Source organism: Prionailurus viverrinus, chromosome B1 (genome assembly GCF_022837055.1).
Source record: "Prionailurus viverrinus isolate Anna chromosome B1, UM_Priviv_1.0, whole genome shotgun sequence".
Classification (NCBI taxonomy): Eukaryota; Metazoa; Chordata; class Mammalia; order Carnivora; family Felidae; genus Prionailurus; species Prionailurus viverrinus.
This window is the reverse complement of record NC_062564.1, coordinates 49874279-50082858: the sequence shown is the minus strand read 5'-3', so window position 1 is coordinate 50082858 and position 208580 is coordinate 49874279. Positions and strand designations below refer to the sequence as shown.

General features: G+C 38.1%; 2 protein-coding genes and 1 long non-coding RNA gene across 6 annotated transcripts; 2 read left to right on the top strand and 1 right to left on the bottom strand.

The window, feature by feature from the left end:
- Positions 1-557: 557 nt before the first annotated feature.
- LOC125164288 (uncharacterized) lies at positions 558-21785 on the top strand. Its single transcript, XR_007151711.1, has 3 exons — positions 558-645; positions 3294-3379; positions 21732-21785. It is a non-coding gene; the product is annotated as an uncharacterized LOC125164288 (long non-coding RNA).
- Positions 18693-122860, bottom strand: FZD3 (frizzled class receptor 3). 4 transcript variants are annotated; one of them, XR_007151710.1, is made up of 8 exons: positions 122729-122857; positions 111948-112599; positions 86165-86361; positions 81283-82300; positions 45381-45529; positions 40485-40718; positions 28631-29091; positions 18693-27939 (listed from the first exon to the last, which is right to left on the bottom strand). XR_007151710.1 is itself a non-coding variant. In XM_047856897.1 (7 exons), the coding sequence occupies exons 2-7, from the start codon at positions 112134-112136 to the stop codon at positions 28878-28880; spliced, it is 2001 nt and encodes a 666-aa protein (XP_047712853.1). In that variant the 5' UTR covers positions 112137-112599; positions 122729-122857; the 3' UTR covers positions 28219-28877. The 4 variants fall into 4 exon arrangements, 3 of the variants coding, with proteins under 3 accessions (XP_047712853.1, XP_047712855.1, XP_047712854.1); XM_047856897.1 differs by lacking the exon at positions 18693-27939 and having other exon boundaries at positions 28219-29091; XM_047856899.1 differs by lacking the exons at positions 18693-27939; positions 111948-112599 and having other exon boundaries at positions 28219-29091; positions 122729-122860.
- Positions 122861-124050: 1190 nt separating this feature from the next.
- Positions 124051-181038, top strand: FBXO16 (F-box protein 16). Its single transcript, XM_047856549.1, has 9 exons — positions 124051-124066; positions 125927-126226; positions 130877-131011; positions 139276-139311; positions 150567-150773; positions 153855-154019; positions 159869-160098; positions 167737-167839; positions 180101-181038. The coding sequence occupies exons 3-9, from the start codon at positions 130913-130915 to the stop codon at positions 180281-180283; spliced, it is 1023 nt and encodes a 340-aa protein (XP_047712505.1). The 5' UTR covers positions 124051-124066; positions 125927-126226; positions 130877-130912; the 3' UTR covers positions 180284-181038.
- Positions 181039-208580: the final 27542 nt, after the last annotated feature.

Genomic DNA, 208580 nt, shown 5'->3' with positions numbered 1-208580 from the left:
CTGTGCTGACAGCTCGGAGCCTGGAGCCTGCTTTGGATTCTGTCTCCCTCTCTCTCTCTACCCCTCCCTGGCTATCACTCTGTCTCTGTCTCTCCCTCAAAAATAAATAAACATTTAAAAAATTTTTTTTAATTTTTAAAAAATGTTTTAAAAATTAAAAAAAATAAAATTAAGAACATAATTAGGGAGCCTAAACATTTAGCTCCTGAGCATCTCAACATGTGACAATTATTAGTGTTTATGTTTGTATTATGGGCAGATTTCAGAAGGAAAAAGAGAGGGTACGGGGCAGGAAGCCAAAGGTAGAAGGAGAAAGAGAGAAGACATGAGAGAAGAGACAGGGAAGCGTGGGCTGAGGGAAGAGGGTGAAAACAGTGTAACTGTCAGAATCCTAGCGAGGCAGAGGGAGGCTCAGAAAGGAGGCAAAGGAGGAAAAATCCAGAATAATGGTTCTTAACTGTTTTTAGTGATAGTCCACTTTGAGAATATAAGAAATGAGAGACCTTTTCCCATAAAATGCACATATGTTTGTATATTCCAGGGCCCCATGAACCACAGGTTGAAAATTCCTGGTCTAAACGGGGATACAGAGAAGCAGAGAAGCATCTTCTTCAGAGGAAGATGCAGAGGCAGGAAGATGGAGAGGTGGGTGGAAAGAGCCCCAAGGAAAAGGGCCGGCCCTGGTTTCCACCTCCTCTCTCACACCTAGATCAGTGCTGGACCTGACTTTGAAGCTGGGCCTTCCTCAGGGCGTGTTTGATCTCCCCATCCCTTCTTCTCTCTCATCCAGACACACACCCCCCCCTTATGACAAGAGCGCACTGTGGCTTAGAATTTACAGATATGAGCTATTCTAGGGAAACCTCAGAAAGGAGACCTCACTCCTGAGCAGCGTTATCTCAGCCGGTCTTTTTCCTCTCAGAGCCCCTGTTTCTCAAGGGATTCACACAGATGAAAACGCACATTTGTGAGTCACCGCGACGTCAGCTCAGAAGTTGTCCAGGGCTGGGTCAGTAGGAGTCTTAGGTGACATGGAGGGACAGCAGGAGCAAAGGCTGCCAGAAAGCCCAGCTAAGGCTTCCTCTGCCTTCCAGCCCTGTGCGCTACAGAAACAAAGGCAGGAATGGAGGGAAACTCCCTTTTTTGGGGAGAGGGAGGAACCTCTCTTTTTGCACTTCTGTATAGTGTGGTCTTATGGTTAAAGAAAGTGGCTATCTATGTTGAAAGCATCAACCATATAGAATCTAAATCTGACCATTGCCTTAGGCCTCTTCCCTTTCCTTGGAGAGTCGGATGGGGATGGCCCTGGAAAGCAATTTGAAATTGAGCCCCATAAATTCCATCTTATCTCATAACTTAACGTTTATTTATTTATTTATTTATTTATTTTAAAGTTTATTTTTGAGAGAGATAGAAAGAAAGAGAGAGAGAGAGAGAACGAGTGGGGAAAGGGCAGAAAGAGAGGAGACAGAGAATCCCAAGCAGCCTCCCTGCTGTCAATGCAGAACATGACACAGGGCTTGAACCCATGAGCCGCAAGAGCATGGCCTGAGCCCAACTCAAGAGTCAAACGCTTAACCACTGAGCCACCCAGGCACCCCTTATAACTTAACTTTTAATTCCAATATATACGCCTAGCTCTAGAGTTCTTACAAAGAGATGAAGAACTATGAGGAAAAGGTACTGTAGGGGGTTTGAAATTGGGATAATGTCAGAAACGAAGTTTCTGGATTAGGCCAGCCCCTTTACAGGAATAGGGACTCCTGACATAATATTCTTAACCACATGTTGTTTTCTTAGGGGTTATATTTCCTAAGCATCTAGGGGATTGGGGGGCAGGAATTACTCAAAAGAACAGAGGCTTTGTTTTGGATGACTTGGAGCAGACAATATCCCCATTCAAGGGATCAAGGTGCACTGGGCAGGGGTAATGGATTGAGGAAGAAAGAAATAGATCAAGTGTGAAAATTCCATGCCAAACTACCTCCACAAGCTTCCCCCAGCCAATCTGACCCTTTTCAATGAGAAGTGTGAACCAAATTGTTGCTTTGATGATTTTTCCACTTTTTTCTACTGAGGTGAACAAGGAAGCCTTATGGCATCCATTCATCTGCAATCCCACAGAAGGCTTCAGGCCAAAAGTGCATAACAAGCGCCTCCCCCCTAGTCTGTCAACAAGTGATGCTCATTAGGAAAGCTGGCTCAAAACTGCCCTGTCACCTCCCTAGAGTTAAACTTCGCCCACTAGGCCAGCTGGCAGGTGTCGGCGTACTTCCTGCAGGCCCGCCCCATGGCACAGGCAAGCTGCTGCAGACCAAGGGATTCTGGACCAAAGGGGAAGGGAAAAAAAATCGGGAGAAGTATTCAAAACCATTCCTCATCCCCCGCTTACTTGTCCATCTGTGATACGGAGGATTTACTCGTTGCCTAGGGGATTCAAGAATCTATGATGTGGGGAGGGATATTTACCATGTGTGCTTTTTTCTGGGTCCTACTTCAGACCAAATGAATCTAAATCTATGAAGAGTGGGCCTGAGAATCTGTTTTTTCATAATTTTATCCCTTCTATCCCCCAGGTGATTTTTATGCAAAGGAAAATTGGAGAATCTTTGTTGTAGTAAGATGAGCTCTTCTCTGAGGCTCAGGGAAAGTAGATTCTTGTCCTGGCTTTCCTTCATGCTAATTGGGTCTCAGTTTTATCACCTCTTGGGGTGGATCGGGGGTTAGCAAACTATGGCCCTTGGAACAAATCTAGCCCACTGCCTGGTTTTATAAATAAAGTTTTATTGGAAAACAACCCCACCTGTTTATGTGTTGTCTCTGGCTGCTTTTGTGCTACAACAGCAGAGTTGAGTAATTGTGATGCAGATTGTTGAAATTTGAGAGCCTAAAATATTCACCATCTGGCCCTTTACAGAAAAAGTCTGCCTGTCCCTAAATTAGATGATGTCTAGGGCCTTTTCCAACCCTGACATACTTTCTTTTTTTTTTTTTAAGTTTTATTTATTTATTTTTGAGAGAGACAGAGAGCACACTCAAGAGTGAGGGAGGCCCAGAGAGAAGGGAAGAGAGAGAATTCCAAGCAGGCTCTACCCTATCAGTGCAGAGCCTGATTCGGGGCTTGAATTCACGAACTGTGAGATCATGACCTGAGCTGAAATCAAGAGTGGGATGCTTAACCGACTGAGCCACCCAGGTGCCCCCCGACCCTGACATTCTGTAAAATAAAGTTAACTTCCCCCTCCACAGACATATTTACATTGTTTCTGTATCAATAATTTATTTTATTTTAGGCATGACCAGGGAAAGTGAGGGAAGCCAGAGATGAAAGAGGAAGAAGACAACCTTTGGAGACAGAACTAAGGGAATTCCAGAGAAAGTAGGTTCCTCGCCGAGTTTGCTTGTTCAGTTGTTTTAAACTGGCAAGGGGTCATCTAGTCTAAAACCATGAGGGGTGCCTGGTGGGCTCAGTTGGTTAAGCATCCGACTTTGTCTCAGGTCATGATCTCGCAGTTCATGGGTTCAAGCTCCGCATCGGGCTCTGTGCTAACAGCTCCAAGCCTGGAGCCCGCTTTGGATTCTGTATCTCCCTCTTTCTCTGCTCCTCCCCCCACTCGCACTCTGTCTCTCTATCTCTAAAATAAAACCAAACATTAAAAAAATTTTTTTAAACCGTGAAATAGATGAAGTTGGTTTGGGTGCCTAAAACCTTTGACCTGTCCTCATTCAAAGCATTTTCCCAGCACAGGCCTTCCAGCCCCAGGCTCAACCACTGTATTTCCTTCTGCCTCACAGAATTTCCGGTCTTTATCTCACCTATTCCAAAGTAAAGATGTTCATCTATAAATGAATCCAGTGAATCCATGTTGATGAGCTAATGAATGAATAAAAGAAGCTCACGCTCAAGTAGAAAACGGACTTTTTTTTTTTAATGTTTATTTATTTTTGGCAGAGAGAGAGAGACAGAGCATGAGCAGGGGAGGGACAGAGAGAGAGGGAGACACAGAATCCAAAGCAGGCTCCAGGCTCTGAGCTGTCAGCACAGAGCCTGATGTGGGGCTCGAACTCACAGACTGTGAGATCATGACCTGAGCTGAGGTTGGACGCTCAACCGACTAAGCCACCCAGGTGGCCCTAGAAAAAAGGACATTTTAACTGCATCTCTTTGTTATCTACTTGTTACCTCTAACCTATTAATAACCCTCAGTTACCTCATCTCCAGTAACCATCTCTGATGCTCCCCCTTGGTCATCTACTCTCATCGATACGCCTAGACTTCTTATCTCCATTCTTAGTCCCACCAGAAACGGGTTTTCTGCCTCATTCCTCTACCACAAGCATGTGTTTGAAACTGACTTGCACTTGCTAAATCAATGACCATCTCTCAGTCCTCATCTTATTAGACTTAGCAGCACTTTCCAACAGGAGAGTTGATTATGCAACCCCCCTGGAAAAACTTCCTTCCCTCGCTTTCCAGGACAACACGTTGCCTACCTTTCTGGCCACTTCTTGATCCCTCTTGCTGGTTTCCTCTTACACTTTCAACTTCTAAATGTTAGACTGTCCAGGTGAACCTCTACCCGCTATCTCTGGGTAGACAGTGTCAGGCTGGTGTCATCAGGGACTGGTTGGTGGTATGTGTGTGTGTTGGGGGTGGGGGTCCCCCTCAACATACACTCTAGAATTGGTGATCAGGAACAAAAGAATGTATATATAGCAAAATGATTACCACAATAAATTTAGTCAACATTCATCACCTCATGTAATTATAATTTTTTTTTCTTCTGATGAGAACTTTTAAGATTTACTCTATTAGCAACTTTCAAATGTACAATATTGTTAACTATAGTCACCATGCTGTCCATTACATTCCCAGAATTTCCAGCAATTTATTTTTAATGAATGATGACTCAAGTTTTTAGTGACGACTTTGTAGGTATTGACTCCACAGTTAAAGTCAATCTGGTTTTTTTTTTCCTTAGCTTTTTTGAGGTGTCATTTACCTCAAAAAGTCACCTGTTTAGATTTATAGGAAAGTTATATGAAGTTGTGCAACCATCACCACAGTACAATTTTAGAGCATTTTCATCATTGCCAAAAAAAATCTCTCGTGCCCATTTCCACTAATCTATGTGTCTCTATAGATTTGACATTTCTGCCCATTCCATAAAAATGGAATCATACAAAATGTAACCTCTTGCATTTTGCTTCTTTCATTTAACATAATGTCTTTGAGGTTTATTTCCACTGTATATAGTAGTAATTCCTTCCTTTTTATTGATGGATAGAATCTCATTGTATGGATATGCCACATTGTGTTGACCCATTCACCAGTTAACAAGGATGTGGATTGTTTCCATCTGGGGGACTGTTATGAATAATGCTGCTATGAACATTCACGTGTAAGTCTCTGTGTGGACATATGTTTTAATTTCTCATGTGCAAACACCTCGTAGTAGAATTCCTGGGTTGTATGTTAAATTTATGTTTAGCTTTTTAAGAAAGTGCCCAACTGTTTTCCAAAGTGTATATACCATTTTATGTTCTCACCAGCAATATATGAGGTTTCCAGTTTCTCCACAGCTTCATCAACACTTGCTATTATCTGTCTTTTTTAGCATGGCCATTTTGCTGGGGTATGGTTTAACTTGTAGGTTAACTGGAATTAGCCTAGTAACTGAGATTGGGCATCTTTGCATGTGTCTATTAGCCAAGTATACATCTTCTTTGGGGAAATGTCTCTTTAAATCTTTTGAACTTTAGGGGTGCCTGGGTGGCTCAGTCAGTGAAGCATCTGACTTCGGCTCAGGTCATGATCTCACAGCTGTGAGTTCAAGCCCCGCATTGGGCTCTGTGCAGGCAGCTCAGAACCTGGAGCCTGCTTCAGATTCTGTGTCTCCCTCTCCCTCTGTCCCTTCCCTGCTCACGCTCTGTTTCTCTCTCCTTCAAAAATAAATAAACATGAAATCTTTTGAACTTTAAAAAATTGGGTTGTTGGGGTGCCTGGGTTGCTTAGTCAGTTGGGCATCCAAACTTTGGCTCAGGTCATGATCTCACTGCTCATGGGTTCAAGCCCCACATCAGACTCTGTGCTGACAGCTTGGAGCCTGGAAACTGCTTCAGCTTCTGTCTCCATCTCTCTGCCCCTCCCCTACTCGTGTTCTGTCTCTCTCTCAAATATAAAATAAATCATAAAAAATAATTAAACATCCAACTCTTGATGCCAGCTCAGGTCATGATCTCATGGTTTGTGAGTTTGAGCTCCTACCAGCAAGGAGCCTGTTTGGGATTCTCTCTCTCTTCTCTCTGTCCCCCATCCTCTCTAAAAATAAATAAATAAACTTAAAAATTTTTTTTAATTAAAAATTGGGTTGGGGCGCCTGGATGGCTCAGTTGGTTAAGCGCTGACTTCGGCTCAGGTGATGATCTCGCGGTTCATGAGTTCCAGTCCTGCATCAGGCTCTGTGCTGGCGGTTCAGAGCCTGGGGACTGCTTCGGATTCTGTGTCTCCCTCTCTCTCTGCCCACCACCCCGCCCCCCCAACTCACACTGTCTCTCTCTGTCTCTCAAAAATAAATAAATGTTAAAAAAATTTTTTTAATTGGGTTGTTTTCTCATTACTGAATTGTGAGAGTTCTTTATATGATTTTCAAATATTTTTTTCCCACTTTGTGGCCTGTTTTCTAATTTTCTTAGTAGTGTCTTTTGGAACACAAAAGTTTTTAATTGTGGCAAAGCCAATTTACCAATTTTTATTTTATGGATTGAACACTTATTGGACAACTTTTGTATGGACAACTTTTGTTGTCACATCTGAAGATTTATATCTATGTTTTCTTCTCGAAGCTTTTTAGTTTTGTTCTTACATATTGGTGAACACTGTATTTTAGCTGAACATTTGTGTATAGTATGAGATTAGGGTCTAAGTTCTTTTTTTTTTTTTGCAAGTGGTTATCTACTTGTCCCAACATAATTTGTTAAAAAAGAAAACCTATCCTTTCCTCTCTTGAATTTTCTTAGAACCATTGTTGAGAATTGATCAACCATGAATTAAAGATTTTAATTGCTGTCTGTCTATCTTTGTACCAATACCACATGGTCTTATTTATTGTGGTTTTTTAAGTTTTGAAATTCAGTAGTGTGAGTCCTCCACCTTCATTCTTTTCAAAATTGTTCTGATTATTCTAGATATATTATATTTCCATAAATTTTAGACTCAACTTGTCATGTTTTACAAAAGTCCTGCTAGAATTTTGACAGGGATTACATGAAATTTATAGATCCGTTTGAAAAGAATTTCAATCTTTTTTTAAATGTTTGAGAGAGAGAAAGAGTACATGCAGGGGAGGGGCAGAGAGAGAGGGAGACACAGAATCCAAAGCAGGCCCTGACCTGAGCTGGAGACAGACGCTTAACTGACTGAGCCACCAAGGCACCCTGAAAGGAATTTCAGTCTTAATAATACTGAGTCTCCCAAACCATGAAGATGGATTTAGCTCTTCACGGTTTTGAGATCTTCTTTAGCTTCTTTTAGCAATGTTTTGTAGTTTTCAGGGTACAGGTTTCACAATTCTTTTGGTAAATTTATTCATATTTCATTCTTCATGATGCTGTTGTAAATGGACTTTAAAATTGTATTTGGAAATTGCTTATTGCTAGTACATTAAGAAAATAAATGATTTTTAAAATATTGATCTTGTATTCTGTGACACTACTAAACTCATTTATTAGTTCTTCGTAGGTTTTTGGGTGTAGATTTTTTGGGATTGTCTCCATATACTGTTGTCATATGCAGATAAAGACAGTTTTCTTTCTTCCAATCTGAATTCCTTCAATCATTTTCTAGGCTTTCGTACTAGTCACAACCTTGTACAATGTTGAAAGAGGAAAGAATAGACATATTTGCCTTATTTTCAATCTTAAGGGAAAAGCATTTAGTTTTTTATGATTAAATAAAGTGTTAGTTGTTCACAAATACTCTTTATCAAATTGAGGACATTCTCTTCTGTTCGTAATTTACTAAGAGTTTCTACCATGAGGGGGTGTTGGACTTTGTCAAGTGCTTTTTCCATATTGAGATGCTCATGTGACTTTCGTCCTTTTGTTCATAATACATTGCATCTGTTGATATTTCAGATGTTAAACCAACATTGCATTCTTGGGATAAATCCCACTTAGCCACGATGCATATAATTATTATATATAAATATTGTATATACAATATTTTATAATATTGATGGATTCAGTTTGCTAATATCTTATTAAAGATTTTTTCATCTATGTTCATGAGGTATATTGGTATATAGTTTCATTTTCCTGATGTCTTTGTCTTTGATATTAGGATAATAGAATGAATTTGGGATTGATCTTTCTAAATTCATTGTTGGTTTTTTTTTTAAGTTTATTTGTTTATTTATTTTTTTTTTTAAATTTTTTTTCAATGTTTATTTATTTTTGGGACAGAGAGAGACAGAGCATGAACGGGGGAGGGGCAGAGAGAGAGGGAGACACAGAATCGGAAACAGGCTCCAGGCTCTGAGCCATCAGCCCAGAGCCTGACACAGGGCTCGAACTCACAGACCACAAGATCGTGACCTGGCTGAAGTCGGACGCTTAACCGACTGCGCCACCCAGGCGCCCCTATTTGTTTATTTTTGAGAGAGAAAGACCATGGGAGCAGGGGAGTGGCAGAAAGAGAGGGAAAGAGAGAATCCTCAGTAGGCTCCACTTAGTGCAGAGCCTGATGTGGGGCTCAATCTCACAATGTGTGAGATCATGACCTGAGCCAAAACCAAGAGTCAGATGCTTAACCAACTGAGCCACTCAGGTGCTCCTCATTGTTTTGTTTTCATTTTCATTTTCATTTTCATTTATCACAAAATATTTTCTGATTTCCCTTGTGACGTCTTTTTAATTTGTGAGTTATGTAGTAGTGTGTTTCATATAGAAAATAGTTATTCAAGATTTCTTTCTGTTAATGATTTCTTATTTAACTCTGCTGTGTTTGAAGAAAATACTGTGCATTCTTTCAATCCTTTTACACTAATTGGGACTTGTTTTATGGCATAGCACAGAGGTTGGCAAACTATGACCCGCAAATCAAATCTGGCCTGCCACCTGTTTAGTAAACAAAATTTTATTGGAACACAGCCATGCCTGTTTATACATTATCTCTGACTAGTTTTGTGCTACAAGAATAAACAGGCACAGCTGCAGCAGAGACTGTATGGTCCACAAAGCAAAAAAAAAAAAAATTATTTTCTGGTCACTTATAGGAGATGTTTGCCAATCTTTGCTCATAGCATATGGTCTATTCACTAGAATGTTCCATGTGTCCTTGGAAAGAATATGTATTCTGTAATATTTAATTATTTATTTATCTATTTATTTTTAAGTGTTTATTTTAACAGAGAGAGAGAGAGGGAGAGAAAGAGAGTGTAGTGTGCAAATGGGGGAGGGGCAGAGAGAGAAGGAGAGAGAGAATCCCAAGCAGGCTCCATCAACACAGAGCTCCATGCTAGGCTCAATCCCATGAATCATGAGATCATGACTTGAGTGGAAATCAAGAGTCCTTTGCTTTACTGAGTTCCTCCGGTGCCCCTGCAATATTTAGATCACATATTTTATATATGTCAGTTAGGCTGAGGTGTTTGATAGTTTTCTATATTGTCACTGCTTTTATGTCTAGTTGTTCTACCAGTTACTAAAAACTCCAAACCATTACTGTTGAATTGTCTATTTCCCTTTTCATTTCTGTTAGGTTTAATTCCATGTATTTTGAGGTTCTGCTTTTAGGTATGTATACATTTATAATTGTTACATTTTCCTCAGGTATTGACACTTTTATTATTATAATAATTCTATTATTATAATAACAATATTGATTCTCTTTGATTAACATGTCTGGTGTTAGCATAGCCACTATAGCTCCCTTATGGCATATCTTTTTTCATGTTTTTACTTTCAACCCATTTGTGTCTTTGAATCTAAGGTATACCTGTTGGAAAGAGCAGATAGGATTAAATTGCTTTTTTGTGCAGGTTGTTGGCTGATAGCTTTTGAGGGAGGATTTATCACATTCATGTTAATGTAATTATCGATATGGTTAGCGTTACATTTGCTACTTTGTTACTCCTTTGTTATATCTCTTGTCCTTCTTGTTCCACTATTCTCCCTTTACTTCCTTCTTTTGTGTTAAAGAAAAAATTATTTAGAAGCCCCTGGGTGGCTCAGTTGGTTAAGCGTCTGACTTCAGCTCAGGTCGTGATCTCGAGGTTTGTGAATTCAAGCCCCATGTCAGACTCTGTGTTGTCCATCTCTGCTCTCTGCCTCTCCCCATCTTGTGCTCTGTCTCTGTCTCTGTGTCTCTCAAAAATGAATAAACATTAAACAAGTTTTTTAAAAAATATGTAGTAGAACATGCTAATGCCTATTTTTATTTTTTTACTGTATTTTTTTACAGTTATTTTCTTGCCATATGGATTTTCTTTTACGAGGGATTATAGTATGCATTATCAGAACTACTTAAAATTAATACTAATTTATTGCTAGTATAGACTGTTCATTCCAATGTAGCTCCATTCCCTTCCCCCTCCTTTGTGTTTATTGTCATATATGTTGTCATATTATCATATATTAGTATATAAATATTATAAATCCAACAAATTTTAAATCTTCTTAAAAAAATGTTTATTAGTTTTAAGAGAGAGACAGAGCATGAGTAGGGGAGGGGTGGAGAGGGAGGGAGACACAGAATCCAAAGCAGGCTCCAGGCTCTGAGCTGTCAGCACAGAGCCCAACATGGGGATTGAACCCACCAACTGTGAGCACCCAGGCGACCCTAAATCCAACAAATTTTAATTATTGTTTTATATAATAAAATTATTGTTTTGTGTAATAAAACATATAAAATAAAATATATTTTTATGTTTATAATATATAAAATAAAATATTTTTATATTATATAAAATTATATAATAAAATATATAAAACATAATTAAAACTTGTTGGATATAAAACAATACTAATACTATAAAATAATTAAAATAATTAAAAATAATTAGAAAAGTAAGAAAGTGTTTCCCTGAGTTCTATGAGCTGCCCTAGCAAATGAATCAAACCTAAGGTGGAGGTCATTGTGTGGCCGGTGTGTCAGAAGCACAGGTAATAGCCTAGGGCTTGTCACTGGCATCTGAAGTGTGGTTGGGGGCGGTCGTATAGGACTGAATCCTTATCCTGTGGAATCAGATGCTACCTCTGGGTGGACAGTGTCAGAATTGAGTGGAATTCTTGGACACCCTGCTAGTGTCTGAGAATTACTTGGTGGTGTGTATGGGAAATAGCCTCCCCCCACCCTGAATATGGATCTAGGAAACTTAAAAAACATATGAACCCACATATTTACCATTTATCCATTTCCTCCTGTGTACTTGAGCTACTATCTGGTGTCATTTCCTTTTGGCCTAATGGGCTTCCTTCAGTATGATTTTTATATAATCCAGTATTTTGACTGCTTTCATTGGGAGAGTCATTAAAAGTATGTAGTCTTCCAGCTGCTCAAAATGCGAGTTCCCCATTTACTTTCCAATCCACTCCACAACGGCTTCTCTCCCACTTCTTTTCAATAACCTACATATTGTAAAATCATGTCGTCTTCCTTAGTCATCATCTTATTTGATCTTTATCCATCATTTGACCAGTTGAACTATTCCCTCCTCTTAGAACACTTTTCTCTCCTGGCTTCCCTAACATATTCCCTTGATTTTCTTCTTAGCTAACTGGTCTCCCCCTCTCAGTCCCCTTTCCTGACTTTTTGTGCTCTACACACTTCTCTTCTCTATCCACTTTTTTCCAAGGTGATCTCATATAGCCTGATGGCTTTAAATCCCATCTACACCTTGATGAGTCTCAAATTTCTATCACAGGTCAAAATCTCAACTGGAGCTCCAGACTCCTATCTAACAGCTTACATGGCATCTTCACTTGGATAGCTAGTAGTGTTACCTTAAGCTTAACCTGTCCAAAACAGAACCCTCTAACATCTATACTTCTTCCAGTCTTTTCCACTTCGGTGACATCATAACCTACCTAGCTGCCCTGGCTAAAAAACTAAGAATTATCTTTTATTCACCCCTTTTCCTTATCTATAACATCCAGTGTATTGGTCTTATTGACTCTAACTTCAAAAGACATCTTGAATCTTCCTTTATTGTCCATCTCTGCAAAACCATCTGCATGAAAGTCACTATTATCTCTAACCCATACTAATTCAACTGCTTTTTTATTGGTTTCCCTGTGTGAATTCTCAGTCCTCATAATCCATTTTCATAAAGCCACCAGAATAATTTTTTTAATTAAAAAAAATTTTTTTTTCAACGTTTATTTATTTTTGGGACAGAGAGAGACAGAGCATGAACGGGGGAGGGGCAGAGAGAGAGGGAGACACAGAATCGGAAACAGGCTCCAGGCTCTGAGCCATCAGCTCAGAGCCTGATGCGGGGCTCGAACTCACAGACCGCGAGATCGTGACCTGGCTGAAGTCGGACGCTTAACCGACTGCGCCACCCAGTCGCCCCTAATTTTTTTAATTTTTATTTATTTTTGAGAGAGAGAGGGTGCCTGTGCCTGCGAGCGGGGGAGGGGCAGAGAGGGGGCAGTGAACAGAGGATCTGAAGCAGGCTCTGCACTGACAGCAGAGAGTCCATGAGGGCTCGAACTCACAGACTGTGAGATCATGACCTGAGCTGGAGTTGGATACTTAACTGACTGAGCCACCCAGGTGCCCCCAGAATAATTTTTTATTTTTTATTCATTTTTATTTAAAAAATGTTTATTTATTTTGGGGGGGGAGGGGAAGAAAGAGAGGGAGAGAGAGAATGCGGGGCTGGAACCCATGAATCGAGAGATCATGACCTGAGCCTAAGTCGGATGCTCAAGCAACCGAGCTACCCAGGACCCCCCCAGAATAATTTTTTATCTTATTTATTTATTTATTGCATATAAAGTGGCACATTTATTTATTTATTTTTTCAATATGAAATTTATTGTCAAATTGGTTTCCATACAACACCCAGTGCTCATCCCAACAGGTGCCCTCCTCAATACTCATCACCCACCCTCCCTCCCACCCCCCACCAACCCTCAGTTTGTTCTCAGTTTTTAAGAGTCTATTATGTTTTGGCTCCCTCCCTCTCTAACCTCTTTTTTTTTTTTCCCTTCCCCTCCCCCATGGTCTTCTGTTAAGTTTCTCAGGATCCACATAAGAGTGAAAACATGGTATCTGTCTTTCTCTGTATGACTTATTTCACTTAGCATAACACTCTCCAGTTCCATCCACATTGCTACAAAAGGCCATATTTCATTCTTTCTCATTGCCACTACAATTGCCATTGTAGTATTCCATTGTGTATATAAACTGCAATTTATCCGTTCATCAGTTGATGGACATTTAGGCTCTTTCCATAATTTGGCTATTGTTGAAAGTGCTGCTATAAACATTGGGGTACAAGTGCCCCTGTGCATCAGCACTCCTGTATCCCTTGGGTAAATTCCTATTGCTATTGCTATAGGGTAGCAGTGCTATTGCTGGGTCATAGGGTAGATCTATCTTTAATTTTTTGAGGAACCTCCACACTCTGAATAATTTTTTAAAAGAAAATTATGTTAATCACTTAATTAAAATGCTTCAATGCACCCTTTTGCATTTTGTAAATTTTCAAAATGTTTTTTATTTTTGAGGGAGAGAGAGAGTGAATGGGGGAGGGACAGAGAGAGGGGGCAACAGAGGATCTGAAACAGGCTCTGCACTGTCAGCAGAGAGCCCGATGTGGGGCTCTAACTCACAAACAGATCATGACCTGAACAGAAGTTGGACACTCAACCGACTGAGCCACCCAAAAGGCCTGAGCGCCAAAAGGCGCTACCACCCTTTTGCGTTTTGAACAAAATCCATTAATTTTTTACTAAGACTTTAACCCCCTGCCTATAGGAAAGTTATAGCATTTATTATCTTAATATGTTAATTTTTTACTTATTGTCTGTTTCCTCCTTTTGCACTCAACATTCTGATTACAGGACTGCCACAGAACAACTGCCTGTTTTGTCCCCTACATAATCAATTAATTCTTTCACATTCCATAAAGTTCTCTATATGCCCGGTCTTCATGGCAGAAGTAAGTTCTTCCACATTTGTGCTTACATAACACTTTGAGCACACCAGTGTTAGAAATCTCATCTCCTCACTGGAGTGTGAACTTTGCAAGAGTATACACCATGTCATTTTCTTCTTTGAGTTCCTAGGGTCTTACTACTTGGTAAAGAGTAGGTAAACAAATGAGTATTTGCTGAATAAAAGAATGAATTAATGCATGCTATTGAATGCTCCCAGAAACATGAAACATCATTTACTAAAGTAACTTTCATAAACGGACAAGAAAAACACTACAAATATGAACTTGGCTCTGAAAAAAACAACTAAAATTATGATCGCTAAAAGTCTTATAAATTTGGCATGGTTCTGCAAAGGAAATTAACAGTAAGTAGAAAAAAAGAGAGGAAAGGAAGAATTTTTAAGTTTAAATGATTTAGTTTGTTCTCCTCTGGATTTGCTAACAAATTTAAGTGCTGTAGCAATGGCTCCAGAAACAAGCCAGTATCTGGCGGCCATAGGACCTAGACAATCTTTGGAATTTTCAGAATGCTTATTTTCACTCTGAGAATGTGAGGGACTTATCTCCTCGTTGTTATGGTAAGGGCTCATTTGGAATTGACTAAATTTATGGCCAAGGGCACCTGTATTACCTCTGCCTTCAGGAACTGCCTAAGAGTTCCTTTAAACTGGCTCAACCATGCCTGATCTGTTGCCAGAGAACACCCCTTCTGCCCTTTTAGCCACCAGGACATTTGGGAAACCCGAAGTCTGCATGTTGGTATTAGTGTGTGAATTTATTCCCCATATTCAGCACTTTCTAACAAATCTGGTGCCAAAAAACTCTTAAAATAAAAAATATACCTACTTCATTGATTCACCTCATGTGACATGTTTAAATGCTTCAATTGTATTTATTACCGTACAGTAGCTCATCTAATATTATTTGAAGTTGATGAACTATTAGCCCCTTAGGGTGTTTAGTTTTGAGCTGTCTACAGAGATAGTGAAAAGGGCTCAGCATAATTCTTCAGCTGCAGAATAGTAGATAGTGACTAATCAATACCTTAGCAAAAAGCTTTTGTTATTTTTCAAAAATTTTTGAGTTCCTGCTTAGCTTAAAGAGAGAAATAGACAGCACGAGTTGGTGAGAGGGGTGGGGGTGGGGGGGAGAGAGAGAGAATCTCAAGCAGTCTCCACACTTAGTATGGAGCCCAACGCAGGCCTCGATCCCATGACCCTGGGATCATGACCTGAGCCAAAATCGAGAGTCAGACGCTCAACAGACTAAGCCACCCAGGAGCCCATTTTGTTTTGTTTTGAATAAATCAATTTGCATATAACCCTCTTGGTGCATGGAGTACCCAGACCAGGTGATAAAGCTACGTTTCTTAACCTTTTGGCTCCTTGCTGCACCTGAAAATCTTGATATTTTTCCAAGGCTTATTCTTCTGACAAATGGGTGGGTATGCTCGTGGGAATGTGGAGTATATAAAAACATATACTTGATTAACAGGGAAAAATGAACAGCAGAGTTTTAAAGAGGAGGAAAGGATGGAAGAGAGGATAAGAGGAATGGGAATAAATGAAAATGAAAAATAATGGAAAAGATGAAGACGAAAAGAGAGAATAGGAAGAAAGGCACCAGGGAGTGACTGCTCTTATTACTCAACACTTCCAACCTGTCTCCACCAACCTCAACAGTCTGTTGCAGGCAACTCACCAGCTCTCTGAAGTGCTTCTGATTCTTAATGGACTCCTTGAGCCATTTTCCATTACTTGTTTTTTCACTGCCTACACTCTGCAGATGTGGGGGTATGAGGCTCAGTTTATTAGTTTTTGATTCCTGCTATAACGAATTACCCTAAATTTAGGGGCTTAAGCAACACAAATTTATTATCTCTGTAGGTCGGAAGTCTGACATGGGTCTCATGGGGGCTAAAATGAAGATGTCAGTAGTTTCTTTCTGGAGACTTCAGAGGAATATTAATTTCCTTGTTCATTCTGGTTGGCAGAATTTAGTAGGACTGAGATTTATGTTTTCTTGTTGGCTGTCAGCTGAAAGCCATTCCTAGCTTTGAGAGGCCACTACATTCCCTCACTCATGGTCTCCTTCCTCCACCTGTAAAGCCAGCAACAGTGGGTTAAGTCCTTCCCATGTTGCATCTCTCTTACACCTTCATCCTTTTTCACCTCCCTGCCCGCAGCTGGGAAGAGTTCTCTGCTTCTAAGGACTCATGTGATTAGACTGGGCCCACATGAATAATCTGGGATAATCTCTCCATCTCAAGGTCTGCAATCTTAAATTCATCTACGAAGTCCCTTTTTCCATGAAAATAACACATTCACAAGTTCTGGGAATTGGGGGCCATTATTCTGCTGACCACACTCAAAAGTCTGGGGTGATTCTGATTGTTATTCCTGGGAACTTTAGAAGAAGGGGAATGGAACAGGCAAAATGTATGGAGCACATTAGCAGGGTCTTGTTTTCATGTGAGAATATCAAATTAGGAAAGGCAAAACAAGAACTGAAGGATTCCTGGGTAAATGACATTTACCAAGAGTCTCTTCAAAAATAATTCTAATAGGTTCTTTAGAATTAACAGAAGGAAAAAAACAGCTAGAAAATGAATGGGGCATTAATTACAGAATTTTAGAAGGGACCTAAGATCACTTAGTTCACTAATTTAAAAAATTTGTTAACCTTTTTGAGATACAGATTTACATGCAGTTTTAAGAAATAATACCCATACCCAGTTTTCCCCAATGGTAACATTTTTTTGTAACTGTAGTACAATAGCAAAATCAAGAAATTGGTATAGATACAATTCATCTATTTTATATAGATTTCACAAGTTTTACAAGCCCTCATTTCTGTGTATAGTTCCCTGCAATTTTATCACATGTGTAGATTCATGTGACCACAGCCATAGTCAAATTGTAATGTAATTTATAAAGTTGGTTCTTTGAGCTCTTAAGAGTTCTGTCTAGATGATTCAAGGATGCTGTAGTGAAGAGATAAAAGGACTAGGTCAAATAATTAAGATTTCAGGCACTTTCTCTTTTAAAAATCCTGCTTTTATCTGTTTTACGTACTGAGACATGTACTATTTTATTTGATGAAATGATCCCATAGCTAAAAAACAATGGTTTGGTCTATGTATTTGCCCCAGCACATACACTATGATTAGTACTCAAACTGTTAATGATCAAAATTTGTGTAGTTAGCTAATGATCACCATAAAACAAAACACTCAAAAAAATTCTTCCCTAATTTAGCAGTCACAAAACAATTTAGGGTATTTTCCCATCTTTATTAAATATTTGGTTCACCTTAGAAATAAACTGTCAGGAGATTAAGAATTTTATTTAGTTCATTGCCTGGCACACAGTAAATGACCAATCAGTGCCTTAGAGAAATATCTGAAATTGGCAAACATTAGAGTTTGAACAATTGATGGACATGTATATATGCATATCTTCATCCTTCAATAATTGGAGGGAGATCATTAAAAAAAAAGTGCTCCATTCTTCTGTGATAAACTTAATACAAGTAATAGTGTACAGAATACAGTGTATATTAGATTCTTCACTAGTTTTATAGAATCTGGAGATACGTGTTCAGTTCTATGGAAATTTTAAGAGGAATATTCCTAACTGTAGTCTTTTGGAAGGGAACAACTAGGATCTGATAGGAAGTCATGGAGAAACTGGAAAATAGGACATGTTTTGCTTATAGAAAAGATTTGGAGGAAACAACATATCTTTTCTCCAGTGTCTAGCAAATAATCCTGTGAAAGAATTACGGTGTATCTGTAGAGTACTACCAGTGTATGAAGGTAACAAAGAAATACATTTTCCACCCAATATACGCAAGGCCTTTTACAACAATTAGAGTTTCCTCAAAATGGAATGGAAGGCCTTACAGAGTAGTGAGCTTCCTGTTACTGAAATCATTCCAGCAGAGGCTTATAAAAGATAGTTTTGAAGAATTTTTGTGCTGGCTTGGAAGTTAGACCTTATGATTCCAAAGGTTCCTTGGAACCAAAGGCTGTATGATCCAGGCAAGAAACTCTAATGATAATAGTTTGAATCCTGGTCTGCCTTCCTGTGCATGAAAAAAATCAACTGATTTGTTAATGTGAGTAGGATTTCTAATTAGAAAACTGATACAGATACTTTTCAATTTTATCAACAGATATGTATTGAACCCCTATTATGTGCCCAGTAGTGTTATATAAAGAGAGATCAGTCTTATCTATATTGACAAAATAAGTGTGAGAGAAAAGGATATGATACTGGACGGTTTTTGTTTACATATTTCTATATTCCAGAATAATGTGAATTCTATGTTATAAATGAAAAATATTAGTAATATTAGAATATAAAATATGAAACCCAATTGAAAAATAGTGTAATATGTTAATTAAGTAGTCTAGAAGGTGATACAGAAAATTATATGCAATCAGATACTAATGACAAAATAGAGAACAAATTATTTAATTTTATTAAAAATTTCCAATTTATAACCAAAATATACAACCACTACATTTAAAATCAGTTTGTACACTCACAGTTAAAGTGCTAAGTAAAAACATTTACAAAAATGGACATCAGTCTACTGTAAACAAAATAAATCTACAAGAGCAGAGTGCAAAGCACATCCAGCTAATGTGAAAGTACAGTTCATGCTCTAATCAAGTGCACCTGCCCTATACATATCTCAATAACAGTAACTTTCCCACTCACTCAGAAATGAACAATTTTAAATACATAAAAAAAGAAATGTGAAGAACTAATACCACAAAATACAAGTCTTTAGCATAAACACTAACTAGATGCTTACATGATAAAAGCAAGATTAAGATTTTAGAATCAATTTTAGAATCACCATATCAATTTAATTCAGAATAGGGTGTGAAAACTAAATTGCTAAGTGCCAGCTGTTTAAAAATAATCGTTTTTTTTTAATAATGAAAAAGGAATATCGTTTCTACCTTTTTATCTCTTGAAAAAAGGAGAAGGTGGTGTCACTGTCAATAAAAGTAAAATGAGGAAAGCTATTGTCTATAGTATCAATGAGCAGAGCTGGAAGATAGACAGGACTAGCTGGGAGGTAGAGAAAACTGAGGCTCGAACACAGAATCTTAACAGTGTGGGTGACGGACATCTAAGATGCTCCTGACACAGCTCTTGAACTGAAAAACACAGGATCAGCAAGACCCTGACTTCAATGACCCAGAATTACAAATGACTAGCTCCCCTCCTCAAAGTCACTGAAAATATACGGCACTTTCAGACATCACATGCATTCAGAGAAAGAGCAAGAGATGCTTAAGTTAGGTCACTTAATGGTATCTCTTGCCTCAAAAGAATCCAATCAACACTATTTCCATTTTTGTTTTAAAGCTCAATATTCCAGTTGATAGTAATTTGTGCTAATAGCAATGTGTTTGTCTTTAATGCAGATTCATCTTTAAGCAGGTTACAAGGGCTATAGTGACTAACACACTTGAATACAAATTAAAGCAAATTTCCTTCTTCCTAATGCTTGAATATAGATTATACTTCGGAAGTATTGATAAGGAAGACTGGGGATAGAAGGCAGGTAGGAAGGTCTTGAGGAATGTAGCATTAGAGGAATAGGCCAGATGGAGAGTGTGTGTACCTGGGCAGGGCTCAGGGTATCTCCTAGAAAGAAGTATACCAAGTGATTACTGAGAGATCTAAGTCAATTTTCCCCATCATAAAAGTATAGTCAAAACTGAGACACTAGATTAATATGAAGTGTACCAGATCAGCTCTTGTTGGCTAATGTGTTGCCCTTATTATTCATAATATTATTTATATGAGATGTAGTGTGAGTTTAGAACAATCCAATTTATAACCTCTTAGATAATAGCTCTTCTAAAATTCTGGATTTCCTGTGTAGGAGATTCATATTTTTTACATGCATTTTTAAACCCATATACTTTGATTCTTATAATTTGAAACATAGGTATAAAGAAAATCTTTAAATGGCATTTTAAGGCAAATCTGTTGACTCTATAACATAGTAGTATCATTTCAGAATGCCTACCAAGAAGATAAAATTCTATAGCTAGCAAAATTTGAGTCCATAGTAGATATGGAAGGGGGGGGGGACTTATTTTGCCTCTAATGATATTTACATACTAGTCCTTTGATATATGATAATATCCCAGGTTATGAAAGTTTTTATATAACTTCCATATTCCCAAAAGGTATTTGCTTTCAATTACTAAAATCATTTTGACTAAATATCTTTAAAACTAGGCAATTTAACTACAAAACAAAGCAGAATTTTCTTGATGGACCTATGGTTATCTATAGTTTGAATCTCCTTCGTAAGGTCTCTGATAGGTTAATAAGAGGAATTAGAATGGAAAGTTAATATATTTATTCTAAAACACCTTTTGTTTGATTGTTTCTTGAATATATATTATGAAATTGCAAACATTTGATCACTCTTGATGAACAAAACCAGCAATTTCACACAGTTCAGGATAATACTATCCAACTATGATGACATAGTATAAATCTCTTTAAATTGTTCTTTCTGAGAATCAGGCTATCTAACAAAGGATTTTCTGCTGAGAGGACCATAATAACCTAATACACAACACTAACAAAACAAGACAAAATAAAGGCTTACCAAAAAAATTTAAAAAAAAAAGTTCACATTAAATAAATTTAAGCTTCAGGTATCACAATATTATAGAAAACAAAATAACTCAGAACTATTATTAGTTGTAGACACATATATTTATATCAACAATCCCCTAAATTCACTATCAGATTAAAATACAGTAAAGTCAGTATTTTCTTGAACAATTTTAAATTAGAAGAAACAGCTTCCATAGCTCTTCCAAATAAAAAAAAATAAGACAATTTAATAGCTTTTGAGTGTCAAATGAACTCTTCTTTCTGGGTTTCGGAGAAAGCAGTGGTAGTGGTATTATCTTTATCATACCAAAGTAAATGTCTAAACTGCAGTCACTCCTTCACATATGCAATACTTTGAAACTTCAATGAAGAAATAAAACTCAAAAATAAAATTTGGCGTTTGAAAACAGAAGCAGAAAAGTTGTTTGAAGTTGGTGTTAAAGATATGTGAAAGGGAGTAATTCTAGAGAAGTTAGTTTTTTAAAAAGATGAATGATAAAGAATTCAGATTTACTCTGATAAGGTAGAAATAGCACCTGATGACAAAAGAACTTCCAGACTAATATTTTCAAATCAGAGACCCCTTTTTATAATTAAAAAATAATTTTAAGTTCACATATTTAAAAAATACAGTATTTTCAAGTACATATTCACCTCAGTTCAATGCAAAGAACTTTTTTGTTGATCTTGTTCCAGAAATATAGAATCATTTCCTATTAAATGTTTCTGCTGACAAGAGTAGTTAGGGAAAAACTATGTGAGGCAGAGGCTAACTAAGGGAGTGAAGGAAGACAACTCTAAACGTCCTTTTCAAAACTGGGGAGGGGAGAAGTAGGTAGAAAAATGGTGGATGGATAAATATAAATTAAATCACACTAAGATTATCTGCTTTATCTTCTAGAATATCCTATTATCAAAACCCAGAAAATCTTCAATGAAATGTTTGGACCTCAGATTCAAGTTTAACAAGTGTAATAACAAAACATGCAGAGCCAGAGAACTGAAAATAAAGGTCTGGTGTTTGTTGCTGTTGTTGTTGTTTTTCTTTACAGGCAATCAAAATAACACTGTAATATAGCTGTGTCTGAATGAGAGAAGCTAGTCATCTCATTTAATTTCTGAAAGCCAGGAAAGTTGAACCATTGGACTGACCAAAGACAAGGAATCAAGTATAGCCAAAGACATCACACCATCTTCCAACATCAACCTTCCATTATTCTTCTCTACCTAGCCAACACCAAACCCAATACCTGGATTATAAATCTATAGACCAATGTGTTCAACAGATTGATATGAGCTAATGCAGACAATTAGAGAGAGGCAGTGATCTCTAAAAGTAACAAGTAACTTCCTTGGCTCTTCCCTGGTTCTCAGAGAGCACAATTAAATCTGTAAGAGAACTCTGCTGAGACATGGAACTAATGCAATCTCTATTTTATTAGACAGTTAAGGAGGCTTTATGAAAACATCTTCTGCATAGCCAGAAAAAAAAAAACTACATTTATCTCTAACATTTTAAAGTAGGACAATGCTCATGGCAATCTGGCAATTACACTTATTCAATGAATCTAAGAACATTTTAAGAATAATTGTTAAACAGAAAAATTTCAATCCACTTCTCGAAATTCCTTTTACATTTGATAATTATATTAATGTTGGTAAAAGCCAAGAGCTTTTTAATTAGCTATATGGGCCAGTGCTATCACCGCTTTGCTCACTAATTTTATCATGAATACATTTTGTTTAAAGTTAAGGCTAAATAGCTATATTCATATTTAAGAGAACAAAGACCACAGAATTTTGTCATTTTTCTCCTATATATCAGTTTTAAGGTGCTTATGTTAGTGCTTTAGGAGACTTTTCCTATGGAAGAAAAAAAAAGGTCGTGTCAATTATTTGTAACCTTTCTTTTATTTTTATTATCTGTAATATAATTTCCTCCTTAAAATTACTCAAAATTATAAGTGGAAAACAAAGTTAATAACATAACTGAATCCTAGCAATTTAAGCATAGATTTCATTAACAGTACTGGCTGAACTAGTAAATATAGTTCATGGGAAGAATAACAAGAATAAAAGTAAGCCAGAATAATGATTACAAAATGGTCAAGCGACACCCAAATTACAGGCAGGTGGAATTTGAGATACTACCTAAACTAGTCCCCTGTTTCTTCACATCTATTCACAGATGATAAAACCTGAGGTCCCAAGAGGTAAAATTCTAGTTACAAAGCTCACTGAAAACAGAGGCAATACTAGAAACCAGGTCTCCTGACTCAAAATTCTGTGGTATTTAAAAAATAACATAATGTATTTTTACTAAGCATTAGGGAAAGAAATCTGCCAATTCTGAAAAGAGAAAATTATGAAGCTCTAAAGCTTTTTAAGTCAATAAGCACAAGACAATTAAAGAAATATTTGCAAGTTAGCAATATAAACAAGGTGACATATAACAAAAACACCAGGGCTACAACAACAATAAAGTAGTTCACCCTACTTTAGGAAATATAAAATAATAAGTTTAAAAATATCACTGTCTTATAAATACTAATATTACTAGTAAATGGTAATCATCAAAATAATGGAACACCGAATCTTCAAAATCTGAATTATTACAAGGTAAAAAACTTATTTATCAGGAAAAACTGGTAACAGTAGCCAATAAAATGAAAATAAATTAACAGCAATGATAGCATACCAATGAAAATGTCCAAGAAAGGACATAATAGATTTCCTGAGATAAATAATTATTAAAAAAATAATAATCTGAAGGGAACTATTCTTTAATGCATTTATATAGATGGAACTACTTTCTTTTATAGGATGTAATGTACTGCTGTGGGATTTGACTAAAATATAAGTGAAACTTTACTTTCTTTTATCTTTATGGCAACAAAATTTTACTTTCTAATTAGAGATCACAGAATAGGAAATATGCTTATTAACTTAGTATATTACATCTTTGTGAATCCAATAGAAATGTCTAAGAAATGGCTGGTTTTAGGTAGACCTTAGTATTTTCTATCCTAGAAGATTTTGGATCCTGGGAGAAAATTACAATCCTATTTCAGTTTGACTATTAAAGAAGTATAGGATTAAAATTAAGTTAGAAAAAAATCCCAGGAGACTGTTTACAGTCAGATGAAGGGTACGGGATGCTTAGTCTCCCTATTCCTTTCCCTAAACCCATACAACTGGAACAAAAAAAGAGAATTAGTTAAATTATGAAGAGATGTCAACATAATTCTTTTCATATAAAATAGAAATGATACAAGAATAATGTATAAATGTGGCTACTAGGAAATAAATGAATATAAACACTTTTTCTTATTTTAGTCAGTTGTAAAAAGGTATAAAAGAAATTAAAAGAAGGATGAGTTCCTTTGTAAATCTAGGTTCCATAAAAATGCTCTTTTGTGTGTTGATGTGCGGAAAAGAATGGAGAAATCCTTACTTTATGTAGGTTTAAAAAAATTATATATACAAACATACAATTAAGATAATTTTAAATAACTTAAAATTTCAAGTTTTGCCATGATGAATATCAGCAAGTTACAGCTATTACCTTTTTAAAACTTGTTCTTAATCAGAAAGAAATAGGCACATGAAAGTCCTCAAAGAAAAGTTAAAGGGCCTATACTCTTCTTTGTATTTTTCTTACAAGTTTCAGTGAAGTCAAGCTCATGTACTTACATAATTCCATCAAAAGAATAATATAATGGAGATCTCAAACTTGCTGTTGAGATTGACCTGCAAATTTAATTGTATACAATTTGAGAGCACACACTGGCTATATATATATACTCAAGAGCTAGCACAGTTTCAGGACATACCTACTCTTGAAAAAGAACCTCATTTTCAAAAAGTTAATTGGATTGTTGATTTAAAGATTGTACCAAATTGTATCAAGATTGTACTGGTCTAATTGCCTATTTTGTTGTTGTTGCTAACTACTACTGAAGACCATATCCTTGTTTTCTACAACCCCCAAATTCTAACAAAAACAAATAATATCAGAGCAATTTACAGGTTAGAGAGCATGATAATACATGTTATCTCATTTGTTCCTTACAACCAAAGTCCAGTGAGGTAGGTTTGGGGCTCAACAATTAACTTATCCTCATTTTACACTGAAGAAATTGAGACTAAATGACCTGTCCTGTTCACATCATAATTATGGGTCTCTGAATTCCAAGCCTAAAGGGATTTTCACTGCACTAGATGATGAAAATCATCCAAGTGATAATACAGGAATATACCTTTGGCATGTCAAAAGCAGTACAAATATCATCATAATGAAATTTTGGTCTGTTACTGTTTTCTAAGCTCTGGCCACCATTTTCTAAAAACATTTTAAGTAGTTCCTTTTATATCACAGGGATATAGCCTCAACTAAGATAGGTATAATTTGTTATATCCAGCTCTTATCACAAAGAAACTAATGAGGTAGGCTAAAATGTAGGAAATTTTTCTAATTTAAAAAGATTTTTAGAATTTTCATACATTTGCTCTAAAAAGCAGCAGAAAAAGAAAATCACTACTAATAAAGGTTTACTTGAATATTTGTTTACCCAACTAGTATACAAAGATTTAATTTCACATAAAGCAACAAGAGCTTAAATACTTCTAAGAATTGGTGTTCACCTTTTAAAATTAATATCAAGTTTTGGTACAAGCTTATGTAAATATTTCTTGTGTAAGTTATGTATTTATTACTTGCCACATGTTATTCTGGTAAAGCAGAGACTTCATTTCATTCAGTTTAAATTTAGATACTTTAAATTCCTTTGAGGTGAGATTCTCACTACTAAGGGTAAATGTGAGTTGCATAACATGAGTTGTTCATTCGTAAATATTTATTGAAAAACCTACTCTGTACTTAGCCCTGTGCTAGTTGTTATTAATCAATTGTTCTTTCAAACCAATTATTGTTTTGAGCTTAGTATGATCTTTTGCTTTAATTATTGAATAAATTAAACACAGTATTGCTCAAATCAAAGTACTTTTTGAAAGCTCTTGATTATATATTAACATCTTGGAGAAACTATTATTTTCGCAGTTGTCAGCTGAACAAATAAAATACTAAACATTATCACATGCCAATCAAAACACAAATTAAAGTTAAACATATGGTAAGAAAGCTGTCTCGACTTGTTCAAGTTGGTTTAAGGGAACTGAGACTTTGAAATTGCTGGTTTGCTATAGTTCTTTAACAGTTTCTTAAAAATATTTCTTAATTTAAAGCACCAGTTTGATAAATAACCTGACCCAAACTAAATACTGTTATTTAAAACAATGGACTAATGATATTAAGTAAATTTCATGGAGCAAAATTAAGATACTGAAAGTAAATGAAAGATCAATATAGCATTTACATATATGCCAACAGAGAGTTTAACAAACAAGAGAAATGAATATATAAAAATCAGGAAGCACAAAAATTAAGATTTTCATAGGGATGTGCATTTAACTGTCTACACTTGGCCTACTTGCACAAGAAAATCAATTAACATTTTGGCAATTGATAATATAATGCAGATGGCGATGGATGACAACATCTTTGAGCTCAAACTGGTACCTTCTATTTTAACTTCTTATTTTTGTTTCTGAATGTTTGTTTTGGTCTTCTCATGCTGTTCTCAGGAGAGATTCTCAGAAAAAAGCCTTATGAATTATTGATTTATTGTATAAACGAGTTGTTCTAAGTCTGGCCTTCAGAGAAATGGTTTACTAATTGTCAGTTATGAGGGAATTTCAAATTCTGCGTATCTTGAGTATGAACTCCAGCTCCAAGGAGGAAGACAATAAAGACAGAGGAAAAAGAAAAACACTTTGGGGCTAAATGTTCAAATATGTCCTATAAAGAGTCAATAATAAACAATAAGATATATGTACTTTGAAAGAAATATGATATACAAATTATTATCAGAAAACTGACTTTTTTTGCATGATGAAGCCTTTTTTTCAACACCTAATTTCTTGGTATTTTTGTTTTAAAGGAGAGAGAAAAAAGTACACATAAACACATGTCAAGGAATGTACAATAGTAGCCCTCAAATCTCTTAAATCCTTAATCTTAATCCTTTATATTTCATAATGCTTTACAGTTTTCAAAGAGTTTTGTATGATTTTTCATTTGATCCCTATTCGACAACTTTGTGAGGTAGGTACTTCTCCTCTATCTTCATTTATAAACAAGGGAACTGAGGCTCAGAGCAGTTTACTTGTTAAAGGTAAAAAACTGGCATATGGCAAAGCCAGGCCTCTCTAGAGTCTAGAACATTTTTCAAAGTATGATTCTTGCATTACCTGTATTAAGAATTACGTGTGATATTTTTAGAACTCAGGTTTTAAAGTCCTACCACCTTTGACTTACTGAATAAGAAACTTTAGGAGTGGGGCCCCACATTCCACATTTTATAATGGAAAATAAAGTGGAGAACAATTGCATATCAGGTAATGATATATAAAAGCACAATATTGAGTCCGCCTAGATATTCATGTGATATCATATGATGCCATATGCTATCAGGGGGCAATTTAGTTCAAAACAACCCGAAGTCTGGCTGCAGATTAGAATAAAACATAGAAAACTTAAAAAAAAAAAAAACACCTACAAATTCTCCTCTGAAAGAGAGGAAGGTGTTGGGCATCAGAGGTTCCCCAAGTGATTCTTGTCTAGTTAGGGCTGAGGACCACTTGTTTAAATACACTTTACTATAAAACACATCCACCATTTTCCAGAATTTTTCTTTCCCTTCTGATCAATTTCATGCCTAATAAAGTTCATGGTTTTATTGTAAATTATTTAAACATTACACAACAGAATGTCAAACATTTTTGAATTGATATTGGTAAGACTAAAAGATACTTCACAGCAAGACTAATCATGCTTCATTTAGTTACAATGGTTTCCAAATACCTCAAATTAATCACCACTTTGGACTTATGTTATATATATTTCAACTGTAAGGAAAGAATGATCCAGAATCTGAAAATAAGAATGTGGGGGCAGAAAGCTGTAGTCTAGTGGCTCCTGGGCAATGCAAATGCAGACAATCAACTCACTGTTAGGAGGGGCCTGGTGGCTTTGGCAAGATCACATCTCACTGTAGAAAAATACAACAATGAATGTAGAGAAAACATTTTGCCATTTTGTAATTGTGGTTCCCACAAAAAAAAAGCTTATAATGTGTGATGCTTATCTTATTACATGCCTCCACGGAACAGATCTGAACATGAAGTTCTCTATGAATCAATACTACTACATGGAAAAAGGTGGCTACAAATTAAACTTTTTCCACCATGCATATGGTTAAGTTATAAAAACACAGCCAGTAAAAGTAATATTTACAAAAGTAATAAAGACAGCACAATCACAGGGGAAAAAAGATCCATCTCCGTTTTTATTCCATTGCTAATCCTAATCCTGTGTGTCTCTGGATGAAGATTATTTTGATAGAATTTTAAAAGAGCCTTCAATAGACTATTCAGTTTCTTCTGTTTTTCTTATATCTTATTAGCTAAAATACCCTTGCTGACTTATCAAATTCTCCTACAGTTTAAAAACACAGTTCTTTTTCACTTAGTGGAAAGAAAACTACAAAGTCCAACTATTCATCTGAGAAATAAACCTTGCATAGAAAATTTCCTTAATTCTGAAATTTTGTTTTATTAATACAACTACCAGAATGTTATCTCACAACTAGTTGATATCATATGAAAGTTTGCTACAAAGCAGTCACCACACATTTAGGATTTTTCTAAATATAAAATAAGTAGGCTTATAAAAATGCTTACCAGACAAATAATCTCTTCATAACCTAGAAATAAGAATTATTTATGTGATGACATAATTATTAGCATTTTTGATGCCTTTATGTTCTAAGGTTGATGCAATATAAAAAGCAAAAATTTACTTTCCCAATGGACACAATCTGCACCTGACTGAAAGCATGGTAACGGTTGAGTTACAGCAATCAGTCATGCAAAGGCAAAGAATAAAATCTGCTTTTTAAACAGCACAAGTTCTCCATCTTAGGACAATTTAAGCACTGGTTCCATCTTCTTCAATAACCCGATTCATGCTGGTACCATGTGTGATGTGAGTCATAGGATTACTACTGAGATCTCTGATGCTGCTATGCCGTGACTGTTCATTGAGCCGATGAGAACTACTGTGTCTGGAGTGATCGGTCAGTCGTGATGTGCTGCCATGAGGGAGCCTCTCTTCCATTCCTCTGTAACTGCAGGGCGTATACCTAACACAGAAGAGTTTATTTTGAAGTAGGTAAGACAACACACTAGAAAATAAAACTAAAAATCTCATGAAAACGTCTCATTAAGCAAAATGATTAGGAAACGAACCAGTGAAAAAGTAACCATCAATTTTTGATGATTTATAGTAATTTCAAAAAGTAGACATTCACATGGCTAACCTGAAAGGGGAAAAACCCATCTCATTAAATTCAGAATGAAGGTCTTACTCCTTGCACAGGGACAGATATTAAGGTTAAACAGAGCTGGCTGATACAGAGCTATGCTAAGCATGGATACTTTGCTCATTCAAATGGGAGAGGAGGAACAATGATAGAAGCAACATGGCCTTGTCCCAGGGAGTCTATGAGGGTGGTTATAATCAGTAGTACAACAAAACAAATTTTATTGAAAGACTAGGGTTGGAAGAGGGAGCATATGAAATTAGAGGACAAATTAGTGTAACCTAAAAATAAAAAGGTGAATGAATTGGCAAGCAATGATGACGGTTATGTGCTGACAGCTTCTTTCCAGATAGCCCAGCTAATGGCTGAAGAGCTACCTGTAAATGTCTTAATTACTTTTCATTAGGGCTTGAGGCTGTGAACATCTATTTCATAGAAGCTACATTTACTTAAATATTCTAGTAACATCCTCTGAACATCTGTAGCTATATTCCAGACGAAGCAAATTCTCCCCTTACACCTAGCCCAAGACCCAGCTTTTGAGTAGTACAATGTATGCTAACTGAGCTACTGCTTAGTGCAGGCAGGCAGTCTTCTCTCCATCACTGTGCTTATCTTGAAAGGCAACAGTGGGAACATCAAAGATAAGAAAACACACACACACACACACACACACACACACACACACACACACACACCTCTTAAAGTATTTAATTTAGTAAAACAAAACTCAAAGAAAATGTAACTGCATATAATTTATAATTTTAATATATACTAAATTTTACTTCAATAACTCTAAAATTAAAAAGGATTCAGCAGGACATTCCGTCTTAAAATAGTCAGCAAAAGAACGAATCCTGAGCAGCTGAAGATCTACTGGCTGTCAAAAATCATTCCTTTGTCATTCCTTCATAATAATTACAAATTTCATGATTCAGTAAGAATCATTTATAAAATTTAAAGATTTTAAAGACTGATTCATACACTAGTGAGGTGATTTAGTTTTATAGAAGTGCTTATCAAATAAAGTTTTCATCAGATCACAGAGTTTAACAATTGAGAAGTCCTTTTATTTATTTTTATTTTTTAAAGATTTTATTTTTAAGTAATCTCTATATCCAACTCACAAGCTGGAGAGTCATATGTTCCATCTACTGAGCCAGCCAGGCACTCCAGAAGTCCTTTTAAAATGATAAAAAGAAAGCATGTCTTTTGCTTCCAGTTTGAATAAAGCAAAAAACAAAATATGAAAATGAAACGATGCATTGCGGCAACTGAGTGGCTTAGTTGGTTGAGCATCCCACTCTTAATTTCAGCTCAGGTCATGGTCCCAGGGTCATGGGATCCAGCCCCTGTATTGGACTCTGCGCTCAGTATGGAGCAGGCTTAAAATCCTCTCTTTCTTCCTCTGCCCCTCTCCTGCTCTCTCTCTCACTCAAAAGAAAAAGAAAAAGAAAAAGAAAAAGAAAAAGAAAAAGAAAAAGAAAGAGAAAAAGAAAGAGAAAGAGAAAGAGAAAGAGGAAGAAAAAGAAAAAGAAAAAGAAAAAGAAAAAGAAAAAGAAAAAGAAAAAGAAAAGGAATGAAAAGATGAATTTTAAATATTTAAAAAGCTTCTTATGCTAACAGGTAAAAAAGCATTTAATTCTTATCTATTAAAAGATATTTCACATTCAGGGCAAACAGTTTTAACTTTGATTTGCATGTTTGGGTAAAATAATTACATTGTTTACAAATGAAAATATTTCAGAATGAGCTTGTTATGCTAGTTAATAATTATTATTTGACATCATGATTATTGTCCTAAATCAAGTGAAAGATTATTTCCAAATATAATTTGCCAGCTAACTGGAGATCTTTCACCTCTCAAATGATTTCATAAGCATCTATTTCAAATGAATTGGCAAACAAAAAAAAGCAAAGTATGATGCAGTGCTTAATAAATGATATCAAAGTAGTTGAAAAATGAAAACCAACCATTATTTAAAAATATGAATTGAGTATTTTCTAAAATAAAACTAAATCTTTGAGTTTACCAAATAAGACTCAAAGAATACATTTTTCATAGAAAAAGTTACCATACTGAGTTCTTTTGTCTATTTAAGTGAAATATAAGGCTATCCATGAAATTCTAGAATATGAACAACCTGCCCATGGATAATTAGGAATCAACTACACAGAAAAATAAATTTAATTATAGTGTTTAATCTCAATTGTATATATAGGAATTACCAAGTTTATTTATCTTTTGCCAGTCATTTAAAAAACTGTAACCATCTACTCTAACACACAATATAAAAATGTACATTAATTTTAATATAAACTTAGGCAAAATAATTAATTTGGTTAATTTGCTGAAAAGATAATAAGGTATATTTCCAAAGTCAAAATGAGAGAAACTTAAAGATGATTTATTCTTTTTGGTTCTCTAAACTAGTTGCTACCATTTATATAAATAATTGAATTCATTTGGGTTTAACCAGTATCTCATTATTCATTCTCTAGCTTTCCCTTGTCACCCTCTCATGTCACCACATCATTCATTTCCAAACCTCAACCTACTTACTCTTCCACTTCCTTTTCTACCCATCCTCTAATCCAACAATACTTATAATACACGTAATAACAATTACTTATTCTTTGAAGTTGACATACATATGTAGGTGTATTTACTTCAGGCTATTTTATTTCATGGAGCATTGAGATCAATAAGTATCCATCAAGGAGTCTACACTAGAGTGAATATGGAGAAGCAGGTAGGTGTGTGTGTGTGTGTGATCTCATAGTCAAGATACCATGAGATGATGAGAAAGTGATGGCCAAAAGATAGTGTTAACATGTAAACTTAAAAACTGACAGTTAAGAAAGAAATCTCTATGAGATGATTTTTGTAATTATGAAAACCCCTATTTAGACTTTTAGGTTCAAGATGGCCTTGGAATCTTTCAGATCTGCTATTTTAAAGTTTTTACTTATTTATTTTTGAGAGAGAGAGAGCACAAGTGGGGGAAAGGCAGAGAGTGAGGGGGACAGAGGATCTGAAGTAGGCTCTGGGTGGACAGCAGAGGGCCTGACGTGGGGCTCGAACCCACGAACTGTGAGATCATGACCTGAGCTGAAGGCAGACACTAAACCGACTGAGCCACAAAGACTCCCCCAGATCTGCTATTAAGTTCTGGCTATGGCAGAGGGCCTTGCAGTATGAATATTCGTGTACCACACACAACACCCTTAGTAGACTGTTGTTTTAGTTTTGGGCCCTGAATTCCTGGGAAATGTGACCCTTTGCTTCCCTTCCTTTCCCTCCCTCCCTCATTCATTCACTCATTCACACATTCAAAGTAATCTTTACCACGGGGCTCAAACTCATGGTACTGAGCTCAGCATGCTCCACTGACGAAGCCAGCCAGGTGCCCCTAAATGCCCACATTCTTTTCTTTTCTTTTCTTTTCTTTTCTTTTCTTTTCTTTTCTTTTCTTTTCTTTTCTCTTTTCTTTTCTTTTCTTTCTTTTCTTTTCTTTCTTTCTGTCTTTCTTTCTTTCCTTTTCTCTCTTTCTTTCTTTATTTCTTTTTCTTTCTTTCTTTCTTTGTTTTTTTAAAAAAAAATTTAAGTGTTTATTTATTTTTGAGAAAGAGAGACACAGAGCAGGGGAGGGGCAGAGAGAGAGGGAGACACAGAATCCGAAGCAGGCTCCAAGCTCTGAGCTGTCAGCACAGAGCTAGTCACGGGGCTCAAACTCACAAACAGTGAGATTATGACCTGAGCTGAAGTCAGATGCTTAACTGACTAAGCCACCCAGGTGCCCGCCTACATTATTTCTAAAGTCATCTATTCAACAGATTTATCTCTCTAGATAGATAGATAGATAGATAGATAGATAGATAGATAGATAGATAGATACAGGAAGATAGATATAGAAGATAGAGATATATGCCTAGAACTGTGCTAGGTACTGTGGGGAAATACAGAAATGTCTGTCATCTAGTTCTCATTCTCTAGAAGTTACACATTTAGCTGAGGAAAGACTGCTGTATGGAAAATAGGTCATACCATAAAAATGATTAAAAAGCAATTAACTGCCATGGACATGGGAATTAAGCAGGCCTTAAAGGATGGGTATGATTTTGATTAAGCACAGAGGTAGGAAAGGCCATTACAGGAAGTCATAATCTATCCTCTGGTTCTCATGACAGTATACTTTTATAGATTCTTTCATATGCCAATAAGCTCTTTCTTTGATTCACATCTTGGCTATTCTTCTTGTATTATTATTACTGTGAGTATTTATTAAGGTCTTGTTCTTGGTCTGTTCTTTTTTTTTTTGTTATGTTTCAAGTAATTCTATCTCACAATTTTAATTATCAACTACCTTTTTTTTCTTTTTAATTTAAATTCAAGTTAGTTAACATACAGTGTAGTATTGGCTTCAGGAGTAGAACCCAGTGATTCATCATTTAAATATAACACCCAGTGCTCATCCCAACAAGTGTCTTCCTTACTGCCCATCACCTATCTAGCCCATCCATTCCCCCACTCACCTCCCCTCCAGCAATCTTCAGTTTGTTCTCTGTGGTTGAGTCTCTTATGGCTTGCCTCCCTCTCTGTTTTTATCTTATTTTTGCTTCCCTTCCCCTATGTTCATCTGTTTTCTTTCTTAAATTCCACATATGAGTGAAATCATATGGTATTTGTCTTTCTCTGACTTATTTTGCTTAGCATAATATATTCTGGTTCCATTCACAATGTTGCAAATGGCAAGATTTCATTCTTTTTGATGGCCATGTAATATTCCAGTGTATATACATACCACATCTTTATCCATTCATTAGTTGATAGACATTTGGGCTCTTTCCATAATTTGGCTATTGTTGATAGTGCTGCTATAAACATTGGTATGCATGTATACCTTCCAATCAGCACTTCAAATTGGTTTTTATTTTTAAACATTTTTTAAAAGTTTACCTATTAATTTTGAGAGAGACAGAGACAGTGCCAGTGAGGGAGGGGCAGAGAGAGGAGAGAGAGAATTCCATGCAGGCTCTGCACTGTGAGCACAGAGCCTGATGTGGGGCTCAAACTCATAAACTGTGAGTGACCTGAGCCAAAACCAAGAGTCAGATGCTTAACCGACTGAGCCACCCAGGTGCCCCAAATTAGCAATTTTGTATCCTTTGGATAAATATCTGGTAGTACAATTGCTAGGTCGGGTACTTCTATTTTTAATTTTTTGACAAAAAGAAGTAAAAAGCATACAAATTGGCATAGAAGAAGTCAAATTTTCCCTATTCACATATAACATGACACTCTACGTGGAAAATCCAAGACTCCACCAAAAAACTGCTAGAACTGATATGTGAATTCAGCGAAGTCAGAGGATAGAAAATCAATGTAAAGAAATCAGTTGCATTTCTATACACCAATAATTAAGCAACAGAAAGAAAAATCAAGGAATCAATCCCATTTACAATTGCACCAAAAACCCTAAGATACCTAGGAATAAAGCTAACCAGAGGTAAAAGATCTGTACACTGAAAACTATAGGAAGCTTATGAAAGAAATCAAAGACAACACAAAGAGATGGAAAAACATTCTATTCTCATGGATTAGAAAAACAAATATTGTTAAAATGTCAACTACCTTAATGATTATAAATGTCCTTACCTAAGTTCCAGTTCCATTCAGATTAGAGAGACTGAATACTCTATATTTATTTGCCTTCAGAAATTCTCTACTCAGTATCAACTTATTTGTTATTACCATTCATTCACCTTCCATATTTCCTCTAATGTTCTATCATGTCAATTGTCTCTAACAATCACTGTTTTAATTATATGTTGGCTTGCACTGTTATGTAATTGGCTCCTAGGTATATGTCTTCTCTTTCTTATAAGATTATGCTCCTAGAATGCAGAAATTAGCTTTCTTCTATATATCCCTTTACACACAGAATGCCACATGCATAGGAGGTGTGTTATAAATAATTGTTCATTCCTTATTGAAAAGGATGAGGCTAATAATGTCCAATGTCAAATAATACTGATAGTTCATAGGGGGTAATGTTGACAAAACATATTCTAAAAGACTCTCAGATCCCCTCCCTCCTTATGAGTATCTTAAGATAGGACCCATAAATTACTGCAGAAACTTCTCAACTATGATTACTTACAATCTCCTCTTCTCCTATGCTGTTGCCAAAGTAATCTTTCTTAAACACAAATCTGATTTTATTATCCCCAGGCTCCAAATCCAACTATTAAAGAATAGTTTCTTATTGCTGTCAGGAAAAAAATCCAAATTTCTCAGCATGTTTCATCTGCCCAAGTGTACAAACTATGCTCTAGCCATACTCTGGTACCTAACTGCCTGCCTGACCTCCTTGCCTCCACATATGCTATTTTCCTGTCTTTAATTTCAGCTGCCTCCTCTGCATCCTATTTCAAGTAGAAATGCTATCTTGTTTGTGGGGTTTTCTCTGACTTTCTATAATAAGTTAAATGTTTTTCTTCTCTGGGATTTCAAAGCATTTTGTATATGATTTTATTATACCCATTAAAGTGTATTATAACCGATTGTTTACTCTTCTGTCTTCCATTTGTATGTCCTTAACACCTAGAAGAGCACTTCTCTCATACGAGTATTGAACGCAAGGAAAAAAGCAAAAAAGTGAAAGGATCTTTGAATGTGGTTAAAACAGGTCATTGGTGATGTTAGAAAGTACAGTTTAAGTGGGTAAGAAGAAAAAAAAAGACTGGATATATAAGAAATGAAATATTCCAAATATTCATTTAAAAAATTTGGCAGGAAAAGAAAAAAGAAATGGATAAAAGATAGAAAAAATATCACAAAGACACTGCTATTTTTTTTTAAACACAGAGTAGCGGACCAAGTTAAAAGGCAAAAGAAAGCAAGTTGAAAGAAAAAACCAGAGGTTTAAAAAGAGTACATATAAGAATCATGACCTATGCTCAGAGGACAGAGAAGACTGGGAGAAAGGCTGGAATGAGATTGAAGGATATAACACAGTTGTAGAAACAGGTATTTTATTTATTTATTTAAAAAAAATTTTTTTTGAATTTAAAAAAGTTTTAAAAGTTTGTTTATTTATTTAGAACACAAGCAGGGGAGGAGCAGAGAAAGATAATTTTAAGCAGGCTCCGAGCTGTCAGCACAGAGCTCAATGCAGGGCTTGAACCATGAACCACAAAATGAACCATCTGAACTGAAATCAAGAGTCAGATGATTAACCAACTGAGCCACCCAGGGGCTTAAACTGTCTTAAAGTGAGCATAGCCTGCTTTCCATTTCAGGCATTAGAATTTTCATTCTTTCAGTTTCCTAAACTAGAAATCTTAAAAACACAAAAAACAAAACCAAATAAACAAAAGATCTTTTGGCACATTTCTTCTATCCAGCTGTTATTAATGTGTAATCAACTACTATCATTTCTTCTTTCTACATATTTTTCAAATCAGCTCTTCCTCTCTTCCCACTGCAACTACTCTCCTAATATAAGCCTTCATCAACTCCCAACCGAATTATTGAAAAGCTCCTAAAAAGTTTCTTTTTTTTAAAAGTTGTGTTGTTTTAAATGTTTATGTATTTTTGAGAGAGAGAGAGAGAAAGTATACGTGCATGAGTGGGGCAGGGGCACAGAGAGAGGGAGCAGAAGATCCAAAGCCAGCTATGCGCTGAGAGCAGAGAGCCCAATGCAGGGCTCGAACTCACAAACCATGAGATCATGATCTGAGTCCAAGTCGGAGCTTAACCAACTGAGCCACCCAGGCCCCAAGTCCTAAGAAGTTTCTAATTCTGGTGTCTCCATCATCTAATTTGAAAAAACACATCCAGCCTTCTCTCAAAGATTCTCTGTGAAGCTATCTGACCCTTTCCCTGACCAGATTCACTCCCTCCTCCATGCCACTACTGCTCCTACAAAATGGGTTGGCAAACTGGCTCAGTGGCCAACTCTGGCTCTTCCTATTTCTATAAATAAAGCTTAATTGAAAAACAAATAAATAAAAAGGAAAAGCTGTTTCCACTTGACTGTACACATTTTCTATGGCTACTTTCATGCTACAACAGAAATGAATAGTTGCAACAGAGACCGTGTGCTCAACCCACAAAGCCTAAAATATGTACTAAGTGGCTTTTTATAAAAAAAAGTTTGCCAAGTTCTGTACTCTGCCATCATATTTATATTTTACTTTACTTGTTCATTTACAGTAACAGAAGTTGATATCAGGTATCTACTGAGATAAGTACTGTTCCAAGCAATTACCCATATTATCTCATTTACTCTTTACAACATTCCTAAAGGGGCAGATATTTCTATTTCCATTGTACAAATGAGGAAACCGAGGATTTTCATTCCAGACCTCATGTTTTTAACTACAGCACTAATACTGACTACACTATCTTTCTTGAGCTTATTAAGAACAAAGATTATACCTAAATCATCTTATTCCCAGAGTCTAGCATAGTGTTTAACATAGTATGCATTCTGTAATTGCTTGCTAAATATATCTTACTAAAATATCCACTTTCACCCTGACCTTCTCCCTGCTCAAAACCCTTCAATGCCTCCATTATTTGCTTACTGCATCAGGTCTAAATTCTAAACTCCTCTGAGCGGCTTTAAGTCTGATGGACATAATCCAGGGCAACCGTACCTAGCAAAGTTTAAAAGCTTAATAATGTCCAACTTCTAGGAATTTTATGGTTTCAGGTCTCACATTAGGTCTTTCACCCATTTTGAATTTATTTTTGTGTATGGTGTAAGAAAGTGGTCCAGTTTCATTCTTTTGCCTATTACAAAAAGTCCAGTTTTCCCAACACCATTTGTTGAAGAGACTGTCTGTTCTCCATTGTATATTCTTGCCTCCTTTGTCATAGATTAATTGACCACATATGTGTGGGTTTATTTTTGGACTATTGATGTGTCTATTTTTGTCCTAGTACCATCTTGTTTTGATTACTACAGCTTTATAGTATATTGTGAAATCTGGGATTATGCTACCTACAACTTTGTTCTTCCTTCTCAAGACTGCTTTGGTTATTCAGAACTTTTGTGATTCCACTCAAATTTTAGGATTATTTGATCTAGTTCTGTGAAAACTGCTGTTGGTATTTTAACAAAGATTGCATTAAATCTGTAGATTGTTTTGGGTAGTATGGACATTTTAATAATATTGGTTCTTCCAAAACTTAATCATGGAATATTTTTCCATTTGTTATGTCCTCTTTAATTTATTTCATCAATGTTATATAGTTTTCAGAATATAGGTCTTTTGCCTCTTTGATTTATTCTTAGGTATTTAATTATTTTTGGTGCAATTGTAAATGCGATTTTTTTTTAATTTCTCTTTCTGCTACTTCATTATTAATGTAAAGAAATGCAATAGATTTCTGTATATTAATTTTCTATCCTATGACTTTACTGAATTCATTTATCAGTTCTTACAGTTTTCTGGTGGAGTCTTTAGGGTTTTCTCTATATACCATCATGTCATCTGCACATAGTGTTAAGTTTTATTCTTCAGTACCAATTTGGATGTTTTGAACATAGGCCAGAGAAACATTTTTCTAGATCTGTCTCCTCAGGCAAGGGAAACAAAAGCAAAATTAAACTATTGGGACTACACCAAAATAAAAAGCTTTTGCACAGTGAAGGAAACTGTCAATAAGCAACAAGGCAACCTACTGAGTGGGAGAAGATATTTGCAAATGATATATCCAATAAGGAGTTAGTATCTAAAATATATCAAGAACTTACACAAGTCAATACCAGAAAAACGAATAATCCAATTAAAAAATGAACAGAGGACCTGATTAGACATTTTCCCAAAGAAGATACATAGATGGCCAACAGACACATGAAAAGATGCTCAACATCACTAATCATCAGGGAAATACAAATCAAAACCATGAGATATCACTACATGCCTGTCAGAATGACTAAAATAAAAAAGGCACAAAATAACAAATGTTGGTGCAGATGTAGAGAAAAAGGAACTTTAGTGCATTATTGGTGGGAATGCAAACTGGTGCAGCTACTGTGGAAAACGGTATGGAGGTTCCCCACAAAATGTAAAATAGAATTACTATATGATCCAGTAATCCCACTAGTGGGTATTTACCAAAAGAAAATGAAAACACGAGTTTGAAAAGATACATGCACCCTTATGTTTACTGCAGCGTTATTTACAATAGTTAAGATATGGAAGCAACCCAAATGTCCACCCATATATGAATGGATAAATAAGATGTGGTATATAGGGGCGCCTGGGTGGCTCAGTCGGTTAAGTGTCTGACTTTGGCTCCGGTCATGATCTCATGGTTCATGGGTTCAATGCCCGAGTTGGACTCTGTGCTGACAGCTCCAAGCCTGGAGCATGCTTCGGATTCTGTTGTCTCCCTCTCTTTCTCTCTGTCCCTTCCCTGCTCATGCTCCGTCTCTCTCTCTCTCTCTCTCTCTCTCTCTCAAAAATGAATAAACTTAAAAAAAAAAAAAAAAAAAGATGTGGTATATATAAAAAAGGGAATACGGGCACCTGGGTGGCTCAGTTGGTTAAGCATCCAACTCTTGATATTGGCTCAGGTCATGATCTCATTTGTGGGATCAAGCCCCATGTCAGTCTCCATGCAGAGTGTAGAGCCTGCTTGGGATTCATTTTCTCTCTCTCTCTCTCTCTCTCTCTTCTCCCGCTCAACCTTCCTCTCTCTCTCTCAAAATAAATAAATAAACTTTAAAAAATAAAAGGGGGTAGCATTACTCTCAGCCATAAAAAAGATCTTGCCATCGGTGACAACATGGATAAACCTAGAGGGTATAATGCTAAGTAAAATAAGTCAGACAGAAAAAGACAAATACCATATGATTTCACTCACATTACATTTGGAATTTAAGAAGCAAAATAAATGAACAAAGAAAAAAAGACAAAAAAAGATTCTTAAATTCTTTAAGATGGGTGAAACAGACAAATGGGATTAAGACTATAGTTTTTATGATGAGCACTGAATAATGTAGAGAACTGTTGAATCATTATATTGTACACCTGAAAGTAATATCACTCTATGTTAATTATACTTCAATTAAAATTTTTTTTAAAAAATACAAATGATGTCCAACTTCTATTTCAGATTTGGCTACTCTTCATTCTTAAGATGTGTGACTAATTCAACTTATGAAATAAACTAATCTTCCAAAAAAACTCACCTGCCATCACGGGATCTGTGGAGACTGCCGTGGTAGCTGCTTACTTTGCTGTGGACACTCCCTGCTTTGCTTCTCTGATCATCCACCATAGCAAGCTGGGTTGAAGAAGCATGTGTGGATGTTCCTTGAGTGGAAGTTCCCCTTGATTTTCTTATAATAGGAGTATTTGGATCCCTCAGGAGAGACTGAGCAAAATCAGGTTCCTGTAGTACCTGTCGGCTCTCATTCACTATCCTAGAAAACAAAATACTAAGTTTAAGATACAGACTAACATTCCCATAGACCAATAAACAACACTTTTGTGACATACTGACATTATTCTTGAAATTAATTGCTCTTCAAATAATGTCTTTAGCAGAGATATAAGGTAACATCGTTGACAGAGGAAAGAATACAACAAAAATCCCTATCAATCTGTACTCTAAAGTGGTATGATGGAAAGAAGCCTGCATCAAAATAAGGAAATCAGGATTTTAGTTCAATAAATACACGATCTTAAGCAAGTCATTATTCCCTTTCTTTCATTTTTGTCATCTATGAAATGAAGCTATACAATTTTATCATTTCTAAAAGGTTCCTTTCAATTAAAGAAGTTTATAATTCTAGGAGTGCCTGGGTGGCTCAGTCAGTTAAGTGTCCAACTCTTGATGTCAGCTCAGGTTATGATCTCACAGTCTGTGAGGCAGAGGAGCACAGAGCTTGCTTGGGATTCTCTCTCTCTCTCTCTCTCTCTCTCTCTCTTTCTCAAAATAAATAAATAAATAAACTTAAAAAAAAAGAAATTTGATTCTCAATCACACTGAGATATTATAAAAGATTTTATAATAAAGTAGAGAAATTTGTTCTTGCATGGTTTATGGATGTATCAGAGGCCTCACTGTAACACAGCTATTTCTTGAACTTGTAACTTACAACAGTTGTTTTCAGGCTACAAGTTGGTTTTATGGTAAAGCAGTTGTTCAGTGCTAGATTAAACATGATTGGTCATAATTAAACAAAACATATGAAAAATTAAGTGAACATAAAATTAACTACCGGATATATTAAAGCCTTAAGGAAAAAAAAACTAAGGAGATGAATTACTGTCAAGAGCAAAAGTTTTTAACTGCTATGGAAGGTTAAAAACATTTATTTATGATGATAAACAAAGCAGTAATTAAACTGATAAGAAGAGCCAGTGAAATAGTTGCAAAGATCAGTGTCAGTTTATGTAAACAAGCAACTATGAGAATCAGACGTTTAAATTAAAATTAGATAAACAATTTCATGAAAAAAAAAACAAAACTCTAACATATAAAGATTGGATCATACATTAACAAAGTGCATATATTCTAGGGGCGCCTGGGTGGCTCAGTCAGTTAAGCATCCGACTTCAAATCAGGTCATGATCTCGCAGTTCATGGGTTCGAGCTGTGGGGCTCGAGCCATGGGTTCATGTGGGGCTCTGTGCTGACAGCTCAGAGCCTGGAGCCTGATTCGGATTCTTTGTGTCCCCCTCTGTCTCCCCCATCCCTTGCTCATGCTTGGTCTCTCTCTCTCTCTCTCTCTCTCAAAATAAAAATGAATAAAATTAAAAAAAAATGAAAATGAATGAATAAAAATTTTTTTAAAAGAGTGCATATATTCTAAGTTTTCAGATTACAAAAGGATTGTTGTTACTGTTACTGTTTTAGCAGTGAGGTAAAAGGGCTAAAGGAAGGCAAATATCTGTTGAGTACCCACACTGTGCCAGGTATTTTACATACACTCTCCTTTGATCCTTCTTAATAATGTTTTTATTTTATTATGGAGATCAATGTCCTAAGAGGGTATCTCTAAGAGAGTATGAGTTATCTGTTATGAATAGGTATCTATTAAGAATAAATACTGTGATCTCTATTTTATAGATGAAAAATCTGAGGTTCTAAAGGATTAGAGAACTTCCAAAAGTCACGCAATAAAACCAACAGTCGAGGATCAAACTTAATGATAAAACATAACATATATGTGTGTGTGTGTGTGTGTCTGTGTGTGTGTGTGAGAGAGACAGACAGAGAGAGAGGCAGACAGACAGACAGACAGACACACACACACACACCCTGGAAACAAAGTGTCAAAAACTGGATAGAAGAAAGAACAAGTCAAAGATAGCTGAAAAAAACAAACAGTATTTGTTTCTCCTTCATCAGAGGCCCTACTCATATATTCATAAATCCCAAGTCAGTCTTGATTGCTGACTTTATTTTCTAAACTTATTTTTAAAACTTGGTTCAAACTGACATCTGGTTATGACAAAAATTTAATCCACCTTGAAATGGTAAAGGTTTGTCCCCTCATTTTACAGAGAAATTAGGTGACATGATCCAGATAATTCCAAAAGAAGATTTCTAAAAATATTTCAATCAGTGTCAGCATTACTAGTATAAGCACAACCTTAAGTGTGGCTTCACTTAGAGGGAAAACACTAATTTGATTAGCACAATTTTAGAAACTAGTCTCTTTGTAGCACAGTACATAACAAAGAAGTTGAGAGCAAAGACTAGAGCCTAGAGTCAGAATGCTTGGTTCTGAATCTCAATTCTAGCATTCACTATGAAACCCTGAATCCATGCCTCAGTTTCCTTATTTGCAAAATGATGATCTTTCTTACAAGGCTATTTGAAGGATTAAATGGTTTAATAATATATAAAATGTTTAGAACAGTGCTTAGAATATTAAATGTGCTCAATTAATTGGTAACCATTATTACGATATCTTTACAGTTATTTCTCAAGGCTAAAGTAGAAGACACATGCTAGAAATAGCTATGGGATGCTCATACCCTTGAGCTCCAGCATAAGGAGCTGCCCTCTAGCCCAGGGCACAGTCCTGGCTTGGAGGATTACAATGGCTTTGTTAGGTGGGGATCCATGGTCACAGAAAACCAAATAGAAGGGTCTTGGGAGTTCTGACCAGTTTCAAAATGATTCTGGCCCAACCAGGATCCCCCAAATAATTAAGATAATTCTCCATAAGAGTAGCTTGGGTTTAGTTCTACCTAGACTTTCTAATATAACCCTATTACAGAACTGTTTGTATAAGGTCCAGAGGTGACCAGAAATGTTTAATACAAGACCTTTCCTCAGTATTATCTCTTAGTGTGATTAAAATATATTTAAAAATGTCAAAGAATATACAGATAAGTCACAGTAAATCCCATAGGGACAGATATTCCATGAAAGCAGGGACTCAGCCTATTTGTTTGCTGCTGCATCCCTGGTGTTGCAACATAGTTCATGGCACATAGTAAGCATTCTATAAAGACTTTCTTAAAAAATGAATGCCCAGGAAATAGGTTTTTGTTGTTATTGTTGAATAACTCTTTCCCCTTCTTTCCTTCTCTGCTCTGTGAAACTGTTACTTAAAGGAGAAATGCATTATCTGATATCACTAGTAGCAGTCTCAGATATAGTAATAAGAAATGTACATTTTAAAACTGTGCATTTTTATCTCAATCTAATCTGTGTAATAGTAACACCTAATTACTGTACTTAAGAAAATACAGATTTTGTTAATGAGGCATTTTAAGTTGTATGGGAAAAGTACATTAACCCATGTATGGCACAACATTAAAAAAATTTTTTTTAGTGTTTATTTATTTTGAGAGAGACGGAGTGTGAGTTGGGGAGGGGCAGAGAGAGAGAGGGAGACACAGAATCCAAAGCAGGCTCCAGGCTCTGAGCTGTCAGCACAGAGCCCATCTCAGGGCTTGAACACACGAGCTATGAGATCATGACCTGAGCCAAAGTCGATACTCAACCGACTGAGCCACACAGGCACCCCAAGGCACAACATTTTAAATATAACCTTAAGAGCTTCACAAACCTTCTCCCAAAACCCATTTTCCGTGGACCTTAGTTTAGGTAAAATCATAAGCATACAGACTCAACTTAGAATTTGTGATAATTCAGGTATAGTATACATGTAAGATTTAGACTGAATAAAAGTTTGAAATGATTTGTTCCTTTGTGAATACTGTAGTCTTGTTTTCCTTTTGCTTTATGATTAAAGATGCTGTAAATATATTTTACCATGACATTCTAATATGCAGTGTGGCCAACAATGATTTAAAATAATTTCTTTAATGTATTTCATTATCATTTTATAATGCATTTAATATCATCTATTTTGGCTTTAACATATACTTTATCATAATGGAATAACATGTTATCTCTTTTTTTTTTTTCAACGTTTATTTATTTTTGGGACAGAGAGAGACAGAGCATGAACGGGGAAGGGCAGAGAGAGAGGGAGACACAGAATCGGAAACAGGCTCCAGGCTCCGAGCCATCAGCCCAGAGCCCGACGCGGGGCCCGAACTCCCGGACCGCGAGATCGTGACCTGGCTGAAGTCGGACGCTTAACCGACGACTGCGCCACCCAGGCGCCCCACATGTTATCTCTTTGTATCATTTCTGGTATACTTGAAAGAACAATGGGCAACTGAAAGGAAAGTCTAACCTAATACCTATGATTTTGGCCAAAGCATTTAACCTCTCTGTGTCAGTATTCTCATCTGTAACACAGAAATAATACATACCAGCCCTCACAAGAATACTGAGAAGATCAAATAATAATATACATAAAAGCATTAATTTGTTAATTTTAGTTAAAATTTAAATTTTTGAAAATAAGATTGGCTTTCTCTCAAATATTCTGAATTAGTAAGGCATAGACCTCAAGTCTGGTTCTACTTGGCTACGTTGTCAGAATAAACTTTTAGCTTTTAATTTTGACACGCTACTGTGCTAAGTAGTAGCAGCTGAGGTCATAATCATGTCGAAATACATCCTCCAAATCCAAAGTGTTTTAACATAAGCAACGTAAAACTTTTATGTGAATATGAGGTTTGTGAACACTGTGATAATTTCAACTTACTCTTTTTTCCTACGACCATGAAAAAAACTGGCCCATTCAAAGCATGTCTTTTTGCTTCCAACCCAAAAAATGGAGGGAATACCAACTATGAGAGCCATCAGGTATTTCATCAGAAAGAGAATCAGGTCTGGACGACTCATTTGAGTAACCTACAAGAAGAGAAAGAAAAATACCTTAAATATATAGAAAGAACTTTCTATCAAAGGCCGTTATAAATCCTTTAAATAAACAACAGTAAAGTAATTCTACAATTTGATATTTTCACTTACATAGTTCTACAGTTAATTTTGTTATATGTAAAAGATACACACTCTTCAACTAAGTTTCTATTTTGTATTTTGAGTCCTATATTTTTCTTATTAGCTCACAATGGTATCTTCTAAAGAAAAAGATTATTAATGTAGAAAATAAGCCATGAATAGGAATAGAGCCTCAAATATAATACCTATATTCTTCTTGGCCAATTCTGTTAGTCCTATCATTGATCATTACAATATAAAATTAGGTAAGTATTAATCCCCCCCCTCCATTTTATTAGTTTTTGTGCATATCTTTTATAGCCCTTCCTTCTACCTACCTGCTGGCTGTTTTCAAGCTTCCTCTTCAACCTATGAGTTATCTGTAAGTACATTTTCTAGTTTCTATTGATATGAGTTTTTAAAAATCTCTTTTTATTGTTGGTTTCAATTTTAATTATTGTGGTTAGAGAACATGGTCTATATTATTCTGGTTACCTTAAATTTTGGAGACTTCCTTTGTGATTTAGGACACGATTTTTCTAAGTATTCCTTGTGTACTCGAAAATAGCACATACTCTCTGTTGGGTACAAAATCTCCTCTGTGTACTATATCAATTAGTTCTGTCGTTCAAATTTTCTATACATTCAATTTTCTGTTCACCTGTTTTAATAGAGGTATGCCAAAATCTATCATAACCGGGGACTCATCAGTTTTCTTCGAATCCTGTCAGTTTTCACTTTCAAGCCTCTGTTAGATGTTATGTAAATTCAATAATGCTCTAGTTGCTCATTTTGCTTATTAATGCTCTTCACCTTAAACTGTATTTTATCTGAGATTAATATTGTCACATCAGCTTTTCACTTCATCACAGCAATAGATTTTCCAGGTGCATCCTTTCCTGTCTACCAATGTATTCAAGTCTGTCTGTTTGGGTTATACTGTTTCTTTTAAGCAGTATACAGTTTACTTCCACTAAAATATACACTCCATGAAGAGATTATTTTCTCCACTGTTTTATCCCCAGAATCTAGACCAGTGCCAGCACATAGTAGGTGCTCAATAAACACATACATTTAGAAAATATACTTCATTTTATTAAAAAAAATTATAGCTAAAATGATCAGCACCTTCATCTTTTTGAATACTCCTAGCACACTTTAGATTATTTTCCAGAAATTCAAAGCAACCTTTACAAAAATAATTATTTTATTATCTTTAGTTATACTAAAGACAATAGTCTTTTTTGTCAAAATTACACCCTATGCCTACCTTTGGATTCCCTTTTCTTCTTGCTAAAGGATGACGTTTAGAAATTCTTACAGATAGGGTATGCCAGCAATAAATTATTTTAGTCTTTGCCTGAAATGTCTTTATTTTGCCCTCAATCTTGAATGGTGGTATAGATGGGTAAAGTTTCTCTCAGCGTTTTAAAAACATTAGTTCATTGCCTTCTAGTTTCTATTGTTTCTGTTGAGAAGGTTAACTGATAATGTTTTAGAGATTTATTTCCTCTCTCTGGCAGCTTTTAAGTTTTTCTTTATCCTTTTCACTTTGTATTTGCACTGAATGTTTCTCATTGTGATTTTTATTTCTTCTACTTAGTATGCAGAATGTACTTTTAATGTAAGGACCCAAGTTTTCATTTCTGGAGAATTTTCAGACATTAGGTCTTTGGTTACTGCTTCTTAGCCATTCTTATGGCCTCTTCTTCTAGAACTCCCATTAGATGTATACTGAAATTCCTCAATCCTTATTTTTCATGTTTCTTAACTATATTACATAATTTTTTACTATTGTATGTCTCTCTATATTCTGTATTCTGGGTGAACTCTTGAGAATAACTTTCTTCTTCCCTAATTCCCTCTTCAACCATGTCTTATGTTAGGGTTCATTCTATCTACTGATTTAATTTTCATAAATTCAATTCTAAGATGTCTTAAAATTGGTTCTTATTTGTCTATTATTATTTCATTTCTGCTGACTTATCATAATTTCTTATTCTTTTAAAATGGTTTATATTGTTTATCTTTTGGAGAATCCTAAACATTCTTATTCTTAAGTCTTTAAAAAATTATCTTACTACTTTCATTTCATCTGGGAGCAAATCCATCTTCTGATTGTTGATTTTGTTAGATGCTTTCTAAGTTTGGCCTTTTTTTTAAAATTGTGCTTTGGGATTTTAGTTTGCAGATCTTGAGTGAGAATTTTCTCTCTCTCTCTCCCTTCCTCTCTCCCTCATCTCACCCTGTCTTATGGCTTTTGGTTTGTCTTCACCAGTGCCCACAGGAACCTCATCAAAAACCAGGTTGTGTATTATTGGTTACTGGAGATTCAGGTATGAAGTCATTACAGTTTGGCTTAAATATTGAATGTCTTAAGGCTGTGCTGGCGCTCTCCCACATCTCTAGATAATATTTTTATATTAACTACAGCTTCAAGGGACAGGTGGTATCACTATACAAACTTCCTTTCAGGAGCAGGGAAGCCCCATTTCCAATTCCTTTTTTTTTTTTTAATGTTTATTTATTTATTTTGAGGAAGAGAGAGAGGCAGTGTGAGCAGGGAAGAGGCAGAGAGAGAAAGGGAGAGAGTCCCAAGTAGGCTCTGCATTGTCAGTGCGGAACCCAACATAGGGCTTGATCTCATGAACCATGAGATCATGACCTGAACTGAAATGAAGAGCTGTCCACTTAACCAACTGGTGCACCAATTCTTATTTTTAACCAGTGAGCCTAGTTCTGGTCCTCTGACTTCCATGTGATACTTTTGCTTTTCAATACTCCCCAGAAACTGAACACCAAATCACCTCTGGCTACTTCATACCTGAAGTTGAGTAGGCCCATGTTTTTAATCACTGGTCATCAGTTTGCATTTCTATTATATAAATCAGTTTATTTTGTCTTTTATATTGATTTAATTTAGAAATTTGTTATGTTTTATCTGTAACTGATTTTATGTTTATGTTTAGATTTTATGTTTATGTTTATTATAGTAGCCTGGTAAGCTCAAAACATAGAACTTATATTACAATTATAACTTAGAACTAAGGTGTGATTCCTTTAGGATTTACCTAAAAATCAAACAGCAAATATTTATAGATCATCCACCACTCTAAGAATAATTCTTTTCAAAGTCCCATGAGACTTATAAAACAGATGTAAGGTTTGATTAATGTTTCCATCAAGCTGATAATCTAAATGAAAATACAAATTAAAGAAACTACTGAATAGTTAAGAACTATAATTAAGAAGCAGATGGAGACGCTAAAGCAGATCACAAATAACCTCCTCATTAAAAAATACAACGGCTTGTTGTTGTTTAAGATTTTATTTTTAAGTAATCTCTATACCCAATGTGGAGCTTGAACTCACAACCCCAAGATCAAGATCAGTTGCATGGTCTACCAACTGAGCCAGCCAGACATCCCTGTTTCACTTTTTCTTAATACTTCTATGTAGCATCAGTTATTAATGACTATCTCACATTTTACAAAACTTTTATCTCCCCTGGCTTCTAGAACACTGTATGGTCATGATTATTCTCCTAATAAGGCATTACATTCTCACTTTCATTACTTTCTTCTTGACTTCCTACTCCTGTTCTTCTACCCTTTGCGCCCCCACTACCCTCTATACAAGAGTTCTTAAAGTCACTCCTTAATTCTCTCTTTATACTCTCAACTATCATTAAGACTTAGAAGTCATCTAGTCTTATTCTTTACCTAACAAATTAATTTGCTTTCAACCTAGTTACTGTATGAATATAATTAGACAGTGGTATTGATGATAAAATACAAGCTTGCTCCTTCCCACTTCCCTCTTCTAGCTATTCTTTTTTTTTTTTTAATTTTTTAAATGTTTATTTATAATTGACAGAGCATGAACAGGGGAGGGTCACAGAGAGAGGGAGACACAGAATCGGAAACAGGCTCTAGGCTCTGAGCTGTCAGCACAGAGCTCGACGTGGGGCTTGAACTCACAAACCACAAGATCATGCCCTGAGTCGAAGTCAGACGCTTAACCAAATGAGCCACCCAGGCACCCCCTCTTCCAGCTATTCTGGCCACCTGTCCTAGTTTTGTCCTTTGGTGCTATAAAGAATAAGGCTACCATTCCAGAAGTTCTTGTCAGTTCAATAAGATGCCGTGCCAGAAGCAACACACACACAAAAAAACACTGTAAATATTGGGAACAAGGAGACAAAAGACTATCCAGAAAATCCAAGAGAATCAAAGGGTTCAGTAACTAAGTTAGGTAAGATCAACAAAAATCAAATGTTTTCTTATATACCATCAATAACCAGAGAAGAAACATAATGAAAACAATTTCATTTATAATGCAAACAAAAACTAAAAAAATATCTAGAAATAAACCTAGCAAGAAATACAAAGAAAATGATAAAACTCTATCAAAGGACACAGAGAAAAACTGAAGTACATAGATAAACAGTTCATGTTTCTGCATGCAAACACGCAATGTTTTAAAGATATCAATTCAATTATCCCCCAAATTAATCCTATAAACTTGGTACAATCCAAAAAGAGCAATAGGATTTTTCATAGAATGTTGAAAGTTTAGTATATAATAAAAGTATTTCAAATAAATGGGGGAAAAGATCATATATTGTTTAATAAATAGTGTTGGGATGGTTGGCAATCCATCTGGAAACAAAATAATTTAGATGTCACTTCATATAAGAAAAGGAAATTCTAGGCGGATTACAATAAATCATAAAAGTATGAAAAGAATGAACATTTTTATAATGATGGTGCAGAAGGCCATTTAAAAAAAAGTAACACTAAGGGGCACCCGGTGGCTCAGTTAAGCGACCTACTCTTGATTTTGGCTCAGGCCATGATCTTACAATTTGTGAGATTGCAGCCACGTCAGACTCCATCCCTGCTTCAGACTCTTTCTTCTCTCTCTCTCTGCCCTTCCCCCTGCTCATGTGCTCTCTCTCAAAATAAATATATAAAAAAAAAATTAAAAAGTAACATGAAAGAAGCCATAAGAGGAAAAGACTGACAGTTTTGATTACTAAAAACTTAAAATTTCTGCAGAACAAGAACTGTATTCACCTTAATAGATCAATGACTAACTAGGAATGTTAACTATATTATCAATAAAGTAAACTAAGGAACAGAAACTAATAAAAATAGAACAAACAAAGGGAAGAAAACAGCAAATACACATGCACATGCCTGCATTCACACAGCTACAATAAGAACAAAAATGGGGCACCTGGGTGGCTCAGTCAGTTAGGCATCAACCTCTTGCTTTTGGCTCAGGTCATGAGCTCGTGTAATTTGCGAGATTGAGACCTGTGTTGGGGGGAGGGATTCTCTTGGAATTCTCTCTCTTCCTCTCTGCCTCTCCCCTGCTTGCACATGCTCTCTCTCTCAAAATAAATAAACATTAAGAAAAAGAGAACAAAACTAAAATAGCTTTAAGAGATTACTTTGCTCAATTCCATTCAAATAAACTTGAAAATTAATTGAAACAGATGATAATAAAATATTAACTGATTCCACAAGCAAGCATAAAATTGTACCTAACTCAACAGACTCTATAAAACAATAAAACTATATGTATCATTTATGAATTTTTATGCAAACAGAATCCAACAGCAAATTCAAAGAATATGCCATCACCAAAATACAAAATACAAAAATACAAAGATGGTTCAATAGGAAACCAATTTATAAATTCAACACACTGGATCAAAGGAAAAATATACATAATCATTTTCATGTACGCCAAAGGCATTTGATAAATTGAACATCCGTTTTTGTTTTTTAAAAAGTTATAATAAAATATGGAGATGATGAATAAGTTCTTAAAGTAACAAAATAACTATCTCGAGGCACCTGGGTGGCTCAGTCCGTTAAGCACCCAACCTTAGCTCAGGTCATGATCTCACAGTTTGTGAGTTTGAGCCCCACGTAGGGCTCTGTGCTGACAGCTCAGAGCCTGGAGCCTGCTTTGGATTCTGTGTCTCCTTTTCTCTCTGACCCTGTCCTGCTCCTGCTCTTTGTCTCTCAAAAATAAAATAAACGTTAAAAAAATTTTTTTTAATAACTCTATCTCAATCTAAAAGTATCATGCTTAATGGGAATGCCAGAAGCCACTAAATATTCTCATTAATGTCAGGAATACAAGAAGAATATGTACTATACCACCACTCTTAGCCTTGTTTCAACAGTTCTAACAGATTGCAACCAAAGAAACAAATTGTGAGTATAGAAACTATAAAGGAGATAAAATTATTATTTATAAGTAATATAATTTTATACCTGGAAAAACTAAGAGAAAGGTAAAAATTATTACAAATCATAAGCAAGGTGGCAAGGTACAAGGTAAAATACAGAAATCACTTTCATATATACATACATAACAATCAATCCGTTAGTAGGCAAAAAAAGAGGCCCTAAAATTCATATGTTGAAGTCTTAACTCTCAGTACCTCATAAGATGACTCATTTGGAGATAGAGTCTTTAAAGAGATAATTAAGGTTACATGAGGTCATATGGATGGGTCCTAAACAAATCTGACTGGTGTCCTTACAAGAAGAAATTTGGACACCTACACACCAAGGATGCACCATGTGAGAAAAGACCATATTAAAAAAAAAAAAAGACTACTAGAAAAGGCCATGTGAGGAAATGGTAAGAGGGTGATCATCCACAAAACAAAGAGAGAGTTCTCAGAGGAAACCAACCCTGCTGATACCTTGATCTTGGACTTCCAGCCTCCAGAACTGTGAGAAAATAAATTTTTGTTGTTTAAACTGCCTAGTCTATAGTATACTGTTATGGCAGCCTTAGCAAACAAGTACAAACACAGTTTAAAAAAAAAAAAAGCTAAACAACTAGGAAGGAATAAATTTAATAAGAAAAATGAGTGACATATTGGAAGAACTTTAAAATATACTCCTCTTAAAACATGTTCTTTGCTAGAAACAATCACTATTATAAAAATGCAAATTCTCCTTGATTTAGCCATTAAATTTAACACAAGTCTAATAAAAATACCAACAGAGTTACCTGGGAATTAAACAGGATGATTCTAAAGTTCATATAGAAGAACACACAAGTCTAAACTGAAAGAGAAAAGAAATATGTAGGGGCCCCTGAGTGGCTCAGTTAGTTAAGCATCTGACTTTAGCTCAGGTCATGATCTAGCAATTTGTGGGTTCGAGACCCACATCAGGCTCTGTGCTGACAGCTCAGAGCCTGGTGCCTGCTTCAGATTCTGTGTCTCCCTGTCTCTCTCTGCCCCTACCCCACTTGCATTCTCTCTCTCAAAAAATAAACATTAAAAATAAATAAATAAGAAATAAGTAGAATTGAGCTATAATATAATTGTGTATACTGGAAGCATAGTTTTACTATTTATTACATGTGATATTTCAAATCATCTGGAAAAGATGAATTATTCAGTAAGTGGATTCTAGTTAGGTATTTGGAAAAAAATAGCACTGAAGCCACACCATATCTCATACCAGGATAAATTCCTAGTAGATCGAAATTCAAATGTGTAAAAAAAGTAAACAACCAAAAAGAAACCACAAAGTTCAAGATGAAAGCTTTTATATTCTCAGGATGGAGAATGACTTTCTAGTTATAACACAAAATCTACAAGCCATAAAAGTGAAGACAGATAAATCTGACTTCATAAAACCCCAACATTTCTGCATGGCTATAACTTCCATAAAGTCAAAAGACAATAAAAAAGCTGGTATAAAATTGTTACAAATGTATGGCAGATAAAGGGACTAATTTTATTAATAAATAAGTTTTATAAATAGATAAAAGTCTACTACTTAAGGAAAATTAGCAAAAGATATGGATAGTTTATAAAAAATGAAATACAAATATACGAGCTTAAGCTCACTCACCGTTTAAAAAAATTAAAATTACATGACAATTCTACATTTTTAATCCATCAGGTTAAGATCCAAGTCTGATAGTATGTTGCATTTGCAAATGTGTGGAGAAATATACTCTCATATATTGGAGATAGGAATATAAATCCATACCACTTCTATAAAAGACAATTTGGTAATATTTACCAAAATTATATACTTTATGAAGCTAATATATGTCAATTGTATCTAAAAAATTATACTCTTGATCAAGCAATTCTTTTAAAAATTTATGTACAGATTTATTCACATTTATGTGAAATGATATACAAAAACTGTTTGCAATAGTAAAATATTAGAAACAATGTGTTTATCCAGTGAATGGCATATTATGAGGTCATAAAACATATTGAGGAAGACTTTTCTCTTCAGGTATTAGTCTCCAAGATATATAGTTAAATGTGAATACTAGCTACCATTTGAGTGAAAAAAGAAAAAGGAATATACCTGCTTGTACATGCATAAGCATCTCTGAAAGGATATAAAAATTCATTGTAATATTCAAGTTACCTTGGGAAGGGCACTGGGTAGCTGGGAGACACAGGCATAAATGGGAGATTTTTTTCCCATATACTCATATAACTTTTGGGTTTTTAACTGTGTGAATATCTATTAAACATTTTTTAGGAATAAAAGTAGAGAACTTCATTTTTTTAAGTCTGAGCATTCCAAATATAAAACTAAGAGTTGGGTGTGGTATGAGGAAATATCTCCATGGAAGAGCAGTATATAAATTAGTATAATATTTCTGATAGACAATCTCACAGTACTTACTAAAAATTGTAATGTGTATACCTTTTAAGTGACAAATTCTGTTTCAAGAAATACACGCTAAAGGAACAGTAGACCAATAATAGGAAATTGTTTAAATAAAGATACATTCTAGTTAGGTATCTAGAAAAAATAACCAAATAAGTAGCCATTCAACAATGATAACGTAAGTAAAGTGAAAAAAGGAAGATACAGTGGTATGCTTATAAATGTTTAACAACTGGCTTTCTGGATGGAGGTAAGCTCTGTTTTGTAGCATCTACAAAGTTTGTAGTGTAAATACACCAACCATGCCACTTTCAAGCCACTCACTTAATGTGGAGTCATGAAGAAAGGCACACAACTGCCTCTTGTGAGCCTGTGTGAGCAACCTCTAGTACACTACCAGGTGTAGACTAATGTGTCAAATATGATATTTATATTTTATTATTATTATTATTTTTTTTTGAGAGAGAGCGTGCAAGCGAGGGAGGGGCAGAGAGAGAGGGAGAATCCCAAGCAGGCTCTGTGCTGTCAGTGGACAGCCCCAACATGGGACTCAAACTCCCAACCTGTGGGATCAGGACATGAGCTGAAATCAAGAGTTGGACACTCAACCACTGAGCCACCCAGGCCTCCCATTTATATTTAAAAATTACATATAATATCTGTAACATATTACATACATATCAAATATGACTTTTTAGTGTGTTTTGTTACATATCACTATGCACTGTTCTATCTACTCTTGTGTAGACACCAAAACTTAATAGCTTAAAACAGGTACTTATTATCTCTGACAGTTCTGTGAGTTGACTGGGCTCAGTTGGGTGACTCTCACTTGGGTTCTTGCATAGTTGCAGTTAATTCCAGCCCCATTTGTCATTTAACTGTATCATCTATCTGAACGTAATACTGAGATGGATATACATATAAGATGGTTTCTTCACTCAAACATGTAGAATATCAGTTAGGATTGCTGGGAAAGGTGGAAGGCTGGCTGGGACCTTTCCCTGCTCTCCTCTTCCTCCCTTCATGCAGCCTCACCATATAAGCTTATGACTAGTTTGGAGTTCCACACATTTTGTGGTTTCAGAGCAGGCTGACTTCTTACTAGAGGAAAAAATTGCAAGGCTTCTTATGACTTAGCCTCAAGGTCACACAGAATCACTTTTGCTGCATTCCACTTATCAAAAACAAGTCACAAAGCCAGGCCGATTCAAGGAAAAGAACTACGTAGACAAGAGCAAAAAGTGTGATTCACTGGCTGGAGGCAACAGAGTATATATTTCTACAGTAGCTACCAAAATGTTAGAAAGGGGTGCCAGCCTGGCTCAGTCAGTAGAGCATGTGACTCTTGATCTCAGGGTTGTAAGTTCAAGCCTCACATTGGGTGTAGAGATTAAAAATAAAATCTTTAAAAAAATGTTAGAGTCAGAGGCTTAACCGACTGAGCCACCCAGGTGCCTCTGACAGCTCAGAGCCTGGAGCCTGCTTTGAATTCTGTGTCTTCCTCTCTATCTGCTCTCTCTCTCTCTCTCAATAAATAAACATTATTTTTTTAAATGTTAGAAAAATATAAAGAAAAATGTAAATACTGGTTATACTGATGGGGAGGTGTTTTTCTTCCTAGCATGTTTTACAATAATATTTTCCTAATATTCTGGAATTTTTTTAAGTGGAGAAAACCATATGTATATAATCAACATTTACAAAACATATTAACCACGAGAACTTCTATCATATTAATGGAATGTTAAAAGCTCATGAGATACAGTGTAAATCTAGATTATGGTAGATACCAGTAAATGTTCTACAAATGAATTGCTCTAAGAAAATACCAAGTTATATTCATATTTAATAAAGTATATAGTGAATATCGTAAGTATCTAAAGTAAGTTATATAAAGAGACCAATGATCACCTAAATAGAACACATGATGATGAGCTGTAAATGAATCAATGCCCAGGACTTATATTCAGCATTTACACACACACACACACACACACACACACACACACACAACATCTTGTGACTTCCTTATATTCTCTACTATGGCACATTATTTCTTGAACACAGATCTTCACATAATAATAAGAACAAACGAATACAGACAGTTATGTAAAATAAGTTGAAACATGTAAAGTACTTAGAACTGCACTTGACATCTAATAAATGCTCAAACATGTGGTACATGGGTACTACTGTCCCAGAAGATACTAAAAGATAATCCATAATAAGATATTCTGTGGTAAAATACAATTGGATATTATAATTCCTCCTTGGAGATTCACATGCATATTCATATATTAAAGGCTCTTGAGAAGTCCTGAAGTAAACAACCATTTATCTTTGTTTATTCCAGTCTTTCCAATGCTATTATATACAGTTAAATTTCCCCATGTGAAAATTGAGGGATTAGACTAGGTAAATTCTAAGGTTTATCCTAATAACCTGTAGCCCTATTAATCTTTTTTTTTTTTTAACTTTATGTATTATTTTGAGAGAGAGACAGACAGACAGAGCAAGCACAAACAGGGAACAGGCAGAGAGGGAGGCAGAGAGAGAATCCCAAGCAGGCTCTGCACTGACAGTGCAGCCCCTAATGTGGGGCTCAAGTTCACAAACTGTGAGATCATGACCTGAACCCAAGTGAGATGTTTAACTGATTGAGCCACCCAGGCACCCCTAATCTTTTTGTTTTTAGTGTTGTTGTTTTTTTAATTTATTTTAAGAGAGAGAGAGAGAGCGAGCGAGCGCACGCAGGGAGCACCAGAGAGAGGAGAGAGAGAATCCAAAGCAAGCTTGCATTGTCAGCACACAGCCCAAGGTGGGGCTTTATCTCAAGGTTAGTATGATCGTGACCTGAGTCGAAATCAAGAGTTGGATGCTTAACTGACTGAGACACCCAGGCACCCCTGTAATCCTACTATTCTTGAAAATTTTTCTAGGGGAATTAGAGACTAGTCTCTAATTTTTATTATGTCTAATTTTGCTCCAAAAGTTATTTTCCATGATTTAAAAATCTATCATAGTAGTTAACACATATATTTTAACCAGAACTATATACTTTTGACTCACAAAAGAGAAAGTTCCTATAAAAGTGGAGGAAGATAAGGGGAAGAATGAGACCATTCAGAAGCATGCTTCAAATCATATCAGCTTATATTCAGTGAATGGTGAGAAAAGAATGACTGAAGAAAAACAATTATTTGTAAATGTAAAGACAGGGCTCACATAATAAATAGGAAGAGGGCCAAGAACCTAAAAATTAAAACTAGTCAAAACTGTAATTAAGGTATGGAGGGAGATCTAATCAGATTTGAGTACAGAAGCAGAGCTATTATGTAATGTGAAAAGAGCACTGGCCTGAGCAATGTGACCTTGATAAAATCATTTTTAAAAAATTGCAGGCTTTAACTTAATGACTTTGAGGTTGCCTTCAATTCCAGATGACTGGTCATCTGCAGTCTAAAATACTCTTCTTCAGAGATCTTATCCAGTCAAATTCCTTCGTTTTATATGTGTGGAATCAAAGTAGGGAGGTAGACTGATTTGCTCAAGGTCATATAGCTAATTATTTCAGTCACTCAAGTACTGAGTGCCTACTATATCCTGGTACAAGAGATTTAACAGTAAATGAGTCAGAAAATTCTCTGCTCCACTGAGCTTACATTCTAGGGAGAGGTGGGGGCAGGGTGAGGGTGGAGTGCTGTCAATTAACAAGGAAATAAGGAAATCCTGTGATATCAGGTGGTAATAAAAACTCAGAACTAAAGCAGAGCAGGGGATAAGGTTTTGGAGGTGGTGCAAATGCATGGGCCACATATTTTAGATCAAAATAGTGAGAAAAGGCATCTCCGAGAATACAGTATTTAAACAGGGATTCGGAATATACTCTGCAGTGAGAGTATTTCAAGCAGTAGGAATAGCAATGACAATAATCCTGAGAGAACAAATCTGTTGTTTCTCAAGATCAATAACAAGGAGACCAGTGTGTCTAGAGCAGAGCAAGCAAGCAGAATGGTAGGCAGTAGGTCAGAGAAGTAGGCAGGAACCACATTATAAATGGCCCTGCAGGCAATAAAGAAAATGATGACTTTTTTATTAAGAGTAATAGGAAGTCATTTGAGGGTTTTGCTTGAAGGCACAATATGATCTCATTTATGTTTTATTTTTTTAATGTTTATTTATTTTTGAAGGAGAGAGAGACAGAGTGTGAGTGGGGGAGGGGCAGAGAAGGAGGGAGGCACACAATTGGAAGCAGGTTCTAGGCACAGAGCCCGAGGCGGGGCTCAAACTCACAAGCTGTGAGATCATGACCTGAGCTGGTCAGACACTTAAACTGAGTCACCCAGGCACCCCTCATTTATGTTTTAAAAAGTTCACCCTGGTCACTTATTGTAAATAAATTGTAAAGGAACAAGAACAGAAGCAAGAAGATGAACTGGAAGGCCACTATTGAAATATCAAATAGCGTGGACTAAGGTAGAAGTAAAGGTGGTTGGAAGTTGATGGGTTGGGTGTGATGAGGTATGTGAGAAAAAGAGGGTTCAAAATGGCTCCTAATTTGGGGTGAGAGCAACTCATGAATCATAACATAATTTACTAAATGGGGGAAGAACTGGGGATGTGACACAGGAAGCAGGTTTTAGGAGAAAAACAAAGAGTTCTGTTTTAGACATGTTAAGTTGCAAATGCCTCGTAGATTTCTGAAAGGAAATGTCGTGTGTGTGTGTGTGTGTGTGTGTGTGTGTATGTCTGGAACTCAGAAATGAAGTTGGGCTATATAGTCTAAAACATTGGACTGGACAAGACTATCCAGGTAAGGGGAGGGAGGAAAAAAGATATCCTAAGTGAGAAACCATGTCTTCTAACTTCTTTAGTGTTTTAAACTGCATTGTACTGCCTTTTATGAATCAGAAATACTGTCCACATAACAGAAATGCTTGAATTAAAGGGAAGAAGCGCTAAAAACAAAAAGCAGTAAAGTCAACAACAACAACAAATCAGTAAAAACAGCAACAACCCAAATCTTCAATCAGGCAAGGCAATACAGTGAGGAATTGAAGGACAGAGGGATATAACATGGAATATTTTGTATTGTAAGATTCTGGTTAAAACCAAAATTCCAGGGATGACAAATCAGCACCTGCCCATGTGCAGAATACAGTGACAAAGCAACTCAAGAAATACCTTTGTGAACGTGCCGTATGCAAAGAGTGCTGGAGCAAGAGGGCCAAGACTCTGCAAAAGAATGGCCAACCTATTGCTGTAAGGAAAGGAATTTTTCCTTATACACGAGGAAAAAGAGGAAGGAAAATGCATTATTATCTAGCTGTAAAACACACAAAAAATTCAGGCAGTTAGCATGTAAAACAGGATCTGTAGTAGCTAGAAAGACAAAACTCACTAAAGAAAAATATTTAAATAAAGAAAAGGGGGGCACCTGGGTGGCACAGTAGGTTAAGCTTTCAACTTTGGCTCAGGTCATGATCTCACAGCCAGGCCAATGAGTTTGAACCCTGCTTTGGGCTCTGTGCTGACAGCTCAGAGCCTGGAGCCTGCTTCGGATTCTGTCTCCCTCTCACTCTGCCCATCTCGCACTCACACTCTCTCTCTCAAAAATAAACATTAAAAAAATAATAATAAAGGAAAAGGAATACAATGTTCAGTTTTTAAAACAGCCCTATATTGAGCTGAATGCTTACAGATTTTTTTTTTCTTTTGAGGAAAAAACCCACCAAATACCTCAGTTCCTGGTATAATTACAGTAGACAAACAAGAAATTTTACTGTCTCATTTATAATTGTCCTTTTAAAACACTATATTCCTGGGACGACTGGGTGGCTTGATTTTGGCTCAGGTCATGATCGCAGGATCATGGGATCAAGCCCCACATCAGGCTCCATGCCGAGTGTGGAGCCTGCTTGGGATTCACTCTCTCTCTGCCCCTCTCCCATATGTACATGTTCTCTCCAAATATAAAAAATGAGTAAGTTTTAAAAAGTTAAAAAAATAATAAAATGCTATATTCCTACTGATGCTAAAATAAATCAACTTAATAATGCAAAAAACTGACCTGACATATTTCTTTGGTCTATTTACTGGGAACTAAAGGAGAATCCCAGGAAGAGAAGGGAGACAATCAGCATCTACTCTAAGCCCTGTATCTTGATTACTATAATTTTTCTACAACAGCCTGGCTAGCTGTGAAAAGCCTACATTCACTCTCTTCTGAATAACTGATCTCCTCTATCACCACTGTAATTTCAACCAATAGAACGTTGCAATATGATATTATTCAACCATAATATGAAAAATATTTTTCCATATTTTGTTTTTTTTCAAAATTAGAACCATAATCCACCAAAGACCCCTGAACTTAAGTTCTTTTTAATTATATAGAAAAAATTATGTTATGGGAGAAAAAAAACCTCACAAAGAAAGAAAACCACCAAGGATGTATTTTTGGCTGTTGTGGTGACCTAAATTCAATTATTGTTTTTGAGACTTTGGATTTGAATCAGGTTGCAGAGTCTTTGGCCACTTTCCCTATCAAGTGGAATCTATACTAATGGAAACACATATTACATTAGGTTTGCTTTCATTTTATTTATTTAATGTCATCTTATATAACCTTCTTTCACGTTATTTTCTGCCTGTTTTGCTTTCATTTTTAAAAAGATTCATTACAAATGTTGACTTACATTAAGCCTGTGGTCCCCTAAAGCCCACATAAAAATAAACTATTGATCAGGCTCATGCAGAATCTATCATGTTGATAAGTGACAACAGTTTTAGAATACAAGTCTTCTGATTCCAAATTTTGTGCACTTATAAACTACATTGCTCTATCTGCCTTTCATTCTGCTTTGAAAAGTCACCTACTTGCCCCATCAGATATAAAGACTTATGGTAATGCTATGGTAATTAAGACAATGATAGAAAATAAAGGACAGAAAACAAACCATGGAATAGTGAAATAAGTTTCACACATGTAACTTAACATATGACAGAGGCAGCACTACAGATCAGTAGATAAAAAGATGGACTAAATAAATAGCACTAATTGGATATCTATATACTTAAAAAATAGTATTTCCCCTGCACACCAGATATAAAAATAAATTCTATAGTTTAAAAATCATAAATCTGGAAAGCAAAACTTTAAAACTGCTAGACAAAAACACAAATGAATATTTCTTCTATTTAAAAAAATTTTTTATGTTTATTTATTTTTGTGTGAGAGAGAGAGAGACAGAGCATGAGCAGGGAAGGGGCAGAGAGAAGAGAGGGAGACACAGAATCTGAAGCAGGCTTCAGGCTCTGAGCTGTCAGCATAGAGCCCAACGCAGGGCTTAAACTCACAAATGGTGAGATCATGACCTGAGCCGAAGTCGGACGCTTAACTGACTGAGCCACCCAGTTGACCCCAGATGAATATTTTTTATGACCTTCAGGTAGAGATTTCTTAAAATACATTTAAAAAAAACAGCAAAGAAAAAATGGGTATCTACATTAAAATTTTAAACTTCAGTTCAACAAAGGACACCATTAAAAAAGTAAAAAGCCAAGCTAGATGGTATCTGTAATGTATAAACTGACAAAGAATTGTAATCCAGAATATATGTGTGCATATTTGTGTGTATAAAAAAAAAGCAATTCACAGAAGACAAAACCTAAATAGTTAATGAACATAAGAAGTTCAATCTTACTAGCAATACAAATTAAAGAATTTGAGGAATTCTCAAATTAGGGAAATACAATTTAAAATAGCAATGACTACAATAAGATTGCTCAAAATTGAAAGGTCTGATGACACCAAATGATGGTGAGGATGTAAAATAGTGAAAACTTTCTGGTACTTTCATATGGGGGGTGTCTAAACTGGTTAAACCAGGGGCACCTGGGTAGCTCAGTCAGTTAAGCACCCAACTTCAGCTCAGGTCATGATCTCACAGTTCGTGGGTTCGAGCCCCACGTCAGGCTGTGTGCTGACAGCTCAAAGCCTGGAGCCTGCTTCAGATTCTGTGTCTCTCTCTCTGTCCCTCCCCAACTCGTGCTCTGTTCTGTCTCTCTCTCAAAAATAAATGATTAAAAAAAAAAAAACCTTTAAATTGGTTAAAACATTTTGGAAAGCAATTTGGCAACATCCTAGTAAAGCTGAAGAATCACAGATTTTATGACCCAACAATTCCATTTTTAGGTGTATATTCTAGAAGCTCAAATGGATATTCATAGCAGCATTATTCGTAAGAATATTCATAGCAGCATTATTTATAATAGAGGAAAAAAGGTACAACCTGAATATCCAGAGTAAAATAAACAAATGTGATATAGTCATACAAAAGAATACTGAACAGCAGAAAAAGCAAATAAATCCCTATATATTACCGTATCTCACAAACACAATGTATGACAAAAGCAAGCTGCAAAAAATGCATAGTTTTGACACTATAACGTTATGAAATAAACTAATACTATATATAATTTAGGAAAAAATACATGTAAGTAAATATCTAAGTAAACATACAAAAACACCGAGTTCTAAATAATGATAGTTTAGAAGAGAGTTTCAATCAGGGAAGGAGATCTGAGGTTTTGGTAGTGTTTTATTTATTAAGTGGTTGACAAATCTATTGGTATCTGATGTTTACTCTTCATATATCTCTGTTTGTCAGAAACATTTAAAACTACTTTTAAAAAGAAAAGACAAAAAGGAAGTCAAGGATCCTATAATTACAATACTTTGTTCCTCTCGGGGTGGCAATAGTTCTAAAATTTATTTATTTATTTTTAAATGTTCATTTATTTTGAGAGAGAGAGAGAACGAACACAAGCAAGGGGGGGTAGAGAGAGGATAGAGAATTCTAAGCAGGCTCCACACTGTCAATACGGAGCCGGACACGGGGCTCAATCCCACAAACCGTGAGATCATGATCTGAGCTGAAATCAAGAGTCAGAAGCTTAACAGACTGAGCCACCTAGGCACCAAAGCAGTACTATGTAGGATAAGTAGAGAGCTAATTAGTAATTCACTTCTTTCATTAGATCTGTATCTATGCATTTTCCTTTTACTTTCCAAGTTTATCTTTTCCAATCTTTGGCCTATTGACTTATTTCTAACCCTGTGAAAATAAATACAGTAAGCTGATTAGGAAGGAATTAACTAGTAAATGCTCAGAAAGGTAACCACAGAGTATTATGATCTCAAAAATTTATCATGACATCTTGATATTGTGCCTATTATTTAATTAACTTCATAAAAACCCACAAATGAGGTTAAGGCTTAAAGCCAAAATTTATCCAATAACTTAAAATGAAAACAAAAATAATTCAGTTATCTCATTCCAGTCTACCATTGTTTTGCTTTGATGGCATTATGAAAATTACTTCTTCAGAAGTTACTTGATTAATAAAGCACAACATCTTGAATTTTCATCCAAATTATATCTGAGAGAAAAAATAATCACTGTGATGTCACTTTAGTCTTACAAATTAGAAATAACTAGAAAATGGAAAGTATACTATATACATATACTTTACAATATGTATGCAATAACTGGGAAGCAAATAATTAAAAACTTTGTAGAATTTACACTTGATCTTGATGCACACAAAGAATTCTCATGTTCATTCACAATATAATGATGCCCATTCATCTTGTGAAAAGCATAATCTTTCTTTTTTAGATTAAAAAAATAAACTAGTTTTTCCCCCCAACAAATAAAGGGTAAATCATTCTGAAAAGTTCCATTCTCTCTTCCAAAATATTAACTAAAGAAACTAAATTAGTATGTCATTAAGTATAAAATAATGTAACAGAAACATGGTTTAGATTTTGCCAAGCATTACTACAACAGATCAACTTCCTCAGCCTTGCAAAAACTATTCAGGGGATAGACCATGTTCAGAAATGAGTTATTTGAAACTCCTCAAAATTGCTCTGCAATCTCATGATTTACAGATTAATAAAACAAGACATTAATGAAAGAAATGCAAGACAAATAAATGGAAAGGTAACTTGTGCTCATGAATTAGAAAAATTAATATGGTTGAAATGTCCATTATTGCCTAAGAAAATCTACAGATTAAATGCAATCCCTACCAAAATTCCAATGGCATTTTCACAGAAATAGAACAAATAATCCTAAAATTTGTTTGGAACGACAAAACACAAAATAGCAAAAGCAACCTTAAGAAAGGAGAACAAAGATGGAGACATCACACTCCCTGATTTCAAACTATATTACAAAGCTATAGCAATCAAACCAGTATGGTATTGGCATAAAAACAGACATGCAGATCAACAGAACAGAATAGAGAGCCCAGAAGTAAATGCATGCATACATATATGGTCAGTTAATTTACAACAAAGGAGTTAAGAATATACAATGGGGAAAGGATAGTCTCTTTAATAAACTGTGTCAGGAAAACTAGACAGTTTTAATCCATACACAGAAAAGGACTCAAAATAGATTAAAGACTTGAATGTAAGATCTGACACCATTAAACTCCTAGAAGAAAATACAAGCAGTAAGCTCCGTGACTTGGTCTTGGCAATAAATTTTGGGATCTGACATCAAAGGCAAAAGTAACAAAAGCAAAACTAAAGAAGTTGCACTACATCAAACTAAAAAGTTTCTGCAGAGCAAAGGAAAGCATCAACAAAAGGATGCTTCCATACAACCCACTGTATGGAAGAAAATATTTGCAAATCATATAGTTGATAAGGGATCAATATCCAAAATACATAAATAACTCATACAACTTCAAAGCAAAACAATAATCCAATTTAAAAATGGGCAGATCTGAAGAGACAGCTTTCTGAAGACATGGCAGACATGTACATGAAAAGATGTTCAACATGGCTAATTATCAGGGAAATGCAAATCAAAACCACAACATCACCTCACACCTGATAGAAGGACTATTATCAAAAAGGCAAGAATGTGTCAGCAAGGATGTGGAGAAAAGGGAACCCTTGTTCCCTATGGTGCAGGCACTATGGAAAACAGTGTAGAGGTTCCTCAAAAACTTAAAACTAGAACTACCATATGATCCAGCAATTCCACTTCTGGGTATTTCTCAAAAGAACATGAAAACACTAACTTGAAAAGATCTATGCACCCCCGTGTTCACTGCAGCATTATTTACAATATCAAGATACAGAAACAACCTGTGTCCACGGACAGATGAAGTGATAAAGAAAATGTGGTGTGTACACACACACACACACACACACACACACACACACACACACACACACAATCTTAGCTAGCCATACAAAAGGATGAACTTTTGCCGTTTGTGGCAGTACGATTGGATCTTTACAGCATCATGCTAAATAAGTCAAACAGAGGAAGACAAATGCCATATGATCTCACTTATATGTGGAATCCAAGAAACAAAACCAAGCTCACAGATACAGATTGGTAAAACAGATTGGTAGTTAAGAAATGAGTGAAGGGGGTCAAAAGGTACAAACTTCCAGTTTTAAAATAAGTCATAGAGATGTAATATATAGCATGGTGACTAAAGTTAATGCTACAGTATCACATATTTAGAAGCTACTAAGAGTAAATCTTAAAAATTTTCCTAAGAAAAAATTGTTATAATTATGTATGGTAATAAATGTTAACTAGACTTATTGTGGTGATTTCACAGTATATACAAACATTGAATCATTATGTTGTACACCCTAATGTCAATTATATCTCAATTAAAAAAACCTGATCTTACATTTTAATACTTAAAATGATAAAAACAATTTTCATTTGGAATAGGCACAAACTTTTCAATTTCATGAATATATTCTGAAACACCTGAATCACTTTCCAGAAAGCATGAGTTTCTATTAATCACATTCACTTTAAAAAATAGTTTTCCTTTCAATTAGGCCAAGGCTAGGAAAGCTCTTTGAAATTTTCATTAAGACATGCATGAAATATGGTTTTATGGTTCTACTTTATGTTTACAGGTATAAAGCAAAAGTTATGACACCTAGCATCAAAATACATGGTTAATTATGCTTTCTGGATCTTAAGGTCAAAAATGGTTAAGGAATGAAGGGAATTAAATTTAGTGACTTCTGTGTGCTGAGCTCTTTTAAGTATATTATGTCTTTCTCAAGAGAGTCTCAGAGGAAAAAAAAAATTATATAAATACAAGAAGCTATGGACACGGGGTGAAAATTGAGAATATGAGGAATAAAAGTAGGAATAATGCTTTTCACTACACATTTTTACTATTATTAATCATTCTAATACAGCACCTATTCAAAAAGTTTAAAAACAATCAGGAAAAAATACCCCAAACCTCTGAAGAACAAGTGGCCAATTGGGGAGGGGGCAGGAGAGAAAGCAAAAAAGGGTAAAGAGACAAGGGCATTTAATCAGGGATTCTGGAATAATTGATTTCTGATGTAACTCACTGATTGAAGCATTAACCCAATGATGGTCTATATACATTTTTTGTACTTTTTTTTCCACTGGATTTTAGGTATATATTTAAAAACCCCAAATTATGCAGTTACTAGGATTTTACAGAAACTGTATTTGCTTTGCTTAATATCCAATTTTATTTCCTTGTCATTCTTTCATCTCCTATCCCTCAGAGATCATTTCATTCTTCTTGAAATACAACCTTTAGAAATGCCTTTAGTACAAGTCTTTTGGTGATAAACTCTGTTTTTGTTTATACGGAAATGGCTTCATTTCATCCTTGTTCTTGAGAACAGGCTGAATTCTCTAGAAGATGCAGAATTGAATTTTGGGGTATTAAGGCATTTATGAGGAAGAGACCTGTGAAGCAAAGGGTTCCATGGAAGCAGGACTGAGGAAAGGAAAAAGTAACCTGCCATGAATTCTCAGAAAAGCCTCCACTAACTGGTAGGGAGTCCTGGAGCAAATAATGACCTTTAAAATGTCCCACTTTGGGCCAATCGCCAGGGCTTCTCAGCCCACCCTATCAATTGGTAGTTGCAGGCCATCCCAGGAAGGAATGAAGTCAGATAAGGCAGCTCTCTGCAGCTGAAAGGGTGTCTGCTAACCACACTTCCTGCAATGGAGAGTCTTTCTTTGAAGGGGATCTGGCAGTGCATCTCCATGCTTACCACAGCAGTTTCACAAGGTGCAAAATTCTGGTTGAAGTTTTTCTCCATATTTAAAGATATTATACTGTCTTCTATTTTCATTGTTGTTGTGGACTCTGCTATTATTCTGTTGGTCTTTTTTGTTGTTTTGGGTTGGGTGTTGTTTTTTTTTTGTTTGTTTTGTTTTTTTTTTTTTTTGATGAGCTGTCCTTTCTTTGTTTACTGTTTTCAAGATTTTTGTCTCTGGTGCTCACCAAAAGTTTCACAAAAGTGTTATTCTTATTTATTCTGCTAGAGGTATATAGTACCTCCTTGATCTATGGACTCACATATTTGCAGTTTTGTAAAATTTACAGCCATTACCTCCTTAAATATTGTCTCCTATGCATTATTTCAGTTTTCTCCTCTAGCAACTCATTTCCTGGAACTCTAATTTTCCTCTTTTTAAACTTCTCATTCTGTCCTCCATTTCTCTTAATATCACTTTCATATTTTCCCTGTCTCTCTTCTTGCATTCTGGGTAACTTTTTCACCTACATACACCAGTTAAATTTCTCTTTAAACAGCAGTCTAAACTGTTTTGCATTTCAAAATTCAGTTTCTATTTCAAAAATTGTTTCTAGACATCTGATTTTTTTAAACAAAAACTGTTATTTATTCCAAGTAGTTTCTTGTAGATTGGTAATCTTTGTGACTATACCTGTTATTTCTATAAATATTACATACTTATCTATTATTATCTCACAATTTCAGTATCTGTGGTTCTAAGTTTAATGTTGTTATATGGAATGACTCAGTCATAGGAATGACTCAGTCATAGGGGCTTGTCTTCTAATGTGTTTGGGACCATTATATTGCCAGCTATTTGGTTAATTACTCAGTGGGGATCCTGCAGAAAAGAATTTGCTTCTGCTGATTGCCAGGACATAGAACTAACTTGCAAACACTTAAACCTCTGGCTCTGGTGATCTAGGCTCACAAGGAGTACTTGACTCCCTTTCTTAACCTTAACTTCCCAGCTGGCTCAGGTCTCAATTTCCACCACCAACCCTCAGACAACCCCTCCCCTTCCATTTGCCTGAGAGCCCCGGTTTGACCAGCCCTAACTTCTTACTGTGCTCGTTCCAATTTATATTTTTGAAGTGGGGAACCATTTGGTGATCTCTCCTAAATCATGTAAGATCAGTGATGTCTCAAATAGTATATAGTCCCCAGATTTTATTGGTTCAGGCTTTAATTGTTGATGCTTCCATTCAGACATATTGTCAGGAGTCTTATTGTCATTAGGAAGTTGAGTGCATTTTTAATTTTGCTAGTGCTCTACTAAGAGACAAACTTCTTAGCTCTTTCTTTAGCAAAATCTGAAAATATCAGTGAACTCAGTCACCTGATAAAATATATAAGGTCACTGATAAAACAGGTGTGATTCACTAAAGGATACAAAATGGAAGATTTCATATTTGACATAATCGGACAGGTGGTTAGTATTAAAAAAAAATCACACACACAAAATATATTTATTTGGAATTAACAGCTAATCATCTGATGTAAGGTCAAGGCTTTTTCTTTAATTGCTGATCTGCTAATTAATATTTGTTATTTCTTAGATGTTACAAGCTTTTCACCATCCATGATTTCCAGTTTCTATTTCTTTAAGGTGAACAGAGAACTCAAATACTCATAAAGCAATCTATGTGCAAATCCTTGATGTTTTTCAGTCTCCTCAACCCAACCTTTAACACTTCACCTTGCCTATATTAACTTCAATCTTTTTAAAAAGCAACTTGACTTCATCAAGTCTTTCCAAAGCAGTCAACTTAAGTTTCATGAAAATAATGCTTTCTTTTCCAATCCATTCTTCACTGGTTTACCTAATATTTAATTTAATTCTGCACTGAAGTAACACATACTACTTGACATAAACAGGTTTTAGAATAAACATAATGAATTTAGAATAGACACCATTAACATGTAACCCTACTGGTAAGGAAGTCTGTAGGTATTCCAGAAAATAGTCTTCCAGCCCAAGCATCCAACACGCACTGATTATCAGTTTATTTTATAGAAGGCTTGGGAAATATCCTTCAACCTAGCAAGTCAGAAAGGTGTCTGATACAGACCAAGAACAAAATGGAATCCCCAGAGAGAAGAAATATGGCAGTGTACCAACAGATGAACATTTTGTAAGAGGAGGAAAATAACTGAAAAGGATTGGGTGAAAACTCTAATAATCCTCTTTGTCTTTTTTCCCTTGCTGATGTGTCCCTTCCATTGTAAGGGCTATCAAAAGTAGGCAGTGATCTGGGAGAAAACAGGCATAAAGAAGGGTAGTTTATAAACACTCAGCTTTAAGCCTTAGGATAAGTGTTATTATTTTCAGATCTTCACTTTCTCCAATTAAGGTACAAGTGGTAAACGTCAGATATGGCCAAGACCAGAAGTCGACCTAGGACAAAAATTTATAAAGCAGATCATTTGGCCTTTCTCTTGTTAAAAAAGGGCAAGAGGAAAGCCATTAGACAGATGGACGCACACACATCCCTTTGAAAAAAACAGCACTGTAAGCAGCTAGTCAAGAATTTGGGCTTTAGAATTAGAGCCACCATTCTCTATCAGCTTTGCAAAATGTACTGTAATATTCACATAAGAACATATATTTGTATGCATAGTGCTATATTTAGTGGTAAATTTAAGACATCACTTATTTTTATTTTTTCCATAGTAACCCAAAAGGGATTACTGAGACAGCTAAGTGCCCCTGTATTGAACATTTTTAATACCATTATGTAATTGAGTAAAATAATGATTCTCAGAAGCAGTAATGAGAATGAAACAGTGACAATTTACATGGGACACAAAAATGCCACAGTTCACCACGTTATGAAAGAGTGATAAAGAATAATGTTTGCTGTAGATCAGGGGTTGGCAAACTACAGCCTGCAGACCAAATTTGCTGCAATTCTGTTTTTGTAACTAAAGCTTTATTGGAACTTCCATTTGTTCATGTACTGTCTATGGCTGCTTTTGTATTACACCAGCAGAGTTGAGTAGTTTTAACAAAAAACATACAGCTGGCAACGCTTCAAATATTTACTATCGGATCTTTTACAGAAAGTTTGTTATGCCCTGCTGTAGACTGTGGCAAGCACACTGAATTATTCCTAAAAAACCATTTTTACACCAGATATATCTGAACATAAGACTTACACTAAACTCATGGCTTCAGCTATTCTGTGTAACAGAAGTCAGAATAATAGGGACTTGTATGTTTCAATCTATTTATCCAAAAGTGCCATTGTGACAGCATTTTACAACCTATATAGGATAGTATTAATAGTTTTCTATAAATTTAGTATTTAATATTTTATATATTTTTGTACAAGGAATATATTTTTTCAGGGAATCCTCTTTGCCTCCACTACAGACACTGAACAAATCTGAGGAAAAATTAATTTGGTGCTAGGAAGTCACAGGCAACATTTACCACTTTAAAAATTAGCAGAAAAAAAAAGATTGGTAGTACTATATATATCTACACAGAATTACTCACTGTGGGAAGTGTCCCATATTACCCATTTCCCCTATGGTCCTTTCATAGGCATTGCTGATACCTTTGGGAATTGCCTGGTAAAGTGAAGCACTCTTATCAGAAAATGAAGCTAAAATCATAACAAGTTAGATTTGACGTTATTCTGCTATTTTTGCATTTTTCTGGATCAAGACTAGATAAATAACAGATGGGTTCCCTTGTGTGACTGAATTCAAATACAATTTTTTGTTTGCTATAAGATTTTTTTTCCAGAATTCTACAAATGGCTCTAATGTGAAAGTGACAGTTTTAGCTAAGCTGCTTGTATCATGGTAACATATTTCTATTACCAAAACACAGATTCTAGTATCAAAATTCCTTGAGACATAGAGCACTGAATTGGATGGATGGAAGAGATTTAAAAAAAATGAAGGGGCAGTTTAGGAAAGGACACGTGTTCTTTTGAAATGAATGCTTAAAAGAAAAAAATGAAGGATAGGGATAATCTTTCTTCAAATCTCAATTATTATGTACTTGTAACAGCATTACTGAAATTTTTCTTTGTGCAAGGCACTCTACTACAAGGTTTAAATTTATTGGTTCATTGAATCTTCACAGCTACCCATGAGGTAAATATTACTATATTTAACCTATTGTTTGTGTTTTACATAAGGAATTGAGCTCAGAATGTTAGGGGCAGAACATAAAGCCAGCCAATATGACTTAAAAGCCCATTTTTTAACCAATATATTATGTTCAAATGGCTTTCTAAGAATATCAACAATCTTTGAGACTTTAACTATTTTATAAAATGCTTTAAGCTTCTTTGAAGGCACTAAATAGAGGGAATTATTTTTAAAGAAAAAAACTCCCCAAGTACCTGGAAAATTATTGTGTTCTTTAAATAATACATAAGATAGAAACATATTCTAGGAATATACTCTACTGATCTTAAACTATAAAATATGCACCATTCTGACAACTCAGGCTAAATTTCATAATTAATTCTGGATTCAGGCATTAAATACTACTTTCTCAAGTATTATTTAAAAAAATTTAATGTTTATTTATTCTTGAGACAGAGACAGAGCATGAACAGGGGAGGGTCAGAGAGAGAGGGAGACACAGAATCTGAAACAGGCTCCAGGCTCTGAGCTGTCAGCACAGAGCCCAACGCAGGGCTCAAACCCACGAACTGTGAGATCGTGACCTGAGCCGAAGTCGGACACTTAACCAACTGAGCCACCCAGGTGCCCCTCCTAAGTACTATTTAATACATTTTTAAAAATCATTCTTGCTAAATAGTTGGCATAAAGTATTTTAAATATTTTAGAAGACTTTACATCAGCCCATTTTCCTTCAAATTATTTCTTCAAATACATGCAATTTGCATTAAATGCAATTAGTGTTCTGAGACAATGATCAACTACTTCACAAACCTATTGTTTAAATATTTGAAACTTCAGTAACATGCAAAATGACTATTAAGCAACCTGATTTTAACTTTTTTTTAAGTTTATTTATTTTGAGAGAGAGAGAGACAGAGCAAGCAGGGGAGGGGCAGAGAGAGGGAGAGAGAATCCCAAGCAGACTCCACACTGCCAGTGGGGAGCCTGATGTGGGGCTCAAACCCATGAACAGACAGAACTGTGAGATCATGACCTAAGCTGACTGAACCACCCAGGCTCCCTGCAACCTTACTTATCTTAGAGCCAACTTATTCAAATATTATGTTAAGTCACCTGAAGAGGCTACCCCAAGGACAACATCATTGTTTAATACATTTAAAAAACTTCCCATTGGGAATTATTATCAGAGGCTGTTAAGTATTCTTTCAGGTATGCTCAGTGATATGACTTCAAATAGGAATTTGTGATCTCCGGTGCTCAATTCATAAGATTATATGATTCCTCTAAAGGAAAATTCTGAATAAAAACTAATACAAATTCTGGGGCGCCTGGGTGGCTCAGTCAGTTAGGCGTCCGGCTTCAGCTCAGGTCACGATCTCACGGTCTGGGAGTTCAAGCCCCGCGTCGGGCTCTGTGCTGACAGCTCAGAGCCTGGAGCCTGTTTCAGATTCTTTGTCTCCCTCTCTCTCTGCTCCTCCCCTGTACATGCTCTGTCTTTCTCTGTCTCAAAAATAAATAAACGTTAAAAAAAAAATGAAAAAAAAATACAAATTCTAATACTTGAATATTAAAAAAAAAATCATAAAGTAGGACAAATACTGTATGATCCCATTTATATGAGGTACCTAGAGTAGTCAAATTCATACAGACATAAAGTAGATGATCATTGCCAGAGGTAGAGAGGCAGGGAAAAATGGGAGTTAATGATTAACAGGTAGAGAGTTTTTAATTTAAGAAGATGAAAAGGTTTCTGGAGATAGACAGTGGTGATGGTTGCACAACAATGTGAATGTACTTAATGCCACAGAACTGTACACTTAAAAATGGTTAAAATGGTAAATCTTATGTTATCACTTATTGGGGATATCTTACCACAATTAAAAAAAAAAAAAAAACTAACCCAGATGGCCGGTGCTATTGTTGCTCAGTGGGCTATAGTTTGGATGGGCTGTAGTTTGCTGACCCCTGACACAGTTTATTAATGTAACTCTGAGTAAGTCGTATTATTCTTACTGCTTCACCTTCCTCCCATTAGAGTGTCAGAAATGAAGCCATACTATCTATTTCATATGGTTCTTGTGGATATCAAGTAAGATAACAGATTTTAACCAAAATGAAGTTTATACTAGTAAGACTTCATATTTACAGCACTTTTTTTTTTGAACAAGCAAGATTTAATTCAACATCTATTACTTAAACAAGATTGAAAAGCAGGAGTCACAAGAGAATTAATGAGAGTCACACACAGACTAAAGCTTTAATCACGCCTGCACTATGTTCCAGAATAGCCTCTAAACTATTATGCTAAATGTTTTTTGTTTTTTGAAATATTTTACAGCTTTATTGATATATATATATGTACATAAAATTCATCCTTTTAAAGTGCACAGTTGAGAGTTTTTAGTATATTCAGAGTTGTGCAACCATCACCATAATCTAATTTTTTGTTATATATGTATTTTTAATGCAAGGCAGTTAACATATAGTGTAATAATGGTTTCAGAGTAGAATTTAGTGATTCATCACTTACATATAACACCCAGTGCTCATTCCAAGTGCCCTCCTTAATGTCCATCACACATTTAATACATCCCCCCCACTCTCCTCCTTCAGGCAGCCCTCAGTTTGTTCTCTGTATTTAAAAGTCTCTTATGGTTTGACTCCCTCTCTGTTTTTATCTTATTTTTCCTTATGTTCATCCATTTTGTTTCTCAAATTCCACGAGTGAAATCATGTAACTTTCTCTGACTTATTATGCTTCATATAATACATTCTAGTCCCATCCACGTTGTAGCACATGGCCAGATTTCATTCTGATCACTGAGTAATATTCCACTGTGTGTATATATACCACATCTTCTTTACCCATTCATCAGTCAATGGACATTTGGGCTCTTTACATACTTTGGCTATTGTTGATAGTGCTGCTATAAACACTGGGGTGCATGTGTCCCTTCAAATCAGCATTTTTGTAACCTTTGGTATCCTAGTAGTGCAATTGTTGGGTAATAGGGTAGCTCTAGTTTTAATTTTTTAAGTTTATCCATTTATTTTTGAGAGAGAGTGAGCAAAAGTGGGCAGAGGGAGACAGAATCCAAAGCAGGCTATAGGCTCTGAGCTGTCAGCGCAGAGCCCAACGTGGGGCTTGAACCCACGAACTGCAAGATCGTGACCTGAAGTCTGACGCTCAACCAAATAAGCCACCCAGGTGCCTCTATTTTCAACCTTTTGAGGAACCTCCATACTGTTTTCCAGAGTGGCTGCACCAGTTTGCATTCCCACCAACAGTGCAAAAGGGTTCCCCTTTCTCCGCATCCTTGCCAAAGTTTGTTTCCTGAGTTGTTAATTTTAGCCATTCTGATAGGTGTGAGGTAGTATCTCATTGTGGTTTTGATTTGTATTTCCCTGATGATGAGTGATGCTGAGCATCTTTTCATGTGTCTGTTAGCCATCTGGATGTCTTCTTTGGAAAAGTATCTGTAAATCTCTTCCACCCATTTCTTCACTGGATTATTTATTTTTTGGGTGTTGAGTTTGAGAAGTTCTTTATAGATTTTGGATACTAACTCATTATCCGATACGTCATTTGAAAATACCTTTTCCCATTCTGTTGGTTGCCTTTTCGTTTTATTGTTTGTTTCCTTCTCTGTGCAGAAGATTTTAGTATCCCAATGAGGTCTCAAAAGTTCTTTCTTGCTTTTGTTTCCCTCGCCTCTGGAGACATGCCTAGTAAGAAGTTGCTACTGCCAAGGTCAAAGAGGTTGTTTCTGGTTTTGTCCTGTACGATTTTAATGGTTTCCTGTCTTACATTTAGGTCTTTGATCCATTTTAAATTTATATTTGTGTATGGTGTAAGAAAGTGGACCAGGTTCATTCTTCTGCATCTTACTGTCCAGTTTTCCCAACACCATTTGCTGAAGAAAGTCTTTTTTCCACTGGGTATTCTTTCCTGCTTTGTTGAAGATTACTTGGCCATACATTTATGGGTCCGTGTTTGGGGTCTCTATTCTGTTCCATTGATCTGAGTGTCTTGTTTTTGTGCCAGTACCATACTATCTTGATGATTACAGCTTTGTAATAGTTTGAAGTTTGGAATTGTGATGCCTCCAGCTTTTTCTTTTTCAACATTACCTTTGCTATTTGGGATCTTTTCTGGTTCCACACAAATTTTAGAATTGTTTGTTCTAGCTCTGTAAAGAATGCTGATGTTATTTTGATGGGGATTGCACTGAATATGTAGATTACTCTGGATAGTATAGACATTTTAATAATATTTATTCTTCCAATCCATAAGCATGGAATGTTCTTCCATTTCTTTGTGCTTTCAATTTCTTTCATAAGCTTTCTATAGTTTTCAGTAAACAAATCTTTTACCTCTTTGGTAAGGTTTATTCCTAGCTATCTTATGGTTTTTGGTGCAACTGTAAATGTGAAGACAAAGGTTAATACTAACTCTGGGGGGAAAAATACATACTGCAGGAAATTAAAAAAACAATGTGTGTACTTGAGAATTATTAATCCATGAGGTGTTAGTGTGAAATACACCCCTTCCATCAGATTTAGGAAATTATCAATGAAGAAAAATAGGCCAGAGAGTCCGTAACTTGAATTCATAAAAGGTTGTCAAAAAGAAAAAAAAAAAAAATCACAAATATGCTTGGAGCCAAGTATGAGAAACAAAATGAGTGACCAACATGGTTAATAATAGTTTTTTGGTTAAATTTAAAATGACTATGGTAATTTTTTTAAGTTTATTTATTTTGAAACAGAGTACAAGTGGGGGAGGGGCAGAGAGGGAGAGAGAGAGAGAGAGAGAGAGAGAGAGAGAGAGAGAATCTCAAACAGGCTCCATGCTGCCAGTGCAGAGCCTGATGCAGGGATCAAACTCACAAAACCGCAAGATCATGACCTGAGCCAAAACCAGAGTTGGATACTTAACTGAGCCACCCAGAAGAGCCTAAAATGACTATTAAATGCACTTAAACAATTGGAAAATATTGAAAACGTATGAGTTAAACTTTTAAGAATATAGAAAAACAAAGTAATTCTAAGAAAAGCATTAGTAAGAAAATTAACACAGAAATAACTGAATTAAAAAGATAATCCTCTAACAAGACTGATCAAGGTAGAATAAAGAGAACATACATTACAAACAAATAAATGGTAACAATTCACAAAACAAAACATACATGAATAACTTTATACCAGTGTATTTAAAAAGTTAGATAATATTCAAAAAAGTATATAAATTAACAAAATGCCCTAAGAAGAAATAAAGCTATGGGGCACCTGGGTAGATCAGTCAGTTAAGTGTCTGACTTCGGCTCAGGTGGTGATCTTGCAGTTCATGAGTTTGAGCTCTACACTGGGCTCTGGGATGACAGCTCAGAGCCTGGAGCCTGTTTCAGATTCTGTGTCTCCCTCTCTCTCTCTCTGCCCCTCCCCTGCTTGCACTCTGTTTCTCTCTCTCTCTCTCAAAAATAAAAAAACATTAAAAATAATTTTATTTAAAAAGGAGAAATACAACTATTACTATTTGAGAAACTGAAATAGTAATTTAAAAACCTAGTGTCTTCCACAACTTCTCTCTTCTTACTTTAAAGATATTAGGACAGTTTTTAACAGGAGGCTATACCAACTCTTTCAAAGAGCAGATAGCCCCTATTTGCTGTAAAAATTATTTCAGAGAATTAAAGAAAAAAAAACACCTCTCTTTATGAAGTTGTTATAACCTTGACACTCAGAACTGGACAATACAAGAAAAGTAAAAATTATCACAAACTATTTTACTTATGAGTATAGATGCAAAAATCTTAAAATGTAAGAACCAGAAAGCAAGCAAGAGACAAATCTGTCCTTTGCAGACAACAATTCTACAAAGAATATTTAAAAGAATCTACATGATTAGAATTCAAAAAAAAAGAGTTCAGCAGAGATGGATGCTTGAGCATCCATTATATTACTTACTATATGTCTATATATTTAAAACATTTTACAATATAAACTTCCTTAAAAGGAAACACATTTTAAAAAATAAACTAGAGCTATGGCATTACTATAAATACATCTCAAAAACTAAATGTTAAAAGTTAAAAAACAAAGTTACAGAAATATGTGTAGTATAGTATCATTGTATTACATATTATGTAAAACAAAGTTTTACTATAGCTGATACATATTGGCAGTTGTATAGACTTTCATGGAATGGCATACTCAAGTTCAGGATGACAGTTACCTCTGGGTAGGGAATAAGAGGTGAAGAGGCCTGGGGAAGGGTACATAGGGAGCTTCAGACAAATCTGTAAAGATTTCTTTCAAAAGTCTGAAGCAAGGGGCACCTGGCTGGCTCACTCAGTAGAGTGTGTGACTCTTGATCTCGGGATCGTGATTCAAGCCCTGCATTGGGTGTTGAGCTTACTTAAAAATTTTAAATAGGGGCACCTGGGTGGCACAATCAGTTAAGCGTCCGACTTCAGCCAGGTCACGATCTTGTGGTCCGTGAGTTCGAGCCCCGCGTCGGGCTCTGGGCTGATGGCTCAGAGCCTGGAGCCTGTTTCCGATTCTGTGTCTCCCTCTCTCTCTGCCCCTCCCCATTCATGCTCTCTCTCTGTCCCCCCCCCCCCAAAATAAATAAATAAATAAATAAATAAAAATAAAAATAAAAATTTTAAATAAACAAAGCATGAAGCAAATACATCATTTGGTAAAGCTTGGTACTGGATGGTTTTAAGAAGCCCGTATTCATATATGTATATATACACACAAATGCGTGTAAATAACAGTAGGAACAATAATAGGTGAAGAAAATGAGAGCTAACATCCACGCACTTATTATGTAGCAGGCACTCTTCTAAGTGTGTGTGCTTCTCTACTCCTAAGAACAACCTCAGGGGATAGATTCTACTTATATTTCTACCTAATATTATCTATTACTATTTTACTACTATTACAGTCTATTATTCATTTTACAGATGAGGAACTAAAGCAGAGAGAGGTGAAGTTGGCCTAAGGTTATAAAGCTAGTGAATAATGAAACTAAGATATGAAGCTGGGATTCATGTTCTAGGGTTTACAGCTTAGTAACTATGTTATTGTTGTTAAGTCATTCTCTATTCTTTTCAGTATTCATTTCCAATGTTACTTCTATATGCTGGAAATGAAAAACACTTTTTAATCCATGACCATAAAAAGATGCATACACACACACATATTTCTGTGTAGCTCAAACTGATTATAAAGATGCTGAGGGGTGCATGGGTGGCTCAGTCGTTAAGCATCTGACTCGATTCTGGCTCAGGTCGTGATCTCGTCGTTTGTGAGTTTGAGCTCCATGCTGGGCTCAGCACTGACAAGCATGGCAAGCCTGCTTGGGATTCTCTCTCTCCCTTTCTCTCTGCCCCTCCCCCTGCTCGTGCTGGCTCTCTCTCAAAATAAATAAATAAATATTAAAAAAAAGATGTTGACAGGGGTGCCTGCCTGGGTGGCTCAGTTGGTTAAGCGTCTGACTTCAGTTCAGGTCATGATCTCATGGTTCATGGCTTTGAGCCCCACGTCAGGCTCTGTACTGACAGCTCAGAACCTGAAGCCCGCTTCAGATTGTCTCCCCGTCACTCTGCCCCTCCCCCGCTTGCTCTCTCTCTCTCAAAAATAAATAAACGTTAAAAAAAAAAAAAAAGATGCTCATAGGGGTGCCTGTGTGGCTCAGCTGGTTAAGTATCCAACTTTGACTCAGGTCATGAACTCACCGTTTGTGAGTTTAAGCCCCAAGTCAGGCTTTGTGACAGCTCTGAGCCTGGAGCCTCCTTTGGGTTCTGTGTTTCCATCTCTTTCTCTGCCCCACCGCTGCTTGCATTCTGTCTCTCAAAAATGAATAAATGTTAAAAAAATATATATTAGAAAATAAAAAAAATTTAAAAAGATACTGAAAGAATTGTAGGAATGCCTTGAAAACAGTGGCATCCCAACTACTCTAATTTATCAATTTACATGTTTCAGGTTTGGTATTTTTTAGATCATCATTTCATAGTCAAATATTATTCTTTAATAGTCCTAAGATAACATATATTTAGAATCCTAAATAAGTTATATAGAGAAGCATATATGATGTAATTCTACCATCTCTCTCTCTCATTAAAGGCAAAATTCCATTACTTGGCTTCAGGTCTGAAAACTAATATTAAGAGTTTTCAATAAGTCATTCTGCCAAGAAATTCAATTTCAATTTTTTTTTTTTTTTGGTCTCTCAGTAGGAGTTGTTTTTTTTTAAAAGCCCAGAGGTAATATTTATACAATAATAAAAATATTTTGTATAGGACTGTTTATACCGCAAAATAAAAGAAGGGGAATTGGCATTCTCAGTCATTAAATATTTATAAGCATTAAGTGCTAATCACACTTTGTCCCCAGTACCACTGTTACCAGTTCTTGAAAATGTCTTTTCTCCATCTATAGCCACATTCTCAATGTTATCATCTACTAACCTACAGAATATGAATTCAGAAATTATGCAAATAAAGGGGCACCTGGGTGGCTCAGTCTGTTAAGCTTCCAACTTCAGCTCAGGCCATGATCCCGTGGTTCGTGAGTTTGAGCCCCGCATTGGGCTCTGTGCTGACAGCTCAGAGCCTGGAGCTGCTTCAGATTCTGTGTCTCCCTCTTTCTCTGCCCCTCCCCTGCTCACACTCTGTCTCTATCAAAAATAAACAAACACTAAAATAAAAATAAATATAAAAATATGAAAAAAGTTCTTGCTTTCAAAGAGTTCACTGTCTAGCAGGGGAAAGAGACAAGTAAACAAAAATTATCTATAATACCTAAGTACTTTAATAAAGGTAATTAAAACATAAAGATCAGGGGAGATGAAAGGGTGGCTGGTGCACTTTTAACAGCAAACCTGAAACACGATGAAGGAGACAGCAATGGAGACTGCTGTTTCAAGAAAACCTGTCTTGAAGGGAGGATGATAGCTAGGGGCACAGGTTCTAGAGAATGTTTTAAGATAGAGACGTAACTTAGCATCAACTATTCTGGACTACTTTCCTTGCTTCATTCCTCCCTTAGCAATGAAATCTCAGTTTGAATATAAGAAGCAAGTCATCGAACATTTGTAAGCCTCGAATGAGACAGATGTTTAAGAACTCTAAATTATAAAGGAAACAAATAAATTATCTCAAATTCTTTCTAGACCTAAAATTCTATGATTTCATGACTATGATTATCTGATCTGTTTAAATTCAAAGGTAAATCATAAAATATTCACCATGCAAAAAAGAAAAACTAAGACCAATTAAGGGATGAACTAGTTCATACAAGTGCATTCTACTATTTTTTCAAAACTGTTAAAACAATTCCTCTTCCGACCATCAGTAAAATTTTCACAAAAGACAGTGCCTTTTTATCAGTTGGTAAAGTGCTTCTTGCTCTCAAACCTGTAGACTTCTAAACAATCAACAAGCAAACTATTTTGTGAGAACAGAAGTAAACTGCTTAAAAGCCCATAGCTTAGACTTGTAAAAGTCATCTTTTAAAAAGAAGATGTTTATGGAAACACGTGCATTACATTCTTTCTACAATGTATTTGTTCATTATCTTCACTTTAAAATTTTAATGTACAGGTTGAAATTCATAAACAGTTTTGTTTAAAATAAAAAAACTAACTAAGATTAGATCTTCATAGTAATATGCCTTCTTTCCATTATTACACATTCTGAAATTTAGAACAAGGTTTCCCTTACCTGATATGGACATGGAATGTGATATTCTCTGCAGCGTTCTTGTATCCATGTTGTTTCCCAGATGCCACGGTAAGCTTGCTCATAAAAGTAGCATCCAATTACAACCAAGAGTGGTACGAGATAGAGAATGCTGAAAACACCAATCCGGATCATAAACTTCACCAATTTATCTTGGTTCTCCTTTTCTAATGGAATTTCAATTCGAACTCTGTTTAAGGATATAATGCCAGCTAAGAGGAGAGAAACTCCAACTACCACATACAGGCAGAGGGGAGCAAGAACAAAATATCTCAATGCATCAACATCGTAGAGGCCAACAAAACACACGCCACTGATATTGTCACCTTCAATTTTATTCATCGCTAAAAGGATGATAGTTAGAGTTCCGGGGATGCCCCATGCACTGGCATGAAATAGCAATGCTTTCTTCTCAATAGCTTCACTACCCCACTTTGGCACAGCTGCCAAGAACCATGTGATGGTAAGAATTACCCACCAAACACTGCCAGCCATAGTAAAAAAATAGAGTACCATAAAAAGCATGGTACAGGCTTTATTATGAGATCCTTGTGTCACTGTGGAAGCCTTATACTGTGAAGGGCTAGATGCATTGCAGGCTACTCGGTCCTCAAGCAAAAACCCAATGAAGAAAATTAATGATACCATCATGTAGCAGACTGCATAAAATATAATAGGTCTTTCAGGATAACGGAATCTTGTGACATCAATCAAAAAAGTTAAAAAAGTAAACAACGTGGCAGAGAGGCAAATGATTGAAATCAATCCTATGAAGTATCGAGCAAATGAAAGTTCTTCTCTCCTAAAGTACATATTTGGACAAGGAGGTGAACAATCACGCACGTGTAAAAAAGAATAACCAAGATCAGGATCAATTTTCAATTCTCGAGGACACCAAAAACCATAGTCCCTCTGCACTGCCACTGGAGCTCCTTCAGTAGGATCACCAGCTAAATTCAGATCCACAAGTCGAGGATATGGCTCATCACAATCTGGGAACCTAAAAAACAAAACAAAACAAGATGAGAACCATTTTCACTTACTGGGAAATCTATGGATACCAAACAATTTGGATTTCCAAATTTAGTACTCATGACCTTATTCATTCTTATATCCTTAGAGTACAATCACATTAAGTAGGAATAAAGTAAATGCTGATATCTTGTTTACGGGTCATACAACTAGATTTTCCATTGTTGATCAAAAAAGGACATGGTTTGGGGTGCCTAGGTGGCTCAATCAGTTGAGCGTCCGACTTCGGCTCAGGTTATGATCTCATGGTTCATGGGTTTGAGCCCCACGTCAGGCTCCGTGTTGACAGCTCGGAGCTTGAAGCCTGCTTTGGATTCTGTGTCTCCTTCTCTCTCTGCCTCTCCCCAACCCCCCACTGACACTCTGTTTCTCTCTCTCAAAAAACTAAGTAAAAACTTAAAAAAATTTTTTTAAACTATATGGTTTTATACTTAATTTTGTTTTGACTTCAAAAACAGTACTTTTTTAAAGTTTATTATCTTTTTAGTAACCGCTATACCCAACATGGGGCTCAGACTCATGACTCCTGAGATCAAGAGTCCCATGCTCTTCTGACTGAGCCAGCCAGGTTCCCCAAACAGTACTCTTTATTACAATAGTCTAACATAGCTATCAATAAGTAACACTATATAAAGAAACTATTTCTGACATTATCTATTTATTATCTCCACTACTACCGTAACTACTAGAATTTTAGTTCTGTAAGAACCAAGACTATTTTGTTCACTACTCATCTTCAGCATCTAGACTACTGTCTAGCACAGGGGACACATCCAATTAACATTTGTTGAGTTAATGACTGTTGAAGAAATATATACATATAGACCTAACCCAAGTAATTAGAAATATGACTAGGAGCAGTGTGGAAGACAGACTTGGGCAAAAATGGGAGCAGAGATACTAGCTGAGCCAGAATGAAAACCAGATAAGGTAGGGGCACCTGGCAGGCTCAGTCGGTAGAACATGCAACTCTTGATCTTGGGGTTAAAAGTTCAAGACCCACACTGGGTGTAGAGATTACTTAAAAATAACAAAATCTTAAAAAAATAACATAAAACAAAGACAGATAAGGTAGTGGGAATGAGACAGACATGAAACTGGTTAGATAAAAGCAACAGTTTGTAACTGATTGGATGCAGAAGCTAAAGTCAATGAAGGAGAAACAGAAGATAACTTATAGAGAATTAAAAAACGAGCAAAGGAATAAATCAATTTTAGGTCTGTTGAAACTGAGGAATTTAAGACAAATGCAGGTTAGAATTTCCAAAATGGATGCTAGATACGCAGATTTGGAACTCAGCAGAAGAGTCAAGTCTAAGATTTAGGTGTAGGAGTCATTAGCAGATGAGTAAGAGTTAAAATGAGTGAGATGAGATCATCCAGGGAAAGCACATAGAATAAAAATGAATAGGTACAGAACTCTGTGAAGCACCAATATTTAAGGTGTAGAAAGAGGAACAGGATCCAAAAAAAAAAAAAAAATTGAGAATAACTGGTCTGAGAAGTAGCCGACCACAATAGTTCATACATGAAGGCCTACATGATTTTCATGAAAAGAGGGCAAGCTGAGGTTGAGGGGAATATAGAATAAAGGCAAAATATGGGATTGAAGCGAGAGATATAGATTTGGCAGAGATGCTGAGAGCAATAAACAAATTATTCTGTTGATCAAACTGGAAATTTACCAAAGACAAACAGCAAATAGAACGGCTATGGTTGGCATCATTAAATATATGGCATAATTAATCTGTTAGAAATTGATTCAATGGATCCAGCTGGGGATCTGAACAAGTTTAGTAGAAGGAATGAATTGAAATTGCTAGCAAGAATGTTATTACAAGTGATGGGGCACAAAGCTTAAGCTAAGTAAGGAAATAAATTAGATTAGGAAGAGGGATATGAGGAAGGGGAAATAAAATCCAAAGTCTGGGAGTGTCAATTAAGTTCAAGAACAGCAGGAACAAGGATTTGAGCAATGCAGAAGAATGAAAGGTTGTTAGGGGCGCTGGGTGGCTCAGTCGGTTGAGCGTCCAACTTCAGCTCAGGTCATGATCTCGTGGTTGAGGAATTTGAGCCCCGCATCTGGCTCTGTGCTGAAGCTCAGAGCCTGGAGCCTGCTTCGGATTCTGTGTCTCCCTCTCTTTCTGTCCCTCCCTCGCTCATGCTCTGCCTCTGTCTCAAAAATAAACATACAGTAAAAAAAAAAAAGAAAAAAAGAATGAAAGGTTGTTATGAAAGACCACCGTGCCAGACTTTAAGGTTTCAGAGTTAGTCATAGTCAATCCCAGACAACAGTGAGGACATAAAATAGATTTAATCCCAACAAAACAAAGAAATAAAGATAATAATCAGATGTCTATACTTGTATACAAACTGTTAATATAAAAGACTACTTAACAGTGGGAGTTAATTACAAGAAACAAAATAGGGTTCTTGCCCAAGCAATTCATAGCTGTTATAAACACCAAGAAATTAACAGACTTCTAAAAGAGGAACTATAAACACTACCACATTCTTGGGGAGAAGGTGGATGAATGATTACATGGGGCTAGATAAAAAAACAGATTAAACATGTGGGAAACAGAATAAACAAATACAAGAAAGCAAAATGTCCGTGAACTGACTAGGAGAAACTAATATATGTTTTATTTCTTAAGTTTTTCAAATGCCAAATGAGAGTAACAAGTCCTGCTATTAACCTACCTCCAAGGGCCATTGTTAGATGGTAAACAAAATTAATTTTAAACATGAAGGAAAAAAGAATGTTCACTGCAGCATTATTGATAACAGCAAACACCCAGAAATAACTTAAGTGACCATCAACAGGAAATGGCCAAATTACCCTAGAATATTAATACCATTATGTAGCAATTAAAAGGAATGAACCAAACCTACAGATACAACTATATACACATATAAAAAAAATTAATGTTGTTTATAGATATGTATATATGTAGCAAGAGTATAAAAACAAATATAGGAATGATTAACAACACAATCATTATTACCTCATCTCTGAGGAGGAAAGAAGGGAATGAAATCAAGATAGGTACCAAGAAAGGAACTTTCAACTCTATCTGTATTGTTTTATTTGTGGGGGGGGGGGGGGGGGAAGTGAGGCAAGTATCACAAAATGTTAAGACTGGATAAAGTTAGACAACAATAGGTACATACCACTTATCTTACTATTCTTTATCCTCGAAATACTTCACAATACAGAAAGGTACATTATCATATAAGAAATACAGTATTACTGTACACGTTATTACTCTCATATAAATCCGTAAGACTGTCTAGTAAACATCTTCGAATCTTTAGAAAATGCTTACAATCTATATTTGGAAGTGATCTGAAAAGTATCTGACATTTTCTGATTCTGGTTTGCTAATACATGACAGAAAAGCAGAGTTGACAGAACTTCTTTAGTCATTAACACATTTAAATCATATGGATACTTAACTTCCATTAAATCATCATTACAGACATTTAATGGTGAGGTAATGAATGATTATTTTCTTCTCTATATTTTCTAACTGCATTACTCATACTTGTATAACCAGAAATTTTTTGAGGAAAAAAATTGCCTTGTTTTTCTTCATTCTTTTAAAAATTTCTTCACAGAAACGTTTTTTCTTTTCTACCTTTTTCATTTAGTGATTCCAAGTCCCTAAGGAAATGAGCAGTTCAGAGGTCATGAAACCTCTGTTCAAAATTAAAACTAATATATGCTACATTTCAAAAGTTTTAAAAAACTGATGAACTAGAAGACAGGTAATTTTAACATACTACAGCATACCATAAGTAATGATCTATGAAAATCTGATTTTCGCACCTACTGCATTCCATATCTTCAGGCCAAGGAACCCCAAACATCTCCATGAGCTCCGAACACTCACTGTAAGCCCGTTGACACAGCCTACGACAGGGAAGTGTGACACGTCCATATTCCATACAAATAGGAGCATAGAGTGCACAAAGAAATGGCCGAAAATCCCGAGAACAATCCAGATTCACCATTGGGTGGAATGGCTAGGAAAAAGTTAAAATTGAATAATTAGAGAAGGAGTTGTATACAAGTTAAAGTTTACTATATAAAAAATTACAAGATTCTTTTTTTTTTCCATTTTAAAAATGTCTGGAGGTTATTAAAATTTTCTGAAAAAAAGATTTTGTTTTTCTAAACAAAATCCTCTTAGCTATATCCCTGAAGAGTCTGAATTGGTTAAGACTGAGTTATATCTCAGAATCTAAATTTTAATTCTTAAAGGTGATATTAATGAAGTGGCAGGGCTCAGAATCACATTATGATCCATTTTACATATGAAAATAAAAATTCATGAAAGATATGCCAAATGCTCAAAAAAGTGATTACTGCTTGGCGACAGGATTTTAAGAAATTTTGATTTTCTTCTTTTCATGTATTTCAATTTCTACATTTTCTTCAACTAACAAGTATCAACAGAGAGCAGACAAAAGTTAAAAGAGGAAAGGGAGAGGGGGTGGAGGAAGAGAAGTAGTTATACATAGCAGTAGTTATTTTGAGCGTAAGGGAGAGGGAAGAATCTCTCACATTTGTCCATATTTTCTCGTTCTTGTTACATCAAAAATTTTATAGAGAGTTCTTTGAACTCTGGTATCGCATAATGTAAGCAGAAATAACACTGTAAGCTGATATTAAGGAAACAAAAGGAAAAAATAGCGGCGCAAGCATAAAACCATGTTAAAATAATTATAACCACAAGAATAGATCAAATATCCCAATAAATGTGCACCTGGGTTCTTGACTATCAAATACATTTCCCACTTATTTATACAATAATTTCAGAGTCATTGCTGATTTTGATCTGGTAACACATATTTTCACCACTAAGCCTTTCTACTGAGTATGAATCAATTTCTACATTGATATATAATATTTTCCAAAGGTCCGCCATACACAATGCAGTCAGAAAACCAAGAGTCACTTAAGAAAACTGATGTCAAAGAAGTTAACTGTATAATGAATGTGGTAACCAACAAATAACAATAAACTGTATATGGCTATCACTTCCATGAATGAAGGAATAGTTTATGTTATACCAATGTTTCCATCAAGAACAATTTTAAAATACAGAAAAAAAGTTTAAAAACACCTATTTAAAGCTACTGAAGAACTGCTGAAGTAAAAGAACTAAAAGAACCAAGAATACAGAGAGCAGGGAAACATGGAGACGTGGCCTGATAAATGCAGCCACTTTTCCAAGGAGGTATTTGTTGAAATTGGGCATAAGGCAGGAGGCCGTGAATCAGGCTTTGACTGGGCTGGTGCTAGTAAACGGAGAAACCTGCAGAACTGTGGTGGTCTTACAAGGCTACAAACAAAATTCAAAACAAAAGGAATAACACACAGGTGAGAAGGGCAAGTGCCAAGGATAGAGTCTGACACAGAGCCAATTTTCCCTTCAAGAAATTTGAAAATTCTGAAGCTGCATAAGGAAGGACACTAAGAAGCTAAGCAGAAAACCTCTGAAAAGCAGAGTGGAGATTTTGGCAGTTTTACATGCTGGATTAGAGTTCAAGTTCTGCCAGAGGAACTGAACATACCAGACTCAGCCTCTGAATGGCTATACTCGAGTTGCAGGAGCAAATTAGAGGGAGGCAGAGACCTGCCAAAACTGTAACCCAGCCTCAACTCAGCTCACTTCCTGATGGAAGTAAGGTGATCTCCCATTTATCTGCTTATCAGAAGAAAGGGTGAACCTCCTCTGGAGCTATATGACATCATCTGGAACCTCACCAATATTTTGTAATATCTAACACTCAATAAAAAATTACTAGGCATTTCTAAAAACAGGACCACATTGGGCACTTGGGTGGCTCAGTCGGTTGAACAGCCAACTTAGGCTCAGGTCATGATCTTATGGTTAGTGAGTTTGAGCCCTGCATCAGGCTCTGTGCTGACAGCTAGGAGCCTGGAGCCTGCTTCAGATTCTGTCTCCCTCTCTCTCTCTCTGCCCCTTCCCAGCTCATGAGCTCTTTCTCGCTCAAAAATAAACATTAAAAAACAAAACAAAACAAAACAAAAACAGGACCATACGATTAAAACCCAGAAAAAAAATTACATTGACTTGGTGACCCAGCTATTGATCTTAATACACAAGACTGTATATAATTACATCAAATATATTCAGGAAAACAAAAATGTATTTTATCAGAAACTAAAATCTATTATAAAAAGAATCAAATGGAAATTCTATAACTGAAATATACAATCTGAAGAACTCATTAGATCAGAAGACAGAATTGGCAAAATGGAACACAAGACAATAGGAAACATTCAAACAGAAGCACACAGACCAAAAAAATACTGAAAAAATACATAAAATACGAGACATGTAAAACATGGAAAAGTCTAAGATATGCATACCTGGAACCTCAGAAGGAGGGGAGAGAGAGAATGTGCAGAGGCAATATACAAAAAGATGATGACTGAGAATTTTCTAAAACTAACTGAAGACAACAACCTACAGATTCAAAAACTTTTACAAACCCCAAGATAAATACAAGAAAATCACACCTAGGCAAATGTTATCTCAATTGTTGAAAACAGAAGAAAAATATCTAAAAAGCAGCCAGTGTTAAAAAAGACAACTTACTTTTAACAGAGGAACAGTTAACATTCAGAGCTTGCTTTGGAAAACCATAAATCAATAGAACTTAAAGAGCTAAGAAAATAGAACTGCAAACCCATAATTCTATAGCCAGCAAAAATATCGTTCATAAATGAAGGCAAAGTAAAGACATTTTCAGACAGACAAAAATGGGAGAAAATAGGTCACCAGCAAACCTGCACTACAAGGAATACTCAACAGTTCTTTAGACAGAAGGAAAACGATCAAAGATGAAAACTCCAGAAGTACTTAAAAGAAACAAAAGGGGTGAATATGTGGGAAAATATAAATGAATACTCCTTGTACCAATAACAAAATATTGCCTTAAAATACATACAACCCACAGGTATATTAATATATAATAATCAAATGGAAAAGATGGGAGGCCAGAGGAACACTAATGGGGTAGTGGTTTAAACAATGATTTTTATCAGAATATTATATATTATAAGTCATGGGTACATATCAATTTCTATGATAAGCAATAAAAAAATGCACAACATGGTAAAAGAGAGGCAAACAGAGTAACACAAAAGGCGGCAAAACTGGAGAGAGAAAGAAACACAAAACAGTCTGGACATATTGAAATCAAATAGTAAGATAGTAAATATTAACCCAAGTATATCAGTAATTACTTTAAATATACATGGACTAAAAACTCTAAGTAAAAGACTAAGAGTTTTGGACTGTAAAAACAAAAACAGGAAAAAAAAAAAACCCAACTATGCTGTTAACAAAAGACATTTTTCAATATAAGCAAATGGCTTAAAAATAAAAGAAAGAGGGGCTCCTGGGTGGCTCAGTCAGTTGAGTGTCCAACTTCAGCTCAGGTGTCATGATCTCACAGGTTGTGAGTTTGGGCCCCGTATCGAGCCCTGTGCTATCAGCTCAGAGCCTGGAGCCTGCTTCGAATTCTGTGTCTCCCTCTCTCTCTGCCCCTCCCTCACTCACACTCTCTCTCTGCCTCTTAAAAATAAATTTAAAAAAATTTTTTTAAATAAGTAAAAGAAAGGTAAATGGTAATGGAAGAATTAGCCAAAAGAAAGAGTAGATTTTATGACAAGTGTTCCCAGAGATAAAGAGCATTTCATAAGACAAAGAATCAATTCACTGATCCTAAAAAGCAAATCTAAACATATATGCACCACTTAACATAGCTTCAAAATATTTTAATCAGAAATAGACAAAATAAAAGGGAAAATGTACAAACCCACACTCTGAGCGAAAGACTGATACACTTCTTTCAGTAAGTGACAGAAGAGTGAGGCAAAAATTCTGTAAGAATACAGAAAATCTAAACAAGCCAACTACAAATTTGATCTACATATTTATAATCATGATGCCCAACAATGACTGGATCCTATTTAACACACACATGGAATCTATCAAAATTGACCATATTCTAGATCCTAAAAATCATGCCACAACAAAACAGAGAACTAAAATCATTCATAGAAGGTTCTATGACTAAAATGTAATTAAGGTAGAAAAAAGTTACAGAAAAAGCCCAAACCCACTGTTTGAAATAGCAGACAACAAGCTGGTAAATAACTCATAATCAACAAAAGGAATCATAATTGAAATTTAAATTGTACAATTATATGGATTATATAGAGAAGTAAATAAAAACAATAAAATAACAGCAAAAGCTGTACTGAGAAGAAATTTACAAGCCGATATACACATATAAGAAACTAAGAAAGCCTGAAAACAAGCAATGATATTAGCACCATCTCCAGAAGCTAGAAAAAGAGTGGCCAAACTTAGAGAATATAGCAGACAGACAATAATTAGGAAAAGAAAAGGGAGGGAAAAAAAAAAACCCCTCAAAATCTCAAATTACCAATATCAGAAATGGAGGAGAGAACATTACTAGAAAAATAATGTAGATATCATAAATAATAAATTTGATATGTTAGATGAAATGAACAAATGCCTTGGGAAAAAATTAAAATTTACCAAAACTCAAAGAAAATCCAGTCTTCTATCTACAAAGAAATTTAGTCCATTATTAGCAATGGTCCTCTCCCCCAAAGAAACCTCTAAGTTATGATGACTTCACTAGAAAAATGTATCAAACATCAAAGCAAGAAGTTGCAGTAATCATACACAAACTCTAAAAAAGGAGAAAAAGGAACCTTTCCCAATTCATCTTATGAAACCAGAGTAATTTTTATAACAAAACCCAACGGGACTACCTAAGAAGGAAAATTATTCTTCATGACCATAGATGTAAAAATCATATCCCAGTATCAGTAAATTAATCCATAATATATAAAAAATCAATATACCACACTAAATGCACTTTTTCCCCAAGGATTAACATCTGAAAAACCAGTTAATATAATTAATGTCATTAATTGAAAAAGGGGGGGTAGGGGCGCCTGGGTGGCTCAGTCGGTTAAGCAGCTGACTTCGGCTCAGGTCATGATCTCGCAATCCGTGAGTTCGAGCCCCATGTCAGGCTCTGTGCGGACAGCTCAGAGCCTGGAGCCTGTTTCAGATTCTGTGTCTCCCTCTCTCTGACCCTTCCCGTTCATGCTCTCTGTCTCAAAAATAAGTAAGCGTTAAAAAAAATTTAAAAAGAAAAAGGGGGGGTAATCACATGATCCATTAAATAGCTGTAGTAAAAGTATTAGATGAAATTCAACATCCATTTATTATGAACTCTTAAGAGACTAAGAAATTTCCTCAAATCTTATGTCAAGTATATACATCAAACCACAGAAAACCTCATACTTGTTGGTAAATTATTGAAGGCTTCCTGAGACCAAAGATGAGGCAAAAATAACTGTTACCACTATCTTATTTAACACTGTATTGAAAGTCCTCACCAAGGCAGTAAAAACATAGGAATAAAAGGTAAAAGAATTAGAAAGCAAGAAATATAAAAATTAAAGTATATGGATCAGAAAGAAACTATCATTATTCATAGAGGACTTGTGTTCTAGTTACCAAACTTTTATCTCTGTTCCACATTCACTCTTCAATATCAATGCTCTATGATAATAGATGGGATTTATGTCACCACTTCTCCTTTACAGTAAGCATGTGTTTAAACTTTCTCAATAAAGAGTGTTAGAGGAACACTGCAGGACAAAGGGGGCTTCCTTGTTGGTTGTGGCTGCTGCGCAGTCAGGCAGCAGTGCAAATGTAAAGAAATCTATGGTGCTGTGTCCCAGCCATGTGCCCAGAAAGGTCTCTTAGTAAGTAGCCTCACAATCACGACATAGCCTAGTGACACCCTTCCTGCAGCCCTTCCAATATGGACACTGAATGCTTGAGGCCTCCTACCTGCGGCAGTGCCTTGACTCCCTCTATCTACTCAACCACCAGCTAACACTTGCCTGTGTATGCCCTGAAGAACTGCTTCTTGCTTGCCCAGAAACCATGGACCAGCTCTGGCCCAGGCAACCCAGTGAATGTCTCTGCCATCCACTGAGTTGCAACTACATCATCTACAATTAAGGTCTGAGCCTTAGTGTTTGGAAGTCCCGTCCAAGATTGTCCCTCTGCCCTAGAGAGCCCTACTGAGTGAGCTCTCTCTATATTTTATAAATACTCTCCTATAATGGCTTATTTTTATTATACTTCCCTTATTTAAATCATTGAGTGTGTCTGCCTTTTTTTTTTAACTTTTTTTTTTTAATGTATATTTTTGAGAGAGAGAGAGAGAGGTGGGGGGGGGGGGGGGGAGGAGGAGTGCCAGAGGGGAAGAGAGGGAGACACAGAATTTGAAGCAGGCTCCAGGCTCTGAGCTGTCAGCACAGAGCCCGACGTGGGGCTCGAACTCATGAAATACAAGATCATGATCTGAGCCAAAGTTGAATGCTTAACCAACTGAGCCACCCAGATGCCCCAAGAGTGTCTGTCTTCTAATAGAACCAGACTAATAAAAACCTGTCACAAAGAAAATCCAAAATAATCTATAAACCATTAGAATAAATGAATTTACTAGGAACGCTGGATACAAAGTCAATAAAGATAAAAGCTATGTTTCTACCTTTCAGGAATATACTAAAAATGAAATTAAAAAAAAAATTGAAATTAAGAAAAAACTTCAGTTTAAGACCATCAAAAGTACAGCATCTTATGTTCAGGAATAAAGTTAACCAATGTGGTGCAAGACAGAAAACTACGACGTGTTACTGAAAAAAACTGAAGACAACCTAACAAATAGACATCCTATATTCAGGAATTAGAGGACAATGTTGTTAAGATGGCAATAGTCCTTAAAGTGATCCAGAGATTCAATTTAAACCCTTAAAATGGCTTTTTTTTTTTTTTTTTGCAAAAATGGAAAAGTTGATCCTAAAATTCCTATGGAATGCAACAGAGTCTGAACAGATCAAAACAACCTTGAAAAAAAGAACAAAGTTGGTGTACTCATACTTTCCAATTTCAAAACTTAACATAAAGCTATAGTAATCAAAACACTCTGGTATTGGCAGAAGTCTAAACATGCAAAAGAATAAAGCTGGGGACCCTGTGTTATACCACATACAAAAATTAACTCAAAACTTGTAAAAGAAAATAGAGGTAAACCTTCATGACCTTGGATTTGGCAATGGTTTCTTAGATCTGACAACAAAAGCACAAGCACAAAAGAAAAAAAAAACAGATATATCAGACTTCATCTAAACAGAATGCTTTCATATATTTCAGAACATTTTCAGTAGAGTACACAGTCAACTCACAAAATGGAAAAAAATATTTATAAGACATATATCTGATAAGAGTCTAGTATCCAGAATACATAAAGAACCCCACAACTCAACCAAAAGACAACCTAATTTTTTGAATGGGCAAAGAACTTGAAGAGACATTTCTTTAAAGAAGTTAATGCAATGGCCAATAAACATGAAAAAATGTTCAATGTCATTAGGGAAACATAAATCAAAATGACAATGAGATACTATATTACACCAAGATAGCTGTAATCTATAAACAAACAAACAAACAAACAAACAAATAAATAAATAAATAACAAATGCTGACAAGGATATGGAGAAATCAGAACCCCCATGTGTTGCTGTGGGAATGCAAAATGATGCGACCACTATGGAAAACAATTTGGTGATTCCTTAAGAAGTTAAACATAGATTACCATATGACCCAGCAATTTTACTCCTAGGTATATACCCAAAAGAATTAAAAAATGATGCTCAAGGGAAAACTTGTATATGAATTTTCACAGAACATTATTTCTAATAGCCCTAGAGAGCAAAATAAAGCAAAAACAAGCAAAGAGAAGGAATAAAGAAGAACAATTGGGGCACCTGGGTGATCAGTCAGTTACGCGTCTGACTTCAGCTCAGGTCATCATTTCGTGCGTGGTCCAGGAGTTCAAGCCCTGCATCGGGCTCTGTGCTGACAGCTCAGAGCCTGAAGCCTGCTTCGGATTCTATGTCTCCCTCTCTCTCTGCCCCTCCCCAGCTCATTCATGTGCACGCATGCTCTCTCTCTCTCAAAAACAAACATTAAAAAAATTAAAAAATTAAAAAAGAAAAAAATCAATAAAACTGGAAACAGTAAAATAGAGAAAAATCACTCAAATAAGAGCTGGTTCTTTGAAATTACCAATAAAATTGATTAGCTTCTGGCAAGATTATTTAAGTTTATTTATTTTGAGAGAGAGACAGAGAGAGAGGGAGACAGTGTGTGTGTGTGTATGGGAGGGAGGGAGGGAGGGAAGGAGGGAGGGAGGAAGGAAGGGAGGGAGAGGGAGAGAGAGAGAGAGAGAATCCTGAGAAGGCTCTGCATTGACAGCATGGAGCCCAACGCGGGGCTTGAACTCTCACAAACCATGAGATCATGACCTGAGCAGAAATCAAGAGTTGGATGCTTTTAACCATCTGAACCCACCCAGGTGCCCCTAGCAAGGCTATTAAATAAAAAGGAAAAACACAAATTACCAATACTAAGACTGGAAAAGATGTCACTGAGGCTCCACAGGCATTAAAAAGGCAGTTGGGCGGGGGGGGGGGGGGGGGGGGCGCCTGGATGGCTCAGTCGGTTAAGTGACCAACTTTGGCTCAGGTCATGATCTCATGGTTGTGGGTTTGAGCCCCACGTAAGGCTCTGTGCTGAACACTTGCTTGGAGCCTGGAGCCTGCTTCAGATTCTGTGTCTCCTTCTCTCTCTGCCCCTCCCCCAATTGTGTTCTGTCTCACTCTGTCCCTCAAAAATAAATAAATGTAAGGAAAAAAAATTTTTTTAATAAATAAAAATAAAAAGGCAATAAGGGAATATTACAAACAACTCTGTGCACATAAACTAGACGCCTTACATGAAGTAGACCAATTCTTCAAAGTCAGACTACCAAAACTCACTCAAGATGAAGCTGATAATCTGAATAGTCCTGTTAAGTACTAAAGAATTTGAATTTGTGGTTAAAAACCTCCAGAAAAGAAATGTCCAGGCCAGATGGTTTCATAGCTAAAATCTAACATTTAAAGAAATAGTAACACCAATTCTACATAATCTCTTCAAGAAAACAGCAGAGAAGGGAACACATCTCAACTAATTCTATGAAACAAGGGGTGTTTAATATTAAAACCAAACAAAGATAGCACAAAAGAAGAAACTACAGACCAGTATCTCTCATGAACATAAATGTAAAAATCCTTAAAAAACAGTAGCAAAGCAAACCCAAAAATATATTAAAAGCATTATATACCACAACCTAGTAGAGTTTCCTCCAGAAATTCAAGGCTGGCTCAATATTCAAAAACCAATTAATGTAATCCCAAATTACCAGGCTAAGAGAAAAATCGCATTATCATACCAAATGATGCAGAAAAAGCACTCATGAGGGGCACCTGGGTGGCTCAGCTGGTTGAGTGTCCAACTTCAGCTCGGGTCATGATCTCACATTTCATGAGTTCAAGCCCCACATCGGGTTCACTACTGTCAGCACAGAGCCTGCTTCGGATTCTCTGTCTCCCTCTCACTGTCCCTCCCCTGCTTACACTCTCTCAAAAATAAATAAAATGTTAAAAAAAGAAAAAGAAAAAGAAAAAGCACTCATGATTTTTAAGTTTTCAATAACTAGAAATAGAGGATAATTTCCTCATCTTGATAAAGAACGTCTACAAACACCCTGCAGCTATCATAATTAATGGTGAAACATGGATTCTTACTCCTAAGATTGGAAATAAGGGAAGGATGCCTATTCTTACCACTCTTATTCAACATGGGACTGCAAATCCTGCCAATACAATAAAGCAAGAAAAGGAGAGACTGGAAAAAGAAAACTGTTCCTATTTGCAGGTGACATCATTGTCTACGTAGAAAATCCCAAGGCATTTACAAAGAACACCTCTTTGAACTAGTGAGTTCAGTAAGGTTGCAGGACACAAGAAAAACATACAAAAACCCCAACTATTTCTATATAGATTTGCATTCCATATATAAAGAGCACATGAAAAACTAAAACAATACACTTATAACCACAAAAGAAAGAAAGAAAGAAAGAAAGAAAGAAAGAAAGAAAGAAAGAAAAAGAAAAAGAAAGAAAGAAAAAACACCTGCGTAGAAATTCAACAAAACCTGTAAAGGACCTGTATGCAAAAAACCATAAAACGGTGATAAAAATAACAGAACAACAGAAATTCACTGTCTCATATATCTAAAAGCTAGAAGTCTGAATCAAGATGTCGACAGAACCATGTTTGCTCTGCAGATGCTAGAGAAGGATCTGCTCCAGGCCTCTCTCCTAGCTTTTGGTATCCTCAGATTGTGATAGCATAAATCTGATCTTCACATTGCTTTCCCCCTGTGCCTCTTCACATCATCCCTCCATGTGTGTCTGTGTCCAAATTTCCCTTTTCTAAGGATACCAGTCATAACTGAATTAGGGCCCCTTCCTACTCCAGTATGACCCCATTTTAACTAATTACACTTGTAATGATCCTACTTCCAAAAAAGGTCACATTCTGAGGTACTGGAGTTAGAACTTCATCATATGTTTTAGGGGGACTCAATTCAACCCATAACAACACTGTTCATGGTTTGAAGATTCAACATTAAAGATGCCAATTCTCCCCCAAAAGATTTCCAGATTTAACGAAATTTTTATCAAAACTCAGCATGACTGTTAGTAGATAAAAAGAAACTTATTCTAAAATTATATGGGAAAAACAATAGATTTTGAAAAAAAAAGTGGAAAGAATCATGCTATCCAATTTTAAGACTTACTATATTGTTAACAGTAATCAAGACAATGTGGAGAATCAGTGGAGACAATGTGGACAATCAGTGGAGAGACAGATACAAAAGATCAACAGAACATAAAGAGAACCCAGAATTAAACCTACCTAAGAATGGACAACTGATTTTTGAGAAAAGAGCAAGAGCAATTCAATGGTGAAAGGATAGTTTTTTCAATAAATTGTGCTGGAACCAGAGGACATTAATAGACAAGAAAATGAACCATACTTTATACAGATTAACTCAAAAGTGATCATGGATTTAAATGTACAAAACGAATAAGAAAGAAGAAGAAAGAAGAAAGAAGAATCTTCTGGACCAAGAGTTAGGTGAAAAGTTCTTAGAAATTATACCAAAAGGACAATCCATAAAGGAAAAAAAAATTGGTAAATTGGACTTAATTTTAACATTTACAACTTTTGTTCTCTTCAGGACCTTGTTAAAAGGACATAAAGACATGCTACAGACTAGGATAAACTATTTGCACACCATACATCCAATAATGGATTTGCATCCAGAATATATATGGCATTATGAAAACTCAAAAGAAACCATTGCAAAATGAACAAAAGACATAAACAGATATTTAACCAAAAAGGATACATGAATGGCAAATGAGCACACGAAAAGATGTTCACTATCACTAGCCACAAGGGAAATGTAAATTAAAATCACATGAGGTATCACTATATACATATATACTATATATATATTAGAAAAACTGAAATAAAAAACTGTGATAATACCAAATGATAGTAAGAATGCAGACAAAGTAAATCTCTCATACACTGCTGGTGAGAATGTAAAAAAAAATTTTACATTTATTTATTTTTGAGAGACAGAGAGAGACAGAGCGTGAGCAGGGGAGGGGCACAGAGAGAGGGAGACACAGAATCAGAAGCAGGCTTCAGGCTCTAAGCTGTCAGCACAGAGCCCAATGCAGGTCTTGAACCCACGAATCGTGAGATCATGACCTGAGCCGAAGTCAGACGCTTAACCGACTGAGCCACCCAGGTGCCCCTGTTGGTGAGAATGTAAAATGGTACAACCATTATGGAAAATAGTTCAGCAGTTTCTTAAAAATCCAAATATATGCTTATCACATGATCCAGCAATTACACTCCTGGGCATTTGTCCCCCAAAATAAAAATGTATGTCTACACAAAAACCTATACACCAATGTTCATAGCAACGTTATTTGTAATAGCAAAGAACTGGAAACTGAAATGTCCTTCAATGGGTGGTTGATTAAACAAATTGTGGTATATCTATAAAACAAAGTATTCTGAAATTAAAAATAATGACTACTGATACCTGGAATAACCAGTATGGATCCCAAACGGTATTATGCTAAGTGAAATAAAACCAATCTCAAAAGATTACGTACTATATGATTCCATTTATACAACATTCTTGAAATGACAAAATTATAGAGAACAAAGTAGTGGTTGCTTAGGATTGGAAAAAGGGAGGAGAGAGAAAATAAGCATGAGGGAGTTCCTTGGTGGTGATAAAACAGTTCTTTAACGGTATATATTTTATATATAATTTTTATATATTTTATATATATTTAAGGGAAATATATCTATATCTGTGTATTTATATCTATATATAATTACAAAGACCAGGGGTGCCTGGCTGGCTCATTTGGTGAAGCATGCAACTCTTGATCCTGAGTTCAAGCCCCATGTTAGGCACAGAGCTTTTTTTTTTTTAAATTGCAGGGGCACCTGGGTGGCTCAGTCGGTTAAGCGTCCAACTTCAGCTCAGGTCATGATCTCAGGCTTGCTGAGTTCAGACCAGGAGTCAGGCTCTGTACTGACAGTTTGGAGCCTGGAGCTTGCTTGGGATTCTGTGTCTCCCTTTCTCTCTGCCCCTCCCTTGCTCACGCTCTGCCTGTCTTTCTCAAAAATAAACAAACATTAAAAAAATAAACATTTTAAAAAGTTGCAAAGACTACACATAGATGGACAAGTGCATATACACACATAAAACTGAGTACATGTAAAAACTGATGAAATATGATAAGGCCTGTAAATAATGTCTATAGTACCAATGTTAATTGCCTAGTTTTGATGCTGTATGCTAGTTATATAAGATACTAAGACGGGGTGGGGGGGGAGCAGGTAGGGGTGGAGCAGGCTAGGTAAGGTACAAAGAATTTCTCTGTACTGTTTTGTAAATTACTATAAAATTAAAAATTAAAAACATACCCACATGCTAATGATATATGTACATATATGCACATGTATGCCTTTTAATGTATGTCTTAGGTCTCAAAACTTGCTTGGTACTTAGCAATATATAAAATACCAACCAATCCATACCAACCAATCCAATATCGCTGTGTTACTATGTTAGTTAAACCTCCATTGATTTGAGTGGCTATTTTGTGCTGCCTGCAATGAGCCTAAAGCTAAAAGTTCATGCTTTTGCCATTTATTAGCTATTAAGTATCCTGTGCTGAGTATCTCAGCTAGTTAATTACTAACACTAAAGGGACAGGCAGTGTTCTAAGTGTCTCATTATCTCATTTAATCCTCTCAATAATCCCATAAGGTAGGTACTATTAGTAATCACATTTTATAATATATATGAAGAAAATGAGACACAGAAATCAAGTAACTTGCCCAAGATCACAGAGCTACAAAGAGACCCAAGAGTCAAGACCCTGACATTCCTGTCTAGAGCCCTTGAACTTAATGTTCTACATAACCTCCCTAAACTTCAATTTTCTCCTCTGTAAAATGGTCTTAAGAACATATAAATAATAGTATATTCAACAGTTAGCATACAGAACCCAGCAAAAGCTTTAAAAAGGGATTAAGGAAGCACTGCAAGTTAACAGAGCAATAGCAATCCTATAAGGTGGGTGTAAGGAACCCTGAATTCCCTGTTCTCAACAAGTAAAAGTCAACTGGAATGATGTGATTAAAAAGAAAAACAAAACATGGATGAATATCAAAGTCATTATGTTGGGTAAAGGAAACCAGACCCAAAAAAAAAAAAAAAAAATAGGTACCATATGATTATATAAAACTCTAGTAAATGAAAACTAATCCACAGTGACAGAAAACAGATCACTAGTTGCTTGGAGCAGGGTGTAACGATGGAGGTAGACTACAAAGGCACACAAGAAAGCTTTTGAGGTAATAGAAATGTTCTATATCTTGATTGTGTTGATTGGTTTCATGGGTATATAATTTGTCAGAACACTGAACACTTTAGGTGAAGTTGTGTATATATACTGTACCTCAATAAAGCAGTTATACAAAAACAAAAATATTAATATTTTTCAAATGAGCAAATTGCGTTGACTAACAATTTTAAACTCAGCAAAATCAAAATTAAATGAGGTAGCCTGAATACTGTAAAGCCGAGAATATATAAGAAATACTATTAAAGTTCTATCAAACAGAAAAACAATTTAGCTGATTAATTTTTTAAAGATTCCTACTGAGTACCTCCTTAAATAGTAATACTTTTGTTCACTAAATCAAGACCAAGGTATACGAAGTTTACAAACTGAAAAGTAACTTTCTAAAATTAAATTTCTGGTTTCTACAACAAAGGTGCAGTACATGGAACCTTCTATTCTTTGTTCAAATTCAAATCAACCAAGCCTTTGTGCTCCCATTCTCTTTCTTCTTTCAAATTTCCATTCCTGTTACCATAGGAACCTGGTAGCTGACAAGCCTTCAAGCAAGCAACAGCCCAAGCTTAGCAAGGGGTATGAAAAGGGAACAGAGTCAAAGGCCAAAATTTGACTCATGAGAATCAGAATTCCAATCTTTGTCATTCTACAAAGGGTCTGGTAACCATAGAAACTGTATCCTACTGGGTTTGGGAATATTATGACTAAATTCACTAAATGTGAAACCAAATGTGGAATGGCCTTGGAAATTCAAAAAAATGGTATTCATTCTATTTCAGATCCAAATTAGAATAAGAAATTATTCAAAAACAACTTTTTACAATAATTTTAAATGATTAAAAATAAGACCTTTAAAAAACTCCTTTTCTGTAAAAATAAATTCTCAATGAGAAAGGATCTAAAACTTCAGGAATTTTGTATTAAAAAAAGTTCTAGGTTTGAAGAACACCTTTAACCTATAAATTTGCTTTTCTTTTACAAATCTTAATTTTAAAAAAAAAGTCTTGAGATAGCGATTTGCAGAAATTTGCCATTATGAGAGGAACATGTTTATCTTCTTAAGTCAATGGAGAGTTCCCAGAGCAACCCATAACTTTGACTTTAAGGAAGCAAATTTTAATATTTCAAATATCATGAAAAGTTCAGAACTATGGTTTCTCTCAGAGGATAAAACTTTACAAAATTCCACCACACTTCATAATTTAATTGGAAATAAGTATTTTAAAGGTGTTTCTTTAAAGTGATTTGTCATACAAGAAAATCAAAGAAAAAATTTTTTAAGTTTTTCCAGAGTCAAATAAATAAATGCAATTAATTCTCTACTACTTCTATGTACATTTTTCTATTTAGAAGATTCTTAATTACTGACAGGTTTCCCTGTCACACAACAGACTTTTCAAGCTACTTCATTAGATTGTTGTTTGCTTAGGGAAAACCACCTATGAATACTAACCCAAACAAAAGATAATAAGGGAAATGAATTTGATAATACATGTATTCTGAAGATATAAACCATGAATTGCAAGAATATAATCAAATTTCGTTTTCTAAAAAGCCTACCTACAAAACGTTAATTACTACTACTACACAGGGGTATATTATACTGTTTTCTTACAAAAATCAACAAAAAAAATCTTTCAAGGCCCATTCAAATACTTTCTACAACTGATCCCTTTCACATAAGATCCTTTGTTTCAGTCATTCAATCAAAATATATTTAATATACTAACTCTTAGGTACTACAACTGAGAACTGAACAAAAAACTGTTTGGATTATTAAAAAAAAAAAAAGTTTTGGGGCGCCTGGGTGGCGCAGTCGGTTAAGCGTCCGACTTCAGCCAGGTCACGATCTCGGGGTCCGTGAGTTCGAGCCCCACGTCAGGCTCTGGGCTGATGGCTCAGAGCCTGGAGCCTGTTTTGGATTCTGTGTCTCCCTCTCTCTCTGCCCCTCCCCCGTTCATGCTCTATCTCTCTCTGTCCCAAAAAATAAATAAACATTGAAAAAAAAAAATTAAAAAAAAAAAAAGTTTCTGTACTAATGTTACTATTTTAAAGGCACAATATGTTTCTTACAGAAAAATAAAAAAATACAAACATTAAATAAGACATAGAAAACACAAATAAATTGTACTAATTCAGGAAAACCACTGTTGGCCTTGGTGAAAATCCTTCCACATCACTTACTCTGCATAAACATGCATATATATATTTTTAAACAAAAAGAGGATGATACCATACATGTTATCTACTTTTTTTTCCTACTTAATAATGTATCAAATCCAACCATTAGAATTCTGACAAAAGATAGAGACTATTTAAGGCAGAAGGAACATTAAGGGCCTAGAGATGGGAAAGGTGGGTTGCTCTGTTCTTTTGCGTAATTACATCACTTATAAGTACAAACACATAAATGTTCAAAGTTCTGAGTCACTCTGACCAGTTGTTCCTCACCCCTGAAAAGGCAAAGTAAAATACTAGTGTTCACAGTTACGTAGTACTCTTGGTACTGGGATTACCATCCCCATTCCCATCCAGCACACTCCTATTTACAACTCCAGAAGATCAAGTGCTTAGATATAACATCATAACCCTGACCAAGTCTGACTACTATCATCTCTTAAGGAACTTACAGTTTATAAAGTTCATTAATTAATTCAAACACTTATTTAGCACCTCCTATGTGTGAGGCATTATGTTGGGTACTAGGTATACAAAGATGAATAAGGACAAGCTCTGGTTTCAAAAGCAAAAGACAGAAAACCTGAATGTCCATTAACAGTAACTGAATGAAAAAAAATGAGAACAACTTAACACCCATTAGGATGACTATTATAAAAACAAAAAACAAAAATAAAAAATAACAAGTGTCAGCGAGAATGTGGAGAAACTGGAACCTTTGTGGCATGCTGATGGGAATATAAAATAGAGCAACTGCTATGGAAAACAGTATGGTGGTTCCTCAAAAAATTAAACAGAATTATCATATGTCCCAGCAATTCCACTTCTGGGTATATATCCCCAAAAACTGAAAGCAGAGATTCAAACAGGTATGTGCACACATGTTCACAGCAGCATTATTTGTCATAGATAAGAGGTCGAAGGAACTCAAGTGTTTGATGGATGAGTGGATAAACAAAATGTGGTGTGTATATATACCATGGAATATTATTTGGTTTTAAACAGAAAGGAAATTCTGGCATATCCTACATGAATGAACTTTGAAGACATTGTGTTAAGTGAAATAAGCCAGTCACAAAGGAGAAATATTGTATGATTCCTCTTATTATTGGGTACTTAGAGTAGTCAAACTCAGAGAGAAAGAAGAATGGAGGGAGGGTGCCAGGGGCTCGGAGGAGGGGAGAATGGGGAGTTATTGTTTACTATGTACAGAATTTCAGTTTTGTTAGATGAAAAAGTGCTACGGATAAATAGTGGTTATGACTACATAACAAGATGAATATACTTAATGCACTGAACTATAGTGCACAATCCTTAAAAGGATTGGAATGGTGAACTTTATATGTATTTTGCCAGTTAAAACAAATATTTGTAATGAATAATATCTGTAAATATTACTATGGAATATCCATGATATTATTGTTAAACGGAAAAATATAGAGAAAACAAATACTCTATCAAAGAAAGGTAAAAGAATACATGTTTATTACATAAACATTTCACATAAATATATTTATGATTTTTTAATGGAAGAATAAGCAAAAAAAGTTTTTAAAATGACTACATTTAGGAGGAAGGAAAGAACAAGGTAGAAGGGAAAGGGCCAGAAACTAAACTTCTCTGAATATATCTTGTTCTATATATAAAATTGTAAAACACAATTATAAAATAAATTTTAAGTTTATTAATTTTGAGCAGGGGAGGGGCAGAGAGAGAAAGGGAGAAAGAGAATCCCAAGCAAGCTCTGCACCAGCAGCACTGAACCCAATGCAGTGCTTGAAGTCACAAACCATGAGATCAAGAGTCACTCAACTGAATAAGCCACTAAATTTAGACCAAAAAAAATTTTTAAGTTATTCCTCAAAAAATGAAACATAGGAATCTAAATGTGTTTTGAGTTTAACCACACAGAGAAATATTTAACTTTAAATATAAAACTTTAAATACTTAAATTTTTAAATTAAAACTTTAAAGCAGAGTAATTTGTACTGTATATCAATGGTGAGTCACATCCCTAAAGACAAAAATAAGTACAAAACAATCGGCTTTCAATAATCATATTGTTAGTAATAACACTGTTATTATTCGGAAATGATAGAATGTATGTGTATTGTAAAGCTTTAGTATAAGAGAATACAGAAACAAAAATAAGATTTTAAAATGGTAAATAAAAACTCTGTGATAGAGGCACCAGATGGCTCAGTCAGTTGTATCTAAATCTTGATTTTGGCTCACATCATGACCTCATGGTTCATGGGATCAAGCCCCCCATAGAGCTTTGTGCTGACAGAGTGGAGCCTGCTCAGTATTCTCTCTCTCCCTTTCTGCCCTCCCTCCTCAAAAAAGCAAAACAAAACAACAACAAAAAAACTGTGATATTATTTGATTTAAAACATCAATCTAAACTCATGATGTACTTAAAAAAAATTTAAAAAGTGGGGGAGCCTGGGTGGCTCAGTCAGTTAAGCATCCAACTTCAGCTCAGGTCATGATCTCACAGTTCGGGAGTTTGAGCCCTGTGTCAAGCTCTGTGGCTGAGAGCTCAGAGCCTGGAGCCTGCTTCAGATTCTAGGTTTACATCTCTCTCTGCCCCTCCCCTGCTCATGCTCTCTCTCTCTCAAGAATAAACATTAAAAAATTTTTTAAAACCCTGTGGAGGTTCCTCAAAAAATTAAAAATAGAACTACCCTATGACCCAGCAATAGCACTGCTAGGAATTTACCCAAAAGATACAGGAGTGCTGATGCATAGGGGCACATGTATCCCAATGTTATGGCAGCACTTTCAACAATAGCCAAATTATGGAAAGAGCCTAAATGTCTATCAACTGACGAATGGATAAAAATGTGGTTTACACCTACAATGGAATACTACTTGGCAATGAGAAAGAATGAAATCTGGCCATTTGCAGCAATGTGGATGGAACTGGAAGATATTAAGCTAAGTGAAATAAGTCAGTCAGAGAAAGATACCATATGTTTTCACTCATGTGGATCTTGAGAAATTTAACAGAAGACCATGGGGGAAGGGAGGGGGGAAAAAGTTACAGAGAGGGAGGGAGGCAAACCATAAGAGACTCTTGGATACTGAGGACAAAGTGAGGGTAGATGGGGGTGGGGGAGAGGGGAAAGTGGGTGATGGGGCACTGAGGAGGGCACTTGTTGGGATGAGCACTGGGTGTTATATGGAAACCAATTTGTCAATAAATTATATATTAAAAAAGAGATAAAAAGAACTACAACTATTAAGTATATAAAATGATATTTTAACTTATCCATAATAAGAAAAACGCAAATTAAATCATACTGAGAAGTGAAAAAAAACAATAATAAAAATAATAAATTTAAAAAGTGTTTCCTAGTTTTGTCTACGAATAGGCCTAAAAATGGCTAACCTAGTATCAACAGGCTTAGCACCCAGATAATGGTCTCTAAATATCATTTCCAACTAAAAGGAACCAGTGCTCTCTAGGGAAATCTCTGGTTCAAAGTTTGAGGCAGAATTTTAAGAAAGGAGCTTGGATCATACCAGAAAGCAAGCAAGCTAGAGTAGTGTCAAAAACCCAGGCGCTATCTTGAAGAGGCTCCCACTACCAAAGACAGTGCAGTTAGAACTCCAATAGGAATAATAACTCAAGTAGGATTGAAACACATCAAATATGTTAAATTCACAAGTTCATAATGATACCTTTAAAAAAAAAAAAGACTTCAATGGTCACCTCTGAAGGATACTCATTATCTTAAAAACTACTAAATTCAGGAGAATGATCAAGTATATATCCTGTCTTTCTTACATAAACTGTACAAGAGTCTAACTCAGTAGCCCAACAGTAAAGACAGGAAATTTCTGTTTATAAAGCATTCCAGCTGAGAAAAGAATGACAGAATTAGAATATCACCCTACTACAAAACTTTAACGAAATTACCAATCTAAGAAATGATCACGAATGGCTGCTAAAAATTATAAAGAGTGACAACCAAGTATTATAGGCCTATGAAGTATTCTTTAAAAAAATTAAAAAGGGAGACAAAGGAACATGGTAAATCAAACCACACGGATGCAATCGGCAAAATAAAGACTATGGGAAACTCCATATGGCAAACGCATTACAAGAAAAAAAGGAGAGAGGAAAGGGAAGGAGAAATTATATGTTAAAAGAAACTTAAGAGACCTCTCAATTGAATGGGATAGATGAACCCTGATTTGAAAAGCCAACTATAAAAAATGTGAAATGATCAAAGTAATTTGAACATCAACTGGACATTTGAGGATACCGACAAAGAGATAAAAGTATGGTGTTTATACATTTTGAAAGAGCCCTTACTTTTTAGAGATTTACACAGAAATATTTATGGATGAAATTATGGTGTTAGAGATTTGCTTCAAAGTAACCCAGCTGGACATGCAGTCACAATTGAAACAAAACTAGCTGTCAGTTGATAATTTCTGAAGCCGGATGATGGGTATATGTTGTCCACTACATTATCTTATCTACATTTCTATATAATTGAGATTTACTATAATAAAAAGGTTTTTTTTTTTTAATTTTTTTTTAACGTTTTATTTATTTTTGAGACAGAGAGAGACAGAGCATGAACAGGGGAGGGTCATAGAGAGAGGGAGACACAGAATCTGAAACAGGCTCCAGGCTCTAAGCTGTCAGCACAGCTCGAACTCACAGACCGCGAGATCATGACCTGAGCCGAGATCGGATGCTTAACCGACTGAGCCACCCAGGTGCCCCAAAAAGGTTTTTTTTTTAATGTTTATTTATTTTTGAGAGAGAGAGACAGACAGACAGACAGACAGACAAGAGTGTGAGCAGGGGAGGGGGAGATTGAGAGGGAGACACAGAATCTGAAGCAGGCTCCAGGCTCTGAGCTGTAAGCACAGAGCCTGATGCGGGGCTCGCACTCACAGACTGTGAGATCATGATCTGAGCCGAGGTTGGACGCTTAACCAAACTGTGCCACCCAGGTGCCCCAAAAGTTTTTTTTTTTAAGGTACAATTTGAGTTTGGATAAGAGCAAGACTGGTTCAAACATGTTCTGTTCTTTACAAAAAAATTTTTTTTAATGTTTATTTTTGAGAGAGAGAGAGAGACAGAGCATTGGGGGGGGGGGGGGGGGGAGGAGCAGAGAGAGAGGGAGACACAGAATCCAAAGCAGGCTCCAGGCTCTGAGCTATCAGCATAGAGCCCAACACGGGGCTCAAACCCATAAACCTGAGCCAAAGTCAGACACTTAACCAACTGAACCAACCCAGGTGCCCCCAAACATGTTTTGATCTTAATGAATCATAAAGAATACCAAGGATTTGAGGCTTTTAGGCTCTGTTGTTCTCAGTAGGATCTATCCCACTGCCAGCCAGCTCTCCATGCTATAGAAAATCTTTAATGCAGATGACAAAAAACAGGAAATGGAGGCAAAACACAAACCATCCCAAAAGTTTTTCCTCTGATTATTCTACAGTGGTCAAGTTTCCTTTAAAAAAAAAAAAAAAAAAAGACAAGTGATCAACCTCCTAAAGAGGTAAGAGTGCTTGTTCCACATACTAACTGAAGTTAAAAAGATGACAGGGTGACAGACAACAAGGACTACTATTTTGCATTCACACAGCACTTTAACTTTTCAAAGTTTTTATTTTTATTCTTTTGAGAGAAAGAGGGCACAAGTGAGGGGGAGAGAGAATCTCACAAGGAGAGAGACAGAGAGAGAGAGAAGCAGGGCTCATCCAAAGTAGGGCTCGTGCTCACTCAAGCGGGGCACAAGCTCACGGGATGTGGGACTCGAACTCACAAACCGTGAGATCATGACCTGAGCCGAACTCAGATGCTAACGACTGAGCCACCCAGGTGCCCCTCAAAGTTTTTAAATATACAGATCACTTACATCATTTGATCTTAACAACCTTGTAAAATGGACAGGGAAAAAGAAACACTTCCTAGAAGAAACCAACACAAAGAAGTGACAAAACTAGTTAGTGGCAAAATACAAATTTCTTATCTCCATTTCAGTGCTTTTTCCACTAAACTGTCCCCTTCCTATTCAACTGCATTTATTTAGTATAGGGGGAGAGGCTCTTAAGATCTCTTTTAGGGGCGCCTGGGTGGCGCAGTCGGTTAAGCATCTGACTTCAGCCAGGTCACGATCTCGCGGTCCATGAGTTCGAGCCCCGCGTCAGGCTCTGGGCTGATGGCTCGGAGCCTGGAGCCTGTTTCCGACTCTGTGTCTCCCTCTCTCTCTGCCCCTCACCCGTTCATGCTCTGTCTCTCTCAGTCCCAAAAATAAATAAAAAACGTTGAAAAAAAAAATTAAAAAAAAAAAAATCTCTTTTATTACCAATGGAGTCATAAATACCTGATAACGGTGTGGTTGGTAAAGATAGTTACAATTTGTTGACAATTTGTTGTCCACACTGGACAGCTCCCAAAAATTAACTTAGCAATCCAGACAGCTCAAAATGGTTTGGAAAACTCAGGAAGGAGGAAAAAAAAAAGTTGTTTTCTATCAAAGGCCACTGATACTCAAAGAGAAAGATACCAAGTTAAGAACTTACAAAAATTTAGCGTGTGTGTCTGTGTATAGAGGAGTATGTTTTGGAAGGGAGGAACAGAGAAACATACAAAGATCTTTTCTAACTTAATGAATTGATACATTAACCCATTTATTTAAACATGTTCCAATTTCAATGAAAGTCCTAAGAACCCTGTATCTACAATGAAAGAACAGCCAACCTGTTGATTATGAATAATCAAATTTGAGATAACCCAGATTCTATATTTCCTATCATCTGTGGTATCCCTCTCTCACTGCCATATACTATTATATTCCAGGCACTCATCAGTACAGGAATGAACCCTAGGCAGGCTTGAAACATGGGCCTGCTAAAAGATGCTGTACTTAGGAAATTATCCTTTAATTCACCAAGTCCCACAATGAACACTCAAAAATGTCCTCCAATTGTTGGCTCCAATGACTTGCTCCTGGTAAAAGCTGACATACATTTTCTGAGAGCAGAGATAGAGGGTGTCATCAGCAGATTCGAGTCCTTGTAAGGACTCAAGATCCTTACTTCCACTTGGAAGGATGTTGTGTTGACTGCTGAGTTCCCATGTCCTCTGCTATTACAGAAACTTTACACTCTCAAACTGACATCTCTTTTCGTCAGTGGCATCACTGTCCTGATATTGACAACCATGCAATAAAAAACTATCTGCAACTTTACTTCAAAGAACTGGAGCCTTCCCTTAGAAAATACTGCCCACTGAGGTGCTCTCCCTAGAACGTGTGAAATTTAAACAGAAGCAACCTTATTGCCAATAAAATACGTAGACTACACAGGCAACTTTAAGAAGAGGTTAGTGACAGTTTACTATGTCATCATCATGAATGTCCCAAGAGCCTACAAACGAATGCAAGTTCATTTGGAACAAATATATTAAATTTTCTAGTACCTTCTCTTTGGGATCATTTAGAAATGGAATTTGAAATAGAATTAACATTTGCAGATCACCTTTTGTATGCTATACACTGTGCTAGCTACTTTATAAATTTCTTGTTTAATCCTAACAGCCCTTTAAAGTATTTTTGTTATTACTGCCGTTTCACAAATGAAGAAACCAAGGCTAAGGGACTTGTTAAGGGACTTGTTCAGTCTTAAAGCTACTACAAAGAAGAGTCAAAAGCTGAACCCACATCAATTCAAATATCTTGATGACTTGCTTCTTACTACCTTATCTACTTCCCAAAGGAATTACATTGATTTATGATACTAAAAACAAAGGTTTTCCTACTTCAATTTCTTTGTGAGAGAATTGATAGTTTCAAAAAACAGCAAGGACTGCTATGCCCAGAACCAAATTAACGTACTCAACCAATACCCATTTTCATATCCTAATCTGATAGTCTATACCAAATCTCTCTTGGCTAGCCTGTACCAAGCTAGTTATACCTTGTATATTCAGAAGAGCAGAAAATGTTTTGTTCAACCTCTATAATATTTTCAAATATTTAGAATATATAAGATGCCCTTCACATTTAAAAATCTATGCTGTCTCTGTCTCAAAAATAAATAAACGTTAAAAAAAAAATTAAAAAAAAAAAAAGGGGCGCCTGGGTGGCTCAGTCGGTTGCGCGTCTGACTTCAGCTCAGGTCACGATCTCACGGTCCGTGGGTTTGAGCCCCGCGTCGGGCTCTGGGCTGATGGCTCAGAGCCTGGAGCCTGCTTCTGATTCTGTGTCTCCCTCTCTCTCTGCCCCTCCCCCGTTCATGCTCTGTCTGTGTCTCAAAAATAAATAAACGTTAAAAAAAAATTTTTTTTTAATCTATGAACAATAATCTTTCTACCAATTTTCCTAGACACACTTATGCTAGTCTACTTGGAAGTAATGAATCTTTGGGTTTTACCATAAAATGAAAAATTCCAAAACACATAGGCCTCAATGTGCTGAAAACACTGTAACAATAGATTAAAGGCTAAAGTACAAAACATTCTAATTATTATTAGCTCCATTTTACAAGAAGCTTTACATAGCAAAGAAACTACGGTAAGAAAGTTCACGTAATTTGCCCAAAGTAATAAAGCTAGAAAGTGACAGAGCTAGAATTCAAACCCAGGTTTGTATAAGCCTATGCTCCCTACTGCCACCATCCACGGCCTCCCTGATTCTCACCTGGTAAACATATTATCCTTATCCACAATTCTAAAACCTCTACAGAAATGCATGCATATTTATTTAAACCTACTGTTAACTGTATTCATTAATTTGCCATAGTTTCTAAAGTAAAATCATTAAAAAGTTACCTGAAGAGTTACCACTAGAAAAATTCAAGAAAGGCAACAAATTTTCATAAAATTGTGACAGGTCAACAACATAATTTACACAACCAAACCTTCATTCATCAGGAGTGATCCTTCTTAAATTGATGTGAACAAAGTAAAATGAGAAAAATGTTTTTAAATTTTAAGAAAATTCAAATATGACAAACCACCAGCCTAAAGGCTGAACAAAAGAATTTATTTCACAAGATCATGTTACCTTCAATACTTAAGGATTGATTTGTGAATATTATTATTATAGTCTACTCTTTATCTGAGGTTTTATGATCAGCCAAACAGGAAAAAAATGTAATCATAACTTGCACAATTTTGAATTTCTGAATAACTATTATCTCCCATGTACCAGTGTTTCATATTTCTTTATATAAAAGCATGTCTAAAAATAGGTCAAGAGTAACATTCCCCAAACATAAATTCTTCAATCTATTAGAGTTTGAACTTAAATCTCTAATTTTTTAATGTACAAGACAGTTAAAAATAATATATTCTTTTGCTGTTATCAGACACTTTCATTAGATTAGTAACAAGACAACGTAAGAATCATTGTCTAAGATATGTCAAATAATAGAACAAGTCTTACCTCCATTGCTAAAGCAGCTGTCTGTTGGTCATAGTGATTCAGAAGATTAGGCATGAAGGTAGTATTATAAGGCAAATCTTGGCACATCCTCAAGGTAATAGGTTCGCAAGAAAACAAACTGTGCCCACCTATATGCCCCACAAATATAGTCAAGGGCCAAACGTAGAAGACAATCCAACTCATAGCCATCCTTCCTGGATCTGAATGAGATTCGGATGATGAGGCCTACTCAATATGTATTTTAGATCTTTATACACCTGCAGGTCTCAGCTTGAAAGTTTTTCTTCTATATCTTACTGTTAAGTTCTTCAAACAGTTAAATACTCTGCACCGTCAGAGGTTTGTTAGCTTGATCTCACAAAAGGCATTTGTTTTTGGTTTCACAATATGGGAAAATGACATCATCTTGTCTCTTCTTTTCATTTTATTACATAGGGCACATTTGGCCAACATATCAAGTTGATCAACCACATTCCCAAACAACAGATTCCATCTTAGGAGAAGAGCTATTTCTTCCTCTGATTGAAATATCTGAGAAGTATTTTTTAATGAAAGAAATTAATTTCCTCTCAAAATCTTTGATGAGTTCAGTGACGTTGCAGGATACAAAATCAATATACAAAAATCTGTGTTCCCGTACACCAACAATGAACTAAGAGAAAGAGAAATAAAACAATCTTTCATGAAAGATGTCATACTGACCTAATAGATAAAATACATGAGTATTTCAGAGACACAGTAGAGTTTTTCTACTTATCATTTATGCTATAGATATACTAAGACAATCCTTAACCAGAATTTAAAGGCAAATTTTCTTCCCTCAATTGCCAACATACAGTTTTATTTCTCAGCTAGAATGGCAGTTTTTCATTTGTCACAGATATAACTGATCCATTTTAAAAAATGCTTATGCTATTGTTCTAATTTAAATATGCCATAATTGGAACTATTAAATTTAAAATTTACTTTATGTGTTTTAATCATTAATAGTACATTTTTACATGAACTGGCTTGGCAGAATGTATTTGTGAAAAAGGTGAAATATAAATAAATTGAAAGATATGAATTCAAGTCCCTTACTAGCTGTGTAAGTGTAAATGTACTATTTAACTTCTCTGAACTCAGAATTTTTCTTCTGAAAATACTACCTCCTTTACAAGGATGACATATGAGTGAACTGAGATAATATATGTAAACATACTTTATAAAATGGTAAAGCAGCATCAAAGATTAGGTAATTTTATTACTGAATCACAGTTATACAAAGGCTACCTCCATCAACCAATAGTGAACTGGCAAATAGAAGGTTCTAAAGTACTATCAGGAAATTTTTCCAACATTACCTCATCTTTTTAGATAGTACAAAAACTTTGTACCATAGATGTAGAAATATTTGACTAACAAATGTTTCATTGCACAGCCAGGCTGCAAAGAATAAAAACCATACCTAAAAACAACAACAACAACAAAAAAAACACAGCAGGAATAGGATTCCCAGTTATGGTTTCCACTAAGCTTTATAGTATTTTCACTTGCTCCTACTTTTCCAGGGGCAAGATACATATCTTATTTGGGGCTGAGAGGTAGTGGACAGGGTAGAAGATAGGTCTGGTAGGAAGAAAGCATATACTAAGTTGTTATACTTTCACTTGGCTTAATAATGATGTTGAATTTACTTTAATTTCATTTTGTTTTATATGCATAGAGTATTTCTAAGTTTGTTGTGGAAAGCCTGAGCTCGGAAAACATGAGAATGGTCAGGTTCAGAAATTCTCAGAGACACAGGTTAATAAGACAACTTAAATACTAGGGCCCATGACAGTTTAGATCTTGAGACCTGGACTGGTTTCACTGAAGCAGGGAAAGAAACTGTTCTTTGTTCACTCTAAATGCTTGGGACCTCTGCATCCCAAGCTTTAGTTATTAGGCAGAAAAAACTATTCGGATAAAATAAAGCAGTGGTTCAATCTTTCTAGTTTCTTCCTGTAGTACATAGTATTGAGTGGAGGAAGGGAAAAGGAGAGTCTAAGAATTAGAATTGGAATATTAAGGTTATGAGCCTATCTTTGCTCCAAATGACTAATCTCTCTATACAAAATCTCTAAGTTAGAGACCTTTGCGACAGCTTCTTGGCCTGCCATATTTTTCCTTCCTTCAAACTGGCCCCAGAAATGTGGGGTCTGGCTATATAAAACTGGTAGTAAACATAATCATTTACAATTAAGCTTAATTACATGCAACACAGTAACAATCATGCATACCATTAAATGTGTGTCAAAAAAAACTACTGAAAGCTTTATCAGTTTACAACATTAAAATATCCATGTAAGTTCAGTCTTTGCAGTTTGCTGCTTATGCAGCATGTTCATCTGCTTAGAACTTAAAAAAAAAAAAACTACTAAAGAGAACACTGCTCCTTACTGAATATATATATAGTAATACCAAAAATTTTTTGAAGTTCATTTAAACTGAAGAGTTTTTAAAATTTCACTGTTTCAAATTTGTGGTTCAAAGACAACTACCATATAAAAGAAGAAATGAAAAATACCTCACTGAGTTTTTAAAACTAGATGAGACACCTCCTGATACTTCTTCCCACTTTATTTTACCTGATTTCCTCTCGGTTACTTCTTTTCCTCATGTAGAAGTGAAGCTTCCCACCGCCTTCTAAAATGGTTTCCTTTGTGTACCACAACATCCAAATTACCATATATCAAAACACTCCTGTAAAATCTATTGTTAGGCTGAAGTAGGATGACAATCTTAATATTTTAAGACTGTAGTTTATGATTATTGAAATAAGAAAAAAGTGAACTCAATAAGACAAAAAGAGTAAAAATCTTACTTTATATTTCCTCCAAATCAGAGGTTCTCTCTAATTTTAATGTGTAGCAGATTCATGAATCCCCTCACAAGTCTAAGAAATCTGAATCTCTGGAAAATGAACTGCATTTTCTAACCAATCATCTCAGATACTATTACAAGTTAAGTGGCCCGTAAGTCATGTTTTGAGATATGCTATCCTAAAAGAGTAACAGAGTATAGGTATATTTTAAAATAATTAAATGCTTAGCAAAATACATAAAACAAATTTAAAAAATAAAAGCAAATAAAGAATAACACTTTAATAGAAAAATGGGAGAACATAAACTTATAACCGAACTGCAAATAACCAACAAATATGTGAAAAGATATTCAACTTTACTCATAAAAAAAATGCAAATATGAGAAAACATTTTCACCACTCAGGCAAAAAGAACAATGAAGAGAACACAGGATGGGAGAGGGTGCAGAAAAAAAGAACACTTTCAACATTCTAACAACTTGAAATACTACTGTAAACTGGTTGGTATTTTTAAAAAATGGCTACTTACATCAAAAGCCCTTAAAACGTGCACAATTTGATGCAATAAATATATTCTCTATTCTAAGTAAACACACAAGTACATATGATGCATAAACAAAATGTTAGAGTAACACTGTTTATAAAATAAAAAACTAGCTGGGGGGCCTGGGGGGCTCAGTCAGTTAAGCAATCCCGCTCTTGATTTCTGCTCAGGTTATGATTTCACAGTTTGTGAGTTTGACCCCACACTGGGCTCTGCACAGGCAGCATGGAGCCTGCTTGGGTCGGTTTCTCTCTCTCTCTCTCTCTCTCTCTCTCTCTCCCTCCCTCCCTCCCTCCCTCCCTCTCTCTCTCTGCCTACAGCATGGAGCCTGCTTGGAATTCTCTCTCTCCCTCTGCCTCTGTTCCCTCCCCCACTTGCAGTGTAGTGCTCTTTCTCAAAAAAGAAAAAAAAAAAACAAACCCTTGAAACAACCTAAAAGCCTACCAATAAGGGACTTGTTAAAAACAAACAAACAAACAAACAAACAAACAAACAAACAAAAAAACTATGGTACAGGGGCGCCTGGGTGGCTCAGTTGGTTAGGTGTCTGACTTTACCTCAGGTCATAATCTCACGGTTCAGGAGTTCGAGCCCCACATTGGGTTCTGTGCTGACAGCTCTGGGCCTGGAGCCTGCTTTGGATTCTGTGTCTCCCTGTCTCTCTGACTCTCCCCTGCTAGCGTGCTCTCTCTCAAAAATAAATGGATATTTACAAAAATTAAAAAACAAAACACTAAGGTACAGGGGTGCCTGGGTAGATCAGTTGGTTGAGTGTCAAACTCTTGATTTTGCCTCAGGTCATGATCCCAGGTCATGGGATTGAGCTCTGTGTAAGTCTCTGTGCTGAGCATGGAGCCCGTTTAGGATTTTCTCCCTCCCTCCCTCTCTCTTTCTCTCCCCCACTCTCCCAGCTCACTTCTGTGTATGTGTTCTCTCTCTCTCTCAAAAAACAAAAAAACCCACTATGGCACAACCATGTAGTGAAATATTACGTAGTCACTAAAAACAATGAGCAAGATCTGTATCTACTGACATGGTAAGACAGTAACAATACAATAGGTAAAAAATAAAATTAAAACAATTTCCTAAACAGCATATATATCCCATTTTTGTGAAAAAAAATGCACAGAATAAAACTATTTCAATTACTTAAAAAATAAAATAAATGCTCTGAGATTTTATGAAAGAATCTATGGTATATTACTCTGTATGAAATAATTAGCTCTGCTAAATCTATAAATGTGTACTGACTGGCTAACAAGAATAAACATTGGTGAATCACTGATTTATTGGCTGCTAATTGAGCAACAAGCCAGGAGACACTCTAATGCCCTACTGCAGGTAGAAAGAAAAGCAAAAGAGCAATGATCAATTTAGTTTGAGTAAAAACTGATTTTTGTTAAGTTTATTTATTTTGAGAGAGAGAAAGAGACAGACAGACAGACACAGAATCCCAAGCTGACTCCCTGCTGTCAGTGCAGAGCCCTATGCAGGGCTCGAATTCACGAAGCATGAGATGATGACCTGAGCTAAAATCAAGAGTTGGACACTTAACTGAGTCACCAGGGGCCCCAAAACTGTTTTTCAATATCTATTTTTTTAACATTTATTCATTTGAGACAGAGCGTGAGTGGGGGAGGGGCAGGGAGAGAGGGAAACACAGAATCCAAAATCCACACAGAATCCAGAGCTGACAGCTCAGAGCCCTATGTGGGGCCAGAACCCACAAACCGTGAGATCATGACCTGAGCCGAAGTCAGATGCTTAACCAACTAAGCCACCCAGGCAGCCACCTGATTTTCAATATTAAAAAAATCAGATGACCTATCAGCTGAATCAAATGGTATGCACATTTTAAAAGAACTCTTCAGGGGTGCCTGGGTGGCTCGGTTGCTTAAAGTGTCCAACTCTTGATTTCAGCTCAGGTCATGATCTCAGGGTTCATGGGATCAAGCCCCACATCGGGCTCTGCACTGACAGTGCAGAGCCTGCTTGGGATTCTCTCTCTCAAAATAAACAAACAAACACTAAGAAAAAAAACAAACAAAATAAAAGGGGGCACCTGGTGGCTTGGTCAGTTAAGTGTCCAACTTCAGCTCAGGTCATAATCTCATAGTTCGTGAGTTCAAGCCCCACATCAGGCTGTGCGCTGACAGCTCGGAGCCTGGAGCCTGCTTCGGATTCTGTGTCTCCCTGTCTCTCTGCTTCCCCACCCCTGTTCCTGCTCTGTCTCTCTCAATATATTCAAAGTAAATATTTAAAAAAATTTTTTAATAAATAAAAGAACTTCTGATATATATTCCAAATCTCTCTTTAGTAACAATGAGATACTGCTTCTAAACAGGATTGCGTGGGTAACAAAAGTGATTTTTCCTAAGGTTTTCCTAAAGTACAACCTAGGAAAAAGTTGCAAGTTGAAGTTACAGATCTATAGAAAATAGAAAAGATCATGGACCCAAAGAGGTCCTGCCAATGTAACAGCAACTCTTTAACAAAGATTAACAGTCATTTTGGCATTCTTACTGATATTACATTGTTTACTATAGGAATCTGCAATATCTCAAATAAATAAAGGAACCTGCTAAGTTAACATAATTGGAGTAAACACCATCAGAGGCCAGGGCTCATCAGAAAGTGAGTGATATAGCAATAGCTGTTCATGCCCTACTTGTAGGAAAAGACACACACTCCTTTGCAGAGCAATGAAAGATGCTTGGAAAACTAAGTTACTTGATTATTGTTCCATTAGAAAACAAAAGGACTTGACATCTAATTTTTATGAAAGTGTAACATCAGAAATCTGATCTTACCAGCTTTCCTTTGAATATTAATTTTAAAAAAATTTTTTTTTTTTTTTTTTCAACGTTTATTTATTTTTGGGACAGAGAGAGACAGAGCATGAACGGGGGAGGGGCAGAGAGAGAGGGAGACACAGAATCGGAAACAGGCTCCAGGCTCCGAGCCATCAGCCCAGAGCCCGACGCGGGGCTCGAACTCACGGACGGTGAGATCATGACCTGGCTGAAGTCGGACGCTTAACCGACTGCGCCACCCAGGTGCCCCTTGAATATTAATTTTAAAAGCCCTTAAAATAGGGGCACCTGGGTGGCTCAGTTGGTTAAGCTCCAACTTCAGCTCAGGTCATGATCTCACAGTTCGTGGTTTGAGCCCCGCATCAGGCTCTGTGCTGACAGCCTGGAGCCTGCTTCAGATTCTGTCTCTCTCTCTCTCTCTCTCTCTCTCTCTGTCCCTCCCCCACTCATGCTCTGTCTCTCTCTCTCTCCCTCAAATATAAACATTAAAAATTTTTAAAAATAAATAAAAAATAAAAGCCCTTAAAATAAAATAAGCCAAGTATCTGTCCTGAAAAACAGCAATAAAGGGGTAGGAGGGGCGCCTGGCATAGCTCAGCTGGTTGAGCATCTGACTCTTAATTTTGGCTCAGGTCATGATCCCAGAGTCATGGGATCAAGCCCTGTGTGTGGCTCCACACTGAGCTTAGAGCCTGCTTAAGATATTCATTCTCATTCTCTCTCTCTCTCTCTCTCTCTCTCTCTCTCTCTCTCTCTCTCTCTCTCTCTCTCCCCCTCCCTCTCTCCCTCTCAAAATAAAAAAAGGGGAGGGGGGTAGGAGATGCAACTTTTAGGAGGCTGTTTTCAGGCTGGCTACAAAGCCAGACCCAAAAAACACAGGTGGGAAAAGCAGGATGCAGCAACTGAAGAGGAAAGCAGACTGAATCCAGAAATACTGACAAAGTAGGCCCTGAGGGCTGTCAAGAGGGTCCCGCAAAAGATTATGTTCAGTAATTCTATTTCAATTCACATTGTCTGTACAGAAAGTGATCCATTTCATCATTCTCAGTTCAGATTTAATTTTCTTGACACCTTATATGTATATACAACGTTTTGCATTTCCAATTCAGAAATACCATCCAAAGGTTGTCTCACACACAGGGGCTACAATGGGAACAGGAGGGATATTCTTTGTCTTCTTTCAGTTTCCCAAGAATGCACTGCAAGGACCAGCAATAACTATTTCTTGATAATGAAGTTCCTCCTCCAAGGAAAATTACTGTATTGTTAGAGAAAATATACAGTCAAAGCATATTTACTGTTCTAAGTGTTACTTTCCTTTTCCTAAAATCCGTATGTCCTTTGGCCATTTGTTTTCCACATCTTATTATCTAAAAAATAAATTCAGTCTCAAAATTTTGTTTCCTGGTTGCCGAGTTTATATAGTTTCATATTTAATTCAAGGGCCTCAATTCCTATTAATCTCAGAATGAGGATTTCTTTTCAGGTCTATTTCATCTAATTTTTAAAGTCCATCTGTGCCACAAATAACCTAATCATACAATGTGCTCAGTGATGACAGGATTTAAAAACCCAAACAGGAAAAACAAATACATTTAGGTTCAAAATCAAAATGAATGGTAGACATCAAAATACAGTCTAAAGAAAACGGAAAAGCTTTTACAACCAACTTGAAAACAAAATGGAAAGTTAAAGGGGTGCCTGCCTGGTTCAGTGGGTAGAGCATGTGACTCTTAATCTTGGAGTTGTGAATTCAAGCCCCACATTGGGTATAGAGATTTTTTTTTTTTTTTTTTTTTTTAAATCCAGGGGTACCTGGGTGGCTCAGATTAGGCATCGACTTCAGGTCAGGTCATGATCTCGTGTCTCATGAGTTCGAGCCCCATGTCAGGCTCTATGCCAACAGCTTGGAGCCTGCTTCGAATTCTGTGTCTCCCTCTCTGTCTCTCCCCTGCTCACACTCTGTCTCTCTTTCAAAAATAAAACAATTAAAAAAATTTTTTAAATCAAATCTTTAAAAAAAGGAAAAGTTAAAAGATGGCCAGATTCTGAACTAAAAAAAAAAAAATCAGATTGCAATTCTAGCCCAGTTTCCTCTTCCAATTAAAATCTATTAATCAGAAAACTCTCTAATATCAAGCCCGATTTTTCCCTTAGCAAGGTTGTATGGTTTGTATGCTTTGACTATAAAATTATTTCAGTAAGATAAAATTTAGAGACCAGGATTTCAGTTAAAACTTCTTTCCTGGCCAGTAAAGAGTTGTCACTTTTTTTCCCAAATCTATATTGAATAATTTCTTCAACATGTACTTTCCAAATCATTCTTTTTATTTGATTTATTGCTCTTTTATGTGGGCAGCTACAGCTTTAAGTAGCCATAGTTCTACAGTTTTAGGGGTTAAAAATACCATAAAGACAACATCACCTCTGTGAAAAGTAAAGATGTACCACGTCTCCTAAAGAAAATAAAATCAACAGCAGCCTAACATCAACAAATTAATATGCTCAGAATTACTTTTGAGTATACAATCTGATAGTTTTACTAACAAATATGAAATTTAAGATAGGTAGAGTTTCTCCTGAAGCCAAATGGGAAACAGAGGACTTATTATGAGTTAAACTCCTTTCTCCTTCTCTGATGGCAAAGCCTTCCACGCTGTACAATACAAAGGAAGAATGTGCACTTTATTCAGTTGCTCTCAACATTCCCTACTTCAAATATTTCAATCACGGAACTCCCAAGAAAAACCCACCTAAATAAATGCCCAAAGCACAAAATAAAGCTCAAAGGAATACAGCAGCTAAAATGGGGAAATGAATGATAGAGCTCACAGTCGTTTCTTCTATTAATGGGACACTCTTACAGATTTAGAAGAGGTGTAGAGGTAGAGAATATTAGTAAGTGGATGAGATTTAAAAAAAAAAAGTAGGAAAGGGAGGATGGTAGGTTTTATTATTTACTTACTCTACTAATAGTTTCAAAACATTTGGGGGGCTGAGGAGGAACATGTTATTTCACTAAATAAAAGGCAACAGGGTAAGAAAAGGGCTGCATCTTAATTAAATCTTGAGCTCCATCCTTCCAAGCCAGCCCAGTTAAGCTTTCACACCTCTTTCCTACACTCCCTAATTCTGAATCTTTTTACCTTTTTGTGGTAGCTTGTGGCTTAGTAGTTCACGTAAATGCCTTGTTTTTTTTTTTTCCCCTGGAGGAAAAAGATAGTACTGATTTGCTTAAAAGTATGTATGGAAAGCATCATCTTTCTTCTTAATAACAGAATTAAGGATTTGTCTATTCCTTAGACTGTCAGCACATCACTGAAGACTAAAAGAGGCTGAAGAGGGAGGTAACATCCCTCATGTCAGTCAGGTCTTTGTTTCCTTGCTCTTGTGGTGTTGGCTCTGCAAAGTAACCCAATTCCCATAAATAAACATTACAGGTCTATCAAAGCTACTTTTATGAAATAAGATTTTAAGATACTTTTATTTTTTATAGCTGTTAGTCTGCTCTGCTGCTGCATCTGCCCAAATTTAGGGAACCAAAATTAAAAATTTTATTTTAATACAGGGCAAAAAATTGGATTTCTTTTATTGAGTAGATAACTTTCAACTTCAAATCTCTCCCGTGCCTAAATTGATGGCTTGCGCTTTTGTTCTTTAAAAAAAAAAAAAAAAAAAGGAAAGAAAGAAAAGAAAGAAAAAAGAAAAGCTTTCTCCTTGAGAGGAGCCGCCTAACTACAAGTCTCCTGAGATTTAACGAGCCTCTAGGAAGATGTTAAAATGTCTTGAAACGTTTTTACAGCACCTTTATTTGCGAGGCCGTCTATTAATTACCCAGCAGTACCCCCACGGCAAATGCACATTAGCATAAAAGAGGGCAGCTGGGGGAAGCGTTGGGGAGGGAGCGCAGACTTTGCAAACTGATGGGATGGAGGGGACAACTTTTAGGCACTGGCAAGAAGAGGTCGGCCAAATGCCAACACAACATCTAAACCTGAAGCAATTCTAACGTGGGTCTCCGGCCCGCCCCAGACGCCCAGGGCGCCAGAGCCCTGGATGCATTGTCCTCCCCCCGGCCGCCGCCGCGTCCTCCACCCACGCTCCGGCGAGCGGGGAGCGCCACACGCCCCCGCGGCGCCGACCTAGACAGCGGGCGCCTATCGCGGACGCCCTCCTCCACTAAGGATTTGGGCAAGGGGGAGGCGGAAGAGGAGCCGCGGTCCACACTCGCACAGGTTGCCCAGCGCGGGCTTAGGACACAGAGGGTTAATAATCTCCCGGGCGTCTGCCCACCTCAGCCCTCACCCCAAACTCGGCTCCTCCGCACCCCCTCGGCCCGCCGTCGGTCCCAAGGAGCCCCTCCGACGCCCCGCCACAGCCTGGCGCCGAAGGCTTTTGTTTTGGCCGCGACGAGAATAACGATCCCTGAGGAGGAGGAGGTGCCGGAGCTGCTGGTGGCTCCTCAGCACAGGGTTAGGCAGAGGAGCGGGCAGCCGCGGCGGCACCTCCTCATTTCCCACACTCCCCGCGCCCTTTTCCAGCTAAACGGGACTGGGGAACCGCTCGCCTCGTCGCTCACCTCACATCTCGGGGCCGGGCTCCAAGGGGGCTGTAGCGCCGGCCGGGGGCGGCCACGGGTCCCTCAGGTAAACGGAGCCAGCGAGGACCGCCGACGCGCGCGCCGCTTCGGAGCAACCGCGAGCTTTCGGGAGCGCCGGGGCGCGCGGCCCAGGGAGCGAGCGCGCGCGCGCACGCACGGCGCAGGCGCGCTGCGCACACTCGACCGCACGCTCCCATTTTGAGACCCACTTGGAGGTGCCGGCTGGGAGCTCTCGGCCGGTCTCTGCCTCGTGTTTGGGTGACGCCTTGCGCTAGTTATCCCGCTCCGGCGGAGTGGTTTACGAGCTCTGGAAGCGTTTCTCTGAAATGCGCTCAGCCCTCTTTGCAAAGCCCTCCCTCCCCCGCTGAAAAAGCGTGGCGACTCTTTACCCAAACTGGGGATTCTGTTATTGCAAGACCACCAAAACCTGTTCTACGAACGAGGGTGCTGACCTAGGGATCCGGGGTTGAAGGTGGTCAAGAGTAGGAATACAGGTGTTGAGGGTGGCACTGGGTGCAGATAGGAGTAGGCATCTGACCTGTTGCAGAGCTTCACGCTTAAACAACAGACTAGACAAGATACTTGCCTAGGAGCAGGAGCAGTTTATATCCCCTTTGCCAGCACCTTAGTGCACAGGTGGAGATTGTGGTTATTGGTAGCATTTCCCATCTTTTTCTACATAAGCCATTTCAGAGCTGAAAGAGTTCTTAAAGATCATCTAAACTCAACCTCTCATTTTTCAGACGAGGAAAATAGCACTCAGAAGGGTTAAATGACATCCAAAGTCACGCAGCTTTTTAAGAAAAAGTCTGGATTCATTCAAGGCCAGGCAGTTCTTTTTTACTATACTGTTTTCCTTTTTGTCCCTTTTCAAGCTAGACTTAATAGGCATCATCTTGTTCTGTTGATAGCCATGGAACTTAAAGTATATCGATCCTGTTGCACAACAATGTGAATGTACTTGCCACTACTCAACTGTACATTTAAACAATGGCTAAAATGGTAAATTTGTGTTAAGTGTATTTTATCACAGTTTTTAAAAGGCACTGAATAAGTGTTAAATAAGTAATGAGTATTGAGCTTAGGCAGCCATAAATATAGTTTAACATCAGAAGGTGAGCTATGGGGGAAAGCAAAAATTAATATATGAAGCAACATTTTCAATTTTCATAGTAAATACTTGTGCAGTAACAGTTTTGGTTTTTTGTTTGTTTTTTAAAGTAATACTGATCCTCAGGCTGATTCTAAGCAAGACAGTGTGTCCTGTTGAGCCAACACTGGCTCTACTGAGGAGCGAGGAGGCAAATAGTGTATGCGGTATGTACTTCCACATCCCTTGTCCCTGCAGAACCTCTGAAGATGTGCAGCTAGATGTACTTTTATGCAGTTTGCACACCATCCTGTGAAAACTGTGAGGCATAGGACATATCATAGCTCACATGGGAAGTGAGAGTGATGTAGAAATTATCACTGCGTGTGTCAACATGATTAAATCTCCAAAATATAACATTGAAAAAAGTGAACTACAAGATATGTAAATTATAGTATCGCTTTAAAAACAGCCATATTGTTTGAGATCATGCATCTATAAAAAGCATAAAAACTGGAAAAGGAGGCTACACACCAATTTCATAGATGGTGGTTGCCTCTAGGCAAGCGGGGAGGGAAATAAGATCTGGAAAATGTACAAAAGGGGGCTTCAACAGTTAATCACACACATGAAACGAAAATGTTAATGTTTTTTAAATTTTTGGTGGGGATACAAGGGTGTTTCTATGTAGTCTCTACATTTTTCTTTATGTTTGAAGTAATGTTGAAGTATTTCAGACATTGAACTGATGTGCTCACTGTGAATATAGCCTGAATGTTGTCATTCAGAACAGAAGGTAAGGAGTGTCTTCAGTTAGATGATCAGGTGCCAGACAAGAGGAAGCCTAGAGAGTGCTGGTTGAGAGGATAGTCAAAAGGGAGCTTATTTTCACGTATAAGATTATTCAAATTAAACAGGGGTAACATGAGATGGTTTCTTTTATCCCATCTCTCTTTCATTCCATGTTGTAACCACCAATAGAAAGTCTTTAATGAGTGAGAACTTCGCAGAGAGACATAGCACTCAAACGGAATGTTGTTAAAACTGGTCTCTTGATGAACCCGTTTTGAAACCATAAATGTTAACTGGCAATGCTGCACATGGTAATTTAGTATTGCATCTACTACCTCCCCCGAGGTCTCCACCCCCCACCAAAGGCTTTGTTTACTCATTTATATACAACCTGATCATGTGGAAAAACCACAAGGCTGGAATTCAAACAACCTGGGTTCTAATTTCAGTTTGGCCACTCACAGACCCTTTGTTAAGTCAAGGAAAGCAACAATCTCTATGAGCTTCACTCTCCTAAGCTGGAGGTATGCAAATGTTGCCGATTTCAAAACTACAAAACACAATACAAACATAGGTTTACATTTAAGTTGGAGGAGAATATATTCTTATCTATTTTAGGAATGTAAGGTAGTGAAGTTTTGGGGTTTTTTTGTTTTGTGTTTGTTTTTGGGATTTTTTGGTTGTTGTTTTTGCTTGCTGCCCATAGGAACTGCTTTATATTTATCATGGAGCTCCTTCTGAAATTTTGAATTTTTGGTTGTTTTCTAGCACTTGTTTATAAGTTCTATCACAACAGTTGTCAGTGTGGGCCTTATATTAGGTATTTACACATTGCATCTTCCAGTCTTCCTCATTTTTTTATCCTTGTGTTCTCACCCTGCCCTTTATTACGTGGTGGGTACTCAATAAATTTAATTAGACTGGATTGTAAAATTTTCTAAATTTGGAGTTACTCTTATTAAGCCATGCCATCTGCTGGTTCTCTGGTGTATCTGTCAGTCAGCCTGAATTCCTCTTGAAATTCAGGATGAAGCATTTGTGAATTTGTGTGTTGGGCAATTTTCCCGTATCCTCTCACTTCCTTTTGCAGGTGCTTTTCTTTAATTGAACCAGTCGCGAATTCTTTTTCCTCCTACCCTCTTTTACCTGTTGGCCACTCTTAAAACCTGGAAAAGTGGAGTTTGCATTTCGGAGCCTCGGAATGACCAGAGAAATATAATTGGGCATGCTCAGTTGGTTGTCCTGATTTGGAACACAAATATGTCTTGAGTGCTTGTCAATTCTGTTTGTTTCAGGATCAGATGCATTTTCCTCCCAGCATTATATTGGGAGATTGCAGCCCCTCCCAACCTCTTGCGCTCTTGCTTTTTAATTTTATCCGTGTGCCCAATTTTGGAGCCAGCCCTTCTGAATCTCTTGGCCAATCAAGAGACCACACATTGTTGCCTAAGAGACCCCGGATGCCAGCGAAAGGATTTATAGATGGTGATTGGACTACTGACTGGAAAGAAGGGTGGGGGCTGGACAGAGTCAAAGGAAAAGCTGCCATGGCAACACCAGAGCTTGAGGCTTGAAGAAGGAGATGAGCTAAAGAGGTGAGAGCAGTGGGCAGTGCATGAAAAAGATGGAGACTTTTTTGAGAGCTCCATTCTAAGATCCTCCTGGGCCTCTCACAAGCCTTGTTAGTGTTCGTGGGGATTACATTTCGCTCCGTTTCAGCTGCAGTTAAAGTACCAGATGCCTCATACTTGCGAAATTAACAACAACAATTAATTATTTCTATACCTAGCAAACACTCGCTCTTTGTATTGCAGTATAGTTTTTGCTTTGTCTCTACCCAGTTGAATGAAAGATGAATTCGTATTTAAATCTGACTATACCTTGTTGCCTGATAATTTCCTGATACTATCTGAGATCTTCTTCTCTGATGATACTGCAGTGCACAATGAGTTGTGTGTTGGCAGAGAAACTCAATCTTATTCTCTGTGTATTCCAAATAAAAATCCGATAACCTTGAGTATAATTCCAGTGCTCAACTCATAATGTTCTGAGTTTTATCCTACATTCCTATTAGTTTTTGTCTTTAAACTGCTTCCCCACTATTGTATTCATTCAGTTGATTTAACAAATATTTGAGTACCAATTATGTAGTACTGGGATTCAGATTCAGGTGAGCAATGTAAGAAAATGACATGAGCCAAGAAGCCTCAGAATTTTGTACTAGTTGTTTTGTACCAAAGTTCAGTGTGTCTGGGTGGATAGTGCATGGTGTGAGGGGCTGGGAGATGAGGCCGAAAAGGTCAATTGAGGTAAATTCTTAGTGGACCTAGACTTCCATGCTAAGGAGTCTGGTTATGCTGTAGCCCTCAGAGAGCGTCTGAAGGTTTTTGAGCTGAAAAGTGACACAATCAACTGGTCCTTCAAAAAATACTTCCATTAGTAGAATGGTGGTTACCAGAGGCTGGGGGATGGGGAAAATGGGGAAACATTGATCAAAGGGTACAAACTTTCAGTTATAAGATGAGTAAGTTCTGGAGATCTAATGTCCAGCATGGTGACTATAATTAATAATAATGTTTTATACTTGAAACCTACTGAGTAGATCTCAAGTGTTCTCACCACACACACACACACACACACACACACAAATGGTAGCTATGGGAGATGATGGATGAATAATACTTTGTAATCATTTCACAATATATACATACACCAAAACATTAAGTTGTACATCTTAATTACATACAATTTTTATTTATAAAAAATAAAACAAAAAAGCAACGCTTTCTGACAGTAGATTGCATGGTATATTAAAGCAGAGACTCTTATCTTTGTACCCCCTAACTCAGGGCTAATGAGTCCTTAGTATAATTGAATAATGGTGACAGTGTGACGAATGGCTCAGAAAATGGGATTGGAGATTTGTGACCACTGTAACTTTACCAGAGGACCCATCCTTGCTGTTGGACATGGAACTAGAACCATACCATACATTGGGGGGTTAGGGCCAAAGACCCTCTATCTTCCTTTTTATTCAAAGAAAACTTAAAGGTCAGCATTCCAGGATAGCAATTAAGGTGGAAAGAGGTCACAACACACACACACACACACACACACACACACACACACACACACACACACAACAGCAAGCTTTATATGTGTAAGGAGAGGAAGACAACTTGCTTTGTCTTGCTGAAAGAGTGGGGATAGTTGTTTCTTGTGCATGTTATATACAAGTGTCTGTCATTGTAATAGTACTGAGTGTTTATACCATGAACATGTGTGTGCATGCAGATATGTATGCTGCCCATCTGGAATGGAAGGAGGAGGAAAAAAACACAAAAGGATAATGATGAAGGCAAGGGCAGGACAACCCTATTTGAATGCTTCAGCAGAACTGTATTACCAAGAGGGCTGTTTCTCCTGGCCAGACCTATCTCCTTAAAGCCAAGTTAATTGAAGAGAAGCTAATTTAAATAATTTCTAGCTGTTAGGCACCAGGAAAAAGAGAATAGCCAGTGCAGGGCCTTAAGGAGGCCCAAGAGAAGTTACTTTGCCCTAATTCAGAAATTGTACCTAGCTTGTTTCCTATACAAACTGGAAAGTTCTCAGCTTACAGCAGGAATTTTTCACCTGGGGTAAGCAAAATGTTATATTCATGTGCATTTTTCTACAAAAAGGATTCCTAGCTGTTATTATATTCTCAAATATCTTTATGGCCCTCAAAAAAAAAGATTAAAAATAACAACTGGTTTAAAGAGAAAAAAGGTCAGACATAAATAAGAACAATACAAAAAGAAATATGTAATTTTTAACTGGGCGGATCTAGGCTCCGAGACCATGCTTTGTATCTATAATTTGCCCACTCATGTACTTTTATAGCTGCCAATTAATCATACTGTAATGAAATAATTTCCTATACCTTTTGCAATTTGGCTAAACATGTGTGACTCAGATAATTAGCTGTTAGAGGTAGGGAAGAACGTGAGTGCTGATCTGGGTCCTCTTTATATCAGTGGTATGGTGGCAGTAGGCTACTGCCAAGAAGGAATTGTGTAATGATGACCTTGTGGTTTTAAAATATTGGCTTTCTCTTCAGCTATAACTCAACCCTAAGAGAATATTACCTGTCGAGTGAAAACCTCAAAGATTTCAGATCTAGCATTTGGGGGAGCCCCATATCAGCCGAAAAGTAATGTGTTTTTTTTTTAATTGTCCAAATTGTCCAGCCTTTGCTACCGTAGAATAATTTTTGGAGCCCATAAATCAGGCACGCAAGCCCTAGCTTCCTCGGTCACTACTGCTTTTTAATATGCAACCCATCTTTAAAGAACAAGGAAGGCAGAAGCAAACAGAAACACTGAGGATATATATTGAAACTACCATCAGTCTGCTTCAAATGGTTTCCACCTTAAAATATTTTGCTATGGCTCTCTAATGGGTTTCGAGACACTCTGTAAATGACAGGAAGTTCTAAGAAATGTTGCAAGGAAGCTACCACTTCTTGAGACCGCTCATCTGTCAGACACTCTGCTGGACCAGTTTAATCTTCAAAACAGTGGTTGATGGTAGATGCAGATAGATTAAATGCTCACATAGATTGGGGGTCCCTGTGTGGCTCATGCAGTTAAGCATCCAACTCTTAATATCTGCTCAAGTCATGATCTCATGGTTCATGAGTTCACGCCCCAAGTTGGGCTCTGCACTGACAGTGCAGACCCTGCTTGGGATCCTCTCTCTCCCTCTCTCTGCCCCTACCCTTCTCTCTCTGTCTCTCAAAATAAATAAATAAACATTTTTAATAAAATGCTCAGATAGATCAAATAGCTTGTAAAAAGTTATACAGCTAGTAGGTTTTAGAGCCAGGATCAAACTTGTATGAGGTAAAAAGTTTTGTAATTTTTTAATGTAAGCAAATGTAATATTTTCAATGAAGCAAATAAGTGAAAGAGGAAATCTATTGCAAGAATATCAGGTGGCTCACAAAATGGACAAGAAAAGACAGGGGGCTTCTGAGGGGTGAGGCAGTGGGAGCAAATTAACAGAACATCAGTGCTGTTGTGAACAACCCTTCAGTTGTTAGGTAAGGATGAACTAGCACCAGTCCAGCTGGCCTAGCTTGGTCTTATGACCCCATCTTGCCTGGGAAAGGGGAAGCCACCTTGATGAACCAACCCAGCAGACTCTAAACAATGAGAAGAAAGTAATTCTTCATGGAAATTAAAGGGTTTGTTTTCTTTTTTAATTTTTTTAATGTTTATTTATTTTTGAGAGAGACAGAGCACGAGCAGGGGAGGAGCAGAGAGAGAGGGAGACACAGAATCCGAAACAGGCTCCAGGCTCCGAGCTGTCACCACAGAGCCCGACATGGGGCTCAAACTCATAAACCGTGAGATCATGACCTGAGCCGAAGCAGGACACTCAACCAACCGAGCCACCCAGGCACCCCTAAAGGGTTTTAATCAAATGAAGGCAGACATATACTGGGCATCTAAAAATAGCACATTTTCCAACCCAAATCTGTCCATCTCTAAAGGCTTGGCTTTGTCCATTACACCATTCTACTTTTTTTTTTTTAATTTATTTATTTTGAGAGAGGGAGAGAAAGTGCACATAAGCAGGGAGGGGCAGAGAGAGAGAATGAGAGAGAATCCCAAGCAGGCTCCACACTCAGCGCAGAACCTGACACAGGGCTTGATCCCACAACCCTGGGATCATGACCTGAGCCAAAAGCAGGAGTCGGACACTTAACTGACTGCACCACCTAGGTGCCCTTACACCATTCTACTTCTTAAATATGGTGTCAAGCTAGAACCCTTGTTACTTAGAGATCAGAAGGAGGAGAGGAAGAAAGACACAGGGGCAAAGATGGAGTGCTTTATACTGCACTATGATTTTATAAGTTAAAATACTTCTTTCCGGCAAATGGGGTATATTTTTACCTGGGAATGATTTTAAACAGACCTGATCTGATTTCTAGTTCCAGCAGTTCCTGCTTCTGTAAACTTTGGCAGGGTGTGTAACTTCGGTGAGCCTCATTTTCTTCATGTGTAAAATGGGCTAAAATCTACAACCTCACCAGATTGTCGTGAGCTTTAATTAAGCATGCATGTAAAGTGCTTGACATGTAAAATGATCCCAGTAAATGTTCTTCCCCCCATTTCCCTCTTTCAACATACTAAAAGATGGTATGGTATTAGTATTTTTCATATTCTGAAGATTATATGATTCATTTCTTCTGATAGGTATGGTTTTTCTTATGGAAAGTATTCAGTTATTTCATGATGGCATTTGCACCTCCAAAAAGCATAGATGGCCCCAAAATGCAGACAAAGATGAGTACCTGGACACCCCTAAACCATCAGCTTTTGAATGACCGGGTAAGTGACCAGAGCTATTTTATCAATGAATCCATGCCTTAAGGTTGGGGGGGGGGTGGGGAGTATAAAAATGTTAGTTATCAAAATATGAACAGGAATTGTTTAGGATTGTGTAATGGGTTAAAATAAAAGACAGATGTAGGATTTTTTCCAAAAGCTTTTATTGAGCTCTTGCTATATGGGCAAAGCTGGTTGTAGACAGAATCTTTGCCCATGATGAAAATGTCTTAGATTTGCTCTTTCCTCTACTGTCGCTGCTCCTCTCTCTCTCATCCCAAGTGCCTTTTTTCTCCCATCACTGGTTCTCTGCTGGAATAGCCAGGAATGAAAGAGAAGAGGGTACTCTGTGAGGAGTTCCCCCAAAAGATTTTCTTGCTATAGTTGCGGTTACTGGATAATGGTGGACATTTAACCAAATAAATAAAATGAGTAAATCTCAACTGATGACTCACATTACTAGCTTCTCCTAAAAAGTTTCTTTCTTACCTGCATTCTGGGGAAGCACGAGTAGAATACACCAAAGGATTGCAGAGATGGGAAGCTGAGTATCATGCTGGGGTGTGAGATTAGCCAGCCTCTGGGGATTTCCATTCCTGCTTCAGTTGGAGGCAGAATTTACCAACAGGCCTGTGAGCTCCTATTATCAATACCTATTCCAAGGACCACACCTCGTTGGCAGTAAAATACAATCAAAATCAATAAAACTGACTTCATTATCTTGCTCCTACACACCAGTTCCTCCTCCTGGTAAAAGGCATCACTTTACACCAAGTCACTCGAGCCAGAAATCATCCTTCTCCCTGCCAGCTCTGGGTTGGTTTTCCCCAATTTACAAGCTCATAACTTAGCCTGTTATTGATGGCATAGAAGACATTACTGTTTCATAGTAAAACACAAGATTCTTGGAGAGACAAAGAACTTTGTTACTCACAGTGCAGCAAGCAGCTGTAGCATCATGTTTGCATCGTTTCTTGCCCACCTTGTCCCACAAGAATGCTATAGAAGACCCAGAAAAATACTACACACCATGGATTTGTAGCACAAACTCTTACTGAGGAACAGTAAACCCACTGCTTTTCTTTCTTTCTTTTTTTTTTTTTGATCCAAGTTAGTTAACATATAGTGTAATAATGATTTCAGGAATAGAATTTAGTGATTCATCACTTACATATAACATCCAGTGCTCATCCCAAGTGCCCTCCTTAATGCCCATCACCCATTTAGCCCATGCCCCCACCCAACACCCCACCAGCAACCCTTAGTTTGTTCTCTGTATTTAAGAGTCTCTTATGGGTTGTCTCCCTGTTTTTGTCTTATTTTTGCTTCCCTTCCCTTATGTTCATCTGTTTTGTTTCTTACGTTCCTTATATGAGTGAAATCATATGATATTTGTCTTTCTCTGACTTATCTCGCTTAGCATAATACACTCTCATTCCATCTATATTGTTGCAAATGGCAAGATTTCATTCTTTTTGATCACCAAGTAATATTCTGTTGTATATGTATATACCACATCTTCTTTATTCATTTGTCAGTCAATGGACATTTGGGCTCTTTCCATACTTTGGCTATCATCGATAGCACTGCTATAAACATTGGGGTCATGTGCCCCTTTTAATCAGCATTTTTGTATCCTTTGGATAAATACCTAGTAGTGCAGTTGCTAGGTCAGAGGGTAGTTCTGTTTTTAATTTTTTGAGGAACCTCTATACCGTTTTCCAGAGTGGCTGTACTAGTTTGGAAGGAATCCATTGCTTTTGTAGTAAGCAGTAAGCAAGTCTGCTCTTGGTCCCAAAAGGAGACAGTACCTCATTACTCAAAGTTGCCTTGCTCCAAACATAACTTGGAGAAATGGCCCAAGGAAAGAGCAATGACTCTCAGTATTCCAACACATTTAGGAGTATGAGAGGGAGGCCTAGGGAGGTATGTCTTCCAGCACCCCCTCATTTCCATATCCAATTCATTTTCAAGTTCTAGGAGACTTCCTTTTCATCCAGGCCTCTCTCCATTATTCATCTATATGCCTCCAGCTTCATCTTGTCAGTTTACACTCTCATCACCCTTTGCCTGATGCAGTGCTGTAACCCCTAACTGGCTTCACTCCCTCTAGTCCTACCAGTCCATCTTCTGCACTGGCCCCAGGATGATTTTTCTAAAATAACAAACTAAAAAAATTAAAAGAAACATAAATAAAATTTTAAAGTAAAATACCAAGCTAATCCTATTATGTAAAACTGATAACACACCCTGCTCCAAAGAGTAAATTCCAAACCCCTACACATAGCATTGAGGATCTTTCTTAAGTTGACCTCAACCAACCTCTCAGTTCCTACCCCTGCCACTGCTTCCTCCCATCCTATGTCCAGGCTAACTAAGTGGCCTCCAGATGAGCCATTGTTGCCCCCTCTAAGCACTAACTCCAATACGATTTTCTCTGGCAAGCCTTCTCCTGCTTGCTTTTCTTTGCTCTCATCACTGTTTACCAACTTTCCCACTCAACTGCAATGTGTTGAGTTGAGATTCTGTCTTTTCTCTCTGTATTTCCAGTGCCTGATAACATTCCTGAAGCACAAAAGATGGAGTCAGAATTCAGTCATCCTCCCTGGGACCTCCTTCAACTGACTCTCTTGCCTTCTCGTCCCTAAATCCCTCCTTTCTTAGTCTGGATTTGACCCTTGCCCTCTAAACCTAACTGATGTGCTAATCACTCTGGCAAAGCAAGAGCTTCAGTCCTGACCCCTCCTGTTCAGTACTTTCCTGTTTCTACTCTTCTGGTGTGAAACCTGAGTGACTTTGGGAGACAGATAAGCAGCCAGCACAGCAATCAGAACAGTGAGAAATAAAAGGGAGAGAGACTGAAAAGGAAAAAGATTTTTTAAAAAGTGAGGAAAGAAGAATGAGACATAGAATAAAAGGAGGGACCAGGAGAAACAAAAGGAAGGCAGAGAATGAGAGAGAGAAATCCAGCCTTCATCTGGCCATGAACACAAGTCTATTGGGAGTATTTTTTATTCAGCTCAACAACTGTTTATTGAGCACCTGTTTGTAAATGTTCTTAACTTTCCAACAGTTTATATAACAGCTTCTCTGCTTTCCCCCCTAAAAGTTCAATGTTTAGATTTGAAATCTGTTTCCACGTAGAATTGTGAAGATTTTACACATATGTGAAAAAGTGACTTGAATTGAAATACATATTTGTTGGATGCCTTGATTTTCAGAAATTTTCTTTGAAAAATTGGAAGTCTTGATCGATTTAGCAGCTATGGAGAAAAAAAGTATCTTAGTTGCCTGATTGCCTGTTGCAGGTTGGTTTACTAGAGAAGCAGACTCTGGTATAGCATATAGAGCATCCACTGTGGAAGGCTTTCTGGATCAGCACTAAGGAAGGGAAAGGAGTAGAGGTAGGTGAGGGGAGAAAGGGAGGAGAAGGGAGAAAGGTCGCAAGTTTGAGGCCTGGCACTGTAGCCACCAGCCTTTATACTTCCATACTGGAGTGCCTAGCTGGCTCAGTCAGTGGAGCATCCTACCCTTGATCCTAGGGTCATGAGTTGGAGTCCCACACTGGGTGTAGAAATCACATACAAACACTTCTACACCGACCATTCAGTAGATGCTAGCTGCCCCATGGAAGAGCCTGACCTTGGACAAAGCAGAGCTCTCAACCTCATGGTTAACAGCCAGCAGCACTCCCCAACAGGTGGAATAAACCCAGGGCAGTACATCACAGCAAGCATTACATTGTCTTATCTTGGTCTTTGAAAAGCTTTTGTCTAGAAATGATAATTTCTAGAGATAATATTTATTTTGTTCTTTAGAGCTCTCATTTTTTACCACAAATTACTTTTCGGTTTAGTTAGATTTTAGTTTGGAGTAAAATTATTTTTTTAAATCTTTGCATGTGTATATACACATATGTATCTATTTATATAAATGTGCATAGACACACACAAAATTTGTATATGGGTATACCAAACTATTAATAGTCATTTCCCCCAAAGAGGTGGATGGCACTGGGGGAGGTGGTCCTGTAAAATGAAAGCTTTCATTTTTTGCTTTACATAGTGCAATAAAATTACAAATCTTAAAACAATTTTAAAATTATGTAAATAAAAATAAAGAACAGTAACTCTGTGAATTGGAAATTCTGGTTTCAGATCACCGATAATTTCCTGCATGACTTGAATAAGTCACTTACTTTCTCTGGGTTTTACCATCATCCTTTATAAAATGAGTATGTTCAAAAAAAATAAAAAATAAAATGAGTATGTTCGACCAGATTACCTTGGAGGTTGCTTCCAGATCTAACATTCTAACTGTGCAAAAGGTATTAAAAAACAGATACCAAGAATACAGCTGGCCAGAAGGTGTCCACACAATAATTTCAAGGAAAGAAATTCTTCTTTTTTTTTTTTTAATGTTTATTTATTTTGAGAGATGGAGAAAGCATGAGCAGGGGAGGGGCAGAGAGAGAAAGGGAGAGAAACCCAAGCAGGCTCTACGCTGTCAGTGCAGAGCCCAGCACCGGGCTTGATCCCACAAACCATGAGTTCATGACCTGAGCCAAAACCAAAAATCAGACGCTTAACCCACTGAGCCATCCAGGTGCCCCTCTACACTTCTAAAACAGGGCATTTGTCATCAATGACCACGGTAATTTTGAGGTCCTGTTTTCTGTTTTTGTTTTAATTTTGTCTTTCTTCAATTCTGTAGTAAAATGTAAAAGACATAACTATTTCAGACTGAAACAGGATCATAGACTTTTTTTTAAGTTTTTATTTAAATTCCGGTTAGTTAACATACAGTGTAATATTAGTTTCAGGGGTACAATATAGTGATTCAACACTTTCATACAACACTTGGTGCTCATTGGGTCACGGGATTTTAACTTCACAGCAGACTTTAAGCAGAGAGATTGAATTCAAATTTGGGTGTCTAAAAAATAGCATGATCAGCATAGGCAAATGTAACAGATTTCAAATTAATTTAGGCATTATGATTTTTGAGAGGAAGAATGTTTTAAACATACACATTTCTTTGCCATCTAGTGTTTTTTTTTTAATTTGCTTTTTTTTTTTTTAAGTTCATTTAATTTATTTTTGAGAGAGAGAGAGAGAGAGCGCGCGCAAGCCAGGGGAGGGGCAGAGATAGAGAGGAGAGAGAGAATGCCAAACAGGTTCTGCACTGTCTGTGCAGAGCCCAATACGAGGCAAAGCTGAAACCAAGAGTCAGATGCCTAACAGACTGAGCTACCCAGGCGCTCCACCATCTAGCGTTGTTTTTTTTTTTAATTTTTTTTTTTCAAACGTTTTATTTATTTTTGGGACAGAGAGAGACAGAGCATGAGCGGGGGAGGGTCAGAGAGAGAGGGAGACACAGAATCGGAAACAGGCTCCAGGCTCTGAGCCATCAGCCCAGAGCCTGACGCAGGGCTCGAACTCACGGACCGCGAGATCGTGACCTGGCTGAAGTCGGACGCTTAACCGACTGCGCCACCCAGGCGCCCCCATCTAGCGTTTTAATTGAAAGTAACCAACATTTCTTTTCAAGTACGGTTTACAAATGTAGTACAGTACATGTTAAAAGGGTGTTCTGAGAAAAACACCTAGTTGCCATCAATCAGTCATAATTTAGGAGCCCCTAAATGTCTTACTCCTACACTGTAATGATGTCACATGGTGAAATATGTAACTTCAGTGTCAACAGACTAAAATACAACCGTAGGATTTTGACTTAACAGCAGGCTCTGAGTAAACTGTGATATAAACAGACTGCAGTGTTCTGCGAGGAAAGAAGATCCATTTTAATATTTCTATTTTGAGTCAGTACTTTGTTTTCCAGCTCTTTAAGACGATGAACCTGATTGCAAATCTTGGGAATGAAGACTTGCTCCAAACCAGAGAGTATAAGATTCTGAGTCTGACCGAGGACCTGACAAATAGCATGTCCCAAATTATATTTCTTGCAAGGGTAGAACAAGAACCATATCTGAGCTTGTCTAGTGGTTTTCCTCTCCCCACTCATTCCCATCAGTTTCTACTTGGGTCTAGATGCCTTTGGTAAGAACTGGATTTGCTTGGACCCGCTTAGACTTGGTCATTGGCCCTCTAAAGACTATTGTTTTAGCCTGAGTGACACTCCCCACCTCCCACCCCATTCCTTTCCTCCTACCTTCTTGCTGACTCTTCTCTCCCCTTCAAGTCAGTGCCCCTTTGTTTCCAAATGCCCCGTATTGTCATTGGGCATCATGATGGTCATCTCATCCTTCTTTTGAAAGGAGGTTGTGGTCTTGGAATCTAACCTTTTCTTATTCCCACTGTAAGGCCCAAGTATGGGCAGCAGTTCATTGTGAAAATAGGGCTGGGAGTCAGGACAGGGGAGACCAAGGTTTAGTGAGGAACCCAGTACAGAGTTGAGCTGAACAGACAGACTGGAACCAGTGATTCTTAAAAGATTATAAATGTAATCCTTCAGGCCTCTGCTTGTCCTCTCTAACATAAGGAAATGAAAAGCTCTTAGGGATTCCTTTTAGCTCTAAAATTCTATGACTTTTGAAGCTTTTTTATTGTTGTTCAATCAGCAGATGCTCGTTGAGGGCCTGCCATGCAACCCATACAGATTATAGAGAAATCTGTAATCCACATGGGAACATAAAATGACTGGAAGCAACTAGACAGCCATAGCAAACCCTATAAACCCCAAGTGGAGTGTGGGCTGTAAGTGGAATATGAGTTGAGAGGAGCCAGATCCCTAGATATCAGAGAAGTGCTGGTGCTGGTGACTTGGATTGGGCGAGAGATGATTGACAGGCTTTGGTTAGATAGAGGGCGAGAGTCCAGGAAATATTTGAATCCAGATTTTTAAATCTTCTGTATTCTATAGGTTCTCTTCTGTTTTCATCTAGAAATCCTGAGTTTATCTGTTGCCATTATTTGAGAGTCCTAATAGCCCAGGTGACAGTTAACAGGGGGAAGGGGAGAAGGGCATTCTTTTTCTTCTTCTTTAATGTGCAAAAAGTGTTTACCTGCGATGTGTGAGATCTTCTGGCCAGGAGCAAAACCGATGTTTCACAGGCCATGAGGTTTCTGTTGGACTGATTATTTCAATTCTTATTTTCCTATGCCCTTTGAAACTAGAGTTTGAGAGTCTAAAAAAGGAAGGAAAGCATTATCTGTTAGAACATAAAACCAGCTCCTCACCCTCCTCCGCAAAAAGGGAAGAAATAGGCCTTAGCTTCTCTCCAAGGGGGAACATTCTTACAGGGCTGGAAAATCTAGGCAGTGCTAAGAGGAAGGGAGAAACATCAATCCCAATTTTGAAAGCTGCCAGTGGGGGTGTGTGTAGGAGTGAGAGAGACATTCATGTCTGCTCATGACTCTCCCTTGCTTCCTGTCTCCATAACACCCTCCTCTGCCACACATTCTCACATCAGTCTCCTTCCCTCATTCATTCTAATGCACACATGACTCCTGAAACCAATACTACACTGTATGTTAACTCATTTGAATTTAAATAAATTGATTAAATTTTAAAAAAACAATACACACATGACTGATGCTCAGAAAAACACCTCTGTACTAATATATAAATCCATCCACATTGCACTGATACATCCATAAGGATATTCATTATCCAGCAAACACAAGTATCTGAGTATCTGTAATATGCTTTGCACTCTATACTGGAAATGTAAAAAATGGATCAGACGTGGTTTCTGTCCTAAATAGTCTATAATAACAAACCTATACAGATAAACACTGACTTGTATGTCCAGAGGTGTACATAAACACATTTCTAAGCCCACAGACATTTCAGTGCAGGTACACCCACTGAGGGGTGTACATACCAAGATATAAAAACAGAGCTGCTCATTCATAAATTTCACAGGTTCTCGTACGGTTGATATTTGGGGGAGGATCTCCATTTTCCTGTTTTTCCTTTATCAGGTCTTTCATCTCTTTTCAAATTCTAAAATTGATTTCACTTTACAATTCCATTCTTTTCTTATTTCTTGCCTTTAAAAAAAGGATTACTTTTTCTTTAAGATGAATTATTCCCCATGGATAAACTGAAAAAAATGATACCTTCCCCAAGTTAAAAATAACTAAAGTACCCTCTCAGGAATGAAATCTGTCTTTTTATACTCAGTTGGTACAGTCAAAAGACTGTCAATTTTTATTTATTGATACTTTAATGATGTCTTTCTTACAATGGGTATTTTGAACCATGAAATATAAAACCATTCCATTCTTTTTTATTTATTGCAGGTATTTGAAGAAAGAAGAGCTCTGCTTGGAAAATGGGTAACCATTCAAAATATAGTTACTTCAATGTTATGTTATGTCACATTATCATAGAGCCCAAAGAATTCAGTTTGAGCATAAACATAACTGAACACTTATTGCCTGAGAAATTTAACTGGTACCATCTGTGTGAATCGGTTAGGTTCTACACTCATGAAGTAGGGTTCCATCTCTCACAAAACAGCGTTCAGAAAGGTGAGTTGGGATATGAGACGACCACTTAGTAACCAGCACGGTTCATCCATTGAGCTGCTTAGCATCCATCTACACCCTTCTGCCTCTATTTAAATTTCCAAAGGAAAGCTGTAACAACTTTATGCTTTTATTTAACAAGGTACCACTATTCTTTACACAACTGAAAACTTTCTCACCCTTTCCTCAAGGGAGACACAGAGTCCCAGTGGTCATTGTCCTTCCCTGGGTCATGATCAATCTCTAAGCAGTGTTTACTACTCATCAGATTCCTCTCTGAGCCCCACCTGTCTCTACCACCCAAGAGAACTGAAAGCATACAGTCATGCCAAAATGTGTACATGAATGTTAATAGCAGTATTATTCCTAATAGAGTGTAAATACCCAAATATCCATTAACTGATGAATAGATAAACAAAATGTGGTCTATTCTTTTTTTTTTTAACTTATTTTAAATGTTTATTTATTTTTGAGAGAGAGAGACAGAGCATGAGTGGGGAGAGGAGCAGGGAGAGAGGGAGACATAGAATCCTAAGTAGGCTCCAGGCTCTGAGCTGTCAGCAGAGTCCGATGCGGGACTCAAACCCACAAACCGTGAGATCATGACCTGAGCCAAAGTCATATGCTTAACTGGCTGAGCCACCCAGGTGCCCCAAAATGTTATCTATTCTATGGTAGACTATTATTCAGCCTTAAAAGGGAAGGAAATCCTGATACCTGCTACCACATGGATGAACTTTGAAGGCAATATGCTAAGTGAAAGAAGCCAGACACAAAAGGACAACTATTGTATTGATTCCACTTATATAAGGTACCTAGAGTAGTCAAATTCATAGAGACAGCAAGTAGAATAGAGATTACCAAGGGATGAGGACTTATTATTTAACAAGTACAGAGTTTCAGTTTGGGAAGATGAAAAAGTTCTGCAGATGGATGGTGGTGATGGTCACACAACAGTGTAAATGTACTTAATGCCACAGAACAGTACACTTAAAAGTGGTTAAAATGGTAAATTTTATGTTACATTTATTTTGCTAAAATTTTTTAAAGGTAAGAAAATTTTTAAATTTTTTGAAAGGTAGGAGAAAGGAATAAAGTAATGATACATGCTACAACATGGATGAACCTTAAAAATAATATGCTAAGTAAGGGGCACCTGGGTGGCTCAGTTGGTTAAGCATCCAACTTTGGCTCACGTCATGATCCCGTAGTTTGTGAGTTCAAGCCCCACATCGGGCTCTGTGCTGACAGCTCAGACCCTGGAGCCTGCTTTGGATTCTGTGTCTTCCTCTCTGTCTCTGCCCTACCTCCCCCCTCAAAAATAAATAAACATTGAAAAAATTTTTTAAAAATAATAATATGCTAAGTGAAAAAAACCAGACATAGAGGCCGCATACTGTATGATCCCATTTATATGAAATGTCCAGAATAGGCAAATCCATAGAGACACAAAATAGATTAGTGGTTTCCAAGAGCTGGGGGAATGACTCTAATGGGTACAGGCTTTCTTTGGGGAGATAATGAAAATGTTCTGGGGGCGCCTGGGTGGCTCAGTTGGTTGGGCATCCAACTCTTGCTTTCAACTCAAGTGGTGATCTCATGGGTTTGTGAGATTGAGCCCCACATGGGACTCTGCCACTGATAGCAGAGCCTGCTTAGGATCCTCTCTTTCCCTCTCTCTCTGCCCCTCCTCTGCATGTGCTCACTCTTTCTCTCTCTCTCAAAATTAATAAATACACATTAAGAAGAAAAGAGGGGCATTCACTTTCAAATATCCCCTCTCTATAAGGAGAGCTTTTCTACTATTCTTCTTTTCTAATCTTATACTCTGTTAAACTTTTGCCTGCTGCTCAAAAAAAAAAAAAAGTTCTGGAAATAGATAGTAGTGTTGACTACACAACCTTCTGAATACACTAAAAGCCACTGACTTGTAAACTTAAAATGCCGAATTTTATGGCATGTGAATTATATCTCAGTTTAGAAAATAAATTAGGATTACTTAAAAAAAAAAACTATCCGGGGCGCCTGGATCTCGCAGTCCGTGGGTTCGAGCCCCGCGTCGGGCTCTGTGCTGACAGCTCATAGCCTGGAGCCTGTTTCAGATTCTGTGTCTCCCTGACCTTCCCCTGTTCATGCTTTCTCTCTCTCTGTCTCAAAAATAAATAAATGTTAAAAAAAAAACTATCCTTAGATTTCTCTAACTCTTGTTATATGTAATGTACTTGAAATACCCCATTTTTAAGCATACCGCTAACACTTTTTCCTTAAGAGAGCATCTCTGACTAGAATGTAACTGGACAGGATGCCCTTTCCTATGAGTTACTGAAACTCATTTTCCTAAGGAAAATGGAAAGTTTTAGCCTGCTATAACAGCCTAAAGTTCTTAGGAAAGATCGGGCTGCTATAACAAATTACATAGATTGGGTAGCATATAAACAGCAGAAGCTTATTTCTCATAGTTCTAGAGGCTGGGAAGTCCAAGATCAAGGCATGGCAGATTCAGTCTGGGAAGATCCCACTTTTTGATTCATAGATGGCCTTCTTTTCACTGTAGCGTCACATGGCAGGAGTGGGGAGAGAACTCTCTGGGGTCTCCTTTTTAAGGACACTAATCTCATTCATGAAGGCTTTATCCTCATGACCTAATCACCTCCCATAGGCCCCACCTCCTAGTACCATCACCTTGTAGGTTAGGTTTCAAGCTATGAATTTTGGAGAGCTACAAACATTCAGTCCATTGCACTAAGACTAACATAAATACTATGTCTTAATGTTCTTATTTGTTTTAGTTGGTCACCAATTCTTTTTTGTGTTGGTCTACAAGCTCCTGTCTAGGATATTTATTAGCCTAAGTACATTTTTAAAACTTATATACATAGTATATCTGGAAGGATACACAAGAAAAGAGGCAACATTGGTTTCCCCTAGGGAGAAGGATGAGTCTGGGACAAGGTGGAAGGGACTCCTTTAGCTGAATAGCCTTTTGTACCTTTTGATATTTTTAATCATATGAATGTATTACCTATTCAAAATAATAAAATTTTATAAATATGCTAAAAATTAAGAAGTGAAAAACACAAAAATTTTAAACCTAGCAGAGTTTTTCTCATATCCTATTTACATTTTAAAACTAACTTCATACTTGTCACCAACAACTTAAAAAAAGACTTACTTAGAATAACTGTTTTTACACTATCATTCCAGTGGAAATCCCTGAATTAATATAACCAAGGCCAGTTCAGCCAGTGTTTGGTGTGATCAGCTTTTGAATGGTTGGTGGGATTGCCAGTTGTTAAGTATTTTTAATATCACCCTGTATAAAATTCAAGGTCTTTAAACCTTTAAAAATATTTTGTTTATTCTTTTCTTTTACCATAGCTGATAGAAATATATTTGCAAAGATCACTAATTATCTCTCTTCTCCAATAGACTAGTTTATATAGGGAAGGCATAGTTCTATATCTTGCTCTTCGTATATTTCTTGACACGCCCAGACATTTAATAAATACTTTCTAAATGAATAAGTGATAATTACTGGTTTTTCTCTTTTGTCCAACATCAAACTTATACCCCGAATTTACTATGTCATGTGGTAGTCTATATACCTCCACAAAAGCCACATGAATTGAGTTTGAGGGGATTATTTCCAATTTGCCCTATTAATTTTCTATCTCCATTTTAGTTTTTAGATTTTTTTTGTTTATGTTTCAGGAAAACCATGAGACTGATAACATAAGAAATGCAGTGCCAGGGTGCCTGGGCAGGTCAGTCGGTTGAGCGTCTGACTCTTGATTTCAGCTCAGGTCATAATCCCAGGGTTGTGGGATTGAGCCCTGAGTTGGATTCCACACTAAGTAATACTTAGCATTACTTGGGCTTTTCATTATAGGGATCAAATATTGGTTTTAAAGCGCAATCTAGTATTAGAAGTAAAGTCATTTTTTAAAATAATCTGGACTGGGGTGCCTAGGTGGCTCAGTTGGTTAAGCGTACAACTCCAGCACAAGTCATGGTCATATGGTTCATGCATTTGAGCCACGCATCAGGCTCTTTGCTGACAGCTTGGAGCCTGGAGGCTGCTTCAGATTCTGTGTCTCTCTTTCTCTCTGCCCCTCCCCCGCTTGTGCATGTTCTCTCTCTCACTCTCTTCCCTCCCTTCCTCCTTCTCTCTCCCCCCCCCCGCCCCCCGTCAAAAATAAATAAATAAACATTAGAAAAATTTAAAATAATCTGGTCATTGTGAAGTAAGACATAATATAAAACCTATCCAATAATAATCCAAAATATATTTGGCCATAGAATGTCATTTTTGTTCATACATAAGTGCATAGTCTTATCTGATATTTTGTATAGTAACAAACAAAATAATTAGGAGAAACTGCAAACCTCTTCTACTTTACTTGCTCCCTGCTACTACTTAATCCTTGATGTCTTAAATCTTCTCTGCCCTTCAATCCTTGTTAGAAAAGGCAATTGCCTCCCAAGAAAAACAACTCTCCAAAACAAACACAGAACTATTTTGGTTGAAAAGAAAGCATCTCAAACTTTTTCTCGGCTTCTGCATTGTTAACAGAAATAATAGGGGGAAGCCTGGCTGGCTCAGTCAGTAGAGCATGTGACTCTTGATCTCAGGGTTGTAAATTCAAGCCCCATGTTGGGTGTGAAGATTACTTAAAAATAAAATCTAAACAAACAAACAAACAAAAAGAATGTGTTATAAAGAATTTGAAAAAAGTAGATGGCATCACTTTTAATTTGCTGGCAACAACCGTAATCAGAGCTGAAATTCAAAAGAGAAACAGGAGAAAATATTTTGTAAATTGCATGATAGGTAAAGATTAATATCTAGGATTGTAAAGCATTTCTACAAATCAATAAGAAAAATACAGATATTCCTATGGAATAATGAGCTAATAGAAGAATGAGAAATATACAAAAATGTACAAATGGCCAAAAAACTGAAATTAGAGAAATACAAATTAAAACAATGAGATTCCCAGTCCCTCCCTTTGCCTATGTGACAAAAATTAAGGAGATAGATAATATTCGATATAAGTAAGGATTTATTGGAGAGTAGGAGGATATGCTTAAACACAATTGGAGGGACTGTAAAATGGTAAAGACTTTTAAAAGACAATTTGACAGGATCAATTAAAGTTTTAAAGGCAAATGTCCTCTGAACCTGTAATTCCACTTCTGTGTTTCTGTACTAGAGAAATAGTCACACAGGGCATGAAAAGGCATGTTTTGGAATATTGCAGTTGGTTTGTTTTTGGGTTTTTTTGGTCTTTCTTTCTTTCTTTCGTATTGGAAACAACCTAAATGGTATTGGTAGTAAATTGAGTATGTAGATCATGGTATAGCTATAATGAATGGATAAATGAGAAAATGAAAATACTATGAATGAATGAGAAAACAATATGCTCCAGGTTCATTAATATAAGGTCATTTATGGCTATATCTTGTTTGTTTGTTATTTTATTATTTTTTAAAATATTATTTGAGAGAGAAAGACTGAACAGGGGAGAGGGACCAAGGATGAGGGGGAGAGAGAGAGACAGAGAGAGAGAGAGAGAGAGAGAGATATTCTCAAGCAGATTCCATGCTCAGCACAGAGCCCAATGAGGGGCTTGATCCCACAATCCCAGGATCATGAACTGAGCCAAAATCAAGAGTTGGATGCTCAACCAACTGAGCCATCCAGGTGCCCCCTGTTTGCTTTTTAAACTGCTTAGCAGTATCCCACAGGATAGGTATACTCTAATTTACTTAAGTGTTTCTTTATTGATAGCTATAAGTGTATGCAAATGCATAGAAATGCACAGCGGTGGGTACCTGGGTGGCTCAGTTGGTTAAGTGTCCGATTTCAGCTGAGGTCATGATCTCATGATTCATGGGTTCCAGCCCCACATCAGCTCTGCACTGACAGCTCAGAACCTGGAGACTGCTTTGGATTCTATGTCTCCCTCTCTCTCTCTCTGCCCCTCCCCTGCTATGCTCACTTATGTGTGCGCGCTCTCTCTCTCTCTCTCTCTCTCAAATATAAATAAACTTAAAGTGGAATTGCATAGTGGTTATTTCTGGGGAATGGAATGCAATTAGATGGGGAGGAGCAGTTACAGAGGATTTTCATGTTTAATTGTATATGTACCTGTTTGAAACTTTTTAAAAGTTTATTTATTTATTTTGAGAGAGAGAGGGTGGGTGCACAAGCGGGGGACAGGCAGAGAGAGAGAGAGGGAGAGAAAGAATCCCAAGCAGGTTTTGCCCTGTCCACACAGAGCCCAACATGGGGCTTAATCTCATAAACTGAGATCATGACCTAGGCTGAGATGAAGAGTTGGATACTTAACCAACTGAGCCACCCGGGCACCCCATGAAACTCTTGAATAATAACGTATCCATACCTTAATTGTGAAAGTCAGTTTTTGGTAACAGGACTCAGAAACTCAACCAGATTGGGATAAATAACCAATAAGCAAAAAATAACAAACCTTCTTCATTTTGTCCCCCCCACTCACAGTAAACTTTTCTTTGCCAGTCTGTGTGAGGTGAGTGGAAACTGATGGCTGTAGCAACTGTCCTGATGTCCTGCAACTGCATTAAGGATCCTTGGAACAACTACTCCAAACATAGGATTTTCACAATTCTGTTAAGTCCAGAAAGCCCTGTAAAAAGGCATTAAAATAATTATAAAATATAATTGTGATAGAACATAACATAACATAATTGATTTAATGTAATATAATGTAAACAAAGGAACTAACTGTGAAGGGAGGTACCATCTGTGTGATACAGGATGGAAGAATGGTCCTAGCTACTCCCCAAATTTCACATATTGGATCCCTGGCTACAATGTTATGGGTATTTTTACTTGAAAGGAGATTATCGAATTCCTGGACAATTAACTCTTCCATGGATTATTTACTTTTTGGATTATTCCTAGCATCTTTTAAATTCCAAAGGGATTTCCCCCAACTGTGAAGCGTTCTTCTGAGTCATCAACCCACCTTCAATTGGTAGGAGTTCAAGGAATGCAAATTCATTTTGTATTAGCCTAAACAAACACAATTAGAAAGGAAAATCCCTCGAGGCAAAAAACACCTATCAACGCCAGATATAAATTACCTTTGACCATTATAATCAGGGAAATAAATGAGAAACCAATGTAATTATCTTTTTAATCTCCAGAGGAAAATGTTTTAATGTTTTCTTTCATAGATTTCTTCAGCACTTTATAATCCTGGTGTTCTTTTACATTCATTTTAAATCACTGTTATTCAAGCTGAGCTCATTCTCTTTTTGTGGGCAGCAATGAAAGTAGATGAGCTAACCTCCGTCATTCTAAATGGAATTCCCATCCTTGCCAATGCACAGACAAAATTTTATGCTTTTTAATTTAATTGTTTGCATATATATTCTTTTTACACTGATTTAACCCACATACTCATTATTTTTAACATCACTTTGTATTTTATAATAAGCTGCCATGTATAATGAGTCATAAATCCTATTAAGAATTTTATACATAGATTATTTAATCCTCACAACAACCCTACCATTTAGATATAATTATTCCTAATGTATAAATGAGGAAATTGATAGGTTGTTAGTGGTGGAGTTGGAATTTAGTGATTTATTTCCAAAGAGTATTGGAAATAATAGAATACTGGAAGTAAGACTTCCAATAGTCTCATTACCAAACCCATCATCAATCTGTAATGCCATCCTCTATTAGGCATTTTTGATTATTTCTGATTTTGTGCAGTGATAATAATATCTCATGAAAAATTTTTTTGTAACCATAATCATCCTGGGTCCCCATGTGGCTCAGTTTCTACAGAACCACAGAGCACTGCCTATAAGTCATTTTAAAAATGAATTCCAATTTTCACTTTGTGTCTCAAAGGAAAATCACAGCAGAACCAGTTTAAAACTCATAGCAGTACTTCTCAGGTCTCCTTTTGTTAAACAACAGAAATTCAGCCGAGTAATTTAAAAGATCAAATTGGCTTTATTGAACAATTTGTGAATCAGGCAGCATCCTATGTAGCAGATAGGAGCTCCATCAAGCCGTAGAAAAGGAAAGGTTTTTAAAGGTAGAGGGGGAGCCTAAAAACAAAATTACTAGCAAAGAATGCATTGTTTTAGGCAAGGTTTTCTTCCTAAGTGGAATGGAAGGGATCTGTCAGTAAATTACCTAGTACTAACCGGGAAATTCCATGTTGACTGGTTAAAGTTATATTCCTGGGGAATTTATGATATGCAATTAGGTTAGGTATTAAATCTTGGTTTGCTGAAGTGGGGCCCTTAACATAGGTGACTCCATTTTGGTACTGTGGTTTTCTAGTTAACACCTTCCTTCATTCCTCAGCTCTCTCGTTCTCTAATTGCTATCTAAGGCAATGAATGACTGTCTGAACCCCCAAGCCCCCAACAAGCCAAAACCTTACTGCTTTTCTTTCTCCTCACACTTCCCCTTTGGTTCTTTATTTTATAGATCAATGCAGCTTCTCAGGCATGGTCCTTCCCCTGGCCCCAGTCATTCTGGTCTGGCTTCTCTCTCTTCAATGTAATAATCCATCCCAAAAGGAAAGAAGTCCTGTATTGTGAGAGTTGGAAATATGGATTGTGCAGAAATAGGGATAGAAATCAGGGAACACTCACACACGAATAGATTTTTATTCATTTATTTGTAAGTTGAGGTTTTGGGCTTTTTCTTCCCTGCCATGAGCACACCATAAAGGCCCCTACAGGAGTTGTGTCTTGACAATGTCAGGATTCCAAACTCAATGACAATTCACTACCCATTTAACTTAGCTTCATACACATCACACAAAACAAAGCATAATACAAAGTCACCCAACAAAGAAGATACAACAGGGGGCAAGAAATTAATGAACCAAATGTGAAGTCAGTCAGTCCCTAAGTGCATAGTTAGGGTGAGGCCGCGGTCCGGTCTAGGTCATCTCTCAGCTCACACTGCTTATTATGTTCAAAAAGTGGGAATCTCTGTTATGTTCAAGATCAATCAGTAGGGGCCTTTGGCAGCATTTGCCTTTCAAATATGGTCAGAAGTTGAAGGGTTAGTGCCTGGAGAGTCTGACAGTTTGCCGTAGAAATCCCCCCTTTTGAAAGGAGTTTAATTGGGGTGCGTGGGTGGCTCAGTTGGTTAAATGTGCGACTTCAGCTCAGGTCATGATCTCACAGTTTGTGAGTTTGAGCCCGTGTCAGGCTCTGTGCTGACAGCTCAGCTGCTTCAGATTCTGTGCCTCCCTCTGTCTCTGCCCCTGCCCTCCTTGTGCTTTGTATATCTCTCAAAAATAAATAAACATTAAAAAAAATTTTTTTTGAAAGTTTAATCAGTCTTGGGCCTTTGCAGGCCTCTTCTGGTTCTAGTGATTATCAGCTCTTGGTTCTTCCAGGTTCTTATCAGTTCTTAGTACTTCCAGTCTGTGCCGGTTTGGGTGAAATCTGGTCTTAGCTGCAACACCCTTCGCTGCTTATGTCACTGTTTGATAGGCGTGACTCTATCTTGCTTATTACATTCACCCTCCCGTCCTTGAATTATAGTCTGCAAACTGAGATTCCTGGGTCATTAAATAGATCTATAATAGTGAATAGTTTTTGATTAAGAAGTATTCTTGCCAGGGTGCCTGGGTGGCTCAGTTGGGTAAGCTTTCAACTCTTGATTTCAGTCCAGGTTGTGATTGCATGGTTCATGAGATCAAGCCCCACATCGGGCTTTGTGCTGCTGGTGTGGAGTCTGCTTGGGATTCTCTCTCTCCCTCTTTCTCTGCCCTTCACCTGCTTGCATTCTCTCTCAAAATAAGCATTTTTTTAACTTTAAAAAAATAAGTATTCTTGCCAATTAAATATAAATACATATGACTATAATGAAGTTGATTTGTCATGCTTTATATGCCTTTTTAGGTAGTGTATTTTATGATTACAACTAAAGTTCCTTATAAAATTCTCATTACTTTATGATGACTGTAATAAATACCTATACATGAAATGCAATAGTATACAGAATACAGGTAGCCCCAAACTTTCCTATTTCTCTTGTCTAATGGGCTAAGGAAAAAAAAGACAGATTTAGACTCTGGTAAACTGACTCATTCAATCGGTAGATGTTCCCATAAGAGCCTTTCTCTGGGTTTTGGCCAGCCCTCAAATTCTTACCTTTCATCAGTCATTGATCTTGGAACTGATTAAGGGTTATCTCTGGGGAAAATTATGAAGTAACCGAAGCTTTTGTTTGGCATGCCTCCAGATTACTCTGGCATCTACTTCCTGTCTCTGGCAGTCTTTTTTCCAGGTCCTCTTATTGACATTTTCTCTCCAATCAATCATTTACACATTACTGGGGCTTTAACCCAATATACTCCCCTTCTCAGGGATATTTGCATATTTTACCTTATCTCCAATTGTGAGTGCAAAGCTTTGTTTCTGATCCTGGAGTTTGGCACTAATGAGCTAATATAGAAACTCTGGTGGGAGGGGCGCCTGGGTGGCGCAGTCGGTTGAGCGTCCGACTTCAGCCAGGTCACGATCTCGCGGTCCGTGAGTTCGAGCCCCGCGTCGGGCTCTGGGCTGATGGCTCAGAGCCTGGAGCCTGTTTCTGATTCTGTGTCTCCCTCTCTCTCTGCCCCTCGCCTGTTCATGCTCTGTCTCTCTCTGTCCCAAAAATAAATAAACGTTGAAACTCTGGTGGGAAAGGGGCTGCCCAGGTGCCTTCTCTTGAAATTGTATCTTTAAGTATATATTTTCTCAGTTTACAAATATGGCCAGCTCCCAACTTACTGATCTTATATAACGGCAAGTTCTGAGGTCGAGTGCACTTCTGTGTATGCACTCAGGTCTTGTACATGCTTGCATGTATAAATGTGAGAAAGGACAGGTAAGTGGCAAAACATCAATTTACTAATTAGGGGAAGAAGTACATGCTATTCATTAGTAATAAAATATGAAACTTACTTTCTCTGCCATTCTTCTCTCTTCCTCTAATGAATCTCTGGTATCAGACTGAACCTGGAGGGTTTTTTCTTTCTTTTTTCCAGTTTGACAAATGGACAGACTCTCAACGGAGAAGAATCTTGACAGGCCTGTTAGAACGTTGCTCCCTGGCACAGCAAAAGTTCTGCTGTCGAAAGCTTCAGGAAAAAATTCCAGCAGAAGCTCTGGATTTTACTACCAAGCTTCCAAGGGTGTTATCTTTATATATCTTTTCTTTCTTGGACCCCCGAAGCCTTTGTCGTTGTGCACAGGTAAAGGCAAAGAATTAGTGTCCAACATTTTATAGTGATAGCCTAGAAAACTCTAAAATGAGAAGGAAAAAAAACACATGCACAAAACCAAGAAATAAGATGAGATGGTCAATATGTTTAGTCTATATAGTTTGAATTAATCCCCATCTTCTTTGTACCTAGCTCTGTATTTAGTGCTCAAAAGTAGATATAAAATAATGTAAGACATCATTAGTATCCACAGAATAGTATCTGCTGGTTGGGGAGACAGATACACATATATGAAATGGTTCATCAGCAGGATAGCATACAACTTACAGTGTATAGCATACAACTAGGATAAAATTCTAAATTGTATGGTACAGGCCATTCATAAACAGAAGAGCTCAAAATAAGGTGCTAATAAGATATGTACCAAAGACTATGAGAGTAAGAGTTCAGAGTGAGTAGACATGCTTCCAGTGGCCTTGGAAAAGGGGCTGCTGTTTTTTTTATAAGTAAATCCACCATGTATTAAAGTATACTTCAGTCACTTATGAGATAAACTAGTAGCCATTTTATTAAGTGTTTCCATAGAGGTTGGTAACACTAGAAGTTACTAGTCACCATGCATTCACATATGTGTAACATGTTAACTTTAGTTTTTAAAGTTAAGAAGATGGATGCAGTAAGAAAGATGAATTAATAAATGGTGTTAGGACAATTGGGCAGCTATCTGAAAAAAGTATTCTAGTAGGATAAAAGATTGGTATGAAATCAAAGGAAATCATAAAATACTCAAAGAAAACATAAGGAAGGAGGGCTTTGTGAGTATTCTATAATACCCAGAAGCTTTTAAAGAAAATACACAATTTAGGGGCATCTGAGTGGCTCAGTCACTTAAGCCTCCGACTCTTGATTTCGGCTCAGGTCATGATCTCACATGAGTTTGAGCCCCTCATTGGGCTCTCCACTAACAGGCTTTCTTGGGAGTCTCTCTCTATCCCCCCCCCAAAATAAATAAATAAACTTAAAAAAAAGAGTATCATATAGCTATATGATGAATTACTGTGGGAACATTAGAAAACATGTTTTCAAAACACAAAGATGCTAATATGTAAAATGAAGAAACACAATTTAAAATTGTGTATATAGAGTTTCCCAATTTTGTTTCACAATGCCTAGAAAAAAAAAAAGAACTCTGTCAGGTTGTTAATAAAGGTAATCTCTGATTTATGGGGTTATGGGTATTGTTTTTCTTCTTAAATGATTATTTTATTTTATTTTATTTTATTTATTATTTATTTTTTTTTTTGAGAGAGAGAGAGAGAGAGAGAGAGAGAGAGAGCGAGAGCACACAGGGGGAAGGACAGAGATAGAATCCCAAACAGGCTTCAGGATGTCAGCACAGTCTCTTTCTTAGGACTCAATCTCACATGGGATCACCACCTGAGCCAAAATCGAGACACTTAACTGACTGAGCCACCTAGGTGCCCTGGGTATTATTTTTCTTTAAACTTCTTGGAATTTTTCAAATTTTGCACACTGAGACTGTTTTCATTTGAGGGAAATGTTATTTGAAATCACTAATCCTATCATATATGTGTACCATATGTCAATCTTACAAGATCCTGGCATTATGTTTTTTTCCCAGTACTGACTGTGAAGAAAACACAGGCAGTTGTTCTTCAGCTAGATTTAAACAATAATGTCATTGCACTAAAATGAGCTTTGAGTTGTTTAAAAAGATGGAGGCAGGAAGGGTCTGATAATTTTGAAAGCTCCTACCCTCCTACCTACTCTTCAATTTGCCTCATTCCTGTCTACCTTAAAAACAAGCAAAAAAACACCAAAGAGCAAAAACAAAACATACCTTATCTACCCCCGGGGAGTGGGGGAGGGAGGGAAAAACTTGATACCCAGCTCAAAACAAGATGTAAGGAAAATGAGGGAAAGAGTGAGAATTGAGATATTTTTCTCCTCATCTCATCCCTCCGAAACCCCACCTCTCCACTGAATTCTGAGTTAATGAACCATATGGGGATTAAGGTTGCTGTTGTTTCATTTCTGCATTGAACAAAGTAGATGTGATTTCTGTTCCTGCCTGCAGGGCTCTGTCAGATTTTCTACCCTTTTTCATTCTTCCAGCTCCTGAACCTGTTATTTCTTGTAATTGTGCCCTCCCCTCTCCTGTTTGTCTCCTCTTCAGCCCAGAAAACAATGCTAAACATAATGGAACTCAGTATTTGGTAGATGGAAGGAGGAAGAGAGGGCTAGATAAATGGATGGATGAATATTATAGTGTTCTGCCTTTGTGTGTGTGTGTGCTCAAAAATTATTAATGACTTAATCTTGAAAAAGCGACTAATTTCCCAAGGTTGAAATTTAGGTTTGAAGGTTAGATGTTGTCTTTGCGACTCTTACAACACGACACAGAACCCCTGGGCTGAACTTTATATATGAACTAGCTTTCAGCAAGATTTGTTCAAAATCTGAAGTAAGTTACTATAAATACTGCTGCACCATAGTAGGGTCATCTCCAACATTTGCTGGATGTGTGAGAATGACCAGAATGCCATGGGAATGGAATGTAGAGAATAAACAGTGTATGCTCTATGGAATCTTAAAGGCTACATAGGGCACACCGTAAGATATCAGTAATTGCGTTCTGTTTATAAAATTTCTATTTAGTTAAATCATAAGAATGGAGGGAAAATGGAAGCATACCAAAAATGAGTAAATAATATGCAGACCTGAGTTTCTATAACCCTCCTATAACTTTCATATGAACTTCTAGGAAGTTCCAAAGTCTATTTAAGCCACGGTTGCCTTGTTTGCAACATGAGAGTAGTAATAACACCTACCTCTTTAGTTTGCTGTGGGGATGGTTAATAGGTACTCAATAAATATTAGTTGACTCTGAATCTAAGTGTGATTTAACATTTACAGAAAATCCTCCTGCCTAGGTAGAGAGCATTTCAGGTAGATAATTATTTAAGTTGTGATTTGCAGGAAAAGAACAATAGAGTTATCTCAGGTCCAGGGTGACAGCTCAAGACCTAGAAAAAATGGGCATGTAAACTGAGTTAAGTTTTTTTTTTCTTTCTAATTACTTTTTTTCAGGTGAGCTGGCACTGGAAGAACCTAACTGAGCTGGATCAGCTCTGGATGCTCAAATGTTTACGATTTAACTGGTACATCAATTTCTCTCCAACTCCCTTTGAGCAGGGTATATGGAAGAAGCACTACATTCAAATGGTAAAAGAACTTCATGTTACCAAGCCTAAGGTACATTTGGGACGAAAAGCAACAAATATACAAATATCAGCTATTTAGGAATACCAGAGGGGAGATGGATGGGGAGGGGGCGGGGAATGGGTTAAACAGGTGATGAGGATTAAGGAGGGCACTTGTAATGAGCACCTGGTGTTGTATGTAAGTGTTGAATCACTATATTGTACACCTGAAATGAATATTACACTGTATGTTAACTAAGTGGAATTTAAATTAAAACTTAGGGGCACCTGGGTGGCTCAGTCGGTTGAGCGCCTGACTTCGGCTCTGGTCACGAACACATGGTCTGTGAGTTTGAGCACAGTCTGGCTCTGTGCTGACAGCTCAGAGCCTGGAGCCTGCTTCGAATTCTGAGTCTGTCCTCCCCTGTTCTCACTCACTCTCTCTCTCTCTTTCAAAAATAAATAAACATTAAAAAAACTTTTTTTAATAAATTAAAACTGAAAAAAAAAAGGGAATTCCAGAACTAAGACTAAATGATCAAACTTGAAGTTGGGGAGGGGACTTGGTTGAAAGGAAGTACACTATTAGGTCAAAATTTTCCATTTCTGAGAACTTGATAGCCTTGTTCAAGACATCCATGCTAGTTGAGAGTCCTCATGGGACACTCCCAAAACCACAGTTCCACCCAGGAGGCTAGGACTGCGGAACTCCTCATTCTGTTCAGATTCCTGGATTTCTGTGTCTCTGACTCACACACCAAGCAATTCTGACACTGAGACTCTGTGGAGAATGTGCAATATTTGCTATCAAAGGGTCATCAAATTTTACTTTATTAATTCAAATTTTCTGATTCTATCAGGTGAGCTAAAGTTTATTTGTGTATCATTTACAAAGAAAAGTTTTCCAATAAATCTGTAATTATGGAAATGAGTAATGAGTATACTAAAGTTCTTTTTAATCTAGAAACTAAGCAATGTAAAGCATTTACATATGATCATAAAAAGTAAATAATGCAGGAATAATTTTTCTAGTTGTTTTGTCTGCATTATAACCAATGTTTATGTTCATTCTTATAGTCACAGTTAATTAGATAACTCATGGGAAAATTTTATGAGCCTTCTCTTTACGGTGTGATCTATACACACGCAGAGTTGTGCATCGTTTTGTACAATAGATGAGTTCCTGAAAATTATGTGTAAATTAAATTTTTTAAATGATTTTTAAAACCACAGGGGTATCATATCCTGTGAAAAAATTGCAGTGAATCCTTTTAAAATTGAAGAATCCTTTTGAAAGATGAATAGTCAGCTCCTAACTTGTTCATTTAGCTTTAGTTTTATTGTTTTAAAGTAGAATCCATCTACATTTAATATAGTACTAAACTATGCATAATTAATATTGTTACAATTGCAACGATAAAACTAGTCTTTCAGATTTCAGTAATGGGTGTGCTCCATGAGGATTTCTTTTAAAAAAGAAAAATTTAAGTTGCAGTGATGGAAGAAGTTATTTTCAAAATTACCATGGCTGTGACTTCTTTTCAGATCTGATAAGGCTTTTCTTGACTCTCATTTTCAGTTGGGGGCAGGGAATGTCATTCAATAGCTGAAGCTTGGGCAGTTCTGGGGCAGAGAAGAGAAAAGTGATTAACCAGTTTGTAGAAGAAAAGAGGTTTTGAGTAGTACTTATAAAACTGACTTTACAGCTTTGTCTTTAGCAATAATTCTTTTCTATAAAATATGTATAACTGTATTTAAAAATAATGAATAGTTCTGATGAGAGAAAATTGCCACCTCTTTGCTTAGTATTATATTTCTTAGCAAACACTTTGTTATATTAAACTTTAATTTTTCTGCTTGATAAATAGACCTAAATCAGAACGACAAAAGTTAATAAAATCTACTAATAAACTTATTGATTAAAGAAATAGACCTTGGGGCACCTGGGTGGCTCAGTCGGTTGAGTGTTCGACTTCAGCTCAGGTCATGATCTCGCAGTCTGTGAGTTCAAGCCCCGCATCAGGCTCTGTGCTGACAGCTCAGAGCCTGGAGCCTGCTTCAGATTCTGTGCCTCCCTCTCTCTCTTCCCCTCCCCTGCTCATGCTCTGTCTCTCTCTGTCTCAAAAATAAATAAAGACATTAAAAAAAAATTAAAAAAAAAAAAAAAAGAAATAGACCTAAGTCAGAAACACTGAAGAGTCATGTGATTAAGGTTAATAAAGTCATGTGACTAAGGTTAAAAAGTCAACTGTTGGGGCGCCTGGGTGGCGCAGTCGGTTGGGCGTCTGACTTCAGCCAGGTCACGATCTCGCGATCCGTGAGTTCGAGCCCCGCGTCGGGCTCTGGGCTGATGGCTGAGAGCCTGGAGCCTGTTTCCGATTCTGTGTCTCCCTCTCTCTCTGCCCCTCCCCCATTCATGCTCTGTCTCTCTCTGTCCAAAAAATAAATAAATGTTGAAAAAAAAAAATTTAAAAAAAAAAAAAGTCAACTGTCAGCACCATACATACTTGAGTAATTTGTGTAGTTTCCTGTGAGGTTACTTCAGTAATGGTGAACGTAGGCAGCCACTGGAGTTTACCTTCACTCAAGCACCTCCCCCTTCCACCTCCCCCCAACCCCCAGTACCTTGTACCTGGCATGTGCTTCAGCAGAGCTTTTGAAAGCATTTTATGAGCAAATGGTTGTGGTTAATATTAGTTTCCTCAAGCTTAACATGAAGACTGGACTAGAATGATCTTTGTAACTATCTGCAAGGCTCTGCTATCCACCCCACACAATATAATTTCAAAAAGACTCAATCTAGAAAAGGAAGAGTAAGCTGAACCCAAAGTAGATAGAAGGAAGAAATAATAAAGGGCTAAGATCAATGAAATCAGAGTAAACAATAGAGAAAAATCAGTAAAACCAAAGCTGCTTCTTTGAAAACATAAATAAATTTCATAAGTTTCTAGCTAGGCTGATCAAGGAAAAAAAGAAAACATTCATTACTCATAACAGAAATGAAAGAGGGGGCATCAGTACAGATCCTGTAAACATGAGAAGAATAATGAGAGAATACTATGAATTAGTCCACATCACTAAATTTGACCACTTAGATGAAACACAATTCTTGAAAATACAAATTACAAAAAGTCTCAATAGGAAATAGAAAACATGAATAAATGTTTATCATTTATGAAATTGAATTCATAATTTTCCATAAAACTCTAGACCCACATAGCTTCATTGGTGAATTCTATCACAGATTTAAGGAAGGAATACTAATTCTTTTTTTTTTTTAATTTGAGAGAGAGAGCATGAGCAAGTGGAGGGGAGGGGCAGAGGGATAGAGAGAGAAACTCAAGCAGGCACCACACTCAGCATGGAGCCTGATGCGGGGCTTGATCCCATGACCCTGGGATCATGACCTGAACTTAAATCAAGAGTCAGACACTTGGGGCGCCTAGGTGGCTCAGTTGGTTGAGCAGCCGACTTTGGCTCAGGTCATGATCTCGCAGTTTGTGGGTTTGAGCCGTGTCGGGCTCTGTGCTGACAGCTCAGAGCCTGGAACCTGCTTCGGATTCTGTCTCTCTGTCTCTCTCTCTCTCTCTCTCTCTCTCTCTCTCTCTCTCTCTCTGCCCCTCCCCTGCTCATGCTCTGTCTCTCTCTGTCTCAAAAATAAATACAAACATTAAAAAAACATTTTTAAGAGTTGGATGCTCAGGGGCAGCTGGGTGGCTCAGTCGGTTGAGCCTCCAACTTCAGCTCAGGTCATGATCTCGCAGTCCAGGGGTTTGAGCCCCGTGTCAGGCTCTGTGCTGACAGCTTGGAGCCTGGAGCCTGCTTCTGATTCTGTGTCTCCATCTATCTACTCCTCCCCTGCTTGCACTCTGTCTCTCTCTCTCTCTCAAAAATAAACATTAAAAAAAAAAATTAGATCTTTAAAAAAAAAAAAAGAGTTGGATGCTCAGCCAACTGAGCCACCCAAATATTAATTCTACATAAATTCTTTTATAAAATGGAAGACAGGAACACTTCCCAACTCATTACCTTTATACCAAAACCAGATAGAACCTTTATAAGAAAACAAAACAAAACCCCAGACTAATGTCCCTCATGAAAACAAACATAAAAATCCTTTAAAAATATTAGCAAATTAAATCAAGTTATTTATAAAGAAAGAATAATACATGATGACCAAGTGGGATGTATCCATGGAGAGTAAGGTTGGCATAATATTAAAAAATTAACCAATGTAATTCACGGAATAAAAGAAAAAAGATGTATGATCATTTCAGTATATGCAACAAAAGCATTTAACAGAAGTTCAACATCCACTCATGATTTTAAAAATTCTCAAAAAGGCTTTAGGTGAACAACATTTTGCTTACTTAATACAGAAAAGTATCACAGTTTCTATTCTGTTTTGTTAAAGAGTCAAACATTTTGTTACTTTTCAGAATGAATAATGTTTGTATAAAATTACTAACACACTAATTTTCTGCCTGAAATTGTTTATTGTTGTGTATTATTTATTCCCAGTAGTATTAAATAAGGTCTTCTTCAGCAAAAACAGACAGATTCTGTTTGATATAAGCTCAGAGAAATGAAATGAATGACCATTCTAAATGAGACCTGAAGAAAATATTGAATACTAAACCAATAATGAGCTATCAATTATATAAATATGAAAGGTCTTCTTAACAATCATTCATTAAATTAGTAAATATTTATTAAGTACTGTTACATGCTGGGTGCTGAGTATAAGGGTCCTAACCCTGCTTTCAAGGAGCCTAGTCTAGTGGCCTAGGACATAAACAAATACATAATTACAACACGGAGTAATACATGCTATTCTGTAATAGAAATGTATACAATGAACAGTTAACACAAGGATAAGAAACTAACTGATTCTGCTTGAAGAGATTGGGGAATTTCTTAATTTTCACCAACAATTCAAGCAAACCAATTTACCATGCAAAGCTTTCCTAATCTCTTAAAGAACAAAAATTAAGCCTTTAATGGCTTCTCAGCATACCATTACCACTTCCCTTAGGTTACAACCACATAAAAAACCTTATGAATTTCACACACAAAAATAGATTTTCAATTTGGGAAATTAAAGCAAAAGTATTCTTTGGGAGCAGTTAAGGTTTTGAAAACCAATAAAATCTATAGTTTACCCCCCATATAACTCGAAGTTGTCCCTGTGTGTTATAGATAATTAAGCCTGGAGTACCTTTTTTGGAATGTGTACATTTTTAGGAATAAGTTCACTGCAGTTGTGGAAAAATTATACAATGATGTGGTAGAAGAGGTGGCAGTACAGGATAGAGAGGTTTAAGAGCAAGGACTTGAAAGCAAGACAGTCCTAGATTCAAATTCTGACCCTTTGGGGTCCCTGGGTGGCTCAGTCCATTATGCATCTGACTTCAGTTCAAGTCACGATCTCACAGTTCATGAGTTTGGGCCTCGCATAGGGCTCTCTGCCATCAGCCTAGAGTCCGCTTTTGACCCTCTATCCCCCTCTCCCTCTGATCTCTCCTTCCCCTGCTTGCTCTTTCTCTCTCTCTCTCAAAAATGAATAAACATTAAAGAAAAAAAATTCTGACCCTCTGTCTTACTACTTATGTAATAGTGGGCAAGCTCATTGGTTTATCCTATCTTCAGTTTCCACTTCTGTAAATGAGAGTAGTAACTATTACCTTTTAGAGTTATTATGAAGGTTAAATAAAATAATGCATGACAACTTCCTGAGAAAGTACCTGACGCATGCAAATACTCCTGGATTGGTGGCTGCTATAATTATTGTCACCATTATCATTGCAGTTGGGGCGATGATGATGATGATGGTGGTGGTGTTTTGTTTTTTGTTGTAATTATTATGATGTTTTAAGAACAGAAGTAATTTTCTTCTTCTAGACACCTCCAAAAGACAGGTTTGTGGTTGCTGACATTCAACCAGTTACAAGCAGTTCTCCAGAGGAAAAGCAGTTTCCAGCATCCGCTTTCCGGTCCTCTTCCTCTTTGAGAAAGAAGACTCAGGGGGAGAAAGAACTCCCACCCTGGCGATCCTCTGACAAACATCCAACTGATATCATTCGCTTCAATTACCTGGACAACTGTGATCCCATTGTGCAAATCTGGCAAGGGTGAGAAGCTCCGTGCTCTTTTCTACTTATTTGCCATTAGACACAATTGGCTGGCACTTCAGTATAGGAAAGGATGAAAATAGAATTTACTGTGAAAAAAAATGCTTTTCAATGAATAGAAGCAAAAAGTAATTGAGAAGTAAACCATTATTGGTAAATTTGCCTTGTTCATTAGGTTTTGTTTGCATTTTGTAGCTCTTATAATTTCACATTACAGCTTCTTTTGATATATATTTTTTTAATGTTTATTTATTTTTGAAAGAGAGAGAGACACAGAGCATAAGCAGAGGAAGGACTGAGAGATTGAGAGACACAGAATCCGAAGCAGGCTCCAGGCTCCGAGCTGTCAGCACAGAGCCCAACACGGGGCTCAAACTCACGAACCATGAGATCATGACCTGAGCCAAAGCTGGACACTTAACCGACTGAACCACCCAGGCGCCCCTTCTTTTGATATTTTAATACTTCAGATTTCAGTCTAGCACCATAGAGTTCATTCTGGTCTTTTCCTTTTCCATATTTACACCTCCCTTCTCTGACAGTGAGAAACCAGGCTCTCATATTTATTTATGCAAGTTATATATGTACATATATAATTTTGATTATATACTATATATATAATTTATATAAAAATTGCATACTATACACACACACACACACATATACATGAACAGTATGTATTTACTTACAAATACTGAAAGTAATTTTAAAATTGCTAACCTATTTCATTATTAAAACAAATCTGCTAACTAGACAGTATTTGCTTATGGTTCTTTTTTTTTTAATGTTTATTTTTGAGCAAGAGAGAGTGCAAGCGAGGGAAGGGCAGAGAGAAAAGGAGACACAGAATACAAGGCAGGCCCTAGGCTCTAGGCTCCAACCTGTCAGCACAGAGCCCAACATGGGACTCAAACCCACAAACCATGAGATCATGACCTGAGCTGAAGTTGGACGCTTAACCAACTGAGCCAGGCAACCCTGTTTATGGTGCTTTTTGACTTTAGTCTGAGGGCATATATTCATAACACTGTGTTCAAAAGTTATGTGGGTTCTTTTTTTAAATATCTCCCTTCACTGTGGTTTGTTACATAGTTCTAAAGTTCAAACTACATAAAAGCAAACAAGAAGTGGGGCGCCTGGGTGGCTCAATAGGTTAAGCCTCTGGCTCTTAATTTTGGTTCATGTCATGATCCCAGAGTTAGTGAGATCAAACCCTAAATCGGGCTCTGTGCTGACAGCGTGGAGCCTGCTTGGGATTCTCTCTCTCTCTCTCTCTCTCTCTCTCTCTCTCTCTCTCCCTCTCTCTCTGCCTTCTCCCCCCAATAAATAAATAAAACTCTTTTTAAAATGTATACAGAAAGTGCACAAAAGGTATACTCAGAGAAGTGCCACACCTCCATCTCTTCCATTCCTCTCCCACCCTGTCATCTTTTCCACCCCATTCCCACTAACAAACCTAATTATTTTACCATTTTTCAACTATCTGATTGGCAAACAGTTTAAAGGTTGACAATACATTCTGTTGGTGAGGCTGTGGGCAAACAGGTACCTCATACATTGCTAGTAGGAATATAAATTGGCACAAACCTTATAGAGGGATATTTGGCAATTACCCAGCAAAAATACATATGTCTTTACATTTTGACCCCAAAATCCCACTTCTAGGAATCAACTTTGAAAATAAGAAAAGTAGGGGCACCTGGGTGGTTCAGTCAGTTAAGTGTCTGACTCTTGATTTTGGCTCAGGTCGTGATCTCATGGTTAGTGAGTTTGAGCCCTGTATCGGGCTCTGCAGCGTGGAGCCTCCTTGGGATTCTCTCTCTCCCTTTCTTTCTCTGCCCCTCCCCTGCTCATACTTTCTGTCTTTCTCTGAAAATAAATAAACATTAAAAAAAGAAAATATGAGGGGCGCCTGGGTGGTGCAGTCGGTTAGGCGTCCGACTTCAGCCAGGTCACGATCTCGCGGTCCGTGAGTTTGAGCCCCGCGTCAGGCTCTGGGCTGATGGCTCGGAGCCTGGAGCCTGTTTCCGATTCTGTGTCTCCCTCTCTCTCCGCCCCTCTCCCGTTCATGCTCTGTCTCTCTCTGTCCCAAAAATAAATAAAAACGTTGAAAAAAAATTAAAAAAAAAAGAAAATATGAGAAGTATATCTGTATAAGGATATTTATTGCAGGGGTGTTTCCTATTTTAAAGTATTGGGAATAACTTAAATTTTCATACATGGAGAATGTCTGTTGAATAAACTGGGTATGGTCCATTCACACAATGGAGTACTAGGCACATATGAAAATGAGGAAGAGCTCTCTGAACTGATTGGCAGTAAGAAGGTACGTTGTTAAGGGAGAGAGGCACATTTCAAGAGAGTATCTGTAGTATGCCACCCATAGTACAGAAAGAAGAGAAAGTAAGAAAATATACATCTGTGTCTGTATATACACATGTATCTGTTTGTTAATATACACATACATACATGTTTACAGGATAAATAAGAAAGGAAATAAATTTTGGAATGTTTTGTAATGTTTTAATATGTCTGCTATGTTTTCAGAATATATTTAAACAGATTAACATCAAGGCAGCATAAGATAGTGAAAGCGTACAGGCTCTGGAGCCATACTGCTTGGGTTCAAATCCAGACTCCCACATTTCTAGCTTTGTGATCCTGGTGAGTTCCGTAACTTCTCTGTGCCTTAGTTTCCACACCTGTAAACTGGCAATAATAGTAATACCTAGCTCACAGGATCCCTGTGAGGTAATCCTCATATATGCAACATGCTTATGAAAGCGCCTAACACGTAGTAAGTAAGCACTTCTTTTGTAGGATGGTTTACTCAAATTATATTATGTGGCTATAGTAAAAGAAAGGGCAATCCCACAAAGTCTGCTGAGTTGGGGACATTCAGATTACTTGTGTATTTTGTATTTTCAGGACTACTCGAGTCCCTTTGGAGGTGAGATGAGAGTGGTATCCCAAATTAGGCAAGAATCAAGCTCTTTGAGGGTGCAGACCATGTGCCTTACTCATTTTTATATCATCACTGACTAGCTTTGCAATACTCATTAACTGATTTTGCAAGAAGTGTAGCCTTTCTGTTCATAAACGTTAAATTTTAGTTGCATCAGAAAATCTAATTGAGTTGCTAATAACTTAGAAAGTACTGGGCAAAAAAAAAAAAATCAAGGTACAAAACAGAGTTTAATGAGTGCCTAGGTGGCTCAGTTGGTTGAGCATCCAACTCATAATTTCAGCTCAGGTCATGATCTCATGGTGGTGAGATCAAGATTGAGTCCCATTTTGGGCTCCACACTGGGCATGGAGCCTGCTTGAGGTTGTCTCCCTCCCTCTCCCACTCCCCCTCCCCCACTTGCATGCACGCACACTCTCTCCCTCAAAAAAATAAAATAAAACAAATTTTGGGGGCACCTGGGTGGCTCTGGTGGTTAAGCGTCCAACTCTTGATTTCAGCTCAGGTCATGGTCTCACGGTGTTCATGGGTTTGCTCTGCTGACAGTATGGAGCCTGCTTGGGATTCTCTGTCTCCCTCTCTCTCTCTGCCCCTCCTGCATGTGCTCTCTTTCTCACTCAAAACTAAATAAATAAAACTTAAAAAAAAAAAAACAGAGTTTAAAAGAAATACTACCATTTATATTAAAATGGGTGGGAGGGTGCCTGGGGTGGCTCATTTGTTAAGCCTCTGACTTTGGCTCAGGTCATGATCTCACAGTTCATGAGTTTGAATCCCACATCAGGTGAGCTTGAGCCCTGCTTCTCTCTCTGTCTCTCCCTCTTCCTCTGCCCCTCATGGGATTCTCTCAAAAAAAAAAGTGGAGGAGAAAGAATATATATATACACACACACACACACACACACACACACACACACACACACACATATCCATAAAATATCTATACATAAAGTATCTTTGGAATATACACAAGAAACTGATACTATATTGTTTGCCTTCAAGGAGAACTGTAAGTTGGAGACAAAACTAGATGGAAAAAATTTCACTGTACATCCTTTTGAACTCTTGAATTTTGAATCATTGTGAATGTATTGACTATGTATTGATCAATGTATTCCTGAATATAGTATTTAAGAGTTTGTGTGTGGCCCTTATACTGGACTATGGTGGTAAATAGGAGAGAGACAAACTTAGATACCCAGCCATATGAATGGTACATTAACATGAGATAAACTGATAATGTCCTGAGTTTTCTGTGAAACTCAGATACCATTTATGAAAGGCAATAATCACATTAAGTGTTAATGCACTGAACACCCAATTAAAAGGCAGAGATTATAGAATGGGTAAAAAGGCAAGAACTGACCATATACTTTTTACAAGAGATACACCTTAAATACAAAGACACAGATAGGTTTAAAAGTGAAGTGATGGAAAGAGATGTACCATGCAAAGAGTAAGCATAAGAAGGCTAGGATGACCACTAATATCAAATAAAAGAGCCATCAGGACAAAGAATATTACCAAAGATAAAGAGGGACATTTCATAATGATACAGGGGTTAACTAAAGAGGAAGATATAACTGTTACAAATGCATATCTACTTAATTACAAGGCTCAAAGTAGTTAAGAGAAAAATTGATGGATCTAAAGAGATAAATAGACAATTCCATGAACACCCTTTTTTAAGTGCATGTGCTACATTCACCAAGACAGACATGATTCTTGGACTCTTCAAAAAGTCAGTGCCATGAGGAAAAAAAGGAAGTGGGAAAAATGTTCTAGACATAAGAAACATAACAACCAAATGCAGTTTGAATCTATATAGGATTCTGATTAGAAAAAAAAAAAAAGACTGGGGTGCCTGGGTGGCTCAGTCGGTTAAGCATCCGACTTCAGTTCAGGTCATGATCTCACAGTTTGTGAGTTCAAGCCCCGCATCAGGCTCTGTGCTGACAGCTCAGAGCCTGGAACCTGCTTCAGATTCTGGGTCTCCCTCTCTCTCCTCCTCCCCTGCTCACTCTGTGTCTCTCTCTCTCAAAAATAAATAAACATTAAAAAAAAAAAGATTATAGAAGACATTCTTGGAACAATTGCAGAAATTTGAATATGAATTGAATATTAAATGATATTAAAGAATTACCATTCATTTTCCAAAGTATGATGACACTAATGTGGTTAGGTAGGCAAATACTCTCTGAGGAGATGAGTACTGAAGTATTTAGGGGTGAAGTGTCTGTAATTTATTTTCTTACAGTATGGGAAAAATGCATACATACATATATATACACACATACATATATACATGATGTGTGTATCTATATATATGTATCTATATAGAGAGAAGGATAAAGCAAAAATATCAAAATGTTAGTAATTGTTGAATCTAGTTGGAGAGTATATGGGTAATCAGTGTGCTATTCTTTCAAATGTTCTTTATATTCAAAAGTTCTTAATTAAAAGTTGGGGGACATTTTTGAAAACTAAGCAACAAGAAATATTTGAGCAAAGCTGGACTTTGTAAATAAAAATTTTTATACTGGATATTCAAATATCAAAATACAACCACTTCTAACCATCAGCTAGCATTAACAGTTTTGAACTCATGACCAATCTGGTTTCCTTTATCCCTCACCCCTTCTTCCCTTTCCCCAGGTTACTTTGAAGACAAATCTAAAGGTTGTATTATTTCATTCATATATATCTCAATATATGTTGAAATTGTGGTATTTCATATCACATCTAAATCCATGGATGATTTCATAATAAATCAAATATCAAGCCAGTTTTGAGGTATCTTTGTCTCATAAAAGGTATTTTTAAACAGTTGGTTTGTTTAATCAGCTTCCATATAAGGTTTGCATATTGTACTTAGTCCATGTGTCACTTAAATCTTTTTTTTGCTTTTTTCTTTTTTTGGATCTATAGGCTTATCCTCTGTCCTTTTTTTCTCCCCTTGCAATTTGTTTGTTATAGAAATCAGGCTATTTATTCTGTAGAGCTTCTCACATTCTGATTTTGCTGATTGTACTCCCAACGTGCAGCTTGGCATGTCCCTCTGTCTCCTGTACTTGGCCATACTGGTGGTCAGAGCTAGAGGCTTGAGGAGATAGGATCATGTACTTCCATCATGAGGTGCAAATCTCCGGTTGTCTCTTTTTTTGTGATGTTAGTGGCTATTGAGGATCATTGCTTAGATCCATTACTTCAGGCAGACTTTTTTGGAAAGTGCCAGAGAATAAACGCTTTACAGGATATATCTCTGTCACAACTGTTCGACTTTGCCATTGTAGTCTGAAAACAGTCAAAGACAAGATGCAAAAAAAATATAAGCATGACTATGTCCCCATATAACTTTATTTACAAAAATAGGCATTGGGCCAGAGTTCACCTCTGGGCTGCAGTTTGCTGATCCCTACTTTATCCTAATATATATGATAGTTTTAGAAAACCAATACTAATATTAATACAAACAATAGGATTACTAAAAAACAGTTTAAGATTTCTTTGCCTGTATTTTTGTCCTTAGTTCTTAGTAGAATACTACAAAGAATATGCGGACAAATTACTGTGTTAAAGTCCCATGAACTAACTAATTCCTCCATGTGTAATAATGCCACTAACTCCATAGACAAGGTTGTTTCTTTATTTGTTCTTAGATTTTAGGGATTTTCTTCCTTTGTTTTATTTTATAATTTTGAGAAAAATTGAGATGGTTCCAAAGTCAAATATATAAAACAAAGTATATTTGGAGAAGTCTAGCTTCTGTTCCTACCCCTCCATACTGTTCTTTGTTCTTTTTTTTTTTTTTATAAATTTTTTTTTTTTAACGTTTTTATTTATTTTTGGGACAGAGAGAGACAGAGCATGAACGGGGGAGGGGCAGAGAGAGAGGGAGACACAGAATCGGAAACAGGCTCCAGGCTCCGAGCCATCAGCCCAGAGCCCGACGCAGGGCTCGAACTCATGGACCGCGAGATCGTGACCTGGCTGAAGTCAGACGCTTAACCGACTGCGCCACCCAGGCGCCCCCTGTTCTTTGTTCTTGATTGGATCACATAGGGATCCTACTTATAGGTAACCATTTTTCAAGATGTTATGGTGTCGTCCTTCCATTTAAAAAAATTTAAGCAAATACACACAGGCATTTTTGAAATAAACATACCACTTTATTCACCTTTCTTTTTTTTTTAACATTTTTAATGTTTATTTATTTTTGAGAGAGAGAGAGACAGAGTGTGAGCAGGGGAGGGGCAGAGAGAGACACACACAGAATCCAAAGCAGACTCCAGGCGCTGAGCTGTCAGCACAGAGCCTGACATAGGGCTCAAACCCATGAACTACAAGATCATGACCTGACCTAAGTCAGAAGCTTAACCAACTGATCCACCCACGCACCCCCACCTTTCTTTTTTCATGTAACAATATATCCTGGTGATCACTCCACAGTTGTATGTAGAATTACCCTGCCTTACTTTTTATAGCTCATGGTACTCCATTGTGTGGATGCATCAGAGTTTATTCAACCAGTTCTCTTATGATCTACATTTGGCCCATTTCCACTTGAGTGAAAACAATCATTTAAATCATAGGAACAACAAAATCAAACAGACAAATAGCCATGCAAATTTAAAATGATTGTTTGTAATTTTCCAATGATTTCTAATTTACAGAAGGAGGAAAAGACATGAAATGAACCCAGATTTCAGCCGACAGTCACATGATAAGAAAAATAAATTGCAGGATAGATCTAAACTAAGGAAAGCACAGTCACTGGTAAGTATTGCTTACAAAAGCTTCCCCAACATAACATTTGTGAAGATTGCTGGATCTTGAATCCTATTTGTGAAACTAAATTTGTTTTTTTTAATCAGAATCATCAAGTGGTGGTTTAAATTCTGGTCTCTGACAAGCTGTGTGACCTTAAAGACATCTTTTATTTAATTTCTCTTAGGTTCTATTTAAAAATTTTTTGAGTATAGTTGACATACAATGCTGCATTAATTTCAGGTGTATAAAGGAGTGATTTAACATCTCTATATGTTAAGCTTTGCTCACCACAAGTTGTAGCTACCATCTGATGACACCACACAACGCTATCATAATATCAGTGCCTATAATCCCTGTGCTGTACCTTTTATTTATTTATTTATTTTTAATTTTTTAAGTGTTTATTTTTGAGAGAGAGAGAGAGAGAGGGAAAGAAACAGAGAGACATAGAATCAAGAGCAGGCTCCAGGTTCCGAGCTGTCAGCACCAGCCCAACACAGGGCTTGAACCCACAATCATGACCTGAGCCAAAGTTGGACGCTTAACCAACTGAGCCACCCAGGCACCCCTGTAGCTTTTATTACCATGAGACTCTACACCTCTATTTTCTTATCTGCTAAAAAAATAAAAAATAAAAAATAGACTGGATGAAGTGAAATGGATGAATCTGCTTTGAAAGTATACAATATAAAGGGAGCACAATTATCATTGGTTCTTTCTTCTGCTGTGAGTCTGTTGGGGGTGGGGGGTCTCTATAGATTATTTCCTTATAGAGTGAAGGTTCCACTGACCTAAGAAAAAGGTATGCTTTCCTGCTCCCAGTGGGGCATGATTATAAAAGTGCATTTGAAGTAACTTCAGAAAAAATGAATTAGGAATTTTTCTTTCCCCAGTTAAAAAATAGCTAATTGACTACCTAATAAAGTCAGTGATTGTGATTAGGGAACATTATTATTTCAGAGCAGAGTTTCCCAAATTGTGGTTCTGTACCCCCAGTGGATCTCTCTCAGCCCGTATGAGTCTTTGGAGCAAAGTAGAAGAGAATAAGGATGGAATAAAAAGTTCATTTTAGCAGTAAAGATTTAGGGAAAAAAAGCTGAGGATACACACGCAAGGAAAATTAATGTAAAGTGGATGTCAATTGGGAGAGGAATAAGTATGTACTCGTGAATAAATCACTTTTATAGCTCTCTTTTAAAGCTCTATTACTTTCTGTTTAAATGTATTTTCAAGTGTTATGTTTCAAAAAAAAAAGAGAGAGCTTTTATAAAATGAGCTTTTTTAAAAATAGGGCAGTCTGTATTCTGAGGGGCCAATTTTGTTGGACTGGATGAGGCTTATCACAGACATATGTACAGATGCCCAAGGGAATGAGGAAGCTGAAAGCAGAGCAGTAAAATTGTCAATGAAAACCATTAATTGAGAAAAATAACTTTATGAGGCTTATCACATAGGCCATTTAGGCATGCTTCTGCCTGGTTTCCCGGCCCCTTCTGGGCCAGGAGTAGAAGAGAAATCCAGGGGAGAGCCAGGAATTTAAAGCACATAAAAGTTGATGGTTGATGTATGCTTACAAATTATCAGCACAGTCAAACATTTCTCTGGCCTAAAAAACAAAACAAAATCAAAGGCTAAACAGAAGCCTTCCCCATGGGCTTTTGACATTAACCATCTGTCACACACTAGAGGGGCTTGCTTAAGTTAAAAAATTCATTATATTTATAAACTTTAAAAGTTGTGCTAATTAAAGCTGGAAGGGAAACCAGGGCAAATTAAACAATGATGGAGAACAACGAAGCTATTAATAAAATGAAGTGTGCAATGGTAGTGATCTACTTGTGTTGTTTATGTAAATGTACTAATTATAATCACTATTTATGCTTCGTACTTTTGATAAGGAGCAGAAAGCACAATTAAACCCTCCAAAAGTGTGCTAGGATCTTTTTCTCAGTCTGATCTGGCCGTTTGGGCCACGAGGCTGCGTGTGGCTAAGGTTTCCCCCTCTCCAGGCAGTGGCAGTTTGCTCTCTCAGTGGGCCACGTAGCTCAGAGGAAATAAGCAACCTCCTAAGTGATGCAAGGCGATTGTGCAAATTTTGGAAATGCTGGATGTGGGACCATAGAGAAGAGGAAATGGGTTTTGAAGAAATTAAATTAGGGTACAGAAGGAGAGAAGCAAGGAAAACTCTGAGAATTGCCACTATGGAGAGGGTGGTGGACAAAGCCCCATGCAATTGCAGCAGAGGGAACCCTGTGTTCATTTGATAGAAAGGTCTCACATCATTAAGATAGGTGTATGTAGGAAGATTTCAGGAGGAACTAGAGAAACGGGAGCAGGCAGAACTCGGGAACATATTATTAGGCGAGGATGAGAAGGACAGGCCCACAAAGCTCTGCCCAGCAGGTACCTGACACCTGAACACTGAGTCTTTCTTGCCCCTGTAAGCAGAAAATACTTGGATACTTGGAAAAGGTAGAGCTTTGTGGAATGGAAGGGTTGAAACAGAACAAAGTTTGGGAGTATAAGAGAATACAGAAAATATTCCTTAAGTCATCTCTCCAGGATCGTGGCCATGAGGCTACTGAGACCCGTCTTCTTCACTTTTTGTCTGTCACGATTTATAGTTTTCAAATATGAGAAATGTCTCCAAAAAGAGAAACCTGCTTAGGGAAACAGTTTCAAATCCACATGTATTACTGTGAACTTGTGATGTTTTGTATTATTTATTAGACTTGAGTTTTCAAAACCTGCCCATTTAAAGGGTACCTGATTTCCACGTATGGCTTTCAATTCTAAAGCTGCCTCTTTACAGCTGCTTCATTTAACCCCTTCTGGTGTGAATCATTGATAGAAGATGGGAATAAAGCCTAGGTCTGAACACTAATGCTTTATAATTTTGAATATTGTTTATTAAAATTATATAAAGAAATGTCCGTTGCTCTTAGTTATTAAAATTTCATAAAGAACAAAGCAATTTAAATATATAAACGCCACAGTACAGCAAGTACTATCTTTTTAAAAAAAATTTTTTTTAAGTTTATTTATTTATTTTGAGAGTGAGAGAGAGCGCGAGCGTGCGCGTGTGCATGGGAGCAAGCAGGGGAAGGGCAGAGAGAGGGAATCCCAAATGGGTTTAGAGCCTTCAGCACAGAGCCAGACATGGGGCTTAACACGGGGCTCAAACCCAAGAACTATGAGATCATGACCTGAGCCAAATCAAGAGCCACCCAACTGCCTGAGCCACCCAGGGACCCCAGCAAGTACTATCTTAAGAAAATTTTCCATCTTGTATAAAGACATGGGAATTTCTTTTTTTTTTTTTTCTCCAAATCTTAACAGCCAGACCTACAATGCCTGTTCAGGAAGGGGAAAGAGGGAGCTGTCTCCTTGGGGGAAAGCTTTGATGAGCTTGTGGGGAGGGATGCCACCTTGAGGGCTTGGATGTTACAGGCACCTGGTCTCCAGAGAAAGGGAAACCTGCTCTGCCGGAGATTAGAGGAAGTTTGTTGTTTCTCTTCCAGCTTGGGAGGAGGGAGAGAAGTGGTGGAGAAAGAGCCAGCCAGGTGCTGAGACAGGTCGGGAAGTGAGGCCAGGACCCATTCAGATCTGAATTTATTTGCTGTTACTGAGATGTAAACCCCGCCTTCCATCTCTACAGTAAATTCTCAATTTACACATGGAAGCAAGATCTCGGAAGTCTAGAAGACAGGAAAAACAAAACCTCCTGGGACAATTAACAAAAACTGAAGGGTGGTCTTTGGACTTCCTGGGACCTGGAGGTAGACTGAGAGGACCCCAGCTGACATCTTGTTTCATGTCATTTTTTTTTCTTTTTCCTACCAAGTTAAGTTTAAAAACATTAAGTACCTTTTAGCTCACACTGCTTTTTCTTGGCGATCAGAGAAGTCCTCACTTTCTAGGTTCTGATCTGACTACGGATTTCAAAAAGTTTGCTGTTTCAGACCATTCACCTAAATGCTAGTAACAAAAAAGCCTTTAATTGCCTGCTTACTCTAATTGCTTTAGATAAGACCTTATCTTTTTCTGTACTCTGCTAATTCAAGCTTCTGCAGTTACCTTCCAACGCTTTCCAAGCTAACTTGGTTTTTAGTGTCCTGATCTTTTAAATGCTTCTGTAGGCTTTGTCACCTTTTTTTCATCCCCTCTCTGAATCAGAAGAGGAGGAAAAAAGAATATACTCCAAAGTGATAGCTGATTCTTGTCGTGAAAGAACAATGGCTTAAGAATCAGGAAAGCCAGTTTTCTGGCCTCTGCTCTACAATTAACTAGCAGTCACTCAACCTTTGAGTTTTCATTTTCCCATTTATAAAATGAGAGTTTGGATCCCAACATCTTTAAAGTCCATTCCTGTCTAACTAAAGCCTGGAGCTGCAGAACCCCACAGTCCCCTGCACATTTATTCCCTGCTTTCTTCTGATGCCGGAGGGACACAGCTGTGACTAAAGTGACTTTGCATAGAATACCAGAAAGAATCAATCACACTGGTGAGTTCTGATTATAAACCAATGGAAACTGGTTTCTCTCTCCTCTCCTTTTCTTTGAACTTCAGAAAATACAATTAACTGTAACAGAAGTATTTACGAAACAAACCTATGCAGTGGTTTCCTTACAGGCAGTCTTTAATAGACTTCTTTCAAAGTCTGATGACTTCCCCAGGTGTTTGTTTATTTGGTTTGGATGGGCAGAATTAGAAATCTCAACAGGAGAGATCTTTAATTATTTAGCTCAATCAGTGAAACTCATGAGAGTTCCATTTGGAATACAGAGTAAGAAAGAATATGGGCTTTGTGGTCAGAGAGACCAGAGTTCTTTTACCAAATGGCACAATTTTGGATAAGTGAGTGATCAAACCTTTCTGAGCCTCTATTTCTTCATCTGTAAAATGGGAATAATGATTCCTCCCTTGTAGGATTATTGTCCGGACTAAATGCCAGGTGTATCTTAGGTATTCAATACTTGTTTGTGTTCTCTCTCATTAAATACCATCTTATCTTGCGGGGCACCTGGCTGGCTCAGTTGGAAGAACATGAGACTCTTGATATCCAGATCATGAGTTCAAGCCCCATGTTGGGTGTAGAGTATTAAATAAACTTAAAAAGAAATACCATATTATCTTTCACTTTGCTGACCAAGAGTATAGATTTGGGACTCAAACAGCCTAGGTTCAATGCCTGATACCACAATTTTATCTATTTGTTTTTTAAATGTTTATTTATTTTGGTGGGGGGAGGGGCAGAGAGGGAGACAGAGAATCCTAAGCAGACCCGAACCCTTGAACTGTGAGATCATGACCCTACTGGAGCAGAAATCCGGAGTTGGATGCTCAACCACTCAACTGACTGAGCCACCCAGGTGCCCCTATTTTATTTATTTTTTTAAAAGCTCCAGACCCAACATAGGCTTGAACTCGTGACCCCGAGAGATCAAGAGTCTCATGCTCTACCAACTGAGCCAGCCAGGTGGCCCATGGCACCAGTTTTAGTAGCTCAGTGATTTGGGTCAATTATTAACCTCTGGGAGGTTCTGTTTCCTCATCTGTAAAACGGAGTTAGTAATGACACTAACCTCACAGAGTTAGCAGAGGGGGTATAAGGCATTTAGTAGTGCCTAGCTCAAATAAGTATTCAGTAAGTAGCAGCTGGTGTAGGTAATAGCAATTACCAGTATCAAAATCCCACCAGGTCACTGCCTGAGGCTGCAGGAGAGAGAGAGAGCACTGATGGTGAAAGCTGCAGAGAGGTCAGGCAGCAGCCAAGGGACATTGGCAGCAGGCTCCCCCCCCCCCCCCCCATGGAATAAGCTTCTCTTTCTCGCCTGTACTTTTACTTGCCTTCAGTTTTAGCTTTGTCTTTTCTTTCCCCCATGGTTTCCACTATGTGAAAAGTGATTGCATCCATAGCGGCTGAAATGTGAGCTACCTATTTTTTTTCCTGCATGGTCTCTGTACAGTCTGCCCCTGCACATACATACATGTATTCCCTCCTCAGCGACATTGGGTCTTTTATTCCACACTCAGACTGAACTGTGCATGTGTGTTGAACTCAATACTGTGAATTCTGTGCTACCTGTGCTCCTCTGCTTACTAATTACAATATTGGTTGTTGTTAATTTTTGATGCCTATGAGAAGAAAGGGCCTAATTGCTAAGAATCCTGGGGGCAAAATTAACTCTCAGGAAGGACCACTACTTAGAGTCTTTGCATTTATCCTTTGCCTCTAAAAGAGCATAGTTTTCTTGTTCTGTCTTGTTATCTTCTTTGTGATGCTTTGCATAATAAATTACCCTGGCATTTCCAACAAGAGTGACTCTACCTGCTTCTCTTTTACTGAATATTTATTTTTATTTAAAAAAATTTTTTTAATGTTTGTTTATTTTTGAGAGACAGACAGAGCGCCAATCAGAGAGGGGCAGAGAGGGAGACACAGAATCTGAAATAGGCTCCAGTCTCTGAGCTGTTAGCACAGAGCCCCATGAGGGGCTCCAACCCATGGACTGCGAGATCATGACCTGAGCTGAAGTCAGACACTTAACTGATTGAGCCACCTAGGCGCCCCTCACTAAATATTTAGACTGTAGCAATATATATATACACACACACACGTATGTATATATATATACACACACATTCATACATACACACATTTATATGTGAATGAACACATACATATATGTATGTAGTATATATATTTGGGTGTTGTATAACATTTAGTAATATAGCATTTCACCACAAACTACATTAGAAGCCAATTTTCTAAGACATGGCTGTTTTGAAATCCGAGTTCACAATCATTACTAACAAACAACCATTGGAACTTTAAGGCCTATGCACATTTTGCAACACACCCCTACCTTACTTCACTTGGGAGACTGAATGGTGCCATCACATAGTCTTGGATTTAAATTTCAAAACCCTGCCTAGGGGTTGCTTAGTCTTCCTCCACAGCTCACAGCTCTACCCCAAGGTTCCTTAAAAGATAAACCAAGAGCAAAGACAAGCCTGTGACTTCTTTAAAACTCTGTTGATGATTTTTCCCTAACACCCTCCCTCTGTTTCTCACGGAAGCAGAGTGAGCAAGGACAAAAAGGGAACACCCTCTTCATAGTGTTGACCAAAGCATGGGCCCCCTGGAAGGGTGACCACACGGCTCTGAGCAGCAATCTGGGATCCTAAGCAGGCAGGAGGACAGCAGGGAGCCATCTCACAGAATTCTCAGATTGAAAAATCCAGGAAGCAGCTCCATTCTGGAGATTAAGCATCCAGGACTCTAAGACTTTCTTCCCAGAAGGAAACCCCTCTCAGGCGAGCACTCCTCAGCCACCTTCTCTGTCCTCTGAACCTTTGTCCCCACCAGTGACCCTTACTTATTGCTCAACCCATATCCTATGCTGAGACAATTTCTAAGAGTGAGTTGAAGCTGTATTTATATGACTAAAACAAAATACTTCTGACTTTATTATTTTCAAATACAATATTCCATGTTTATACGTAGTATTACCACATTACTCTTGAACTGGATGTCATAAGAAAGTGTTGAGTGTAGATTTTTGTAAAAGAGAAAGGTGGATAGGGTCTCCTACGGAGTGAAGATTGTTTACCTTTCTTCCTTACCTTTCTTTACCATATCACAGGCTTGGGAAGATTAAATGAAATAATAAAGGTATGACATAGCACAAGGCAGTCAGATATGTGCAATTGTTTTTACTGGTATTTCTAGAAGGATGATTGACACACAGCAGGGGCTGTCATTATGGTTACTATATCTATCTGTTTTCCATATCTAGACACTCCTTACCTAGTCTATTCTCTTAAATGATCCCTGGTTTTATCCAGTGGTGTTGTTTGTATCAATGATCATTTGCAAGTTTCTGCAGATAATGTGAATGGAGAACCAGAAAACAAAATTGAAGTGGGGAGTGACACCCAGAAGTATATTCAAGCTGCTATACACAATTCAAGCTGCTTGTTCCTGGGTTGATAGCCCTTCTTGGGTCATAGCCTCCTATAAGGTCCTACCCTTTCTTGGGTCACTCAGCTCCATAGCCTCTCCCCATTCTCACTCTTCTGTGCCCAATAAAATGACCATCCAGTCTGAAGATAGGAATTTTCTATCTCTACTTCTAAGTCCACCTGCAAGGTGCTTTCAGCCATTGCCCTGAAATGAAAGAGGAAAAACCATTCATATATTTATTCATTTATCCAACAAATATTTACAGGTACAAGGGTGGGCATTAGGGATACAACCATAATAAGATACAGTCCCTGCCCTCCAGGGGCTTACAGGCTGGAGGGGGAAAGCTTCCAATCAAGGAAGGGGTAACTCCTAGGTATCTGGATTGGACAGTTGTGTTAATGCTCATACCACCCATCACTGAGACTGGAAATGCAGCAGGACATGCTAGGTGCGAGAGACCTGTAGGAGTACCAGTGTGCATATTCAGAAGAGAGCTGAATTTATGAGCCAAGAGCTCAGGAGGGACAGCGGGGCAAGAGATATAAAACCAGCAATTGAAGATGTAGGTACTGATTGCCTAGGAAGTGGGACAAGAACAGAACCCTGAAGACTTCTGTTATGTAAAGCATGGCCTTTACATATAAATGTCTTCCCTTTTAAAGACAGGCTGACGAGACATAGAAATATTATTGGGTAGGGGCACCTGGGTGGCTCAGTCAGTTGAGCGTCCAGCTTCAGCTCAGGTCATGGTCTCACAGTTTGTGAGTTTGAGCCCTGTGTAGGACTCTGTGCTGACAGCTCAGAGCCTGGAGCCTGCTTCAGATTCTGTGTGTCCCTCTCTCTCCGCCCCACCCCTGCTTGTGCTCCGTCTCTCTCTTTCAAAAATGAATAAACATAAAAAGAAAATTAAAAAAAAAATTTTTAAGAAATATTGTTGGGTAAATATCTCTAGAAAAAGAACAGTAAGGGGCTCCCAGCTGGCTTAGTTGGTAGAGCACATGCTCTTGACCTCGGAGTCATAGGTTCCAGCAGTATCGCATGTAGGGTGTAGAGAAAAGAAAAGAGAACAGTAAGTTCAACCAGCAAGAAAAATGTATTTAAATGATAGATGGTCCCTGGCTTTGAATGGTTTGACTTAGGATTAACCATCAACTTTACAATGGTGAAAGGTGATTCATATTCAGTAGAAACCATACTTTGAGTTTGGGATTTTGATCTTTTCCCAGGCTGGCAGTATGTAGTACAACACTCTCTTGCGATGCAGGCCGGGGAGTCACAGCTCCCAGTCGGCCACACAATCACGAGGGTAAACAGCTGATAGTTACAACCATTCTGTATCCACACAACCATTCTGTTTCTCACTTTTTTAAAAAATTCAATACATTATACAAGCTATTCCACACTTTATTATAAAATAGGCTGTGTGTTTGATGATTTTGCCCAACTGTAGGCTAATGTAAGAGTTCTGAGCATGTGTAAGGTAGGCTAGGTTGAGCTATCTATCATGGTCGGTAAGTTAGGTGTATTAAATGCATTTTTTACTTACAATATTTTCAATTCATGGTGTGTTTATCGGGACATAACCCCATTGTGAGTTGAGAAAGATCAGTAGCTGATTCCCTCCCTCTTCATGGGAATAGACTGAGGAAAGGCTACAGCAGATGGACCTGCACGTAAGTAAAGATAATTTATAACAACATTGTTTGTAAGAGCAACTTCATCCATTTGGGATTCTTGTGGAGGCTTTGGCACCAAGGCACAATCAATTATTAACTCCATTTCTAGCTCCTCTCCCCTCTCTGGAGGATGGTCAATGGGGCTGAAAATTCTAAGCTTCTAATCATGGCTTGGCCCTTCTGGTGACCAGTCCCCATCCAGGAGCCCATCCAGAGTCCCCTCAACAAAACAAAAGATGCTTCTAGTGCTCTTATCACTCAGGAAATTATAAGGGTTTGAGGAGCCCTATGTCAGGAACATGGAGCAGAGACCAATGTGTATTCTTCTATTATCTTATAACCAATGTTGGTATAAAACACATTGCCAGTTATTTTAACCAGATCATCAGATGCTGTGGATCAAGGTACAAGACTGTCAGATTTATACCCTTTATGTAACTTCCTCATGTTTTCCCCTTAAATCTTATCTTTTCTCTTGCAATGATGGAAATTAAAGCCTTAAAATGAAGAGGGTCTATGAACTTGTTTTCAGGGACAGAAAGAAAGGGTGGATGTATGGAGACCATCTTTCTAGAGCCAATCTTAGAGGAAAGAGGAACCCAACAGTCTGGATAGGCAATGACAATTACCAAGGGTGGGGGGGATGGTGGGTATGGGGAAGTGAATCCCTGGGACCTGCCTTGGCTAAAAAGGAGAGCTTGAGAGGAGCCTGCCTCAGCATGTGAACTTTCCCCCGGGGACTTAGGAGAAAGAAGATCCTCAAATGCAGTGATAAATAAGCTTTGCAGAGTAATAGGATTAAATTTGAAACTGTTACAGGTGAGGTGTGACTAGCCCATTCTTGTATCCCAGAGAACTAGTCCTTTTTTTTTCATTCAACAAGTATTATTTTTATCTTCATTGTCACTAAAATAGCAGAAAGGAACACCTCTGTTCTCTTACTTTATGTTGATCTTAGAACAACACTGAAAATGCTTATTCTCCATTGCTCTTAAAACAACACTGAAAGCTGCAAAAGAGGGAAGATTACCTACTCCCTTTTCTTCCCCTTTTTCCTCTCCAAGTCTAACAACTTACTACATTTAATTCCAGTTTTACCTACTTTTTTCCAGAAAAATTATCAACAAAAATGTATGGATCTCCTATAGGCAGGAACCCATAGATTCACTGAAATGTAAGATTCCAGCTTTGCTCTCAGGAAGTTTGCAGTCCCATCAGGGCACAAATAATTACATCCAGGAATGAATACAAATGTCCAAGAACATATGTTTAATGCAAAGTCTGAGGTCTCAAAAATAATGGCTTCAGGAATCCAGCTGAGGCAGAAATCCCTGAGGGTTAAGACACTCAAGCTTCTTGGAGAAGGCAGACCTTGAAGGATAGCCTAGATGAGGAGAAGGAATAGAGTGCATGAGGCTAGTTAGTGTAGGGTGTGAGGCAAGACCAGACAATGTGGGGCATCTTTGTGGAATAATGAGGGACCTGGTTCCCTGGAGAAGAGAACAGGAGACAGCAGTCATTGGCTAAATCAATTTCTTTTTTTGTGTATTTATTTTTGAGAGAGACAGAGACAGAGCATGAGTGGGGGAAGGGCAGAGAGAGAGCGAGACACAGAATCAAGAGCAGGCTCCAGGCTCCCAGCTGTCAGCACAGAACCCGACTGGGGGTTCGAGCCCACAAACCATGAGATCATGACCTGAGCCAAAGTCAGACGCTCAACCAACTGAGCCACCCAGGCGCCTTGGCTGAAGCAATTTTTGATTTGTCAAAGTCTAAAGTAGGATTACTCCCAGATTAACAGAAACTCTGCTGCAAACATACCCAGCAGAGCATGAGAGGGATATAACAAACCATCTGATGGCTGGGCCATGCCAGCTGAATATGGAGTCTTGTGGGATCAGGATTTTATTCAGGGAAGGCTACAGTATCTGCATACCTCCCCCGTCTCCTTGTGTCTCTCTGCCGAGTAGGGGCCAACGCAAGAGGGAACTTACAAGACTCCATTGCTCCTGCTCTTGCAAGCTCAGCTCATATTCTTTCTTTCTCTTGTTCTCCCCATCTTCCCCTCTTCCCTTTCTTGCTCACGGCCAGATGTCCAGGAGATATCCTTTCTCACTGTGAGTTTTGGTTGGAATGTCAACCAAATATGTTGCCTTTGCCTTTTTAGAACGAATGTGTGCATGCACAGATTAGTAGTGAGTGAAAATATGGGAACTCTACCTATGGTCACCTGGCCTGAGAGTCCCAAGTCTCCAAACCAGGCCCTAATACCTTTCTGGTCTGTGAACTTGGGCTGGCACGTAAACTGCCTGTTCTTCGGTTCCATTTATTTGTAAAACGGAGATGCTAATGCCTCCCTACCTACCTTGCAGAATTTTCTTGAGGTTCAAATGAAATTATGGTTGTGAAAGCACTTTGGAGACTAACAAACTTATTATTAGCTCAAGGTGAAGATTGCATGGGGGTTAAGGGTGGTCATATTGGGAAGTCTCATTAAATCCCATCCAGCCCTACAATTTGATAAAGCTGTTTTGTGTCATTAAAATAAGTTTAATTATATGGCTTCCTCTGTGATGTTTTGGTGGCTGTCACTTGAACGATGTGTTTTTCCTCCCTAGATATCCCTGAGTGCAGAACCCAGCCCCGCTCTACAAGTTCCTGCTCATCTCGCCTGGTCTCCTCATGGGTGGGCAGGGCTCCCAGCCACCGAAGCAGCAACAAAAATCCTCACACAGCATCTCCAGAGGCACTCTGGGCTTCAGGCAATACCCATCCAGGCTCCAGATCCAGAGTCAGTTTAAACCTGTGAAAGGATTTCGATAGAAATGACAAGGTGCTCTACACATTGGAGAGTTGGATATTACTTGGCTCATCTATTAGAAACTTTCTGCTTAGGTACCTTCTTGGGATAGCGAATTCTACAGTATTTCAGTGAAAGGTATTCATGGCATAAGTGCTGACATATTTACAAACTTAGATATAAATGTGATGATAGATACCATGCGGTTGATAAAGGGACACAGGTTAGCAGGGATGGCCTGCTTTTGAAGAGGCAAAAGGGAAAGGGCCTGTTGTTCTAGAACCCAGGAAGAGCTGTAGCCACAGGAGAGGGGTCATCCAACGGGATGTATTCTGTGTGGTGCTTCAGAAACCAAGGCCTAGTGGGGAAGGAAGAGGGAGAAGACCCAACCCCTCTCACTCCCTGGCCCTCGACACTCTGACAGTGCTTGGCTTTGGTCAAACCTATCTGGAAGTCAGAGAACAAAGAAGCCTGGGGAGAAATGTGGCCAGGAGTGGGTCGGAGGGGTGTTTCCCAAGAAGGAATTACATTTCCCAAGAAGGAATTATAACTGATAGTCAAGCAACGTAAGTGGGCTCGAAAGAGTAATTTGGAAAACAGAAAATGTTACTTAGCTGCAAAAGTATTAGTCATACATTCTAAACTAAACCACCTACTCATGTACCATTTCAAGGTCCCAGAAGTTACCATTCTAAGATACTAATTTACCTAAGTAAAGCAGAATGATAGAAAAATAAATGTTTGTCAATCGTGCAATGCTGAACATGTTATGTTATTATATTGCATACCATAACATGTACTAATATACACATATTTGAATGTTTAAAACATTCAAATTCCATGGTCTGGAAGCATGGCCCAGGATACAGTGGTTTGGATGCCCAAATGATTGGTGTAGGACAAAACATGACCAGCTTACATTTGATTAATTTGCACCACCCAAGGTGACACTAATACAGGACTTTGAGGCAGAGAAGAAGGAAAACACACCCAGGATGAGACCTTGTGTTCTTCCCATGGGCAAAGCAGCTGGCTATCAGTTAAGATTTCTTCTTCCTGAAGACTGAGCCCTCATGGTCGGCCCCCAGGAGTCAGGTGCAGCTGTGTAGCTGGGATGGCCTACAGCTTCTGCCCTGCTTTGCCCCACTGGCCCCCCTGGGTTATGTCAGGATCCAGTCACATTGTGGGCATATGTTTGAATGGACCAGTCTGGAGTATGTCCCCAGTATCTTCTGATATAAACCAGAATCCTCTGGGGCAAGGACCTATCAAGAGAAAGAAGGGCTCGTCTAGTACAAGTGGTTTTATCTTAAGCTGTATTTGAGTTACCTATTCCTATAAAACAAGCCACACCCAAACTTACAACAAGAGCCTGTTATTCCCCTCATAAGTTTGCAGTTTGGGAGGGTTCTGGGGAAGAACTTGCCTCTGATCCACACAACACCCTCTGGGTATTCCCAACAGAGGGATGGAAGAGCCAATTCCAAGATGGTGTAGGGGCATGGTTGGGAAGTGCCTGCTAGCCTTCCACTGGGCACTCAGCCAGGGCTGAGAGCAGGAGCCACTGTTGTTCTTCATTTGGGCTGGGATTACCTAGCATGGGGGTTGGGTTCTAAGGATAAGCATCCCAAGAGAGAGACAGGTGGACTCTGAATCACCTCTTTTGTCTTAGCCTTGGAAGTATCTTGGTGTCACTCCATTGTTCCCTGGAGACCACAGAGGTTTGTCCAGTTTCAAGCAGAGCGGGCATAGAGTATGGAGAATTGCAAGGTTCTGGAAGAACATGTGGGATGAGAAAGAGAATTGTGACCATTTTGGAATAGACTGTCTACCTCAGGGTAATGGTTCCCTGTGTGCCCCTTAATTATCATTGGTCACAGCACAGTTATATGAACTAGGTACACCCATGGAATTAGTCTGCTTGGGCAGCATAACAAAATACCACAGACTAAGTGGCTTATATAGCAGACAGTTATTTTCTCAAAGTTCTGGAGGCTGGAAGTCCAAGATCAAGGTGTTGGCGTGGTTGGTGTCTGGTGAGACCTCTCTCTTTGGGTTGCCTTTTCTTTGTGTGCTCACATTGCCTTTCCTTGGTACCTGTGGAGAGAAAGAGAGAGAGATTTCCCTGGTGTCTCTTCTAAGGACACAATCCTCTCAGATCAGGACCCCACTCTTATGGCCTAATTTAACCCTAACACTTTTTTGTTGGCCTGATCTCCAAATACTGTTAGTCTAGGGGTTAATACTACAACATATGAATTTGCATGGGGACACAAGCATTCGGTACATGACATCCCCCATAGTGATATGAATTAGATGACAATTGATAAAGATAAATTTATATTGATATTCATTAATTCAAGAGAAGTTTATTGAACACCTACCTTGTGCCAGGCGCTCTGCTAAGCTCTGGGTATATAGCTAGGAGAAAAAAACCTTCCTACCTTTAGTGGGTTTATAACTGGGGGTGGGGGGAGGGGAGACAAAGCAGCCATTAAAAGAGAGTGGTAGCTACAAGTTGTGCAGGCTGCGACAGCTCTGGGAAGGGACAAATAAACCACTCCTTGTGGAGCTGCACAAGTGATGTCCAAGCAGAAACGGAGGATGAGTAGTGTTGAGCAGTAAATGGGAGGTGGGCCAAACAAGGGGAGGCATTCGAGAGAAAGGAATGAGCCACGCAGAGACCCAAGGCAAAACTAGGGTGACCGCCATTCTGGTTTGCACAGCCCTGTAGTGCCTAGTCTTTGTACTGAGGTCCCACATCCAGGAACACCTCAGTCACTGTGCCTTCCTGATCCTTGGCACTGTCAATAGTTCAGTACAGCTGGCACACAGAGGGGGTGCAGTGGCGGCAGGATTGGTGACAGAGAAAGCTGAAAAAGTAGGTGGGAGTCCAAACGGGAACCAAGACGTGCTAAGGAATGAAGACTTCATTTTGAAAGAAGTTGAGCAACCAATAAGTGATCTCCCATAGGAGAGTGACTGGCTCAGATTTGGATGGAGGAAGAGCTCTATCTTCTGGATAATTAGGAAGAGAGACAATTCTGGGGGTGCCTGGGTGGCTCAGCTGGTTAAATGTCTGACTCTTGATTTGGGCTCAGGTCATGATCTCATGATTCATGGGATGGAGCCCTGTGTTGGGCTCTGTGCTGATAGCATGGAGCCTGCTTGGGATTCTCTCTTTCCCCCCTCTGCCCCTACCCTGCTTGCACACGAGTGCTTGTTTCTTTCTCTCTCTCAATATAAAACAAATAAAACATTTTTTTAAAGGGACAATTCTGGAAGTCAGTGAGGAAGCCATTGTGGATTTCCAGGGACAAGACAAGTTTGACTTAAAATAATGCAGGGGGTTGGAGAGAACCCTAGGATTTAGAATATCTTGAGGAGAAGTAACAGAACTTAGAAATGTAGATAAGGGGGTGAGAGACAAGGAGAATTCAAGGATGACTCCCAGATTTCTGGCTTGGGCAGCTGGAAATGGGTTGGAAATACCTTCCCCATACCACCCTACATGAGAATACCAACAAAGCTACTATTCTTCTGCTTCCCATACAGCTCTTGCTGACCTAAAAATTCTGTTATTGCGCCACTGACCCAGAAGTCTCAGCCATAGCCATTAGACTTACAGGAACAGAAGGAGGCTGGGGGCCAGAGGGGGAAGAAGATGGGCGTTTATTACATGCAGTACTTCCTAAATGATTTATGTACTCTAGCTTATTTAACTTTCACAAGAATCCTTGGAGGTAAGCAGGCTGTTACCCTCATTTCATAGCATCACATTGGGGATAAGGTGATGTGCTGCAGGTGGCCACAGCTACAGGCAGCAGAGCTGGGCTTTAAGCCCAGATGTGTTTGACCATAAAGAACTGGGTTTTGTTTTTGTTTTTTTTGTTTTTGTTTTTTTTTTACACGATGCTGCTTCCCTAATGAACATTAGTTTCTACCTGATTGGATATTTTGTCACATCTACTGCCATGCCTAGCTCCATTTTCATTCAGCATTGAAGAAGGATGAAGACCAAGGGGAGGACTCTACCCACTCTAAGAGGCCAGCTGGAGGTTGCTTCTGGGAGCAAGGATTGTGAGAGAGCCTTTTAATTCTTTATAACTGGTCCCCATACTTGTTATATGTGCAAGAACCCTAAAGCCAGACGACCTATATAATTATTTTTGTGAGCATCGGGGCCAAGGGAAGCTATGAGACAGTGTCCCAGTCAACAGCCAGTTTAGGGAAGGAGGAAGTGTCAGGAGATGAAATTCAAGAGATAGGGAGCTAGGGGAAAGACACAAAAGGGAAGAAAGGAACACGGGATGAGTTCCCAGAGCCCCCCTCCAAAAGATAGGTGAGCTTGTCTAAACCTTGCAAAGAGCTCTGGAAACCTAACAGCTAGACCCCTGTGGCCCCTTCATGGAGGCTGCCCTCCCAGCTCAGGGACACCCTGCATCTGGAACCTTAAGAGAATCTCCAGTGCCAGCCACAGCTCCTTCTTAGCCAGCCGGATTTACATTTTGATACAAATTTTGGCTTATCCCCTACGAAGTATTAATCTTTCTGTATCCACATAGCAATCTATCCATTTTGCTTCTAGTCATCTATTGTTATTTCTGCAATATTTTACTCTCCCCACCCCCCACCTGCCTTCTAAATTTTTTGTTAACGTTTATTTTATTTTTGAGAGAGAGACAGAACGCAAGCAGGGGAGGGGCAGAGAGAGAGAGAGGGAGACCCAGAATCCGAAGCAGGCTCCAGGCTCTAAGCTGTCAGCACAGAGCCTGACCACAGCTCAAACCCACAAACTGTGAGATCATGACCTGAGCCTAAGTCAAAAGCTTAACCAGCTGAGCCACCCAGGCGCGCCCCCACCTGCCTTCTAGATTGGGAATTCTTCAGAGGATCCCAGTTTCTCTTGCTCTGTATTTCCACATTCTCTTTTATGCAGTAGGCACATGATTGGAGTTTGACTTGTCATTGGAATGTCATCAGAAGGTCTGAAATGTTCATTTCTCAGCGGGCTTCCTTATCCACTGACACTGGCAGAGAAAGGGCACAAGAGGGCGCTCCTTCCTCTCTTATTTCAGTCCAGGGAGCAGCACCTTTTCTGCCCATTTATGTCTCTTGAAAATTCACCATATGTTTTCACTCTCATGTGGATCCTGAGAAACTTAACAGAAACCCATGGAGGAGGGGAAGGAAAAAAAAAAAGAGGTTAGAGTGGGAGAGAGCCAAAGCAAAGAAGACTCTTAAAAACTGAGAACAAACTGAGGGTTGATGGGGGGTGTGAGGGAGGGGAGGGTGGGTGATGGGTATTGAAGAGGGCATTTTTTGGGATGAGCACTGGGTGTTGTGTGAAAACCAATTTGACAATAAATTTCATAAAAAAAAAAAGAAGAAAAGAAAATTCAGACATGACTGACATGGGTGAAGACATATTTTTACTCCTATTGGGGAGAGGTTTGGGACAATTTTGAATATTTATACAGACACCCTTAGGGAAATATGTATTCAGCTCAGGTCTTTGATTTCATTTGAATCAAATACCCAAAAAGTCAGAACTTTGAGGAAGAAATATATATTTTAAAAAGTAACCTACCACTTTACACCCATTAGGATGGCTATTGTTGAAAACATCAATAACAAGTGTTGACAAAGAATGTGGAGAAACTGGAACCTTTGTGTATTTGTTGGCAGGGTTGTAAAATGACAAGTGCTATGAAAAAATTAAACATGGAATTACCTTATGATTCAGCAATTTGGGTATAAACCAAAGCAATTGAGAACAGGGACTCAAAGAGATACTAGTATACCCATGTTCATAGCAGTGTAATTTATAATAGCCAGAAGGTGGACGCAGCACAAGGGTCCATTGACAGATGAATGGAGAAACTAAGTGTGATCTATACATACACTGGAATATTATGCAGCCTTAGAAAGGAAGGAAATTCTGACACAGGCTACAACATGGATGAACCTTGAGAACATTATGCTAAATGAGAGAAGCCAGCCTGGCTGGCTCAGTTGTTGGAGTGTGCAACTCAGGCTTGATCTCAGGCTTGTGGCTTTGAGCCCCATGTTGAGTGTGAAGATTACTTAAAAAAAAAAAAAAAGAAGAGGGGTGCCTGGGTGGCTCAATAGGTTAAGCATCTGACTTTGGCTTGGGTCATGATCTCACGGTTTGTGAGTTTGAACCCCGTGTCGGGCTCTGTGCTGACAGCTCAGAGCCTGGACCCTGCTTCAGATTCTGTGTCTCCCCCTCTCTCTGCCGCTCCCAAGCTCATTCTCTGTCTCTCAATAATAAATAAATGTTAAAAAAAAAAAAAAAAGAAGCCAGTCACAAAGAAGAATTACTATATGATTCCACTTACATGAAGAACCTAGAGTAGGCAAATTCAAAGAGATGGAAGTAGAATAAAGGTTTCCAGGGTCTGTGGAAGGGGGAAGAATGGGGAGTTAGTGTTTAGTTGGTACAGAGTTTCTGCTTTGGAAAATGGGTGGTGGTGCCAGTCACACAACAATGTGAATGTACTTAGTGCCACTGAATCGTACACTTGAAAATGGTTAAGACTGAAAACAAATGGTTAAAATTGTAAATTTTATGTTATGGGTATTTTATCACAATAAAAAGGAAGAAAGGAGAGAAACACCCAAAATGTACAGTTACCAGTACTAAAATAGAGGCAAGTACTGATGATAGAGAAGCAGCTTATTTAAATTTTTTTAAATGTTTATTTATTTATTTATTTTTTTAATTTTTTTTTTAACTTTTTTATTTATTTTTGAGACAGAGAGAGACAGAGCATGAACGGGGGAGGGGCAGAGAGAGAGGGAGATGCAGAATCGGAAGCAGGCTCCAGGCTCTGAGCCATCAGTCCAGAGCCTGACGCGGGGCACGAACCCACGGACCGCGAGATCGTGACCTGGCTGAAGTCGGACGCTTAACCGACTGTGCCACCCAGGCGCCCCTAAATGTTTATTTATTTTTGAGAGAGAGAAAGAGAGAGAGAGCGTGAGTGGAGGAGGGGCAGAGAGAGAGGCACAGAGCCGGATGCAGGGCTTGAACCCAAGAACTATAAGATCATGACCTGAGTTGAAGTCAGATGCTCAACCAACTGAGCCATCCAGGCACCCCAGCGAAACAGATTATTTTATGTGGGGAGAGAGACTAGGAAAAATTATAATCAGGGATAACACTGATCTGGATCTTAAAGGATGTATGTCTTAAAGGTAGGTAAAGCAAGATAAGTTCTTAGGTTCTTCTTTATGCCCTAAATTATAATTTTTATGCTACACTAGTCTCTCTGACACTCTACATTCTCCCCAAGCTTATTTTTTTTCTTTATTTTGTGTATTTCCATAATTTAGGTTCTCTGGCTCCTGCCCTGATTTTATCGGAATCCAGATTTTTAAAAATAGTATTTGCTAGATTACAATGCCCTTTCTCCTACACGATCAACACATTTGAACCTTTAAACAATCTCATGAGACAAACATGGAAGATACTCCTTTCACCAATATACAGGTGAGGATTACAAGATTCACAGATGTTAATGGACCCGGCCAGGGTGTTCCAGTTAATATAGAGCCAAGGCAGGAACTTGCTTTTCCTGGCGTTGGTTCTAAATACCATGTGGCCTCCCCTATCCTCTGCATCCACCCTGGGGTCAACTATTGCCAGCGGCCCCACTCTGACCTTGGGTTTTCTTCCTGTGGCTTTTCAGTTTAGGAGGGTTCGTTCTCTCCTCTCACTGCATTTCTGCCCTTCCTCCTTACATCTCATACCCTCATTACTCTTAAGATCCCAGTTGAGAAATAGCCCAAATTCTTCCTACTTATCCTGAGATTTCTATAGTAGAAATAAATCACCTTATTAAGCCCTAATTTTGGCAGGATCAAAAAACATATTTATGAGACAGTATTTAAGAGATGTATCTTTTATACCCGTGTTCATAGGAGCATTATTTGTGCTAGCCAAAGGTGGAAGTAACCCAGGTGTTCATTGATGGATGAATGGATAAACAAATGTGGTCTATCCATACAACAGGATATTATTCAGCCTTAAAAACAAAGGAACTTCTGACACATGGTACAATGTGGGCAAACCTTGAGGACCTAATGCTAAGTGAAATAAGCCAGACACAAAAGGACAAATACTGTGTGATTCCACTCGCATGAGGTACCTAGAATAGACAAATTCATAGAGACAGAAAGTAGAATGGGGGTTGTCAGAGGCACCAAGCGTTTAATGGGTACAGAATTTCAGTTTGGGAAGATGGAAAATTTCTGGAGATGGATGGTACTGATGGCTACACAGAAATGTGAACCTACTGAATTCTACTAAATCTTACACTTAAAGATGGAAGAATAAACAAAGAGAAAGAAAGAGAGAGAGATGTGTCTAAGAGCCCCGTTTCAGATACAGCCTCATCTCTTAAGGCGGTAGAGACTCTCAGAGTTGTGCGTTGCTATGTCTGTAAGGGAGAGGACAGGTTTCTGACAAAATGGCACCCGCAGAAACTAATGTCTCCACCCACCTAGGCTCCTGGTTCCATCCTCTGCACTGCCTAGGACCATGCCTTCTCAGTTAAACCTTTTTCAGATGTCTTACATTCTTCATCTCACATTTACAACCTGCTTCCAAAATGTCATGATTTGACCCAGACTTGTTCCTCTCCTTCATTTTCACTAAACACTCTCTTGCAGGTGACATGCATCTCTTTCTTCTGTTCTTCAAGATCTACTCCCCTTAAATCAGGAAATCTGGTCTCAGCCTCACCCTCATGGCAATTGCATTCTCATAGTGTCTTAATCTGTTGGGCGGCTCAAACAAAATATAGCCACATAGATTGGGTGGCTTATAAACAACAGAAATTTATTCCTCACAGTTCTAGAGACTGGGAAGTCCAAGATCGAATTGCTGACATGTTTAGTGTCTGCTTCCTGGTTTATAGACCACAGCATTCTCCCTGTGTCCTCACATAGTAGAAGGAAAAAGGGAACTCTCTGGGGTCTCTTTTATAAGGGCACTAATCCCATTAGTGGGGGCTCCACCCTCATGACCTAATCACCTCCCAAAGGCCCCCACCTCCTAAAATCATCATCTTGGGGGTAAGGATTTCAGCGTGAATTTTGGAGTGACACAAACGTTCATACCATAGCATGTAGGTTCCCAGGATACTTCTAATTGCCAAATCAAATGGTCATTTCTCCCATCTTCATCCTACTGGATCTCTCTGTAGCATTTGATCTAGATGAGTATTCTTTTCTTTTTAGAAAGAAAAGTCCCTAGCGTGGTGACTGCTGCCTCCCCATGAGTGCACCATTACACACAAATGGGATCTAAGGTAATCTAGAGAGGCTTCTGCAAGAGCAGAAGAGTTGTCTGTCAGGGTGGCCTGTTCCTGCCTGAGAAGAAGTGCATGTAATTCCTGCACCTGGCGTATTTGTCAAACTGTCTTATTCATGCTCAAAGATCAAAGAACTGATGTACACTCTAGGAAAGGTCCAATTGTAACCCAGTGTGATAGAAATAATCTTTTTTTTTTTTAAAGCAGGCTCCATGCCTAAGGTGAGGCTCGAACTTATGACCCCGAGATCCATAGTCACATGCTTTACTGACTGAGCCTGCCAGGTTCCCAGAAATAAGCTTATTTTAATAAATATCACCAATAGTTTCAGCATTCTCATGATTGGTGATCTCAACCCCAATACACATGAAGGAGATGACTCTCCTATTAGTAATTAGTAATAGTACTAGTAGGTCTCTGTGGTGATGATTCTGGGGGAACGCATAAATATCAGGGTGGGTAATGTGATATCCAACTCAAGATATTTATCCTTTGTTAATATTGTTGAAACACTGAATAGCTGATTCATCATGAGCCCCCATCCACCTGGTAATCAGTGTATTTAGCAAAGATACCATCGTTTGTACTCAATAACAAAGCTATTTCTTTTCCAGACCCCTTAAAAGATTCTAAAGGTAAGATAGGATCCCTGCAATCCAGGAAACTAACAATGTGACAGGAAGACGTGCCTGATAGACAAGAAAGTACTGGAGAACCTCTGCATTTTAAAGATGTTAAGCATAGTTGTTCAAAGAACAAAGTCAGTGTGGGCAGGAGTGATAGAAAAGCAGTTGTGAAGGTAACCCAAGCTCTGGAGGAAGGGTGGGCCTTGGATAGGCAGAAAGGAGGAGGCAACTGTAGGAGCCAGAAGAGTAGGAAAGGGTTTGCTACTGGGAGAGGAGTCAAAGCTTGACCTGTGTCCCATGAGGGCAGAGCAGGAAGGGCAGGTGGAGAAGGCAGGGCCAAGGGCAGGCAACACCTGAACAAGATGTAGTGAGGAGCATTGTGGGCTGTTGAAGAGAGAAATAATCTGATGAAACCATTTCCAGAAGATTAGTGAGAAACAGGATAGATTTGAGAGGTAAAAGAAGAGGGTAAAACCATGCAGCAAAAACCATGCGTTGACGATGCAGCAAAATTCAGGATAAGATAAAGAAGGGCTGGATTAGGGAGAGTGGCCCTAATGATGAAAATAAATCGATGGGTTAAAATGATAGGACTTTCTCAGTATCCACAAATCAATCAACATGATACACCACATTAACAAAATGAAGGAGAAAAATCATACGATCATGTCAGTAGATGAAGAAAAAGCATTTAACAGAATTCAATCCATTCATGATAAAAACTAGGTATAGAGGGGAAATACCTTGTCATAATAAATACCATATATGACAAGCCCACAGATAACATCACACTCAATGGTGAAAAGCTGAAAACTTTTCCTCTGAGATCAGAGAAAAGACGAGGATGCCCGACTCTTGCCACTTTTATTCAACATAGTATTGGAAGTTCTAACCAGAGCAACGAGGCAAGAAAAAGAAATGAATAAAAGAAAAAGAAATAAAAGATCAGAAAGGAAAAAGTAAAACTGTCTCTATTTGCAAATGACATGATATTATGTGTAGAAAACCCTAAAGATTGTCCAAAAAACGATTAGATATAATAAATTAATTCAGTAAAGCTGAGACATACAAAATCAATGTACAAAAATCTGTTGTTTTGGGGCACCTGGGTGGCTCAGTTGGTTAAGCATCTGACTTTGGCTTAGGCCATGATCTCACATTTCGTGGGTTCAAGCCCTGCGTCAGGCTCTTTGCTGACAACTCAGAGCCTGGAGCCTGCTTTGGATTCTGTGTCTTCCTCTCTCTCTCTGCCCTTCCCCTGCTCTCTCTCTTTCTTTCTATCTCTCAAAAACAATGACTATACCTTTAAAAAATTAGAAAAAATCTGTTGTTTCTATATACTCATAAACTATCAAAAAGAGAAATTAAGAAATTACATCAAAAAGAATAAAATACCTAAGAATAAGGAGGTGAAAAATCTGTACACTGAAAACTGTAAGACAATGATGAAAAAAATTAAAGGAGATACAAATAAATGGGAATAGATTCTGTACTCATGGATAGGAAGAATAGTGTTAAAATGCCCATATGACCCAAAGCAATCTGCAGATTCAATGCAATCCCTATCAAAATTCCAATAGTACTTTTCATAGAAAAAGGACAAGCAATCCTAAAATCTCTATAGAATAACTCAAGACCCCAAATACCTGAAGCAATCCTGAGAAAGAATAAAGATGGGGGCATAGTGCAGTCTGATTTCAAACTACATTACAAAGCTAGAGCAATCAAAACAGTATTGTATTGGCATAAAAACAAACCTGGAGATGAATGATACAGACTAGAATCCCAAAATAAACCCATACATATGTGGTAAATTAATTTACAACAGAGGAGCCAAGAATATACCAAGGAAAAAGGACAGTCTCTTCAATAAATGGTGTTGGGAAAACTGGACAGCCAAATATGCAAAAAAATGAAACTGGACCCTTATCTCACACCATACACAAAAATCACCTTAAAATGAATTAGAGACTTGAATGTGAGACCTGAAACCATAAAACCCCTAAAAGAAAACATAGGGGTCCTTGGACATTGGTCTTGGGAATGATGTTTTAGATTTGACACCAAAAACAAAGGTAACAAAAGCAAAAATAAACAAGTAGACTACATCAAACTAAAAAGTTCTGCTCAGCAAAGGAAACTATGAACAAAATGAAAAAGTAACCTACAGAATGGAGAAAAGATTTGCATATCATTTATCTGATAAGGGGTTAATATCCAAAATGTATAAAGAATTCATACAACTCAAAAGCAAAAAAAAAAAAAACCCAAATAATCTGATTTTAAAATGGACAGAAGAAATGAAGAAACACCTTTCCAAAGAAGACATACAAATGACCAATAAGTCCATGAAAAGGTAGTCAACATCAGTAATCATCAGGCAAATGCAAATCAAAACCACAATGAGATATCACCTCACACCTGGTAGAATGGCTAAAATAAAAAACACAAGCAATAACAAATATTGGCAATATGTGGGAAAAGGGACCCTCATGCACTGTTGGTGGGAGTGCAAACTGGTGCAGCCACTAAGGAAAACAATATGGAGGTTCCTCAGAAAATTTAAAATAGAACTACCTTATGATCCAGGAATCACACATCTGGGTATTTATCCAAAGAAAATGAAAAAGGATATCAAAGGGGCCTCTGCACTCCCATAATTGCAGCATTATTCACGATAGCCAAGATATGGATACAAACTAAGTGTCCATCAACAGGTGAATGGCTGAAGAAGATACTATTGAGCCATAAGAAAGAAGGACATCCTGACATTTGTGACCACATGGATGGAACTTGAAGGCATTATGCTAAGTGAAATAAGGAAAACATAGACAAACACTGCATGGTATCACTGCATGGTATCACTTTATAGAAAAGAAAGAAAAAGAAAGAAGAAAAAGAAAGAAAGAAAGAAAGAAAGAAAGAAAGAAAGAAAGAAAGAAAGAAAGAAAGAAAAAGAAAGAAGAAAGAAAGAAAAGGTGCAAATTTTAGCTGTGAGATGAAAAAGGTCTGAGAATCTAATATAAAACATTGTGATTATAGGGGTGTCTGGGTGGCTCCTTTTGTTAAATGTCCAACTCTTGATTTCTGCTCAGGTCATATCTCACGGTCATGAGATGGAGTCCCATATCTGGCTCTGCGCTGGGCATGGTGCCTGCTTGAGATTATTTCTTTCCCTCTGACCCTCTCCCCAACTCATGCCTCTCTCTCTCTCAAAACAAGAAATATTGTGATTATAGTTGATAACACTGTATTGTATAATTGAAATTTGGTAAGAATATAACTTAAAATGTTCTCACAAAAACAAAAAACTGCATTTTATTTTGTATTTTCTTAAATGATCATTTATTTCGAGAGAGAGAGACAGAGACAGAGACAGAGAGAGAGAGGAAGGGGCAGAGAGAGAGGGAGAGAGGGAATCCCAAGCAGTCTCCATGCTGAGAGCAGAGCCCCACACAGGGCTTGATCTCAAGAACTATGAGATCATGCCCTGAGCCTAAATCAAGAGTTGGATGCTTAACTGACTGAGCCACCCAGATGCCCCCAAAACTCTGAATTTTAGAAAGATTTCCAGGTGTTTCTTATGCCCTCTGATGTTTGAGAAACTGCTGCATACCATTGTGTTCTTTTTCATGCGTTTTCCATGTAACATAGTGCGTTAGAAGGAGAGATAATCATGATTTTAGAAGTTTCACCAAGTGGAGAGTTGATTTGGTCCTTTAAGGATGTATGGGGTTTGTTTGGACAGGCGTGAGCCAGGACAGAGTTCCAGGGAGATGGAATGGTTTGTGCAAAGCAAAAGGGAAAAAAAAAAGCAAAAGCGAACAGAGATTAAACAACTTTGTCTGAAGTCAAGAATTCATGAAGGGGGAGTAGTAGCGATAAGGTTGGAAAAACCCTGAATAATAGGTCAAGGTATTTATTTGGGAGTGCAGTTTTTCCTCAAACTTATTTATGATGAAATTTTAATACATTTCACTTTATCATAAAAAAGCAAATTTTAAGGAAGACAATGACTATACAATTGACATGCATCATAAAAATCTCAGCTACCAAACACGCGCCCATGAGAAAACCAAGCTGTTGAAGTAAACATGATCTGTTGTTGCCAAATATGTGTTATTAATTTGCTGCTTTTTCATTCAGTTTGTCATCTGCTTATGATAACAAATAAAAGTTGGGATCCTTACTACTATGGGAAAAAAATACATAGAGGAAAAAAAAACTTACAAGTCGAGGACATTCTATTCATTAAATTTTATTTTCTCTATGAATAGGACAAAGGTCATGGTTATTTGATATGATGGCAGACCACCTTGGTGCAACTCAAAGAACATCAGTCTTCCTAGGGAATATGGATTAAGTCCCACTGTGCACCGTGGGAAGCAAGGGCCCTAAAGGATAAATGTGTGCTTTTAGGCAGATTACTCTGGTAACTGTATACAGGATGGGTTGTTAAAGAGAGCGACCAAAGACAGGAAGAACAGTTAGAAAATTATAGCAGTAAGCAGCAGTAATCCAGGCTTGAGATGGAGAGATAGGACTTTATGTTTATATGGTACTTTGTTATATAAATTCTCTTCACAAACGCTCCTTAAAACGATCATGTGCAGTAGGAAGTATCATTAAAAAAAAAAAAAAAACAAGCTGGAAGTTTAATTTGAAAGGTGTCTGTGTGAGACAGATTTAAAAAAAATAACTGACAGGACTTAGTAGTCAAGTGGTGAGAAAGGAGTTGGGGTGAGGGGCGGTGGAGGAAGAGGGAGAAATCAAAGATGATCCCAAAGTTTTTGAACTTGGAAAGTGGGAGAGGCCTAGAGGAAAAGCTAATTTGGAGGGGGGTAAATTTTCTTTTTTCTTTTTCTTTTGAAATAATTTCAAACTTAAAAAAATATATATGTATTTATTTAAGTAATCTCTACACCCCGACGTGAGGCTTGAACCCATGACCCTGAGATCAAGAGTCACACGCTCCTCTGACTGAGCCACCCAGGTGCCTCAAAATAATTTCAAACTTTGAGAAAAGTTATACTAAAGGAATAGTACAAAATAAGTCTTCTATTCCCTTTGCTCAGAGACCCATTCAGCTTTTACCTGTCATCTTAATACCATTCTTTGTAGCAAAAGGATCCAACACGGGATCATGCATTGCACCCAACTGTGGTGTCTTTCAAATCTGCATCCTAGAGGAAAATTCCTCAACTTTCCTTTACTTTCATGGCCTTGGCTTTTTTTTTTTTAAATATTACAGGCCATTTTGTAGGCTGTCCCTCAGTTTGGGTTTGTCCAGTGTTTCCTCATGATTAGACCAGGTTATGCACCTTTGGCTGGAATACCACAGAAATGGCTGTGTGCTCATTGCATCTTCAGACGGCACACGGTACCGATTTATCTAGTACTTGTGATGTAACTGTCATGATGCAAGATGGTACCTGACAGTTTTTTTCTATGGCAAACTTACTCCCCACCTCCCTTTTTGATTACTAAAATATTTTGTGAGGAGATAATTTGAAAGGTGGTGGCAAGGCTTGGCCTTGTGGCATTGTACCGGGTCCTGCACTTAGAAGGGACCCAGGCTTGGTTTATTTGTTGCTCAGTTCCCACAAAGAAGGAAGGAAAGAAGGAAGGAAAGAAGGAAGGAAAGGCCGAAGAAGCATATATTCAATTTCTGACTTGTTACATTGGAGTTGCCAGGACACCTAAGAGAAAAGCAAGATGAGGACTTGGGAGGGAAATCTGGGCTGGAGATAATGACTGGAGCTTTACATGCACACAGGTGGGGACTAAAATGGGGAGGACAGTCTCTCCAAGGGAATTAGAGAGAAAACGAGGAACAGAGGACCTAACCTTTGGGAACACACACAGATGCAGAACAGGAGAATGGGAAGCCAGCAGAGGAGTTGGAGAAATGCATCAGAGAGGGAGGGAAATTCAATAGTGCCCTGTGACAGAAACCAAAGGAAAAGGGGGTTTTATAAGGAAAAGAGTAGTCAGCCATGTCAATGCTATGAAGAAGTTTAAGGAGGTAGCTGACCAAGGGAAAAGATCCCCAGTTCTAGTAACTAGCCACAATGAAGAGATTGTTTGTTCTTTTAACAACAAAGGTTTGTGGGTGTGGGTTAGAGCACAGGCTTGAGAATAGAAAAGGTGCTGGTAGGGCCAGCTTCCTGGGTATACCACCTGTGGAGACACACAGGGTCCTGTACTTAACAATAGTCCCTGGCTGGGGCACCTGTGTGACTCAGTCGGTTAGGCTTGGAACTCTTGGTTTCAGCTCAGGTCATAATCTCAAGATTGGGGCGTTCCAGGCCCGCATGGGGCTCTGTGCTGACAGCCCGGAGGGAGCCTGGAGCCTGCTTCTGATTCTGTGTCTCCCTCTCTGTCTGCCCCTCCCCAAATCCTGCTGTCTCTCTCAAAAATAAATAAACATTAATTTTTATGTAATGTAATGTAATGTAATGTAATGTAATGTAATGTAATGTAATGTATGTATAGTTTCTGCCTTGGTTTAGTGCTCTTGAAGTTCTCAACATGTTGGCAAGAGGTCCAGCGTTTTTATTTGGCCCTAGACCCTGCAGACTATGTAGCTGGTTCTGGGGTGAGGGGGCAAGTGTAAACTCTCTTTTTCTTTGGGAATGTTTGTTGATGGCAGTGAGAGGGCACTATCTTGTGTCCCGATGACAAAGTAGAGGTAAAATTTCATTTCGCCTTGGGCACGTGTGTTGGCAGAGGGTAGTGGATGGTAACGAGTTTACCAAAGCTGGTGAGGTAAGGCGGATTTACAGAAGAGAAAGACAGGTTCAAGGCCTTTGGTGCGGCAGACTTAACCTTGGGAAGAACTGCGGCAGAACTGGAGGAAACTGGTCGAAAGACAGCCCAGGCGAAGAAGGACGCCAAGCGCCAACGCCAGCCCTCAGCCTCCCTGGGCTAGCCCACACCGACGCTAACGCGCGCGCACCGCTAGGGACGCGATTCCGATCCGCCAGCCGAGCACGACTGCGGGACAAAGGGGCCCAAAGAGCCAGAAGGCCGAGCGTCCGGGCTGCGGGCCGGGTCCCGACCTCCTCCGCGTCCCTCCCTGCGTGCCCCCCGTGGGGCTGGGCCCGGAGGGAGCAAGCCGCGCGCCCCGTGGGTGGCGCCGGGAGACCTCCGTGGGCCCGGGCACGTCCGCGCCGCCGCCCTCCCGGCCTCGCGCGCCCTGAGGCTGAGCTGGCGGGGAGGGGCCTCGCTCTCCCTCCCGGGCTCGGGCGCTTCCGCCCGCCGCGGCCAGGGTTAGGCGCTGGGCCCGGGGAGAGGATGGGGCGGGGGACGCGTGTGGTCTCCGCTCCTGGGCCGGGCCCGGCGGCGCGCGGGGTGGAGGGCCGACGAGCCCCCACGCAGCCTCTCCAGGATTCGCCGCGCGCTGCAACGCGGCGTCCGGTGCCCCGCTCCTCGGAGGACGGAGGACACGGAACCGCTCTGGCCGCCCAGCCCCATCTGCACTCGCGGTGGGGGAAGGGACGCGCAGAAACCCGCCCGAGCCAGACACCGCAGTCCCCGGAGGGCCCCGCGTAACCTTCAAAACTTTTCAGAGGGGCTTCCCAGGAAATAAACCTGATTCAAAGAATTGGGAAGGAAACTGAGGAGATTTGAGTTCGGTTTCAGCCTCTGTCTGCCACCAAGTAATCAAAGTAGTATGTGCTTACTGTATAAACTGTGGCAAATACAGAAAAGTGTAAACAATTAGACCAAAGAAAATCACCCACAATTCCACTACCCGCAAGCAAACACTTTACATATTGGGACAATCCTTCGCATGTTGGTACACACACGCACACACACAATTGCTAATTCTGTGCAAATTATCTTACTTTTGTGTTTAAACATTTCTTATTTTCTTGCGCACGTCATTTTTTAATGGTTCTATACTAACATTGTATAGCTATTCCAAAATGTAACCATTTTCATTCTTTAAAGGTCCAAAAGATAACATATTTGTAAAATTTTTGATTCTTCATATTCAATTGTTCTCCATAATGTGTGTCTTAAAATTTCCAGTCTCTCTGAGTGAATGGCCAGTCTTACTATACCTATGAATAGCGATCAGAGAAAGACACCAGGCCTTGAATGGGTATCCCCATCTCTCCTAGGCACCAAGCCTCTAATCTACCTTCCTCCTCTCATGAAAAATGTAAAGAAAAATTCAGAGCCTTTTGGATTCAGACATTCAAACTATTGGGGACTTTGGCCAGTTCTTGCTTTTCAGTCTCCCCATCATTTTCTATTCCCCTAAAGCTTAAAAACAATACCACCCAATCAATATCTTAAAGATGGCAAAGGAATCAGTCGGAAATCTCTCTTCTAGAACCCTGGCCTTCCCTACCTCCAGGTGAGGCTCCTTCAATATTTTCCTCAGGAGCTTCAGCCTGCTTATAGATGCAGTGGCTCCCGGGGTGGGGGGGTGTCAACAAGAAGTCAAAGCTTAGGTATTAAATAATTATTCCTACTAAGAATCCCAGGGAAGGGGGGGCCTGGGTGGCTCAGTCAGTTGGGTGTCTGACTCTTGAGTTCAGCTCAGGTCATGATCTCACAGTTTGTGAGATTGAGCCTGGTGCTCACAGCACAGAGCCTGCTGGGGTTTCTCTCTCTCTCCCTCTCTCTCTCTGCCCATCCCCCACTCGTGCATGCATGCATTCTCTCTCTCTCTCTCTCTCTCTCTCTCTCTCTCTCTCTCTGTCAGAATAAATAAATAAACATTAAAAAAAAGAAAGAATCCCCTGGAGAAACAACCTAAGTGTCAATCAGTGGAGAAAGAAGATGTGGTGTATTTGTAAACACACACACACACACACACACACACACACACTCCATGGAATATTATTCAGTCATGAGAAAGAAGGAAATCCTGCCATTTGCAACACTGGATGAACCTTGAGGACATTAAACTAAGTTAAGGTAAGTCAGACAGAGAAAGACAAATATCATATGGTACCACTTACATATGGAATCTAAAAAAAGCCAAACTCATAAAAAGAGAGAGTAAAATGGCAGTTACCAAGGGCTGGGGAAGTAGGGTAGTAGAAGAAATGTTGTTTAAGAGTACAAACTGGGGTGCTTGGGTGGCTCAGTCAATTAAGTGTCTGACTTTGGCTCAAGTCATGATCTCACAGTTCATAAGTTTGAACCCCACTTTGGGCTCCATGCTAACGATGCACAGTCTGCTTGGGATTCTCTGTCTCTCTCCCTCTCTTTGCCCCTTCCCCTGCTCATGCTCTCTTTCCCAAAATAAATAAACTTTTAAAAAAAGTACAAACTAGTAGATAAATAAATCCTGGAGATCTAATGCTCAGTATAGTAATTATAGACAATAATACTGTATTAGAGACATCAAACTTGCTAGGATAGTAAATATTAATTATTCCTACTACAAAAAACAAATGATCATTTGGTGACATGATAGAGGTGCTAGCTAATGCTACAATAGTAATCATATTGTAATCTATAGGTGTATCAAATCAACATCTACACTTTAAACTTCCACAATATATATTTCAATACAAAAAAGGTCCCATATAACTTGGACCTTCCAGAATAAAATAAATTGGAGGGTAAAGAAGCAACATTCTGAATACAAATGACCTCACTCAGGCTTATCTCACAAAAAATTAAAATTAAAATTAAAAATTTAAATTAAAAATTTAAATGGACAAATGCTATAATAAAGGTAAACACAAAATGCCATGGGGGGAGGGGGAAGAACCCTCTGGAAAACTCTCCCCACTCAGGACACTTTGGCAAGTCATGGTCCTGGAAGATTTATTCTCCGAATCAGTGGCTGAAGGGACTGTGCAGCTTTCTGGAGCTTCGGCATTGCATTATAAGAATGAATAATAATAGCTATTCTATTGAGCCCTAGCTTGCTCTGAGTGTTATAACAGGTCACAGCCACCCCGTGAGGAAGGTAGTATTATGACCCTCATTTTATAGATGAGGAAACTGGAGCTCAGAGTGGCTTTCTGATTCCTTGATACTCTGTAACTTACAGCACGTTGCTTTCTTTCTCTTCTCCCACTTTGCACCTGCAGAGAGTGTGACCTGAATAGGACATACACTTCCCACGTATTTTACACCCTTGTGTGCTATACCTACTCAATCACAGCATAGCACTGATGGGATCAAAACATAGCAGCAGCAACCACTTTTCATGTTTACTTCTATTTGGCTGCAAATTTTTCATCATGTGGTTTTACCATATTCTATCTGTTGAGCTGGCCTGCTTCCCCAGCCCCATAAATTCAGCTTGCTCCTGCTGCTGCACCCAGAGCCTCTTGTTTTGCCCTTATCTTTGAAACTTTTTTGTAATGTTTATTTATTTTTGAGAGAGAGAGAGAGCGCAGCAGGGGAGGGGCAGAGGGAGAGAGAGACACAGATTCTGAAGCAGGCTCCAGGCTCTGTGTGAGCTGTCAACACAGAGCACGACAAGGGGCTTGAACCCACGAACCACGAGATCATGACCTGAGCTGAGATCGAGAGTCAGACGCTTAACCGACTGAGGCACCCAGGTGCCCCTTTGCCCTTATCTTGGAAGTCGGTAATATTCATGTGTTTGCCTGGCATCTCCCATCTGGGTCACTGGCCTTGTGATAATTTTGAAGACTGCTTTACCAACTATTCTTTCCAGGGTGGGTTTGCTGTTTACTTCTCCTTTCAGGTTTCCTTAAGACTATTAACTATTCTCTCAGTATCGCTAGATCACAAAATGATTGCATTTTCAATCTAGAAGAGACTCTATCCATTCATTGCCTAGCTATCATTTTACAGAAGAGGTGCTCAGATTACAGACGTCCAGTGCTCTTTCCTTCAGTCTCTGGTCCCTGGCTGTTTCCTTGGCTGCAGGAGCTAGCCTCACAAATAAGAGCAGGTATCCCACCAATGCCCTTAGAAAGAGCAGAGGCCTCTGTCTCTTGGCTCCTTAGGATGGTTGCTTAGCCAATCCTGAATTAGTGAGCAATGTGGATTTTTCCTGTGTTAACTCCACAAGACATCCTGATAAACTGTCTTTTTTTATTGGTCTGCCTCAGCTAAGCATCTGACCCTCAGTAGTGTAAAAGGGAGAACAGGTATAAAGGAAAACCTTTCAAAAATCCTGCTAGGTCATGCAGAAGAAATAATCCTCCCTCCTCCTGGCCCAACACTTAAAGTTTCCTTAAAGCTGGATAGAGAGCTTTATTTTGTTTTTCAAATGATTTAAAATTTATTTTATTTTTTTATTTTTATTTTATCTTAAATTTTTTTTAAGTTTACTTATTTTTGAGAGAGAGAGAGAGTGAGAACAAGGGGGGCGGGGGCAGAGAGAGACACACATAGAATCCGAAGCAGGCTCCAGGCTCTGAGCTGTCAGCACAGAGCCCAATGCGGGGCTCGAACTCATGGGCCACGAGATCATGACCTGAGCCGAAGTAAGATGCTTAACTGAATGAGCCATCCAGGCGCCCCTAAAATTTATTTTATAACATTACCGCAAACATATAGCACATTCACACCTTTCTAATTCATTGTCATATTTTTAAAATATTATTCTTTGTGTTGTATTTTTATGTAATTTATATATTATTTTAATTTTGCAATTTGCTTTCCTCCCTCTTTGTACATATACAGAGAGACGCAGATATCAAAAGTGATGAATTTTCCCAAACTGAACACAGTTATTTGCATTCAGATCAAAAAACATTTCCATCATCCCAGAGCCCCCCAGTACAGAGCTTTTGGTTGTTCTTTGCTCTCTCCTTTCGGAAATTTGCCTCATGTGAGAATAGATTTTCATTTGATTTAAAGATGGCACATTTCCCATCTTCCTAACCTGCCGAATGTATACAATAAAAGAAACACTTCTTTCCTTCCCACCCTTATGAGACCAACTTAAAATTAAGTTAATTAAAAACTTTGGCATCTTAGGAGAAAGTTGAAGGTGGATTCATAGATTCATACATGGTTAAGGCTTCGAGAGACTTTGGAAAGAGGAGGCTATGGTTAAGATGTTGTCTTAGAGCCCAGGCCTCTTCACCCATATCTTTCCTTGCTTTGTTGATATTTTGTAAATAGCCACAACAGAGAGTGGAGAGAACTCTCAGGAAGAGAGACTTCAGGAAGATTTTCTGTGGAGAACTGAATAGTAACACTGGCAGATTGTGGAGGGTAAAGGTGGTTCCCCCTCTTCTGCCAGAGAGAACTCTGATGCCTTCTGGTTACTTCCTGGAATAGTCTCTAACTATTCCTTAATGGTCCTTAATGGATGATACTCAAATTGTGAACAGAGGCACCCCCTAGGGACAGAGAAAATTCACAGGGGTGCCTCGGAATATTTTACGTTTTTGAAGGAAAGATGGTGATACCTGACATCTGTCGCAAACTGTATAAACTGTTACTTAAAGGAAATCCACAGTTTCAACATTAGATTGCATGACATTTCTTTTGACAACATCCTACCTTTATAGAGTTGGGTTTTGAGTGGATGCTGTGTTCCAAAGAAAATTGATGGGGAAAAGGAACTGAGGGTGGTTATATGCAATCTGATTCCAAGGTTTGAGTTGTACAGTTCTTCACAGGTGCACAAATTTCATTACAAAGTAATTATAGTCGGGGTGCCTGGGTGGCTCAGTCGGTTAAGCGACCGACTTCGGCTCAGGTCATGATCTCATGGTTCCTGAGTTCAAGCCCCGAGTCATGCTCTGTGCTCTGTGCTGATAGCCCGGTGCCTGGAGCCTGCTGCAGATTCTGTGTCTCCCTTTCTCTGTGCTCCTCCCCCACTAGCCCTCTGTCTCTCTCTCTCAAAAAATAAACATTTAAAAAAATTAATAAAATCACCTTAAAAAAGAAATTGATATTTAAAAATAAAATATAAACATCTAGTTCTTTCCATTTATGTGTATTATTTTTGGAAACAACCACTAAATTGTTTGGATCTAACTGCTTAACAAGTGGACCCATTAGGTGTTTCCTTTGGCCTAGGGTCTCCGTGAACCTTTGCCTTAGGCATAGGCTGGGTGAGATCAGCTTTTTTAGTAGTGTGTGTCAATTGGATGTTCAGCTGGTAGAGGCAGAGTCTAGGTGATTTTATTCAGATGAGGAAACTGAGTCTCAGAAAGTAAATTGACATAGATCATCCAGGTAGGGCAGAGCCAGGTTTTAAGGGCCTGAGGCCATACAATTGTTGGAGCTTTGCACTTGCCCTCTTTAAGTACCACAATGCACAATTAGTTTCAAATTTGGGTAGAGGGCTTGCCAGGGGCCTATTCATGTAAGGGGTTCCTGAAGCTTAAGGTTCATTGGCTTCACAGAAAGTCCACTTGGCCGCCAGCTGGTAAGTGGTGGAAATGGAATTCAAACCCAGCTTTATCTGCCTCTAAAGACACAAAATACGAATTTTCTTTCCCTAAGATAAGCATAGAAAACCAGGGATGTGAAAATACTGCTAGAAATGTAAGCCTAGCTGGGTTATCTCCACACTTGACACCCACCCCCGTCCCCAAGAAGGGACCTGAGAGTAGGAACATAATTCCTGTATCCTCTCACTGGAAATTTGTGACAGGGGACTGGAGAGAGCTTTGGTGTCAAAGCTGAGTTTGAATTCTGGCCCCATGGCTTCCTAGCTCTGAGATCTGGGAAAGTTACTTACCATCTCTGGGTGTTACTGGAGCAGCAGGACCCACACCCCACCAGACTGGGAGGATTAAATAAGCTATCACGGATGAAAGTGCCTGGTCTTACAGCAGGCACACAAACTCTGTTAATCTCCCACTCCTTCCTCTGCTCCTACACAGATATGTGTATTTGGAGACTAAATAAATACACATAAGCTAGTTGGTAGAGTTTCCTTCATGTGTGGGTAAATTAAGTAAATGCACATATATGGCAAGCAACTGTCTACAAAAGATGCAAATCAGACCAAGTTGGCAGATGCTTGCCTGTTGTCTTGGTTCAGTGCCTAGCTCAGGGCCTACTTTCAGGGGTTCCCCATTATCCACAGACTAAGGTCAAAACTCCTTACGCTGGTATCTGAAATTTTCCTAAATCTGGCCTCACCTTAACCTACCATTTTCTCCCACTATGATCCAACCCAAACCTCTCTTCTAACCCAACTGGTTTCCTCAACCTTTAAATATCCACCATGGCCTCAGTGGAAAGCCACTTCCCCCACCAGGAATTCTCTCTCTCTTCTACTGTCCTGAATCCCACCAATCCTTCAGGACCAGTTCTGTCTCTTGCAGTATTTTCTGACGGATTCCAGCCCTTGGGGACGCTAGTCCTGTCAACTCCTACCTTTCTGCCCATTTGTACCATGCCTCATATCTTAACCACACACTGCCTTACTTTGTTCTACAGCTTTTAGGGAGTTTGTTTTTCCTTCCAATTGCGCTGTAAGTTCAATGCAGTGTCATGGAAATAACATCAGACTGAAGCAGAGACTTGGCTTCTGTTGGCAACTTGCTGTATAACCCCAGGCAAACAGCTTTCTTTAACTCAGAAGTGAGGGGGTTGGATAGGCAAACTCTGAGATTCCTTTCCTAAAATCAGGGCCCTCTCCACAGGGCCCAGCTCCATGATATGTATATATAATTTCACTCGAAAAACACTCAAACATTTGTTGATCACTGATTGCCAAAACACTGGCTAAAGGATAAATAAAGGGGAACACAATACAGGGCTTGCTCTTAAGGAACTCACAAGGGAGGACTAGATACACATAGTCACTTGTAGAATTTACTGAATGAGGGTCAGAAGCGAAAAGGTCAGGAACTGGTTGATTATCTGTCTGACATTCTGCCTGGTGGTTGCCTTTGTCTCCTCTCTGCACTGTTGGGCTCCGTGGCTGACAGAGCCAGCCCCTCCCATGCTCACCTCACGAATGCAGAGCTCAGAAGCTCCCTGCTTCTGTCCTCACTATGCCACACATCCTGTTACCCTCAGCTTACAAGTCAGCTGTGCAGCTCTCAACTTGGGGATGCCCCAGTCAGCGTGGCTACCCTGCCCTCTGCCCTTCCATAACTGTCTGCTGGAACCTGAAGGCAGTCCTCTAAAGCTGGGCCTGACCTAATAGATTAAAATCTGGCTGCAATATAGAGTGGGAGGCTTCAGGGAAGAGGAAGAACATAGAGCATCAGGAAGAACACTAAGAAAACCAGCATAGTGGACAGTCCAGAGTTATTTCTTTGATGAGTTTGTTATATGCCAAATGCTTTCCTGAACACTATACCTATATTAACTCATTTAAACCTCACAACATTATTCTCGATTTATGAATGAGGAACCCAAGGCCGAGAGACGTCAAATAACTGCCCAGATAGCTAGTAGGTAGAGAAGCTAGAACTGGAATTCAGGCTGCCTGGCTGCACAGTCCGCTGTCCCAACCTCTAGATATAAAACCGCCTCTTCTGCAGTACCCGGTAAAAGCTTTCTTTTCTGTCAAGTACGATTATTTCCTGGAGCTACCCTCAGACAGACAGAAGGTAACAGGCAGATACATTTTCCCTGGTGTGTGGTGGGATCTGGAAGGTGCAAACTGGATAATCAAGACTGGAGTTACCGGTTTCGGGGTAGTCAGTCTGACTCTGAATTGCAGGAAAGGATCAGGCTACTAAGAAGGCCCTGGCAATAGGAGGTCTGAGCTCCGGTCTTAGTTCCAATCTAGAAAATATTTCCACCTTTCTGAACCTCAAGTTTCCCCCAACTTAAAAGTGACAGAAAGGGAAGGGAGTTGCTCCAGGTGAGCTCCCCGGGCCCCTCCAACAATCCGGTTACGGAGTTGGAAATGGAGAAGTGTGGGAAGAAGACCGTACAATATAAGGTCTGTGTGTGCAGAAAGACGTCTCTATGGGTGGAGGCAGGAAGGCGGTGTGTTTATGCAGCGGGGGTTGGGGGTGGGGGTGTGATTATACAGGGTCTGTGGACCCCAGGCAAGAAACTTAAGGAAAGAGACTTTGTCGGGTAGGGACTTGGGGGAAGAGTTGAGGGCGAGCCCCTAAGCCGCGCTGCGCGCGGAGGGTGCATGAGGAGGAGCCGTAACAGTGGCAAAATCAACGGGAGGCCTAGCGCAGCGCTCGCCGGGCGAGGAGCCAGAGCAGGGCCCCGGCCGGGCCAGAGGAGGGGCGGGGCGGGCGGGCCGGCCGAGGCCTACTCGAGCTCCGGGGCGAGAGCTAGGCGAGGCCCGCGCCCACCCTCCCCCGGGCCACCTCCGCCGGCATCTCTGCCGGCGCAGGCTCCGCCCACAACACGTGTCACGTGTGCGCCACGCACCCTCCCTCGGCGCGGGCCGGGGGCGCTCGGGCGGGCCGCGGGGTCCCGAGGGAGGAAGCTCCGGGGGCGGGCCGGGGACTGGGCACGGGGCCGAACACTGGGCACAGGGCCGGGACACGGCCAGAGCCGGCGGACGCCGCCAAGGGGAAGGCGGGCGGCTTGGAAGGTGCGGGGCGGGGCCTGTCGTGAGGGGCGGGGCCTGTTGCTGGGGCTGGCGCAGGAAACGAGGAGAAGGGGCCAGTCCTACTGGCTGCCTGTTTGGGCTGCTTGTTTACTCCTGGCGGGGGAGCTTTAACCCGAAGGGCGGGAGAGAGAGAGGGAAAACGCGGAGCCGGATTTTCGAGCGTCTGGAGCAGGAGTGGGCGGAAGGAGGGGACTGCCGCGAAGGTGCCAAGGCCGCTGCGTTCCTGGAAGGGTCCAGCAGCAGACATTCTGTAGTTTTTGTTTTTGTTTTCTGGCGTGTTTTTAAAATTTCCTAGTCTGTCTTGTGCTCCCTTCTCCCGCCTCTACTCTACTCTCTCTCTCTCTCTCTCTCTCTCTCTCTCTCACACACACACACACACACACACACACACACACACACACGTTAGGGATCGGTGCTTGGCCCTGAATCCGTAACCCTAGAGTGGACTCCCCAGAGGAGAGGGCTGTGCCTACGTGCTCATAGGGATCCCTGCCTTATGATGTGCGTGCCTGCGTGCGTGTTGTCCCTGAGTGAGTCTCTGACACTTTTCTTAATCCAGGAAATGATTCAGTTGCAGTATCGTCATATATTTTGCGTGTCTGCGTGTGGGTACAGTTACACAAATAAGTTAATTTTAGTCTGTATTCGAAGCATTCCAGCTCCTTCAGCTTCGTTTTCCAATTTGTGTGGTAGATGAAAGAGCTTTTCGTAAAATGTGAAGTGCTCCATAAATGTACTCGCATAAAAATAGAGGAGTGGGGGCCGGCGCTGTTGCATTGCCTTCTTCAACTCAGTTTTTCATTATCTGAAAATTCAGTTGGTACCAGCACAGAGATACTGTAACATATAATTTGATATTGTACTGGCAACTTCCATATAACCATTTCATACGTGAAGAGTTGAGGCTCAAAAAGGCGAAGTGGCTTGTCAACAATCACATATCCCAATCACAAAGAGCATAGGACACAAATCCTTTCACTCCCAAACGGTGTCCTAACCCTCCATCCATTCGTGTAGTGGACATATGTCATTTTCTCTGTCCAGCATTCATTCCTTTGGGACATCAGTCCTCTCCCTTTCCTGTGGTTTTATGTAGGCTCAAAACTACAGTAGCCCATTCCTCTGGCAACAGTGGTCCAAAGGGTGGGCATTTCAACTAAGCAGAATCAATTAGAGTCTTTCCCTGGAATTAGTATATGAATACCAAGAGAGAGATTTTGTGTTCTGCTGGTATTGCTAAATTGGGGTGTCATAGTTGGTAACTGCCAGCAACAGTCTTCCCAAGTGTACGACAGAAGCTCTTTTTTTGGGGGGTGGGGGAACTCTTTTGAAGTAGGAAAGACTGGGACTAATAAGGGGCAAACAGAAATGAGAGGTTTAGAGGACAAACCCTGACAACTTTGTTTTAACCTGGGGCCTAGCTGTGTCTGTGGCCAGTACAAACTCCTGGATTTCCCAGTTAAGTGAGCCAACAAATTCATTTTTTTGCTTAAGCTAGCATGAATTGAGTTCCTGTCACTTGTCTCCAAAGAGAGGCCTGTCTAATAAGTTTGGCACAGTATTATTTATTTATCCCTCAGAAAATAATGGAAGTTGGGTGCTTGCCACAACTATCACTTCTTAAGTATTCTAGTTCCCATGAGTCATACCAAGTGTGAGTTCCATGGATGTGGGTAGGCAGAAGAAAATAGAATTCTTCCTCAATATTATTGTATGATAAACAGGACACAATTCAACAAACCCAAATTAGAAGTTGGACAGATAACATTTAACTTTGGTGTATTGTGACAGCCTGAAGCATGAAGAGGGTAAGACTGAGATTTTTGAGATGAGATTATTAGAAGGTTTTCAGTGCGATGGTAAATAAAGAGGGAC

Coding starts and splice junctions, on each gene's coding strand:
- FZD3 (XM_047856897.1), bottom strand. CDS start 112,136: ATGGCTATGAGTTGGATTGTCTTCTACGTTTGGCCCTTGACTATATTT. Junction 86,362..111,947: donor CAGCTGCTTTAGCAATGGAG/GTAAGACTTGTT, acceptor ACTTTTTCCTAG/CCATTCCACCCAATGGTGAA. Junction 45,530..81,282: donor ACATTCCATGTCCATATCAG/GTAAGGGAAACC, acceptor CTCTTCTTGTAG/GTTACTCAAATGAGTCGTCC.
- FBXO16 (XM_047856549.1), top strand. CDS start 130,913: ATGATGGCATTTGCACCTCCAAAAAGCATAGATGGCCCCAAAATGCAG. Junction 131,012..139,275: donor ATCAGCTTTTGAATGACCGG/GTAAGTGACCAG, acceptor TATTTATTGCAG/GTATTTGAAGAAAGAAGAGC. Junction 150,774..153,854: donor GCCTTTGTCGTTGTGCACAG/GTAAAGGCAAAG, acceptor ACTTTTTTTCAG/GTGAGCTGGCACTGGAAGAA.